The 247,686-nt window shown below is 39.9% G+C and overlaps 8 protein-coding genes and 2 long non-coding RNA genes across 15 annotated transcripts; 6 read left to right on the forward strand and 4 right to left on the reverse strand.

Moving 5' to 3' along the window:
- Positions 1-4,937: 4,937 nt before the first annotated feature.
- Positions 4,938-69,637, reverse strand: INO80 (INO80 complex ATPase subunit). Of its 3 annotated transcripts, none has more exons than XM_082283975.1 (37): positions 69,083-69,637; positions 63,063-63,135; positions 60,869-61,054; positions 59,434-59,600; positions 59,270-59,337; positions 58,163-58,324; positions 56,312-56,432; positions 54,858-55,072; positions 53,793-53,846; positions 52,131-52,334; positions 50,661-50,856; positions 50,404-50,471; positions 49,885-50,094; positions 49,214-49,294; positions 47,982-48,077; positions 45,342-45,401; positions 44,609-44,751; positions 43,439-43,523; positions 42,824-42,941; positions 42,356-42,441; positions 41,224-41,391; positions 40,644-40,777; positions 39,775-39,842; positions 38,568-38,661; positions 37,257-37,434; positions 31,754-31,894; positions 26,678-26,903; positions 21,321-21,448; positions 16,940-17,034; positions 14,570-14,642; positions 12,962-13,120; positions 11,574-11,676; positions 10,919-11,007; positions 9,983-10,138; positions 8,773-8,932; positions 7,761-7,970; positions 4,938-7,165 (listed from the first exon to the last, which is right to left on the reverse strand). In XM_082283975.1, the coding sequence occupies exons 3-37, from the start codon at positions 61,009-61,011 to the stop codon at positions 6,948-6,950; spliced, it is 4,677 nt and encodes a 1,558-aa protein (XP_082140101.1). In that variant the 5' UTR covers positions 61,012-61,054; positions 63,063-63,135; positions 69,083-69,637; the 3' UTR covers positions 4,938-6,947. The 3 variants fall into 3 exon arrangements, with proteins under 3 accessions (XP_082140101.1, XP_082140102.1, XP_082140100.1); XM_082283976.1 differs by lacking the exon at positions 69,083-69,637 and adding an exon at positions 68,256-68,367 and having other exon boundaries at positions 9,983-10,135; XM_082283974.1 differs by lacking the exon at positions 69,083-69,637 and adding an exon at positions 68,256-68,367.
- A 123-nt stretch (positions 69,638-69,760) lies between these two features.
- On the forward strand, positions 69,761-72,748 carry LOC309574215. 2 transcript variants are annotated; one of them, XR_014226500.1, is made up of 4 exons: positions 69,761-69,916; positions 70,357-70,522; positions 71,886-71,982; positions 72,134-72,748. It is a non-coding gene; the product is annotated as an uncharacterized lncRNA (long non-coding RNA). The 2 variants fall into 2 exon arrangements; XR_014226499.1 differs by having other exon boundaries at positions 71,886-72,748.
- Positions 72,749-72,752: 4 nt separating this feature from the next.
- Positions 72,753-84,096, reverse strand: EXD1 (exonuclease 3'-5' domain containing 1; the record flags this gene model as incomplete). Its single annotated transcript, XM_082283453.1, is given in 6 exon segments — positions 72,753-72,905; positions 77,722-77,901; positions 81,464-81,577; positions 81,580-81,600; positions 84,024-84,042; positions 84,044-84,096. Coding segments are annotated over 6 exon segments (540 nt in total), but the record flags the coding sequence as incomplete, so codon positions are not given.
- A 4,267-nt stretch (positions 84,097-88,363) lies between these two features.
- On the forward strand, positions 88,364-107,995 carry CHP1 (calcineurin like EF-hand protein 1). Its single transcript, XM_082284429.1, has 7 exons — positions 88,364-88,605; positions 94,673-94,745; positions 101,811-101,891; positions 103,157-103,284; positions 104,159-104,220; positions 105,151-105,273; positions 106,580-107,995. The coding sequence occupies exons 1-7, from the start codon at positions 88,539-88,541 to the stop codon at positions 106,631-106,633; spliced, it is 588 nt and encodes a 195-aa protein (XP_082140555.1). The 5' UTR covers positions 88,364-88,538; the 3' UTR covers positions 106,634-107,995.
- Positions 107,996-114,986: 6,991 nt separating this feature from the next.
- LOC309574681 lies at positions 114,987-125,565 on the forward strand. Its single transcript, XR_014226548.1, has 3 exons — positions 114,987-115,096; positions 115,654-115,880; positions 116,677-125,565. It is a non-coding gene; the product is annotated as an uncharacterized lncRNA (long non-coding RNA).
- A 975-nt stretch (positions 125,566-126,540) lies between these two features.
- Positions 126,541-131,680, reverse strand: OIP5 (Opa interacting protein 5; the record flags this gene model as incomplete). Of its 2 annotated transcripts, none has more annotated exons than XM_082282906.1 (5): positions 126,541-128,160; positions 129,461-129,542; positions 130,067-130,120; positions 131,189-131,255; positions 131,386-131,680. In XM_082282906.1, the coding sequence occupies 5 exons, from the start codon at positions 131,678-131,680 to the stop codon at positions 128,005-128,007; spliced, it is 654 nt and encodes a 217-aa protein (XP_082139032.1). In that variant the 3' UTR covers positions 126,541-128,004. The 2 variants fall into 2 exon arrangements, with proteins under 2 accessions (XP_082139032.1, XP_082139031.1); XM_082282905.1 differs by having other exon boundaries at positions 130,067-130,189.
- Positions 131,681-132,046: 366 nt separating this feature from the next.
- Positions 132,047-144,172, forward strand: NUSAP1 (nucleolar and spindle associated protein 1; the record flags this gene model as incomplete). The annotated part of the gene is made up of 12 exons (XM_082284532.1): positions 132,047-132,139; positions 133,310-133,375; positions 134,442-134,633; positions 135,677-135,851; positions 137,529-137,618; positions 138,334-138,434; positions 139,169-139,231; positions 139,432-139,619; positions 141,696-141,883; positions 142,854-142,964; positions 143,496-143,607; positions 144,085-144,172. 12 exons carry the CDS (start codon positions 132,047-132,049, stop codon positions 144,170-144,172), a joined length of 1,467 nt encoding a protein of 488 aa, XP_082140658.1.
- On the reverse strand, positions 139,235-153,639 carry NDUFAF1 (NADH:ubiquinone oxidoreductase complex assembly factor 1). Of its 2 annotated transcripts, XR_014226549.1 has the most exons (6): positions 153,419-153,639; positions 151,489-152,107; positions 149,495-149,680; positions 148,225-148,299; positions 146,172-146,559; positions 139,235-139,427 (listed from the first exon to the last, which is right to left on the reverse strand). XR_014226549.1 is itself a non-coding variant. In XM_082284533.1 (5 exons), exons 2-5 carry the CDS (start codon positions 151,990-151,992, stop codon positions 146,419-146,421), a joined length of 906 nt encoding a protein of 301 aa, XP_082140659.1. In that variant the 5' UTR covers positions 151,993-152,107; positions 153,419-153,639; the 3' UTR covers positions 146,101-146,418. The 2 variants fall into 2 exon arrangements, 1 of the variants encoding a protein (XP_082140659.1); XM_082284533.1 differs by lacking the exon at positions 139,235-139,427 and having other exon boundaries at positions 146,101-146,559.
- Positions 153,640-153,682: 43 nt separating this feature from the next.
- RTF1 (RTF1 homolog, Paf1/RNA polymerase II complex component) lies at positions 153,683-183,422 on the forward strand (the record flags this gene model as incomplete). Its single annotated transcript, XM_082284517.1, is given in 19 exon segments — positions 153,683-153,703; positions 153,706-153,876; positions 156,507-156,617; positions 165,573-165,720; positions 167,194-167,398; positions 169,479-169,593; positions 170,912-171,023; positions 171,839-171,974; positions 172,577-172,754; positions 173,654-173,736; positions 174,071-174,158; positions 174,243-174,350; positions 174,925-175,002; positions 176,226-176,347; positions 176,720-176,777; positions 177,364-177,441; positions 178,529-178,624; positions 178,914-179,025; positions 180,654-183,422. Coding segments are annotated over 19 exon segments (2,127 nt in total). The 3' UTR covers positions 180,761-183,422.
- Positions 183,423-234,997: 51,575 nt separating this feature from the next.
- On the forward strand, positions 234,998-236,384 carry LOC309574373 (carbohydrate sulfotransferase 8-like; the record flags this gene model as incomplete). Its single annotated transcript, XM_082283984.1, has 2 exons — positions 234,998-235,091; positions 235,534-236,384. 2 exons carry the CDS (start codon positions 234,998-235,000, stop codon positions 236,382-236,384), a joined length of 945 nt encoding a protein of 314 aa, XP_082140110.1.
- Between the last annotated feature and the right edge of the window lie 11,302 nt (positions 236,385-247,686).

Below are 247,686 nucleotides of genomic sequence, written 5' to 3' on the forward strand. Positions count from 1 at the left end.
CAGCAGTGAAACTGAATTACACTAATTATGCAATATATACCCCTGATTGCATATGCTAACAGCAAGTTATCAAAACCAGGGAAGCTGCCCATAAAAGGAATTGTCAGGACATCCAGTCCCAAGTCAACACTGTTTAAAAACCTCCTTGTGCATTACAGATTCAGCATCACAATGTCAGTAAGTTTTCAATTAGTTAACTGGAATTGATCTGAGTGTCAAAGTACTAAAACACTAAGAAGAATTTTTTTTTTTTTGGTGCTAACTAGATTAAATAAATATCTCAGTAAAATTATGACAGCAAGTTAGTCACAGTAATTTCTTCCAAACTCTGAACATGCAGAAAGTGATGAAAGACTGCAGTCATCTGGACAAACAGACATCATGAAACTGAATTACTCTGTCAGGAGCCCTTGAAACCCAGAGACTGGAATGTCCCATTATGCACCTTTAGATCTATTTAGAGATCCACTTCAAAAAAAAAAATGGTTTGGAACTAGATGATCTTTAAGGTCCCTTCCAATCAAAACCATTCTATAGTTCTACGAAATACCATAGTACTATGACTGTAAATAAGATTAAATCAAAGAAAAACCTAGATTACATGGCAAGAAAAGAGAGGTCTGCAGGAATGCAGACATTGTTCAAAAAAGCGTTCACATGAACTCTATGGAAAGAGCAGGAGCAGCAAGAAAAACAAGACTCAGAAGGGCCCTCCCATTAGCACCCACTAGATGCATGGAGTAACCCCCCAAAACACGTTTTTGGCTGTTAGTTTTCACAATTCTCTGAAGGTTCATATAGCCCGAACATCTCTTCTGTTTCCTCTGCTTGCGAAGGAAAACCTGGGAGCTTTGTCACAGACAATGAAGTGTCACTCAAGGGTGTGTCGGGCCACGTGCCATTGCATTTACTGTGCAGCAGCACGCTCCGCTGATCAGCACGTAGCTAATTGCAGTCACACGCCAAAAGCTTAATGTAGTTTAAAAAAAAAAGCCCAAAGCAACGTTTAGCCAGCTACGTGTGAAATTTGCTGACTCTCCCATTCTTAAAAAAAACCCCATCAGCCTTCCATAGGCTGAGTGAAATATAGACAGGCACTCTGCTGCCGCTTCCGACTGACTGTAGGGAGGGCAAGGGCTGCCAAAGGTGACTGCTTGGGAAGCACTTCTGGGAGGAACTCAGATGGGTTTAGACCAATTCTGATACAAGTTTTGACTTGTCTGTGGAGAAAAGTTACTTGAATTACAGAAGGCTGTGAATTAGAGAACAGTTGTTCCCAGAGAACACGGATGTTCTTTCTCAGCAAAGAGCCTACCTGGGAGGGGAGTTCTTCGAAACATTGTGGAAGAACAAGCATCATAAAACCACTTGTCTACACAGCAGCTGCGAAACTCTAAAATGTACTCACTAAACTGAATAGAAATGAGAATTTCTGCATTTGAACTCTAGTGTAACATCAAGGGAAACTGTAACACCTCACTTGAAAAGAAACCTGAAGGACAGTCACCTGAAAGACAGATCATACCACCTTACCATGGTATAGAGGGAGGGCTCCCACCTGTGATGTATTTCTTCCTAGAGGAGGACCCAGTTGGGAAGTTAAGATGTAGGGATACATCAGAGGAACTACAGGAATAGATGAGAGGTGAGATTAACAGGATTTGCTTCACCTAAAAAAGAGCATTTCTTAAATACATCTTGAGAAGAAAGCTGCTAGTTTCTTGCTATGAATAAGAAAATTTAAATAAATTTTAAAAATAGTCCAAAAATCAGTTTTATGAGACAATCCAAACCAGTAGTAAATTTCCAAATAAGTTATAATCTCTGAGCAACAGTAAGAGTTTTTCTTGTATACTTAGTTTCATCTTAATTCACAGTCCCCACAACAGAGGTGCAAGGCATAAGGGTCCTGCATTTAAAAATTAACACTTCAGACAGAAGCATTTCCCCTGCCAACCAAAAGCACTGAAGACAACACTTGGGTCTTAAGAAGAGTTGGGTAAGGTTGAGGACAGGGAGGAAAAAAACAACTACTTGCAAAAAAAGTCACAGAGATGACAAGGGGTACTGTAGTCCTTAGATGTTCAGAAGCTGACATGGTCTCCTGTGAAGTACAGCAGACCTAACAGAACCAGCAATACTGACAAGGAAGGAAGACAGTCCACGGGAAACTCAAGAAGACAGAAAAGTGGTGTTTCGGTGTTTTCTTCCCCTACCTCATTCTATCAGTGATGCTCATCAGCTGAGGAAGGAAGGAGTCATTGTTTCATACCTGAGCACTGAAACACTTCCTCATGCTTAGTATGCAAAAGAATTCCCTCATATGCCCCTAGAAGAACATTCTATAAATAGAGTACAGTACAAAATGCCTGGAAGGCCCATTAGCTTTGGAGTAACTTCACTTCTCTGAGGGGGTAGGCAGGAGCAAAGAGGAGGCTGAAGCTGGAGGAAACCCAACTCATCTTATCATGCATTCCTCCATTTCAAGAGGCATCTGTTGGATGCTTTTCAGCAGAGCACATGCTAATGTGAGTGCTACAAGAACAACTTGTTTACTCTACAGATCTGCTGGTTGAATCAGAGAGCTAGGCCATCTGTATTGTCCTAATAGATGCTCCTGAGAGAAAGGCAGAATCATCCCTTCCTCTCTCATTCACTGCTATGTGACTGTTGCAGGCTGCAAATAAAAAATAAATCCTTCACAATTCTAGGAGTATAAGATATGATTACCTTTATTTTAGTACGTATGTCTCAGTTATACTTCACATGCAAGCAGCATCCCTTTGGGTAGTGAGCTACAAATTGTTTTCCAGCCACTCCAACAGAAATTTCCGAAGGACAGCAGGGCGTGCGCCACCATCCCACCTTGAGCAGGAAGGGGAGCACAAGACATGCCTGTAAGGCTCCCTGAGAGTTATAATGTGTGTTTCAGACTGAAGAGTCGACAAAAAAAAAAAAAGATGGAGGCAGAAGTGAGAAGCTGAGCAGGCTGTAAGTCTGTCTGGGAGCAGAAGCAGGCCAGCTTGCTCCACTGAGACCAGAACAGGACAGGCAGTGCAGTGGTCACAGGGCAGCACTTCCCAAATTACACTGATCCACATCCTGCCCCGGAGTGATTTTATCAATTGTGCTCTTCCTCCTCTCAGCTGTAACTTGGCTGTTCCTGAGCTACAAAGTAGTGCAGATCCCTACTCCTGCTGCATGGAGCTTTTCCCACTGAGCTTTGTGTGCCTCCCCCACTGGGAAATGCTGCTAAAGGAAATACTTGGGGAATATGGAAATAGAGCAAGATACAGCTCTAGGCAGACAGGCAGCTTTCTACAAACGGAACACAGGACAGCGAAGAGCAGGGACACTGGTGGGGAAAGCATGCAACAGAGAGGGGAGAAGGCACAGAAATAACACTACATTTGGACAGTACAGCAATAATATCCTGAAGTGAAGAATTAAAGCAGTTCCAGGTTCACACCATCCTGCAGTAACCTCTTTATCTCTTTGCAGAATAAAGAAAGGAAATTTAGTGGCTGGCTAAATGGAGAGGACAGCAGACTTGAGCCATAATAGAAAAGAGAAAACGCAGGCTAGCAGCAAAGGGTGTTCTGGGGACCCTTCTGAACTAGACAACCCTTGTAGGCTAAACTATAAAAATGTGTGTGAGGCTGGGACACAACAGCACTTTTAATTTAAGTCCTAACTTCTCAGGATCTAAGAAAATTATCACCTTTAAATGTCTTCAATAGTAGCATTGATCAGTGAACTGTATTTAACAGTTCTGTAGCAATCAGTGAGTAAAATGCTATAATCAACTAGCATGATGAATACACAGCACTGCCAACATCCCCCAAACCATACTGACAGCTATTTCACCTCTCCAGCTTAAAACACAAACTCAGTTCATTCGTTGTTTCTACCTCTAGCAAATACCTTGATCTCTTGGAGTAAAGTGACTTTCTCTGCCATTAACCCATATAAGTGCATTAACATACAGTCAGAGTGAAAAGATGCTCAGAGTGAAATTTAAAAGAACAAAGCTTCAGTGTGCACACCCATTTGCTCACTTCAACTGAAGTGTTCCCCAGGTATGGATACAAAACTACCTCCACCTTCTTAAAAAAAATTCCCAGTGTTTGTCTCTATAGCACTACTTCCTTCCCCAAACCAAGAAATTAGACTAGGACAGCCATCACATGAATTTTTCCCAATACCTTGACTACTATCACAGAATCTGTTCCCCTATGATGCATAATATCAAGAAATTTATGTTGAAATGTTGAAATTTAATGTCTAACAGAAATTGAACTGAATGTGATCTAGCAGTTCATTTATTTTACAACTGTGTTAGATCTTCTGAACTTCTTGGCCTGACACAAACTGTGCAAGCAGATCAGCTACCACTGCTTTTGCCACAGCTTGTGATGTTATTTGGTGTTTCTCTTGAGGATGAAATGATTTAAAATATTTTTTATTTTTATCTTATGTTAAATGTATTTTATAATTTATTTTATAAATATATTCTAAATATATTTATACTCTTAAATACATATTTTTATTTTTATATTTATCAGTGTTTAAAATATCAATAATTTAATCTTCTAAAAATATAGCATGTGACAGTACATACTACACTTTCGCAAGCTTTTCAAATTACAATTTTGTTTTTTTTCTCTCCACTTTAGATTACAAATTAATGCAACTGTCTAGCAGTTTGGAGATCAAGACTGTGCATAAAAAAGTCCTTTTAACTCCCATTGAGAAGAAAAAAAAGGTAAAAAAAAAAAGAAAAGAAATAACTGTAGAGAATGATGTCTCAAAACAATCAACTGTCGAATTGAACCACCGAAGTTCAGGTACTGTGTAATTACGCATATTATAGTTGCTTCTGTTTCCTTGTGACCTGCTGCACACTTACTCTAAAACAGATTATGAGATTATCAGTGAATACAAACATGGGATAAGGGTACAGTTGTAACTGAAGAAGGTTACAAACATGATACTTGGCAGAGCACAAACACTCTAGAGCTTTACATTGAGCAGCATTTGTCTCCAGAAGCACTTCCAGATGCGCACCCCTCCATGTTCTCTTCCCTAATCCTCTCATTCATACAGCTACATGCATAAAAACCACAAAGACACTGATTTACATAAAATTATCTCACTCCATTTTATTTAAGATTTTCTCCTCCAGTTAGTAAAAGAAAGATGTGTCTCTCTTTATACATATGTACAAGTTCAGTTACAAAAATAGACAGCACATTCAAAGAGAAAAAAAGGCTTGGCATTTGTCTGATTCCCTCTAAATATCATATATACATGTGAATAGAAGGGGAAGGGGGAAGTCTTCATGAGTTAATTAAACATCACCTCCCCCTCAATTATCCCCTGCAAATCTGTTCAAAAATCAATCTAACTAAGCTCAGTTCTGCTATTTTCAGGTGTGCAAATTAGAGGCAGAACCGACAGGAAGCACTCGCTCTACACTGTAGGACGCCAGGCAAAGGATTTGGGGTCAGAAAAAAATTATAATAATAAAAAAGGAAATCATCTTCCACTGTCACAGCCCAGACCTGCAACTCAACTTGCTTCTCTCAAGGGATGAAAGTGCCCCGGCAGAACAGCCTCTTAATTCAACGTGTGAGACAGAACAACTGTCCCACACCTAAATCTCAGTGCAATGCAGACAACGCTTACAGCAAAGCAAGGGGCTACGGGCGGGGTTTGTGCATCAAGAACGAGGAAGGAGGAAGGGAACAAGAACATGGATGGGTACTGGCAGCACTGCCTTCTATCAGCCTTATGGGACACAGCTACTGCCCGCACACTGCAGTGAACTCAACCACGCCAGTATGTGTGATGATCACAAAGATGAAGGGAAAACACACTGCAAGAACAGTCAATGGGATGGCTGGGATATTACATAATTTTTTTCCCAGATTTGCCTGGAAGGGGGAATGGCACAGTTCCCTCTCTCTCAGGATTGTTTTTCATTGCGCCTCTCACAGCACTGCAAGCTGCAGATCCACGCTCTGCTATGGCGCAGTGAGAGGAGCAGCACGAACTCCTCCTCAGCACTTCCGTTTTCCTCCTTCTCGAGATTTGTACAAATAGAGTATTATTTTGTTTCTAAGCTTTTAAGAGTTTTGCACACCGCAAAAATGAGAGAAATCATTCTGAACACAGCGAGTGTTCATGCTGATGAGAATTCTGAAATGCAAACCAATCACTGGCCTGTGATTTCTTCCACTGTGTGAAGCAGAGGCTGTGCTGCTGCTCTCACGAGGCTTGACAGTGCTCCCTGTATTCTGCAGCTCTGAGCATCTTCCTGACAAATGGTGCTGAAGAGAGTCTGCTCCCTGGAAACCACCTGAGACACCTTCCTTTGAACTTCAAGTCTTTAAAGAACCTGGAGACCCACAGCAGAGGAACCCAAGATTTTTTCTGATTACACATCATCTTCAGCATAGCCCCCAATTACTCCTGCATGTTCACTGACCAGCTGCCAGTACAGAAATGTCTTGTGACTCTACAGGATACTCCTGGGGTTCATATACTGATTTCATAGGACAAAATTAATGCTGGGCTCCATCTCAGGGTATAACAGAGCAAGTACACTGGTGTGACTTCAAGCACACTCAGCTGCAGGATATTGCATGGAGTAGCTGGATGCTTTCTTGGGAATCTTTGTCAGATGTGTCAATAAAACACAGGCTGACACTCTCCCAATTACCCCAGACTCCCCTCCCTCCTTCTTGCAGTGTCTGCAAAGATAGTTTTTTGGAATACACATAATCAAAGTGCTCACATCAACCACCCGCTCCCATTGTGCTTTGATTTTCTTTCCACACATGTGCTGGACACCAACAAGGCATTTGTTAGCATGCCTTCAACTGGCAGGGTGGTCTACTCTGAAAGCCAATGCAGTTCAGACAAGCTTTGGGGGTTCAAAATTACTACCGACCACCTGAGGTGTGGGCACCTTTGCTTTGCTTCCGAATTGAAGTTTCTGATATGAGACTGCTGGTCAGGTTTAAACTTTTGGGGGTCCCACAAACACTGTTTCCTTTGCTCAAAGGGGAGCTCAAGGGAGAAGAGGCGCTTGAAGGTCCAAAATCTGCAAGTCCAGAAGGTCGAATGATTGCTGTTTGTAGAGGGCTACTTGCAGACATGCCTAGCAATGGAAAAGAAAACCAAATTCCACATGAGCATATTATTCCACTTCAACAGCAAACAATGTATTAACAGCCAGTCCTAAGACCACTCTGTATTCATGACTTATGACAGTTTAATGAAGAGGGATCTCCTTAAGATACAAAACATCTTACAGTTACACTTTGGGCTATCTTCAGCTAATATAAAGCTGCAGGTCAATCACCATCAGTTTAGGAGGTTTTGGAATGTGATACGGTAACCTCAACATGATGCAATGCAGGAAAATCACAGCCACAGCCATGGCATAAACAACACTATCTGATCTGTCTGAACACCACACTAAGAAAATGCCAAAACCAACAAAAAAATTAAGGAAAAATATTTGGTATGAGGTAATTCAAAGGGCAGACAAAAAACTCAAGGTCATCTGAGGTGACACTGGCTATCCTCTCACACCCTTACCATGTCACACTGTGTATTGCCTGGATCTCAGAATATAATGGGCAAGCAGTACCACCAACACAACACTTTTAACCGGTTGTGAGCAGCCGTCAGGCAAGCTCACGTGGCTGGCTGTGCTCTGGGCAGCCTGGCGCCCGCCCTGCCCCACGCACCTTTGGAGACGCTGTAGCCGTAGGCTGCGTACGCCGCCGCAGACGCTGCCGCTGCCCCCGCCTTGGCCCCTGCCATGGCCGCTGCGCTTCCCGCTATCGACTTCCGGCTCCTGCCTTTGCCAGTGCCGCCTTTGGAGCCCCCTTTGGGGCGACCCCGGCTTCGACTTGACTGGCCTCTTGCAGCGAGAGATGTATCTTGCATTGAAACGCCTGAACACGGAAAGAATGTTACAACAGTAGCTCCTACAGTGTTTTCACAGTGAGTGCAGCATCAAAGCTGCCCACCAGTTACATTAATACTGTATCCTATGTGGCATTTACATTAACAGGGACACTGTTAGCAAGCAGCCATCTCACGATAAGAAATTATGTATACAAGACTTCACTCTTCAGCAACAGTATCTTATTAACTGCAACTACTTGTATTACTATGAATCCAATCTACAAAGAGGTGGAGATCTCTGAGTTCTACTTCACGATGATCCTTTTTCTTATTTGAAGATGGAGATGCAGTATCTTCCATCTTTGAAGAAACTCATCAAGAACTATGATTCTACTTATTTCACTGTAGAAAACTACAGTAATTAAAAACACTTGACATTATTTAAAATTACACTGCACTTAAAAAATTGCTCCAACCACCCACTGGAGATAGAGAACTAATTATTAACCCAGCAGTAAATTCAAGGAAAAGCTTAGAGATTGATAGTTCTGTGGTAGTCTGCAATTTGGTAACAAACTTACGGTAAGGAGAGCCTTCTATAACACAGGAACAAAGGACACAACTTTTTGAAATAACTAACACAGCAAAGAGGTAAGTGTGGTGAATGACAGACTATAAACAGATTTCCTATCAAATTAGAAGCAACTTTTCAATGAAAAGGCAATTATTTTCCCCCAAATCTTGCCAACCATTCATACATCCTGGGAAAAATGCAGAAAACATATCACTTAGCCATGCAAAGTCAAGGTTTAATAAATGTTAGCAGTAAATCAAGGCAAGAGTACTGACCATTCACGGTGTCTGAAACTGAGCCAGTAATGGAAGCAGGAGAGTTTGTTGCCCTTGACTGAGGTGCTGAAGAAGCTGGATCATCCACAATCACAAGCATATCATTACTGCTCTCATCAGGAGGGATAGAGCCCATATGTAATTCACTGCTGATGGATATCTAAACATGACAGAGAACAAAGCCATTAGCTTCTCAGGTTTGGAAAAGGTACAAAAATAGTAAGATCTTCAAAAGCTATACAATCACAAGTAATTGGTACTTATTCCTTCCCATTTTCTCTAGAATAGCAGCATGAGCAGGATACATCATCTGCCTGATCACACCACACTTTATTTACATGCTGAGCAGCAGTAAAGACCTCCACCCACTATTTAATTTCAGTTCATGAAAATACATGCTAAGTTATGAAGCAAAAGACTAATGGGCTGAGCAGATTTAAGTAAACTGTTGTTCAACTGTGCATTTTCAACTGCAAGAGAGAAAATAGGATTCTTAATCCACTACTACTGCTAATAAAAATCTTGATCAATAAAGGAATACAGAAATCTTAATCAACATGGCACAGAACAAAAGACATTTCCTGCTAAAACCAATTCTTTACACACAGATGAAGCAAAGTAAGATGTGTGCCACTGAGAATTTTTTATTTAAATTCCAGAGGAGAAAAATCACAGTAATTCAGAACCTGAAGCAAGTGAGGAAGCAGAGATGCAGATAAGACTAGTGAGGGGTACTTAGAAAGAAACTGAATGTCAAGGAGCTATTCGAGGGATACTGCTTGGCTCAGAAGCAGAGTGTTCTTGCTGTAGCAGGTATTGGTATGGGAGAGGGCACATGGCTGTAAGTGTGAGCATAACAAAAGCAAGGAAAAGGGACAAGGAAGTAGGAAGAAAGTAAGTGGGACTCCAGGTAAGAATGGAAAACTTTCAGAGACTGGAAGGGAGGAAAGTCAGGACGTAAACTCACTGTAAGAAAAGGGAAGTAGAGAGTGAAGAAGAGGGGAATAATGGAATGTCAAATAACATGAGGAGCTGTAAGGAGCTGCTGCATTTTCAATAATCTATTTTCATTTCCATGGTTCACCTTTAAGACACATCACTTCCCCACACCCTCAAAGCTCTACAATAGCTAAAATAGCAGACAAGAATCCTACAAGATGTAGGGCCACAACTGAAACAGTATGTAGGTTAAAGCAGAGGTGAGTCTCACCTCACTGAAAGGACTGGGCATGGCAGAGTCTACACTAATGAAAGAATCATCCCCATCAGCAGATAGGTTGGAGTTATCAGCTGAGGGAACAAATGGGATCACAAGGTTCATGCTCTCTTTCTTTCTCTTCCCATCCAATTCATCTTCCTTCTTCTTCTGAAATAAATAAAGTAATAACAGGATGAAAAAGGCAATAAAACAGCAGAATGGGAACAAGCAACCCAAAATCTCAAAACCTAGCTCAGTATTTTAACTCAAGGAATGCCACGTGCAGAATTTCCCAAAACAAGTTTCTGAAGGATATGCTAACAGATCCCTTAAATGCTCCTTCTTTAGATTTGAGAAGAGTTTTCTTTTTCTTCATAAAATAGCTGGAATGATGGAGTATTACTCTTACAAAATTACTTTGATTTCCAGTACCTTTTGGAGTGAGTTTAAAATTCTTTACCATTACCCAAAATTTCAATTAATTAATGCAAAGCCTCTCTGTCTTAAAAACTCAGATTTTTCATTACCTGGTTTTAGTGATGCTTTTTAAACAAACTGATCTTCCCTAGTTCCACAGAAGCCTCATAGCTATATGGGTTTTATCCATGGTTGGTGCTTCCTTTACATTCCCCTTTTTGTCCTTGCAGAACAAAATCTTGATAAAGTCACCAATTTAATGATCAGTTGATTGTCAGGTTTGTTTGGGTAGGCAGTACTTCCCTATTACTGAAGATGCTAATGAGTAAAATACAGGTAACTATGCATTACTTATTTTGTAATATCCCTCTTCTGTGTAAGGAACTGCCACAGACTGACTTTCAATGGCAAAGGCAAGAAGGTTTACTCGTTAAGACTGCCTTGGCATAACATGTTCCACATCCCATAACAGTGATCCTGAAGCTCTTCTGGCTCTATCACTGACACAGCAACCTCTCTGTATCAAAATACCTTCTCAGCATATTTTTCCCTTTTACGTTTACGCTCCTTCACACGATTTGTTTCTTCTTGCTGTCGCTTCTCTTCTTGACGCTGACGCACTGTTGGAAAAGAAATACAAAGCTGTCACCACTGGAAAAGTATTTCATATCCTTTTATGAATCTTACCAAGAAGTTCTAGTTCTAACAGAACTGGGAAGAAAAGTCAGTTGTATTGAAACTAAAACACATTGAAAACACTACTCTATTAAAACTATTTGTTTCCAAGTCACTAAAAAGTCTTACAGGGAAATTCTTCTTTCAAGCAACATGGAAGTGTATGCCTCTAACTTCAAAAGTATGATGAAATACAGCACTTTTATTAATACTTTTCTTGTCATGACCTACATAATTCTTGTCAAAGCTTTGTCATTCAGGAACAATGTAATGATCCTGAATGAGTGCCAATAAAAACTTAATCACATCATCGTGTCTCATTTTGCACAACTTCATTCAGCTCAGCAGTGATATCAAACCAGCTTGTACTAACAAGAGTTGGCAATACAAAAAGAGACAGGAAACAGAAGTTGTTATCAGCAATACATGTGTTCGGAGAGATAAAAACACAGATTTCATAAGGTAATGAAGTGGAAAATGGGGGAATTGCTGAAACACCAATTTCACATACATTTCTTTTCTAGTTCCTCATCATCCAGCAGAAGGCTGACCACCTCTTTTGGCTTCAAGGTGTCAGGTTTGAAATTGCCACCTGAAATTACCATTCGTTGAATCTAGAAGGAAAAAAATGAGTGAAGAAAAGGAAAGTCAAAGCATCCATGAAACATTTCTCACTACCCATCACTGAAAGCCAGCTGCAAAAATCATGCAAGTACATATAAGTCAGACTTGATCCAATTTCTCTATCATACCAAAGTTAGTAGTAAAATTTCAGGGTATAAAATACGAGAACCAACTGAGATAGACAGCAAAAAACTACCATCCCTTATGGAAGGATACATTTTTTCTGAAGCAGCATGTAATAAACTACTAATTATAATAGTATTAATTGATATACTGCTGAAGAAAACGAAACAAAAATACAGCAACAGCCCTCTCAAGTATAATTTACCCATTCAAGTTTTCAAGTAAACTGCACAGAGGATCATGCAGACCACATTCTTAAAGGGTGCAACATTTTTCATCTCCTTGACTGAAAACTGTATCTCCATACTGAGTTGGTGTTGCAGTTAAAGCAATCCACTCAGCCTCTATTACTGCAACTATATCTTTAAAAATGCAACAACTAAAAAGAGTTGTAATTTAGCAGAAGAGAACAAGCTTTAACATATGGCAATTTAAATTATTTGCATCACCAACAGCAGACTACACCTGATTTTCAGGCTGATTTCAGGTAACTCTAGTGCAGTATCAGAAAAAATGGTTTCAACAAGGGAAATATGAATGCATTCAGTTGCTGCAACATCATGAGCAGCATCCAAGTAAGACAAAAGCTAAAAGAAACTCCCAAGTACACAAAACATCTGAATGTTGTATATAGTGTACCTACTGCTACTGAAAAACATGACTCTCCTTAGTTATCTTCTTGCCAATTAAGTGTCATGAGGTTTGAAGTTCCTAGTACACTTACTGCTTGATGCTGCAGGACACTGAGCTTTTCTGGCAATCATCACACCTCAAATAATTTCCACTTGATTACCTTCCAAATGTCTTTAAAAAAAAAATCAGCTGCTGTGTAACATGAGGGGAATCAGTAACTCTGACACAGCAAAGACAGAAGCCCTAGTCTTAAAGAAGGCTGAGTTTTTTCACTGCAGCATAACAAAAAGTTTTCATGAAGTCATATTGTAAATAATTAGCTTCTTTCCAGCTCACATAATGTCACTGAATTGCTGCTGTGTTAGGGACACAGATTTGTACATGTGAACAGAGACACTTCCTTTTCCCTTCTCTTCTGTCTCCCTGCAGACACTTTTTCTGTCTCTTTACTCATGTTGATACGTGCTTTATGATACCATCTCTGTAACTTCTTGTTCCAGATGAGATCCTTATTCCTACCTCACTCTTTTCCTTTGCCCTCTGTAGGATGCGCTCCTCAATGGTGCCTTTACAGATCAAGCGGTACACGGTGACTTGTTTGGTCTGACCCAGCCTGTGGGCCCGGTCCATGGCCTGCTGGTCTACTGTTGGATTCCAGTCACTGTCATAGAAAATTACCTGCAAGGCAACACCAGAAAGGATTAAATAAAAACATACATTCAGAGCCCCTGGTGATTTAACAAACAAAAATCCAATATATGGTAACAATAAAATTCAATCGTGTTTCACAGAATTACAGCCCCACTGTAGGCTGTGTTAAATAGCCTTGCCTAGTCCCATGAAATCTCTTCCACCGCATTTCAGGTGAATTCAAACTGACTGACACTATGAATGCTTCAACTTCTACAGAACATCTTTAATATCTTCTTAAACAGACCTGTCTGGGATGCACAGAATTCCTAAGTTTGTCATCACATTAAATCACTGTCATGCAATTAATTATAGACTTACCACATCATGGACGCATTTTAGTGTTACTTACCATCATATCAGAATTTCATGCAAAAAGTAATATTCCAATTTTTATTCAAAACTTAGATGAAGTCTAACATTTCTAGTACTTTGACTATAAAAAACTGAAATGCCACATTAAATTCATGTTGCACTATTACTCTAATAGTACTTTATGCATAATAAGCATAAAAACCAACAGCATTTAAAAAAATTTTAGACAGCAAAGTAAAGTATTAATGAAGTTACACAGAAAAACACAGACCTAAAAATGCTCATGCAAGGAGCCTGCCTGAGCTTCCATCTGTTTATTTCTTCTTTTAAACCCTGAAAATCCTACAGATACTTGTTTTCCTCTGATTTCTTGTGACTGACAACAAGACATGATAGGATTTCTTTTTTAAAAACACGTAGTATTTTTTTGATTCAAAGATCTTTGGGTATTTGTGGCTACAGACTTGAGGTCAAATCTGCATGCACACTGGGTGTAGGTTAGAAGCACAAGAATAGCTGTTAATGAAAAGATGAATGGTTCATCAGTATTCCTTCCCTAGTGATTAGTAGCAGCTGCTCCAGAGTGCAAATTCTTGCAATTCACCTAAATCAGTCTGTCCTTACACCTCAGGGGAAGAAATTTATCCTTCCTGAGTAGCTGATACTCAAATACAAATGGCTTCCTACCTTTATAGGCATTGTTTCATTCTTCTGGGCACAGAAAAAAGGGTAACTGATAACTATTCCACTCGTTCCTTTGCAACTGAACCTTTGGAGCAAAGGGTCATTCATACAGTGAATGCTGTTTCATCTAAGTGTCATTTGCACCTGTAGACTCCTTCAGTAATCCAACTTCTTTCTGGACTCTGGTACTCAAGTATGTGGGGAATAGGTAGAAATTTCCAACTGTAGCCAAAAACTGTGTGCCAAAATGTCCAATATTCTACAACTTTATCATCAAAGTAATATTACATTGTGAATAATAACTAAATAAACAAGGCTACGCAATTTCACAATGTGAATAGCAGTACTAAAAATATTGATCAGTACAGGCAAGAGAGTGCCAACTTTCACACAGAATGACTGATTTTCCCACATAAATTGTTACCAAATTTCACCTACCGTATCTGCAGCTGTAAGGTTAATGCCCAAGCCTCCAGCTCTTGTACTTAACAGGAACACGAAAATATCATTCCTGTAGAGGAAAGAGATTAAATCCCCTTATTTTGTGCATGAACAAGGAATAACCACAGAAGCAATTTTTTGACCTATACGAAGCAATCAGAGCTGTTTCTATTACTTGAACACTTCAGAACATTTTGTGCTGTTCATTCATGGTCAAGGAAAAAAATGTATGAAAGAGTGAAAGAAGTTGATCCACAAGTGAGGACTGTCTGAACATGTAAACATTCAACTTGCAGTTTATTAATCTGTATCAAAACAAACCAGGGCTTGTTTATCTTGCCCACACTGGAAATTAAGATTTCATATGGACAAAGAACAATTTACTGTTTCACAGAACTGACCCCATGTTAAAGAAATCTTGCCTTAATGATGCTCAATTGATAAAAACAGAAAAATAAATGTCAAAACTCTGTAGTGCAAGTTTTGTTCTAAATTTGGTGCTTTGAACAGAACGAACATGGAGACAAGCCTTTATGTGGCAAGACCAAGTACTGATGAAAACTTAAGTGATAACAGCAAAATCAAAACTTCCACTAAGGTTGTAAACGACACTAATGTCTCTGGAGGGTCAGCATTATTTAGAAGTGTTCAACACCTTATGGATCTGTGAACAGGCTGAGACAAACAAAGCAGACAGTACACTAGTACGGACTCCAAAGACATTGACACATTGTCCTTCTCTGCTTAAGAGAAGACAGTCTGGAACGTCACATCCTTTTGGTACTACACTGTCTGAACAACTTGGCAAATGTAAAATCAGTAAAGTACCAGAAACTCTTGCTGAATGAACTGGAAGGAACTAAAGCCAAGCTGTAAATCTTCAGACATTATCTTGCAGGTAACAAAGCCAAAGGAGTCAACAGGTGCCTGTTTGCACTGAAGATAATCCTTGGCCAGGTAATCTGCTCTCTTGCAACAATAGTGGGATGTATGTATAGACAGTCACCTGAACATCCAGCTGTGAAATGCTTCTTGATGTGCCATATGGGAAGGAAAGTGGACAGAACCACAGACTACATGAACAAATTATCATCTCATAGCTATATATTTTCAGCGCCTTGCAAGGATATCCTGCAGAATAGTTTAATCTCAGTCATGCTTTTTTCTCTGGAAGTATTTCTCATAAGTAAATCACGTATAAGAGGAATTCAACAAACATTTTAGCAGGAATTCTTGTTTAGACTGGCTGACCTACATTTCAAAGGGATTTCCTGCTGAAATTATTATTTTTCTCCAGTTGTTTTATTCACTAATAAAAATGAATTCTGTTCTTTAATAAAACTAGGGATTTTTTACTTTGTTTGGTTAAGGATCTTACAGGAGGAAGCATCAAGATTCCAGGAGGACATCATAACCTGCAAGGAACTTGTTTCTGACATGTGGAAATAGGCAGAAAGAAAGGTACTACATGGTCCTCTCACTTACTTCTGCACATGTTCAAGTTCACTAGAAGACTCATCATTGCAACACAGTCCTTCGGGTCCGTCAGCCTCACGAACCTGCAAGGCCTGGACTCCTATTTTCAGCTACAATACTTTGGGACCACTAACACAAGGACTCTTCTCTAGTTTAGAATAGTTGTTTATTGTAGGGTGAAAGCAACATCTATGAATCTAACTCCACTGAAATCGGAAAGTGGCCTTCTTACAAGCTCATGTCAACATACAGGAAGGATAACCTGTGAACTACTGTACCAAAATGATATTGTATCAAGCCATATCTCAGGATAAAAGGAACTCAATAACCACAAACTCAATAATTATAAATAATGTGCCCTGATGTGCTTAAAAAAATTGTCAGGATCTATTTTGGTTTACCACACAAGAAGTTACCCTACCTCTCTAGCTAATAAAATCCCCATTCCCGTTTTATCTTTTGTTTATTAGTTTCAGGTTTCTTAGTATAATATGGTTAAATGGTTCGTTTTGCAGAAAACTAGGTCACTTTCAATACTCTAGCATATGCAAGATTTTCAATCTCATCTTTACAGTGTCAATTGTCAAAGCATTTAATAACCAATGGACACTTTCTGCCTTTCCGTTGAGCTTCTTTCTAAGCAACAGCCTATTTGGATTGGCAAGAAGTACAATAAGTGGCTACACTAAAATTGCTTCCAGTACTCTTTCACAGATTCATAACAACACCACTGAGTACTGGTCAGCAAACCACCTAGAACCTGTTTCAAATAAATGAGGTCAATTTGATATAAGGAAAGAAAAGTACAGGCTTCATTTATTTCATTACATCTTACACCAACTTCCTAGGTACATGTACTTCATCTCACACACACCTTGCAAAATACATTACCTGTTCTGAAAATCTGCTACCATGTCCCTTCGTTCAGAAATCTTTGAAGAGCCATCCAATCTCATGTAGGTATGTTTCCTATAAACCATGTATTCCTGCAAAGAACATGCACCAAAAAAATACAGTTGTTCTTGAAACTGTTCAATCTTGACTCTTTCAGAAAAAAAAAAAAAACACAATAAAAGCAGGATTGCTAATTACAATAAGGTTCCCTAAACATCATCAACAAATGTTCTGTAAGCAATACTTGGTAATAATACAATCCAGAAATTAAAGCTACTCCATCATATGTTGGCTTTTGCATTCCATGTAAGAGATAAATGACAGTGTCAGTTCAGAGTTGGGGATATATTTGCTGCACTGCAGACCTGGTACATGCCTTTTCCTATAAATAAATAGGGAAACAAAAATCACTAAAATGGGAAGTTTGTTTTCACAGAGTCTAAATTTTTACTAAATCCCAAGCTTTTACTGTGCAAGCAAACCTTTCCAAACAAACCAATTGCACCTGCTCCCTGTCGATTTTATACCATTTGACTGGTGGTTTTTAAAACCTGGTGCTGTATAATGTCTGTCCAGGTTTCATCTCAGCAGCGAAGAACCTCTGAATCTCTTGCACACAAGAACACTTTGAACATTACACTGGTGTGTCAGCCCACAGCTCCTGCCAGGCAGCAGAACTGAAACCATTGCCTGAGACACATATCAAATGGCATCAGCTAGGAATGCTGTAAGCAAAGGCTTTTTCCAGTGAGACACATTTTTCATGCTCTAAGGTTCTCAGCATTTTCTGATACCTGTGCAACTTTGAATAAAATCTAAATTACATACAAAGCTCAAATAACCACAGAGTTTCTCTGGAAAGCTATCCTCTGGGGTGCTTGAACAATGGGATCCTTGCTTGGCTGACAAGATGCAACATCTACTGGTTACACGAGTTAGGTTTAACCCTACTGATGCATGAGTCTTTTTGAGATGCTGTGAGTGCAAATGAAGACAGAAAGGAACAGATAATGTTTTAGCAGCAAGAACTATTGGATTCATCTCACTCCAAACCACAGTGCTCAGCAGACACAGAACTGATATGCTATGAGAAGACATGGCAGTGCTTGCACTCCAATGAACCTTCTGACAGTACCATGCCCAGTTCTCCTTTTCCACCATCCTTCAGGGCTCCTGATCCCTTTGTGTTCTGCTTCACTACTGCAGAAATGGTGAAAGAGCTGCCATATTATAAGACACTGAGAAAAAATTGATGTGGAGGAAGCAAGCTTCAATGTGAGACAGATGAAAGAGAAAATTAGGTAAATAAAACTGTGGAAATGGCCAAATCCACACTTGGACCACCTCTTCGAAACAGAGCTCATGGCTAGTAGGATTTCTGGAGGGAGTACAACAACAGAAGTTCAAAGCAGAGAAGAGCAACTTCACCACACAGACAAACAAGTCCTAATATACTGTTGATTTATTCAATTTCTGTGACAGGTTTCTGTCACCAACTAAAACCAGAGAGAATTGTCAGTTAGGCACTATGATGCCACCTTTTCTCCAGATTTGAACAATCCTTTTACTATCATCACAAGAACCTTTTCCTTTCATTTCTTTGTTACTGTCTTTATCTGCCTTTATGATGATTCAACCTTTTGATCTTGATTTAGTCTTCCCTCATCTATTAACCATCTTTTCATTATCTGTCTTCTAAACAAACCAGCACAAACAGAAAACAACTTCCTTCATTCCATCAGGTGCATTTATCCTTATTCCAGACTTCAGACATTTTCACAAAGGCACAGAGTGCAATAGAACAAGTTATTCTACACCTGCAGTACTGGCATTTATGGGCTGTTCCCCCAGGTCTGTGAATTAGCTTTGTACATTAGCCCTTAGCTAATCATCTAACAGGTTCTGGTCTGCCTCCATCCACCTTCCTCTGATCAAGGTGGATGCTTCACAGTAGTGTAACAGTGCTCATACGAAACATCCTTTTGTTGTGAACTGGTTTTGTGCAGTACTTTCCCAAATATTAACAGTATACCCTTTCAATTCAGAAAAAAAGTAAAAAAAAAAATCCACATTGCAATTCATACTACACTTCTCAGCAGTTCAGTGTTCTGATCACTCATAGAAATGGCATGCTTTCAGCTAAAGAGACAACCCTGATGGCAAAGAAGATATTTAAAGAGTAAATATACCTGGTCTCTACTGTAATTGTGGAAGGCACTTGATGACTGCTCACTTTTCTAGCTCCCCACAAGGAATGACGGAGTGGGGTGGGGAAACCTCAGAGGGAGGCTTCAGTCTCATATAGAGATCCTTATATTAGACCTGCTTGAAAAATCTACCTGCCAGTCTCGTTTAGTGTAAGGGATCACCAAGCCACCAGAAGCATCAGTCTAGGACAAATAATGAAACCCTTGCAACAGAGCACCTACACAGGAAACAAACAACACACGATGACCTGAGTATGGTAAGAATGTAGTGCCTGCTAAAGCCAGTGCTCTTCTGGGCTTCCACACTGATACTTTCTCAGTAAAATGTTTTCCCTTCATATTATTTCACAGTCTAAATTGAGTACTCTTACGTTTTAACACAACTCATTAACTTTTGGTAGAGTACAACCAAAAGCAGAACATTTTACTTCATGCAGAACATAATTCGACTCCTCATCTCATGAATACAATCTGATTCCCAGTGAAACCATGGACAATTGCTCTTCAGGAAGACAGCAATCATATGGAGAAAAACAAACAAAATCTTAAAAAGTATGAAATACACATCTGCATGAAATAACAATACTGAAATTACAGTTTATCCTCTTCTGTTGAAATCAAATAATTTTCCTCTTTGTATTTATAGCTGCCATTTTATAATGGCTGAACTACTCAGCACTTCTTCAGTTGAAGCTACATAAAACAAACAAGGTTTTATAACTTTGTAAACAATGTGCTTTGTGCTCTCTGCCCTGCGTTGATTAGGTTAGTGTAATATAGTCCAAATACTGTTAAAAAAGACATTCTATGTTTTTTCATATTTAAGTAGGCAGGTGGGATATATTTTGATAGATCAGGAAAAATATCTACAGATCCACAACTTTTGCAAGGATTTTCTTATTAATTGAGTCCTTACTTGGTTTTTAGCTTGCTTAACTTCAGCTTCTGTTACTTGGGTGGAGAGAAAGAAAAACAGAGGACTAAGTAGGTGGCTTATTTGGATAATAAAACACAAGTGAAGTTGAACATTCAAGAGGTGGAATAGCAAAACATTGTGCTCACAAGCCTTTAAAATGGAATGCTAAGAGAAAAGACAGAAGCACTAAACACTCAGCTTTATGAGCTTCATGGTGTAATGCAGGGTATCAACAAACCTACACCACGTCCAACGTTTGCCAAAAAAAGAGGCATACAAAGCAATGCTAGGCAAACCGCCAAAATACAGAATTGCGACCATGCAAGTTCTGTTTTTCCTCACAGCAGCAAAAACAAAATTCAGCTTGTGATTTGTTGTTGAACTATTAACTGCTGACCTTAAAATACTCTCCTGTTCATACAAAACTCATGACTTAGGCAGCTATTGATTCAGGCTTCTCACTTTTTCTCTTCAGTTTATTGTGGAGAAAACAGTATCCTAGCTCTTTGATGGCATGGCTGCTCATCAAATAATGATTTTTTTGTTTTTTCTTCAGAGGCAGACTGCCTGTATTTAAATTATGAGTCATGACTTCATTCCTTATCTCTTTCCTATCCCATATGCCAGAGAACCTCTTAATGTTTACCAAACTTCTGCAGAGGAATCAGATATTAGAGGGAAACAGTAAAAGTCTGTGAAATTACAACATAAACACTGTAAAATTTACCACTGTTTTTCCTCTTCCTTCCAATAAAAGGGCATGCAGGCATTGAATGAAAATAGAAGGAAGCAGTTCAAAACCAGAAAAAGAGGATAATTAAGCCATGCAACCCCTTGCCACAGGGCAGTGCAAATGCCAACACCTAACAAGGTGTCAAGATGCAAATGAACAACTTCACAGAAGAAGAATCCATGTTGGACTACTGAGTATGCAGGAGGCACATTTGGTTCAGAAACCCCTTGAACCGCAAACTGCTGGAAATTGAGTGACTAAGGGTGAAGTATCACTATTCTTGTACACTTTCCTCCTACCATCTGCTGCTATACACTGGTATCAGTATAACACTAGGTAGGACCTTAGGTCTAACTTTGTATGGCAGTTCTTATATTCTCATATGAATGCATTAACTGGGTATCTTCTGGTAAGCAATTTTATGTCAGGTTTGCTGCATCCAAATTATAGTACTTTCTCCAAAACAGTGTTGCTAAATCTCCATCTTCATAAATTGTCTCCTGTCAGTTCTAGCTCTCCTACCTCCAGTAAGTCAATCATCCGCGTCATCTGGGAGTAAATTAGAACTCTGTGCCCTTGAGATTTCAGCCGTGTCAACAGAAGATCAAGAGCATGAAGTTTTCCACTGTCAGTGATCAGACTTTCTTTATCTAAAAAGAAATAGAAGAAAAGCATGTAACTAATAAAGCAAACCCAGATACATGCAACAAGTTAGCTTTTAAGTTTTCCTAGCACTTCACTGCATTATAATCCCTGAAGTAAGGAGGTGTGATGGAAGAAACTGCAACATCCCTTCTGGCTGATACTTAAAATCACAATGGTAACAATAACTTTTGTTTGCTGGGACAGGAGCAATATGAATATACCCACCTGGCAAAATCTTGTCACAGACTGATCTCCTCTCAAGTATGGGCTCAATCATTTTTTTGGATAGCCATATCCCTCATGTAAGCTTTTATTCTGACCGTATCAACAAGCACTATATGCCTTGACAATTCAAGAAATGTTTTCCACTTCACACATTTGCTGCTACCTGCTGCTGAGCTTTAGATGCATCCTCCACAGATCACACCCCTCACCAACACAGAAAGTGAAGAACAGCTCTCTAGGTCACTGTAAAACAACAGTCCCCTCACAGAACTGCCTTGTTCTTCCCTGCCCTCTCCTTTTTTTTTTTTTCTCTTTTGTTTTGTTTAAGAAATGTTTCCAGATGGCAATCTTTTCAGTCACTTCAGATTTTATACTTCATGTCCTCTCTATTTCAGCACTGCTCATGAAGTATTTTTCAGGAAGGAGATCTTCCTGTTTGTACATTCTGTACATAAACTTCAGTAAACAATACATTACTGTTTAAAGAGAAATTTTCTTCCAAAAAATTATCTGTTGGAAAGGCCATTGATGATTCTCTATTCTTTTGGATGTCTGAACTTAGGTTTACAGCCAAAACGGAAAGCTGACAACTGCAGATGGTGCGGGCTAGTACAGAACCCAAGTATTTTCAACATGTCTAGCAGGTAATGTTCTCTAATGTCTAGCAGGTAACACTTTTGCACACTTCCTCCTTCACAGAATGAATTAACTCATGGGCTGAAGAAAATCCAGCTTTCTGTATGGCAGTTAACTGTCTTGCCCAATATCCCAATTAAAAAAAAAGTTATATACAAAAATTAATTCTTTCATCTGACCACCATGCATTTTAATATAGCCAAAACCAGGTTCATACCAGTGGAAGAGAGGAGCACAGATCACACAAGAGCACTCCTAAAAAGATCTTATAAGCAGAGCAGGCAACACAGTTCATGAGTACCAAAGTGGTGTGGTAGGTGGACAGCAATGTGGCAGAGTAGCAAGCAATTCCTGCAAGAACAACTATGGACTTGCTGAGAAAAGCAGGAATGTAGTTGCTCTCTTTCAAAAACATCCTTTAGCTTAAATACAAATAGTGGACCTAATGCTGGAATTAGTGGGATCTACATTAGAATATCAGAAGATGCAACCAACAGTCTCCTTTCCGAAATTCAAAAAATTGTGAGTTACCATATTGTTTAAAATAATTAGGTATTCTACTTGCTCTACAAATCAATGCTGTGAATGCTCTCTCCTATGGTCATTCTAGAGCCGTGCACCACCTGCAATTCACTAGCTAAGAACCCAAGACAAGACAGATCTGCTCTTTCTTGCTTGTCTGCCTATCTAGATAGTCACTGTTTTTCTCCCTTTTGCTCTTCATTTTGGCAGTGATGATCATGCTCTGCCAGGAGCAAGCAGCACATCATTGCTTGAAATGTTAGCAACTACCTTAGGGAATCCATTAACTGGAGAGCCAAGCCAAGGAAATACTGTAAGGAAAACTCAAGCCCACACATCAGGCCGGCATTTGTTCTAAGTGCAACATAATGTATAATGATGCACTCATCTCTAGAACAGAATTCAGTCTCAATTACATATAAATCATTAATAGCTTTGTGTGCTCTTCAAAGGAAAAACAAATTTTGAGCATAGGCCATTAAGGAAAATGGAAACGACTTACAGCTATTTTGATTTAAAATACACCTATAGAAGCCAAAACTTCTGCACAATAGCAGTGTTTACTCTTTACAGAAAATATTATTATTTCCTTTAATTATAAATACAGCCATGACATTCTGCTTTTATTCTAATTGGTCAGCTTGCTATTTCAGAATGAATTAAATTGAGTGAAGTTACATGAAAAGTCTAGATATACATGACAAACTAACACAATTATTAACCAAAAGCCACCTGACTGGAATAAAACTCAGAGAACCACCAGGGTCTGTTCAAAAGTCAGTCCTGATAGGATCAGATTAACATATAGCAAGTTTCCAAAAGCAAAATGCTTTCTGTTTTTCCTCACAAAGGCATGAATAGGTAGAATTAAGCTTTGCTAACTGGAAATGATGCGCGTCCTTTGCTGCTGGCTCCTGAGGTCTCCATTGTGTAAGTAACTATTTTTAAATCGCAATGAAATGCAAATTAGAAGTAAAGAATTTATTTGCAGATGGTCTGAAAAGTTAGCAATTTGTTAACAGTTCATAAGTCATCCAATATTTCAGCAGCAAAGCAGACTGCACTGGTGAGAAAGTTTTTGGGGTATTTTTTAGGAGAGCAAAACAAAAAAGAGTACTACCAAAAAAGAGATTTATCATCTCAAAGAGAAAACCATTTGTCCCTAACCTGGCACCTTTAAGTATGCTATCCTGATGCCATTGTGTTTTCCAAGATCAAGTATTTTTCCATGCTGAAAGCCTGCCACCTAGTGCTTCAAAGAACAAATTCTGGAAAATCGTAAAAGAAAATGTATTTTACTCATGCCATCTTCAGAAAATACCACAATTAGTTAAAAGAGAAAAAAAAAGTCTTCCACCTCTAGTTTCTCTCACTTCTATTTCTAATTTTCTCTTAACTAGGAGAAGAAAATGACAACCTATTACTTTTTTAAAGGGGATTTCAAAATTTGCAGTTCTACATTTTTTTACTTTTAATGATCAGTAACAACTTATAATGACAAATTATTTGGAATTTTTTTTTTGTTTAAAAGGCACTTCTAAAACTTTAAGTCAGTCAGGAGCTAGAGGTCCTATATTGCACTGTCAGAGAGCTCTCCCCAGGACACCGTTTTTGGGTTCTTCAGCACTGTATGAAATAAACAAGGAACCAGACCAAATGGCTTTCAGTCTGAAAACAACCCAAACCCAACTGCCTCCAGCCATGCAAGGATATGGACATAAATTATCTACAAGGGGATACAGTGGGCCTGGGAAGAATAGTTAAAAATTATTATGACTCAGAATAACCCTTGTCAGGAGCTCTGGCTGATGACTGTAGCTGGGCTCAGCGCTCTCTGGAGAATGAGGAAAAGTGCCTCTGGACATGCAAAAAGCAGAGGAAAGAGAGATAAAGCCTGGGTTCCAGTTGACACCCCTGGTTCCCCTCCTGACGGCACAATGGGGTCAGTGAGGAGCTAGCTGGCTCTCACAGTAAACAGCCAGTGAGGCCGGTGCTTTTTATCGATACTAAAAGGACTCAGACACTTCCTGCCATTTAATCCAGGACCATTTTTCTTTCAAAGAACAGGAAAAGCCTCAAGAGATTCCCACAGTGATCACAGCTGAGCCTGCTGCCAGGGTACTGGGAACGCTGAGTCTGGGAGAGGATAGATCAGGGTTTAGGAGAGAGAGGTGTCCCCCTTTTCTTGTCACCTATTTGCCACAGACCTTTACAGCAACTGTTCCATCTGACATTTGCTAGACTTTAGCCTTGCAAATGGCTCCTTCAGCACATCACTCACTTTCTGTAAGGCACCAGGCCTGTTTCTGCACCTATGAACACAGCTGTCCTGTTGTGGTGTGTGCCCTCTCCTCTCAGAGTGAGTTTAGGTTTGAATGCTACTTTCTACTTAATTAAAACACAGCTGTACAAAACTACTTTTTTAAGCCACTTCTAGGTCCAACACTTTCTAAATTAAACCAGCTTTACGTAACACACTCATCCCAGCCTCCTTCTCAACCAAATTCTGTTGTGCTTTGACAACAATTTGCCTACCCCTGCACCTATTCTCTCACTCCTGTAAGCTTCTTGTACCTCACCTTTATTCCTCTAAAATTTTTTTGCTGATAACAGTCCCCAGCTTAAAATGGAAGTCTTTCAAGAGAATGCAGCCCTGTCTCTTTCCTGCATTGGCTACTTTTCTGCATTTCTCTATCCATGTCTTCTATCTTATCTCCTCAATACTTCCCGATTTTCTGCTACAGAGATTGATTTTCTTTTTCCAAATAACTGGCAAACAACTAAAAGAATTCCTAGAAAAACTATAAAATCATCAACTATCACTGAATATTAATCCAGTGCAAGCTCATGAAAAATGGTTTCTCCATTACATAGGTACAAACGTGCATGTGCTTCAAATGACTCCAAACAATGAAAAAGGTACCTTCTTAAACCGGACTGTAGCAAGCAAAAGGCCATTTTCCTCTTACTGTATTAACTTCCCCTGCCAAACATCCTTGACCCAAAAGGGTCTGGGAATAACTTTGCATCTGGCAGTGTAAGCTGTTTTTCCTCTTGGCTATCTATCAGATCTCTAGTACTTTCTGCAGAATTCTGCTCGCTGCTCAGGACCATCTTCTGACAGCTAGAGCATGTCCAGCCCATGAAAGTCACTGCAGTGCTGGCAATCAAACCCTATGAGATCTTGGATTGCTTTTGTCTAATTCTAAGAAAAAACTAAGTACATTTATTTTACTGGTACACTGGTACCTCTTTCCCACTTTACAAGGAAATATGAGTAAGTCTTCTTCATTTCAACCAAAATTCAGTAAACCCTTCATGCTTTATTTTCCAGGCCAATTTCCTCTGAACTTGGTCCTCAAACCCATCCTTCTCATGGTAGACTGCTACAAGTAATTTTAACCTTTTCACTAGGTAGACCAATAAAAGATCTTTTAGGACAATATGAAGCTCTTCCAACACCTTAGGAGGCAAGGTATATCTCTAACTTTTCATCCAATCTTCCTATCTCCAACCTCAAAACAGTATTTGGTTGTGAGAGCAGACCGTGCTCTAGTAAGCAAGTCTACCTGTTTACAGTCATTTGGAAGACTGACATGCAAAGAGAGATTTGCAGGCATTAGAAAAACCTGTATTAGACTTTTCAGTATCCATCAAAGATTTACTTCAGACAGAGGATGCAAAATCATGGTGTATTTTAAGATATCAGGGTTAGCTTTCACTCTGAAGGAAAAGCAAACACACAACCACCCCCAACCCTTCAAAAAGCCCATAACCAAGCATAAATTACCACAAAATAACAGATGTTCTTATTTATCTTATCTCTGTTCCACTACAACCTCCAAACTTACCTGGTATCCTGATAAAAGACCAGCCGTTCTGAGGCCTGATCCCTAAGAGCCCTCCTGGATGCTCTGGGAAGAACTGGGAGCACTGCTTCAGCCAGTCAGCTGCTAGCTCAGGGGATCCATGGAGTACACACTGCTTTGCTTCCAGACTTCCTCCTTCCCTTAGTGCCCTGCGCTCGTATTCTGCACTTCGGTCATTGCAGTAGAATTCCAGTGGCACAGCTGTTACCTACAAGTAAAATAATAATAGTCAATATTCTTGCTCACATTTCTCCTCATCCCCAAATCCCCAGTTCAAGTACCTTACCACGGGATCAAATTTTAAAAGTCATATCATTATGAAATGCAGAAACAGAAAACAATCTTTTGTTTGGCTTAAACCAAGCAAAGACGCAACACCTCTCCACACCACAAAAAACACCATGTAAACAACCAGGCACAGAAAACCTTCCTTTTGATAAACTATGCCTTGTGCCAACTGCTACACAACTGACAGCAAAGCTAGAAGAGTAATATCCTTGCTGTACCGCTCCTTTTGCCAAGATTTCTTTTATTTATTTGTTTATTTTTAGTTCCATCCTTCACAATCAAGTAAGATTTATCTCATTAGCAGAAATGACACTTACATATTGTCCTTAACAGAAATTCATTTGATAATTCAAAATTAGGGAGATTCATAAATTAGAAAGGGGAAAAAAAGGAACAGCATATTTCTTGGGCTTTACAGCTGCTTTGAACAGAAGTGGGCCACAGAAATAATGGTCTTTTTCTTGTGGCATTCTATGAATCCCATGCCCTATTACCTGTTTCAGTACATACAATCCAGCTGGACAGACCAGTGTTGCAAACAAGGGAAGTGTGATTTCATGCCATGTAAGCTGTTCTGGAACAACTCCATCAGTTTCACTCCCCCTTTTCTGCCCCATCCGCCCAAATCTGTACAGAGTGGAAGGTGCACATGAGCCAAACAGCTGAATGCCAGTGGCTGCAAGGTGCTTGAGCAAACTGTTCCAGCAGACAAGGCTGCATTTTGTAAAATCTGCAGCTTGCTCTTCTCTCTCCCTTACCACGGTAAAGGACAACAACCAAAAGTGAAACTGAGCCAGGGTACACAGCAGGACACGCTGCTCTGCTGGATTTAACTTCAGATACTTCACCAACAGTTAAATCACATGATCCAAAGTAAACACAATTACAACACTTTAACACAAATATAAATGCAGAATAATTCACTGTCTAGCACAAGAATTAAAAAAAAAAAAAAAAAGCAGATAACCAACTTCTTCTTTCTACCTTTTTTGAATATAAGTCTGGTTTTGGGAGAACATTCTGGAGTGTTTACAGAAACTGTTTATAACCAAGTTTACAAAAGAAAGCGAGTAGAAGCTTTTACATACTATCTAAAAACTTAATAATGTGTTATAAACTCACATAGAAATGAAAATAAATGGTAGTATTAAGACAACTAACCTTACAGTAACAGAGAAATTTGAAATGCCATGACAATTTCTTCACCAATATAAGAAGCAAATATATCACTACTTTAGAAGTCATTGTTGCTTTTATTTTAGAAGTACAATGAAAAAAATCTTCCATGTAAAGTCACAGAAGTTAAAAACATTGTCATGAATCCTAACAGTGTGCAAAATGACACTTCCTCCAGGACTATGAAAAGCAATGTAACAAATGAACAACAGAGAAAATCAAGCTTGTGAAAGTTTTCACACTTAAAAAAGGCAGCAGGGCTGCATAGGAAGAAACAGTACAGAAGCCTATAGGTTTTCATGGAGAACAGTAAACAGTGGACTTCCTGCAGAATTGAGCAGGGGTGGGAATTAGCGTGATAATGGGACATCTGAAACATTAAACACAAGAAAAGAACCATCTTTGTATTGCAGATGAAAAGCTTCTATGTTTGAAGGGGGTTTAAATTTTTCTTCCAGCTTACTCTGGTGTGACGTAACTGCTACATATTGAGAATAATATATGCAACATTGTATCATGCAAATAAAAACATATTAACAGCTTAACTAAATGCTAAGCAATAGACAGTTTAATTACCACCTGTTTCAAACAAGGCGCTTTAGAACTGTAAGGTAAAGAGAGCAACTCCTCCCTCAGAACTGCCTGGTATCTTATATGTCGGCTGTACCTCACTGAACATTTGTCAGCTAACTCAAAGTAACAGGTATTAAGCAAGGTTTCCTAGCTGGAAGTGTGGCTCTGACCAGTTTTACAGGAGCTCTTCTCATAGGAATAAATTAATCTCATAGAGACTTCTCTTTACAAGGGCCAAACAATTGTTTAAACATATTAATGAGCACAGTTACAGTAAATAACAACAACAACAAAAAAAACAACAAAAAAAGCACACAATATCTTTGCAAAATGGTAAATCCAGTGCTTTTCCAGATGCCAAGAGCTGTTTTAAGGTCTTACACACAGCCACACAAAATACTGCAAAGAGAAAGGGGCTGTGTTAAGAATTTGAACACATTTCCACTACCTACAAGGTACTTTTAGAGTTGCTGCTATCCTGTACTGCCACCTGCAGTCGAAGTGTATGTCTGACCTTTGTGAGAGAGGGCAAAACCTCTCTCAAAGCACAAAAAATTCAAAATGCAAGCAAGTTCTGCCACCTGAAAAAAAGTTCTGCCACTGCTGTAAACCACAAATGATGGTACAGACTTAGGTTGTTTAAGAGACAATATTCACCATCACGTTTCAGTTCATATTTCTACACTGAACAGACTGGAACAAATACTCTTTTCAAGCACAACTTGCCATGCTGATTTCCAGGACCTAGATTTTTCACCCCTAGAACAGGCAGCCACTACACACAAAACAGAGCAGACTAACTTCTGACACAAACATAGCTTACCTACTGAAAACAATACACAGATTTGTACACCGGGATTTTTACAAGACAAATGAAGTCATGTCAGAAGATTCTACAAGCCACATTTCAGTAACACTTCACCCCAAGGAAGAACTAGTAGGAGACAATCTTGAGACAAACTCTGTGTGCCTCAGTGCTATTTCTACATTAACAACAGCTAATCTTCCTACATATCCCCTGTAAAACTGACTGACATCTGAGGACCTAAGACTATCTTTACCATCAGTTCCTTTTTTTTTAAAATGCAGGCATGTATTTCGAAGGTCCTGTATCTTTTACATGCCCTTACAAGAGAAGACAATGCTTTTCTGAAACAGACAAAAAAAAAAATCTTTCATTCAAGCTTGTTCACACTCCTTTTTGTCATGGCACATTTTTTCAAATATTTTTCCCCACAGGTTTGTTTTTGTGGTTTTACTTGTAACGAAAGGTAGAGCAGTCCTTAGAACTAAATCCTCCTCTCTCAACACCATTATTGTCAAACTGATTGAAAGAGTCATGGTTCAGAAATACATCAAAAATATAGTGACAGGGATGTATAAAGGCATTTCCACCTTAAATTAAACAACTTAGTTTAGCTAGGACAATTGTAAGATGCTTCCTGCATTTTTCTCCATGCAAAGTTAACCTTTCAGACACTGTGAGATGACCAAAATGACTTCACACAATATTCCAGAGTGTAAGAGAGCTATTGAAACTAAACCAAACTGTATTACTCAAAATTTAATTAATTAGCATCTTAATGACAATGCAAGACCCATCCTCCAAGTTACATTTTTTATAACTGAGACCTATCTGTACTCATGAAAACTGCCTGCAGAGAAAAAAAAATGACCCCCTGCCCCAGCTGCTACATAACACATGCTCCTATTTCTGTCATTTGCTCCATTAACTTCCCAAAATTCATCACAGGTCAAACAACAACAGAAGGCTATAGTTTCTGGGAATGTATGTGCTCTTTCTGCTCTTTCAGGTCTTCTACACTCCTGCCAAAAGTTTCTAACAAGCATAAAATTAAAGCCTTTGTACTCCTAGAAACAAAAAGCCATGTCTACACTTAATCATTTTATACCTGCCAAGCCAAAACAAGTAACTTTTATTCACTAGAATAAACACCAGGAGCCCCTCTCCACCCTTTCTACTGTAGGGGAGCAATTCAGCATATCCTTCATCCATGATGCAAATTTAAGCACAAAGAGTGACAAATCAAGGGAATCTGAAGGTGGTTTTCACAACTTGCTCTCAGAACAACCTCTTATTCTCCAGCCAGGTAGTACATTGTAACTGGGAGGTGACCTGTGACTTTGAGCAGTCCAGCTGGATTCCTGGCCCCTAGAGCTGCTGGCACAGAAAAATTCAGCTTCAGCAGCAGCAGGTACGTAATGAGCTTCCATTTGTGAGGTCCTGCTTGCCATCCAGCCTTCTCCAGATGCAAAAGTATAATTGCACATCATTTGATGAGGTTTACAGCAATAACTTCAACAGTGACTAAAGAACATAACATCTGGATGGTCTGGTAATAAAAATTCATTTTTTCCAGGTTTGTCAAGATCCAACAATATGGAACACAACAGCCATAGACCTAATAATGAAGGTCTCTTGTGCCAGCCCAGGAAACCTCAACTAAAATAATTTCAAAATTCATTTAAAAGATGATGGACAACCCCATGCAGTAGCACTTAACATCCAAAAGCCCTAGAAAATGCCAACTTGAGTAATCCTTATACACTGTAATCTGGTATTCCCTTACTGGAGCATAAGAGAGGAAACAAACATCCTTGTCCAAAAAGCGCTGCTTCGCAGCCCTCTTTTGTCATCAGATCTGACCAACCAACCACCTCATTCTGTTCATATCATATCTAAATTTCTCCCTTGGCTTATCACTGAATAATTTACTTTAAAATCTCTTCTATAATTGCTTTAGGTATTAGGAGAGAAAGTGAAATCTCAGAACAACTCCTGTTGGGTGCATCTTACAACTTTCCTCTTCCCCTCAGTACACATTACAGTCACTTCCCCTATGAAAAACCCTCTATTGAATACCATAGCAAAAGGATATCCTCACAACAGTTTCACCCAACCAAAAGAAAGTAATATATCATTCTGTTCCTAAGACACAGTTCTACCAAGATTTAAAACACAATAGAAAATACATAATTTACAACTTTACTTGGACTTACCCGTGGACTGGCTATGCACAGGAAGGACGGCAGCTCAGTCACCTGGCAGCATCGTACACATGAGGTAGCTGATCTCCTTCTATATATGACATGGTCTGAATAGCCAGTAACTGCTTTACAGTGGCTGCTGAACACAAGGTTCTGAAAACAAAATTAAAATTAAGAAGTTACTATGTTTATAAAGAAATACTCCTCTAAGATCTTCTATCCACCCATGAGGAAGACAGACAAAGCACATTCCGTACATATTTCTCTTTGAATAAGGAAAACTCCACACATCTTCTGCAGTGAGTATGTAAAAATCTTTGTGTAATTATCAGAACATTCAAATCCAGAAATGTTTGCAATCAGAATAGATCATACTAATAACTTGTCTTGACACTTGGTTGGAACCAGAAACAAGTTTTTCCGCCTTTGAACCTTTTGACCTTAGTTTTTCTAAAGAAGGAAGTAAAGGAATATTCTAGTAGATCTGTCCCTCAGGGTGTTTTCTAGCTACTCATTTATCTATTCTGTATTAAAATTAAATTTCACAGAGAGAAAAAAATTAAGAATTGAAATCAGGCTGGATTAGTATCTTTAGACTTGCATCTTTTCCAATCTTTTCCTTCTTTCCTGTGCAAAAGGGCTCTAAATTTTATCCTGAAGATTTTGAAAGTGCTAGGAGGGTTATACGCACAAACAAACGCATGTTTAAAACCTGGAATTTGCCACAATGTCCTTTTGATACACAAAAACATACTGACTCAGAAGTGGAGACATTTGGATGACAGTGCAGTTTAAAGAAAGGAAAGCTCTTTGAAGATGCTCAACTCTACACAGAAAGCTAACAAAAAATTTAATTTTCTTTGCTTGCATCAGTTATAGCTCCTTTTTATTGTAATTATCTCCATCAAACATTTAAATAAACTGCTTATAGACTAACCCATTTCTGCCACTTAGCTTTTATTCTGACTCTTCTATATTCATAGAGCTCAACAGTTCTTTATTATGTTTGTTTTCCATAGTACACAGAGCATTACCCTGCACACAGTAGGAAACTGGCAATAATTTTAGAAGCATTAAGAGGTATACCTCTCACAGCCATAGGACCACAGGATATGCCCTCCTGGCAATTCCAGCAGTTCGCATAAGTAAAGGGTAAACAGGATCTCAAGTTTTGGTATTGTTCTGCCCAAGTTCCTAATGCACCAAAATTAACAGACCCTCCCAATTTTCTGAAATCCCAGTATTTGAAGTGCTAAGCATTCAGGTACATGATAGAAGCAGACACCCTGTATAACATGTCATACACTTGATAGCTGCTTTTCTATGTATGTCAAGAAATGCTAGAAAACATCCACAGTAAGAGTCTATTGCAGATCATGCATTCTGGGCCCTTTTTTTTTCCATTCACTGGGCGAGATGCAGATGGCTAGCACATATCATTTGGAACCTGCTAACAAGGAAGGAAAACAGTCTGACTGTACATACATGCCAGCACTACCCACACTCAACCTTAGCCTGTAAGCGCATCTTTCAGCTGCTGCCAGCGAGACTCATGGGCTGGAGCTGGCTAAAATGAAGTTCATACTCTGACTGAACATCTGCTCCTCTATTATATAAAAGGTGAGCACAGAAAGAGCTGACAGTAGTCTTTCACTAACACCGAGCAGAGCTAAAAAGCACAGGTCAAAGCTTGGGCCACACTGGATAATGTGAAGTGATCCCAAAAACAGCCTCTTACTCAGCTGGCAATTCTTAATCAGTAATGCTGGCTTAAGCAACAACTGCTTCACATGTTTACTCCTGTCCCCACAGAGCCCCTTCTTGTTGGCCTAGCCAACATGAGCCGTCTGTACTCATTAAGATGCTGATCAAGATGAAAACAAACCCCTGCCCCTCCGCTCCAAGTGAGTTTTGTGGCATGCTTCACCACCTGGTAAAACAGACTGCATGCTGAAACAGCAGTGTTGGAATCACAGGGCTGGGAATACGTGCCTGTGGACAATGGATACAACTGCTGGCTTACTCATCTGAGAACCAGAGATAGTGGCAACAGAGCACCAACACTGCTGCTGAAAAGGGTGAGTCCTTTCCCATGATGTATTTGCGCCACTTCCTGTGCTCCTCTCCAGAAGCCTATCTGGCTACACATCTAATCAAACAACAAATTCAACAGCCATGAAAAGACAGTTTTCTGCACCTGGCTCATACAAGGATGTGTCAGGGTATACCCACATCGGCAGAGCCAGTGTTCCACAGCTGAGAGTAGAGAAGCTGAGAGTAGAGAAAGGACAGCAAGAGTTAGAGGGGGAACAGTGAACAACTGCTTTAGCTCAAAGCCCCTCTCTTCCCCACCCCTGGACCCCAAACGGTGAGTACAGCTGATTTTCTGAAGAGGAATCAGCATTGCAGGCAGTCACAAGAGCTTTCCAGTAAGTTTTATGACAGCAAGCACTGGCATACTGATTGTGGCCCTGGTCAATAGAGGGGTTTGGTAATTATTTCCTGGAAAGTGAGAATACAAGAAATGGATAAAGAGGAAGTTAACAAACTGTAATTCCAAACCTATGCAAGTTTGTTACTTAATTCTCCTTTGGAAAAATCTATCAAAGACCTAATAAAGATGACTTTAGGGCAATTGAAGTACCCAGGAAAAAACATAAATAAAGCTTCGAGAAGGTATCCAAAATAAGACAAAAATACTTGTACCTGGGCATTAACCTCGCTTTGAGTGCTAGACTTCTGTGTGCAAATTATGAGCAGGTCACATAAGAAACATCCCTCTGAATTCTGACATATACAGCTGTTAAGAATTCATGAATGGAGCAGTCACCAGATATAACAGGGACAGTGGAAACCAGCTTCCCATCAACCACACACATGGAAAAGACTGGGTAAGGTTACAGAACTGAACACAGCCACAGCTCTGAAATGGATCACATACCTTAGTACAACAAAGCCAAAAGCCAAAGTGGAAGACTGTTAAAAAACAAGCATGTACACATCCACTACAACTATGCAATCCAAAATAAATCTTGAAAGAGGCTCTCCTATACTGCAAACAGAGCTGCACATAAATATGTGTATATTTATGTAAATATATATGCACATCTTAAGCTCATTAACGCTCCTAAATTTTTAAATAGAAATAAAATTAGGAAAGGAAAGGAGAGAAGGGTTCATGTAAACAGAGCAGATTTCATATTAATTTAATTCAATGTATACAAATTAATACATATTGTGTGGAGGTGTTGAGCAAGGGCAATGAAGAGACCTCACACTGAAAGGGATTTCTGTGTTTACATGATGAAACTTAGACTATCTTTAGACAGATGTTCCTTCAATTTCAGAAATATCCATTAAAAACAAATGTGTTTCTTTTTCTACTGACTTATTTTCATACTTTGTCTCTTGCATCGGAAATGCTGATCTGAGCAGTTAAGAAAAGCCTTTCCAGATTTATACCATTTCCTTTTTCCTCTTTTCTCACCCTCCTCACTCCCTACATGTTACTATCTTACAAAGCCCAAGAGGAAGCCTTGGGAATGCTACGTTGAAAGCTTCTCCAGTTTGGGCTAAGGAAAATGTTAGTTCTTTTCACTCACAATAATGTGTGGTGCTAAAAGACAGGCATGTAAAGGGCAGTTTGTTTTCAACTCTCCCTTTGGTTTTGCACTCTCTAACCACCCCTTTTTTTTTAAGGCATTCTAAATGTAAGTTCTGCAAACAATTCTGTAAATACAGCTTATTTTAAAATGACTTCAGGTGGTAATTTGTCTAACAGGCAGGTTAGAAAACAGCTCTAAAGTATCTGTCATAACTGCAGGGCTTTTCTTCCTTTAGATTTACAGGGGTTATCACAAATGCACTGTATTGCACACACTGATGAACTCTGCTCCTCAGCTGGTTGTTTTCTGTATTGAACGTATTAGTTGCAACAGTCATTAGTTACACACAGTCAACAGCCCTGGGAACCCCGAGACACAAGTAATGACATCCTCAAAGAACAGAAATTATTTGGAGAAACCAAATTAATGTTTAAATCTTGCCAGGCTGTGGTATAGGGAGGTCTGTAGCCTATTCAAATGCTTTACATTTAATCACTAATATTAAAACCTACACATGCATATTTCACATCTTATATTTAAAATCTATAATCTTAATCCATCTTCTGTCCTTCAGAAAGTTTAATGATTTTGATATTTATACACACCAAACCAAGGGTTATGTAAGGAGTTAGAATGTCTTTCTACATATGTAAAAATGAATGCTACCTCCTCTAAGTGCACACTTCTGATTCCATCTTCTTTGCTGCCACACAAATTCTCTTCAGCCATACCAAGAGGACAGAGCTACAGTATAGTCTCAGAGATAAGCACTGCAGGCACTACAGAAACAGCTGACTGTAATCTCCAAAAAACTAACTGAAAGCGAATTCATATAGCATAGACATTTTATTAAGCTAGACATAGAAACACAGAATATTGAAATACCAGCACAGCCAGAGTTAACAGGCACACACATTCACTTGGCTGGCTCTTTGTTTGATAACTAGGAGGACTCATTTTGTTGGCTTTGCTGTTAACGCTGCAAAACATGACACCAAGTCCAAGGTTGGTTTCCTACTGCTTATGCGTCTTCAATTTCAACTTCCTCTACACAATATTCAATTGAATTCTGGCTATCTCCTTTCCCCTTCCAGACTCATGAGCAGAAGCAATATTCCCTAGAGAAATTTGGCAGGATCTCACTGTTTCAGAAAAGATGTTTTTTTTTACTGCATATCTGCTAACTGCCCTAGATGCTTTCCTGACTCCACGCTAGCACTTTTGTGAACTTATTTCCCAGTGAACTGAATCAATGGAGCCTTAATCTAACTCAGGAAATCAATTGCAATTTAGTCATAAAAAGGCAGAATCTTCACACATATCCTAGGCAAAAGATTAGCAAAAATGATCTTGCATTACACAGTAATTTTAATACATCTGGAGTCTACCAGAAAGCAGCAGAAGCAAATTTCAGAGTAGAAACACACCACTGAAAATGGTTGTCCACCAACTATAAAATACTGTCAGGCTGGTCTCCGTTTTCCCCAGTTGCTGCAACAATGTATTGAATTTGACAAGAAAAGAGTCGTTTCAGCCAGAAAATGAGCATGTTGCATGCAAAAAACATTAAGAAATTCTGAAGTTTACATATAGAATCCATCCCTGACAAATCATGAGTCTAGTTCTGTTGCTCCTGTATTTACTTTTGGTGCTGCAGTAATATTTTAAAATCAACTGATTTATTCATTATAGCAAATTTTGAAATGTATCGCCACATAGGAAGGAGAAAGAGGTTAAACTATTTTCCTGGTCAGCACTCTAAAGTCTCTTAACTGTATCTAAAAAAGCAGACACCACCATCATCCTGTTTCCAAGTTTGTTTTCCCTGTTTTGTAAGGACAGAATGGTTTTCACCATTTCTCACTCATGAGGATTTGCTACTGTCTCCAGATCACAGAAATTTTGCTTACCTGCAGCAAAGTGCAGCTGTGCAAGTTAGGGAAAGACAGTGGGAAATTTACATCAAGCAAGAAATCCCTGTTCCTCAAAAAACATGATCCCTGCTCTTTGTCCTCCTCAGTCTCCATCCAGGAGCGCATGTGATGGAGCCTGTAGGATGCTTTCAGAGACAGGAAAAGAGCTAACCATCTGCAACAAAACACAGGAGAAACATTTATTCACTGCTTTGTGAAAGAAAGGCTTGAGTATATTTACAGCATAACTCTATTTGACAGAAATGTTTTGGTTTTTTTCAGCATATCAGGCTTACAGTGTCCTGACTTAAAGAAAATAATTTTTGCTAGACATCATCCAATTATATTACCCTGATTTTTATTTTTTCTGAGGTGACTTAACTGAATCTAAGTGACTAAATCAAGATACACTTCGAAGCACTTTATCTAAAAAGGCCAAGCCCCAGTTAGCCACTACTATTTAAAATTGCACTCTGACTTCTCTGTAAATTGCTCTACATATAAATTATGCATAACAACCTGTGTAATGAATGCAGAATTTATCATAAAGACTATTGAGATATACCAAGAGAAATCTGAATTATGTTGCTGTAGTGCAGTCAAGAAGCAGTAATTCAAAATAACCATAACAAGAAAAGAATATTACACTTAAAAAGCCCTAAGCAAAACATCTCTATTTATTAATAAAGACTTGCTTTTAATCTCCAATTTCTTACAGTCACTATCTTACTTGACTCAGAGTCCTTTACAGAGTACACTATAACTTAAAACGATCACCTCTCCTTTCGAGATAATACAGTTCATGATGCTATAAATCCACAGTTCTAAGCCTACGCCTCAGAATTCCATTCCATATTAAAAACAAGACATGTGCAAAGTAGGCAATATGGCTCAGGACTGAAGAACAACTACCACACCACAAGCTTATTCCACGTGTTTAAAACGTATGCCCAATTGCAACTGGTAAGAATTGCACTGAACTGACCTTCCAAAGTCTGGATTTTGAGTTTGTTAATGCCAGCAACCTGCAGCATGACCCTAAGCAAACTCTCCTTTTGCCCTTTGACCATCTTGTGTATTTACAATGTCAATTCTTTGCAATGCAGCATTTCTTGTGACAGTGGCATAAAAATTGCATTGCCTAATGGTGCCCAATACTTGGAGGAACACTCTAGACATTGCTCTGGTATTAGATAATGACAGAGAAATTATAATATTAGGAGGCATAGAAAATGCAGGTATCATCTGATATCATCTGTACTTTTTCTTGTAATTACTAAAAGAGGGGAAAAAAAAAGTTGTCCTCACCTGGCTAAATGTCCCTGATTCATAAGGTTTGCCATTTCTGCTGGAGAGACATCAATAAATCGGAGGAAAGAAAAACAGCTTTCTTCGTTGATGCCTAGGTCACAGAAAAACTGAAGTTAGGCCAACACATTTCACAGACACTCACAGCTGAAAACTAAACTTACTTCATAAATTCAGGATACACACTCTACAGATCATGACAAATTTAGGCAAGTAAACAGAAGACTCTAATTTAACCTAGATCTTTTAGAAATACTGAAAATTCCATCTGAATCTCTGTTGCCTGACCCCACATTCCAGCTCATTTTCCAGTGTGGGCAAGAGAAGAGTGCTTACCAAAAAAACAAAATATATTTTAGGCCCAAGTGCAGACAGTAAGAACATTTGTTCTACTTATTAAGAATCAATAGGCAGCGTGCATATTTGCGAATTCGAACACATATCTTCCAGACAGCCGACACGAGCATGCATGCCTCTGGATGCCTGTCTCACATGCTCCCTCTCATCCAGAAAGTCAAATGGGTTAGAAGGAGATGCAGGAATTGGTAGAGAAAAGCCTTGCTGGCCCACCCATGTGCACTGCATAGCCCCAATAGCAGCTGAACAGGTCCATGCTAACAGATTTCAGCACAGTAATGCAGCCACTACCTCTCTTGCTTTTTACATCGGAAGTTTTTCCCATCCCAGTAGCTGAGTGATCTAATTAGCTCTTGTAGGAAAAATATTCAATCATCTATAATAAATTGTATCTGTCAATATAAGCAGCTTTTCTGGGGTTTTTGCTCATTGATAGATTCTGGGTCACTGGCATCTCATCTAGTTTCCAGTTGAAAGCTGGTAGTTTAAGATACTACACATAATGTACTGAAATGAATCCAAGATTTCTTATAATTGAATCTGTGAAAATTTACATTAGACTAAAAAGGCAGCACTAATGTCTTGAAGCAAGTTAAAACAAGACAGACTGAATTAAGATACTGAACTGGGATTAAGCAGTAACCAAATAACAAGTTATCCACAGATTGTTCTTCTAGCCGCTTTCCATCCTTTCCTCTCTGAGCAAAGGAAATACATGTATAAACACTAACAAAATTCTAACAAGTTTTGATCAGATTATCTCAGAGAACTAATTAATCTGGCCTCTCAGTCCTTCTCCCTGAAGAGGACATATTAAAACCCAGCTTGCTTCCCAGGACTGTAAACCTACCCTTCCTATGGAAGAGAGACTGCTGGATGTGGTCTGGTGCAAATGGCGAAAGTAAAACCCGTAACCACCTGAAAATGAAAGCAACAAAAGCAAACATCGTCACTAAGAAGGTGTTAACACTTAACATGTTCAATCACACAATCAGCAGCAATGGCTACAGAGTAGCCATTGACTCTCCACTGTAAGTATTTTTGCACTCTGAATATGTGGAATTGCATGGCAGTAGAAGGAAAGTGTCATCAGTCTACATGCACTGCTGCGAATTTGACACTGAGACACACCATTGTTGTGGAACTGCATTATATGCTCTAGAAAAGCTGACCTAGTCTTCATACATGTCTTTCTCATCGCTTCCCTGAGCACTTTTCATAACTGAATGCAGACAAAATTAATCAAGAATTGCTACGGCTGGAGAAAACAGCAAACTGCACTTGGGGAGATTGTCCTCATCCAAGGTGAGCATTAAAAGCTGTCAAGGCACTAGCAGACGCTCATGTGCCACCATGTTGCAACAGACAGATACTGATAGCTTCCTTGTATGTGAAAGCTCACTGAAGGGAAATCACGTGAGGTTTTTTTGTTTTAAGAATCTTTTAAAGCTTAATTCTACCACACATCATCAGCAACAACTCTAAATTCCTTTTCCTGGCTTTCTTACTCAATCAAAGGGATATTCTGTGATTAGGATTTCCCCAAGAAAGAGCATCTATATCTGATGTTTAACAGATGAATGACTAAAAGGAAATGGACTGCTCAGCCAATGTCATTTAAATACACCAGATAAGGGATTTAATTAGCACCTACAAAGATAAAATAAGTGTAAGTAATAATACTTAAGCTAAACCGGATAGGAAGTGGAATAGGCTTGCCTGTCCCGTGAGTGGTTAAAGACCCTGATCTGCCCATGACGGTAGATGAACTTGGAAATCTGGTATGGCTTTAGGGAGACGTGAAATGGAGACCAAGTTTCCTGTCGCTCAAACAGCTCTGGATGATTGCACACCTGTAAGGAAGAGAGCATGTCAAAAGCTGGGAGGAATCAACTTGCAGCACCTACATCCCAAATCAACCGTGACCAATGATCACTAAAACTTCAGTATTGCTTAATATTGCATGGCCATTTTAGTGTATCAGTTCAAATTTGAATATGGCATCATACCCTTTCCTATTCACATAACAGCTATTGCCTCTTCTTCTCAAGTGAATGGCTTCCTTCAACCAAACCAACCTTTGTAACCAAACAAGTCAGCAGATGCATGCACCATTTGGCTAAAGCTCTTCTTCACCCAACACCATGCTACACTGCATCCGAAACACAACTGAGCTTCATGCAAGCTTGCTTGCCTATGCCAGAAATTTTTTTATATGGTGTTTTCTAGAAGCCATATTTTAGTTCTGTGCTAACAAATCATTATACTTCTCAAAAATTATTATTTAAAATAGCCTTACCTTCCTGAACTGCATGACTAGATTCATGAGACTACTAGTGGTGGTCTGTGCTTGCTGAGTAGTGCCCATTGATGACTGCAGGAGGTCATCAATAGAGATTTTGTTTTTCAGAGCTTGGTACAAGAGCTTCTGTCGACTTGTCTGCTGGCAGTACATAAGAATTTCAATCTGCAAAATGATAATGAAGATTTAGCCATTTATATCTCTGAAATATTAATGTACATAAAGCTGAGAGAAACACCTTGAGAAAAACACAAGCTTTCTCAAAAAATACATTTATAGGCAGTTGCATTCAGATCTGCATCTCAGGATCTAACTTGGAAAGGACTTAACTGATAGGGGGGTTTTGGACAGCTTAGGTAATGATATAGGAGACAGACCTTTAAAAGTACGTGAACACAATTAAGTAAACAGACAGATTCTTAAGAAGCTGTGAAAACATCACACCTCTGCAGCTGATCAGTTTAAAATCTGACTTCAATTCTACCATCCTACAGTTCCCCACTTAGAGCAGCGATAAGGAGTGTCAGCAGCCAACAACAGCGACGGGTGCATCGCACAACAACAGTAGCTGTGGGAAGTCCACTGAAATTAATAAGCACATCAGAACAAACCAGATGTCTCTCAGCCAATGGTGCCAAAACCTGGGGACTGTTGGCAACAAGATCATCTAGTATTGCTAACATCTGTGTGAAGTTAAGAGACTGATAAGAGAGAAGAACATGATGTTGCCACTGTGTATTTCTCACTCTGTACAGGCAAGCAAAAAAAAATTCCTAAACCCATGCCAAATCCTTCACAAAGACAACTGGAAATGTTTATCACCCAGTCATTGCCGTATCAATCTCCTTCACTGCCATTAGTGATACTTCTGTCAAGTTAATGATTCCATTTTTAACTGGTAACAAAATGCTTTCCCTAGAAAAGAAATTTGTTAATTAGGGGTTCTTCAGTTACATTCAAATCTAATGACATTGCTGGGATGTGGTGTAAGAAAGCAAAGGTCCAAGAAAAGCCTACAGTGAAATTCCAGGTATGCAGACTGACAAACAAGTTAGCAAAAACCAGATAAGAGAACAGAGCCATGACAATACAGCTGTAATACTCATTCCAGAGAAATCCTTTTTCTCACCTTATCTGACAGTTCATTTTCCACATCCTTCTTGATTCTTCTCAACATGAAAGGCTTCAGGATCATGTGCAAGCGGGATAGCTGGTCTGAAATAAAGGGAAGGGGCAAGAAAGAACAATTACTTCATTAAGGAAGAAAATTATATGGTGTTTTACCACAAATGCAGTCCCTTACTGCTCAGCCATTTCCCCCCATGTGACTTCTTACAGCATAGAGTTGATACTTCTCTGTTGATTTTTTTTTAAATGAGTGCTGTGCTACGCTGTTTTTCTATTCATTACACATGCAATACTACAGTGAGAAACACAAAATTTAACATGAACTATCAACAACAACCCAATAATGTTCCAATCCCATTATGCATCTTCTGCTTTAGATGCCATATCTCATAGAAAGTTAGCCATTGTTAGTTTGAAAAGGAAACAGATTCTTAATATAAAAATGACAGCAGTTACACACTGCACTCACTCTCGTCAATGGCAGATTTGTTCTCTGCATGGCTCTCTATGTCCTTAGAAAACCACTCATTGAACTCCTCATGGGAATCAAACAGTGTTGGCATGATAAAATGCAGCAGGGCCCACAGCTAAAAGGAAAGGAGAAAACACTGGATCATCAAGTCATCCTACTGCGGACAAGGTAATTGGGGATTCCAAATCCTTGCAGCTCAAAATCGCTTTACTAGAACATGAGACATGGCAAAATTAAAAAAAAACCCCAGCTGCATTCTCTTCCCACCTCCCCAAAAAATGCCACAAATATCAACTTAACAAAACCCCATTACAAAGCAGTAAGAAACACAGCACAATTACTTCAGCCAACAAAAGGAAAAGTCACTACAATTAGCTTTCATCCTGTAATCTAAGTATTACTTCAAATATCTTTAGTTTTAGTTTTATTTGAATGCGTAGCAAGTTTCCATATTTTTCCCTCCCAGAGCTGATCTTATGTTTGTTTGCCAGTGGTTTGCTACAAGCAGGATCCCACAACCACACAAATACAACAAGTTTCTCAACTGTTCACATATATATAGTATGTATTCTTGTTATAAAAAAAAATCCACTCTTGTGAGCTTCCAAGTACCTCAGCCATCGTGTTCTGGATTGGGGTCCCAGTCAACAACAATCTGTTTCGACACTGGAACTGCAGTAGGATTTTCCAACGAACACTGATGAATAAAAGCAGGAAAAATCATTTCTAGAGAAAACTGTAGAATGATATGAAGCATAAGGTATTTTAAGACCAATTGCTTTCACTGAGTTTCCCAAATGAGCTTTGGAAGTCACTGGACAAAACTATTACAGCTGTTCCCCATTCTTTCAAAAGACAACTACAGGAAAAAGCAGCCTTTTTCCAATTAAAAAAAAAAAAAAGAAGAAAAAAGAAGCATAATTTATTTTATTTTTCTAAGTACCTTTTTACTTATTTTTAAAACAAATGCTTACTAATAAAATCTCATTACCAGAATAATTAACTTTGCAAAAGAAACAGTTATTTTGAATCAGAATGTCATGTATTTTTCAGACTTTACAAGAGGAAATGTATAGGCTACTGTGGCAGGAGTGCTGAGCTATTCATTAAAATCCTCTCAGAGGGGTGGTTTCCCAAGAATGCTGAAGAGACAAACTTCAGTCAGAAGGAGCCTACATCTAAAGCAGTCCTCAACTTACTGTGTACAGTGGCAACTTGGACAAAGGTTATGGGAAAGCAATTGCTAAAGTAAAGACGGACAAATCCATTACTTGAAAACAAACAGAAAATTTTCTGGCATAGAGTCTCATGACACAGATTGGGCTTTATTGCAGCCAACAGTACTCATGGGGTTCTGACCTTCATTCACGTCTGGAAGTGACACTGAACAAGGAATCAAAACACGGCATTTAATGGAGCCAATATAAGCAATATAAGCTAAAGACTACAGACCATTCACCAGGTGGAATTTTGTGAGTAGTCAGGAGGGAAAGTGAACAGCGTTTCAGTGTTTTGTTTAACTCTCCTGTACTCTATACAAAGTTTCTGCTCCACAGCTATTTTTTAATTACATTTTACATATCTGGAAAATCTAAATGCAAAATCCTAATGAATCAATCCAGTGTCAGAGAGTTATATAGATATTTAACTAGGTTAGGTACTTAAGGGATCTTATGTGTGTCAATCTTAACTTCTGTAAGTTTATTTCCTCTTGATGCTTTCTTGATATTCCTCCAAGAGGCTGATGCAGAGAGAAGACTTTTTTTCCAGTTAGTTTATTACCTGGAGCTACTCTTGAGTGCTTGTGCTTCATCCAGCACCATATACTGCCACTTCACTCGCTGGAAATACTTCACATCCTGCACTACCAGCTGGTAACTGGTGATTACCACATGGAAAGGAGCATCCTGAGTATACAATGTCTTCTGTAACCACAAAAGGAGAAACAAATGCCCCACACAATGTGAATACATGGTCAAGAGTTCACTGTCATTTCAGAATTCTGTTTTACAATCTTCTCATTACTACTACACTTTCCTCAGCTGACTTTCTAAATTAATTGTATCACAGTTACTCAACTAGTGGACCTGGACTTCAGCCCTTGAACAATTTCAGACGCTTCTTAACATGCAAGACAAGACCCAGGTACTGAACCCTACAAAATGCTATTGTTAAATCAGGAACAATCTGACAGGCCTGCAGGGATTCTGGATTATGGCACCCTGAGTTAGGTTACTCAAACAGAATAAACAGTCCTTGACACCAAAACTTCCTGCTTCATTTACAGAGCTCTAGTTCCTTCATCTCAGCTCCACACTGCATTGAATTGTCCTGTATGGTATTGCTGTTCGGCACAAGAGAAGTCTTCCATCTCATTATCTTAATGAAAATGCTACTACAGGGATGAAAAAACTCTGCATCCACACATCGTTTAGTTTGGTGACGTGTAACAACAGGTTTTGGTTTACCCAGCACAGAGAAAGATGGCCAAAGCACACGTTCATGCTGGTATTACCTGACTCCAGAACTTCCTGATCACCTTTCTATCATGAGGATTTCCCCAATAAGGTAGCACCTGCAACAGTAAAATAAATAGAAAGACATTATTTTCAAATAAAGACACCAGCTCTAAAATTTCATCATCTGTAGTCTAAAAAGCAACATATCTCTTTCTCCAAAACAACAAAAAGGGAAATCATCTTTTTCACCACACAGAAAAACCAGAAAGCATTTAAAAATACTTTGAAACAGAGCATTCCAGGAAAATGTATCAAGCAACTTGTGGCCTGATCAAGCTATGCTGAGAATCTACAAATGCCCATTAGCATGTTATACCTTCTAGTTAGGCTTTTCTAAAAGTTAAAAATTATACTTCGCTTATGTAAGAAAGAGGTCTGCACTTAACTGCTACAGTTAAACTTAGAGGACTAGAGGGCTTGTTGTCCTGTTTAACAACCCCGTATTTTGTATTTCAGAACTGACCCCAAAAACCTGAGATGAAGTTAAAATGTCTGGCCTGGATATATTTAATATAAGAATTTTAAAAGCAAGCACTACTGCCAGAGAAATCTGTTAAACTATCTACCGTTCAAAATGTCATGGGTCCTGTTACTCAGACCTCTGCAGAGCATCGACTCCTGCCACTGGTTAATAACATTGTACTGCCATCTCCTGCCTGATGGAAGGACTACAGTCAGCTAACACTGGGAGGTCTGGGAGGGAGGAAGAATGCTGCTTTCTGAGGCGGTAAAAAGTCCTACAGCTTCAACTGACAGGTTCCAAAAGCCTTTAATCGAATATTCTTCCTACTGTTCTAAAATAAGGATGCTTGCAAAAAAACCAGATGGATCGAGAAGTGATTTGTCTTTTAGTTTACATATTCTGCCATGGACATAAATTCACTGTGATTTACTACAAGCAAAACTGTCTGCACACTTCTGTTTGATTAGAGGCAGAAAAAAAAAACTGGTTGAAGAAGATTGATTGAAGTTGTAAACATGTGACAGTAAGTTTAGAGAATTTCTTTTTAAAACATGTTTTGTTCCATGAATGAGGTGAACATTGGCATGCAATAAGATCAGCATGCGAAAGAACAGCTATACAATGATATAAACAGTTTGGGGTTTAAGTCAAAAAAGAGAAAACTATCTTTTCACAAGCATCCTGACTGCATTTTTCAAACATTTTCTGTATTTCATTCCTGAGAAGGAGAAAGCATAAACAGTTGCTTGCCTATTCTATATAATGAATTGATCAAAGGAAGTGAGAGAAAGTATACAGAATGTCCAACAGCTCTCAAGTTTTCTAATCAAGAGCCCCTATTATTTTGGGCTATGAAAATACATGAACGGATTATTTTTAGGTTGTTTTGGGTTTTTTTTTCTGAGTACCTCCTCAATAACAGAAGTGTTTGTATTTCTTCGTTAGTTGCTTCAAAGGCTCAATAATGCCATTTTATTCCAAAATATAAGTCACTTGAATAATCCAGTACTGAACTGTGCTCTAGCACAACTTCTCCTCATGCAGATACCTCAAACTATACACACCCTCAACCAACAGAAGTCTCATGAGGGATCTCTCTATTTGGTAAAAGCTAACTCCTTTAACACTGCCCTGCCCCAGATCAAAAAATCAAATATCACCTATAGTAATACTTTCAAGGTTTTTTTCCTGCACTTATTTAAGTAGCCAAGACATTCAAACAATTAGCCTGATGTTACTGGTATACTGGTTGCTCATAACTAGGCGTCTTCTACTGTTTCCTGTAAAAAGGAAAATCTGATGTTTAAAAAGAACCCAACCAAGACTTCTTCATATCAAAGGTTACTATGTTAACAACCCAAATACTTAAACTGTGATCTGTTCCTCTTCGCAGGTGTAACTGCAACTTCTGACACTTTTGTCTATCTTGAATTCTGGAATTCCAGCACTGTTTTAGCAGTACACATTTATTTTCAAATTTTCCTTTGCAACACTTCAACGTTTTCCAGTGGGAGACAGGTAAGCAGCTTGTTTTTCAGTAACTGGTAGTTCCTTGCTTTCTAATTTACTATTTACTATTTCTATTTACTATGTTTTCACATTCACAATATACCTGAAAAACTCAATTTGTTTTCTTCTAATCTTTTTGTTCTTATCTATTTGTGCTTCATTTCTCTCCTTTTTGTTATTAACTTGTATGTCCATGGTTGTTCTGTTTTTCTGTAACAACTACATTTTGCCTCCCTCTTACCTGTTTAGAGTTTGTTCACATACAATCTTTATCTGACTCAAATTCATATGAATGACTGAAAACACAGCTCTAACCCTAAAGACATTATATAAAACTTGGTATGTAATTCCTGGTTCTGCTGCCAGACCCATATGTTAAAATTATACATCCACTAGCTGACCTACTACAATTCCTTACTGAGAAGGTGCCTTTAAGCTGATGCAAAATGAAAACCATGTGATTAAAGTAAGAATATTTTTAAGCCCTAGATAACTGAACACTCCAGAAAAAAACAGGATGATGGAAAAAAATATCAGAAACAGGCTCATTAGAGAGTTTCATATTCCAAGGTCAGTAAGCACCCAGATGTGACACAGAACTCAGGAGAACAAAATGGTTTGCTCTTGAGAAAACAGAAAGAACTTCCTTGGACACGTTTATTACCTTAAATTTAGGTACAAATCTGGCAAACTCCTGGTGCCAGTTGTTCAGTGTAGAGGCAGGTGAAATTATTAAAAAAGGTCCCCAGATATTCTCCCTCTGGAAAAAACACATAAAAAATTAAATTAAAAAAAATAATTGAACGGAACTGATATAGAGATGGTTTGATAGGGCTTTACATCTACTGAATGACAGTGGCTACACAAGAGGGAACTGTATGCAACCTAGCAAAACTCTCCCAGCACAGCAGGGTGATACAAAATCAGAGCAGATCTAATGTTTAACCAAGACTTATTTCATAACAGTGAAGTTGTTCCCAGAACAAATTCCTTTGTTTCTGAGAGTGGCCACCTTCACGTTACAAACAGCCCCTGTCATATTCATAAGGAAAAGAACTTCGGATGGCATTGAAAAGCTTTGCTCTGCCACATCACACATTACAATACCCTCTGGTGAACAACTGAGCTGATCCATTAATATATTAGCAGTTACAAGCTTGCCCTCATAAGGGAGAGGCAGGAAAAATAAAGCTGTGTGTAACCTTCCAAAAACTTCAAGGTGCAGTATCACAGGGAGACAAGCTTATCTTCTTATTCCTTCCACAGAGATGAGCTTAAGAGCCTTCAGCTCTGCATACCTTTACAGTATTTTGGCCAACACTACCAGGAACATAAAGAAATGCACACAATTGTCACTTGGTCACCAGTGCAGCTAATTTTGCTTCTAGTATCCCTTCATTGATATGTCCTACCTAGGGCAACTGACTTGATTGCAACCAACCTTTATTTTTTTGAAATAAATGTACATATTTCTGCATGAAGAAGCAAGTTCCTGTTGCTTACTTTGTTTTGTTTGTCTGCCCTGGCACAGAAGAATCACTATGCTTCCTAAAAAATCCCACTGAAATATGGAAATTAATGCTAATTGTCATGAAGCTCAGAATTTGAGCCCTTTGATATATAAAACTCAGTGAACCATCAAGTGTACAACTTGTTCTCTCCTGAGGCTTTTATATTCAGTGCAAGTGAGAAGATATTACCCTCTGAATAAATGAAAACTCTGAAGTACAGACATACACACATATTTACAACTATTTCAATGGCTCACTTGAAAACAATGTATAAAACACTTTTTAAGACATTTAAGCTTTGTAATCCAAAATTCATTTCCAACATGTGAAAAGTATGCATCTTCTATCGAGCAGACTACCCAGGAACAAGCTATAATCCACCTACCTCAGCCAGATGTGCAAGGAGAGCAATACTTTGTACTGTTTTACCCAGACCCATTTCATCTGCCAGGATTCCATTGATGCCCTGCAAAAGATCCATAAATGAACACCTTCACTTTACTACTTTTTAATCCACAAAGGACTGGCAGAACAGCTGCCACTAGATTTAGGGGGAACAGCCCCACTGTAACAACTCTGACACTCCGAAACTTTATCATCTCTTACATCTGCTACTGAGAGGTAATTGGTCTCAACTGTATTTCTTTCATCCCTCAGTCCAATTCCTCCCCTAAGCCTCTCTGCACTTCATGATCCCATAGTGACCTGGGCACACTCATAAGGACAAGACTGCCTGCAGTTTACCAGCTGACCCAAGCCTGAAACAGTACGCAATTCCAAACAGCAAAAGTCTCCTCCATGTATGATCTAAGTGATGAACAGTTGTACAAACCACACAAAGAATACTGAACTCAATGCCCCATTCAAAGCTGTTATGTCCTAAATAATCAAGAACACTGGCATGTGGCCTACCTAGTATTTTCCTTTCTTCCAAATACATTAAAGATCAACTATAAACAGTCTATTTTTAAAAACAGTACATTCTTTTGGCCAACGTTACTCTACTGACATAAATAATCCCAGAAGTTTTAAAATTTGCAAGATGTACTAACATACCTGCTCATATAGGTTGGCCAGCCAATTCATGCCTTTCAGTTGATAACCTTTCAGTTTTCCATTGAAAATGGTAGGCTGTGGAATGTCTTCTCCTGCTCGAATAGATGGGTTTGCCAAACTGTAACTCTCTCCAAATCCAGTACCAGACTTGTTAGCAGCCCGTAGAGCAGCTGCCCGGCTCTCCTTTGCATCTTCATCAAATGATCTGGTCTAAACAGGAAGAGGAAGGTATGCATAAGATGGTGAATACATTACCTTATCAAGAAACTGTAAAGCAAAAGGCTTTACAACTCACATTAAGACACAATACTCACCAGAAACCATGAGAAAATGAGCCTGTTCCTATAGCCCAATCTTTATACTCTGGTTTTCTACTTGTTTAGCACAAAATGAATTAAATTCAAATCTGGCCCCCAGGATTAATCTATTTGACTTGGCTGCTATGAAAGATCCTGGTACTTTGGCCTCTGCCAATTACTTTGCTTTCTCTTCTACTTCATGGATCCAAAAAATACATACCCGGGCCTGATGAATCTGGTAAGCATCCTCAGCATTCTTCAGAGCTTGGGCCTTGTAATAGTTGCTATCTGAAAATACCACACCCATGTTAGAGCTCTGCAGCAGTAACCACCCAAACACGCAGATAAATCGCAGTATTTGCAGTAGTCCTTCTTGCAGAGAAGGATGTTGTGCTTAAAATTGTTAAGTTTGCACCGTAACACAGTACAGTAAATTTCAAAAGAGTGCAAGGAAAGGACTATAAATGAATCACTTACCATAATCTTCTTGGGTGATGTTGACCACTACTCCTCCACCAATATCGATCTGCCTTTGGGTAGAGCTGTCCTCCAGTTTGCGCAGGATTTCCTCCTGTATCCCATCATGTCCAATATCTCGTTTACGACTCATAAAATGGGCATATAATTCAGTTTGTGTAATCAGGAAGTTAAGTTTTCGCTGCTGTCTCTTAGCCTAAGAGCATTTACCGAAAACAGATGAAAGGGAAAAAAAGACAGGACAACAGTTCAATGTTTAAAATATAATTAAACAAAAGAAATTCATCTAATAATGTATCAACAACTAATCTATCTAGATTATATTAAACACACCACTGTGCTAAGTGCTACATTACTAGTTGCACATAAGAACACTGACCACCTCCATAAATATCTATATTAAAATATAAAATTGTTGTAAATAAAAAATTCTTTTAAATTCAGTAATCATGACAAAAAACCATAATAAAAGAAAATTCAAATGTTTTGTTTACACTGAAGAACTAAAATATCAACAATAAATAGCAGGATTTTAGCGCTTTATAGTACAAGAACTCAGCAGTTAAGAAATGCTCTCATGGCAACCTGACTCCCACATTCTGTTACTTATTAGTAAAGGGAATTATGGTAGTACACATGAAATACATCAATAGGTACTACAGTTGAGATATTATCATCACTCAGCATTCAGCAAGACATTGCAGAAGCTCTGTTCACCCTTAGGCTCTGGCAAAAAATGCAACAGTTAAAATTTGTCTATTAATCTAAGTGAGCAGAAAACTTCACAAAATGCTTATGAATTTGCAAGAATAAGAGGAACACAATAAATACAAGCATAATTTAAGCATAAAACTAAATATAAGGCATTCTAAAGATTCATTCTTTCCTCATATAAGGGATACCCATATAAAGCAACAACCACAGATTTACTAGAGAGCTTTCACAAGGAAACTTTCATAAATTCAATCCCTTTTACTCTGTAATGGAGTTCAGGAAGTTGTCAGTTGGCCAACAAAAAAGCAAGCACAGAAAAATTCTGTGACCCATACATAAATGGCAGTATCAGTTTACAGCAGTGGAAAAAAAGGACCAGAAAAAAATTCAATGCCAATGAAAAAGTGTCTTCCCTTCTGGATCCAGAAAGATGAACAAACCATCACAAAACATTGGCCCTTACCAGCATTGAGCTGTGTATGTCTGTGAGACATGCACTGCTTCTCTAATTCCTTCCTCAATTTCACTCCATTATAAAGAATTTAAGCAGTTTGAAGGTGTTTTTTTAATTACCTCTTGCTAACATTAGAAGAATTATGTAAAGAAAAAGAAGATGGCAGAAGAAATATGTGGAATAGCACTGAAACAGAACAAATAACTGAATTTCATGGCTTGGATTTAGAAACTCAAATTATCTAGTCACTTCTGTGTCTCCTCAGCAGATTAATTATCAGCAATCTGTTATTTTTGCTATACCTCTCTCATCTCCTCATCCAGCTTGCGTTGCTCCAGAGCCTCCTTCTCAGCACGTTTCCGATGCTCTTTTTCCACCTTTTCATACTTTTTCCAATAGAGAAGCATCTCCTTGGTGAGACGACGTGCTCGTGGTAGAGTTTCCTTACAGTTTTTCTGGGCTTGGATAGCAGCTCTACGTACCTCCCTCATGCACTGGTGGGCAAGCTAGACAGGAATAAGATTTGGGAACAGTGGTAAAATGGGCAGGTTGTAAAGAAAGCCAGCAATAAACTTACCAGGATTTAATTACAACCAAGTCTGATCCTTCAAAAGAGAAAAAACTGTGATACTTTACTCAGCAGCAATGCTTCTGAAATGGCGTGAGAGAATATGATCTCCCAAAAAAATTCTGAGATGATGGAGAAGACAAAACCTGAAGGCAGTTTCAGCATGGCATAATACTTAAAAGACTCATCTGAAGGATAGGTCCTTGAAAGGGACTCAGAAGAACAAAATTCAAGTCTTGCCTACAGCTCTGACTCACCTAATTTTTGACACTTTTCCGGAGTTATTTTTCTCACTTTTCAATAAGAACATACTTAATCCTGCAATAGCAGTATTGGTGGGACACAATGCTGTTCACATTAATACAAAGAAAAGTGAGGGAGCATTCTACAGTCTTGCTACCATTTCACAAAAAAAAAAAGACAACGTAATTTTTGTTCTAGTATAAATAAATTGATGTCATTGTCATAACGGTAAAAATTGCTGGGTTTTTTTGTTGTTTGTGACAGATTATTTTCCTCCACTAAAATTTGCACATCAACAATTCTAACACAGATTTCAAATGATAAAATGAAGGGGAAAAAAAAGCGGTATTTTAAAATCTGTAAGTCCTACAACCAAGTTTCTTAAACATACACCAGCAAGTCCCATTTTCTGCATCCCTTACAAAGAAAATGCTCCCTCTCTCAATAATATATACACAGAACAGGAAATTTCCCACATCACCTTGTCTCTAACAATTCACAGTCATATACTTGATTACCTTTTCATAATTAGCCATAGGAACGAATCAGACACTTGAGCATAACACTTGAAGAATGCTCAGAAAACTATTACCAAGTATTTGTAAGCAATGTTTTCTAGGTACAAACAATGCCACTTCTCAGAGAAGAAGATGAGAAGATGGACCGCTTTTGCAACTATTTAAGCCAAAAACTGCTTTATTTTTAATCTCAGGTCCTCTATATATTTATCTAAATTAAAGCACTTAATATTCCAAGAGCCCCTTTGATTTCAACCAGAATGCTTAAAGCCAGCAAGCTTTAGATAGTGAATAGATGGGCAGCTCAAAAGTCAAAGTGCACCAAAGCCAGTAATGTACAGTATGAAAGATCAGTAAATTTAAAACTTACAAACTAAATCTTTCAAAAGCCAGAAAGCTCTCATGAAGAGAACTCATGTTGCTTGTTTCATCTGTTGCTTATGAAACAAGACAAAACGACACATCTAAAAAATTAAAAGCCCTATAATAAATGACAATTACTTGTATACAATGCTTTCTTCTACACTGCCCTGCTAGTATAGTCAGTATTGTAAGAAACAGAAGAAACATAAAGAGGTTACAGTTTGCTTATTATATGCAGTACAAGTAACAATATGAAACTAAACACCACCTACCTTTTTGCTGTTGGTAAGGAAGAGGTTGCGGGCTGAAGCTTTCTGTTTGTATGCCTGTAAAAGAACACCATTTGTAAATGAGTTAAAGGGTAATGGTTTCACAGTATTTTAAAAGATCACTATCTAGTCCTCAATAGGTACATGTGTCAACTTCAGCCATGCACAGTTTTATAACTGAGAATAGGTATTGTAAGTATTCTTCATTTTGACTGAAACAGCTTTTCATCCTTAAATTACTGAAGGCATACATAAATGTATTCCCTCAAATCCTGGAGGAAGCATGCAAAACACCTCCTTTTTCACAATTGTTTCTTTAATTACTACTATTGCAAAGCAGGGTTCTCCCATTTTTATCACTGAAGCAAACAATATTTTCCACTCTTCTCCAAAGACATTAAGAATTAATGTAGATCATGTTCTTCACATGATCAAAATCAGTCTTTCGAAAAAATACGGTCTATCTCACTGTACATATCCTTTGTTTGGCTTTTAAGTTCATACAGGATGATACAGTCATGACTTGTTTTAACTTCCTAGAATTCAAAGTCTGTTAACTGTGAACTCCAAAGAGCAGGTTCTAAGGTCCACTCTGACCATCTCAGAAAATTATCAACAGTGAACCCAGCTTTCTATTTCAAATGTGCCTGAAGCTTGTCCTGTAAACAATACAATACAATAGCTTGTTTCTGAGGTAAGGTTTGAAAAATACAGGTGATATGACTGAAACACTCCTTTCCTGAACTTTATGGTAAACGTAGATACTGGTTTGCTCTAGACTGCCATCCTGCAGATCAGTGTGAGCACCTGCTAGAGCTTACTGCACTTTTCATTGCCAAGGGTTGAATAGCCACGGCAAAACACTGCATGATCCATTTAGATACCACTGGTGATATTTCAACTACACGTTGCTTATGGATTACAGAATTCCAGTTGGGTCATTAATGACCAACAGAAAAAACAGGTCTCACTTTACTCGGTTTTTCTAAGTTCCAACTCCCCACTAAGTTAATTTTCTATTTCACTTTCTTGTATCATCACTGATCTACTGCCATTATCCAAGCTCACCTTTGGCAACTCCTTTTTAACAATGCTAAGCCACACTTTCCGCCGACGTGCATTAAGTTGCTCAATAGAAAAATGCTTTTTCTTGGACCCAGGTGGTGGTGTATCGTGGGAAAACTTGGCAAAAACTTTGGTCTGGTGATGGTGGCGTCGTGGTGACTCCTCTGACGAGAGTTCTTCATCCCGTCTCCTCTTTTTCTTTACTTTTTTCAACTTGCCTGCATGGCAACAACAATCATAAAAATACATTTCTATTTTTTGGGCACATTTAGTCAGGCATCTTTCCTGAGTAAACTCTTCTAGTCAATTTATATGTGGAACCAACAAAAAAGCTGAACTTATCCATGTTTGCCAATTCTGGTACAATTCATTTATACTATTAGATATTTCCTCGCTACTTTATAATGGAAATATTTTCCTGGTTAATAGATGGGTGAAATGAAATTACTTCCACCCAGGGAAACATGCTTTGAGAGTTAAAATATCTAGAACTTGGTGCAATGTTTCTTGCTTTGTGGCAAAATTCTACTTAAAGCTATGTAAAGGTAAGACATTTAAAAGTGACAACATTACCATTTGGTACCATAAGTCTCAAAGCAAACTTCCTAGCGAAGAGAAGAAAGCATTGAAAGAGATTGGCATGTTGTCATGTCATACCAACCTTCAGACGAAACTGATACTGGTATCAGATATTAAAAATATTCACTGTGAGTATGCAAAATTATGGATGCTGCAAGATCATTGGAGAAAAAAACCACCACAGTTAAAGGAATTTGCAAAAAGAAAGGAAGACAGCCTGAAATAACCCCTTTAAAACACAGCTCAAAGTAAAGTCCTTGAAGTAAGAGAGTTCACCTTACACTGACAGTTCGTAGCCTTCTCTACTTCCTTGCAGATTTACAACTACTGCCAGCCCAAACAAGAGAGGAAACTGTACTTGCTGGCCAAGTGCATCTCAGAAACTCCAGCTGTTACATCAGAGATATAATTCTATTTTAACTCATATCAAACATCAATTCCAAGTTCCCTCTATTTTCCAGAAAACACTCTCATTCCCTGTAACTTCCTGTTCACTAGAACTACATATTCAGGAAAAACTGCAGCAGGTACTGGGTAAGCTCTCACATTTTTCAAGGACCTACTGCGCTTTCAAAAAACTCTCGAGTAAATGGACCGTGATATGAAACAGTATTTATGGATTCCAAACCACTGAATAAGGTTCACGAAGAAAATCTTAAGCCCTGAACTCTCGAGTCACACACCTTTTTTCCACCCTAGCTTTCTAGAAGCCAGACAATAAAGCACAATATTTTCTGAAGACATTTTTCTTTGTCAGAACTTGGTATTCCCCTGCAAAACCCACAAGTTTTGAACATCTATGTTTAATCAAAGGAAATTATGCAGGAAAGAAGTTAAATCACAGCAGCAATTTCAAAACATGAGGTTAGTGACTTTACCTTTTATTTTTTTCTCTTCTTTAAACTTCTTTTTCTTAGGCCCTAGCAGGTGGCGCTGCTGCTCATAGTAGGGGTCGTAGGTAGAGAGTAGCCCCGCGCTGTAGTACTGGTACTGCTGCAACTGAAGGGGGAAAGTGAGCAGGTAACAATGACAGTCCCTAAACAAGCTCAGATCCTGAACATAAATAAGAGAGCAGGAAATATGCAGTTCTCCATATTTTGCATTTGTTATCAGCATCAGAGTGTCTGAAGTGAAACCACTGCTCCCAGGGGTGGCCTCCAAGTTCTGCACAGGGAACCAAGCCCACCCAGTTAAGCAGGAGGGAAGAGCAGGCAGTGAAGGTTGCACTTCCAAAACATACTGCTCTGTCTTTTCCACACAGGTGCTGCCCAGCAAGACAACACATTACATGGACAGGTCCAATTATGGACCTAGTATTTGCTTTGCTTGCATTCCCAAATTAAATACATGTTCTACTTTATCATTCCAAAGGATGTAAAAGGACAGGTTTAAAGAAAAGGCATTTAAAAGATTTCCCCAACGACAAAAAACTTGAACACTCAGACCATCAAGTAAAAATATAGCTGCCTCAGCACTTTTTCCCATAAATGATCGAAAAAGCCAGTATATTACCAGCATTATTCAAATGAAGTACTGAAGAATTCCATACAGGTTACATATAAAAAGGCAAATTAAAGACAGTACAGCTCAGAAATTAACTGTTTAAAACCTAAGCATACTTTTAAGTTAATAGAAGATTTTTGAAAAGTGAGACCATGAGCGTAAACAAACTTTCTGAGATATGTTTCCCCCCACAACTCTGTACTGCTGATCTGACAATACACTGGTTACTTTCACAGGATACTATTTCTTGCTAGTCTGGAAATAAATATTTGTGTAAAATATAACAAAATTATAACCTGTGTAAAAATTTGGTGTATGAATATTTGTGTAGCTATCAAGTATTTCAAGAAACTAACACAATATTGGTTCAGAGCTTCACAAGTAAACAAAGGAAAGAAGCAGAGAGAAGCAAAGAGCTGTGCAGGAATATATTTCTTCACTCTTCTGGAGAAATTTGAAAAGAAGATAAAACAGGAAGACAAATTTTAACTTCAGGCACATACTCTGATAACAGAATAGGATAACCCCCTTCATCTAAGACTTTCTGTTGCAATTCAAATCAGCAGCGAAAATTTCTGCAAGAACCCTTATAGTTTGAAGAAATATATTATTAGAATCAAAGCAGCTACAGAATTTGGCTTAATATTAAGAAAAATGCAAAAGTGCAGCAGGCTATTTTCTTCTAAGGGAAAGAAAGAGAATATAAGAAGAAAATCCAAAACAAAAAAAAAAGGTAAAAAAGAAAGAGTAAAGTAAAACCTCAAATCATGACAGAAAACAACAAGGTAGAAAACACCCTTTCAAGATTGTAAACACCACCTTACTATTCATCATTTCAGTGATGATATAAATACACTTGAATAGCAGTTACTACCTGTATTAGAATTTAACTTGCAGCATCTCAGTTTTCATATATATTTTGTATATACTATCCAAATCTTGCATTCTAACACCCAGTATTTGCCCTAGTAACTGGGACTGAGCACTGTTGAAGTTATATATAACATGTGCCAGTACTGACAGACTTGCAGCATCTTTCATTCTATGTATGTAATTGATTAAATAACCCTTGTCTAAAAATGATGTTAGACAGTTACTGTCTACCAAATAAAAGTGTATTCTCCAGTCCCTGAAATGAGTTTTGATAAAAATGTAAGAGCAATTAAAATAATGCATTTAGAGGAAAGAATAAAAATCAATGAAATGCAAAAATTCTGGATTTTTACCTCTTTGTCTTTGCTATATTTACTTTGATGCAATTTCTTATACTTGTGTAATCGCAGCATATTGTGAAGTTCCTCCCTCGAAAGGGAAAATTCTTCTTCCTCCTCTCCATCCTCATCACTCGGTGAATCTGTGTCACTGGAATCATCACTCAGAAGGATACTCTAACAAGAATAAATGGGAATTAATTTAACAATCCCAAGTCTCTGTACTGAATTGTTTATTAATGCAAAACACTCTTGAGCCTTTACCTAATAAAGGAGTGTGGCCCAACAATGATACGTAGCACTTAGCAAGTGTCTTCCATCTAAAATGACTCAGAAAAGAGTTTTCTGAGGAGCAGACCTGTGTAGCAGTGAATTCAATACACATTTTCTGATTTGCAGGAAAGTAGTTTTCTGTTAGTTTGTGACAGTTACATCATTTTAGTCCACTTTGTTTGTTTGTGGTCTCAGAAAAGCAGCAGTGAGAAAAGCCAGGATAACAGTACGGGAATTTTGTGATGTGTGGTTTGCAGGTGCTTCCCTACCCCATTTGTAGTTTGTCCCTCTATTCTACCACTTCTACCTGCATCAGTTTCTGCAAGTTTGGCTCGTTTGACCTCTTGGCAACATGTTTTTGCTAACCTGAGATGGCTACAATACAGTGAAAATGCAAAGATGGCATAAAGCCACCATTTCACTCTCTTTTGCCATCCTCACTTTGAGACTTTGTACTTACCGAGTGCAACTTAAAAACAATTTTCAGACGAGTCCCAAATCACCATTTAATAAATTTTATAACAGATTAGTTTAATTTAGACAGTGTACTAAAATTAATTCAGGTTCTGAATGTATACTCACTCCCAAGTCTGCCACTAAACTGCATTCCCAGGTGACACTCAAGATGATCTGCTCCATAACCTTTCATGGCACCAAGGACAGGCTGACAGCTCTGTATTCCCCGAGATCCTCCTGCCAGCTTTTCTTGCAAATAGGTGTCATGTTTGCAAACTTTCAGTCAACTGGGACCTCCCTGGTTAGCCAGGACTGCTGATAAATGACTAAGAATGGCTAGATGTGTAACTACTCACAGATTCCAATAGCTGCATTTCTTTCCAATATTCTTACCTTCAGCCACTTTCTGCTTTTCTTCAGTTTGGAAAAATTATACAAGCTCCCTTTTTCAGACTTTGGTTCTGTTTAGAGAAAAAATAAAAAATAAAGTTCTTAAGAAATAATGCTTTTCCATCCTAACCTAAAGAAAGCAGAGATTCAACCTACTACATGCCTACCTGGCTGGAGTACTCCATTCAGGGAATGTGTGTTCAGCGTCCCAGAATTCCCTGCTCCAGAAGGCTCTCCAAGCAAGGTGTTTGGAGGCTCTTCCTTAACTTGCATCAGGGGATCCCCAGACTGAGGCAGCAAAGGATTGTCATCCAATCCATCTTCACTCTCATCACTGCAAGAAGATCCATAATACAGTGACAATGACAGAAAAATACTCAAAAGATGCCCATCCAACTTTCTTACATGTGGGCACTTGTCTAAAGGTTTGAGAATTGAGACAGCTTCAGATGTAATTTCACACATCAGAAATATTGCTGTCAATAATTTCCCATTAACCCCTTAGCAACAGTTAATCATCAGATCAGCCTGGCTATACTATCAAACCGTACCTCCAGTCTTTAACTAGGTATCCAGTTTTAGAAGCATGAACTAAGCAAGTCAAACCAAAGCACAATATTGTCATACTCATTGGGACATGTGAGAAATGTAGCTATACCTTTTCTAATCCTTGTGAGGGTCTTATTACATGCTTGTAAATATACCTGTTATCTGTTGCCCATTCAGTTACCAGTTCTGTAACTCTACAATTCCAATGAAATTAAATATATAATTGTTTTGGGACAGAAACATACCTTGATGATGCCTCATTGCAACAATTTACACATAAATTCTGCATCTGACAATAGTCTTTCTATTTTCTTTATGACCAAAGGCTGTAAGTGTCACTGAAAGTGTACTTAGGGTTTCCCCATCCTACTTTTTGAAGACAAAGAGAGTTTTGACCACTCAGCTACAAAAAAGAGCTTTAAAACATTGTGCTAATTCATACACAAGCTGGTAACACACTGTATTATCACTATGAACCGAGAGAAGCACAGTTCAAAATCTTTCATACAATCACAAAATATCCCAAGTTGGAAGGGACCCACAAAAATCATGAAGTCGAGCTCCTGGCCCTGCACAGGAATCACACCAAGAATCACACCATGCGCCTGAGAATGTTGTCCAAATGCTACTTGAACTCTGTCAGGCTGGTGCTGTGACCACTTCCCTGGAGAGCCAGCTCCAGCGCCCAATCACCCTCTGGATAGAGAACCAGAGTGGTGGTGCATTTCCTAATAAAACACCTAAATCTCTCCTGATAAAACTCCATATTATTCCCTCAGGTCCTGTCAGTGGTCACCACAGAGAAGAAACAGAAAGGCTTTGTTTCAGAACTCAAAGCTAATGCTAGATTTATTATTAAATTTAATAGCATTTTTTAGATTTCCTCTTCTCTAGGCTGAACAATCCAAGTGACCTCTCCTCCTTTAAAGTAGAAGAGTTTCTAATGAACAAATCACTAATAAATTCTTAATATGGTGTTGGCTGGGAACAATATAATAAAAATGCCTGTCTTTCCTTGGCATTCCCAAGGGAAAGTGGAAAAGCTTTTGGTACCTGGATATACTCCTGTTAAAGATGGCAGACGTCTGTCGTAAGAACTGATCCAGTTGCAGAGCTTTTTCCAGGTATTGCAGATAGAGGGGTTTTGCCAGCTCTGAGCAGCTGCCATCCTCCCTAGCACCCAGCTCTGAGGCCATAGAACAAACTTCTCCTCATGCACAGGTGCCTCTGAACACACAGCTGTAAAAAGAAACAACGGCCATCAGCAACACAACTCCTCTGAAAGGAGCAAACTTGGGGAGCAGACAGACCTACCAAGGCAATTCTGGGCAAAAGCTTAAGTTGCAGTTAATAGGTATAGTAAACAGAAATTTTCATTCAACTTTCCACCACAGTACTACCACAGCCAAAAACTAGATTCTTAGTTTTCTGGTTTATGACTCTGTAATTGCTGTTTGATAGGAACAAGCACTGTTTTAACCTAGTATGATAATCCAAGTGGTGACATAGAAATGCAAAGTATTGCGAAGACAGTTCTCAAGCATGTAAAATAAGCTTTCATCATTATTAAAGATAACATGTTTTACCCTGAACAGAGGGCATATATATATATAATAACTTATTCCAAAAAGGAAGAATTACTAAAAATATTATTCCTCTGTTGTTTTTACCATTCCATTCACAGCTGTAGTCTACTGAATACTTGTAATATTCCTCCTTTATCTTAAAGCAATGCTACTCTTTCAGCACTGAAAATACAGCTGTTACCTGTTGGCAAACAAGCTACAAATACTTGATCAAAAACCCTTTAATTCTAAAGTGCAACTGTTATTTTATTAAAGAAAAAGTAACACATAAAAAGCAATTTTCAACACACTTTTTAATATTTAAAAATTTAGAACATATTCTAGCATTATGTTTTTCAACTAGTAAAAATTGTCCACCTGATTTTATTTTTTTTAATTTCTTCTCTGGATTTAAGATTCTTAATAAAGCCAAATGCACCCCCTGCAATATTTGCATACTACATATTCTAAAAACAAAGCTATCAAAACATTTTATTGCTCTGTCAACTGTGGTTTTCTCTTCCTTCAACTACAAAGGATGTCATAACAACTGTTACAGTAATAGCTCCATCAACTGAAATTTTACTTTTCTTTGACTATAAAAGATGCCATCACTGTTATAGTAATAGTGAGAAAGATATACGATTCCCAAAGCCAGAGTTGTCATTGTATAAATGGAAGTGCTGTCAAGATCTTAAATATTTACTAATAAATAAATATTCTGGTGGAGGACAAAAATCATAGAATGGTTAGGTTGGAAAGGCCCTTAGAGAACATCTAGTTCCAACCCCCCTGCCATTGCCAGGGACACCTCTCACTAGAACAGGTTGCTCAAATTAAAACCAGTCAGATTAATTGCTCTTCTGAAAAATTCTTCTGGTTTCTATCACTTCTTTAAAATACCACAAAACCTGAAGCAAACTTCACATTAATTTATTGCAAGACATTTTATATTTGTTCAGTTATTAAATCAGTGACTAAATGGTTTTATGCTTATGTAAGTGAACATGCAGATTGGGTATCCAATCTTGAAGTTGTTCTCTCTTCACATAGACAGGTCCAAAACCCAGCGTTTAACCTTCTCTAAGTCTTTTATTCTCCAAAATTGCAGAACAGATTCAGAACTTCTGAAGTTAAAATAAACTATGATAAGTGATTCTCACCTTAACACTAATGGCTGTGGTAGAACAAGAGCAAATTTTATTATTTCTTAATAAATACTGAGTCTTGAGTTAACATCTTCACCCAGAGAGAATAACCAATAACACACAGCATTTGTTAGACAAGGTAACAGCTCTGATTTAAAAATTATTTTTAGACTGAAGCTTTCTACATATTAATTCTTACATACCTGATGGCAATTGAATGACTGACCTCTGTCAACAAACACTTATTTCCAGCAGAACTTAGCAGAACAGCACCTGAAAGCTTTTCCTATGATAAGGGTAGTAAGATGTACATTGTTCAAGCAACTTTCACCTGTGTATGTCATAGTACTTAACAGGCATTTGAAACCAAACCAATCAACCAAAAAACTGAAATCAAGAACTGTCTTCCAAGAAAGAGAGCTACGAACCATAAAATCATTTAGGCTGGAATTCTAGGATCATCAAGTCCAGCTGCTAATCCAACACTGCCAAGTCCACCACTAAACCATGTCCCCAAGTACCACATCCACACACCTTTTAAATACCTCCAGGGACAGTGACTCAACCTCTTGCCTGGGCAGCCTGTTCCAATGCTTGGCAACTCCTTCTGTGAAGAAATTAAGTAAAAGGGTTAAAAAATGAGAGTAAACGTGAAACTTGTGTCTGTAATGGAAGAGATAATTCATGAGGTGGTAGAAAAGGACACCTTGAAGGTGAAAGGGGTTTTCCTTCTGAGCACCAGTAAAAATTACATATATTACAAGAGCAAAAATCTATCCCTAGTAGCATAGCAAAAAAAGTAAGATGATTCCTTTTATCATTCCATTTCAAAATGTATCTATCAACAAAAGCATGTATTATATTAACATGGTTAACTCAGAACAACATGGCATCTTTCATCTGTCTGTTCTTTGCAGAAAACCACATTCCCGAAACTCAACATTTAGTGGCATTACCTGTCCTCTGGGCACTCTGGGGGGAAAAACATGCCCCAAAGGGCACAAAGCACACAGGACTTGATTTGGATTCACTGCCTCTGAGGAACCTAACAAACCAAATGTACTCTACTGCCCCACAATGAGCCTTGCCCTCACAAAACTACACAAGTTTAAGAGCAAAATAAAGGTGAAGAATTAAGATAGATTTGAGGTCAAGTTCTTAATTGCAGGATAGCAAACAGGCCAGAGGAAAAATCAAACACAATCATCTTCCTGATCCAAAATGACTAACTGGATGTTATTCTTTCTGCCCAGACACACTTGCCTAAGCACTGGTCTACGTGGATCCACCAGACTGGATCAGTGCCCCTGCACCAGTGGTGCTTATTCAGCTCCCTGCTCATATAGTTTAGCAGATAACCCATCAGAAGGCTATTTCTTTACTTGTAGGATATAAATGACCCTAGGAAAAGAAGATGCTCACAGACGTGTTTAGTAAGTAGAAAACTAATATATTTTCTCAGTAGTGGCTCATTGCTACTGCACAGGGTTCCCACGCAAATATCAGAGCAAGTGGTAGTATCTGTCTGCACTGACTGCAGGAACTGTGAAGGGGAGGTTGCATTCCACACTTCAACACATTAAAACCCCTTGTTGTGTACAGTGCTGAGCAGGTACACACTTATGTGCTGAGGACCTGTCTTATCCTTACATTTTTTCCAATTATCTATGTTTTTAAATATTACTTTCCAGATCAAGAAACCTTGTATGTCCGTATTTAATAAAGTCCTCCTTGACCTGATGTAGTATATGTACTCTACATTTCGCCCATATAAAAAGACAGGTTTTTGCTTGTCTTCCTATTTTAATTGCTCCACAAGGCTCCTGTACATACAACATTAATTACTCCTGTCCTCAAAACAGTTACTGGATTGTATCCTGCCTACCAAATAAACAAATAAGCACAGGAGAGCTTAACAATATCCTTAAAATGTATTTACAATGCCCAAAGAAATTTAGTAAGTGTTACACAAGCATACTGAATAGTGAATTTAATTCAGCCTTTCATTTATTTATATGCTAACAGTCACAGAGTGCTTCTCTGCTGATCAAAGTAATAATACAGAAGGCTAAGTGACAGATAATTCTTCATTCTGCATTCTTTCAATTCCACTCTAGGTTTTAAGAAACAAAGATTTACAATAGCAAAAACTCCTTGAACACTTAAGTGAGAGAAGATAGGAACAAACAAATGAGAGGCACACAGCCTGATCCACTACTGTATGTAACTGTTTACAACATCACCATCTGCTTCAGCAGATTTACATGGAGACGACATTCATTCCAGTTTTCTTTCACATTTTTGAAAAAAAAATCTATCCTTTTGCTTACTCAGTTTAAGGACAAAACACAGATTTTTGAAAATATTTCATTACTGATGATAACATTTAAGTAAATACTTGTATGTTACAGGGGCAAAATGAGCAGAAGCTGCAGAGTAATCCTTGTGCCATTATGACTTTCTTATCGATATATACCAATTTTATGTTAAGTTTCAGTATCAAATTCAATAGCTATTTGCTTCCTCCCTTCCTTTCCCCTAGAGTTCTAATAGTTTAAAAAAACAGCATTTAGAAATAAATAGCTTTTGCACTGCCTGGCTGGCACTTTGAATCTTCCAGCATTCTTAATCAGGAGTTCACACTGAAGCCATTTAATTGTATCATGTGGACAACTGAATTATTAAAAGCACTGGTAAAATATCAGCAGGAATGTAGTAACTTCATGCAAATAATTTTCATAATAATTGTATTTTTTTAATATCCAAGTTCAGTTCTGAAAGAGCCTTCTTTATCCTGTTTTAAATCACATTGCTTAGTTCAATGTTAACGTAGGCATGGGGTTTCTTCCCTCACTCGTTTTGTTTAAGTCTACCCATTATAGCATCCAGTCAGTAAGTAAATATCCAGGACTGGAGAAGAATCCTCCAATGACATCTTCTGAGAGCATTTAGGTTTTATAACAAGGTTTCTAAATTTTATGCCCACTGGCCTGCACCAACCAAACAGCAAAACCGTGGTCTCCTGAAGCAGCTGAGCTTTAACAGTAGTCTCCCATTTTAAACAAATATCCACTGCATATTTCTGAATGGAAGTCCAGCAAGCTTTTCCTGGGTATCACCCAGGAACCCTGTAAGTGGTAACTGCAAAATTTGGCTGTTGTGCCTAGCTGCAAGCGGGATGCGGTTTGCTTTGCAGAGCTGTTTGAAACAGTACTTTTTCATTCAGGAGTTTCTTGTGTTATTTCCCTTCAGCAGCTGCCACCTCTACACCTCAGATAAGGCCCAGAGGATTACTTTTTCTGCTCTTTATGACTCACATCAACCATCATAGAAAATAATGATAGCAACTCCACTCCTAGCTGAGGGCACATACACAAACACAAGCTGCCATTGAAGTAAAAAGTACTGGATTGCAGCTAATCCACAGCATCTCATCTTAGCCTATGACAAATGCAAGGCAAATCAGGGACGTAAAACTAATTCAGTCTCACCAGCCACACATTAAGTGCATGGATATGAAGTGTGATCAGCTGGCAGGTGAGCACCAATACTTTTCCAGTATGTCAGCCCACAGAAGTAGTTTCATTTTTCTACTCCATCCCATCACTGTAAGCACACTGACAAAACATCCATGTGGACAAAAACCTGAAATCACAGAAAGTATGTATTCCTCATTTATTTATAGCATTGAAGGTTTTATCCATAGTCCAGGATTAAATGCTGCACAAGAATACAATCTTCTATGACACCTTAGTTGCCTTGCAATTTTAGCAGTTTTCTGGCTTTTTCCCACACATGGGTTTTTTGTGCTTTGCAATTTGACACCAACTTATTAAGACAGATTTTCTAAACTTACACAAACACCTAAAATACTTTTCCTTCTTGAAGAAATTGAGAAGTGAGACATACAGCTCTCATTGGAGCAGCAGAATTGTTCATGCTGTGAGATTTTCCAGTGGTAGTATCTCCAGAATAACTCCTGACACAAATATCCAAACAGAGGATTCACTCAGTCAAGGTCTGTGTGGAAAACGTACACTAGCATAGTAATAGCAGCTAGGCATATTTTTGTCAGACTTCTTTAGATGCATATAATCTCCAATAGAGAAAATTGTGGTGGTATCAAAAACTTGAAGAACTATTTTGCTTGAAGGAGAATTACATGCTCTCCTTTCTCCACTCACATTTTAGCTGGCTTTGGTAAATGTACAGTTACACTAACAACCATTTCCCAGAGCTATATACCATGTTCTAAAGCAAAACATAATTCCCATATGGGTTTGGTTTTTTTTATGGGAGTGTCTTATATATAACCTGGATATGTAAGACACTATGGCTTTTAAAAAAGCAAATATGATATTTCATATGAACCTAAAGCCCTCCACTAACCTCAAATTGAACAAATAAAATTCATGTTTATACAACTGAAGTCTGAGTTCATATCATTTGAGTTCGAAATTTAAAAAAGCCATTTTAATTGCTTTTCTGATTAATGAAATCTAAGTAAACTAGATGCCTTACTTTGCTGTTTTGCTTTTGTGGTAAGGTTTCATATTGTTTTCCAAGGAATGAGACAGCATTTCACTGATCTGTGTTCCACCTTTTAATCACTTTTAAATACAGAGAAAAGCCAGTGGGTCACTGGCTCTGGATTTTCCAATTCCCAAAAAACCCCACTTACAGATAGGGCCTAATGTATTATTTAAAAGAAAAACTATACAGCAGTGTATCAGAAGCATATACATAGTAAACAGCAGAATACTTTTAAACATACTGAACACAGAAGTTGGCATGTGAGAGCTCCACTTCCAAGTTTAAACTAGCAGAAAAACAAACCTAACTATTTAATTGTTCAATTAGAGTAGTTCTTGTCCCAAAAGAGCAGTCAATAGCATTTATGTAGGCCTCTGAAAATGCATTTTTATTCTCTGCTCTGTGTAGCAGCACCAATAGTTACCCTCACACTTTGCCACTCTGTAACACACAAAATAACAACTGCATGGATATTTTCAGTTCTGTTTGGTTTTTACTCCCTCCACCCCAGAAAACGAAAGGGGAACTATGTCGAAAAAAAGCTCTAAGAGGACTTTCCAGATAAACCAATCTCTAGCATGTAGTCTAGCCTGTCGAAGAGCATGCTTATTACAGAATTTACAGCTTATTGCATTATACCCCAATAGAACAAAACTTGCTCATTTGAACCGTCAAGAAACAGGAGGCAGTACTTCCAGCAATTTCAACAAAGATACATGTGAGAAATAAACAAGATAAGAATTACAGGCAATATCCTTTAGTACTGGAAAAAGGTTCAAGCTCCAATTGTATTTCTTGTACTTTTCCCTCACCATCTTATCAACCTCTCAGTGTCACAACACTCTTACACATACGCACTAAAGGAGTGACAACACAAATGATTCGTGTAAGTTAAAAAATATGTTGGTCCCATACATACAGGCATATCAGATGTGCTGTACAAATCCCTGCAGATTTGTTTCTAAGAGAGGAAACTAAAACTCGAATTATACGCATTTCACTATAAAAATTTAACTTCACCTGCACCATTTTCTTCATGCAAAGGCGAAAATAAACTAAGTAGTTTTTTTATTATCTGCAACACCGCAGAGTGGGAAATTTTCCACAGAATACCGGTAACAGCATCAGAATGTACAACGCTAAATCATTAACAGAAATTGCATTGAGTCACACACAGAAATTGCACTAGGCTACCTGTTTGCAGTCAAACAGGAGCAGACTTTACAGCGCAGCTTTAAAGAAGTGCGCATTCACCAGCGCAAACACAGCACTGAACTACGTTTCATGTACACCCGGGAGACGCTTTCCATCAACAACGCCACGAGTCTGGCAGGCGGCCCCTTCCTGCAGGTGCCGGTGGCTATTCCGGGGGCGCTGGGGCAACCGCGGCCCCGGCCCCCGCCCCGTCGGGCTCTACGGGCAGCGCCGCGACACGCGGCCTCACGCGCAGGGGAGGGGGGCAGCCCGGCCCGGCCCTGCCGTGGCTCCCGGGGCGGCCGCGGGGCGGAGGCCGCGCTCTGACGGCACCGGGCTTGGGGGGAGGGGGTGGGCGCGTTCCCGCAGGCGCGCCCCCGCAGGCGGCGGCGGGCGCGCGCTGCCGCCGGTGACGCGGCGCTCCCGGCCCGGCCGCGCCGCCGCCCTCGCCGCGCGTCCCCCCCCCGCACCCCCCGCCCGCGCCTCGCGCACGCGCCACCGCCCGCACGTGCGCCCGCAGGTGCGCGGCGGCGCCCCCGCCCCCCCCGCCGACCCCCCCCGCCCCGGCCCCCCCTGCGCGCGGCGGGGCCCGGCGGCCGCTCCAGACGGGGGGTGGGGGGAACGGCAGCTCCACGGCCGCCGGTACCGCGGGGCGCATCCGGCGGGCAGGGCGGGGAAGGGGCCTGTCTCTTTAAGAAAAGGCCCGGCTGCTGCGGCCGCCGGTCGGCGCGGGGGGTGAAGCCGCGGCCTGCCCGGCCGGCGCCCCCACTGCCGCCTCCAGTAGCCCCGGCCCGGCGTGACCTTGCGCAGTGGCGGCGGTGGCTAACCTGGGTAGCGGGCCCGGCGGCGACGCGGCGGCGGCGGCGGCGAGGGGCTGGGGGTGTCTCCCGGGCTCGCTCCCCCGCTTGCTCCACCCGGCCTCTCGCCCCGCGTTGCCGGGGCTGGCGTTGCCTGTCTCCTGCCGCGGGGCGCTCCCGGCTCCTGCCTCGCCAAGATGGCGCCCGCGCTGGTGCTGAGGAGGAGGCGGCGGCTGCGGGCGCTGGGACGGCGGCGGCGGCCACTTTCGCTCACTGAGAGGAGAGGAGCAGGGACACGGGGAGCCATGGCGGGGGGGAGGAGAGGCGCCATGCCCAGGCCTGATCAATCGAACCCCGCATGCCTCCCCGCCGCCCCGGCCCCGTGCCTGGGCCCCACCGCCCCGCCCGCGCCGCCGTAGCCGCAGCACGGACCCCACGCCCGCACCGCGAGGCTCGGCCCCGCAGGGACCCCGCGGGGGGCCCTTGCTCATCGATGCGCTCCCGCAGACGATTGGTAGGGTCTGGCGGTGACGGAAATTGCCGAAGGGACTCGGCCAGGCGGCCGGGTGAGCCAGCGAGTCTCGCGCGAGGCGGGGCGGGGTCTCGCGATGCAGGCGCGGGGAGGCGGGTGCGTCCCGGAAGTGACGCGCGCTCGCCCTTGAGGCGCCGTGGGGGGCGCGGGGCGGGCCGGGACCCGCTCGGGGCCCCGGGCCCGGGGGCGTGGGTGTGTGGGTGTCGCGGAGGCTGCCCACGGCAGCCAGGCAGCCTGTGCCGGCCTGGCAGCCCCCGCAGCCGATGAGAGCGGAGAGGGGCTGGCGGAGCTGGAACCGGGGTGCTGTCAGGGTTAACACATGGGGGAATTTGGTGAGGCTGCGTGAGTTCTACTGCTTTCGCTTTGTCATGCACTAAGAGTTGCATCAGAGGAGCTCTGGACGAAATAGGCCTGAGTGTGAATTGCGAAGATGCTTTGGAGTGTAAATACGGTGTGGCCATCAGCTGTTCAGCACCGCTGCCTTCCAAAACCCATTAACTAGTACACTAACAGCAAATCCTTAAATGGATGATTAATCCAAATCACCTACTGCATAGCGATAAAAATCTGTATTTCATGACTAAGCTGTGTCAGTCCAGCGCTCAGTAGGTACCAGTGTCCTTGTTTTGGCTGGGATGGTGTTAATTTCTGAATAGCTGGGACAGTGCTGAGTTTTGCATTTAGAATAAAAACCTGATGTTCTGAGTTTTGCTAAGTCGTGTTTATCCTAAGTCAAGGACTTTTTTATTGTGTCTCATTCTCTGCCACTAAGGAGGAAAAACAATCGTGGGAGGGTTCACAGCCAGGACAGCTGACCCGAACTGACCAAAGGGCTATTCCATACCACAGAACATTATGCCCAGCATAACTGAGGGGAGCTACCTGGAAGTGAGGCCGATCTGGATTCAGGAAGGGGATCTGGCATTGGTCAGCATGGGGTGAGCAATTGTATTGTGCATCACTTGTTTGTTTTTCTTTCCCTTTTTATCATTCTTACTATTTACTACTATATTTTACTTTGTTTTCGATTGTTAAACTGTTCTTAACCTACGAGTTTTACTTTTGATTCTCTGCCCCATTCCACTGGGGCAGAACAGGAGGGAACAGCTTCATGGTGCTTAGTTGCCAGCTGAGCTTAAACCACCACACACAGTTACTAGGAAATAAAAATAAGACCATTGCTACTGCCCCAGTAAAACTTCACTAGAGTTGTCCTTAACTAGTGATGGTAACTGTATCTCTGACTACAAACAGGAGTTGCGTTTTGGAGTTGCATGTTGGGGAACATGCAACAGGAGTTGCATGTTGGGGAAGCGTGCGTGATTTGGTTACATCTTAGTACCACACTTTGAGCTGGCCCTGAGCAGCATCATTATGGCTGATGGACCATTAAAAAAAAAAAAAAACTACTCTTTTTTCTTCTTTAAGAAAATAGTAACTTTCAGTCTCATGCATCAGTGAGCGATGACTCCATTCCAACATATTTCTTTTCTTTATGTCATTCCCAAAAGAGAACCAAAGGGAAAGCTGCACCCATATTTGCCCAAGAAAGTTTTGCTACTTGAATCATTATAGTGGCATAGATGCAATTAGACTGTGAAGTCCCTCTTGGAAATCCTTATTCCATGATAATGCCATTCCAGTCAGAGATTTAGTCCTGGGAAGAGGCTGAGAAAGCAGCTCAGTCTCTTACCAAGAAGGGTGGCCTCAGCAATTACTTTGTATCCTGTAGAGACATTCCGTACCACTCTTCTATATCCGGACTTGGTGCCTTCATATCGCAGCTCCTCTTCCCTCCCTCCTTCCATTATCTGAGGTATCATCATTTTCTGTCTGGTAATAGGACTGGATGGACCTAGATGATTCTGGTTGTGGAAATATAAGCTAAGTGCTCTTGATCTGTCTCTGACAGAAGAGCCTGTGTGTTCCACATTGTACCCCACTGATCTGTGATAGCCCATCACTGCTTGGAAAAATCCTGCTTCAGTTAAATGACAAAGAGAAAACCTTGACTGTTTTTCTGTCACTCTGAGAAGTGATCAAGTCCGACCTATAGTTTCAAAGAAAGACTTAATTAAATACTGCTGGTATAGTACTTTATGGGGAGAGGTAAAAAAACCCAACACACCAGAAAACCAACATGTTTCCCCTAAAACCAGTTTTTAAAATGTGCAGATACATCATAAACACAGTCACACCAATTTACATCCAAAGAAAACCAACTCAAACAGGTATTGGCATGTACACATGTGCAGATGTCACATCCCTTCCAACCTGGTGTCATTATTCCCACCTTTGCAGCCTGATGCCCAGATTCTTCTTGGACTGCAGTCTGGTTGGCACAGTGACCTTTGACCTTTTCCATTCTTCCCTGTTCTACGTTCATCAGTGTTCATCGGTATGTTAGAAAACTTGTTCCAAGACTCAGGCATGGCCTACCTTAATTTTGTCCTGTGGTAGAATAGTAGTTTGCCTTAATACCTTATTTTGCTTGGGGAAGGACTGCTCTACACCTCCTAAACTGCTATTTCCACACACTTTGTCTATAGACACACAGCAGAGTGGTGTTACAGCCTTATCCACACAAGTTGGATGCGGCAGCGCTGGCAAACAGTGGTGGTGGTGGTCTGCAACTTTCAGCAGCAAACGGTTCTAATGAGAATTTTACATAACTGCAACAGGTAACAAAAGAACCAATGCAGTTTAACAGTGGTCTGATAACAATGCAAGAAAGTCACTCTTTTAAAATCAAAAATAGCTCTTGGAAAAAATGGATCTCAAAAATAGACCTAGAGAAGAACAGTCAGACATAGCAGGAGCTTGCTCCAAAAGACAGACCACCATTATTTCCATTCAAAAATGGAATGTTGAAGTACCTGTCATTGTAAAGCCAGGAGCTTTTGTTTGACACCTCTGCAAGGGGAATAGTCCCTTTTTTCACTTAGATGTCTCCAAACACCCAGCCTAAGCTCATCAAGTCACCTGTGTCAGAAATTAAATTTATACAGTCTGCCTAAGGTCAGTTTAAGGTCCTTCCACAGATTTTACCGTGTAAATTTGATTTTCAAGCTCTGCTTTGACAAAGTACATCCTTGACTGTTGGAGGATGTGATTTGGGACTCTGCTATTTTTTGTGGGAAAGCAATACCCATCATCTCTGTAGTTTCCATCCTTCTGTGGATTGTTCCTTTCTATTAAATTCCATGGTTTGATCAAAAGCCCATCCTCATTCATTTTGTAGTCTTCTATTGCTTTCTTCCTTCTCAGCTTCTGGATGTCTGCCAGCTGACACTGCTCCTCTGGCAGCTCCATGCAAATGGGCTAATAAGGAAAAAGAACCAGAAAAGAAATCAAATCAATACTTACGAAAACACATACTATACTTTTGTTAGAACCAGGGATGAGCTCCCGCTGTAATTAGCCAATGGAACGCACCAATCCTTCTGCTATCGTATACAGCACAGCACTTTATCTAGTGCGGCTTTACCAGGAGTGCACAGGGGATATCAACTGTGCTGCACATGGGTGTGCAGCTCCCCTGTGGTACCAGAGCTCTGCATGTGAACTGTCACCTCTTAAACAAGAGGACTCTGCACTTCTAGGAAAGTATTTGCTTCCCTACACCGATGGGTTCCTAGGCTGCATTTGCTTCTTTGAATTTAAGTCCTAAACAAGAGAACACGTCTGCATTTCCAAGTACGTAACAACTGTCAATATGAATCCACAAGGAGGGTTAAAAAGGTAGCACACATAGCTCCTTTACTAGTTCTTTTCTAGTGACAGAGCTGCAGAGAAACAGAAACACATTTTCCTAAGTGTGTGCATCCACAAGAACAATTAGTGCTGGCAGACAGTTACACTGAAAATGCAGGAAACTGCCAAGACTTTCAGGGTGGGAAGTTTGTGTTCGCTCCTCCCCCTCAGCACTATGGAAGATTATCAGTTTCTGAAAGACACGGAAGAGGGAAGCTGAGGGTTTTGATAATGAAGCACTGAGGATCAGAGGTCACTGCTTTGCATCTGGTTTGTGGGTAAAAAGTCAGGGAACATCCTCCCTTTACTTTAGGAGGGAGCATCCACCATTGAGAAGACTCAACTACCACTTGCAGGTGATAACACAGGAAACCACAGAAAGTGTCAACATACCTTTCCAAAAATACCAGGACCAATGAGATGCCTTTCTTTTTATTTCCTTCCTTTTTATTATTTTTTTCTCTATTTTCTTCTTAATTCTCTTCTGCAAGTACTACATCAACACGAATGTTGTGAACCACTGGCAATACTTTACTGTTGCTAGTAAATCAGACTACAGGCACATGCAATTATGCATAAGTCTGAAATCAAGCACTCCTGAATATGTTGAAGACCACAAGGATGATCTGACCCTAGCAGGAGCTGTGCATTTAGTCAGAAAGTGATTCTGGTATTTTGCCACCAATGGAGGCCTGATAGAGGGTATAGAAACTTACCACTAAGAAAGAAAAGGTGCATGTGGCAAATTGACTGCAGAGATTGGGCATACAGAGCCAAAGAAAGGGTGGTGACAATTGACAATTATATTCATCAGCCTTCTCTTCTTCACACTTGTCTTTCCTCAGCTCTCAGTGGATAAAGTGATCCATAAGGTCAAGTGAACAGTATTGGCTTTTACTCCATGATAATGCATATTCACTTTTCCTTGCTGCTATTTCTAAGAGGAGAAAAAAGAGAGTATGCTCCTAATCTGCTTCCAGCGGTTGCATACCCTGACTAGACAAGAGAATGAGAGTAGGTAACTGCCCCAGTGGTCATTAGTCAACATTACTGGTTGTTACTTAGCATTATTCAATTCACAGGCATCCTCCAACTGGAAAGCTAAATCATCTTTTCCACCAAGTATACCCCAATACCTTATTATACACAAAAGCCATTGGTATTATGAAGTAGATTTAGCAGTGAGCCAAGACAGATTAGGTAAATGCTTCCATGCGAGTCCAAGCTGAAGTTCAATGTTGTAAATGCTGATCCAGGAGCTAAGGTTCAACATGTGACAGCTAGAGATGGGAAGGGGTGTGGCTCAGTATTCCATCCAGCTTCAGTACTCCATGTTTAATGAAGTCTCATGATTGAAGCTGTATCTGTGTACTTGTTTTGCAAGTATCGTTTACAAGGGAGTGTCATAAGTTTGGCAGATTGGGAGAAGGAAAAAAAAAGCATTCTTCTGTGTGACATCACTCAGTAAGACCAGAGGAAACGAGCAGGCCAGGGAAGCACTGCTCTGTTCGTTGCTCTAGTAAGGTAGCATGTACTCAAACACCTCTGTAGCCCAGAGGCACAATAGAAGGCGTGTCTGCATAAGAAAAGTTCCCTTTGTCAGAAGCCTGAAGACCTGGTGGTTCTGCTCATTCAGCACAATCCAAGACCTAAAAAAAGAATAGACAAGGACCCAGAAGATGCTTCCTTACCTGGAGTGATGGAAGTTAGTTGGTTTCCAGATCTGGTCATATCCTCCAAGTGCCTGTAAATCAAAGAGCCCACGGTAACTTGGAGACTCTCTTTCCTAGTGACTTTCACTCCCACAACTTTCAAGTAAAGGCTTGATGTACCACAGATGGTTCCTGTTCAGTCCCCCTTCCCATTTAGCAGCTAAAGTAGTGCAAGGTACCTTTATGGCCCTAGAGCATTTATTTGGCTTTGCTGCAGTCCTGCTTCAGCAACAGAGGCCTCTCTTCCAGTTCTCCAGCACAGAGACAGGATAGTAGATAACATATTTGAGGTTTCCAAAATGTTTCCCTGGCATGGGTATGTACTTTGGAATCCAAGGAGATCCCTTACTTCTGCTGAAGTAGTGTTGGAGCTGCACCAGATCACATCTGGAGAACACAGTCATCAAGTGCAGGAATTCCAGTGTTGCTGTTGTTTGAGACTGGCTCCAACAAACGAAGTCAAGCTCATCACACCAGACTGCTGTTCACCAAGGGCCCAAGGTGGGGCACAAGTGTAAATTGTAACTGGTCAATGTAAAAAGTAAAATAGTCCAGTAAAAGCATTTTCCAGGTGACTTTCAACTGTTGCTCCATGAAGTGCATGAAGGCATAACAGATTTTAGTGGTAAATAAACTTCTACATAAACATGAAAAAGCACTACAATAAATGGGAGTGGGTATGTGGATAAGTACTTTGACCATTCTGAGAATCAGATCTGAATTAAGGCTTTTTGATTCAAGGAATTAATACAGACAGCTAGAAAACCTGTAATTGCACAAACAAAGGGTTTGGTTTTCCTTTTTGTCTTAGAATGGATTTAGCTGAACTCATCACCTTGAAAAGGATTCCCTCAAAGATAACTTTGTTTACTTACTGAGTGAAGAAAACTGAAGTAACAGACAAGATTTAACTAAATCACACTCCACATTTGGAGTTTAAACATGTATTGCAAGCAGATTTCAAATAAAGTAGAAGAAACTTTTATTCATGTGATCTACTCACAAGATATAGAAACAACAGAAAATTATTATCAGTGAAATGACAGTGAAAATGGCTACTTTTACTACCCATACTAGATTTCTAAAGTGGTTACTTCAGAAGGCAACTGCTTTAGAATGCAGGAAGTATGACAACCAGATGAGATATCAAATAGATCTTCAAAATACCATTTGAAATACTCAGGATCAAATTAACTCCTTGGCTAATCTTATGGAATAAATGGATTTACAAAAGGGTTGTCTTCAGCAAGCTGAGAACCACTTTAAAAATTCTACAAATAGCCCAATACAAACCAGAATTTGTATTCTCTTCCCTTTAACAAACTGTTCTTTTCCCTTGTGCCATACCTACTTTTGCATGCATTTCACATTGGAAATTCATATGTCAAGCTAATTTTTTTCCATGACCTAGGAATAACCTTCTTTTTTTGGCAGCTTTCCTCTAAAGAGAAAAGGTTTCCACATATAACCTCCCCTCTTATATCTGTGAAGCAACTATGACCTCTTGGGATTATCTAATCTACTCCTAAATCCTCAATAATGGGATTTACTGCTCTGAGCCCTTAAGTAATTCCCAAAAAATTTAAGTCTGTGCTTCAAGGCTTTGTAAACCAGGGCAAAGAAAAATAAAAATTTTTTTCATGAAGATAGAACTGCATTCTCTTCTCCTAATAAATACTTCAAGACATTCACAACTGCAAACATGAGGCACTAAAACAATTTAATCATGTTAGTTCGGTCTCTTTCTGATGAATGAGGATGTTTGACCATACACTTTTCACCCAAATTTAATACCAACAATATCTTACATGGTTAGTGCAAGCCCTCACAAGGTTATTTCATTGATCAGACAAAGACCACACCAATACCACTGGTTGTTTGGTTTGCATGGACCTGTTCTTTCCAGTAGTGCAATAAGTCAAGCTCTTTCACCAATAATCTCATTTCCTCCACTTTCTGCTGTAAAAATTAACAAGCAATTACAGAAGTGTCCACCATCCAGCCACTCCAAGGTACCTGAGCATGCACTACTACTAGTTCTATGTAACCAAAGATGAAAAATGTTACTTTACTCGATTCTTCACTGTTTTTTTTAAGATAACAAATGTGAGAATAAATGAGTAGGACCCGTATAACTCAGTGACACTTTTAGAGAAATAAATATCTTTGGTCAACAAACATTATTCAGAAACAGACAGCATATGCAAACCAGCTCAGCAGTGAAGTTGATAGGAGAAAAATAGAACAAGATATGGGGACCAAACACTTACCAAAACAAAGCAACTCTGTCAGCTGCACATACCAGCACTTTACATCTGCCTGTTGCTCCTCATATCCTCACATGTACACAGCCCCTATTGAGCCCAGTGGTTCTCATCTCTGAGGAGAGTGAACAGAAGGCACAGGTGACTGTGCTCATGCCTTAAGAGCTGCAACTCACTATCCACAAGGCAAACGTGGCGTGGGTTCTGCCGCTGAACTAACAGGAAATGGAGCTAAGGAGATACAGACACCATCACTTCTGCTGCTGCACATGGGAAACAAGGTATGTAGCATAAAGCAGGGTGTACAGCTGCAGAAAAGGAAGCTGCTGTGACTTGGTCCTCCAGAGTTTATCCATTAGAGCCTTAGATCCAATCACTAACCAGAGAAATAAGCAAAGATATACCTACCTTTGCACTCACATGGTGATCTCCAGACCCAGTCCAATAAGCATTTAAATAAGCTGTTAGGTCAGGCATCAAGTTATCCATTAGAGATGAGTGGAGCAGCAGAAGGTACATAGCCTTCAGGACAAATGCTTTAAGCAGGGAAGCTAGGAAGGGTCTCAAGAACCATATGTCAGGATTCTCCTGTGTATCCCAGTGCAAATGAAAATAGTTATTGTTGTGGTTTAATCCCAGCCACAAATTAAATACCATGCAGAGGTCACTCCCCTCAACCCCTATCATGGTAGGGAGGAGAATTGGAAAGAAAAGACAAACCTTGTGGGTTGAGATAGAATAGTTTAATATTTTTTTTAAAAAAGAGCTAATAATATAGTAGTGATAAGGGAGAAAGAGAAATAAAATCCAAGAGAAAAAGTGATGCACAATATTCCATCATTGAGCAGCAATCAGCTCTCTACCAGGTAACTCCTCTGGTTTAAATACTGGGCATGGCATTCTGTGGTATGGAACATCCCTTTGGCCAGTTTGGATCACCTGTCCTGGCCATGCTCTCTCCCACTTTTTTCTGCAGCTCCTCATGGCAGAGCATGGGAAACCGAAAAGCCCTTGGCTTAGGGTAAGCACTAGTGAGTAGCAGCCAAACCATCAGTGTGTTGTCAGCACTATTCTCATACAGAATCCAGGAATCACAGCACTGTACCAGTTACTAAGAAGAAAATGTGCTCTGTCCCAGGACAGTTATTCAAGTTGATAAAAATTTAAGAAAGCTTTTCATCATAGACTTCTGCAGTTCACAACGTATTTCCTGATGTTGATCTTTATTTTCTGTGCAACTGAATGTTTTCAGTTTCTAAGGCCATCTGTGTACAAGCCTGTGGTGGTTAGAGAAGCAGAAGTTTGGAAGGAGGGATTGCTTCCTAAAGGAAAAAAACAGCAAAAAACCCAGCCAACAAAAACACAAACCAAAAACCACCACACACCTATTCCAGCATTTAATGCTAGGTTCTCTCTCATCTATCTCTGAAACTAGGTTGGATTCCTAAGAGCTGAAATAAAAGATCTAAAGGCAAAAATAACTTCTGTGAAGGGAGTTGGGGAAGCAGCTAGAGATAGAAACATCATCAGCAATCATAAATGAAACCAGGAGAACATGAAAATAAGCCCCAGTTAAACAGCATGACCATGATACCCTGGGCAAAACTGTCACTACAGAGTGGTTTACACTCGTATACTTACTGCATGCACATTACACAGTCATTTTCCACTTTTAGTCTTCAGGGCAATGGGATGATTTGGTCTGGTAAACTAAGGAAGGCATGTTGTCATTTGGCTTAGATTTGCCATCAGAATTCTCAAAACAGAAATTTTGAGAGACACTATTGGAATTCTAAAACTTAGATAAAAATAAAGCTGTGTTCAAATTAGAGGTTTCACTGAGTAGCTTTTATAGCAATATCAAATAACATTTAATCCCGGCTTTTGAGAAAGATTTGAAGTCTATGAACAGGCAGTGCAAGCCCACATGTATTTACTGAAGAAGTTACAATACCAGAATGAAGGAAGAAAAAATGCTCTTGTAGGAAAGAGATTGTTCCTATTCAGTAAAAAGTCTTGCCTGTGTAGTGAGGTCTCATTAAGTATCTAGTACCCTTATTTAATAGGTTCTTGGGAAGTCTTCTCACCCCACCTCAACCCCTCCCCAGCACAAAAAAGCAAGGTGACATGATTAAAAAATCCCAGCAAAAGGATAGAACCATAGTATAATTTATCTTAGAAAAATCTCAGTTATCATCGAGTCCAACTGTTAAGCCAGCACTGCCAAGTCCACCACTAAACCACATCCCTAAGTGCCACATCCACACATCTTCTAAATACCTTTAGGGATGGTGACTACACCACTTTCCTGGGCAACCTGTTCCAGTGCTTCCCTTTCAGTGAAGTAACTTTTCCTCATATCCAATCTAAACCTCCTCTGGCACAACTTGAGGCCTTTTCCTCTTGTCCTGTTGCTTGTTACCAGAGAAAAGAAACCATTCCCCACCTCACTACAACCTCATTTCAGATACTTGTAGAGAGCAATAAAGTCCCTTCTGAGCCTCCTTTTCTTCATACTAAACAACCCCAGCTTCCTCAGCTGCTCCTCATAGGACTTGTGCTCCAGAGCCTTCACCAGCTCTGTTGACTTTCTCTGGACATGCTCCAGCACCTCAATGTCCTTGTCATAGTGAGGGGCCCAAAACTGGGCACAGGGTTCAAGGCATGGCCTCACCAATGCTGAGTACAGGGGGACAATCACTGCCCTGGTCCTGCTGGTCACGTTCTTTCTGGATTTTAGTAAGGCTTTTGATACTGTCCCTCAGAGTATCGTTCTGGACAAGTTGCCCAACTGTGGGATAAGTCCATGGTGCTCTGGGTAAAGAACTGGCCAAAGGACAGAGCTCAAAGGGTTCTAATGAATGGAGCTACATCTATCTGGCTGGCAACTGGGAACAGTTGAGGAATACCATTGGTATTCCTCGTGGTTCAGTTCCAGAGCCTGTTCTGTTCAGTATATTTATCAACAATCTGCATGCAGGAGTTGAAGGCACCATTGGCAAGCTTGCTGATGGTACCAAACTGGGAGGTGTTGCTGATTCTTTAGGAACAAGAGGCCTTGGAGAGGGATCTACATAGATTGGAGCATTGGGCTACCATTAATGGGATGAAATTTTCCACGTTGAAATGCCAGATTCTGCATCTAGGATGGAATAACACTGGACACAAGTATATATTGGGAAAGTGGCTAGAAAGCAGCCCTGCAGTCAGGGACCTGGTTGGCAGCAGGCTCAATGGGAGTCAGCAGTGTGCCCTGGCATCTTGGGGGGCATCAAACACAGCATCACCAGCTGATCAGTGGAGAAGAAGGTGCTGAGCTCTTCTCCCTGGTATCCAGTGACAGGACACATGGGAATGGTTCAAAGCTGCGTCAGAGAAGGTTTAGTCTGGATATTAGGGAGCATTTCTTGGCTGAGAGGGTGGCCAAACACTGGAACAAGCTTCCTAGAGAGGTGGTCAATGCCCCAAGCTGTCAGTTTTTAAGAGGCATTTGGACAATGCCCTTAATACCAGGCTTTAACTTGGCCAGCCCTGAACTGGTCAGGCAGTTGGATTAGATGCTCATTGTAGGTCCCTTCCATATGAAATAGTCTATTTAATCAAGCTTATGTTCCCTGGATCTTAGAAGTTCTTGGCCCATCAAGTTTTCCCATGCTTGTCCCCATCTGAAAGATTAACAAAACCAAGAAAAATAGAGAATGATGGTTTGGTTGCTGAACTGCACAAGAACTTTTTCATTCTAATAGTGCTGTCAGTAAAAGTTCCCCTTTTCCCCATTTGACTCAGGATTCATTTTAAGCAATTTGCTCTGTCAAAACTAGGTTTTAGAATTAGTCAAAAATATTAAGATATCCAGAACATTTTCCCACCCGCGTTATATATATATCCTGTATTGTACAATCTTTAAGGTTCTTCAAAACCTGAATTTCAAATGAGCTATTAGGAAATACCAGCATAAGCACTGATGCCAACTAATGCTTGCACCTGTCTCCCAAGGCAGTGTTACAAAATGGCCTTAACTACAGCAATTTAATCACTGCTTACTGCCCTGCTCTTAAAAAAAAAAAAAAACCCTCACATTAACATCTCAAGATAGCCAAAGGACAGCTCACAGCTGAGTCTTCAGAAGGTGCCTCACTGAATCATTCACTGAAGTTACCAGCTGTCTGCACTTCATGATGGCATCCCACTTGGAAGGTATCTTCACCTGTAATGTGCAGACATGATGCAGAAGGAAGCCACCAGTTGTCACTGAAAACTGCAGAACAGTTGCAGAGCATCAGCAACCTGTGATGGAAGGGATCAATATGCCATGACCAATGTCCATTAATCCAAGGCAAAGAATGTGGAGGTTTGACAATGGTGTTGCATATTAGGAGTAAAGTGTGCTACAAGCAAATTAATCATCATTCTGACTGCATGCAGTTGCAGAGCTAGCAATCTGACTCCTTAAAGCTGTTATGTAAAGGGGTAGATTAAGTTTTAAGAATTACTTATATGAGTTTTATGTTGTAGTTGTCTATGGCTCTTTCTAGCCCAGTACTCTTGGTATCAGAATAGAGTAAACATGCGGTGATACTTTCCCAGGATACTTATGGTTTTGCCTTTTATCCAAAACCTAAAATAATGATGGAATATAAGGAGAACATAGTGAAAAAATAGGTAAGTTGTCATAAACCTTTTGCCTATAACCTGATTTTGCCAGTAAGACTCATCTTTGACAGCACACAGAGCCAGAAGGAAAGCAGGAAACAGCCTCCAGCAGCAACTGCATGGCATGGTGTTTGCTTGTTTCTGTTTCTGGTTTCATCCTTTTTACCTGTTTGCATTGATCTGTGGAATCAGATAGCAGCAGTGAGTTCTTCACTTGTGCATTTTATGGTTAAATCTTAACTCATAGACTCATGGACTTCTGTCTCATGGAAAGTCTCAAGCTGTCAAATTTTCTGTATTTTTTTCAGCACACACCTTTAGGAATAATTGCAGTATTTATTTTGGTAGTACACAGATATGCAACCAACATTTTACAACAGGCAGGGGTTTCAGAGTGTGAGGATGCCCAAAAGGTTAGGGATGTAAGCACTGACAACAGCCAGTTGCCTGCTCACTATGCAGCTTTTTAGACTGTTGCAGCCCAACATGGACACAACCCCTGCCCCCAAGGAAGTAAAATGTGAAATAGCAGTATCAAACTTCCACAAACTTTATCAAAAGCTACTTCAACTGGTGATTCTTAAGTTATTATAAGAACATCAGTAGGGAAGACAGTGAACATCAGAACACTGCTACACTCTAAATGGTGTCTTAATTATATCAGTTTACTTATTGTAAGGAACGAACTGTTGCAGCAACTGGCCAAAACCAGGGATAACATTTTTCAAATTATGCAGGCAGGATTCCATGTAAACCAGAGTTCTTAATTCCATTGCTTCATTTTTTTTGCAGAGTGTCACTTGTACATTCAGCCTGTTCCCGTTTTAACAACACTGAGAAGCTGTCTCTAGGAAGTGCTTCACAAAAAGCAGCTGTGAGAATTTGCTCAGAAGTACCTCCCAGTTATTTTTCCAGCAGTACAGAATAGAAGACAAGACAGCTTAATTCCCCAGTGTCAGGTACACTACGGGCTACCTGAGATCAGACTACGTCGGTCACTTACGTCCATTAGAAGTAGGATTCAGGCCAAGGAATCAGAATAATTGAATCTCCGCCTAGAGAACTACCAGTGCGAGGAAAGCAGGCATGGCAGCTCACACGGAGACAACAGAACAACGAGTGCAGTTCTGTGTACCTTGGATCCTAGGGTGCGTAGTTCTGGTTAATTATTTCCACTGTTTCAGTTACATGTTCTAGCCAGTACCTTTGGGACTGCTGGTGGGAATTTTCAGCTCTATCTTTTTCATACAGTCAGGACTTAACACTGACTGATATTTGATCTGTAATGAAATAACATAATTTTTAAGGGCAAAAGGCCAAACTAGGATTAGAAAGTAACTGAGAGAAACCTGTGTCATAAAAAGCTTACTACATAGCCCAGGTTAGGGCTTTGAGGAGTTACTACAGGCAGTCATATCTATGACATGAAAAGTTAGTATATATGCAAGGACAAGTCATACATAACTATGTATGACATATCCATGCCCATTATGAAGGATCATAGCCATTATGTTACTTTCTTCTCTCTCTAAAGGCTCTTAATTCTCCTGTTAGTTACACATTAACCACCACACCACCAGGGCCAGCACCAGCAAAATCAGATTTTTTGATAACTTGGTCCGTTCCCTCATTTTACCAGCTTTTACCAGCAGATGCTTCCCAGTGCAGGATGCCTGTATCTGAATCTGTTTCTATGCTTGTGCAAGGGGCAGAAAGAACAAAGAACATAAAGCACAAACTGACCTGGCTCCTGCTTAAGTCACAGTAGCCTCAGGTTGTTCTGAGTTTGATCAAGATCAGTTAATACATCTTAAAAACCCCACACATTAAACCTGCTGCTATTATTAGACAGTAGCTACCTTTTAAAATGGGTCTACACAAGGTTCTGACTAACACTATCAGCCTTGCCTGTGGTTTCTTTCTAGCTAGAACAAAGCCACAACATTTACTTTGTTGAACAACTGTCGCATTCTAGCAATGTTGACCTTCTCTGAGAGAATGCCCTGAAGTTTGTCTTGGTTAAATTTTTGTTCCCAGCCAGAATATTTGAAGGGTACCTGTGTATCCAAGACACTGAAGGACACTGTACTGGTGAAAGAGACAGTCTGAGACACATTGGCAGCCATGCATGACTTGAAGCATGAACTGTCTGATTTAAATGCCTACAGTCTAGAGCGTGACCCCAACTCTGTTATCTGACAAAAAACCTGGCTGTTTAAAAGTGAGCTGCAGCATTACTTTTTGTCATTATGATGCACAATGAAAGAAAAAAGATTTCCATTTAAAATATTACGTGCACTAAAAAAAGAGTGCACCCTAATTTCTAGGCTTGCCTAGGGAAGGGAAAAGATTGTTGCAAAGACAAAACTAAGAGACAGATCACATCAGCCCATGCTCATTCTTTTTTTACTCACGTCCTTTGGTATTTGAATTTTTAAATATAAAAGTGAATGGACAGTGAAATAGCTGTGACAGTTAGCATCTCAGCTGTGGAGAATATACAAACAGCAGACTATTCTAAAATGACCAAAGTATATATTTTATATAAAAGAAGATGTGGATGTCCTATCCCTGGAAGTGTTCAAAGCCAGGCTGGATCGGGCTCTGAGCAACCTGATCTAGTGCAAGGTATCTCTGGAACTAGATGGTCTTTAAGGTCCCTTCCAACCCAAACCATTCTATGATTATATTTTCTCTCCCACTACCCAGGTAAATGCAGCTAACCTTTCTTTAGCCTATACAGGTTTTGCACTCTTGTCACCATTCTCTGAGAACAGAACGAGCTGATTTTGGATCTGTGCCTGAATACGTAAACACCTATTCAGGTGTTGTGTATGTGTTAGAGCAGGAGCCACACAATCAGATCAGTGCCTGACAGCCAGCACAAATCCAAAGGGCAAAGCTCTTACTGAGCTTTGAATTATCTATCATGCCACGTACATTTCAGGAACAAGTGTAAGATTAAAATAGTCTCCAAAAGGAATGCTCACTGGCTGAAGCCCTTTTGATTTCTCCAAAAGATCAGTTGTGCTGCTCAGCCACTTTTACAGTTGAAAACAGCTACAGGATAAACATTTTGGAAAGCAGGTCAGTTTCCTTCTGATGTCTGCAGATAACAAGCTCTGTACCTACCTTTGTGTTACCATTGTTCTCTCAAAATACATCCTGTTCAGACAAACCAAGAGATAACAGTCTCGGGGAAAAACATTGTCTGACAAAGACTAGGTACATTGCTTGACTAATATCCACACTATCTCCGAGGGAATATTTTGAGCGATCTGAGGCCCTGAGATGGCTCTCTAAGGAAACACAGGGAGAACTCCATAGACCACAATCTGCTTGGTCCTGTGTCTGTTTGTTTGTTCACTTCAACACCTTAAGTGCACCTGAACAAGCAAGACAATCAAACAAAACACAGAAGTCAAAACATCATTAAAATGTCCATGCTGGTGAAATGTGAAAGAGAAATATTTCATGCAATACCCTCTACCTCTGTTCAGAAAATTAACTGCTGTATATGAAGCAACTCCTTAATTCAGCATGCATGGTTCTTACAGAAGATCCTGAAGCTACCCAACAATAAGCTTATTTTCCACAAAAAAAGCCCCTATCTCAGATAAAATTTCACATTTATTCTGAAAATAAAACAGGAAAGCAGAATTTGAGCAGGTGTTCACTACAAAGATCAGCAACAGTCTTAAGGTAAGCTGGAGTTCAAGGGACAAAGAATGAAGTACCTGACCGGAGCCCAAGAACCACACAATTTAAATATCTGTAAGTCTTTACCCTGAATCATTAATATTTGATCCATTAGTTAGTCAATTGGAGGGCAATTATACAAGTTCACCACTATGAAAAACCAAGTTGCATCACTGAAACTTTACTGTAATCAAATGGAAGTTACTAAAGTCATAAAAAATGGTAGCATCACAGGACCATAAGGAAGAATAAACTATTCAAATGTGGTCTTGTGAAAAGACTCAAAGCAAAGCCATCTAGGAGCATGGGTCTGCAGGAGTTTGAAACATATTTTTACTAGCTTTCTGAAGGCACAGTTATAAATGTTTTGAGAGCATCTATATAACTCTAACTTTCCTGTGCAATTGTTCTGGAACTGTTCCACCACAGTTGAAATGCTCATAGGAAATTCTCCCTGAAACCACAAGCTGACAAGGAGACAAACCAAGCAAATTCTACCTAGGAATACTACTGGGAAACCAAAACCAAACCAACCAACCGAAAAAAAAAAAAAAAAAAACCCAAAGAAAAATGTGAGAGATAAGAATTGTAAACAATAGTTTGGAAGAACCTTTTACCATATACCCACCACCTTGTTCACCTCTTTAGAGCTGAGAAAAACAAACTTGGCACAACTGAGTTTGAAAATCAGAATTATACTCAAGGTTGTGGCTCCCCCAGCAAGTACATCCCATCCCTTCTCCTCGTGTGAAAGGCAGGAAGCATTTCAATATACTCAAAAAGCATTGCTGTTCCCCTCCCTGAATCTGGTTAATTCAATGACAGAAACAATTTATATTCTAGTGCTGAAAAGCAACATTTGAATGCTTGTTAAAGACTACTTAAGACTAATGACTTAAACATCCCATCAGGAACAAAGTCAGTATTGAACTACAGCTAATTAATTTACAGACTATTACATATAGCCTAAAGCAAGTATGTAGAAAAAGGCAGAATGGAGTAAGTTAATCACTTGGTAAGTCCAGTAGATGCCTTCTAGCTAGTTCCCCCTCAGCACTTTTCTCCTGTCCCCAAAGCAAAGCAGATGCCAATAGAAATGCACAGGACCTTTGTACATTAGAAATGTTTTTCTTAAATAATCCCATATTTATGCCATTAGTGAAGGAGATAAACAGATCATTTAATAGAGATGCTTTTGCCTGAGCAAATAAAAGTAAGACCAAGTTAACATGAACTTTAGGCATTTTAACTTCCCAGCACAATCCATAGGGGAAAGTTTTGCACATATAAAACAACATATACAATAAACTTGCCTTCAGGATATAAATAGGGGGCACTCATCTCAACTGATTACCTTTGGAATAGTTACTTTCATTAGCAGTCTCATTGGACATTAACTATTATTATTTAACCAGTAAGCTTTAATGCAATACAGTCCCAAGACCTTCCCAAAGTGAGTTATTATTATTATTTCACTTACAGATAATTGGGGAACAAAAGCTGTGTGATTTATACACCGTTTTAATTCCTACTGATTTTTGGAGAAAAAATGAAACTGAATAATTCAGATGTGACCCAAAAAAGGAATTAAAATGATGACCTATAGGTGGGCACGACCCCCCTGCCCCAAATGCAGTAAGCAAAGCCTCACCATTGAGTATTCCACGACCAAAAATGATCCTTAATCTTAAAGTGCTTCTGCCAGTTTCCAAGTTCTTCACTGAAATGAAGAAGGGAAAAAAAATACAGACATACATCAGGTTCCATTCTTTGGGGTAAAAATTTATCATTACCTCTGACCTGCTGGAGAGCAGCTCTGCCAGGAGAGACCTGCAGGTCCTGATGGACAACAAGCTGTCCCTGAGCCAGCAGTGTCCATGTGGCCAAGAAGGCCAATGGTGTCCTGGGATGCATTAGGAAGAGCATTGCCAGCAGGTGCAGGGAGGTGATTCTGCTCTACTCAGCCCTGGTGAGGAGGCCACATCTGGAGTGCTGTGTCCCATTCTGGGCTCCTCAGTACAAGAGAGACATGGAGCTCCTGGAGTGGGTCCAGTGGAGTGCAGTGAGGATGAATGGCCAACTGGAGCATCTCTTTTGTGAGGAAAGGCTGAGGGAGCTGGGCCTGTTCAGCCTCGAGAAGAGACAACTGAGAGGGGACTCATCAATGTCAATCAGTATCTGAAGGGAGGGTGTCAGAGGATGGAGCCAGGCTCTGCTCGGTTGTGCCAAGCAACAGGACAAGAGGCAATGGGCAGAAATGGATGCACAGGAAGCTGCAACTGAACATGAGGAAAAACTTCTTTACTGTGCAGGTGGCAATGCACTGGAACAGGTTGCCCAGAGACGTTGTGGAGTCTCCCTCACTGGAGATATTCAAGAATCATCTGGATGGAATCCTGTGCCATCTGCTGTAGGATGACCCTGCTTGAGCGGGGAGGTTGGACCAGGTGACCTACTGCGGTCTCTTCCAACCTTACCCGTTCTGTGATTCTGCGATTTGCAAAACAAAGCAAGACCGTAGCACCAGGCACTGCTATTAACTTGGGAAAGAAACAACAAAGCAATTACTTTAAGCGGCCGCTCTCCCGCTGTGCACAGGAGCTTTCCACACGCCTGCGCGCGGGGCTCGTGGGCGGCCGCGGGGCGTGTGAGGGGCGGGCGGAGGCGGGCGGGGCCGGGCAGGGCCGGCCCGGGCGGAGGCGGCGGGCGGGGCCGCGACAGTCGGTGCGCGTTCGCCTTCCGCCTCAGAGCAGCGGGGCGGCCGCGGTCGGGCCTGTGCCGGGAGCGGCTGTGGCACCGCCGTCGCTGCTGTTCGTCTGCGTAACTCTTCCCCCGGCCCCTCCCTTCCCTTCCCCTCGGGCCCAGCGGCTGCGATGGGTTCCCGCGCGTCCACTCTGCTGCGGGACGAGGAGATTGAGGAGATCAAGAAGGAGACGGGCTGTGAGTGCGGGGGCCTGAGTGCGGCGGGGCGGGGCGGGAAGTGCCGCGGGATCGGCGGCCGGAGCGGGGCCGCTCGCAGTCCCTCGGGCCGGGGGGCCCTGCCTTGCGCGGCTGCGGCGTTCGCGTCGGGGCAGTGCCCGGGGCCAGGCACCCACAGCCCCCGGGGCCGGACGTGTCTGGCAGGCCCGCGGAAACCTGGGAAGCGCCGCTGCCGGTAGCAGCAGCGAGATCCCAGTGGAAGGGAAGGGAAGCAGTGCTCTTGGTGTGTGCAGTATTTTATTCGGTCAGAGGTAACTCCTTGGGTTTTGAACAGTTGTCTGTCTCGATGTCTGGTGCTGGAGTTTCTCTCAGGTTTTAGCCCAGAGAAACTGTTGTTGGATAGTAATTTTTTCCCCCAGGTGTTATTTGTTTCATGGGCTAGTGCTAAAGTTGCTGTAAGGGTATTCAGAATGAATGTTGTGTGGCATTTAAATCATAAAGGAAGTGAAGTAACTTGTGAGAGACAGGTGTGGTTAACTAAAAAGAAGTGAAAATTCCTGTACTAGTCAGCAATTGGGAGAGCATTATTCAACCTGGACTCTAGTATTTAGATAATTTAGCCTACAGTATTTGATCGAGTTGTTCTCCATAAACATAAAATACCTTAGAGAGGGTGAAACTCCAGTGTTGTTAATTTGTGTGATAGAATGGTTGCCTGAGAGTTCTAGCAAATAGTAAATGATAGTAAATGGAGGATGCCCTCCTAACTAGTTTGGGAGCAGAGGTCATGATGACACCATAGGTAGCACTTTGCTGTTTGTTTCCCCAGGAAACTTCTCAGGTAAACATGCTGTGCCCAGCTAACATTTTTCTTCTGCATATGCCTTCTTATCTGTTCTTGCTACTTGAAGATGCTTTCCTCAGTTTTCTTTCCAATATAAATGGTGTTATATATTCTTCTTAGATGTTAGTTTATTTGTGTCAGGAAAATGAGTGGCTACAGAAAAGAACAATATTAAGGCATCACTGGTGCTAGTGTAGTGGCAGTCTGAGTGAGCTAACATGGTTTCCATGATCCTTTTTCTGTCTGTCATGAAAACCTTCTACAGGAAGGCTGTGATAAACAAGCCTAGGAATGTCAAAGTCTGCTTATCCAGCAATAACCTACTGTGGCTTATTTCTTTTAATCTTTAAAGATCATGGACTAAAGGTAGCCTCCTCTCACTTAGATGCTTCAAAAGCCAAACCCCAAATCTGGAATATTTTTCCAAAAGGTTTTACATTTTGCCTCATGCTGCTACTTGATTTATTGTCTGTGGTGTTTTATTCCTAAAATTTTACTTACATGATTGTTAAATAAATACCATTAAGATGCCTATATAGGCATCCTAAGCAATAAAACTCCCTGACTCTAGTTAGCCTCTAAATTCTTTTCTTGTATGATCAGAGTTTGATCAAAGTTATGATCAGTGGGTTTTAGCTTTGTGATCTCAGTTTTGTTCATTTTCCCCATGTTTTTATCTAGTCAATTTTATAAGTAATACCATTTTGTTAATCAGCCATTGCTAATCTCTGACTCATGCTTGCTTGTAAGTCATCGCAGTGTGTCTCATTGATTTATAAATTATTTTCTTCTTGTCCCCAGTGTGTAACTGCTGTTTAGGAACATGATTTTTCTCTGCTTTTTATACTTCTCTAGCCAGATGCAAAATTCCACCAAGCTGTTAGCAGTGTTATACACTTCATATAGGTGAAAACACTTATACAAGGTGGGAAAAAACCCCAACACTGGTTATCTGGATCAAAGTTCACAGGCCGAATGCTAAGGTAGTGTTACTGAATAGACTGCTGTGTTCTGTTGGAAACTTGAGGCTGATGGTACTTCAGCTACTGAAGAGTTTGAGAAAGAGACTTCGTAGACGTGAAAAAATCTGGCAGCAGCATTACAAGTCCGTCTTGAACTGGTGGTCTGATAAAGTGCTCCCAAGGATTCTTTTTTGGCCTCTTTACTGTGAAACATGTTTTCTACAGTTCATCTGGGGTAGGTGTGAAGTGCTGAGTAGAATACTTAACCAATTCTATTGAGTTCAACTGTGGAATTATATAACTTCTGCTCAATTTCATGTAGCACAAAACTGAATAGCTAATGATACTGACATGAGCGAGAAACTGTATGTTAATGTTCTTTAGCAGAGCCGGTGAAGAACATGTGTTTTAGGGGACTTGAAGCATAGTCTTTCAAAAGCTATGCAATGACTATCTCTTGAATGAGATTTGCTTGGATTAAAATTCTAGATTTTTTTTTGCTGTAGTGAAAAGCACTTTGTAGCATAAGTTCAGAGACATCTGCAAAGGTAAGGCGTCAGGTTCTCAGTAGCAGGTGCGAAGCCTGAAGTTAACAGACCTAAATCTCACATGATGTTGTATGGAAATTGTTTGCTTTGCATATAAATATTTTGAAATTTGAGCATGAAAACACCTTGAAGTCATCCTAATTGCTTTGATATTTCAGTAACAACTGTAAAAAAAAAAATGGGAGGCCCAAGATGTTGCTTGTCCGCATTCTGTTGCAAGCTTTTGGAAAGCTGTTGGAATGTAACAGTATTCAAACTATTTGGTTCACACCCTTTGTTTCCATGCTTTGAAGCACTGTACCTAAGGATTAATAATAAACTAATGCTCATACCTAAATTTAGGAGAAAAAAATGCTTGCATGGTAGCAGATAATAGATTTTTCTGATGGATATTTATATATTTTACTAAGTATATAAATATATGAGTTTATGCTACTGTTGTAGACAAGAGTGTCTAATTGCTAAAAACTTTACAATGATTTAACATAAGTAAAATAGAGGGAGCAACTCCTAATTTAGAGGTCTTGACCCTAAATTTTTAGAAGGGTCTTAGTGGGCTAGCAGTATAGATAAAATGGTGTTTCAGCTAGCTTTAAGCCTTAACCTTGGATTTTCAAGAAGCATAAATTCATAAAGTCATAAATTGTAGGTCTTAATTCTTCTATAGTATGCAGGAGAATCTTTATGTTTGCATGCAAATGCACTGAAAAATGTCCAGTGACACAGCTTTTGTGAGGGATGAGAACCAGAAAGAAATTATGACACAACACCATGGTAGACCTGAATCATCCTCCTTTCTCACAGAGCTATGATATGCTTTTTGCTTAGTATGACGTTAATGAAAATACCACTTCTCCTGTGAACAGCTACGTACTATTTCTCACATACTAGCTGTTCCAAAAATGGAGATGCTGACATTAGTTTGGGAATGGTAGCTAAGCAGAATTCTCATCACCTTCTTTGTTTACAGGGAGGAGTGGGAGTATGGGGCTTCTAATAGGAGATCTAACTCCCACCTTCTTTTTTTCACCATCAGTTGTTGTTATGGTATCTAAACCACTAAATCAGAAATGCAGAAGTTTGAAGTCTTTAGAGTACCGGTACATGTTTTCTATGTGTGTGTTGCTTAACTTGAAAGGGAGCAAGCTGCCCAGTCTGATTGTAGAGAAGTTGCCTTAGGTGAATTGAGCAAATTGCCCAATCCTATGCAAAGAATGAAAGTTGCCGAGGAGACAAGAAGGTGGTGGTGGGGGGGGGAAACCCAGTTGCTGGCAGGTCATGCTGAAGGAGGGAACCTAAACAAATAGCCTCGAGAAAGAAAGAACAGACCTTAAAAAAGAAATTTGCCTCGTTTGTCACAGGTCAAAACAATTTCTGTGCAACCTCTTCCCAAGTAAGTTTTAGTAAGTAAGAAAAGCATTGTGCATGTCCTGGTGATGGCTTTTTAAAAAACCTAAATCTGAAAAGGACATTAAGTCCTAGTTTAGCATTGTAGACAATCGTACCTTTACTGAGTAATCATTAACATTCAGTTCAGTCTTATTTCATGTGTTTATTAACTTCATCAGAAGAGACTGAGAAGCCAAGATCTCCTGTAGGGCCTTGTTGTGGTTTAACGTCAGCTGACAACTAAGTACCACACAGATGCTTGCTCACTCCCTGTCAAGGTGGAAGAAGAGAAGCTGGGGGAGAGGGGAGGTAAAATGCATGGTTTGAGATAAGAACAGTTTAAGAGTTGAAATAAAGTAAAATATAATAATTATAAAAATGTTAATGATAACAATGATAATGCTAATTGTAATGAAAAGGGGATAGAAAGAGAAATGAAAGCCAAGAAAGACAAGTGAAGCACAGTACAACTGCTCACCCTCTGTTGACCAATGCCCAGCCTGTCCCCGAGCAGCAATTGGCTCCTCCCGGCCAATTCCCTCAGTGTGCACCGGACATGATGTGCTGTGGTACAGAAGATCTCTTTGGCCAGTTCGGGTCAGCTGTTCTGGCTGTACTCCCCCTCAGCTTTTTGTGCACCTCCTCATTGGCAGAGCCTGGGAAGCTGAGAAGCCCTTGGCTTAGGGTAAGCACTACTTAGCAACAGCCAAAACAACAGTGTGTTGTCATTGTTATTCTCTTATGAAATCCAAAAACCACAGCACTGTACCCGTTACTAAGAAGAAAACTAACTCTGTCCCAGCTGAAACCAGGACAAGTGCTCTTTCAGTGTTAAAGGAATTGCTGTTCTGTATAGGTACATCCCACTCACATCACAGACTAAAGATCTAGTTGTCTAATATCTTGGGTTGTCTAGTATCTTGGTAATGTTGACACAGTTATGCTGAACTTAATACTGCCTTTGTAATTTGTGTTTCAAATTGCAGATTTTAAAAGTCTGCAATAACTTGCTTGCTTTGTATCCCAACTCCTTCTCAAATTTCTTTAGAAATAAGCTTTTAAATTTTTAATTCAATGTTCTAGAAACCTGGTAATTTATTTCATGAGCAATTGGCTCCTGGGTTGGGCGCAAAGGCTTACAGTGAATGGGGTAACATCAGGCTAGTGACCAGACACTAATGGGGTTGTGCAGGGCTCCATTTCAGGGGCCAGTACTCCTTAGCATCTTTCTAAACAACTTGGACATAGGACTCTAAGGCATAGTAAGTAAGTTTGCCAGTGGCACTAAATTGGGAGGAGCTGTTGACTCCCTCGAAGGCAGAGAGAGATCTTAACACAACAGAGGGCTGGGCACCAACGTATTGCTGGTCTAATGCAGGATCTAAACAATACTATTAAATTTAATAATAAATCTGTCTTTGGCTCCAGGTTCTGAAACAAAGCCTTCCTCATCTCTGCTCTCTGGTGATCAGTGATAGGACCTGAGGGAAGAGCATAAAGCTGTGATGGGAGGTTTCGGTTGGATATTAGGACAAGGCTCTTCACCCAGAGGGTGGTTGGGCACTGGAACAGGCTCCCCAGGGAAGTGGTCACAGCACCAGCCTGACACAGTTCATGAAGTGTTTGGACAATGCTTTCAGACACATGGTGTGGTTCTTGGGAATGGTGCTGTGCAGGGCCAGGAGCTGGACTCAGATGATCATTCTGGGTCCCTTCCAACCCAGGTTATTCTCTTATTATATGACCCCCATAATGTTTAGATTTCAGCAGTCCTGTAAAGGAAGAATAGTAAAGTAAAAATTAAAGCCTCTCTGACCACTTTCCAGATGCAGAGAAACTGAGTTCACTTTCCATTTTTAGGTGGAAAAAAGACAATGGGAATAGAGATAAGCACAAGAGAAGCAAAGATACTATAGCAGGGGTCTTCAGTGTCATGAGTGATATAGAGGTCATCAGTGTAGGCTGTGTCCAGATTATTTCTAGCCATAAAGGAATTAAAGGAAATAAAGTGGAACTGTGAATCAAATATTTTTTTTCTTTTTAATTGACATATACTGAGTCAGATAACAAAAAATTATTAAAGATCAAAAATAGAAATGGGTAGAAGATGAAGTTAGACATATTTTTGCAGAATGAGCTAATTTGTAGATTCTTGAATATTAAGCTGTGATTTACAGCTCACAAAGTCCCTAAATGCTTATTGTCATGTGCTTTCAATGTAACTGATTCTGTGTGATCTCTTTTTTGAACAGCTTCTGGCAGCAGTGTAGTGCAGTGTAATGAGGTCTGCTCCTATGAGGAATCATTGACATGCTAATTTGTCATCTTCTTTCCTTTTTTTTCAGTCTCCCACAGTCAAATCACCCGCTTGTACAGTCGATTCACCAGTCTGGACAAAGGAGAAAATGGCACTCTTAGGTGGGTAATTCAGCTGTACTTGCATTGGCACATCTGTATTGGTGGCTTGCTGTTGCAGGATGTCTGCATGTTTTTCTCATTGGTAAATCATTGAGGCTGTTGTAACAAGTTTTTTCATACCTACTGTCTACATGAAAAGTTTAATTGTTGAACTGAGGTGCTCTTAGTACCAACTGTCTTTACTGTAGTGTTGAAGTTTTGTAGCAGTTAATATGAGAAAGTACAAGTTTGGTATTCAAAGTCTTATAAAAATGTTCAGAATTGTGAAACAACACTTTCAGATTGTTCTTTCTCACCTTTCTTTATATGTTGCCTCTAATATTTATTCCGAGAATGGTTCTGCTGTGTCGTGTTTCTCCTGGCTTTCATAAGAAAAAAGATCTGTACTTGTTTCTGATATCCAGTGTCTTTTAACCGTTCTTGGATCTGCAATCCATTTACTATATTTAACTTTGCACCTCTTGTTGACCACCCATATCTGTTAGTATGCTCAAAAATAAAAAAAGAGCTGGAACCAAGTCAGTGTGACTAAACAAACATTCTATTCTTTAAAGTGGTAGTGTAGGATATTCTAAGATCTTTAGTGTTTGTTTCCTGTCTACAATTTGAAAACTACCGAAGTGATCTTGTTTCTTACAGCTTAGTCAATTAAATAAAGATGAGTCTTTAACTTTATCTGCAAAATATTTTTCATTTTGACGGACCAAGTCTGCTGGAAAGAGTATTCTCAATCAAAAGGTAAACTGTGGTGACATCATGGCCTGTTAAAATATATCTCTGCCTGCTGTTGTTTTTCTGTAGCCTTTTGTTTCCCATTCACCATATAGCCACAGTGCACAGGAAAGCTGGAGAAGAATGCAGGAGAGAGTAGGAAGGGGAAAGGGATCTTGTTGTAGCACAATGTGAGATCTGGCTCTTACGGAGTTAATTTCTTTCATAGCAGCTCTCTCCCAGTCAAATTCAGTGATTCAGGCATCACCTGAGGTTTTGTATGTGATCTTTTAAAATATGACTGTAGGATGCACTATAAACCCAGAAAAGCTATAGGCCTAACTGTAATGCTGGAATCACCTCTTAAAAGATCAAAGTGGCAAGTTGTAAGATACATGGTCTTTGGCAGTACTTTTGGCTTACTGCAATTTCCTTTCCTGAAGGAAATGCGCAGTTCCTTCTGGTGCCACAAATTGCTGACTTCTCAGCATTTAAGTAATTGGATGTGGAATTGTATGGTAAACAACTACAGAGTGATTATTTTGGGTTAAAAATGCTCTCCCTCCTCTTTTGGCTTGCATAGGTTTTGAAGCTGATTGACTCCAGTGATTTGAACTGTGGCTGTACTGGTTTCTAGACTTGCATAGCTGAAGGGATGACTAAATGGATTGAGCATGTAAAAAATTGGCTTGGGATGGGATATGCAGGAACTTCCAAAAGCCCACTCTGACACTAAAGCCAATGTATTATATGAATTGTAGCACTGGCAATTCTGATGTAGAGATCAACTGATGACATTGTGGATAAAGTTAATACTCCTTATGTTTAAAATTATTTGGAAAAGAACATTAACAGCCTTTTCAAACTTTACGTGTGAGTTTAATATTCATTGATGGATAAAGGTGATGGCTATCAGATTAGTCTAGCACAATTTCAACACAGGACGTGTTCTTCCTCAACTCCTCCGTGTTCTCCTCCAACACTGAATTCACTTACTGATTCCATAAGGCTTGTATAAACTGCAAAGTGATGGTACTCAGTTTATGTAAGAGGAGTAATTGATTAAATACGTTATAAATGTCTGTTGCACAATGTTCAGTTTCGCAGTATTATGCATCAGGAGGAGTTAGACTTCCATTGTTGATAATCATATGGTACTTAGGAAAGGAAGTGGAGGTTGTTTGGAAAATCCCAGCAACTGTGCTTATTGTGATCCTTTAACTTGCAGTCTTGGCCCCTGAGCATTGCCCACTCTCAAACATGTCTGACTTAAGAGTGGCATTCAGTTTTTTAAACTTGTTCTGGTACCCACAAAATGTAGGAACTATTAAGTTTAAGTAATAGAAAACTGCTTCCTGAGACATAAAAGAACGAGGAGAGAGCAAGAACTACAGCTTGGAAGGTCATAGATGTTGGTTTCTGAGCTACAGCTCAAAGAGAACTTGCTGCTTTAAGACAAGTAAGAGGAAGTTTTGACTTGCTTACTACCACCGAAGAGTTTAGAGGGTATGTCTTCTGTCTGTTTCCTGTGAGCAAGAATTACTGTTTCCGTAAGGATGACTTATACCTTGACTTATAAATCAAACATGACAAAATCACTCATGTGACCATGATTAGGAAAAGATGTGTTAGGCAGTTCTTTATGGCATGAAATAAATCTTTAAATGTGTACCACCCTTCTGAAGAAGGGCAAAGTAAAGAGCGCTTCGTACAGAAGATCTGGTAGATGATGATTAATCCTGGTGGTTATGGAACTATAGAAGTTCCATTAAAAAAACCTATAAAATTAATCAAAAGCAGAAATCTTTCATAGCCACATGTTTCTATCCAGTGTACCTATGTGTAATTTCAAGGCACTTTGTTTTTAAAGAGTTACATAAATGAAATATTAGAGATGATTATTGATAAAAACAAAACTTGGTCTTCAAAACGTTTTTGGTTTTTGCTTCCTTTTTTCCCTCTCACATATTTATTCTCTAAGAGACTACAGCCATTTTTACCTGTAAAGGTAAAAATGTCAGGTTTGCCTTCACCTTTCTTTAAAATTGTAGAAAAATTTTATATTTTTCCTTAGCTTCACTTTTGCTAAACAAAATTACTAAGTTCCCTCAGACTTCCACCATCTGAACAAAACCATGTTGGAAAAGACAGGACAAAACTGTTCTTGGAAACTCTTTTGTCACCTTTGATTTCAATATTGCAACATGCTGAGTTGCCAAAACAAAAGATTGACACCCTTGGATGTCCGTAGCTACATCTAAATGATGAAATCTGGAACATACTTGTTCTGTCTATATCCTAACTATAGCTCAGGAGGAAAGCAGTGTGCATGTTTCCTTACTTACATGCTGATTTCCAATAGGAGGAAATAATACAGCGTGAACAGGATAAGTATGTGATTGCTTAGTGAGTCTCCTTGTTGCGCTGGTACTGTACTGTACACCACACAAGAATACCTTTGTTCCAAAGTTTATCTGCTAGTAAGTAGCTCTAGACAGACATGTATAGAGCTATAAAGGGAGATACTTATCTAAACTGGTATCTTTGTATGTAAGTTTTTTATGGAACCTCCCACTTTACAGTAGTTTCTTGTGCACTGGGGAAAAGACAGGTTAAGCACTTGAGAAGTAGTTTTTACTATACAGTAATGGGTATAGCCTGGTAAGTGTGGAAGAAGGAAGGAAGGGCAAATGTTCTGAAAGCTGGTACATACAGAGAATAGACACACTGAACTGTTTATGCAGGTCTCATGCTTATGAAAGCTGTTCACACGTGTCTGCTGGAGAACTTCAGAAAGCTTCTGATCCTGAGAGAAGGGTAACATGAGCCAGCCAGGCCATCTGTCAGTCTTTGTCAGCTGACTGAACCATCTGGGTCTGGAAAGGTGTCAGGCTTGTTCTTATTAGTTCAAACTGATACTGCAAGATTGTAAAACATAAAAGCTAGCTCTCTGAATGTGGAATTCTTTACTTTTTCTCAAGAAAATGCAAAGCATTTTTAGCTTTATCTAAAATAGAAAAGACAGGAAGGATATGGGTTTGGATTGGAAAAGACGGGATACAAGAATAGTCTATACTTCCATCTTCAACCACACTTTATGCATGCTGCCTTTTCTCTTTCCTTCCTTATTGCTCATCTAATTATCACCTTTTTGCGTACTTCTTGGCCTTATGTTTATGAACCAATGAGTGCTCTGTTAGTTAAGCTATTTCAGTTATAATTTGTGTAGAGCATACGTAATGATGGGGTTAGATGAGATGGCTGATGCAACCCCAAAAGAGGGGGATATTAGTATTCTTTCCCTGTAACTTCTCCAGGCTTCCAGCACTTCATTGTCAGCTGTGGTGCTCTTAGATTTTTTGAAGTTTTGGGACTGCCTCAAGTTGCAAATTCAACAGAAGGATAATTGGAGAGGAGGAAAGTAGGGAGATTTTTATGGGGGATACATTAGACCACCAAAAGGTTAGATGAATGACAAAGCTGATGTTAGCAGTGGAAGGGAGCAATGAAACCTCTTCAGTAGTCACCTCTTAAATATTTTTGACCAATTTGTATGATACACCTTACTACTTTTAATTATTTCCCTTCTTCAAGTAGTTTCTTGTTACCTATATCCTCTGGGCATCTTTCCTTTCCTCTACCACTTCTGATGTGCATGTATGTGGGGTTTTTTTCCTTTCCATAATTTTACTTTCCCTCAGCTCTAGATACCCATCCTCATCCCTGCTGAGGGAACAGTGCTTTGCTACCATATAGAGGTAACAGAAGAATGAACAACCAGAAATGGAAGGGAAGAAAGGGTCTTGCAGGCTTCTTGCAGCCTTTGGGATAAGGCAGAACCACCTTTACAGTAGGGGTCTGCTCTGTGCCTTGGAGGGAGTACTTATGCTTAGGAATACTTGCCTTGCTTAGAATCTACAAATTCTTTGCTGTAAAGTACATATAATTATGAATCCACTGGCATATGTATTAAATGGTTGGCCTGCATAATGTTCGCGTGCAGTTAAAGATTGCTTTGTATGTTGCATTTAAGCAAAGATTTCATAAGAGCCAGGTTCATGGAAAGATACCTTAGAAGAGCCTTGTTGTCCATGAACACATAAGAAGTAGAGGGTATTAAGTTTTGTGTAAGCTCCAGCATCAGCCAGGTGAAGTTGGTCCCTAATGAATGCAGGAAAGCTTAGCTTTATAAAGTGGAGAATAATTTACCTCACACATTCATTTGCTTTTATGGCTATTGCAGCTATTTCAGTTATAACACTCAGTAATGTGCTCTTAATAAGCAAAAGAGCTCTACTGCAATCCTGATAATGACAGGACAAATAGATTTGAAACCTGGGGAGTTTTTTGTGGTTAATTGTTAATCTCCTGTTAGAAAACGGAATCACTGGAGGCTGAAATGCCAAGTGTATACTGAGGCTGAATAGTAAAAAGTCACGATATGCAAGTAAAAAATTTTGAATCATTAGGATTTTGCTCTACATGGAAGAGAGGGTAGCTGCTGCTTTAGGGTTATAAAGTTAGCATTGACACTGAAGTTCTATTGTTAAAATATTGTTATTAGGACATAGGCTTTCCACATCATTGCATCTCCTGCTTAAATCACTAATGCATTCTTTGACCTTCAGCTGGAGCTTAAAATGCAGCAGACCTGAAGGGTCTGGTAACAAGTTGATTGTGCTAAACAGATGTTAACTTTGCCTATTAAAAATAACAGACCTGGTCAGAGCAGAATTTTGCTGGGATAACTTAAAAATATGGTCAGGTCTCTCTGTTAGAAGGTCAAACAGTTTAACCACGTTGTAACAGATGCACTGTAATTGGGAGTCTTAACAGTGCTGTGGTGGTGATTGGGTGCAAGAAGTGCTTTAGAATACATTTAAAACTAGAACATCTTGCTTCTCTGCCTTTCCTGAGCGAGACTGGTGATAAGGTCAGCCATTTTCTTTTTTATCCTGTCTTTAATATCACAGCATTATAAAAGGCTTGTATATTTAAATAATCTCAAAATTGGTTTGTGTTTACTTTATTAAGCCACTTTTTTGCTTTAGTGATGTCATGAATCAGACCTTGTTGCCAGTTTAGTTAGTGAGCATAGTTTTGAACAGTAGCAAACATTTAGTAACCAAGTTTGAGACTTTGACCCCAACTTCAAAACCAGCAGGACTGCATTTGACTTGAAGGGAACTGCCAGTATTTCTGGAGATTGGGCAGGCAATGTCAAGTTATGCATCCAGACAGGATAGGGTGGGGGGTTTTTACAGCTTAACCGCTTCACTGTTTGCAATTTAAAATCTAAATTATTATGAAGTACATCTTGTACTAACTGATAAGTTGCTGTGTTCTGTTGTAGGGAAAAGCAAACCAGCCAAACCTGCTCACTAAGACAGATTTGGTGTGTCTGCCTTGGTCACACCAAGATTATCCACTTTCCTGTCACTGACAGTCTGTTAGGTTGAAAGAAAAGAGAAAATATTAGTGCAATTCTAATAGGAGAATGAAGCCTGTGTTCATGTCCTTCTGTTCTAAAATGTGTATACAGTACAATTCATGATGTCTTTCAGATCAGAAGAAGTGTAAGCATAGCTGTGTTTATATTGTGCTGTGTACATATAATCATGAGCAGAAAAGAGAATGGCTGGCAAGAGAACTGACTATTTGCCTGTACTGGTGAAGTTATATCTGGTGTATAGGTGCCTGTAAAAGTGTAGATTTACCACTTCAAAATAGGAGTACTGCTTGGTTGAAACTAAAATAATCTGAAATTTGGCATTTATTATAAAACATATTTATCTATATTTATTATAAAATATAGATTTGTTGCATAAACAAACAACAACAAAAAAATCTATTGGAACATTCTAATGACCTATAGTAGGCTTGGAGAAGTATGGTATTCTTCCAGAATCTGAAATGAGGCAGTCTGGAAAAGTCATGACAACTCGTATGATTAAGTACCAAAATAATGATTAAAAAAACCCAATCAATATTTTCATCTTGGAGCCATAATTTCTTTCAAAGCAACTTCAGAAGCTTTCCTTTTCTTACATTGCAAACTAGTTGGCATCATTACAGTAAGGTTTCTAGCACAAATTATGTTAGTGTCTGAGAAGTGTTGTTAACATGATAAATGAGCACTTCTAGTTTGTAATGGAATATAGGTTTGGCATTGTCTTTTGCTTTATTTTGTGCCATTCGTCATAAAGAAAAAATTATTTTAAAAGTTACGTTTTCAAAATCACCAAGTGTCTTGCTGCAGAAATAGAATTCCATGGATGTTTTACTGTGAATTCTTTTTAAGCAGCTTCTCTGACTTCAGCTTTATGCTGAGCCTTGTGTTCTTGCTTTACTTAGCCGTGAAGATTTCCAGCGGATTCCAGAGCTTGCCATCAATCCACTCGGAGACAGAATTATCAATGCCTTCTTTCCAGAAGGGTGAGTTGCAACAAACTGAATTTGTGAGCAGGCACAAAATTTGTAGTTTGTCAGAAGTTTTCATGGGAGTGAAACGCTGATAATTAAGGGACAGAATTTGAATTTGCTAATAACCTAACACCTCAAACTTGCCATGCAGTGTGTGTGGGTACATTGTTTCCTCAGCATATCTTAATTCTCTAAAGAGAAATTCTTTACAGCACTTTTTTATGCTTTATTTATTGACAAACTCAGGCTTCTGTCACAGTTTTCCACTCTTCCTAAACTACTGACCACTTTTGAGGAAATTCCAGGCCATGTATGGACTTTAGTTCTTAAAGCAAACTTGTATCAATGCTATTCTGTGTAAAGCAGCATTACAATTAACTAATTTGGTCTTCTTGTGTCTGATATGGTAAGTGTACCATTGTTATTAGATTGGCTTTTTTGGTTGGTTGATTTTAGGTTTTTATTACATTTAAGACATAGACTAAGACACTTCTAACACAAATCCAAAGAGATGATCGAATTTGCATTATTGTCTCTCTTCATTGTACCTCTCTGGATTGTTCTATGGAATCTGCTTCTCCTCTTGAACACAGTTGTTGTTACTGATTGATGGAGATCAGATTGTCTAATCAAGTCATAATATCAGCTAAAACCAGGCAGGGTTTACTCAATAGAAAGCAGGCATCCTGGGAAGTATTTACATGGCTGGTTCCCACTGAAACTAGAAAAGAGAACTCTGTTGTCAGAGAGTGGTGAGCAGTGACAGCCTCATAGGCAGGAGCCAAGGGTGACAGCAAAGGTGGACGGGGGTGATGTACTTGGTGAAGAAGGGCACGCACCTGAACACAAAGAGCAGAGGAGGTCCAGTGACTGTTGTCAAGTCAACCAACAGTCCAGTGCTTGACAGTGGTGAAACTAGTATCAAGTCAATCCAGGGAATTAGGGTCCAGATCAGCAAGGTACATTGCTACATTCCGGCATAGCAGCAGCATAGCTTAGGCAGTGGCTAAGAGTAAGGACTTCAGCTTAAACAGATTTTGCAGGTAAGGGAAGGGGAGTCCTCAGTAAGACTTCTCTGAGCTTCTTTTTTTTTATACATCATACTTCGTAACAGCACAATCCCAGCTTGCAACAGCATAGGCAGCCAAACCGTGGGGAGGTGGGAATGGAAGAGTTCACATGGTCTTGATGCTTCAGATATTTAATAGTCTTCTTTACTGAAATGAAGAGCCTGTATAAGGTATGCTAAAAACTGACCCGCTGAAATGCTTACACAGAGAGGACCAGGTGAATTTCCGTGGATTCATGAGGACGCTAGCCCACTTCCGACCCATAGAAGATAATGAAAAGAGCAAAGACCAGAATGGACCAGAACCACTGAACAGCAGAAGTAACAAGCTCCACTGTAAGGAATGGGAACCTTCCTATAGAATCAATTATTTTTCCTTGGTTTTGGTTGGGTTGGGTTTTTTTTTTTCCCCTTACGAAGGGAGGAAAGGGGCTTGGGATCTCTTGCATTTCCTGTGGAATGATACCTTCTAATGCCTGACTTTTTTTAAAATTTACTTGGAAGCTTATCTGTTCAGAATGTCAACAATTGAGCCATTGGTATATTAGAATTTGGTGGAATTGGTTGACTCTTGAGTAATGTATATATGCTTTGCAAAATGTCTCAGAAGTGTTTCAAAATGGTTTGTATTCAAAATTATTTCACATTTTGAAGCCACATCCCATACATGAATGAGCTTTTCTTCTTATTTCTCCAGTTCTTCCATATCATATAGTGGCTTTTTCCCCACCTTCGGCTGAGTACTTTCTTAAGTATTTGGATGTCTGCCTACAGTATATGAGCAGAATGCTTTCTTGCTAATCAAAGCTGGCAACAGTCCTCAGAGCACTTAAAATTTCTGTCATATCTCATCCAGAATATAGTCAAATAGAATGATTGGTAATATAAAAATGGTTGGCTCTGAAATTAAAGGACTGAATGTATCTTAGTGATAATTATTCTTCCATGACTTGGGGTTTTGAGGAAATATCAAGCAGAGTGCTTGTGAACATAAAATTTTTCCATTATTGGCAATAATGCTATTTCTGTGTCTGGTAATAACACTTTATGGAACTGGGCATGAGTTTTATGGTGACCTAAATTCTAAGCTAATTCTCATAAAATAATTTACAAGTACTTAATTGTGTTGGTTTTCTTTTAGATAAATCTATTGTTATGAAGAAAAATAATGGCACTTGAATTCAACTGCTCTTTCTTTCTTCCCTTGTAGTTGCTTTTCGATTATATGATCTAGATAAAGATGACAAGATTTCCAGGGATGAGCTTCTCCAGGTAAGTAGCACGGGGTTGCTTTGAATGACTCAATCATGATGTTCTCTGTGACTTCATACCCACTTAGATGAGGGGAGTTGCAAGAGTTTCCTCAAAAGAACTGCTGGAGTAATGTGGTGGCTTTGCTTACCTCTGCCTTAAAGCTTTAGATATCGTATGGGACTTTATTCTTAGCTAGGCAGATCCTGTTGGAAGTGACACCTAAATATTCAACAAATACACTAAGCACCTTAAGAACTACCTTCTATAACTTTCAAAGCTGCTTCTAAAAGGATTTCAAAAGGACAGTCACTGAGGTGGATTAGGTTGTTTGCCTGATCCTCTGTGCATCTTCTCAATAGAATAAAACTTTTTGAAATTGCAGCAAAGGTAATCAAAGTTCGTCAGTGCTGCATATGTATGAAACTGGGCTTGTGCTAGGAGTAATTACATGCTACTAATCCTGGGAAGTACACATGGCAATTTGTGGTTCCTGATGTAAGAAAAAGGTTTGCTTTTGACTGGAACTGCCCTCTTCTATCTGCTCAGAAAATGCTTTACTGACTGTGGAGGGTAACAGCAGTTGTCACTGGACTGTGATTCCTGTAGGTAAACATCTCAGGCAGCAGATATTCAGTCAAATGCTGGTATGTTTTCTGGGGAAAAAAAGTAGAAGCATTGGACAGAAAGACTCGTTCCTAGTTCCAAAAGATTTCTCTTGCTTCTGCCTCTTCCTGCTGCCTAGTGAAAAAGCAGGATTCTTTGTCAATGGTGGCTGCAAAAGATACCTGTATTTCCTGAAAGACCTAATGTACAAAGAACAACAGAAGTCTGTCTAGAAATTACTTCAATGAAAATCTTTTGTGGGGTTATTTTGACAGTACACACAAGAAGAAAGCACTAAGAATACTTCTGTTCCTGTGTCAGTGATGGTTATGTTGTATGCTACAGGTATTACGGATGATGGTTGGTGTAAATATTTCTGATGAACAGCTGGGCAGCATTGCTGACAGGACAATCCAGGAAGCTGATCAAGATGGAGATAGTGCCATCTCCTTTGCAGAATTTGTAAAGGTTTGTAAACTGTAAACTATGACTAAATGAAACTGCTCAGTAATGAGCAAGTCATTCAAACAAATGCAAATGAGAACAGAGAGGAAGTCATTGAAATACTTGTGCCTGCATTTGGGCAAAGCCTTCTGCTAGCTTTTTCTTCCCTTTATTAGTCACATTTTGTATTTTTTTTTTTTATACTGTTGGTGCTAATAATTAGTCCACATGTTTCTTTATACTCTTACATAAAGCTACAGCCCTGAATATACTGAAGAATTTCCACTTTTTGTTTTGCAGCTGCTTCTTTCTACACAAGTAGCCTGACTAGCACAGTTAGAACAGATTAATTCTTCTGCTGTAATAGCACTGATCAGTCTTCATTTGCAGATTTCATCTGTTAGCAACACAGCTAATACTGGTATTGAAGTTCCCAGCTCTGTTACTTTGAATTACATGTTTTCATAGTCAGAAATAGGTAACAGTAGGGAGCCCTTAGATAGTCAGTGGAGAAAGTTGTCCTGTAGCAGAACAATTTCAACTACCTAACGGGATGCTATTGACAAGAGGAACTAGACTTATCTTGGAGATAATAAAAAGAACAGAAACAAGTTGCAGCATGGGGAACTGTGGTTTGCTTTAATGAAAACTTTTTACTAAGAGGATGGTCATAGCTTCTGAAAGATGTAGAAATTCCTCCCTTGGAGATATTTAAAGTTTAACCAGGACAAGGCCCTGAGCAACCTGATTTAGCAGGTCCTGCTTTAAGTAGGAATTGAGGGGTTGGACTAGAAGACTTCCAGAGGTCTCTTCAAATGTAAATTACTCTTACCTTGGAGCAGTGAAGTCTACTGCCTGAAACAGCCTGGAGCAGAGTAATGTCTTCATGCCTCAGTGTTAATAGCAATTTAGTGAATGAACTTGCCACCCCAGTCTTACAGTGATCTGCATTAGTGGTGCTCTGGTCTTGATTTTTGCTCTTCAGTGATTGCTCATGTCCTGTTCTCTACTCTGTTCTCCCTTGTGTTTCCTGGCCGGCCATTACCACACAATCTAGTTCTGGAAGTCCAGGCCTTTCTGCGCTGTTGGGAGACTGAAACTGCATTAGTTACATTTTGACTGACAGCCTTGTGGCTTTGATGGCTGAAGTTCCTTCCCTTGGAAGGACCTTAGCTGACATTGAGAAACAGCAGTCTCTATCTGGATGAAGGACTGGCATGCTGAATTGAAGACATCCCATGTTCCTGCCCATTTCCTCAATATTAGAATAAGAAACCTTGTAGGAGAGATGTCCAGTAACTTAAGTAACTGTTTCTCAATTTTATTGCAGGTTTTGGAGAAGGTGGATGTAGAGCAGAAAATGAGCATTCGATTTCTTCACTGATGGATGGAGAACCTATTCCTTTCTACTCCAACTATGTAATGAATAGAACTTCATTTTCTCCTTAGCACCATACCCCAGAGCATTGCCACTGGTGCATATACATCTCCAACCCCTCCCTGATTTGTTCTACCAATGTGAACATTCCCTGTGCAACAGGAAGAAAGGGAAATGGCTGCCATGCAACTTGGAAAAGGAGCTTTTTTTAATGTTGTTCATCCTGGGTTTTTTGCCCTTTCTCTTGTCTCCTTCTGCACTACTGTTTCAGTAAAATGTCTCTCCTTATACACTACTGTTTAATCTACAAACTGATTCTTCTGAGCTCTGAATCTGAGAATGGAAAAACAGGAACATGCCACAGAAGTGCCCTCTGAGACATTTCGGAGACAAGTATCTACTCAAATACTAGGTGCATTGATAATGATTCACTTTTGCCACATTACAGCTGCCTTTTTAAATTTTTTTTTTTTTTTTGCCCCTTTCCTATTTGGCTCTTTATATGCAGATTTGTTTCTTTGCTGCTTCTAAATCTGCCTTTTACTGGAGAACTTCTCAATTACTATGGCTTCATTGTACAACTAGCACAAATGCATGATGATAGCTTTGAGTACTTTAAATTAATGTGAATAGATTTTGTTCTTTGTGGAACGAATTTGCAGGGACAATAGTAGAATCTATGGTGGGGACAGGCTGTAGTGTTCTTAAAAGGAATAGGAATTCTGCACTAAGTCACTTGAACTGTTCAAGTAGCAGAGGCAGAAACTTGTTTCTTCCTTTGTGTAGCTTGCAGGCTTGACAGCCAGTGGACCATGAAGTGTCCTCTCCAGATTGTTTTCATCTAGGATCCCTCCCCTCATCAGGGTGGTTTTGCTTCTGAAAGTGTAAATTTGTTTACCAGTATACAAAATGCAAGAAAACCAGTCATGCCAAAATCTTAGTTCTGTAACTGCCCCCTGGTAATAGTGTTAATGAAACATGAAATCATGAAACTGATTTAATGGGGTTTTTTCCCCAATTACAGTGGGCTGCATAATGAGTAATTATTTATATTTTCCATAATGAAAGTCCCAGTCTGTTATATTTGTGTTGAGGGTGGTAGCTGTATTTAAGAAAGCTCTGGCATAAGAATACAATTTGGGAAAGTTCATATTATCCCAGATATTTCACAGTGTATTTCTATACAAATCTCTTTGCAAGTGTAAGATGATTAATACTATTACTATAATGCTGATAAATTCAAGAGATCAGAGTCCTTGAAGGTTCAATAGTAACAATTTACTGTGGCTAGATTGACAAATGATCTCGTGTAGTTCAGCTGGGGCATTCCACAATATGGGAGATCCTTCCAATAAAACCAAAAAACCCTGGGAGCTTCTTTATTGAAGAATCGGTGTTATAACTGCTTCTCTGTTATGTGTTAACGTTTCTATAAATACTTACCAGTCTCAAAACTACTCTCAAATGCGCATTTCCTTTTTTTAGTTCCTTTAATCATCACTTTTGTTGAAGGATGAAAGTCTCTGAAGGATTTTTGATTTGTTTTAAATTAAGGAATTCAAAAGTAAAATGTTGCACTTCATAGTTTTGCGGAGTGCAGCACAGTTCCAGAAAGAAATGTAAATTGAAAGCCTCTACTCTGTATGAGAAAGAAACATTATACATTTATAACCACCTCGTGTGAAATAAGAATGTAACAGTGCTAATGGACTGAAAAGTAAAAAGTGCTTGTAAGCTTTGTGATTTGCTTAGAAGTAGGTGTTGCTCTCTTCTGGCTCTATAGTTGTATCCTACAGTTGTGCCTTATTGTCCCAGTGAGACTGGATATTGTATTTATCAATCCATAAATAAACCTTCCACTGTATAAACAAAAACCAAAACCAAACCAATCCCCAGCTCCTCCTGTATGGCAGCCAACTATCCTTTAATAACTGGAAAAACTAAATACCAGTTAGAATGGTGCTAGTAGGCCTTACAGATCAGTTTCTTATAACTGAACTTGTTTTCAGTCTTGATAATCCTTTATTCTGCTGGCAGAAACCAGTGCACACATGAGCCTCCAGAAGAGGACGTGCAGGGCTGGTTTGTGACAGCTGTTCTTACAAGCTCCCACCTCCGATGTCAGATATTTTTGCTAACGTGCTTGAAGGTGAATACAAATGATCTAAGAGATGCCCTGCAAAAAAACCACCCCAAAACACAATCAATCAAAGAACAACCAACCTTCCTGAAATAAACTAAAAGACCCCTAACTATCAGAATCTAACTTTGCCATGAGCAGAATAAATCACATGTAAGCAACTATCTTACTCAATATTCTATATATGTAACATCTAGTTTAAAAGGTGGTAGACAGTAAGAGAAGTTTTAGAGACCTGAGATCTTAAATTTGTTAAATTTAAACTTGTTCAAAACTGAAGGTGAAAGTGTGGAAGAGGGATAGGGTTGGCAGCTCAGAGGCAGAGCTACTTAATATTTCATCTTTGTCTTATGAAAAAGTAGTATAAGGGATAGGATTTTAAATACAGAGGAACCATTCTCCAGTTTACTGAGAGAAAGTCTGTTTTCAAATCTGCAGCCAGGAGTTTATGTTGAGACTGACTGGATGGTTGACTGAAGAAATATGTTATTGAAACCAGTTACCAGAATGTTGTGAAGACTGTAGAAAGCAGAAATAGGTTTGATACTGAATCAGCACTGAAACTTGTAGGCCCCTTAGCTTGGCAACAACTCTGGGCAAAAGAAAAGAATCCAAATACAGGATTTTACTCATGAGGAACAGGATTAAAAATTATGTTAGTTTCTGTAACTTTACAATGGAACATAAAAGTCTGCTTTTGGTTCTTTGAAACTACAGCTTTGGTTGTAAATAGGATGTGGGTATAATATTTAAGTTGGCAGAAGTGTTTCATTTCTGTCTGCTCTAAAATGTGACGCGGTAGAAAAGCGTGTGTTAAATGTTTAACACACGTGTTAAGATTTCGAGCGAAATGGCTTGTAGTAATCTGTGATGAATCACGGTGAGACGGGGGTGTTTCTCTAGAGTTTTCTGAATGGGTACGTACTCCTCTTCACACTCTTCAGTACATCCACCCGTCAGCTTTAAGTGCAAAATTACTGCTGCTAAAAAAAATTTTAAATTATTTTTGCGGATGACACAAACCCGGCAGAATGACTGAAGGCCGCCTTCCGGGGCAACCACGCTGCTCGGTGAGCTCAGCAGGGCCGCTGGACCGGGACCCCATGTCCCCCTACCCCTTCCCTTCCAGACCGCCCTTCTGGAGCGGCCCCTTTAAATCCGCGGGGCGGTCACCGGAGGGCTCGCCCCGCGCCGGTCCCGCTCCCGCCGCTCGAGCCAATCCCTTTCCTGTGCCCTCCCCGGGCGAATCAGAGAGGGCCGCCTTGGAGGCGGGAGGGCAGCCTCCGTGATGGGCGGCGCCGCTGGCCAATCGGCGCCAGAGCCGGACGGCTGATGCAGCAGCACGGCACCCAATAGGCTCGCGACCGGGTGGGCGGGCCCGGGCGCAGCGAGCCCCCGCCGGGAGGCCGGGGGAAGGAGGGGAAGATGGCGGAGTGAGGGGTGGAGGAGGCGGAGGGGCCGGGCCGGCCGCGGCCCCGCGGCCTCGGCCGCGCTCAGGTGAGTGCGGCGGTAGCAGCGGCTGCGTCCAGCCCGGAGCCTGGTGCCGGATCCCTGATTGGGCTGGGATGGGGCGCCCGCGCACCCGCCTTCCCGTCCCGTCCCGTGGCTGGGCTGGGCCCGAGCTCGTTCCCGCGGCGCCGGGCCGGAGCGGCGGGAGCGGCTGGCCGCCCTCGCCGCGGCGGCCCTGAACGAGGAGCGGGACGGTGTCCGTGTGGGGACGGACCGGAGCCGGAGCCGGAACCGGGCCGGTCCGACCCACCCGGCGCCCTGAAAAGTCCCAGCAACTTCGGAGCTGGGGACGAGGGCGTCCTGCCGCTCCAGCGCCGGGCTGCAGCAGATGGCCGAGCGGGAGAGCCTGTTCCCTGCACAGCGATACCCCGCAGCCGACTGGGAACAGCTGCGGCTGGCAGCGACGTGGGCAAGGGAAACCGAAATGTATAATCTGAAATGAGGTTTTGCATCTCTGGCTACAAGCATAACGCTGAATATAGCTACGCTGCTGTTATCGTTATTATTCATGCAATCTGTGGGCTGGATGAATTCTGTTAAATCTGAATGGTTATATCCTTTTATGATGTCTGTAGTGCTGACACAGGAGTGCACAAAGGGAATGGCTTCCGAGTTGTTTGACAAAGCCAGAACATACAAATAATCTACCCTGCAAAACAAGTCCTATGGAAAGTGGAGAGACTATAGTGGAATTTGGTTTAGCCTTATAAATTCATGTGATCGTTGATAATAAGGTAAAAAGAATTTAACACACCATGAAACAGCTGAAACTACTGCTAAACCCACTATCTCTTCTTTTCGGGTTAGTACCATGCAGGCCAGGTATGCCCTGAATTCTTCAAAATTGTCCGTGGTATTTTGTACTAGGGAATAGTACTTAGTTTAAATTCGGAAAAAAAAAACGGGGGTCGGAATCGACACTTAGTGAAAACAAAAGAATTAGTGCCACTAGCATGAGATTCCTTGTGTTCTATATTTGTTCTTAAAATCTCGAGTTCATGATAGAATTGTGACTGCATTTTCAATCTGTATGTCAGGTAAAAGAAAAAAGTTGAAGTGGTTAAATGAAAAGTACAGCTTTAGATTTTGTGAAAATATGGTGTGTTAGCACACATGACCTAATAATGAAGTAGCTGTTTGTAACTGGTGAAATAACTGAAAATAAATGCAAGCATTATATTATATATTTATATATATTATATTATATACGAGTACTGTCAGGATTAGTTCTGCAAGCAGGAGCTACTTAGGAGAAAAATTTCCTAAGGAACATTTTACTGATTTTCATGTGCTACATTACTCATGTAGTAACAGTAATAGCAGCTTAGGAGCAACGTAATGTTAAGGCACAGTATGCTGCTACTGATGAATATTCCTACTTACACATGTCTTTGTGTGAATTTTTAAAATATGCCAGGGGATTTGTCTTCGGCATACTACATACGAAGGTAATTCTGCTTTATATTATCATTAAAAGAATAATGAGCAATCAGCTTGCTTTTGTGTGAAGTTGTACACTACTTTAGCAGTAAGAAATTGATTTGGATTAATATTTATTCTTAATTGCTTTCAATGCACAAGAGCTGTGAGAAGTAGTATCTTAAAAAAATAAAATCAGAATTTCCTGTTGCTCTGGTATATGTCAAATCAATATGCATTGCTTTACAATCTTGCCCACAGTGCTGTGAGTCTGCAGTGTGGAAATTTGCATGAACAGGCTATGCATCTCATGATGGTCACCTCTATTCAGGGGTGTCAAAAGTTGTGGGCCAGCCAAAGCTAAAAAATCCCAACAGAGTATGTGAAGAGTCTGGAGTATCACTTGAACACCTCCCACGTTCATTCTTAAAAATTAGAGAAGGAGCAGTGTTTGAAACCAGTCCTGACATGCTAGAGGTTATGTGAGTGCAAGAAGCAAGGCTTGCACAGTCTTCGGAGGATTGGGGGAAAAAAAGGCTTTTTCTAAAATAGAATGTGGAAGAAGGGTCGTTTCTTTGCCTGAACAGTATTCCTACAGCACATTCCTACAGTGTGTGTATGGCAGAATTAAAAGCTCATTTTTAAGCAGTTTCCCCTGTTTTCTGTGCTGCAGTAGGAAGTACTGTTACAATATTGTACCAGCAATGTAGTAGATGTGCATTGAAAACCTGGTAGAAGAGGAAAGAGGTTTTATTTAAAAATACAGAGTGAAATAAAAAATTCAGGCAGAATGTGTGCGGTGCCTGAGATGCCTCTACAGCAGCCAAGCACCATAGCAGGGTGCTATGGATCCAGCAAACTGGCAGGCTGTGTTGACAAGGGACATCAGCTGACAGGTCCTTACTGTCTCCTGGCCTCTTCCTAGGCTGGCAGCCATTGTAGGCTTCAGATGTGCCTTTGTTTACCCTTTTGGAGGTGCCATTGGCCTGTGGCCCTACACTGTCCTGACTCTGTGGATTATCAGTGTTCTTTGTCTCCAGATCTGGGTGTCTTCTGAAGTGGCAGGGGGATGTGACCTACTAACCTGGGTGCTGCTAACTAAGCCTCTTAGAGCCCAGTTCCTGCTCAGTGTTCTATTTGGTGCCTCCAACTCAGGCACTCCCATTCTTTCTCCAGTCACACCAGTCTTAGACTTTGCCTTACAAGTTCTCACCCTCACCTTGTAGCTTGGATTTAGATGCAGTTTCAAAGTTGCCTAGAAAGCAAAAAGAGCATGAAGGCAGCTAAGACTGTAACCTACTTTCTATTGTATTTTCTGTTTATAATTTAAGTATTTGTCATTGTCCACTTTCCAGGTTAAATTTGGCAGTTTTTAAGCCATAGGAAAAACCTTAGTGGACTTGTGATGTGTAGGGCTAATTTTGCTTTCCCTATCTCCATAGGTCTCCACTATACTTTCAACTTTTTGTGTTTTGGTCTTTGTGTATAAATCTGTTTCTAGATCTTTAGTTCCTCACTTCCTCATACTTCTCAGGCTCTAGGCAAGAGAAGAGGAGTCATCTTCTTGAGTCCTCTTAATTCTGCTTATCCCTGGAGCATTTGTGTCTGTGTGAGAGGCAAATATAGTATTTTGGAAAGCCAAATCTGATGGATATGAGTTTTTCTTGTACCTTAAAACAGAGCGTGGGGGGTGGAGTGAAAGTTGGTTGTATAGCTGTACACTGTTATTTTAGTATACTCTCCAATTCCAGTGTGCAGATTATGTCAGAACACTGACTTTTTGGGGTTTTTTTTGCCCCACTGGTGGATTGGTAATAGAATATGTTAATATATATGAGAAGAATTGCAATATTTATATATAATATATATGAGAATATTATTGCAAAATATTGCAAATTTGCTAGTAAATTTATTTGTGAGATATTTCTTCATCTCTTTGGCTTTGGAATTCCTGAAGTTAGCAAACTTCCTTGGATACAGGCACCTATCTGAATGTGAGATTTAAAGTTCATGAAAACTAATCTTTAGTTATGGTGGAGCAAAAAAAATAAATGGGCAATAGGTCAAGACTTAATAGAAATAATATTTTCTGAATTCTTAACGAAGAAGGAGTCTGTGGATGTAGGCAGTTTTGAGCTTTCACAGTTATTTCTTGCTCCACATCAATTGATTGTATGTTCAGTAAGGTATGAAACAAGAGCAGTAGTATTTTTTTTCTTTGTAATGTCCACTAGCTGTTATCTGAAGAGTTGATAGTGTCACCATCAGTGTCAGTGCCTGCTAATTTTCAATAACGTTGATGTGTATCCAGTTGCGTTTGCAAGTTTTGTTGGGCTCCTGTGAACTCTGTGCTCATGTAATCTAGCTGATTAAAGTCAGCTAGAAAGTGTATCAAGCAGAGTAGTTAAAAACTGGGACATTCAAAGTCAGTGAACTTGTTAAAATTAAAAAAAGTAGGGTAAAGCTAACTGTATTTCAGTGTTGGATGAACCATTCCTTTGCTTGAGTTGCTTTAAATGTCACCAGCTGCTTTCTTCTTTTAATAAGACTTAGTTTAGTGTTTAGTTAATTCATAGTTTTAGAATAAATGAAAGAAGACCCAGCTTTTCAAAGATTGGATTGGTTTCTGTTATGTGGTTTCTATTCTGACAAGGCAGTTTAGGAGAGCTCCTGGTAACCGTTCCTTTTCAAGTTAATTCTTTTGTGAAGCATTTGCTGTTGGTTCCTGAATCTCTCAAACTCACATAGTGCTTGGCTGGTTCTTGAGGGAAAATTTGAGTAGGAAGGGTCAGAACTGACAACATGGGAATGGAGTAACTACCCTGAAATAGGGATTGTCTGATGACTGGGGATTTTCTGAAGGTCCAGGTGCGGTGTTGTGCAGGAGTGTGGAAGCTAATAATACTTTGCTGAGGATACTGGGAATTTTGAATAATTTAAGTTTTGTGTGATGAGATAGTTCTGCTTATAGCAATCCCTTATTCTTCCAGTTAGGTTGTCAGCTCGGCATCCTCGCTACAGTAGTTTGTTACTAATGTGAAAGAGTTTCTTGCCTTACTGGAGACTGAATATGTGTCCATCCCAGTTCCCATGAAACTGAAATGTGTGCCTGCTCTTAGTGAAAATTTATGTGTCCTGCGTCTTCCACACTTGGGTCTAATTTGCTTGATTTAAACTAAAGGAGGGGGTGCATCTGATAATTTGAAAAATAGCATCAGCATGTTTTATATAGGGAGTCTAAAAATCTTAACTAGTTCATGGAAGGTACAGGTGATCTTCTGTGTCTTGTGCAGATAATTATGTATGATCTGAGTAGCTTTCTAGATGCAAATTTAATTTTGTTTATTCATCTCTTTCTCTCTAAGCTCACTGAAGAAGATGTGGAATAATCAGAAATAATGGTGAGTACAGTTGTAAGGTTATTGATGTACTAAATATAAGGTACTAAAATTATCAAGTTTGTCAGCTAATTTAGTTCACTTTTCCATGACCAAAGAAATCTGTCATTGAGATTTAAATTTTTTGTAGCATGCTTTCGGAGAACTGGAATGTTTCTACCAGTGTCAGCTTTCAGCTTAGGCTTCACCTTAAAGAAACATTGCTTTGACTGTTATATATTCTAACAAGAATAAATGCTTTGAAAGTTGTGAAATCCCTATTCTATGATGTCATTTGCTTTGCTAAGACAAATTGTGTCATTGTATTAACTTGGAATTGTTGTCTTAAAAGTGTTACTTGTTAAATGATAGGATTGGAAGAATGATAAAATAACCAAATGTAAATTATCAAATAGAAAAAAGTACATTCAAAATTTCTAAGGACTACAATAAACTTCTGTAGTTTTGATTTATTTTTTCCCAGTGAATGAAATAAAGATATTGTGGTAGTTAAGGTGTGCAGCAAAGGGCTATATTCTGTTCTCAGCTCTGTCACAAACCTTTGGCATGTTTTATTGCAGCTCTTCAGGTCTGTTTTTCCACACCTTCATGAGAATAAGACATTCCCAACAGTCTGAGCATGGATGGTCAACCCAATGGTCAACTGAAATACTTGAGTGACTCAAGAGATATCAGTAGTGACATGTACTATATTTCCATTTTCGTGGTCTACTCACTGCTTCTAACAAAGGAGCTGAAAATTGTCACTGAAAGACTATTTCTGAACTTGATCAACTGAATGGTTAAGGTAATTAAAATAAGATAAATATAGACAGGGAAAAGAGAGGAAGAGGTTAGTTATTCTCATGTTCTTGTATATGAGAAAGAATTTTTTTTTAAATTCTTGTTTTTCCCTTTTTTGGTCTATGTTGCATCTCTTATTTTAGCGCAGGAGAATGGTAATAAACACTTCTGGCACTAGCTGTGCAGGAGTGCACCCATGCTAGCTTCCAACTTAATGCAAAAATACCATGTCTTAACAGCTGCTCTGACTAGGTAATACCAGGCGAGTGTCACTGGTGGAAGGCCAGGCTGTGGATAAGTGGGGAGAAATGAGTAAAAGTAGGAAGCAAATGTATGTGATCTTAAAACTGTCATAAGTGCTCTTTTCCTCTACAGCACTGGCAGTTTGATAATTAGTTAGGTGATAGTTTATGACGTCTCTTTGAACTGTGACCTGCTAGAGCAGGGTCCGCCCTCTCTGCCATGTGCACTCCGCTGCTACCGCGTCGTGGTCATGCTCTGTGTTGGAGACACAGCTGAAACCCCACAGCTAATTAACAGTGGTGTATTTTTAGATGCATTGCTTCTGAGTAAGTGTACAGTTCAGCATTTCTGAAGTATTTCCTTAGCCAGCTTATGGACATCTAAAGTTAGATATAGAATCTTACAGGCCAAGGGATTACTGCAATTTGTGAAACCAGATGATTTTATCCATTAGAGTCAGGCTTTTAAAGTAGTGAGCTGGTGGGCATTTTAATGTTCAATGTATTTAATTCTAATTCCTAAACTACCTTTCCTGTTTTTTTAATTTGGGATTCCAGATCCTCTCCTGACATTCAAGAAGGTGGTCCTCTTACTTGCTCAAAGGCTATAAAGTGTTTCCCTTCTAGCAAGCAAAATCCGTCCTTCACTTCCATGGAGCTGAACGAACAAAGATCTGTCCGCTTCCTGTTTGAATCGTCTCACCAAACATTTGATTCACCAGATGACTTCCCCCACAGAAGGAGCCCACTGTTTTATCAAAACTCAAAAGCAGAGTAACAGAAATCAGCATTTGTTTTCTGAAAAATGTCTTCTGTGCCAGCTCTTCATTCAGCTTTCTGCATTCTGTTTTAAAATGAAAAATATTTTGTAATCAGATGCAAGTGGAAGCTGGTGTTTTTCACTGATATTTCCTTCTTAATTTTAGGAGGGTTAAGTACTTGCTGTGTCAAATTGGAATTCCTAGCAGATAAAGTGTCTGCATGCATTGCTGTGTCAGACTGACCTGATATATATGAAAAGTTGCAACAGGAAAATCCGAACATTTTCTTCTCTGACATGAGGAAGAAACTTACCAAACAACTAGGGTCATCTCATACAGATATTTTCTAGTCCAGGTCCCAGGCTTGACTTTGTAGATAGGTGTCAACTCACGTAAAGCAGCTAATGCACAAGAACAAATGCAGAATCACCTTGTCTATACTGTGTATCCCAGTCTGTGATCAAAATGTGTATTTGCATGTGTGAACCTATGTAAGTGCAGGATATGAAGAGCTTTCACCTGAAGAAGAAATTACTCTGCACCATTTCATTTTTAGCAAAGAAAAAGTAAGCTTTGAAGGCCTTTGGGATAGCAGGATAATGACTAGGTTTGCATTGAATCATTCCCTTCCTTTGGCTTTTTATGAATCCTTAGCATCAAAAGGAACAAGACCATTCTACAGTCGAAGAGATGATGGGCAGAACTTCTTTATTGTAGAAATTAACTTCTGATGGGATGGAAGAGACCAGAGCTGTAAAGTTGCAGTTTATCCACCTGGCTTCCTCGACACAAATTCAGCTTTTCCTACTGCTGATGGAGTCAGCTTTTTGATTCTTTCATGACTGAGAACTGAGAGGACCTGTATGTTTCCATCATCTAGGTAGAAATAGGCCCAAGAGAATGGAACGTTAGCTATGTAAGAGGGGTGAGTTGAGAGCAGAAATACTTAGTACAGTCTTTTTTCTGGCTCTTCTTATTCCTTCCCAAACTAAGGCACAATCTGGTTGTTCTTATGTTTACACAAGGTTCTTTGTCTACATAATTCGTGATTATATAGGATGTTTTCTGTCATTCTGAGATAGAAGTATATATTGTTTGTGTGCTCCCTGCTATGGGATTATCTATAACAAATAAGATTTTTTGGCAAAAAACTACCAGAACTGGGATATGTATTATATTCCACCTCAAATCTGAAACTCTTCTTACTGCACCTTATTCCAAGCTTGTGATTTAGAAAATGTGATTTGCTAGCTTAAAATATGGGAGATACTAAAATGGTTGGGGAGGAGTTCTAGATTTCTTGTTTTGTTCTGTTTTTCCTTTTAGAAAACTGCTGGAGAGAGTCAGACAGCCTGAAAATGGCTGAAAAAGCAAACAACTGAAATCCTTCTTAAATCTTAGTGATAGATTGCCAGGGCAGCATTCTAATATCTAAAATGTGGTGACATTTTATGAGACCAAGTTCCGTAGCGGAATGAGGCCAAGTATTGATGTTGATCCTAATCCTCAAAGTAATGTCTGTGTTTAGACTTGTTTTGTAACACTAAGATTCAATGACAGCTTTACCCTTTTTTTGTTTCCATGAAGCAAAGAGCAGTCACATAAGCTTAAGAGTGGTGGGCAGGACACTGTGTATAAAAGTAATGCCAACTGTAATGAGCAGAGAGGTGCTCTAAAATTGTGTGTAACATTGTGATGAGCTGTGTGATAAGAGCTTGTGTGACAACATTGATCTTGATGAGGCACCACCAGCTTGGCCTGACTTCTTCTAAGAACTTAGGATTTCTTTGCTGAATATGGTCTGAACTTTCTGGCATTGGAGGCAACTAGAAAAGCACACTTCCTTTTAGGGCCTCTGTATGTTGAAGCCAATAGGATTTAATGGAGATGTCTGTAGAAGCAGGATCCATCTCTAAGTGATGGAAAATACTGTCAATGTCATAGGATTACACGAGGTTGGGAAGTATGTGGTATAAGAAATGTCTGATTTTAGATCTGGGAATTTTCTTTTCTTCCTTCTGCCCATACTTAGACTTCTGATGTTAAAGATAGCAGTTGTTTCTTGCATAGCTTGATGACAAAATACATAAGAGACAGGAAGGTATTTTTGTTTTCTGTGGACATGTACAAAAATTATGAATTTGTCTGACAAGAGAGCTGATTATCTAAGATCTTTATTTTTTTTCTCTGTAGGAATAATCCTCAATATTCTGTAACCCCGCATTGTAAGAAAAAAAGTAGAATTACTGATTTTTTTTCTTGACTCCTATTCATGACAGCATAGCAGCATTAGTTTTCAAGTTTAGTTTTAGAACACCAGGATTTCATTAGGTTAAGGATCTGTGGCTTTCCTGGAAGTAATACTCCAACAGTGCATGCCCAGAAGACCCCCATTGCTGTACCTTCCTGGCCAGCACCTTCAAAGAACTGCTGTGTTAGGAGATGCTCTTCATCTCATTTACTATTTCTTGCGCCGCTTTTTCTTTATGTTGGTTGGAAATCTTCCCATGTGAAAGATTACAAAAAAAAAGGGGCATGTGCAATAGATCATATATATATATACATATATATATTTTAATACTTGTGGACAAAATGATGTTACAAGTTGTTTGAAAACAACAAAATCACCAATGTCTTCCATTTTGAGATGTGTATAGTTCCATAAGCATTAGTGCTTTGTAGCAAACTGTAGTGCCATGTTAGGATCAGTGCATGAGCCTAGTAGTATTTTTACAATTTCAGAGTGACAAATTTATTAGTAAACAGTGATGATAATGTAATTAACACTAGAAAGGATACAATAGAAATGTCACAAACATGGTCTAAACATGCAGTATCCTCCCTTTGACAATGGCAATGCTATCCTTAGAAATGGAACTCATTCACTTAATGAGCTTCATAGAATCATAGTTGACTTTTTGATATTTGTCTGTCTGTCCAACTGCAGTAGTATGCTAGAGTATGCAAGCATCCATAATTCTCATCTCTATCAGTGGGATTCTTTTCTTTTTAATCTTTGTTGGTGTTTTCTTCATTTTCAATTTTATTGAACCATTTATTACCTGTCCTGTGATAATACTCAAAAAAGTATGAACATGCTAAGGAGTTTGTGTGCATTCTGTACACATCTCTGTTACCTTAGGTCATTTACACAGTCTGTCAAGTAATCTTTTCTTTTTTCAGATCGAACTATATGATTATTATAGCTAGTAAAACATTGCCCTCATTGTGTGATAAGTTAATAGTTGCAAAATGTGATGTGCTAATTATGCATAGAAGACTTTTATCCATTATTGCAGGAATGGGGAACCTTTTTTGGCTGAAGTCCTATCGAATCTTAGAAAAACTTTGGTGGATCCTGCATTTACATACATCTTAATAAGAGAGAATATGATAAGGTCAAAGGCTGTTGAAAAATGATGTTACAGACTGTATCCGTGCAGCAGGCTGTCTCTAGCCAATGGATCAGAGATTCCCCACCCCTGTATTATTGAGAATTAAATATCTTATATTTTAGGTAACTTCCAGTTTTGCTTTCCAGCCCTAAGCTCAATTTTAATGATTTCTGTCTCTCCCTCTGCTTTTTTCAGAAGGAAGGTTTAGACCGGGGAAGTGAAAATGATTTAGCACTCAATGGGCAGCTTGGACTGGTCAAATAGGAGACTGGTATGATTCTTGAGATGTGCATTGCTCTGTGGATGGCATCCTCTGATTTCCTAGGAATAAGTCTTTTATTTGGCGCCAGTGCTGCTCTTCACCCATTTCTCTCTTTCAGCTTAGAGAGGATACTGCATCTTTTTTTCCTGAGACCTGCCTGTAAATGGCCATTAGGGGGGGCGGGAGGGAATGGGTAGCTTGGTTTTGTAATTTTGGTACAATATATCTTTTAAAGTAATTAATCAAGAAGCATGTACTTCGTGCAATGACAGTAATCCAGGCAGAGTTAATGTATGTAACAGGGAAAAAAAACCCCAACAAAACCAACCAAACAACCCTCTGCATCTACTAAATTTCTGAGAAAATTGGACAGGTGGGCCATTTACAGCAGAGCTCTGGGGGACCTGTGCTAACAGTCAGGTTCGATTCTAAATGGACGTAGCTGTACCATTGAATAAAGTAGTTTAGTGCTTGGGAGAATCAATTGAAAAATACCTCTGAAACTGGAATGCAAAATAGCACAGTATGTAGGGGGAAGAATCCCTGATGCAAACAAAGCCATAAGATGATTTAATAAGAAAATAGAACTTTAGTAGCAATAACTGTTTTGCATGTGATAGTAAATAACTTGCATTAGCAAGACTGTACAGTAGGGTAAGTGGGTAATAACCAAATAAGTTTGTGGCGCTCTGTGCTGCAGGGAGTTGTGTGAAGAGTCTTCCCGAGAAGAAGGGTGAATTCTTCTTATGTTCCTCTCATTGGAGGGAATTTGGCACTTGAATACTAAGTTAATGAACTTGATATATATATTAAAAAAAGAAAAATTAGCTTTGCCACGTGTTTGAAGCACTGTCAGTGAGTGCTGGGGGAAGGGCAGACAGTTCTTTTTGAAAGGATAGCTGAAGTTTCCCTGTAATTTTTTTCTTTTTCTGTAGCCTAGCACTTGCTCTGTTTCTCTGAGAAACTAAACCTTTCCAAATAACGTGCTGTGAAGAGAACCTGATTCTAAAGTTAGAAGCTTTTGTTGTGGGAAGTACTTTCTTTTTTCTTTGTTTATAAAGACCAATCTGAGATAGTCTTTAAATAAATAAAAATAAATAAAAAAATTTGAGAGCACTTGACACTCAAAACATCTGTAGATGCCAAGCACAACTGTAGAATTCTAACGATGTTACAGCAGAAAATAATCTCAACTTTGCTAAACACTGTTTCAGACCATAATTGATTTCAGTTGATGCCTGAAATTTTGCAGAAGTACTGTAGATCTGCACCCAACAAATTATTTGCTTTCAAAGGGTTGCATAAAAGAGCCACAGGAGTTCTAAACTGTTCCTAGTTGACACTTTCCAGTGTAGATACCTAGTCTATATAGACACAGTATGCCCCCCAACAGATAGTAATGTATTCTAAGCAGAATTATGTGATCACAGGTTTAAATCAATCTGGCTGGATTTCTTCCGGAAAGCTGAAGCAATTTAGACTGTGACTTTGAGCTTACTGGAAGCTTCTTGTGTTTTTAAAGCATGGGGGTGAAGCACTTTGGATCTTCATAAATTGATAATGGAGCTGTGAGGGCTGTGAGCATTTCTACAGTATAAGTAACAGGATAAGTGTGAGAATGTCTAAATTAAGTGTTGGCTAATATGTAATATGCATATGAAAAGCTAATTGATCTGAAAGGCTGTAATCAGCTTAAATTCCAACTATTGAATTTCTGATAAAATTGGAAGCTGGCCATAGGGGACCTTAATTTGATTGCTCTCTGATTACATTAGAGAAATTATGAATTTACCTTGGTCTGTGGTCAGCAAGTACATTTACATAATAATGAAATTATAATGAAAACAAAGTCATGTTCATGCTTCAGAAGTATGAACTTTGTGGCTGAATGGAATTCTTCAAGGATATATCCATTCAGAAAAGAGGGGAGGAAATAAAGCCTGATGTAGCCAGGCAAGCTATCTGCATATACTTCCCAGTTCAGGCTTTTGGTAATGGGCTGCTAGACTAGAAATTACTATTCACAGCAACAAAAGGAATCCCTTTGCCTTTCAGCTCTTGTACTATGGCATGACTTCTGCTTCAACCTTCTTGATTTAACAGCTTCTAAACCTAAGTGGAAGTGTTAGGCGCTACCACACTTGCTGTGGGATGTCAAAGGTGTAATGACCAGTATGGACATTCCTTCTTTAGCAGTACTAAACCCAGATGATACAAATACATGCTGTTTGTATATCCAGTAGTGCTGCTGCTGAAGGTCTAGCCAGTACTTGTGTTGGGAATTGTGCCTTCTGAAACTGAGGGTAATTGTCAAATTTAGGAGAAAACAGAAAATCTTGCAAAGACTTCTTGATAGTGAGTGAGAAAAAATTATACTGAGCTTGAGGACACTGACACTTTACACGAGGATTACATTGTCAAGAGGTGGCAGTCTGGTTTTTTTGGGCAGAAAAGGAAAAATTACTGAAGATAGAACAATTTTTGATGTATAACGAATCATAGAAATTACTGCTTCTTGCATCCTTAGGAAACTGGCTGGTCTTCCTCCAAAACTAATAATACTGCTTGCAGGTCAGGTACAGAGCTGCAGAATGGCAGTTCAAGTTAGATTCCACTGGATTTCTTTCATGGAACAATCCAGCGTTTTCCCCCTGTAGCACTTGACTGGTACACAAAAGCCAACGGTTGAACCGGGGTGTCTTGTTCAACAGTGCAGAACACTAACCATGGATTCTGATGTCTGTTCCCTTTCAGTCTCTGCACTTCCTCCTGCGTTTTAGAGAGTGTCAGTGTTCATGTCAGCAGAGCGTGTTTCTGTCTCTGAGCCTATGTACTGGGTTATAATATAGACAGATTGCCAAGACTTTACCCCATCTAAAGTTAAAGGTAGAAGGTTACTTTCTGTTCAGTGTGTCCTATGTAAATCCTGTCTGCTTCTCTCCACTTCCCCTCCAAATGAGCGTGTTTGCAGGTCAAATAAAAGGCAGGTAGTTTGTAATGCTTTAGGCATGAAGAACTGCATGGAGAAACTGAAGGAACGCGGCACAGGCCCACAAACCAAATATTAGCGCTAGTATTCTAATTATGCATGATTCAAAATGTCTAGTGTAATGTAGTTATTACCAGTAAATTGAGATATGCATTTATACATAATGAAGCAATAGGAATTAATATACCAATAGCTTGAACTTCCTGCTTTGATTCTCAAATTTCGGGTTTTTTTAGAGAATGTGCTGCCTCTTAGAGAAGGGGGCAGAATGTATAGATAGGGACAGAAGCATGGCACCAAAACTGTAAATCAGGAACCAGGATCAGCAGAACTCGCCTTTATAACTTCTTGTCTGGTTCATATCACTGTCCTGAGCATGTAAAAAGCAGGGCATGAACTGAGCATATTTAGAGGCGAGATGAGGTTTCTCACCTGCTGCAGCTGTAGCAAGGAAAAAGGGTGCAGAGTTTCTTACACGGTGCACGGGGAGCGACTGGTGGGAAAGGAAAAAAACAAACCCACAGAACAACACAAAAAGATCACCCCAAAACCCAAGCCAACAAATTGAGTGTAGTATTTGCCAGACAGTAGGTAATAAATAAGCTTGAGTGTGGTGAGAGAAATTATTTGGAGAAGACTGAAATTAATAAGCACAGTACATATTTTTCAGGTGTTGAATAGCTTTTTAATAGACAGTATTTTCAGGTAACTCTAGCCACATAGGCAGCTGTACTGAAGCATACTGGTACCAGCCAGCAATAATGGTATCCGCAGGAATGAACCTGAAAATACTGGTAATCTTGTATATTTTTTAAGTTCTTTTAAGAGATTTTTAAAAACAGAAAATGAGACTTGATCACTGAAGGTCTTTATCTTCTGCAACAGAGGTTGCAATTGTCTTTTTGCTTTATTTCACTTACTAAATAAAAGGGAATTTGGGTGCCATCTTTCTGTAAATTAGTGTGTTCTCTGTAATTCAAGTCTCTTAGTGGATAATGCAGTCAATTTCTGCTGGCAGTTTCAAAATAAGAGAATGTGTGGCATAGCCTACATCACTAATACTTTTCCAAGTTCAAACTTGTAATTAAACATGTAGAATACTAGCTTGTTATTGCAGAATTTCATACTTGTAGCTTAGCTTAATTTTGTAAGTGGGCTTAACTTGTGCAGAACACTTCTCCATGTACAGAGGCTGAGTCCTCTCTTAAATAGAAAGAAGTGTCTTGGAGGAAGAGAAGGTGTGTCAAGTTAACTCCTGTTCATACTTCATAGCCAACCATTCATAAAGCACCGTGTTTTGGGTTTAGAACGGGAGTTGTGTTTTTTCCCATGAATGCATTTTTTAGATATGTAAGAATTGCCAAATGAAGATAGGAGTATTATAAGAAAAGAACCACTCTGTGGTATCACAAGTTAGACTGAATGAAAGTCTTTGAGCCAACTTCTTCAAGCAGCAAGAAAATTTGTAAGACAAATTCAGCCCAGCGGTTAACCATGGTCATTCTTAATTCTTTAGAGCACTATGCATGGTTTTAAAGTTCATTGAATATTTTTTTTTGTAATGAGTAAGCCATTGTATCCTTTGTATTTCCCTTCACTATAACTGGGGGAATAAACTACTTCAGGATGTCAATGAAGTTATCTTCCTTTTGAAAAATGTAACAGCAAAGGAGAAGTATTAGGTATAAATTCCTAAAAATTACCTTAGTACTTAATAATAGGCTAAATAATACTTATACTGAACTTCTGATAGCATTCTTGCATGGATTAGTGGAGGAAATTATTGGTGTGACTATGAACTGTGTACTCCCATTGCACATGTTTTACATGGTAACAGTGAAAGAATGTCTCCCTGCAAATTCTGATGTTTTTCCAAAAGGCAGCTTGCTTTTATATCTATGCATCTTTGAGGATTTCAAGATAAGATTTTATTCTTTTGACACTGTAAAGAGGAACTGTTTAAAAATGAACCTGGAAACTCTGCACCTGTATACAAATTTTTTTAGCAATAAAGCAGCACAGGCTGAGAATGCACTAAAACTGGATGTGTCATCTGTTCAGAAGAGAAATTAACCAACTTACTATACACTCCACTCCACTTCTGCAGTGTACTTGCTGTAGCTTTGTCAAAACTCAACAACTTGAACTGAATTCATATATGCTGGATATCTGCTTTGGGGCCAGCTGTCCCAGCAGACTTCAGGCAGAATAGTTCCTGACTTAGCCAGCAATTAAATAAAAACTGTTATTCCACTCATTCTAAGATGTGCAACTTAGCAGTTAAGAGCTTCAAGGGTTGTTTTAGAGGGTAGCGGAAACCCTGTGTTGCTTGCATGGACTGCCTACAAGTAACAGGCCCCTCAGAAAACTGGTTTTTATATCTTTATATTGTTTAGGTGACTACATTTCTGAAAAATTTCTTCTGTGGTTGGCAAAGGTCCTCCCAGTTTCAAAGATTACAGAAATGTAGTTTAAAAATTTACCAGCTATTCTTCAGCACATACTCATTATTTATTTAAATTCATGCTAAGCAATATAATTTGAGCAACCATTACTTTAATGCTTCATAACAAACCAGGACCCAAGCAAGATAAAGTGATGTTTTTCCTTCTGCAAAATTAATCAAAGGAAAAGTAGGCCTAGGACTCACATGATATTGGCAATGATTTGCAAAATACGAATTTCTGAATTTCAGCTTTTATTTAAGAAGTTCCTTCTTCATAATTTTAAATATAAAACAAAAATGTAACTGACAGCTTTCTTTTTCTTTTAGGGATCAACATTAATGAAGCAAAACAATTTAGCACTATTATTCATAGTATAGACATAAAGTCTATAGCAAGAAACAGTCTCAATGCAGGAACTGGAATGAAAGGGCAAAAGCCAGTAGTCCCATATCAGTCACGTATTCTTAGACTCATGCAACAACACAAGCACTGTCACTCAGGAAGTACTACAGAGGTGGTATTAGAATTTGTGAGAGTCCCTCCTCTCCATGCACAATGACTGCTGATACTCCATGGTTTTGCTTACCACGATGAACTGAGCCCATATGGAACTCCCAAACAAAAAGCAGCACAGCGAGTAACAGTAGTAGCCTGAGTACCAGCTGCCAAACTCAAACCTCTAAGGTGCCTTACAGTGAGTTTTGTCCCCTCTCCTCCAAGCCCATTATGAGTTATTTTATAAATAAGACAAACAGGGAAAACTGGCAGCAGCAGCAATGAGGTATGCAACCTGCTGGTCATATATATGGAAGTAGAAGGCAATTTGCATTACTGGAATTAATCTGATCAAGTAAATAAAATCCTCTCTAGACTGCAAGAGACAACTACTAAACTTTCCATAAAGTTCATTATCCCTCTAGGGAAAAAACATTAGCCCTTTAGGCAGCAAAAGGGAGAGGAAAGTGGCCCTTTACCTTCCAACAAACAAGAATTGTTTGTTGGAATTTGTTACTGACCCAGTAACAAAGGGTAAGTGGTGCTTTCTTTACTGTAAAATTATTTTCTAAATGTTTGGAAATAAGCAGAACCAATTTGCAACAGTGAGAAATGCCAATGAACCATGAGTACCGTTAGGTGTTTTTTATGAAACAGTTGGCCAATTGAAGGCAACAGACAAATCCTAACTTCAAGAAAGCAGTGCTTCCACAATTGTGCAGAAGACTGTTCCTTGGTTTCACAGTTCAAGTCCCAGAAAGAAATGCTCAAATCTGTTCAAGGCAGTTTCTCACAGCCTTAGCTGGCAGAAGTTGACTCAGTCCTGTCCATGGGGCTGCACTTCAGCAGACTTGGCAGCCACATGGGTTGCCCTTTAACTGAAATCCAAAACCTTGTGTTCCTGCTTGCACAGGAACCACATGGTGCCATCCAGACTCATGCACTAAGAACGCTGCACCATCTGTGACATGCTTGTCTGCTGCTTTTGCAGGCAACACACAGAGGCAAATCTAAAAACTACTCAGGAGTCCCTTTAGCAGTGGCTCACATATGAGATGTAGCTAATGAGCCACTTAAGCAAAAACTAGCTGCCATTAAAACCAAGGCTGCCATTAACGCTGTATCTGTGTTAAAAGGTAGGACACGAACTTAAGTGTCTCTAAGAATGTTCAATTTGTAATAGTGGTTCTTGAATATCATCACCTTGTTAAGTTTGTTTTCTGTAGCTCCAGAAATCTGACTGTAGTATTTCAAAGGCTGTTTTTCCCCCTGAAGTCATTAGAAAAACCAATGTCACAGTTACACAGCCTCAGAGAGCGACGTGCTGCATGGGTGAGCTATTGAGTCTTCAAGCGTAACTTCAGTACGTCAGATTTTCACATGTTCCCCTGAAGGGATGCACTTCATCATCAGTTCTTTGCACACACAGCTAAAGTGACAGATCAACACTCAAACCCATTCTGGTGCATTATTTCATCATAATGAGCAAACTCAGCAGAGATGCAGAAACAACTCCAGCAGTTCTTGAAAATGGGTATTAGTTGGCATTAACTCTTGCATATCCTGCCTGTAGGTCATCTGGATCTGGTGAAGAGTTTTGCCATTCTGTTACATAATTATTTTGTTCCAGTTTCTCCAGCTTCTTCATCACTAATTCTATGCGACCATTGAACTCCACAAGCTTACTTTTCACCTAGAAAAAAAGAGAAATTAGAGTATTAAAATTAGCAAAAAAAGTCCTAACACTGGATCTTTGAATGACCCACACCCCACTTTAAGTGGCTAAAGAGCAGCTCACTTTCAAGATGGGAAAATACAGAGGGCTTGATCTCTATACTGCATGTTTAGTATAGACAAAACGAGCACCCAGATCAGAGGGCTGCACTACGAACTGGAGATGGATGAATGTGTGCCAGTATCAGCCCTTCCAGGGACATAATGGAGATAACATTTAAGGAGATGGAGTTGCAGCTGTTTTACTGTGATGAATCTGATCTTTCCCAGTTAACTCATTACAAGTTTTCACACAGCCAGAGATCTTTGATAATATGTGGACAAACTGTTTCATCATTAGCTTAGGAATACGTGTGGGCATTATGTCTCAAAAAGCAAAGGCCAGATGCTTGAGCTTGTTCTAGTCAAGAAGGAAACTCTCTACAATCACATAATCTGTGTTTGCAATGAAGTGCTATCATATTTTTACTTCAATCTTGTATTTTTACTAAATCATGTCTCGACTTCAGAAGTTTTACCTGGATAAGATTTTTGCATCTTAGCCTCACCTGACCTGTAAAAACACTGATCTTACAGAAACTGGAAGATGACTTGGGAGAGGACAAAACTTAAGAAATGTCAAAGGCCCATTAAAAGAGAAACTAAAATCTAAAGTCAAACCCCCAAAAAGTAAGGAACAATTAAATACATAAATACTGGGTACGCTGGCTGTCTCCTACACACAATAACTTTATTTGAGCTAAGGGACAGGCAGTTAACTAACGTTAACAACTACTCAGGTTCAGATAAGAACATCCAATTTGAGCACCAAAACAGGAGGGAGGTCCTAGAGTTGTCTCTGAAACTACAAATACTGCCATGCTGTTTTGAGCTTACACAGACATAAAAATATAACTCCCTAAAAATCCCTTTCAAAAAAAAAATTTCTATTTTTTAAATTCTTCAACAGTGACAACACAAGTTGTAATACTTAGGCCAAGTCTGTACAAATGATTCTTGGGGTTTTTTTTCTTTGTAAGGTATAGAGATAAAAGGATAACAAACGGGCCAAAATTCAGCTAGAACTGGGTATGTACTGCAGTTTAGGAGGCTTAGAAAGTGTTCCATGTCTCATGCATTGAGTCAGTTATTGTCATATAAGGGCAGCATTTTCTCAATCTTATGCACTTAAAACCCCCACATTTGTATCAATGTTTTTGAATTAATGTCCAAAATTATCAGCATTTTAAAAGTATTTTCCATTAATGTGGATATCTTACTTTCTCCATTTGTTCTTTTAAGGTCACAGCTGGAAAATTCACTTTAGAAGCTTCTATAATCATTTGGCTTTTTAAGAGGTAACTGGAAAACAAAAGGGGACAGGGAAAAAAAAAAGAGAAGAAAAACAGTTAAAAACCCAGTTACATTATTTAGACAGATGATTTAAGATGATTTTAAAGCAGATTCAAGGTTGTTGCCAAAAGTAATAATTATGAAAATATTCAAAACGTAACAATCGTTTTACTTTGGAATCAAGATCCTCTCATCACCAACTATAAGTAATTTACAGCTTCTATAGTCAAGTCCTCAACCTATCATGGAACCACTTTGATACCTTACATTAGCTACATGAATCTGGAACTGAAGGAGATTTCAGTATTACACACAACTAAAATTAAACTCTTACATTGCACAAGGACACTTAAGAGGTGCAAGGCAATCAAAGGGATTCACATCAACACAATTAGACATCAAGGATATTAAAATCCCACACCAATGTGCTCAGACAAAAGTCAAACCACTTTTGTTAGCTGTAGGCTAGTTGTACAGTAACTTAAAACTACCTGTGAAGTCACTGCCCATAAGAATACAGTGTAGTCACTCACCAGATGATGCTGTCCTTGAAGAAACAGAACAAGCCTCGGAGATATGCCAGGTCACTGCCAGAAGAATAAAGAATGAAGCCCAAGGTCAAGCCACATGACCGACAGGTTAATAAATAATAAGCACTAAAAGGAGAAAGGGAAAAATGTTCTTAAACAGAAGTCTTTGAAATCATAGATGCTGCATGTTTGTCAGAGGGCGTAAAATCTTCAGTTCTATCAGGGCAAAGTCCAAGGCATAATAATGCCTCCACCTCAAAAAAATAATACCTACAAAAACAACATGACCATAAGAAATTTGCCATGTTGTGAAAGAAGTAATCTCTTGAATAAGTGACATTGCTATTAAGGAAGAAAATGCACATCTTATTATCACAGAGTGGTTTAGACCATACTACTCAAAGATGATTTAACTGATAATGCACGTGCCAGCTGAAAATTCTGTCTATTAAAACACATTATTGCCCCATGCAGAGAGAGGGGCAGGGAAAAAAAGTCAAAAAAAGAGCAAGTTTTGTATTGAAGAAGTTCCCACATAGTCCTTATAGTCTGTAAAACAACCTTTAAACAAGCTACTGATTCCGTAAGCCCCCAGATGACATTTCACGTTCTTCCCATTAGACTGAGTTACCAAACCTTGCTAACTGTAGGTTCATGAATGGGCAGTTCAAGTTCTTCATTTTCAGTATTAAGAAAAACCAGCTAACCAAAAGCCACCCCTACCCCCTCCCCGAAACCAAACCAAACCAAAAAAACCCCACCAAGCCAAAAAAACCTCAGAGATATTTTACGTAAGAGACCTTTTAGGGGGGAAGAAAGGGACCTTATATAAGTTAAGCTGCCTTCTACTGCATTGCTCGAATGTTCTCTCCACCTATAGAGGTTAGAGCAGCACAACTTTTGGTTTAAAATGAAAACTACATCCCTACAAAATATTTCACATATTCAAGTGTGAAACAGGGACAGAAGTCACTGGGGAGTTTGCCAAGCCCCTCAGAACCCCCCGCGCACAAGCCGGAGGAGCTCCCGGTCTTGCCGCAGCCCGGCTTTGCCCGCACGATTTACCGCGGCGGCCACTCTCACGGCAGGCCGATGCCAAGAGCAGGAACTACGGGAGCTACGCACCATCCCAGGAGGGCTCCCTCGAGGCCGACCAACAGAGAATCCTCCCAGGTCACATCGCTGGTGACTTCTGAGGAGAAAGAGAGAGAGACGCGCTGCAGCCAAGAGCCCCCGGACCAACCCCAGCCCGGCCGCCGCCGCCCGCCCCGAACGGGGCAGCGGAGCGACCTCGGCACCCGCCGACCCGACGAGGCACTGACTGAAGCAGATGAGGACGCTGAGCCCCGGCGGCTCTTGCCCGCACAGCTGCAGCGAGTCCCCCAGCACCGTCCAGCAGCCGCGGCAGTGGAACACGGCGCACTCCTCCGGCAGTGGACCCTGCCGCCGCGGCGGCGACGCCGGTGCCGGCGGCAAGGAAGACGACGGCGGCGGCGGCGACAGAGGCGGCGGCGGGATCCAGGCGGTAGAGGCGGGGGCGGGCGCCCGCTCCACCACAATGGACCCGGCGACCTGCGGCTCCTGGAACAGCTGTCGCAGCTGCCGCCGCACCGCCATTTCCTCCCGCCGGGCGTTCGAGCGCGGGGCCCGCCCTCCGAGCCCCGCGATTGGAGGGCGGCCCGCGTACCTGCGTTGCCTTTGGTCAGCGGCCGCGTCAATCCTCGCCGCCCGAGGCTATTGGGCAGCGGCCCGCACCGCGCGCGCCTTCCCCTGCCGGGAACGCCTTTCGCGGTTGAAAATAAGCACGCGCGGCGGGCTGCGCCGCCATTGGCGGCTCCCGAGCCCCGCCCCCGGGCCCCGCCCCTTTCCCCGGCCCAGCCAATGGGCTGGCGCGGCGGGCCCGTTCGAACGGCGGGGGCGGCGCGGGCGGTGTCGGTTGGCGCGCGGCGGGCAGGGCCGGTCGGTGCTGCCGCCGCTGCTGTCATGGCGCTCGCTTCGCTGCAGCCCCTGGAGGCGCTGAAATACGTCGAGCTCCAGCGCATCGCCAAGGCCGCCGGGCTGAGGGCAAACCTTCGGGTGAGGCGGGGGCGGCTGGGAAGGAGCGGTGCCCGGGAAGCTCCGGGTTCTGGGGTGCCTCCGTGCCCGGCCGTGAGCCGAGGGAACGCGTCCCCGCGGGCGGTGCCCCCTCCCGGGTCTGGAGCGGCGCTGGCAGCGGCACCGGCCGCGCGGTGCGACGGTGGCTCCGCGCTGGGGTGCCCCGGGAGGCTGTGCTGACGTCTGGGAGGCGGGCAAGCACTCGAGGAGGAGGAGTGCAGGGCTCCGGTGCTCCCGGGGAGGCTGCCCGCTCGCCTCCCGGCCCGGCTGTTCCCCCCCGCTGGTGTTCCAGCGCTGTTTGCCTCCATCGTGGGTAGTTGTGGTTGTTTTGTTTGATTTGTTTTGGGTTTTTTTACGACTCGGAGTGGGAGGAACAGTGACAGCAGGGTACCTTAAGGGAGGAGAGGGCGCGTTTGGCAGTCGAGGTTAAGGGCGAGAGGTTTAAGGGCGCCCCAATGTCCTGCCTGGAGCCGCAGGTGCACGCGTGACACGGCCCGGCCTCTCCTGGCAGGCGCTGCCAGCAACGGGAGAAGTCATAAAGCCTTAAAAAAAGATCCACACCTTGGGTGGACAAGGCAACTCCCTGTCCTCACAGGACTAAGAATTGTTATGGGAATGTTAGTTGCGGGGTATTTGATTGATTTTATGCTGCCCTTTTCAATTAAGTGTTTAAGAGTCTTTCATAGCTTGAATTTTCAATGGCGTGTTTTCATTGTTATTTTATTACTATTACTGCTGATGTATGCGAGGGATGAAAAGAATGCTTTGCATGTAGCATGTGCAAGACAGAAGGAATTGCAGAAATCTGATGCAATTTTAATTCAAGTTCAGCTGCACTGTGGGGCTTAGAACAGTTTGTCTCATTCATTGAACGATTAACCTTCTGAAAAATAGACAGATCAGACGAAACCCAGTCAGGGAAATTTGCCTTTGTGCCTCTGTGGAGAATATGCTACATATTAATCTGTGGCCTTCAGCACTTTATTTAATTGACTGACTTGAATGACGTCCTAGGCATGTCTTATTCTGTTGGATTCAGGAAATGTTCTGCTTGTTTGTTGGATCAGTTTATAGGAGGCTGATTGGGCTTACAGAGTTCTTCAATGACTTAATGGACTGTTTGGTTCATGTGGTGTTTTGATTTCTCTTCAGGCAGACAAATTGTTGGAATCATTGAAGCAACACTTTGAAGGGACAAAAGAAGAAAGTGAAAATATGGTAATAGATAATAAATCAGTCATTGCTTTTAGGAAGTATAATCCTTAATTTGTAACCAATTGGGCAGGGCACGTGCCGAAGGGTGTTTTTGACCATGATGGGAACTGTAATAGAAATACCTTTTTCTTCTTAGTGCCCTTAGTTTAAAGCACTCATGTACTGATAGACATAGATATGCTAATGTTAGCTTTGCATTGGCCTCCTCTACGACTGAAAGCTGATTTCCTTTCAGCTGCCAAAATTAACAATGTATTTTTCAGCATCAGTACAAAACTCTTCTCTGTGAACACTAACATTAAATTTCCACTGAACAAATATTAATTCTTGCCTGTGTGGCTCCAGACACTATTCAGTATCAAATATAAAAATATTTTATTATTTTGCATGCTTAGATGAAGGGGACTAGATGCTAATTGGAAAGCATTTTGCATCTACTACAATTTACTTACACTAGCACTATAATGAAAGCAATACAGTTGTGCTACTTCCTTTATTTGTCTCTTGTGTATTGTTTTCTTAACTTTAAAAAAGTGTTTTCTGTAAGCTGAATTATTTTGCTGAGTGTGGTAAAGTTTTTGAAGTTTTTGATAAAAAGTAATTTGTTATCTGCTTTTTCTAAAATACATCTTCCTTGAAGTACATCTCCTAAAAATCTTCTTTAAAGGTTTGAGGAACTGGTGTAAACCTTGTCAGCTTTTAAAAAATTTTTACAAGCATGAAAGGAGCCCTGTTTTTATTGGTGAAGAGTATTCCACAAATGTGGGAGGGTCATGGCATCATGCAAGTTAGATTTCAAATATAAAGTATTAAGCCTTTATAATCTTATTAAAATGAAATATGATAAAACAATAATAGGAATTGTATTTAAAGTCTCCAAACAATGAGCTTTGATGCTTAGGGGAATCTAGATAGTGCCTGTTTCTTGATTACTACACTGCTAAATGGCATGCTACTGTTTTTCCTCTGTATGAAATACTTCTTTAATAATGAAATTGAAACTGTCCCTGGAGTACTTAACTTATGTTTGTGTCAGGTATCTTCTGATTATAGTATTTTTCTGCTACAGGATCCTGTAAAGAGTGCATCTGCTTCCATTAAATCGGATGAACTGAGCAATCAGGAGGAAATGATGTCTGATTCAGGGTCTTTTATTACAAAAAGACGTGGTAAAGAAAAGAAAATAACCAGAAAAAAGAGGAACTCCCATGAGGAAATGAATACCAGTGAAGAAAAGCCAGTGCTTTCTGATGAGAAAGAGGTAATTTGCATTGCATGCTTTTGTGTGCTGACTGTCCTCCCTTCCTCTGAGCATAATTTAAGCACAACTTGATTTCTTTTCTATCACCACTTATAGATGGTATATGTTTATATGTGTGTCTTTGGGTGTGTATACACATGTATAGAAATTCATATGCAAACATTCTGGTACTTGTCTTTGTACTTTGTAGCACTGACTTTTGTCTATCTTAACTATGTGCTATCCCATAATAAACAGACATTACATGCTAGTCATTGCTTCAAGAAAATAAATTCCTCTAAGAAATATACAATTCCAAACACTATCTGAATGTAAGACTGCTTTCTCTAGTTCACTGTAGTATTCTGAATCTTAGGCTAGTTTCAGAATTTATCTAAAATAAGGCTGTTCTCGCTTTTTTGATACAGAAAAAATCATTAGAAGTCACACGATTGCCTAAACATCATATTTTTTCTATTGTGAGGGTTGTATCACTGAGGGAGAGAAAGTTTCAAGGTGAGGTGGAGGCAGAACTTTTCTTTCTAGAGTTACAAGATGTAGGTAAGCTAAGAACTGTTTGAAAGACTTACTCAGGTAGAGGAGGGAAATGAGAAAATGAAGAATGTTAGTCTGTTAGTGTTAGAGATGTACAGTATACAAAGATGCAACAGTAAAAAGTAACATCCTCAGTGAATTTATTTTTACTTGCAAATAATTAACTTTTATGAATATAGGCAATTTTATACTAAAATGTTAGAGCTGTGCAGTTAAAAGCTTTATAATATATCAAAGTTTGTGAAGTAACAGGGTAAGTATTTCAGAAGTTAATTCAGTTTGGACTTCAGAAAATCTCTTGCTCAATCTCCCAATGAAAGCAGACTCAGCTATGAGGTTAGACCACAGTGCTTTAGGCTTTATCCGACCTGATACTGAAAACCCTTGAGGATGAAGGCTATGCACCTCTCTGGGCAATCTGTTGCACTGACTCACTGTTCTCAGAACAACAGCCTTTCTTTATAGCCACTTGGAACAAACTGGTTAAACAAAGTATGTTTAAATTGCAGGTGCATTCTGAAATGGAAGAAAATGAAGTGCCTCAGGGTGAGCACAAAAAGGGACAGAATGTATTACAAAACAAGAAGCAAATAGCTGAAGAGAGGGCTATTGAGAATCCAGGGATGGGTACTGGACAGAAAAAACAAGTAGAGAAGTCTTCTACTAAAAGCAGGGCAGAACAACGTAAGTAGAAAATTGGGAAAAAGTAACTTCAATTTGTGCTACTTCAAATAACCAAAAGGGACATTTTATTGCGTCTTCAAGGATTTTTGTGGCACGTCTGTTGATCACTACCTTGTTTTGGGGATACCAGAAGAAAATCAGTCTGCTTTGAGTTTGTGTTACTTGTTTAACATATTGTAACACAAATCCACAAATTCTGCAGTGTAGGAATTTTGCCAACTTCAGAACTTTGACTTCAGAACTCTTGTTTTCAGTGAAGGAGTTCTCAGAGATCTGGGTATATTTGAGTTTTACACTTCCAAAAGGATCAGTGCCTTTTGGAATACTCTTGAGGTGTTAGTTGGATTTTTAAGAAGTGGCAAGAAAGGGATGACTTGCTTCCTCATGCTTCATTTATCTTTTTCTACAGGTTAACAGTTTTATCTTTTTCTTTCCAGGAGTAAAATTAGCAGAAAATAACAGAGACAGAATCCTTTATAATTTGTTTGAACTACCTAAGAGTGTCTGAATATATTCCAGTGGATCACTTTTTCATCTGGTGGTGTTTTTAGTCCTTCAAACATGATGCCACTGAAAATATGAATTAATTTATCCCCCACTACTTTGTGTATGCAGCTGACATGAAGAGATGACTTTGCCTACCCAATCTGATTAATTCTTGGTATTGTGGGTCTGTCAAGTAAAATGCACACCTGCATTTGCTCTGTTAGGCTCAGTGTTTGTAGTCTGTAAGTTTTATTATGGATATTCTTGTTGTTCCATAGAATTTACAAGGACAATCTTATGGGAGACCACCAATAATTTTGAACTAACTCAAAAATCTGTGATTTTCTATGAAGGTTGTTTTTTTAAAAAGAAAAGCAAGAGAGTATGTGGGGGATGCTTGGGTTGAGGCAGCACTCATCCTGACAGTTTGAACAGTGCTCATCTCTTCCTATAGCTGTAGTAACAAGTGTCTGCATTAAATATTGACAAGTTGATTTTTCAACCATTAGTTTTAACTGCACGCCCTTACTTGTTTCCAATAAGTATTCCAATAAGGATTTCTTTCAATATATTAAGGTCATCTAAGTTTACTTCTGAGGGGATGTGAATGAACAGAAAAGCAAATGTTTGGTTTTGATATGTGAATGAACTTGATATCAAGTCTTTACCTGATTTTTTTCTTAAGAATATTAATCATTAAAATGTAAACATGAGCTTGTTACTGTACCTGAGAGCAGAGGTGACAAAAACAACTTGGACTCTCTGTGTAAATAAGGCAGTGGCAGAAAAGTTGGTCAAAAGGTATTTCTTCTTTGTTATCAACATTTAAAAAACACAGATCAAGGCCTGTGAATTTAAAGTCTGCTTTGCTTACCACAAGCACAGTTCTCTTGTTAACTTTTCCTGAAAAATATTTTACTATCTATCATAAGATACTAGCCTAATATGACTTTAGGGTTCATGCTGGGCTTGAGGTTTTACAAGATATGTTATTATTGACAAACCAATTACAACACTTTTGAGAGACTTAGAACATATCTATTCCAGCTGGTTTTATTTCTCAAAACCTAAACCCTTGAGGAGATAAAATGTGTTTTGAAACAAATATTGGAACACTATTTAAAACCACTGTGATTACTTTAAATCATCTTCCAGGAGTTCTAATGCTTTTGTCTAATCTTACTGTACCAGGTGATGCTCATCCTGCAGGAGGGAAGATTCCTCTACGTGTAGGCCGTGCATCTAGGTCTGCAAGAACAGGAACAACAGCTACTACACCAAGTAAGATAACCTACCATCTTTAGAAATAGATGTGTTTTCTCTGTGTAAAGGGAGACTTGACTTAGTTCTTCACAACTCAAATTTCTACTCCTGTTCAAAGAAGAGAATATTCTCTCTTTAAAAAGCAAGCAAGCAAAAATATTTCCCAAAGGTTACATTTCAAGGTACATATTCCAGCTTGTAAATTCATAGTAGTAAATGACTGGCATGTATGTTAAAAAACTGGTTTATTGAACATTTTGGTGACTTTTGGATACAATACTTGCAATTAGTGATTTTTCAAAGAACAGGAACACATTACTGTTACTCCTGCTTGTTTAGTTTTCACTTTATAAATACTATGGTTGTGCTGTACTACTATACATTAGCTCATGTTCATCACTTCTTAAAATGCATTAAATAATCTCAAATGCAGAAGTATTTATTGTTTTCTTTAACTGCAGAATTTGGGGGTTGGGTTAGATGATCTTTAAAGATCCCTTCTAACCCAAACCATGGTTCTATAATCCTCCAGATTACCAGGTAGCTGGCCATGTAGCTGGTGAAATAGATTCTTTTGGTCCTGTTTGGTCAGCTGTGTCTACAGCCTTTAATTAGAGGGATGCAGTGTTTTCTTTGAGGACATAACAATAGGTGTCACAACATTCTCCTATGAAGTATTAAACTTCCTTAGGACCATATCAGATCTGTGAATCTTATTTTTGGAACTTCTTAGACTTTAAAAAGTTGCACGAGGCTCAGTTCAAGAAAATGGAATCTATTGCTGACTACATCGAGAGGAAAAAAAAACTGAATGAAAATTGCAGCACAGTTAAGGTAAGAGATAACACAGGAGGATACCCATTGTTGGCATATTCATTTATTTCCAGGGCCTGTCTGTAAAAGTCTTATCAGGTCTCTTTAGATCAGTGAGTAGCTGGTCATGTGAACATGCAGTGGAATGTTATAACCAATGTAATTTAACTGTAGTCCTACACAACTAGTTATATAGTTATTTGTATATAACTTATGTAACTATACAAGTTTTTACATGTTAACAGTGTACAGCTGTAGAAACCAACAACTAACTTGTTGGTTTTGAGTAAAAATAATTGTCACAATTACTTTTGTGAAAGATCTCCTGGAATTTTTGTTTACAGCGGTTGAATTGCTGTAGAACTTAAGCAAGGGATAGGTTATTTTTCAGAGAGCAGGAATGAAATATTAAGTTTCTCTTCTGTGCCTGAACTATCATCCAATGGCTGCATATGACTCTCCTTTAAAATACATGCAGTATATGTTCTCAGTTCTTGTATTTCACCCTCACGTGGGTGCAAGCTGCTAACAGGGCCTCTCACAAAGTGCAGTAGAGCCTAGAACAGTGACAGTAAAGTATCAATGAATGTATGAATGAATGCGTCAATGGCCTTAGAATCATTCAGGTTGGTTACTCTAGCACTGCCAGGTCCATATCAAACAGTCACAATGACTCAAACTCCTGAAGACTACATTTATTTTTTTAATGACATATATTGCATCATTGTATACTTCAGACAAATTACTATTGGCAGGTGCCAATGGTCGGGAAATCAATTCTCTTAAGAGTATCAGAAAAAGACACTCTACATTCTAAGGTATGTGTTGTCAAGTCAGTTTAATAATAATAAAAAAAGCAATTTACATTTAAAATAAGCTTTTAAAGAGGAGAAATAGAAGGGAGAAAACTTGAAGAGGCCATATGCTTCTGATGCACTGTGTGTTTTCCTTTCCTCTTGCCTGCTTTGTAGATAATTTTTCAGCAGAGTCTGGTAACTCAGAATTTGCTTTTCCCTAGAAACAAGCCAGTGGCAAAAGATTTTTATTCAGCCCAAATCCAGAAAGAGGCAGATTCTCCAACACCTGCACTCCTAGTAACCTCCGGCGCTCACCACGCAGTTCTCTGAATGCTGCTAATCGGAGTATTTTATCCCAGAGATCTTCATTTAATCCTTCTGTACTTTCAACATCCAAAATGAATGTCAGGTAAAAAGAACAAACCAAAGCTACCAGCAAGCCATTTGATATGATACACGTGAAATAATCAACACTGACAGAGATTTTACTACATTATTTCTCTTCCAAACATGAACTATGCAAGACTAATTCTGATTACTAACTTCCAGCCTGGCTTTGTAGCTGGTTTAAGCCTTACTGTTCTATCTTCTTTCTTCATTTTTATGTCTGTTAGAGGAATCTCAAATCCTGGCTTTCATTTTGCTAAACTGCTCAAGCCAATTATTTTTCTTCCCTTACTGTGTTAGGTTTTCCATTTTGCCAGGCAACCTAATAGTTTCTGTTTATCTGAATTAATTTATCTTTAAAATTTTTTAACCAGAACTCTATTCAGTATTCCAGGTAAGTCTTGCAATGGACTCATCATTTGGGGTTTTTAGGTACTTTCTTCCTTTTGTCCTATACTTCCCCTCCCCTTCAGGTCACAGCAGGGGTCCTCTTGTGATTGACTACTATAAGCAGATTGTTCCTAGCAGATGGGAACCAAGCTGACACCAGAAAGTCATGAGGAATTGCTAAATGAATGAACTCGTACTCAATGCTATTATACCTCATCTTATTTCCTTTTAGAATACCATGTGTATGTCATCATTCCTCCACAGTAATCTAATTCTCTATTAGTGTTAATACTTCCTGAACTTCTGTTATCAGTACATTTTATTAGCTTATTAATAATTTCCCTAAAGTCTTGATCAAGAAACCTTTTAAAAGAAGGAATTGAAAGGGCAGTCCTTATGGTATCCTATTGATAAATGTCCTTTTGCTTGGACTTCTTTGTAGTGAAAGCCCTTATTTCTACTATTTCTTTGTTGACTTCTAACTATCATACCAATTTTGACTTTAATCAGTTTACTAAAGTTTCCACGGGGACTGAAGTTCTGATTAGACATTCTCCCTTTGTTAACAATTTACGGTTGTTTGCAGGTCTTGGTTGTGTTACTTTCTCTGATGACCTTCACTTTTCAACTTTTGCATGCCAAGACCATGGCTGCTGGGGCTTTTTTTTGTTCCTGAATAAAGTGTGTGTGGGATTGTTGTTCTTAAGTCAGATAATGCAACTTCTCATATTGGTATCTGATAATATATAATGATGTCACTTTGGAATGCAGGTCTTTTGCTGTTCAAAGGTCAAAATCAAGTTTACAAACTTAGTGGCTTTGTTTTTACTTTAAAAGTCCTCTTTTTGATTTCAATAGATAACAAATGAAAAAAATACACTGCCTCTAGTGTCCTCTTGGATGAGCTTGGATGTCTCCACTGCACCCCTTATTGATTCCTAGCAATATGTAAACCAAAACATTACTTTTAGAATTTGCTTCCATCCCACTGGTCCAAATTTGCACCGTGATGGATCTTGCAAGTTGTACTTCATCATAAACTTGCTTGCCCATAAAAACATAGTTTTCCTCAACATTTACTCCCTGTCTTTCTGAATCTTGCAAGCTTATAGCTTATTCTTAGTACCTTTTTGATGTGGATGTTACTTCATTCAAGATTTTGAATTTTATGCATGTACTCACAGGTATTCCTAAAAAATGTGCATATACACACATACATACAGAATGTGCGTGTGTCTTGGAATGCAGGTAACTTGGGTATTTAAAAATTTCCAGCTTCTTCCTCTTGTAGCTCTTCGAGGTCTAGCATTCTGATAGTTAATTGGCTTTCAGTTTTTCTTAATCTGAATTTTAAAACTAACGAAATATGCAGACTCCAGAATCCAGATCTAAAGTAAATCATATCTGTTGGTGAATAAATCTACTTGCTTATTGCATCCAAATATATTTGCTTTCCAAAATAAAAAAGAAGTCTGCTCTTTGTAGTTTGTCATATTACTTACTGCTGTTGATGCTGGCTCAGAACTTAATGTTATACCAGCAACGTATTTTAGTGCAGTTTTTGCATAAGCTGTGAACATCTTTCACACAGTAGATCTTTCTACCTGTAATTAATAAAAGTAGAATGCAGAACCTTCTGTATTTTGGCAGATGGCTTACGTTCCTTGTAGGTGACTAAATTTGTCTTCATGTTTCTAATAACTTTCAGGTTCTCAGAAGCCACAAAAGATAATGAGCACAAACGCTCTCTTACCAAGACTCCATCTAGAATGTCTCCATACATGGAGGAGATCTGCACACCTGACACTCAAAAGAGCTGCAAATGTATAAGTCAGAAGAACAGTAAGGGAAATGCAAGAAATAATGATCTGACTGCATCAAAGGGTAAAGTGGATGGTGAATATTTGGCTCTTTCAGATCAAGACTTTTGTCTTACTAAATTATAAGTTTTTAACAACAAATGTCATGTAGACCCAGGTTTTAATTTAAATCTCTAATTTATGACTGGTTCTTCAGAACTGCAGTAGTTTCTTTGTTTTCCAGTGGTTTGAATAAAGTATTTAGGTGCCATGTCTTAAACATATGGTACCTAGCTACCTACAGAAAAGAGGGCAGAAAATCTTCTAGCCCTTTAGGGACTACAAGGCAAAAGATTCATATAGCAGATACAGGGACACCCTGTCTGCAGTGAGAGGAATTCCTGATATTTTCTCAGAGGTCTCACTCTCCTTGTGGGGTTAAGCACGCATCAGGCTTCTAGCTGTGCTTTAGTACAACCTGTTATCAGCCTCAGCACCCTGATCAACTCAGGAACTAAAATTAAGAAAAATCAGAAGTCTTCTGATTACTAATGATCTCTGCAGCAGCACAGCTCTGCTATCCAGCCATTGACACCCTTAGCATCACAGGGATATTTGCACAGGTCAAGAACCCAGAGCTGCCTGGTTTGCTGTATAATAGTGATGTTTTTAAGGGGCAAGCAAAGTTCCATGCTAATCTGAAGCTGGCCTGTTCCAAAAGAATGCTGCTTTGTTTAATGTGAAAAACCACTTGGTTCCAAAAATCATAGAGAAACACAACTTGGCTTGAAGGACTAGAAAAACACATGAAGCTGTATGTGCTCTTCCATAGTATAATCATAGCTAAAGGGCCAGTACTCTACAACTTTTGCCCTCTCCAGACCTGGAAGCTCCCCATTTCAAGTGAGCTTTGTTTGTGCAATTCTATCTTTAGAGGTGTCAGCAGGGGCATTTAATGGCTCTTTGGTCTTGATAATTGTAGTGTGGTCTTCACAGGCACTTTCCAACTTTCTGTGTACATTGATGCTCTTGCAACTCTAATTATGGTATCCTGATGCCTTTTGTAGTTCTTACCCCCTTCAAGTTTGGTGCTCAACCTGCAGAACCCACAAGTGGAAAGAAGACATTTGACCTCAAAGCAAGTCTCTCTCGGCCACTTCGGTATCAGCCACATAAAGGTACGGTGAGCCTGTGCAGTCTGCGCTGCTCACACCCCTTACACCCCCCTGTTCCTACAGGGGCACATTGATACAAACAGCAATAGTGAAGTTTGCAGTCTCCTTTCCTGCCCCTTTTCCTTTCTCTCTGGGTTCCCACATAGTATGCTTTAAATTTCTTCACAGTATATACTTTAAGAACCTCCCACTGAAGATTAAGATTTTATGACCAACAGCCCATAAATACAAGAATAAATATCCTTGTATTCCATTAAATAGATGTATGTACAGGAAATATGAAGTATTTCTTACACGGTGCAGTGGATTTTTTTAATCTCATGTGAGAAGCTGAACTTGGCATGCTGAGTGTTACTTCTAAGTACCTGTTACTACTTACAGAAGAACTACTTGTAGGGAATGGGCTGGTGAATCTGATAATACAGCTTGAAGAAGCATTTCATCTTAAAGACCATCAGCAAGTAACAGACTAGCTAGGATAAATTCATGGTAAGAATTACTGAACTAGTCTCTCTTTTTGCCCCTAAATTGTAGGACGACTAAAGCCATGGGGAGAATTTAAAGAAAATGCTGTTCTCAGTAAGTCTGGTGGTAGCAATATCTCTTCACGTAAGAAAGATTACAAACAACCACATCTCCAGACAAGGTTAGTATACCACTAGTCTTTTTATGAATAGTGTTAAAATAATATGATGATTTATTCTTCTTTTTAGGATTTAAATGTAATTTGGGAAAGAATACTTTTTTTGTATTGAAGCTATTTCTCCTTCCAATGACTGCTGAATTTCAGGAAAGCCAACAGGAAAGGCTGCTCTGAATTTGTTAAACTTTTTTTCCATGAAAGGTATCAGTTTCACAATTTGGAGATTTACCTTCATCTTGGAAGAAGCTGTCAATATTGACATGCTGTTACCTTGCGTGTTAGACCTGTATGCCTGAGCAGAAGTATTTGCCTGAATGTTTGAATTCAGTCCATAATGGTACTGCTATCTCTGCCTATGGCAAGGGCAGTACACTGATTAAATGGGTGTTAAGTTGTGGTCAGCTTCAGATTCCTTTGGTTGCTTGTGTCTCTACCTTTAATATAACTTGATATGGTCTCTTTTTTCCCCCCCCCCTCCAGGGAAGAAAGGCGTGAGACACTTGAGCAAGACAGAAAAAAGAAAAAGGCTCATGCTCTTGGAAAACGTAGAGGCCTATCTGTGTGTTAGGACAAATAAGAAGTCCTAACTAAGACATCACTGTAAATACTGTTCCTGTCATGTAAAGGCTTGTGCTGTCTGTGTATGGTTCAGGGTGCTATTAGCTAGTGGAATCCAGAGAGCAATTAAGGAGACCTTGTAATGTGCCCTGAGCATAATGTTTCTTTGATCAACTTCTCCACTGAGATGAGAGTTCCAAACTTTCAGGGGCTTAGAATTCTCTTGTTGCTTCATAATGTTTTCATTTAACTAATTTACTTGACTAAAATATGTTCAAGAAGAAAATATAAGCGGAAAAAAAGATGCTCAAGAAGCCTCCTTGCAACTTAGGATAGACTTGCGCATCAGAATGCACTTGTTGTGTACTAGAATGCAGGCTTTGGACACCAAGCTTCAAAATGTTCCACAATATTCAAAATGACAAGAGTTAGAAGTACCTGCTTGCCCTGTTCTCCAGATCAATCCTTAAATTCTCTAAATTGCAGTAATTATTCAGCATTTCTAATTGCATGCTTATGACATAGTAGGGAATTTCAAAGAGCGGAGAAAGCATGCAAGCTCTCTGGAAAACGAAAAGCTTACAGCATAACGTAATTGTAAACTACCTTTAAAAAAAAAAGTCACAACTGAATTTACAAATTACCAACTTTGATGCATTGAGCAGTTAAGATTTTGTTCCTTTCTATGGTAAATAGCAGATGTTAACAAAATTCTCTTGCTTTTCATCTCCAAGATGCTTAAAAGAGGTTAGAGTACTGTTGAGGCACATTCAATACTTTGGTTTTAAAAGCAGTTGTTATTTTTACATTAAAAAATACATAGAAAAGTCTGGATTTGTTAGGGATAGAACTAGAAAGGTAATTTAGCAGTCGTAATCTCAGCTGTTGAGCAAATACATGTTTCACCGAATTTAGTGTCCTATCAAATATATGTTGCAATGTCAAGAACAAGCTCTTTCTTTTATAAACTGAATGGGGAAAATAAATATTTTGTATCTCTCCTGTTTATCAGTGGCTTTATCATTTAGTATACTATGTATAACTGCTTCCTTACTGTAGCACTCTTTTTGTTCACACTTGTATTTACTACTGTGTTTTCCTGTGCCAAGTTTTCCTCACGAACTCACCTGCCTCCCACTCCATGAAAGATGTTTGCTCTGGTATCTTTAGAAATAATAACCCTCATCCTTCTGCACTTAAGCTGTTGAATTGATAGTACAAGATCCTGTTTCAGCTTGCTTCATTGTGGTCTCTTCCATATAAAATACAGGTACATTTAATATTTCTAAAGTATACTTAAACAAGGTCACTGTGGAGCAGGTCAGTGCTTTGATTACTTAAATTTGACAGCTGAAACATACACTTTACAAAGCAAGTGCTGACTGGTTATCTTGAATTACTGAAAACGAGTTCTCTGAAAAAGGGAGGTGTTGAGCTTCTGTGCCACCAGTTGAGGCTGTGATTTCTTACAACACAGCTGAGTTAGGCTAACTGCACACAGCAAAAGTGGGATCTGCTCTGCCCTGTAATGGTGCTAAGTAAGCCAAGCTGTGCCTCCTTAGGGAGCAGATAGAGCTGGGCTTTTCCTTCCACCCCTTCTTTGGAGCATTACTTCTTTACAACAACCTTAGCTCTGCAACATTGTAGGACTATGCTCAACAGCTTTAAAGGAAAAGTCAAGCCTGCTGCATAGCTGTTATTTCCACCTTGGCAGTGGCAGCTTTTTCTTTTTTTAGCTATCCAGAGGAGCCGAAATGAAAGGTTGAAATACTTCTGCCTTTTCCACTTTAGGTGCTGCTCTTTGTAAATTTCAGTAGCTGAGTCACACTTAAGCACCAGTCCTCAGGGTATTAAATCTCATACTCTTTTCAGTATAAAACTGTTAAAAGTGTTTTACAACTGTCACCAAACCACATAATGCAGAAAATGAAAGTGATGTACAAAAAAGAACAAAAAACTCATGAAATACTTTTATTTCAGTAAAGGTCAGGACAGAAGCCAAAACTTACCTAGGGAAGAGTTACTACTTTGTAGGAACATCACAGCTCCTCTAAGGCTATGTTGCAGTCCATGTATGTACAGTCTCTCCAGGATTCTGTCTCTGAGAGTTCAAAGATGCCAGTGCTGTCACGCTTCATGTACATATCTCTTTAATGTTTACACAGGCTCTTCAAGTTGTTAAAAGCCACATGTTAAGAAGTATTTTATAAAAATAAACCAAGTATCTAAAGAATTTATAAAGGACACCAGCCCAACTTAGACTGGAGTGTTCTTGTCATATGTTTCATAGGCGAACTCTTCTCTATGAGCTCTGTCTTTTAGCAGACCAATAAAATCAATCTCCAGCTGGAATGGACCATCTACTTTATCTCCAATGGTGAATCCAAGGGTTCTAATCTAATTAAAAGACACATAGAGGTAGAACAGCATTTATAACATTACAATCAAACTCAGTTATATCTCCCACTTCTACATTTTACGTACCATTCACAGCCATCTACTTTAAGCTGGTGTTTGTTCAAAATGCAGCAGCATTTCTCAAGGCTTGAACACTTCACTATCCCATTTTCAATACACACCCCAGAGGGAAATTACTCCACATTTGCGTTTCTACCGCTGTGTTAATAAACCCTTGATTTAAAATGGCCTGAGCCTAAAGCAACACTGCTACTTTTATCCTTCATGTTTTGTGTACAGCCACTGTCACCACAATTGGGTTTCTAAACACATTTTCATAAAGTCAAAATTCTTTCATGAATAGGAAAAACAAAGATGTAATTAAGGATGGAAGGGATCAGTCTAGATTATGATACACCATGTACTCTGTGAAAACACCAAATCAGACATTTTAAAACTTAATTTTAAGTTGGCATGAGACTTAATTACTGAGTTTAATAGTAAGACAAGGTTCTTAACCATTGTTTTCCATTTAGAATAATGTTCTTATATATAAGAACAAATCTGTGTGGCTCAGGCATGCTTTCTATTAGCCTGTGGCTTGCCCAAATACTCTCTCAGCTCTCATGTGTTACAAAACACTTCCAACTGTTAACAGCTTAGTTGAGTCACCAGTGCAGGCCACCGCATGAACTCAAGCTGCCCCAAAGCCCTGCTGAAAGTGCAGGTCTGAGTGGTGCCCATGATTTTAAGGACTGCTGTAAGTTCAGGAAAATAATGCCTAGGATGTGTCAGATGAGTAAATGTCTAAATAAATACTGCAAATGTATACTAAATAAATAACAGAACAACGCTAGATAAATGCACTGACACTCTTCTGGATCATTCTAATGCTTTCAATGCTATATCCCCTTCCCCAGCAGCAAGCTCTATAAGCAGCCCCTTGGCTTTTGGAGCCCGGACAGTTTTTAAAGCTCCTTTCTTCCAAATCACATTGTTACGGATACCTACGGGAGTCACCCAAACTCTCTGCTCTAAAGAATCTATTCCTTTGTAAGCCCTAGACACATTGACTGTTTCCTGCCTTTTTTATTCCTATTTAATAATTACTTCCTGCCTTTCCAGGTTCCTCGGAAAACATACATTAGTACCATGAGGGCCATTCATTTAAGAGCTGGACTTGATGGTCCCTGTGGGTCCCTTCCAACTCTGAATATTGTGTGTGTGACCAAGACATTTTATTAAGATTTCTTAAACTGCCTTCACACTGCTTCCCCGATTTTTGGGTTTCTTTAAAATATGTTTGTAAAATTACACTGCAAGTACATAACTTTTACTGTCAAATGCTACACATAAGATAACCATCAACAAAACTTCAGTGGAGGATGCTTAGATCAAGTACTATTTGTCCCTTTAACTCCTAGTAGATATTTTTAAATACCCCAAATATGACTTTATGTTTTCATTTACCACATATGAGAACAAGTACCTTGTAACAAGATGAGGCCCTTCAATTCCAAATAACAAACATTAGAGAATTTGTAAATTATCTATATCAGGCCAATATGATCTTGAAGGAAACTCTGAATTTCTTACAGAGCAATTGTGTGTTCTTTATACTGCTTTTTCAATTGAAATTTCAAAAAAAGCCTATAGAAAACTTGCCTTGTCTAACCAGACAGGATGCTGGTTATCCTGGACTCTTCCCCGACTGGAGAGAAAGAATTTGGAGAATGGAATCTGACATAAACAAAACAAAATCAGACTTTAGTGTAACCAGTATATAAAATAGAAACTTAGGGAAAAGAAAATAAGCATGTGTTAGCAAAGTAACACTGTGCTATATCTGGTACTAGCATTAGTTGGGTTTATAAAACTGGCACAAAGAAACAACCCACGTTAACCCTTTCAACTAGCTACTCACAGCCAGCTTCAGGCCCACCCTGTGGTGTGGTGGCTGCAGCCATCACACAGGGGTGTTACCCTGTTGGGACACAATGAAACACTGCAGCACAGAAAGTGGCTGTCTACACTCAGAATATCTCCTTCCAATAACATGAAAACATCAACCAGAAATTACTGCAAAGCCTAGCATGTGTACATACTGACAGCTTGTCTGTACCTAGGATGTGGATTTCACAGTGCAAACTTCGTACTCAGACATCAGTACCTCTAGGAAAGCACTTCAGAATAATGTAACAATTTCTTTGAAAGCAGTGGGAGCAAGAAAGTAGGGCTGGCTGGTGGCTGGTGAGAGGAAAACATCCAAGCCAGCAATGACACACTGACTTTCATCCTCCTGGCTCCTCATCTGTGAAACACAGGCTGTTCCCACATGACTGGACAATGGTATCATGAAACACTCAACACCAGTTTGGTAAGGATGTGCAAACCTCCTTATCATTGTCATCAGACAATTACAAAAGGTCCCCAAGTTGCATCAGAGAAGAGCCACAACTCACACTTCTTAAAAGCATTATTTTGTGTCACAGAATCAAGGGTCACAAATGACAAACCCCAACTCCTGAGTCTGACTGACTCCAGAGAGGCTGGGAGTTAAGCAAATCCTGTTGCATGGAACAAATCCTACATCGGCCTACACCCATTTGTATTAGAGATAAAACGGTTATCACAGAGAATATTCATGGGAACACCTGCTAAGTTTCAGTTGCTGTATCTATCCCATTACTCCAGTAAGAGCCAACAGTAGGCATTAAGGGGAACAGATGGTGGATCAATTCTTTAACACAATTGACACAGTGTGCCCTCCCCCAGTCCAGTTTTGGGAACTCCCAAGCCAAAAGCACGTCTTGTATAAAGAAAATGTCGAGTGGACAGCAATTGAAACAAACTGTGAATGCTGAAAGAATTCCCCTTCCCATGTTTTGGCCAGGACCCCAAGAGTGTCATTAGTTTGAAAGATTCATTAGTTAACCTTTATTTCCTCCCAGTATGGGCCTCCTCGGGTGAACATGAAGTAGCTGTAGAGGTCATCCTTTTGGTGAGAGAAGTAAGGATCTGTATAAATGTTTACCATCCAAGGTCTGCCATCACCACGGACACGTAAATACAGACTGTTGAAGTTTGACCAGTCATAATACTTCTTCCTGTTGAAAGATCCCTATAAATTATTAATAAACAGAATTATTCCTCCGTAATAAAGGGACACTTTCATTATGAGGAACAAAGCATTGTTGCTTTGATCACTGCCCTTGTTATTATGTCAGATAGTATTTACTGTAACATAGTGAACACAGCTACACTGTCATCATCCTGGCTGCTGAGCTCACTGAATTTCCTTCATCAGTACATTAGAGACCAAAAACTGCAATATTGCCACTCTGAGGACTCACACTCATTATAAGGCACAATCTTCTAAGTATCAGAAATCAGACCTCCCCTTCCTAAAGACTGAATTCCCTACCAGGCAAGTACACAAATGCCATGGTGATGGACCAGTACTTATGTAATTCATTAAGTTTAATATTCTGTGCTCAGTTCTACATAATTGAGAAGTGATGACAAGGAATTGAAGCAGTGAAATAATTATCCCCTTTGAGAACTTCCCAGTTGAAGACTAACAAACACTGGGAGCATTTAATGTTTTCCAACATTTTTTTTCCATTAACTGTGTAAAATAATAAGATTGCAATCATGTCTAAATCTTTACTGCATTTTTTCCAAAGATCTGAAAAATCCTGATGTTGTCATTTGCATGATGGCATATCCAAGAGTCTTCAGAGAACTACACTGAGGTCACTCAGAGCAATGAGGGGCAGGGGTCAGGGTTATTGGTCAGAACTGCCAAGAAGTCAAAATTAGCACCAAAAATGCAGATATTTCCCCTTTATTTTACAGCACTACTACAATTACCTATCAACTATCCTTCTACCAACTCATCTTGTAGGTAACAGAACGAGTAGATCATCAATATATTAATATAAGGTGTGTAGCTACTTGATTTTATGGTTTTAACAGTTTTGAGCCTTTCTACTTAACTAAAGATGGACTGATACATTCCACTTCTTCAGAATTAGGAGGTGAAAGTTTGAGTCACATTTGCACAAGTCAGTAGCAGTCCTGACAGTTTAACTCAGGCAACACTCCACTTGCTGTTCCACTCATCTGATCCAATGCCACCATTTTAATCAGTGTTCATGTGCCTCTCGTTAACCCATTGATTTTGGTTACTCTCATTCTCTGCTCCCCAAGATTCTGGCCCAGAAATTATTTACCTGAGTACTTGTGACAAGACACAAACAACAGAACACATTAAATAGTTAAAGATTTTATCCACTGAGTGAAATTGTTCCTTTGCTTTTAAAGGTGCTTAGAAATAAGGGATGAAACAAGGCATATCCATAATAAGCACATCCATTTCTGGTCTATTTTGCTCAATTCTGAGCTATCAAAGGTTTGTGTTTTGCTTTTTCTGGCTTACAGTAGGAGGCAGACCTTTAAAAAGTCCATTTCAAAGCATTGTTTTCTGTTCCTGTGAGAAGATGAGTTCATTCACCCTAACCAAGTTTGATGAATAGACCAAGTCAAAGCCCAGAAAATTCTTACTTATGACACATTCAATTAACTTCAAACTTAGAAAGATGTCTATTTTAATCATACCAATTTTGGATATAAAGATTCATTCCAGATCCTTCATTTGTAAGGATGCTGCAAACAGGGTGGTCTATTGTACATAAGTAAAAGATCAAACATGAATTATTCCTTTTCTAAGAAAGGAAAACAAAATCCAAGAAAAAATGTCAGTTCCTCGCAGGTCAAAGGATACAGCAGCAATTACATCTCTGAGAGAAAGTCTAATACTCCTGAAAGTGATCAGCAGTAAAGAGCAGGCCACTTGCTGTCACTGGCATTCCACAAACACCCTCAGATTCAGTAACAGAAGCTGTGCAAACACGGAGCTGTACTTACCACTGCCGGTCTGGATCTCATACTGCAATATCCACTGTATTTTGTCTCCCCATCACGAGGTACTTCTGTATTGAGGGTTCCATACAGCAGAGCAGCCTGGTTATTCCTACCCAATTTGAGGTAAACTTTACTTTTCCCTCCAATCTCTACATCAGAGGAAATAACCCATTCATTTAAATCTTCTTGGCTCCGAAACTGCCACAACACCTTTGTTTGTTCCAACAAATGCTGACTTAATGGATGGCCTCCAGGTCCTAGTAAATAATCTTGGGTTTCCTTCTTCAGCAAGCTTAGCTGAGTCTTTAGGTGATCAATGCCCTTCTTAAAGCTGAAATCAGCATTCTGCCAAGACAGATTTTTCTCAGGCTCTGCCCCTGGCCTCCTGTAGCTGCTGTACAATTTTGAATTGCTGAGGAAAGGTCCAAGTAAGGAGAGCAAAACTTTGTGCCTGCAGCATCCACCACGGAAGGAAGCACCATTCAGCAGCATTACAGTCAGAGCCATACTGATAAACTTGAAGAATTCACATATAGTAAGGCAATTAATGGGCTGAAAGTTAATTAACAAGAAAACTAGTATTCAGAGCTATCTTACTGTAGTTACTGTAGTTGATCTTCACCTTCAATGAAAAAGAGAAAAGGTTATAAAAGATTACATATGGGATGCTTGTGAAACTATTTAACTTCTATAACTGAAATTAGCTAGAAATCCAAGTAATTGGAAAAAAGAATGAAAAAAACCATCAGGAATTACACTTCCTCGGAGCTCTAATTTACTTATTGACTTCCACCCTATGCTTTCCTCTCTTCCCATGGTGTGAAATCCCCACACAAATAAGAAAACCCAAGTAAAAGACTTCAAATAAAACTGAAAATAGAAAAGAAAATCAGTTTCTCTTTATCCCTCCCACTGTAAATAAGTTTAGGTGTTATGAATAATACCAGCAAGAACAACCTATGAAGGTTTCTAAAAGATGGCACCTATACAACTAAAAAGTATTATCCTCTGCATGAAAATCACAAATTCACAACAGGCAGACCCTGCTGCCACACAGATAAAAATTACAATCTCAGCTGACACAGATGACAAGACTTTTCAGGTATGACGTCCTGCAGCAACCATATCACATGCTTCTTCCATGTCATCCTCAATATACCTGTTTTAGGATTACAAAGACATTTGCAAAGACCAAAAAGTTTAACATGGAAGACTGCAATTCAATAGGGTTTTCTTAAATAAGTCTTCAGGAAAACTCTGCTCAATGCCCTGGACAGAGGCTATTTTCCTTACTTGTAAAATTAAAGATATTTTATTATTGGTGTTGGGTTTTTTTTATGCCACAGAACAATTCCAAAAATGATGTCACATGCATTCAACTCCTCTGAGCTTTTAAGAATGAAGTCAGGCACCCCACATATATCCTCTGTATGTCACTTACCTTCCTTTACCCACGGTAAAATCCACTACTGTTATTCTCACACCTAATTAAGTTATGTCTAAAGCTAAACTGAAGAAATTCACATTTTGCTCTGTCCTGCACTTCACAAGATCGGAGGCAAGTTCCCAATCAAGAAACCCTGTCTCCTCATTGCTTCACCCGAGTACAAGAAGAAAACGCGGAATCTGAACATATTCTACTTTAGCCCGGTCTTTGTCCCTCGGCAAGGCTTTAGCAGCCCGCCGGTGCAGCGCCAGCACGAAGCACGGCCCGGCAGCTGCGACGCCTCGGCTTCCGCCCCGGCCCGGCTTGCGCCGCACCGCGCCGCGGCCTGGGCACCGGGCCCGGATCCCGCCCGCCCTCCCGAGCCCGCGGGCAGAGACGAGGCCAGCACCGGCCGGGCGGCGGCCGCGGCCTCTCCCCGCAGAGCGGCCGCCCCGCCGCTCCCGCCCCGTGACCGACCGACAGACCTCGGCGCCAACACCGGCTCACCTTCCCGCCGCCGCCGGCGGGGCCGCCGCGCCCGGGCCGGCCAAGCAACGCGCACCGCGCCGCTCGGGTTCTGCCGCCAGCGACGGCGGCCACCGATGTCCTGCCCGCGGCGGCGGCCAAGGCGCGATCCTTGACCTCCGCGGGTCTCCGGGCACCGGAGGAGCACTCACGGAACGGAGCGCGGGGACAGCGCGCGGCTCCGTGAGGGGACAGCAGCGGCCGCCCCGCCCTCGCCCCGCCCTCGCCCCGCCCCACGCGCCGCGCATGCGCGGTGCCCTTTGTGTCGGGCGGGCGGGCGGGCGGCGCGGGTCAGGCCGGGCCGGGCCGTGCGAGCGCCGCCGCCGCCGCCGGGGCGGGGAGGGGGCACCGCCGGCTCCGCCATGGTGAAGAAGCGGAAAGGCCGTGTCCTTATCGACTCCGACACCGAGGACAGCGGCAGCGAGGAGAACCTGGACCAGGTGCGCGGGCAGGCCCGGCCCGAACGCGGGGCCTGGGATCGCCGGCCCGCGCGAGGCTCGGCGCCGCCATCCCTCCCTCGCTCCCGCCCGGTGGTCCCGCGCTGCTCTCGCCCTCCTCAGCCCGATGGGGCCCCGCGGCTGCCGTGGGGAGAGCCCGCGCCCCTCCGGCGGGTCCCCGGCCCGCCCCTGGCAGGAGGCCCGCGTTGGCGAGGGCTCTCTGCAGCGGGCCCGGTGCTCGGCGCCGGCGGGACGGAGGGGCGGTGGATGCTCCGGGACGATGCTCCGGGGCGGTCTCGCCCTGAGGAAGGGTTAGCGAGGCCCGGCTGCCAGCGGTCTTCCCACCTCGAGTAGTGGGGAAACAGGCCCAAAGGGCTGGGCAACTTTTCCATGCTACTTTGGCACGCCGGGAGAGCAGCGTGTCAGGTCCCTGCCTCCCCTCGGGGCAGGCGGGCTCCCAGAGTGCTAATGCGTGTTTAATGCAACCCCCTCAATCTTGGTGACTGCACTGGGGGAGCTCTGTTCATGGGAAACCGCATGGAGCCTGTAGATGTAAGAAGGGGTAGTATTTCTTTATTTGTCATCAGGGCATCTCCCGGGGTTGTAAGTGTGATGTCTGGTGTGAGCTCAACCGTGTCAGGCTTGGAAAAGGGGTGTCTCCCTCTTTGGAGGGGGCTGCTTTCAAAGACTCACCTTTTGGTGTAGCATGTATTGATGGTGTGATTCAAATGGTAAATAAAGACATCATAGGTGAAGTGTGTTACAGCTTGTATGGCAGTGCTTGTTCCGGGGAGAAGTTTGGTGGAATGAATATGCTGAAGCCTACATGTCTGATGTAATTTATGTGTTGGACCTTCAGGGTTTTTAATATAGAAGCTGTTGCTATGTTGCAATAAAAAGCCTTCCCAAACACTCAGAAATACTTCTGCAGGCTGGGGCTTCAGAAAAATCAGATCAGATAGTCTGTTAAAACAAATACACAGGAACTGATTAGGTTGATCTTGTATACTTCTAGAGTCCGTAGGGCAGCCAACATCTCGCTGCTAGTGTATCAGTTTGGTAGTTTTAAAACTTGAAAATAGGAGTTGGACTAGCTCTAGCATCAGTCAGACAGTCAGAGCCATGGTGGTAGGAATAACCACGTGGTTCTGTATCCGTTCCATCCCTCACTGGCAGCAGGCATCTGCAGCTGTACCTGAGTAGTAGGTGCTTCCCCCTCCACTGAGCTGTTTGTAGCAACTGTAACAAACAGGGAGATGTATGTGCAAAGATGAAGATTAGGTAGCAGGGAAGCAATGTTTCTGAGATGAGAGAATACTGATTTAAATGTAAAATACCGAGTTAACCCCTGCAGATTAAATGTTTGACAGCTTCCCGTGGCAATCTAGGCTTGTTGGCTTAAACAGCTAGCAGCCTTTTCAATATAGTATCTTGGAAAACAGAAAACAAGTGTAGAAAGAAAGAAAGAAAGGAAAAAGGAATATTTCTGAGCTTAAGTGGTGCTCCTCTTCAGGAGCTTCCCAAAGAGAAGCACTACTGAAACTTCTTCAGGAGCTTCCAGAGGAGATCTGTTAATTGTACAAATGTGCTGTGTTGATGTTGCAGGGCTTTTGGAGAGAAAGGTTGGTAAAAGCCATTACTAATGAAAAGTTTCTTTGTTGGTAAGTAGGCAGACTATCAGTTTCTGCAGTGTTTATGTTCTCATTTGAGGTGCTGAATTGTAATCAGTTTGTTTAGATAATCTTCCAGTTGTGAAACTAATGGAAACCGATCTAGCATCGACTTCCAAAGATGGCAGAAGTTGGAGTGGCTGTATTTCTACACACAGCTAAGATTCATCAGCCCCAGAGCAATGTTTTTGAGAATAGATTCTGTGTCCCGGACTGCAGAGACAGTAACACAGCTTCAGAAGTGTTTTGTACTACTGCTTGTGTCACCTGAACAAGCAATGAACAGCAGATGATGAGAGTATTTGAGAGCCATGTAGTTCTTTGTGTGGGTGCGTGTTGCCTGTGAAAGGGCTTCCTTTTGAGTAGAACAGCTCTACTAAGTTTCACAGACTCTGAGCTTGATACCTGCTCGGTGTCTGTCCAAAGCTTCAAGTTTATTCTGGGGTGTGTACCAACAGTGAAAAGGAATTGAACAGGCTGACTAAATATTACCAAGCATGACATAATGGTGATGCCTAACGCATTTCCCCTTTAAAGTGTGTAATTGCAAACATCTCTGTTAGGAGAAGAAGCTGCTATCTACTGGTATTTGGCTTTTTAGGGCTAATTCCACATGGTGTAGTTAGGGTGGTTTTGAATTATTACCCAATCCATATAAGACAAATCTGAACACGACTCTGAAAGTAATTTGTCTTACATGGTTTATACCAAGAAAGTAATGGTACTAGTATTTACTTTTAATAGCTTGTTACCATCAAAATCCTTTTGTAGCATCCAGTTTTATTAAAACTGTGTGTGTGAATGTGTATTTATGAAACATAAGTAGACTTGCTCCTTAGTAGGTGACAATAGTCATGCTACTGGGATGTGCTCAAATATTTCAGGGAACCTGCCTGTGCACTGACCTGGATTGTTAAAACTAATTACGACACTTTGCAATAAATGTGTGTGTTTTCACACCAGGAGCTCCTGTCATTGGCCAAACGGAAACGCAGTGACTCTGAAGAAAAGGAACCACCTGTGAGCAAACCTACAGCTTCTTCAGACTCTGAGACATCAGACAGTGATGATGAGGTGAGTTTATCATGTTACCAGTGAGATTGTTATGGGTTATTTGTATGATCATACCTCAGCAGTGAAATTGTATTTATCATACAGTATCTTTACTCTGCTGTCTTCATAAAGTGAGACTGTCCATCAACGATGGAGATTGATGGAGACATGTTAAGGCCTGAGGATGTATTTTTTTTCTTTTTTTCTTTTTTTCTTTTTTTTTTTTTTTCAATGATTGTGTTTTGAATTCTAATTATATACAAAATAATCTGTATATAGAAAAGATGAGTGCTGGTTAAATCTACGTTGATATGGTCTGGTGAGCTGCCTGCTTAATACTAGTGTTTTTCCTGTATCATGTGTGCAGTTGAGGTAGCAGTGAAGCTGCTAAAGCTGGACTCTGAATTCAGGGAAAGAGGTTTTCGGCTTTGGAGTGGAGCTTCCTTCCTAAGAGAAGGGTCAAGGCAGGTGGTACTATTTTACAGGTAGTAAAACTGTTCTGTTTAGCTACTTTGATTCTCCAAGAACTGTGCTGTGAACTGTCTGGCCATTTGGACATGCAGCAGCGTGTGTTTTGATTGACATTTTTGAAGAAAGAGTCAAGAAGGAGTTGAGCATTACTTTGTTCTAAGGTTTGTCAATTTCTTGTATAGTAGTGCTTATCTGCTGCTTCTGTTTTTTGTATTTGTTCTTGGTACTATTTTCTAGAGCTGGTTAAAAGTCTGTGCAGCTAGAAAAGGAAATTGAAAAAGACCTATTTAAACAGGCACTGAAAAATGTTATACAGGTATTTGAGTAAAAACAATTTCTTGAAAGCTCACAAATATCTTTTGCAAACTTTCTGCAAGTTACAGTGAGGTCATTTATTCCACCTGTTCCCTGTAAATTTGACGTGGAGATGTTTGGTGTGGGTTTTTGTATTTTTTTTTCTTCTGAAATGACAGTAAATATTATCTATTGTGGCAACTTGCAGACTAACAGGGTAGGTCAGTGATAAACTCTTAAGCATTTATTAGTGTAGTAGAGTTCTTCCAATAAGTGTGCAGAATGTGCAGTTTAATTTTCTTTCTGAGGAATTTTTGAAACAAATATGCTTGGAACTCTGTTCCAAATCAATCATTTTCTTTAAAAAAAATTGCTTCTTGTGTATCTAATATACGTTTAAGGCATAGAGACAGAATTATGAACAGGCTAGATATATTAGGTTTCTTATTGGGTAACTACTCAGTCTGTCACTGTGTGTGCTCAGATCTGCTGGCTCGCAGTTTATTTATTCTAAGTTATGTGGAGAGCAGCTTGTCTGGAAAAAGTAGAAATGGGTGTGGAGAGCCTGTGGATGATAAAGCCTTCCATTCTGTGTTTAGCTCTGAAAGCTGTCAGAATTTTAACTTGTGTAATAAGGAAGGTCTACCTTTCCATTATGTGTGAATATGTCAATACCTCTTCGCAAACTTTCTCGGACGTTGCAGATCAGTAGTGCCACTGTTGCACCCTGTTCATTTGATACTCTTTCTGATCTCTGTATCATTTCAAGTTGATACTATGTTCTTTCTGACCTCTATGCAGCAAGAGGAAAAAGATTTAGCGAAGAGGTAATTAGGACACTTGCTTCTATTCCTGTGCCTGAAATATGCATTCTGAACTGCTGCTTGTCACAGCAGGATGAGCGGCTGGCTTATAACAGTTCTGCTTCTGCCAGTCATTCAGTTCTGTATGTCCCTGGGCTTGACTACACTAGTCCTGCTGAACAGCTCTTGTTTTAATAAGTATTCTTGTGGTTGGTTTGAAGTTTGTTCAACCTTGGGGGCTGGGACAGGGGGTCTAAAAGTTGAAATTGTATTGTTGGACCTCCTGCAAGGTGAAGACCTTGAGGCAAAAGCATGGAAATTGTTGCCCTGGGCAAATGTTCTTAATCATACCCATGTGTTTCCACAGAGGTTTTTCAGTGTGCATGTCCTTTGTGATTCTTGGAAAGCACTAAACGTTCCAAGATTGGCACTATGTTGCATGTACAGAAAAGAAGCCTAAATCTCTATTTCAGAGTGTAATGCACCGTGCCGCTTTTTTTTAAAGGGAGGAAAGTTTGTGGGGCATAGGGGAGAGAAAAACATTTAGGAATTACTGAATAACAGCAGTTACAAATCATGCTACATCTATACAGTGCCCAAGGGATGTCACTAGATCTTTAATGTTATATTTATGTGTATCAGTGAGAATTTCTCATCCAGATGCTGAGTTCTGTAACACTTAAAGGACCTCTGTGGGCTGAATCAAATTTCCTAGCCAAGGGACTGAAGGTGAGTTGCAGGCAGTGAGATAGGAGGAATGGTCTAAACTGTCTTCTGGTGGGGTTCTTGAACATTCTTGACTGAATTGACTATAGACTGTTGTTCAGAGAGCTGATAAATGTCAATGACTGCAGGGCTTTGCAATAAGAAAAGCTACCTTTGCAAAGAGGTGTACTAATCTGGACATAAAAGGCTCCTTTATGTGGTGTGTGACCATGTCTGCTCAAGAGCTCACCATCTCTAACCGGTAGCTTTCTGCATTTAACCAGTTTGATGCTAGCTAGGTTACTACTGGAGCTATAGTGCTAGAGGTTTGTGTGTCCACAAAGTATTCTTGTTACTGATTGAGGGCATTAGGTGGATGATGTTCCTCAATTGCAGTAGGTTAATTCTGGGTTCTTGCTCTTCCTTTTATTCTGGCTTCTTTGCTCACAGATAATTTTTTCTGTGGAAGAATGGATGCCTTCTGCAACAACTTCCCTGATATTAGTGTTGGTTAGACAGAAAACCACAATGCTGTTTGTTTCTCTTGAAAGATTTGTTGTTACCAATGGTGTTAAGACTGTACAGCTGTGGTGTAAGATCTACACTCATTCTAATGTCAGGAAGGATTCAGTTCTTCCTTTTAACACCTACAGGGTAATGACAGAAGATACTTCCAGGACAAGAAAACTTATACAATGAGTGCTTGGTACTAGTGTGGAGTTTACTGAGGATTATCTGTTTATGCCTTTTTTTACAAATATGCTAATTTGTTAGGGAGCTGTATAGCTGAAGATCTTGTCAAAAGCTATGGGACAGAGGAAGAGGTGAGCAGTAGTCATGCAGCTAGTGAGGAGATTGGTCTCAAATAACAGTCAGCCTAGAGGGTTTTGTGCCTCTTTGTATCTGCTTACTGCACTTCAAGTTAGACCACTCCAGCAAAGCACAGATCAGCAGAATACTGCATGTGTTCTTTCTGTTATGGGGGTGTCTTTTTGTGGGTTTGTAGAAATTACAGTACTAAACGTTGTCTTTTCCTGTGTGCTTTTATTTTATAATACTGCTTAATTAGACCTTCAAGAATGAGTGGGCTCTCCAGTCCTGTGAGGCCTTTGCCATAGATTTTTTCCAAGCTTAGGAAATTTGAAACAGGCTGTGCTTTAATCTTCTTATAGACAGCTTATAGACTATGTGCTTTGTAACTTTGACTTTGCTCGGAGACAGTTTCCTTCAGCTATTAATGTGTGCAATAATAAAGCTTTCCTCAAGGAAGTGAAGTGCTGTTACCTCCTCTGCTCCAAATAAAGTGCAAATGCAAATCTGAATAGCACAAGCTAATTGTATGAAGGCTGGTGTGTCCGAAGAAGAAATGTGAATAAGCTGTGGACAAAATTGATATAACATTTAGTCTGCAACTAACTTCTTTAAATTGCAAACTAGCATGAGGATAACTTCTTGTGATTTGATTTATGTGGTAGGAGGAGTCTGCAAGAGCTCTGAAGGACAGCAGGTTGCTCCAGAAGTAGACTCATGGAGGTATTGGAATTAAATATGTGAATTTTTTTTTTTTTCACGGAGTGAACTTTTCCTTTGTACTCATGGAGCAGTTTTTCATGACAGCATCACAGTCAGAAGGTTCTGTCTAATATGTAGAGAAGCCATTAAGCCTTTTGTCCAGGTGATGCTGTCTGGCTGGTGGTGCTAGAGCTGTGCAAGGCACTTGTGGACCAAGTGTTTTATGGATGTTGCCATCTCCAAGTGTTTGGCCCAGGCTTCCTAAATAAAATGTTGCAGATTTTCACAACCAGTAGCATTCCCAAGTGTGTTTTAATTGTGGAGTACTTCCTGACTGGCATTTGGTGTCTACCATCTTGATGTTGTCACTCAAGCAGTTCTTGCCATTTTTCCATACATGAACCCCCTCAAAATACTTCTAGAGTAAATGTTAATTTGAAGCTTAAACTGCATTTGAACCTTCTAGTTCATCATTATGTATTATCACCTTTCTGTGAGCTTCTTTGAGCAATACTTGGATAAAAAGAGTAGATCAGGTGTCTGGTGGTATTTTGGCCCATGAAGCCTTCTTTCAGCCATTTCCTGGCAAAGCCTCTTCTGTGACTTCCGAAGGTGTGTTCTTTATTTGCTTATTTCCTTTCCATTTTGGTGTTGACACCTAGAGTCTTCTTTCTGTGTCTAAAATAATTCTTTAAGTTTTCTGATTGCTGGGCTGTTGTTATCATGTAGGTGTTTGAGGTGTTCAAATGACGGGTGTGGATCCTAAAAGGAAAGGATAAGTAACAAAGACTTTGTATTTACTATTTAGTTTTTTAAGTAGTGGTAGAAAGCATTTTGCTCCTTGAAGCTCTTGGAGTGCTGTCTGTGGAGTTTTCCAATCTTTGAGAAAGCCTGAAGACAGTAAATACTGCCTTATTTTCATATCTGTGCTTCCTGCTGTTGAGTTCAGACAGGCTGAAGCTGTAGTTTCATGACTTGCCTGGTGGACTGCCTTATTTTTTTCCTGTATGAATGCATGAAAGTTTGTAAGCTGAGCTGATGTTACCTACCGTGGTGCACTTAAGTGCTACGACAACAGGACAGATGAAGTTTATCTGGCCTAGGAAAGGAACACATTGGTAAGGGACGTATTTTGCTTTAATGTTGTGGCTTGTAGTTTGCATTTTGCTTATCAAGCCATTGGATATGGCAGGAAGGAAGGATATGGCAAAGACAGGCTGGCAACCTTACTTGTGCATCTCTGACTTGATGGGGGTAAAAAAAAAGCTGGGAGAACATCTATTTGCAAATTAAAATCTCAGTGTGTAATGCATTTAGGTACTGTGTGAATAGAAGAAAACAGCAACTACCTGAGCAGTAAAACAGTTCTGCACTCTGAGCTCACTTCAGGTATGGGGTTTTTTTCTTTTTTCTTTTTCTCTTTTTTTTTTCTCCATGATCTCATTTCATCTCCCTAGTGGAAATATGTTCCAGGTTTGCTGAGCTATAAATTATTTTCTTGAATCACTTTGTGTAGTTGCTTTTTTAGAAGCTGACTTACAAATCTAGGTAATTTCTAATGTGGTGCGTTGGGTGTTTTTTTTTTTTTTCCCTAAGTCCATTCTGGTTACTGTGGCTTAATTTGGACTTCTTAGAATCAAAGAATAGCTTAGGTTGACAAGGACCTTTAGGATCGTCATGCCCAACTGTTTCTTGGAAGAAATATTCAAGCTATTAACACTGTGAACCTTGGCAGCAAGTGGAAAATTCAGAAGGCTCTTCTGGCTGCTTCTTGTGAGAGACCCATAAAGCTCTGTTGTTTGGCAGTACTAAACAATAAGCAGAACGCCACGTAGCAGTACGCTTCTGCATGGGTTTATTAACTTGCTGTGTCCAGAACCATGGAGGGTCCAGATGGTGGCCAAGGAGGCAGCAGTGAATAGAGGGGCTGTTCCAAGGAGGTGTTACAGTCATGGGAAGCATGTGAGAGGCACTGACTGACTGGTGCTGCCTGACTGCAGCATGGAAGAGGGAACCTGGAGAAACTGCAGTAGAGGACAGATTTTGGAAAGGGGCTGTTGTTTGGAATTAAAGGAAACAGAGTAAAGAAATGCTTCTGACTATAACTGTGTGCATTTTTACTTGATGTTGCATGTGAACATGTTGCATTTTTGATTTCTGCTGGTGTGCTGGAGCATGAGGAAGGGACTCAAGACTTTGGTTTGGATTGCAGGTTTCCATGCAGCCCGTGGCTTTCCAGCATTGCCTTCCCTCTTCCTCCTAGACCAGCTAATCTGTTGTGACTTCCTCTGCCGCAAGAAGAAATTCATGTTGGCCACTCTCTCTGAGCAATGCAGAGTGGTCATTCAGTGTCCAAATGACAACTGCAACAGTGTCCAAAGGCAGAACAATTTGTGAGCCTAAGAGTCTTGCACTGTGTCCTGGTTTTGATGAATTATTTGTCCAAGATTTGCCCTAACTCTTGTCTTATCCTGTAGTTGTTCCAGGAATGACCAGGCATTCCTGAGAGATTGGGTTAACTAAATAAGCCCAGAAGCACCTGAGTTGGATAAGAATTTGGCTTTGTGACAGCCCTGAAATTGGGAGATGGACAGAGGTCACTTGCATAAACAAAAGTGAGATGAAGTCTTATCTCCAGGGTGAAATAGAAACCAAAGCACAGTTTCGTAGATTAGAGAGCAGATTTTTTAATTATCTTGTTCTGTTTTGGTTTGCTTGGGTGGTTTTTGGTTTTGGTGGTGTGGTTTTTTGTTTGTGGGGTTTTTTTGGTTTGAGGTTTTTTTAGTCTTTTTTGTTGTTTGTTTGTGTGGGTTTGGGTTTTTGTTGTTTGAGTGGAATTTTTGGTTTGGTTTTTTTTTGTTCCAAGTGTTTGTCACACAGGTTTCTTTTCAGTCCTATCTTCCTGGTTTTCTCCACAATTTTCACACAGGTTTTCTCCACAATTCTACTAGTGAGTTAAAAGCTGAGAACAGTGATATGTAACACATGTATGTAGAGCTATTAAACATTTTATTCGCTGAAATCCTGCTGGTTTTTATCTGATCTTAACTTCTTTCATCTCAGCATGACCTCTCAAGGTCTTGATATAACTGTGTTGTGTACTGTGGCTTTCTGTGTGCTTCCTTGCTGTGCAGCATGCTGACATGAGGTATAATTCAGCATTAAAACACTGAAAATTGGCAGAGCTCTGAGAGGAAGGCACCTCTGCATCACTGCTAAACGCTTAGTTTCACTTTTCTTGCTGTTGTGTCTTCACTGGTATGCTGGCAACAGGTGAACACTTGAGCAAATAGCAAAAATGCACTTTTCTGTACACCTGGGAGATGATTCCTTAATGCTGGGGTTTGAACAGATTTAGGCAGAGTACAAGCTTGTTCTAAACTGATTTACGTGGGCATAGGTATCCAGAAATATTATTAGACAGTGATATTGTAACACTGAACGAGTAAAACTTTAATGCTGAAGCCAGAAAAAACATCAGTACAAGCTCAGGCTGGTATAAAGTCAAAGCTTTCTGTGCAGTTTCTCACCTGTCCTATGGACCATAACAGACTGGAGTACCTGCATAGGGTATGAATTGCAATGCTCACCACTGTACTTTTTACCTCAGAAGAAAACAAAACGAACTTCTGCATTGACAGACTTCTGAATACTCTGATGGTGCTTAAAGAAAATGATGAAGCATTTGGTAATATGGAAAGTACAAAGCTGGGTGTGAGACTAATCAAAACCTGGGAAATTCCAAAGGTATTAGTTCAGGTATTATTAGATCAGGTAGTAGCTTATAACTACTTGCTTGAGTTTCATCTAGAGTAATTGAAAATTAGGGTTCTCTGAGGATGGTGTCTTATCAGGTAGAATAATTTATCAAATTTGATGGAATGACTACTGCCTGCAAAGACAGGCTTGATTTATCCCCCAGGATAGGGTGATTAGGTAGGAAGCCTGAAGTTTGTGTGCATCTGAGGTCAAATCTAAAGTGGTTTTTTTTTCCACTTAGAGTAGTTTTAAGTGCAAGATCTCAGTTATGCGCAAGTGTATTTGCTCACTTGCATTATGACTGTTTTTTAAGACTGCATGCTCAGCCAGATGGTGATGTGCATGAAAGATGAGAATAATATACAGGTATGAAGAGGATTTTGGTCTAAATAAATTTATTTATTTGTTTGTTTGTTTTAAAAGCCTGTTATATTCCTGAGGGTCTCATGCCTGGAGAATTTCTAGGAGAGGCAGTGAAGTGCAAAATATTGTAAAGCTTTTAAGTTATATATGGGCAATCCTTACTGCTTCTATTCCTTTCTGGCTTTACCCAGGTAGTTGGAACAACATAAAAATTCTATTAAAAATCACACTGTAAGGTAAATACTAGTTCTTCTGAGACTTTGGGATTTAAAATGGCTATCTGTGTATGTTTAAGTCCTGTATGTTTAAATGCTGGTTTAAGTCCTGTACTTGGAAACTGCAGTCTAAGTTAACTGAAAATATGACATTAAAAAAAAAATAAAATTAGGACTTGATATTTTTTTTCCCTTTTTTTTCCCTGACTTCTGTGATTCTGATTTGATTCTACTTTGCATACATAGAGGGTAGTGTCACCATCTGCATCTATGAGTGCACTGTTGGCTTGTTGCATAGAAATACAGACACATGTACTTTTGGTAAAATGGAGATCTGAAAAGGCTGTCATGTATCATTGGTGTCCTTCATGAAATGTAAAATCTGCTCTTGATTAAACTAGTTATGGAAACACATCAGTTGCTTCTGTTTAATAGTAAACTGAAGCTAATCTTTACAAATGCATTGGACACATTGTTTAGAATTATTTTCTTAGGAAAATATTTTCAATACCTCCTCTTTTGGCAGATTTTGCAAACTCTGAAGTCTTCATTATTTTTTAAAAGGAATGACCTACCAACTGTTGGCTTGCATTGATAATTAATTTATTTTTTAAAAAAACCAAAAAACTTAAACCAACCACACAACACCCTACCCCCAAAAACCTTGTCAAAGGCTCCCATTTAGCTGATAAGTTTCCTATTGGCTTCTCTTTTTTTAATCTCTTCTTTCTGCTTTGATTTTTTTGTTGTCAGGTATTGGGCTATTTCTCAGCTGGTTTTACTCCAGTGTTTTGGAGAAGGGAGAAAAGTGATGTTTGTGTCTCACAATCCCTTTCTTGGTTCTTTCCTTGCAGTGGACTGTTGGAGGTTCTAAAAACAAAAAAAAGGGAAAAGCCGGTAAGGCAGAGAAGAAAGGAGCCATGAAGAAACAGATGAACAAAGCTGCCTCTTCTGGCAGCTCGGATAAAGACAGCTCAGCTGAGAGCTCAGCACCTGAAGAGGGTAAGATAACACATGTGCATCTATTTAGTGTGATTCCAAGTGAACTTAGCTGTTGTGCACCCTCAAGAGTAGTGTTGCATGGTGATGTTGAAGACCATCTTCAAAGACTTTTCATTGTGTAACTTAAAGTCAGGATAACTTTTAAATTTACCATGGCTTGAAGTGCATGTAATTCAGTGTAGCATTGCTGTGAGCACTCCATTACAACTGCAAACTAAATGCTATATTGACTGAAGAATGAATGACATTTCATTGCTTGACTTTCTCCTGGAAAATTCCTTGCTTCCTTCTGGCATGTCCTATCTACCCATGTGGGTAGCATTTTTTATTCTCATTGACATATTTCTCCTTCCCAAACTTCTTGTGATAACAAAGGGAGAGGTGTATAGTGTTTGTGATGCAAATAGGAGCTTATCTTCCATACATTTGCTCTGAAATGGAATTCTTGCACGTTTATACTGACATGGAAGAAGAAAAATAATTCTATAACTTCACCAGAATTTTTAATGTGAATATTGAATACATTTCAATGCTGGTCAAATTTCCAGTCTTCTGTTTTCATCATGCCCATGAAGGTTTGCAGGTGCTTACTTGTGATTTCCATTGATACTAAAAAAGGAAGTTAAGATAGTATATGAAGGAGCTTACAGTTTTAAGTATATCAAGCACAGGAGATACAGATAAAGGCATGAAGTGACTGCACCTGTGTATATCAGTGCTTACAACTCAAGGGTTTTCACAGTGTGAACTTGCAAAGCTGGAAGTTTCCAGAAATACTAATACCAGAATGAAAGTGAAAGAAGGAATGCCTGCTTTCATAATTTAGTGTAATTTAGTCAATTAATTGAGATAATCAAAGTGCTTGGTCTTGGATCAAATTTAAAGGTGGTGTTACCCAATTATTGGGGAGTCAGCTGTTCCGTAAACCCCTGTGTAGATGGGAGGGCTTGTTACAGTAACAGAGCTAGTGTCAGGGCCTTGCCAGCCCTGAGGGTATTGGTTTCAACTTTATCTCCTGATGTAGCAATTCATAGTGTTGCAGTCTTCACCGGACGAATTTTGGTCCTTCAGGTTGCTCTAATGAGGTGGTTAATGTGCTATACTGTGGTGGTTGATCATGGTGTTTGAGGTGTGCGCACACAAATTCATGGCTGTCTAAGCATATAGGCATAGAAATCTAACTTTGAGACTGTAACACATTACTAAAAGGCCTTCTAAAATGTGCTTGTTCTGCTAAGAATTTTTACTTATAACCCAATTTGTGTTCAAATGTTGTAGCACTCATTTTATTTTTTTTTAGCATATGTGTGTTATGGTAATTTCAACCTGGCCTTAATTTTCATTTTATGTATGCTTTTAGTATAGTGGAAGATGAGTGTAAAAATAATTAGTGCTATCCTTTGCTAATATGCTATAATGAAGTGGTTGGGCTTTGCCCCAGCTGAATCTCACTACTTTGTATTTTTGATTTAGGAGAAGTCTCTGACTCAGAAAGCAACAGCTCCTCATCTAGCTCAGATTCAGATTCTTCATCTGAAGATGAGGAATTCCATGATGGCTATGGAGAAGACTTGATGGGAGATGAAGAAGACCGAGCTCGACTGGAACAAATGACGGAAAAGGAGAGAGAGCAAGAACTGTTTAACAGGATAGAGAAGAGAGAAGTGCTAAAGAGAAGGTGAATTTTATGTCTGTTGATATTCAGTAGCAAATTCTTAAAGGCTGCATAGAGGGTCTGCCAACTGTGCTCTCTTCTTTAAGGTCCAAGCATTCAGCACTGTAAAATGAGTTAAGCTTGAGTGTATATTTTTTGGGTGTAAACAGTAGTGAAGGAGCACACAACAGGAGTTCTGCACATTCTTGCAGAAGACAGTATCTAAAAGTTTCTCAGCTGTTGAATACACTCAGTTCTGGCTACCCTTGTAGTTATGTTACTGCACCACAGGTTAGATGCCAGACAGTCAGAAGGCCTGCTTTCTGTTCATCTTTTTTTGTATTAACTGTCATGTGCTGATGCTTTGGAAAAAGGCAAACAAAGCATAAGGTGTACATGAGTTTCTGGAATTTTTCAGAAAACAATGGTGAAGCACAGAGCAGTGTCAGGGTTGACTGTATATGGGTGTGAAACTGGTTTGGGCCCTAATAGAAGATAGAGATATTGAAATAATGAGGAGTGGTATTGGATATGTCATTTTCATGGAATCTTTTGTGGATTTCTACCTTATGTACTGTGGTTTTGTTGTTTGTTTGTTACTGTTACACTGTCCAGTCAGGCAGCTTCTTTGTAGTAAAGGTATTTTTCTTCCTGTGTGTCTTAATCAAAAGGATTTGGCATGTATGGGGCAAGGTTTCTCCAGTTTCTTTCTTCTTTAGTGCCTTCTCTTTTCTCACTTGCTGAGAAATTTCCCTAGAGGACTGACATCTGTTGAGTAAATCATGTCAATACAAATGACTGCCAGACTGTGTTTGTCCAAGCCATAGCCAGAGCACTGCCTGCCTGCCTTGATTTTAACACTGTTCAGAATCTTATGTGGTCTGCTGCTCTCCTCAAAGGGATCAGAATCATTGTAAGTTTGGATTTCGATCACTTAAAAGGACATAATATTTTTTAAATTTTACTCTCTATTCCATGGTAACTGAATGTCTCTTTTAGAATGAATGCCAGAGAATACTTGATACAAACAAATTAAACAATTGATGCTTGAGTTACTGATTTAATCTTAAATTAATTTGTGCTGTTCTGTGTGAAGTCTTGGCAGGTAGAACTAAGGGGGTGGTGGGGTAGTCATTTAACTTTATGATAAGTTGAGTCTTTCAAAAGCTCTTTGTATGCACGTTATGCTGTGAGTTCATTGGGATTACACAGGCATTGCATCTGATATAATGCCTGTGCCTTGTGTGTTATGCTTCATGTTAAAGGCATAAAGGGCAGTGAGCTCACCTGACACTTCAGTTGGTTGTCTACAAAATCCAGGTGTAAAGGGCTGAAGAAGAATGGACTGTGTAATGTGCATGTGGAAAACACATTTTGAATTTCAATTACTGGAAGTTATTTTTTTCTCGTGTTTGTCCATATGCACACTTCACTGAAGCAGTGACCAGTCCCCAGTGCAGTGGAATCTCAGTCACAGGACTGTTCCATTGAAATCACTACTCTTCTGAGTACAGTGGCTGAAAATAAGACATCAGGGTGATATATTTCATGAAGGTAGAAGTGGAAGTGCCTAAATTGTTCTGCAGAAACTGAGTCTGATGAGAATTTAGCTGCTGAAGGAGGACTCCCTGAGACATTGCAGTTATTCTTATACAGGCCAGTGCCAGTAGAAAGGTGAAGCTTAAGCATGAAAAAGTTAGCATGATAGTGGCTTTAAAGAAAAAAAAATCAGCTGTTTATGTTCAAAGTATGTGAAATAGCCATATGATTTTAGAGTTGTAGGCGGCATGTAATGATCACTGCACTGGCAAAGAGGAAGATGGAGTAAGGGCAGATTTCTGTAGAATAGTAATTTCTACATGGTCTCGTCAGCCCTTTAGGTTAGCTCTCTGTAGGACTGCACTTTGTGTGCTCAGCTTTTCTTCACTTTATTTTCTTGGGGAAAGGAGGGATGGGAATAGGGGACAGGATAATATTAAAGGGACAAGAAGTTGAAGTGTTCCTTGCAACCTAATAGCAATTGTAATATCATCTGAGCAATCCTTTGCTCTCTCAGGAAAAGCATTCTTTCATACATTCTTTTTGTTCCAATAACTGCTACTAGATTTGAAATCAAGAAAAAACTAAAAACAGCAAAAAAGAAAGAAAAGAAAGAGAAAAAGAAAAAGCAAGAGGAAGAGCAGGAGAAGAAAAAACTCACACAGATCCAGGAATCCCAGGTAGGAAATGAAACCATTCTTGGTAACAAACCCTCTTCCCTTGGCAAAAAGAGATAGGATATGGCCTCTCTGTTCCTAATGTTTTCCCTTAATGTCAAACAGTGTAGAAAGCAGATCAGAATTTAGTTAATTTATATGCTCAAGCTATCTTTAGTTTTTCCAGTTCATTTAAGGAAGTTAACATCTTTGGCCTATTGAGGGGTGCACTGATACTCCTTTAATGAAAAATGCAAAGTTGCAGCTATGTCTAGAGTTGCTGTGTTAGCCATCCCACATGAGAAAAAGAAAGCAACCTGGGCAGGTAGGCTCCCAGAGTGGGATGGGATTCATCTTGTCTAACTTCAGCCATCTAAGAACCAGCTGATTGTTTACACTTTTTGTTGCCTCTTGTTTTATGCAATGGAAGAGGACATCTTCAGCTGACAATTCACTCCATGTTATTTTCTAGTGAAACAGATGTTTAACACCTACAATCAAATTAGGTGAGATGAGTTTTCCCTTAGGCACATGTTGAGTGGAATGAATCTCATTTCCCTACTCCCTCAACTCCATATATGTACGTGTGTGTACACTTTAATAGTCCATTTATAATACACATTTATACATATATTTATAATACACATTTATAATACACAAAGTGTACTTGCAAATACATATATGCATGTGTAAGAGAATCTTAATTAGAGTTCTTTCACAGTGCCTTGCAGAAATTACTTCAACTTAGCTCAAATGACTGTCTTATATGCTTATTATAGAGGCTGCTTTCTCTACAGAGGTAGACCTGTTAGAAATGGAAAACACAAGACTTAAAACATTTAAGATTTGGATCCATCGTGCAGACTTTACAAGCAATGTTATTTCTGCTTTAAGTATTTTTAATCTAGCTTTTTTCTTTGCTACTAAATGAAAACTAGTGCTTTGATTTGGCCTTGCAGATGCAGCAAATGAGAAGAATATTCATTCAGTTTTTCCTTATTGCATGTTATTTGCAGAATTACTTCTGTTTTATTTCTCTAGTCCTTTTTTAACTTTAAGGAGGAATTTTGAGACTAAGGCTTGGTGGCAGAAATGTTGAACTATAAATATGTTAATTATTTTTGATATGAAGCAGAATAAAGAAATATGCTCCAGACTGATTTCCCTCTCTAGCCTCTGTAAAAAAATGAACTGAAAAAAATTATTTCAGAAAGGAGTATGTTTTTTTATTTTTTATTAATTTTTATTTGAAAAAATTTCAAAGTATGCAAATAATCTTTGTTTTAATGCTTTTTGGTTTACGGATTTATGGTGTTGAGGGACTTTCTGTACATGTTTTTAGGTCATGTCACATAACAAAGAGCGGAGATCAAAGCGGGATGAAAAGCTGGACAAGAAATCTCAGGCAATGGAGGAGCTAAAAGCAGAAAGAGAGAAAAGGAAGAACAGAACAGGTATGAAAGCATGTTGCTGTTGCTACAGTTTGAGGCATTATTGCAGATGTCTGAAAGTGCTACATCCTGTTTCAAATTAATGCAACAATCCTACACTGTGGAGTGAATGAATTCCATGTCTGTGTTTTCCTTGGTCTTTGCCTGACATGACCACCTAGGGTGCTATTTGACACCACTGATGCTGTATTCCTTACCCCTACCCCTCCCTGGAATGGTGTAAAACCAGAACTTTCATCACAGTCCACTGAATGGCTCTTGGTAATGTTTAGTTAATGTGTCTGAATTGGTCACTTAGATCTCTGAATCATTCAAACTGTTACTTATTGGACTTGTGATACCTTGTTTACATTTGCTTGTTTCTTCGCTAGCACATCATCTTGTCCATCTTGCCACTAACTTTTGATGCAGCCATTTTTGTTACTGTACTGGGTTTTATTGTGATCCTCTCCAAACATGAGTTTTTTTTCTTTTTCCTTGTAAAATAACAATGCGATGTCTGATCATAGCAGTTTTTTCTTGTATATCCAGTTGTTACACCCATCTTGAATTACTATGTGCAGTCAAGTTGGGAGACTGAAAATAAGTGCAGCTGAGGTTTAGGATGATTTTAAGTAGTTTGTGTATATGCAAAGAGAGAAATCAATGAAGCACACAGCTTACTAGTGGATTTGAACATGTGCCACTTGTGTCTAGTGTAAAATTAATACCTGTCTGCCTCTTGGATTTTTTTAAAGCAATTAAGGTTCAGCTCTCATAGGAAAGCTTTCATAAAAGATTTTTAGCTTGCTTTTCCTTGCTCTCTGTCCTTCCCCCAGCTGAATTGCTTGCAAAAAAACAGCCATTAAAAACTAGTGAAGTATACTCTGATGATGAAGAGGAGGAGGAAGATGATAAGTCTAGTGAGAAAAGTGATCGCTCATCCAGATCATCATCCTCTGATGAAGAGGAAGAGTAAGTAGTAAACACTGGGCTGTGATTACTTGTAAGTATGTTCAAAAAGAGAGACCCACTTTAGGTAGACACATGCTGTTTTAGAGGATTGTTTGGGGCAGTTCAGTGTCTCTAAAGTGTTTTTGCCTCTGGGCACAGTTGCATTGCTCAGATTTGAGTCCTTGGCACTATATCATGGTTCATGGGACTCATTTACCTTGGGTGGGTTTGCAACTTCAGTTCCTGCTGTTAGCTTTAGCCCAAATTACACTGTTGTTTACTGATTTGTTTGGTTCTACAGTTCAGCAGCTGCAGAACTCTGACACACATCTGGGCAGATACATGTGCTGGCTTATCTTAAAGCATTAGTCTGTAAACTGCCTTGGTGTTTGTCTTTCTGCTTTCTGGTAACAGGGATAGTGGGTAATAAATCTGGGACTTCCCGTTAAGCCTTTCTCAGGAATGCTAAATTCACACATCTGCATCAACTAGTGCATGATGAATCATTCCTTCTACTGGTAATTTAAATAGTGCTCACACTGCACCTTACTCAGGACCCTCTTTTTGGGTTTTGATTATGTCTCTACTTTTTTCTTTATTCCCTCTCACCTTTCCCGAATCAGGAAAGAAGAAATTCCTCCCAAGTCCCAGCCAGTGTCCTTGCCTGAAGAACTGAACCGAGTACGGTTGTCACGGCACAAGCTGGAACGCTGGTGTCACATGCCCTTCTTTGCCAAGACAGTCACTGGCTGCTTTGTCCGTATTGGCATTGGCAATCACAACAGTAAACCTGTTTATCGGGTGAGTTTAGCTCTGAGGGATACAGTTCTTTTATTTGTGCTGTAATTAAATATTTGCAGCTTATCCATTCTTGGGTACCGGTGACTGATTGATACAAAAAGATTGCTTATAACCAGAAAATGTAGTTACTGCCGAAGAGGTGGAGGAGACTGGTTTAAGAATAAATCTGTGTGACCACCTAGGGGAGGAGATACATTTAGGGAGAGAGGGAGAGCACTAACAAAGCTTATTCTTCCAGCTTTGGTTCACATTGTCTTGTCTCATCACTTGTATTGCAAACTAGAGTTCCAGACTCTGCTTAAACCAAGTAAGGATGAGTAACATTCACTCGTTGTTTCTAGGACTATTCCCAAATTATTGTGTCTTGATTCTTCTTTTTACAAAGTTTTTAGTACACCAGTGTGCCTTCAGAAGAGAATGTGATGGAGAACACAGTTTTGTTTTTCTGTTTCATTGCTGTAATCATAGAATACAATAATATTCTTTAAAATTGCATTAAAGGCACCTAGAAGGGCTGTGTTTAGTATGTGAGCAGCATTAGTGTATTTCATTTGGAACCTATGTTAACCCAAGCCAACATTATTTGAGAAGAAAATAGAAAAGGTAGGAGAGTGTACACTATTTGGTCAGGAAGGCAGAGCTGAGAAGATACAAAAACTGCATCAAGCATTCAGATGGTATAATTTATTAACTCAAAAAATATGTACAAAGCAACTAATTCAGTACCTGATAATGTATACTGAGGAGTCTTGCTTTCCTTGATCTGGTTAGAATCGTTAGCTAGATTAAGGTTTTTTATCTCTAGTGAAAAGGCTTGAATATGCCAAATAAATTCCAGGAACATGAAAAAAAAAACGCTCTTGCATCCTTCTTCTTGTGTATTTTATTCTGTGATACAGGTTGCTGAAATAACTGGTGTGGTAGAGACGGCAAAGGTTTACCAGCTTGGTGGCACACGGACAAACAAAGGCCTGCAGTTGAGGTAAGATACTAAGCTAATCCTCTTTAGTTCATAAATCAGTGTCCTTTTCATCGCAAATCGTGTTCTCTGTGGGGTTTGGAGGTGAGAACTGAAAAGCAGACTGAGCCTTGTCATGCTACTTACTGCTGCAATGTTTGGGTTGGGTTTATTTGGTTTTTTTTTCTCCTTGTGCGTAACGGAAATTATAAAATACCCCAAAAATGTCATGCAGGGAGTTACAATTTTGTTGACATGTTGTTGTGTGGTTTTGGGCTTCTTTAATCAGTTTACATATATAGATCCAATGTCATCATTTTGCACCATCAGAAGGGGATGTTACTCTTTCTTGTTGCAGGCATGGCAGTGATTCACGTGTGTTTCGCTTGGAGTTTGTCTCAAATCAGGAATTTACTGAAAGTGAATTTATGAAGTGGAAGGAAGCAGTAAGTTTGCCAGACTTCAGTTTCTTCTTAGCAACCTTCTGCCAAGCATACTTTAAGTAGAAAGTAACTCTCTCTCATGTTTAGATGTTCTCTGCTGGGATGCAGCTACCCACACTAGATGAGATTAACAAGAAGGAAGTGTCCATCAAAGAAGCCCTCAACTACAAATTTAATGATCAGGACATTGAAGAGGTAAATGGTGCACTGTATTGAAGCTGTGTCAGTGCTTAAAAGTGACAGGAACTCATGCAGTAGAGCAGTGGCTGTTACAAAGCAAAATGATCATGGTATTTGCTTTCCAAGAAGGAAATAAAAAGCTCAAAATGAAGTTTCATAACTGGATAGAGTACCTTGGTGATGCTGCTGTTGTTTGGTGTTCACGCCTGCTTTTCTTCATTTGTGCCCTGTTATCTCCTCTTGAACTTGTGTTGCATAGCTCTGAACTCCTGAGTATGGCAACTTAGTTCTCAAGTTCTGAAAAACTGACAGCATCATGGTAGTTGCATTTATCACAGTTTTTGTAGTTTAGTACTTGCTTGATGCTGACCAAAGGTGTTTAGCATCAGGTTTTTGTAGGTAGTGAGAATGGAGCTGTAACTCATTACCAAAGGCACAAACTAAAAAACAAAACCATCAGAACATACATAAAATTCAGTAGCAATAAATAAATTTCTTAGATGATACTCGTCTGTTGCTTCTAATACCCAAATATCGAAATAGAGATTTCATATTTGTATATTCATGTTGTTTCCTCTGCATCTTACAGATTGTGAAAGAGAAGGAAAGGTTCAGAAAAGCACCTCCAAATTATGCCATGAAGAAAACTCAGCTATTAAAGGAGAAGGTGAGAGATGAGGTGATGCCTGCAAGTGTAATGCAGTCTTTGATGTCAAAGAACTGGAGTTCATCTGGATTTTGGCAGTAGTCAGCAGTAAGCTCATCTTTAACTGTGCAGCTGGAAGGTGGCTCTCAAAGTTCATTGCTGGGGTCAGAACACTCAGAGCTATTGCGCTCTTTTTTTTAGGGGCAATTGCCAGCAATTATAGCTGTCTCTTTTTGTGTCCATTAACAAGGTCTTAAGCTGGTCTGCCTCAGAAACTTTTCCTTTTTTCTTAGTTTTTTCCTTTTCTTTTTTTTTTTTTTTTTTGTCGGTGTTGTTTTTTGTTTTGGTTTTGTTTGTTTTTGTTTTTAGAGTACCTCATAATAATGTTTGAAAGTTGATTTCCTCTTCTTAATTTAAGATAGGAAAAAGAGAAGTTGTGTTACATTATTTTTTACTCAGGGGTAACTGGATTGTCACTTCATGGCTGGCAATTTATATTGAAAAAAAAAAGTGACCGAGAGATTTACTTGCCATGATCTGTTTTACCTGCAGTCCTGTTGGGACAAGTAGACCTAAGAGTGTATAAAAGCCAAAGCCAAGATGTGGAGAAAACAAGCAGCCTTAAGTATCTCTGAAGATAGGACTGCATGAATCAAACCAAAACTTGTTTATGTCTTTCTCAAGGCATTAATGCTTCATATACAGTAAAAACCAAGAGTTTCTATTAATAGGCATTCCTTGGCTTAACTGTATTTTTGTGGTCCCTCTTTTGCTATGCACGGACATGTAAATTACTGGGTTCCCATCGCGGGGGGTGCAGTTGTTTTTTGTTGTCAGCAGGTGGCACAATAAGCTGCTGTCGTGCCTTAGGGGACTCGGCTCCCTGAAGGAAACGGCAACTGGCAGTTGTGGAAATTAATTCTTTTCCTGATCTGCTAAATGGGGATGTTAAATTTTGATAAAACTTGTAACTTAAGTCATCTAGCTGACCTGTCCTCCTAATGCTGGGACTGGTGTTCCTACATCTTCCTTAGTGCAAGGGATGTCAGAGTTTTTTTTCAGAGTAAGAAATCCATTTTTGCCTTGAGCTGTAAGGAGAGTGTAGGTCTTTGTTGTACTCTTACCATGCAGGGAAGAACATTCACTGGAGTAGGGTTAGCTGACTGATTCATGGATATATCCCTTGTCTCTCTGACTAATTCTGGGTAGAGAGTAGTGCTTAATGAGTTACTGTTTGGTTGAAGGCTATGGCTGAGGACTTGGGGGACCAAGATAAGGCCAAGCAGATTCAAGATCAGCTTAATGAACTTGAAGAGAGAGCAGAGGCCCTGGATCGTCAACGAACAAAAAATATTTCTGCAATCAGGTAAGAAGCAGATACTGGGAACTTACTTTCTTAAATGGTATCAAACAATACTTAGAAAAGAGAAACTAATGCATTAACAAATTAACTGCAGATTTTGTTTCTTTTTCTTTCTTTTTCAGTGTGTTAATATGTGTTGCAATATTTCTGTTAGTGCTTGTCTATCTTCACTTTCTTGTATCTGTCATTCAGTTAAAACTGCCAAAAATGTAAACTCTCTTCTATATACCCCAGGTAGCAGTTGTGTTGCAAAAGAGTAACTTGTGGTCAGGATGAAGCTGCAAGAATGCTGTCAGGTGTTTTGTTGTGTAGGGATTGATAAATGACAGTCACTTTCTTTTTCTTTCCCCCACCCTCCTTTTTTCCATTCTGCAGTTACATCAACCAGAGAAATAGAGAGTGGAATATCGTTGAGTCTGAGAAGGCTCTTGTGGTAAATAGTGCTGAATTATTACTTTTGTACAAGTAGAGATTAAATGATGCAAAGAGCAATAATTGCATGGCAAAGTTACTAATATTTTTTAATGATCTGTAAAGTCTTTCAGATTGGCAAATGGCATGATTTTAAAGCACAGTGCTTTATCCTTTTGCTCAACTCAATTATCAGCAGATTAGTGACTGCAATAATGACTTAATGCATTTTATATGGTATAGGAAAAATATGTCTCCTCATAAAGGAGACTTCAAATAATAAAAGAGTGAAGGAGATATTCAGTTCTCTGTAGTTACATTTTTATTAAGGAAAGGTTAAGCTTGTTAACAAATGCTTAAGCATTAACTATCCTGAGAGTTGTGTGCCTGTTTTCTGTAGTTGTATGCAATAAGGACAGTTTTGTCCTGTGAAGCATAGGATGATGGGTGCATTAAAATCTTTCTAATCTGTAATGTTGTTGCCGGTTTTCCTCTGATCTCGGTATTGTATATAGCTGATGAGCGCTTGCATGGATGGCGGGCTGTGGGGGGATATACAAGGGTGCAAGCAGCAAACTCTGCAAAACCATGTGCTATTTCTTCTCCAGGCTGAAAGTCACAGCATGAAGAACCAACAAATGGACCCCTTTACTAGGCGGCAGTGCAAGCCAACAATAGTGTCTAATGTGAGTGTAATACTTAAGTTCAGTTGAGGCAATTTGCTGAAAAACAGAAACCGATGTAATGCAGAGTGTAGGAACAAAAATTCCCAACTGTGCCATATGCTATTAACACCCTGAGTGCCAGTGTGAGATACAGCTGAGTGAGATCCTGGTCTCTCTTTTTTTTTTAATGTAAAGTGTGAAGGACAGAAGTGATGTGGGTATGTACTGCAAAAGCAACCATGACTGAAAATTCTGTAGTGAGTTCATCATGTAGAATTATTCAGATTTAGTTAGCTCTGGGAAGACAGTTTGCTTTAGATGTGAGTTTCATTTCTAATTAGCTGAAAGATTCCTGTAAGATCAGTGAAAGGTGAGAGGAGAACATTTTGGACCTGTGATGGATGAAGTAGCTCAACACAAACTTCCCATGTGATACTGTGCCAAACCTGCTACTGCAGTCCCTATATATATAACTGATGAACAGCAAGCTGATCACCTCCTTCTTCTAAGTAATCTGGCCTTGTTGAGGTCTGTTCTGGAATAGTATGTGATTCTGGTGTAGGTACTTAAAAAAAATACTCCTCAGGTTGGCTCTCATCAGTCACCACAAACCAGCAAGGAAATAAAAGAGAAATTCTATTTTAGGGCTTGAATTAAATATTTCTGAAATACTTCCTTATTAGAAAAGAATTGTAACTGAGTAGCTTTATTGTGCTAGAGAACTATTAGGTAAAGAAAATAGTCTTCTAAAGATTTCTCCTCTGTAGTAGAGTGTTTCAGACAGAACTGTAAGCTGAAAGCAAATACATGTTACAGTAGCATTAAGAGTAGTCACAGAAACAAGCCATATCATCAGGAAATGTATTTCTGATTTTTTGAAATAAAAACTTTCTGAAGAATGATTTTTAGTTTGTTACTGTCAGATACAGTCAGGATGATTTCAGTTGCCTCTTGGGATTCTGAAAGTTGGGTGAACCAATACACAGTCTCTTACGGCTTTAGATTCATGAATATGAATACTGTTTTAACAAAATGTAGTTCTAGCTTTTGCCAATTTAAATGCAGGAATTTTAATTTTTTATTCTTCTCTAATATTTTGCCTTTGCAGTCCAGGGATCCTGCTGTCCAAGCTGCCATCCTTGCCCAGCTAAATGCAAAATATGGATCTGGTGTATTACCAGATGCTCCAAAGGACATGAGTAAGGCAAGTTTCCATTTTGGTCTCTCTTACGTTCCTCACACTGTCACCCTTTTGCTCTGTGAAGCTTGTGACTAAGCAGGTGTGCATGCTTCAATTCTAGGAAGGGGTATCCTGTAGAGCATTATCATAGAAAAGCAATAGCTTCTTGTTTCTTGGGAAAGGAAATTTAAGTTACTCTAGCAGTATGAAAGCTACACTAAGTATGTTTATGACAGAAGAGGGGAAGAACATTTTTATCTCCGTTTGTATGGCCAGATAAGGTTTGGAGACTTACTTGTAGTTTTTATTTCAGGGTCAAGGAAAAGATAAAGATGTGAACTCTAAATCAGCTAGTGACCTCTCAGAAGATCTTTTCAAAGTGCATGACTTTGATGTAAAGATTGATCTTCAGGTTCCCAGTTCAGGTAGGTGTTCCATCTGAATTTGGGGATGGGATTGTACAGCCCATTTTGGTAGAACTTACTTCTTCCAGAATAATTCTTTCGAGGTTATTGGTGGGCTTTTGAAAATGAGAGCAAGGACTCTGTTTACCATCTTGGCAAGTATCTTGAACTGAGGAGGAGGGGATGTGTGATAGTGACATCCACTGAGAAAACAAGAAAAACTGTATTGTGTTAGACTAAAAGCTTGCATATCCCCTTATCTTTGATTTAAAAGCCATGGGAGAGAAGGAGATAATGAGTGGTTTTTTGTACACTCTTCCAGTCTATATTATCTATGACTTGTATAATCTTTGGGAAAAAGATGGGTGTTCTATTTAATAAGTCTTGGCAGCTACCTTGATACTTACTTTGTTAATTTGTCTAATAACTTTTGATGACAGATAAGCTGGGTGTCTGTGCTGTTCTGTTCTGTCCTCTGTGCGTATACTGTGGGGATAAAGTACTTTTACTTGATTTTGAACCTGCTGCTTTACCAAGTTGCTGTTCCCTAACTTAGATATTGCAGATGGTATTGAAACTAAATTTTAGGGAAACGAAAATACTGGCCAGTGAGTGAAGATAATAGGCACAAATTTGCTGGCTCTTCCTCTTTGTAATCCTGACTTTGGCAGCATGAGATGTGTGACAAGAGCAGTTTAGTATCACGGAATCATTTTGATAGAAAAAGACCCTTAAGATTATTGAGTCCAACCATTAACTCAACACTGACAAGTCTACCACTGAACCAGGTCCCCATGTGCCACAGCTACACGTCTTTTAAATACCTCCAAGGATGGTGACTCAGCTACTTCCCTGAGCAGCCTGTTCCAATGTTTGACTGCCCTCTTGGTGAAGAAATTTCTCCGAATATCCAATCTAAACCTCCCTAGTGCAACTTGAGGCTATTTTCTTGTGTCCTATAAAGTTGTTTTCCAGTGGAAGGAAAGGAGTATATGGGAGGAGTATATCAGTGCAATTTGACACACAAGGTTTAGTATTTCTTGCATTACTTGAAGAATTAGATCTGCAGTTTCTTGGAGGAGAGTAATTTAGGAAGTACCGTCAGAATGCACAAAGACAAGAATCAAGAGCAGGAGATCCAAACTAGGTCAAGATTGAAACTCTGGATGTAAGACTACAGAATGAGGTAGGAGGTCAAGAACAAGAGACTTCCTGAAACAGCTAGTGTGAGAGTTACAAACTTGAGAGTTAGCAAGCAGATGAGGGTTAGGCACTGAAGTACACTGAAGAGAGAAGGATGGGAGACAGAGTTTTCCTTAGACAGAACATCATTTTGGCATCTTACTTTGTGCGGTCTCCTTGCTTAACAGAAGAATCTGGAGACTGATAAAAATGCGTGTTGTAGACATAGAACGTTTGACTTTTTCTGCTTACTGTCTGTCTCTGGATTAACACACAGAGTCAAAATTGCATGTGCTGCATCTATGAAGAGAAGCCTGCCGATACTGTCTGTACTATTAACTGAAGTTCTAACCTGATGTATACTAGAGAAGCCAAACATGATTTTGTGGTGAAGTCGTCAGCAAAAACAAGTAAAAATTTGTAGTTTTCCTGTAGTTTGGTCCTTACTCTTTTCTTATCCCCAACAGAATCTAAGGCACTGGCCATCACCTCCAAGGCTCCTCCAGCAAAAGATGGTGCCCCTCGGCGATCACTGAACTTGGAGGACTACAAAAAGAGACGGGGGCTTATTTGAGCATGCCCACTCTGCTGCTTCTGATCCTGCATGCTCCATGATGATGTCCTACTTTTTCTTCCTCCCTTTTCAGTTCTCCCTTCTGGGTTGGAGCAGCAATGGAGCTGGGAAGAGACTCTTTAAAACTGCCAGTCATCTGTAACATAAACCATTCAACTATTTACTGTATAGACCTCCCTTCTTGCCCTTTCCTCTGCTCCCCTCACAAATGTGGATCTGTGCTATTTGGGGTTTTCCCATTTCTTTTAGTTTGAGTTTTGTTTTTATTTTGTTGATGCAGCTCGTTGGTCCACTCTGTGTTCAGTATTAGCCTGAGGTCTGGATTTCCGTAGGAATCTCTTGGCAGTTGCAAAATCAGCACTTGGTGATGTCCCTTTACATACCACCACAGGCACAGTGAATAAACATTGGCGCAAGACCTTTGTGGCTGGAAGGTCATCTGCACTTTCTCCCTCTTCTTCCTCCTTCATCCTAGCTTCGGAGAAGGGAATCTTCAAAAACTGGCCTAGGTTCAAAGTGTAAATTTTTTTGGGAGGGTTGTGTGACTTTTTTTCAGGTGTTTTTTATCATTTTTAAGCTGCAGTACTATTTGTATCCGTCTGTCACAGTTCTTTACGGCTGTTTTGAATTTCTACCAGCTGTACTTGAGCATCTGAAATTGCAAGAAAGAAACTCATTAAATGTGATTCTTCTTACTAAAACGGCTTGGCTGATATAGCTGTTTAACTTCATGTTCCCTTTTTTACACTTAACTGATGAGAAGGAGGTACACAGCTCTTAATGTGGGACTTGTCATCTATAGCACATCCAGACTACAGCTGTAACTGGGTGAAGTAGCTTTTTGTGGGGTGACCCTGGGGAGCTCATTTGGTTGGGCTTTAATTTCTTCTCCAGGCTTTCAATATTACGTATTTATTAAGTCATCATGTCTTCACTGAGCTCCAGCTCACTTTGTTTCTTGCTTTCTGAACCATTTAAATGGGGCTTCTATCAATAAACAAAATTTTTTAAAAAAATATCACATTCTATGGAAGGGGAAGGACATAATAGAAAGGTCAGTGGGTAATAAGGACATTTTTCATATATAAACTGGTAAAAGTGGAGTGCAACATGAGCACAAGAACTGTATGGCTTTACGGAATATTTGACTGGACACAAATTGACAGCTAAATAATCACTCAGGTGTAAAAAAGAAAAAAAAATCAAGTGTAAATATAAGTGACATTTAACGAAGAACTTCTACAAACATACAACTGAATATATGAAACTAAGAACTAAATTAAAAGAGAATTAGAAGTCTAAAAGGTTAGAGGCCCTCGTTCAGGTAAGCGTGCAAGCACGAGTGTGTTCCTACTCAGGCCAGTACATATATGACAACTTAAGAACTGAACTGGATAGGAATGTTTTTGGGGGACCCTAAAGAGGGAAAATGCTGATGCTCTTCTTGTGTCAGAGCATTACTGTTTTTCTGAAATCATACACTGGTTACATTTTAACCTGTGTTTGATACTTTCTTGTTGGATTCTTAATGAAACTTTAATCTAGTTCTTATTTAACTTTCTCTTCCTTTTTTTAACAGTAGCTTTAAAGAAACATCATGTAATTGTGTGCAGATTGATTCTACGAACTGTGTATAAAAAGAAAATCAACGTATGAAGCCTACCATGTAAACAAATAAATAGAAATATATCAATACTTATTTACTGAATAGTCCATAGTTCTAGGGCATGTGGATTATTCTGTAAATATGTAATCATAGACGACTTTATTTGATGGCCTATTTTAGCAGCTTCTCTGGAGTTACAGTAGGCTCTCACATATACATACTTGTAGCTTTTTAAGATTGGATTTATGGGATCTACCATCATAACGTCATAGGAAACATTGTGATTCACTGTGTAGATATGCATTTGATATGATTTGGTTTTTTCAACAGCTAAAGTGATGTTAAGGATTTGTGATAAAAAAAAATCTAAACGTACTTTGCAATAGACAGTTTCAAAATAATCACTCTCTAATGGTTTGCAGAAATAATTGCCAAATCAAACAGTTCAGAACTGATTTTTTCTGCTGAAATACCTCAGAGCTCTGAGATGCAGTGACAAGTGATCTCTAAAGGTAAACTTAACCCAAATACAGTATTTTTAATATGCTTGGCCTTGATGTATTGGTTTTAGTTAACTTCTACTTTTGGTAACACAAGACTATCTATAATACAACCAGAATGTGGATGAGACCCATACAGTGTTGTAAGTAACTTTTAGTAGAGAAAACCAAACCAGAGGAGATGCAGTGAGTTTAGGATGCCAATCTTAATGATGGACTATGTCCTAATTATCTGCAATTATGAAACTGCCACTTACCCTCTCAAAGTCTCTGGGTTTTGCTAAAATACTGTTTTTCAGAGAAGGCAACCATCAGTAAATTGTCATGCAAACCTCTTATATTGAGAATGATACATGAAGAAAGTACTCTTGAATAGTTACATAATTGTATGAAAGCTGTAATCTTTTTTCCTTTAAGTGCATGTAAAGGTGAGTGACTACACCTCCCACTTGTTAGAGAGGGAGAGATTTGTTTACTTTGTTTCATTGGTGTCCTAGCATAGTTCATCACAATTGTACAGACTTCTATAAATAAACTTGGTTTGTTGGTTTAATAAGGTTGACTGTTTATCCCTTGATCTGAGGTGCTAAGGGTTTCCTGTCTGGATTTTGTTTTTTTAGAAACTGACTCTTCATTTATCAGTCTGGACTATTGTATTTAATACTAATATTGTGAAATAATTAGTGAAAAGTAAGCTCCCTTTCTTTGCAAGAGCAGCTGTTGACTCCTGGATCACTCTCTAACATCTGGAGTTGGTCCTTATCACTACAATCAAATGGAGCCTCTTGGAAGGTCAGTTCTCTTGCACCTCTGCTGCACCTCACTTAAAACACAGACTTTGCTTGTCTTGTAGAAATCCAGACTACTTTTGTAATCAAAAAAGCATATAGCTGAACTTAAAGAAGCTACTGAGTAAGGTGAAGCAAGACTTCTCAGGGGTGGTCAGTGTGAGGATGAGACACAGGCAAAATTTGAAACAGGGTAAGTTCTGCCAAGATGTAAGATTAAAAAAAAAAAAATTACCCTTAGGACAGCTAAACAGTGCACTAGGTTGCCCTGAGAGATTTTTCTGTTTTGGAGGTTTTCAGGAGAAGGCTAGATTGAGCCCCAAGTAACATCATCCCATCTTGTAGCTTACCCAGCTTTGAGAAGGAGGGTGGCTTGGTGATCACCCTGAGCTCTTTTCTCACCTGAATTGACATATGATTCTATGAGTAATTTCATACTGCATTCTCCAGTTTTGTCTGTGTTCCCTGCAAGTACTGTCTCCTCCCCATCCCTCTTTTGACATGCAGACTAATGCAGCATGCAGAATTTGTCTTACAGACATGGTGGTTTACAATGGGCAGTGTAGCATTTCCCAACACACATGTCCTTTCTGAGACTCCCTGGTTGTGGGCACCTGTAGGGTTCCTGCTAGGGCTGTCTGTGAAACACAATTGTTCCTAGAGATTAACCACTGAGCAGGCTGGAAGACTTGGCCTGGAAGTTTGAGTGAAGAGCTGTAACAGATTTGCTTAGCAAAGTGTTCCTTTGCTGTACTTGTGAGTTGTAAATTTGATACTTAAGCTACTGATACATATGCAGTCTTACTTTCAGCACAGTAGCTTGATCTCCTAGAGGGAGATGCTTAAGTAGCCAAATAAATACGTGATTTTTTAAATTTAATCTGGAGCTCACTGGTTTTACCTTACCACCATCATCAATTGCTTCAGATTTTAGGTCGCCTCTCACACTCAGTAGCTGAAGGAATTTCATATGAGCAATTTCTTAAGTCTCATTGTGTGTGGAGTTAGCTGGGTAAAAAAACCCAAACAAAACCCAACCGCCAGCTTAAGTTTCTGCTTGGTCAGTTGGACTGTGGGGCTAGTAAACATGGAGAGTTGTAGTGGTAATAAACTTCTACAGCTCTTTGGAAAGCCAGCCATTCGATACTCCTTTGGGGTTCTTTATGCCTTGACATCTATTGAGATGTTAAAGGCTACTGTGGCCCAACTGTGTCAGGCCATAACAGGTAGGTGTTACCCATGTAACTCCAGCCTTTGGAGAGTTGACTGGTTTTATTTAGCATACTTCTTTCTACTGAGAAGGAGCAGTATCCTGCTAAGTTATGAAGGTAAATTCAAGTAGGAACTTCTCAGAAATAGCTAATATATTGCAATTACCTATCAGTAACAGAAGGCAGGGTGAGTATTGATAGTACTTAGAATGGTGTATCAAGCATTTTGTATTAAACTGCATGTAGAATACTGTGTCTAATCTTCGGGTTTCCCAGTTCAAGGAAGATTTCAGCCACCTGGAATAAATTTAGTGAAAGGCTAAAACCAAGATGGTCATGGACTAGGGCTTGTTCAGCTTCTTCCAAGAAGGTCATGGTGTAGCACTGTAATAGTATATTGTGGTTGTTAGTAACAGGCCGTAAGCTTAGTACTAAGTCTGCAAGGCCTTGGGACTGAGGATTATCGTACTTCCCTTTCTGGGCTTTCTTTGGCCTGCCTCTATCTTTGTATTACTTAGTTTTGCTATAAAAATTTCTATAAGTGGTCAGATGTCTGTGGCTAATTTCTTTTGCTTCAGTTTACCTTTGTGTGGCACAACCATAGTTTTATATATGTAAGAGTAATAAGCAGGTATTTTATGTGCAATAAGATATTTATGACCAGAATAAGGATGTGGAGAGAAATCCGAGCATGTTATATGGTAGCAGGCCTTTAGAATTGGAAACAAAGGATGTAGAATAAAGGAGTACAGATTAATGATGGGGTACATACGTGGAACTGGAGACCCCATAGTCTTGTATTGGTGAGTGATTAGTCACCAGCAGTCAAATATGGGGTGTTTTTTCTGTGGTTTGATTTTTTGTAGGTTTTTCTGATTTTGTGGTTGGTTGGTTGGTTTTTTGTTTGGCTTGGTTTGGTTGTTGAAGGCAGAACAAGAACTGGATAAAATTGTGTTTAGGAAGTAACAGAACAAAGAAATCCCATCTAACATATGTGAAAGGCATCATATATTTGGATTTGAAGGCCAATAAGGAAAGAAAAAGATGTAAAAGCATGTTAACAAACAAAAAGAACCCCAAGTGGATCCTAGAGGGAGAAAGAAGAAAGCAACAGCATATTCCTTCCAACAAAGGACTTCAGATGCTGATAGCTTCATGTTATCCTTTTCAGCAGTCTGGAGATGTTGATTTTGAGATACAAAGTAAGAGCAGAAGGGTGAAACTAACCCTAAAAAAGGAGAGAAACTGAGAAATGTGTGTTACAGTTTTAACTCTATTACTGCAACTTCTGTATAGAAGTATACAATCTGCGTTATTATTCTTTTCCTATAGTAATTACATCTAGACTAGTAGACTAATTGGTTTAAGATTTCTGTATGCTAACAATTAATTCTTAGCTTTACTTGTATATATGTTAGGCTTCCTCTTTGCCCATAAACAAGATCTTCAGTGTAACAGAAGATGCAACTTCAGGAGGATCTAATAGCAGCTTCCAATGAATGTGGAGAGGTTGTCAGGAAAGTGGTCTGCTTTTTACAGTTGTGGATGCTGGGAGGATTAGAGACAATGGCATAATTTAAAACTAGAGGTTTTGATTAAATGTGGTGGAACTCCTCTATGAGAACAGTGAACAGGCTGCCCAAAGAGCTTATCTTTGGAGGTTTCCAACTTGATAAAGCCGGAGCAATGTGGCCTTGGATCTGATCCTTTGGGATGTAGGAGGCTAATCTTGGGGACCTCCTGAGGTCCCTTTCAATCTAAATTATACTATGACTGTATTTACAGTATGCTATGACTGTATTTACAGTAATTTCTAAGTGAAGCCTGAGTTTACTTTGCTATAGCTTCTGTTCCATAGCGAAATTGCTTTAAGGAAACTGATAGGAGTTACCCAGGTTGCCAAACAGGGCTTGGCTATTGGCTAATGATTGATTTCTTTAAGGTCTGGCTTCTCTAAATATACAGTCTGCACATAAGTGTCTTAATTTTTGTCCTTTAATTGAATGCAAAATGTACAGAGCAGTTCTGTTACTGTAGCCCACTGCTGGTGCAGGCAGCAGCTCTTGTTGGGAAAATCCTGGAATTTAACAACTGTCACTTCCTGAATTCCGCATGTTGCATTCCAATAGTTTAAGTGTATTTTCTGTAGAGCAAATAATATACCTGAGTGTTATTAGGTTGGGTAGAACATAGTTGGGGTAGAATGTACTCTGTATCATTAACTTTGCACTCTGTCATCAGTACTGGAACATGAGAATAATTATTTGAAATGAAAAAGGATTGTTTTCTTAAGTGCTGGCACCCGGTGTCAAAGCATGAGCTGGATACTTTCAGAGACTCAATACCCTTAAGCAGTATGAAGCAAGGGAGTGTATTAAGAGTGATAGTTATGGAGGGGTATTCTTTGAGGGATTTTTTTCTTTTCTTCATATCAAGCTTTAGAAAAAGAGTTGATTGAATTTCCTTGTGTGTTTGATCATGACAACAGCTAATGTCTGATTCCTGAGCTGAGAGCTGCAGACTCTCTGCTCTACTAAAACTCTTTATATGCCATTTTGAGCTTCTGTCTTTCAACACATTTGTAATCCGCTGGCAACAGAAGAAACACTGAGCCATAAGGAGGGTGGGAAAAGAGTGGTCAGAGCCTGGAAAACACCAGGAACTCCTGGTCCATGAGGAGGAATACTGTGCGAGACACAATATGTTGCTTTCTGATGGCTAACCTTCCACTTCTGCCAAATGTGGCACCAGGTTTGAGTGTTTTCACCCATGTTGCAGAAAACCATCATGCAGTAAGTAATTTTCTGAAATTATTTTTAAGGAATGTAAAGTTTCAAGATAGGTCAATTGGGCAATTAGTTGTTACTCATACAAATGCTTACAAGCAAATTCCCTGACTTAATTGAATGTGCATAAATTATTGTGGATTCTGCACAAGTTTGTTTGGTTTTAGTAAATGTATACAATTTTGCTATATCAGAGCTATGGTTTTTGAGTACTATTCTGGAGAAATTACAGTAGGTCAGTGCAGAAACCCATGATCACAAAAAAGGAGAAAGGAAAGAAAGTCATTGGTGAAAAAACTTGCTGGAAGTCTCAGGTTTGTGTCCTAAATCTCACATTAATATTCAAGTAAAAACTTTTTGTTTCCTCAGTCTTCCTGAGGCAGATTTTTTTGTTACTAAACCTCTGTCAGTTTGTTCTGCAAAAACTACAAGGCTGGATAGGGTAATAAATTACACTGCAGATGAGTAACTTTGTCAACTTGTTAAAGACTCTCTTCAACAAGATTCATAAATACAGCTTAATGCTAAGTGAGCATTGGAATGGAAGCAAAGAATACAGGTTATTTTCTGGCATGAGTATATATGTACAATGCCCAAAAGACATCACGTCTTTGGGGAGGTTGGATTTATGATTCAGTGGGTTGAAGGAAGGGGCAGTAGAGTAGAACATTAGAAGCTGGGAGTGATCTGCCTTTATAAATGGCATAAACAAGATCATGATGCCTTGTTTCACTGTGCCTGCTTCAGGAAAGAAATTCAAACTTTAGGGCGGGGAGGGGAGTATTTCAGCTGTAAAATGTGCCACTAAATCAGACAGAAAATTTTATCTGAGACTCAAATGATTTGGACTTTGGGCTTTATTAAAAGATGGTTTTTTGAATAATTTGTTGGCTCTCCTTCAAGACTACAGATAAACATGCAATTTTCAGATACCCCACCTGGCATGCAAGAATATTTGCCTTGAGTGCAACAGTGTAAGTGGTGTCTACTTCATCCCTTTGTAATTCTTCCTGGTGGTATATCTGCCAATGGGTAACTTGCTTCCAGTATTTTTCAAAGTGAAATTGCTGTGTAAAAGCTCAACTCCTGAAAGTAGCAACGTGCCACCAGTTTTTAGGCCGTTTGCTGAAAGCAGTGGTGGAGGAGTCCGAGCTGATGTGCAGAAGTAATTTGAGCACTGGTGGCCTGGCAGCTCTTGTGTGGCTGTTTTCAGATAGGGCAGTTCTAGTGAAGCCGCTGCTGCCTGCCTGGCCAGGTGCTTCTCATTCAAGAAACAACAGACTTTTTGTACCGATAATGGTATGGCAGAGCAAAATTATTGCTCATATCCCACATGTGCTTTAGAAGGTTACTATGACAAATTACAGCTTCACCCAAGAATGGTGCTAATGCAATGTTTTTTCTGGCTGCAGTTAGCACAAAGACAGTAACAGTTGATTTCATGTAGTCTTCCTTGATCGGGGGAAAAGACTGATCTGTGACTAGAAAAAGCAGATCATATAATCTACATACAGCATATATACATATACAGCATATATACTTAAAAGGAAAAAACCAGACTTTTATTTCATGCTTTGCTCTTGAAGACTTCCCAGTCATCAAAAACTGAGAGTAGCTATTTTTCCTGTAATAAAGCTCTCCCCCTGGAAATATTATAATGGACTATGGAGGCAAACTGGTTTTCCACTACTGAAGTAAACTTAAATGTTTGAATAAATGCTGTCTTCATCTGAGAAAGACTAGATGAATTTCAAACACAAAGCAGTTATTTTCAATTTTGAATCAGGGTTACTTAATTATTAAATTGATTATTGATTTTTATTTCCATTGCAAACTTCTGCAATATTTTCTCAAATATTCCTGATCGAAGACAGGAAGTTGAAGATAGCAAAGTATGATGGCCAAGCTTGAGATGAAGTGTAAGCTGAGTACCATTTTAGCATTTTGTAAAATTCTCTTCTAGCTCTGCTCCTGGTAAAGGATTTGCTATGAAGAGTTCCGCAGTTTAGCTTAGCAGCCAAAGTCTGGAAGTGGGAATGAACTATTGTAACAGCATGGGGTATATGATCTTTAACAAAAACCTTCACTTTAGGCTAACATCCCCTTACTGCTTAACAATGAAGAGTTTTTAGAGTATTAATATTACAGTGTTCTCTTGGGTTTCCTGTCACTGTGTTGCCTGTTTCAGCTAGCACAATCTGTTCACAGCAGCTAGTGCTCTTCCAGAGGCAGATTAGGAGTACAGAGGGGAAAAAATTGTTTATAAATTGTATCTTGAAACACTTTAGGGTTGAATGCCCAGAAGCCTGAAGACATCCAATCCCAAATATTATATTATGGTCTATTTAGCCAGTGTTACAGTGAAAGGGAAGACTCTGTGGGAGGCATGGGAACTGGATAGAGTCCTCATAAAGAATATATTCACTCACAGGTGACCTGAATTGCAAAGTCACAGGGCAGGACTGTTCCTGAGGAGACTATTTTGTGTTATTTACTGAAAGTGAAGGCAGAGCTCTTTGTGGACTGCCACATACTAAGATTTTGATTACTGGGCAGAGACAGCCTGGGTAGTTCCTCAGGTCCTGCTCTCTTCAAAAAGTAATGCATAAAGAGATCCACTATAATCTACCATAAAGTGACTCATCACTCATAACAAGTTTGTTGATGCCTGGTTAATAGTAATAACCATTAGTTATTACTATAAAAACAGAAAGCATTTGAATTCTGAAGGATTATTGCCCCTTTGTTTTTCTATGTTCCTGCTCATGAACTTCCACCTTGAATAAATTCTTCATTTTGTCACATCTTGCATATTTATATGGTATATTAGTTCCATTTTCTGCAGTCCCTTTTCAAAGGGAATCATGATGATAACTTACCCTTGGAGGTAGAAACTAAGCTGCGTTCATTCCTGTAAGTTTTTAAGATAACCCATTTGCTGGGCTGTCTTAACATAAGTATGTTTCAGCTAACACTGTTCTTCAAAGTCCCTGGATATTTTTGGCCTGGCTTCTTGGGGATGGTAGCAGATGGCCACAGCAGAACAACAGATATTTTTTCAGATGTTAAAATAGGGCCGAATTGAAGTGGGAGTTTGACAAAAATACAACAAATGTTATCTGAACCCCAGCCTTGAGAGGAGGGGCTGGCAGAGTGGGCTGTCACAAAGCAAGTGGTCTGGCCTGCATGGAAGTGTTTCTAACTTTTGGTGTCTCAGCATGGCCTTTCTCAAACACCAAAGATGTGATGCTGGAGCTGCAGTGCCTGGGGAGCAAAGAGAATGAAAGGCAGTGACTCAAAGCCTGGCCCATTCAAACCTGGGAACTCTGCTTCTGAAGCAGGGCCTGGCTCCACTTGTAGTCTCTTGGGTTGTCTTTCCAGTCCCCTGAGCTCAGAGGAGCAGGAAGGTAAGGTTGCTCCCAAGCATGCTGAACAATTTCCACAGCTCAGGAGCATCTCATAAGAACCCTTCTCCAAATGCATTCACTGGCTTTTTGCCACAAGCTTGTAATGAAACAGCTGTACTTGATTAGGTTCTGGAAAAAATGTGTCTGTAGTTTACTGTTGCCTTTGGTTTCTTTATAAAACAATATACATATTTATGCATACTCCTATTCTTAACTTATTACAAAGACTGAAAATTAATCCTGTGGAAAAACCAACATGGTATTGTAGAAAGTCATTCAGTATTAAAAAGAACTGATTTGTCAAGTTCAGGGAGGCAAAGCACTGTTCAGCCGTGGCAGGGAGCTATGGTAACCATCCACTTGGGCAAGCACATTCAAAAATTATACTTTTTGCAAGTGGATTGAGCCATGAGATTTGACCAATTTCCTTTTAATGGATTAGCAGCCAGGCTGTTGTTACAATTCTAGGTGCTTTTTTAGCTCTAGCATTGAACAAGCACAGCAAAAGCTGAGTTTCCTAAGGAGTTTCTCTTGATGTGGGAGGACTAAGACTGCAATCTTTGGATGCGAATGAAATTGTTTGGTTTGCTTGCCTGGAAGGAGCTAGTGTCTCACTGGCCAAACAGGCTGAGATGGTGCTCCAGCTTACACCTGTCAAAATGGTTACATGCTCTTTTTTGTCTCATTTACCCCACACTTTATCTTCAGACATGAACAAAGCTAAGAGAAAAGGCAACTTGCTCAAAAAGGTGGTACTTGCGTTATAAAGAAGAAAGAGAAGGAACACTTACTTGTCATGAAAGAACACTTAAGGTGAAATTTCTTGTTCTAGGCAATAGCAGTCCATGAGGCTACAGAGCTAACTTGCATCAGACATGAACACTGCATGCAGTTTCCAAGAATTAAAAACACTCCTGAAGCTGGTAATCAGGCTGGAGAGACAAGCATTTTGCAGAATCTTTGGTCTCTTTTTGGTCTTGAAATTGATTTGGCATTTGTTTAAAACAGAAACAGAATCACAGAATTTGCTGAGTTGGAAGGGACCCAAGAGGATCATCAAGTTTGACTCCTGGCCCTACACTGGACCATCCCTTGCAAGGATCTCCGAAAAGTAAAGACATCCTGCATGGGACAGATGTACAACTGTAATAAGCTTTACTTTCTTACTTATCTGACCAGGCTGTAGAAGATTGATTTCTCTCTTTTCTGTCAGGGGACTGAAAGTTTCACAATAAAATTGTGTGGTGAGGGAGAAATATAGTAGATTTTCTGACAGGTTCCCAACAGGACAGTCTTATAAATACTGCAAACCTGTTCCGTGGAGAAACAAAGATGTGCTGGGTGGGGAAGGGCTCCCACAAGAAGGCAGTTAGACTGTCAGAAGTTTTGCCAGGGAATACCCCATTGCTTCTTTAGAGGGAGAAGCAACACTCCTCTTCTAGGCGGGGAAGGGCTTCCATCAGCGCTGCCAGGCTGAGTCTGATCAAATATCCCTTTGAGCCATTATCCTGTCTCAGACAACAGCCAGTGTGGGATGATTAGGACACAAACATAAGAAACAGGCCATAAAGAAACTGTTCTTTGAGAACTTCTTAGCATCCACAGTTCAGGAACATCCTGAGCCAGAGGTGGTTTTGAAACTGTTACACTTGCTCAGTAGCCATCAGCAGATGTAGCCTCTTTCTGTTTGTTCACAATCTCTTTTGGAAGCAAGAGAAGACTAAAGTGGCAGAAAGCACGGCATTTTTTTACAGGCAATAGAAGTTAAGATACGTGAAGAGGAGTCTCTGAGATTCACTGGTCAAGAGACCACTGGAGGAGGAACAAGGGCCAAGGAGAAACTGTGATGGTCTTTGGATCCAAAATTTACAGAGAAATTGTATAGTGTGATTGTAGACTTTTAAAGTAGCTGACTTGTTGCTAAAGATCGTGGGGGTTTTGTTATTTCAAGCAATGAAGAGGTGAAGAGGAGCTAAGAGAAGGAGTGGTACTGGAGGAAACAGTATGTGGTGAGCAGGTGTCACTGACACTTTTCAAAGCCTCCACTTTTTGTTTGGATCAAGACAACAAACTACAACATGAGCAGTGTTAGCAGCAGAGTTCCTGCCCAACCATCACACTTCTTAACTGGCTGGCTTTCTGGCATGTACTCCTTGCTGAGGCGTAAGCAGAACCAATACAGCAGTTTTGCTGGGGTGGGGCAACAAGCAGCATTCCTCTGGCAGGTACGTGTGTTCGCAATCTCCTCTGCTCCTAGGATTCGGCTGTCTGAGCTGTGCTGCCCTGAGAAATGACTGGGAGAAATTGCTGTAGTGTCTGTCAGATGCTGTCCACATGACTTTGCCATCTTAATTTGATGACAAGATCACTCTGTTTGGGACTTGTCCTAAGGTCTTATTTGGTTGACAGTATATAATCCACTCTCCGTTTCTCTTCTGATCCCATTTCTGGGATATACTTTTCTAATTACATCAGACATTGGCTATATGCCTTCATTTTTAAGGCTCTCTGCTATTTATCCCCACCTTACTAATTATCTTTCATTGTTAATGAGGTACTGACTCCTGCCTCTGATCTCTATGGCTGACTTAAATATCTTTCAGACAAGTTCCTCCATGCTTTCTCACCATACTGCTTCTCCAGTTTTGAGGTACTTTATGTAAACACTCTCAAGGGTACCAATTCATCCTTCTGTTTCCTCAACAGAGCTCCAGCTCCCCACCCTGGCACCTCCAGCCACATTACCTTCCTTTCATGTTCATTTCCCAGCCTGTCAGGCTCAGTCTTCTCCCCCAGCTCTTCCTTGGGCAGTGCACCAGAGCCATCCAGCAGGAGAGAGCAGCAGAGATTTTTTTTTCTCCCATTGTATTGTTAAGCTCATATTTAGTGGCAGGTGCCAGTGCAGCACCAGCTCCTGCAGTCTTATTTTGAGCTGCAAGTCACTGACAGAATTTTCCAACAGGCTGTTGAAAGGGAAATCATGTTCCAGACTGGGACCAGGCTACAGACTCACTGCCATTTGGATTTTCATCTTGCCAGGTGGCAAAGCAATGCTGCTGAGCTGCCACTTCAGTTTGTTAATACCTGGTGCAGCTTTCCTTTCCTTTGCTTTAGTTTTCTGTTTTAAGATAAGGTCAGAAGAAGAGATTTTGCTAGGTGAACGTTCCTCAAGTGCAGAAGAGAAGGTAACACAGAGTGAATAAAGCACAGACCTGTTTTAAGGAGCAGATATGGGAGGAAAAGCAGAAAATTTAATCCTCTGTGACAAACCATGGTGAGTAAAGCAGAGAGGAAATTTTTTCAAACCTCTTAATAATTTCCTGATCCTTTAGAACCTATGGAGCCATCATCACTATATGTAAAGGGCTGAAAGATGAAAGAAAGCAGGTTTTCCTACTCAGGTGTTTGGCTGTTTGCTAGAAGCTCATGTTCCCTTTCTGTGATCACTGTAACATTCACTGCAACATCAGAGGGCCTTGGGACAAGATGCCAAACAGGCTTTAGGCATGCTCTGTGGAGTTTAAAGGGTATGTCTCAAAGGAGAGAATATGAAATTACTGTTACCCATCACTGACAACTTAAAGCAGCTCAGTTCTGTGCAAATGCAGCAGGGTAAGAAAATCACAGAATCCCTTAGTTTGGAAAAGACCTCTAAGATGGAGTCCAACTGTTAACCCAGCACTGACATGTTCACCACTAAACCATGTCCCTAAATGCCACATCCACATGTTTTTTGAATGCTGCCAGGGATGGTGATTTCACCACTTCCCTAGGTATGCTGTTCCAATGCTGACAACCCTTCAATGAAGAAACTTCTACTACAAGCCTGACCTCCCTTGGCACAACTTGAAGTCATTTCCACTGTTCTATCACTTGTGACCTCCTTTCAGGAAGTTGTAGAGAGTGATAAGATCACTCCTGATCCTCCTTTACTCCAGGCTAAACACTCCCAGCTTCCTCAGCTACTCCTCATAGGACTTACTCTCTAGACCCTTCCCCAGCTCTGTTGCCCATCTCTGGACATGCAGCACCTCAATGTCCTTCTTGTAGTGAGAGGCCCAAAACTGGACAGAGCACTTGAGGTGTGGTCCCACCAGTGCCAAGTACAGGGGGTCAGTCACTGCCCTGGTCCTGCTGGCCACACTAGTGCTGATCCAGGCCAGGATGCCATTGGCCTCCTTGGCTAGCTGGACACACACACTGGATCACGTTCAGCCACTGCTGACCAGCACTCCCAGGTCCTTTTCTGCTGGGCAGTTTTCCAGCCTCTTCCCCCAGCCTGTAGTGCTGCCTGGAGTTGTTGTGACCCAAGTGCAGGACCTGGGACTTCACCTTGTTGAACCTCACACAATTGGCCTCAGCCTACCAATCCAGCCTGTCCAGATCCCTCTGCAGAGCCTTCCTGCCTTCCAGCAGATCAACACTCCCACCTGACTTGGTATTGCCTGCAAAGTGACTGAGGGGGCACACAGTCCCCTCATTAATGTCATTGATAAAGATATTAAACAGGACTGGCCTCTCCAAATGTTCACGAGTGCTATTTTTTAGTTTTACTATTCTTTTAACGTGTTTGAAAAGGAAACTAAACTATAAGTCTTAATGTGTGTTCCAGATGAAAAGTTTACATCCATACACTGGGTTTTCAGAATATTTATTTTCTCATCTACCATAAAGAGAGTAATTGTATTACATTCCACGTATATTCTCCTTCCTTTCTTCAAACCTGAGATTTTTGTAAGGATGTTTGAAAACTTAATTTTTTGATGAAATATGGGATAAATAAATATTTTCTTCTTTTTTTTTTTTGTTCTTAGATAGCTTTTAAATAATCTTGTCCTCTCTCCATATTACACATTTTTCCACTTTAAAATTATGTGCAGCGCACATTCTCTTTTCTTCTTAGGAGTAAATAAGTACAGAGATGAACTGATTAGAATGTTCTCTTTTCCCCTAAATCTCAGGATGTTTTTAAAGGGAATACAAGAAAGTAAAATCTCTATATCTTATGATGAAGAAGAACTGGTAGTGTAAACCAGGTGAGTTATTTTTCAAATACCTCTCCAATAGGTAATGAACATACAGGTTAATTTCAAAGATACTGATCTCTTGTCTGCTAGTGACAATCCAGTTTGAAGCAAACAAATATTTCCATTTTATAAGCACAACCAAGCCCACAGAGGAAGTCCTGTAAAAAGTGTCAGATCAGTATCACAGATGGGGCACGATGACTTGATCCCTTTACTGTGTTCAACATTCAAGAATTTTTACTGAGGTATTTGTCATCTGAATCAACAAAGCAAATGTCTTGTGTGAATGTATTTTATGTGACTCCAATGTATGAGTTGTTTGATTGCTCTTATTAAAAGTATTCATTCCAGTACTTCCTTGCATTTATCACAGGACTTGAATCAAAACTTCTGTCTCAAAACATTGCTTCTTTTGTGTTTGTGCCCACTTCCAGCATGCTAAATAGGCATCTTTGTGTGGGCAGAGGGCATTGTCTAATACAGTAACTGTTGCATTCTGTGGTCTTGGAAGACAGTGCTGTCCATTCAAACTCCAAGTGCTATTTTTCATTATGAAACAGTTAAAGTCATCATGAAGTTGTTATGATTAGAGCTCAGAGATTTCTCCTATAATGAAGAAAAGAAGTTCCTTGTCCATTGTATCTCCAGACTTCATAGAGTGGTGGTTTGGAAGCACTCATACCAACAGAATTTGTAATTTACCTGGTTTTGACTGTTTTATTACACTAAAGCAAAGACTCCCTTTGGATTAGCCAGTCAACACTTGTCTTCAGTTTTCATATGATCACAAAATCATAAAGTGGTTGAGGCTAGAAGAAATGTCCAATCCCCATGCTCGAGCAGTGTCACTTGTTGCCCAAGACCATGTTCAGGAGGCTTTATTTTTATATATTATTTTTTGATATGGAGATTCCACAATCTTTCTTTGACAACCTCTTCCAGTGCTCAGTAAAACATTTCATGGTGCTTTTTTCCTCATTCCTTACCCAGGACTATGGAGTATATCCTAGGCTCTCAGTTGGCTCATCGTCCATTCCCAGGCAAAGCTCCATGTACACAAGCTATTCTGTCACAAAGGGCAACTCCTTCTCTTCACCTTCTGAGCCTGTCCTTCCTAAGAGCTTGCATCCTTATCTTGGAGCACTCCAGCCATGACAGCCATTCCCCCATGTCTCTGTGATCTCAAAATGATCAGGGCCTGTGATGGCAGGCAGATCTCTAGCTCCTCATGGTTATTCCCCATGCTGCATGCATGAGTGTGCAGGCACTCCTGAGGGGCACACTGGTGTCCTGCTGTGTTTTCCTGTGCCCTGTAGGCACTCCTTGCTTCCGTGCAATTTCTTGTAAGCAATTAAGATGACCTTGCTTAACTCTATTTTGCTGATTTTGTGTTCCTCTTCATACACATTATCCTGGGTCCTTTGCTTATAATTGTGTCCATCATGTCCTCACAGGACTGCTGGTAACTCTCTTCTTTCCCCATCATAATGCACATAACTTTCTGTTCCATCTAGATTACTTCTGCAGAATTGCTTGTGCCTCCTGGAAAAACATGAACAAAAACAAGTCAGGCTTATTTTAAGAATGTATGATAGGGACAGAAAATTCTTATCTGTCCTCAAATATTTATGTTCACTGGAGTTGCTGTTTCTTTTCATGCTGTACAGAAAAAACTTCACTATGTGCACTGGAGCTGAGTAAAGGTAGCTAGGAGGAATTGTCCTTTGACAAAAACAAATGTTACAAAAGTCTCTTCCAAAAACCTGAACACACAATAAGCTTTCAGAGAAGAGAAATGGCTCACTATGTTCACATGTTTATTCATATTTCTCAGTAAACTCAAAGGTCATACAGTTCTCAAGTGGTCAAACAATGGGTATACCACAATGGCTGTTTCATCATATCTTTCCCTCTCTCTCTACAAGCCTGAACATGCTTTCAGCTTTACTTCATGGCCTAAATGAAGACATTAAGTGCATTAGGGTTAAAACTGAATAGTTCTGACACACAGAATGTGACTTTCACAGAAAACTGAGGAATGAAGAAAACTATGACTGTCCTCCACAGAAATCGATCCTTTTGGATTAAAAAAAAGTCAATTTTCCAGGCTCACGATAATAGAATTAAGATGGTGCATTTGGTGCAGAATGAAGGAAAATTATACTACAGAAAGATTTTAATTTCACTCAAGACAAGCTGAAATCTCGGCATTTTAATGCTGTGACAACCTGATTTGTTAATGTTTTGATCTGCAATACCGTAGCCTTTTTTTACTCTGAACAAACATGGTGCTGGTGAGTGGTGCTCATCTTGCAACCCTGCAGAGGAACGTGCTTTGTCTATTCAGGGAGAACATACTGTGCTCACACAGTTACTTCATCACCCTACCACCATTGCACTGCTGCCAGGCCCTCCTGCCTGCCCTGCCAAGAGGAAACCTTGGGAAAAGAGGCACAGAGACACAGGAGTGTCCAGCTGGGGAAGCTGATGGTGTTTTATTAAGGTCTCCTCTGGATTCCAAGTCACCAGCTGACTTCATTCTAGCTACTGTGGAAGAGTGCTCCTTGGTACCAGAGCATCATCTTTACTAGCAGCCAAACACAGGCAGTTATGCCAGGAGCAGGGTAGGAAAAAAGAGTGTGTCAAGAAGCTGCATAAGAGCTTGTGTATATGAGACAAAGAAACCAAACCCTCCAGGTACCTGAAACGCTGCAGAAGTGTGGCAGGCAAATTGGAGGTGCATGTGCACGAGTCATGTTTAACCCTGAGCACCATGAGGAAGGGAATTAAAGCAGCTGTTAGAAAAGGTTGCTGATTCAGAGGCTAGATATCTGTCAAAAATACAACGTAAGTTAAGAAAAGTCAATTGGGTACCAAAGAATACAGAATTTCCAGAAAGGAATAAATACAGTCCTTACAATAAACATGAGTAAAAAGATGTTGGAGAAAGGCCATCTGGTCTAAGGCCATTTTGCAATAACATGTCAATATCCACAACTGAGGAAAATATTGTTCGAATTGCCCATTTATACTTACTAAACAACAATCAAATGCACCAGGAAGCAAAATAAAACCAATAAGGTTCCAAGTGTTGGAAGGCAAAAAGCTTATGCTATCCTGGATGGTATTAAATAAACACCTGAAACTGCAACACTGCAAACAAGCACAGAAGAATGAAGGTTAAAAGATCCAAGGAGTCTGCAAAAGGCAGTCAGCATGCACTGACAGGGAGCAGCATGCAGGACTGCACAAGGAAGCAACAGAGGCTGAAGTGACTCCCAGCCTTTCTGAAGTGACAGTACAACTGTCATAAACAAAACTATTTCACAGAGCCCAAACATAAGGACTGAAAATGCTTACGAAGAAACTTAGTAAATGGATTTTGTGCAACACAAAATAATTATTTTGAAAACATTAAAGGAAGAGCTATGTCAAGAGCTTGGAACATCTACTTATAGGCTGAAATCTTAATACATATTTATCAGGCAGTGAGGTATTAATGTACATTAAGAAAAAAATGACAAATGTATTCTTGTTAAACACGACTGAGAGTATATTGCACAGAAAAAATTTGCCAGGCATAAATAATTTAGGTGTAAAGGTAAAATAAAATCTTGGAAATAAATAGCTTACAGTTGTTTTAGAAAAGAAAATATTTATTCCATGCTTGTAAATGTGCCAGGGCTTGTTAGGAGAATGTGTGCATTAGGTAGACATATATTCACAATCAAGATGATCAATGTAGAAATGTTTTAAAACGTTTGGAAAGGAAATTGCTGTAAGACAAGATGTAGGTGTACTGTGAAAAACCTCAAACACACCTACAAATGTTTCTTTAGTGCTCCAGCAGAAATGTAGGGAGGAATTTGATAAATAGAACAGCAAAGAAAAGTCTATTAAATGGCTTCATTCTGTAGTAATTATGGGAAATGAGAGTGTAAAAGTTTGCTTAGGTTTAGCTCCAGGGAGTAATGCAACCTAAAAATGGCTAAAATTGTATACTGTTAGCCTCAAAGGAATGTAGATTTAGAAATATAACAAAGAATGGGAAATGTGAAAAAAAGCCCCAGAAATACCCAAGAAAGGTTTGCAAAGATAACTGCAGAAACTTCAGATCAGCAGTTGAAAAATGGTCTGGATTTCCTTGCACGTGCTTGAAATTCTCTTCCAGTTTGGATACTTTCTCAATTCACAGAAACAGTTCAATTCAAGTATAAATATCTAATGTAATTTTTAAAAAAGCTGTAAGTGATATCTGGTATGTTTGTGATACCGTGCTAAATGTGATAATTGCCTATAAACAGTATCCAATGTGATTACTGTAAGTTCAAATTTTTTACAGAAGGATAAAACTGTACCCATTTTTTACTGAGTGTAGAGTATCCACAATCCAATATTCCCATAAAAGAAAAAGTACAAACATTTTAAAACTAGAGAGTTAGGCCCAAACTCATAATTGGCACAGCTAAAAATATTTTAAATCAGGTAGTTTTCAATAAAAATTTGAGAACTAAACTTCTTTACAATACAATGGGCAATATTCAAAATGTGAATATTGTGATCTGTTACTCTCACAAGCAAAAAATAAAACTGAAAATGTTCTAGAAAAATCAGACTTGAGACAGTGGCAAACAAGCTGGAAAGACTAGAGGCCTTTCTAAGTTTTCATCAGGTAGGTGCAAAGTTACTATTGAACAGTAACAGGTATATAAAAGTTACTTTGAACATTTGAATTATTGAATAAAAAAGGGAAGAGGGAAAAAGAGAAGTAGGAGTTTAGTTTTTAAGTTAAAATACAGAACAGGCTGTTAAAATTTAACATCTTTGAGGAACAGGAGTGAGCCAATCACTGTAGAGAGCAAATGCTAGGAGCTGTTCTGGAAATCATGAAATGACATTTGAAAATGCCTTGTGTAATCTTTTTTTCTTATGGAAAAGAGAGTTGTAAACATAATTGTTCCTTTCTGAAAGTGGCATGATCAACCCAGATCAGCTGTTGATGTGTGGAAGTGCAAGATGTACCAGATTTCTGTTAATTCTTCATTCTGTCCTAAGCTCCGTGTTTATCCCCTACAGTCTTTTAACTCTGGTAAAAATACACCCTTCTTATAAGTTTTTGATTCAGAGCAGAAGTTTTGGTGTGATAGATTAAAAAGTGCAATGTTTTATACAGAAAATAAATCAGGAAAACTAGAATTTAAAATTGGGCTATATTAGTCTAACTGGTGGATTAATTGTAGCAGCTTGGTGCATGTGCTATTTCTGGCTTAGTTACTCACACTCACCCATTTTTCAGCAGAACAGTGGGAGCAAGGCACTGAACAAACAAGATGAGGAACAAAAAATAAAGATTTTAAACTTGAATTGCGAACTGAACATTTCAGAGGGCTGAGGGTCTTTTAGAAGCTGAATGTAAAGAAAATATGCAGTTATGACACAGCAGTTTGATTATTTCCATTCACTATTTATCTTTCTTTCTCCAGCAAATGAGATTAAAGCTCCAACAGCAGATATGAAATTTTATGGCAAGGTTGCTTTTCAAAAATGATTAACTACATGCACGAAAGAGAACAAGGACTCATGAGCATTCCATGGGAAACCAAAGCCCTATAAGCCTCATCCATGCAATCATGGCTGCAGCACCGCAAGGACAGGGGGAACTTGCATGAAGTGCTTTATGGAGCCTGCTGCAGCCCCAGGGAGCTGGTGTTCACCAGGGCTTAGAGGGGAGGAGTGGTTTGTCTCCAACACAAGTGTGGGGACCTAGTGAGAAAATAGCCCAAGGATTATTTTCAGCTGTAGATTTAGGGAAGCCGTGGCTCCCACAGGTGAGTGAAATCCTCCTGATGACCAACCAGCTCAAAGGACTGAGTTTAAGGAACTCTACTAAAAATTTTTTTTCACAAAATGCAGCAAACAAATGAAAATAATGCAAAGAAGGATTGCAAAAAAGAAATATAGGAGTATAAAAAGAAGAACCTTAGCACTGGTATTTTGTAAGGCTGTCACAGGGCCCAGGCCCACAGCTCGCTGGAAGCACCAGTGTCACCTTTAGGGCCCCTCCAGACCAGAAGTGCCAGCTCTGGGGGTACCACCTGGCCCAGACCTGCCTCAGCTGGAGCCTCCCCACAGCCAGAGGCCCGGGGGCTCACTGTAAGCCCAGCCCAGGGCCCTCAGGCTCTGCCTGCCCTGGCAGGCACTGGCCTCCACCTCAGCTGTGCCTGTGGAACAGCTTGGCTCTGGGCCTCCACCTGTGTTTGGGCCAATGCCCTGGCATGGCCTTTCCCCATGGCCTTGATGGAGCCGAGCCCAGCCCTATGGGTTGGCTTTTTGTCCAGCCCTGGCCCAGGACCATGAGCCTGGTCCTGTCAGTAGGACCCAGCTGTTGTCTCTGTCAGCGGGACAGGCCCTGACAGCCTGGAGACCCCCTTGGGCCCAGCCCTGCAGGAGCAGCTGCCATCCTGCTCTCTGTCCTGGATGCAGGACCTTCTCCATGCACTCAGTCTTCATTCCAGGAATGCTGCCCTGACGAAGGTTTGTGGCTTTAGTCTCCAGTCACTACTGCAAAGCTGTGCTATGACCAACATGCAAGTAGGTGAGTAGTGCATTTAATGGAATTCTGTGCCAGGCGAGTCACACCTTTGCCTCACGGTTGTGTTTTGTGGTACTTGAACCCCCCAGCTCCCTCATGATCTCAGTTCTGCCTGTGGAAGGTAAAATCACAGGATCACAGAAGATGCCGAGTTGGAAGAGACCCACAAGGATCATCAAGTCCAGCTCCTGGTCCTGCCCAGGGTCATCCCCAGAAGTCACACCATGTGCCCAAGTGTATTGTCCAAACACCTCTTGAACTCATTCAGGCTTGGTGCTGTGACCAGTTCTCTGGGGACCCTGTTCCAGCGCCCAACCACCCTCTGGGTGAAAAACCTTTTCCAAATATGGAACCTAAACTTCCCCTAACACAGCTTCAGGCCATTCCCTTTGGTCCTGTCACTGGTCACCAGAGAGAAGAGATCAATGTCTGCCCCTCCTTTTTCCCCTCACAAGAAAGCTGCAGACTGCAATGATGTCTCCCCTCAGTCTCCTCTTCTCCAGGCTGAACAGACCAAGTGACCTCAGCTGCTCCTCATATGGCTGCCTCTCAAGGTCCTTCATCATCCTTGTGGCCCTCCATTGGATGCTCTCTAATAGCTTAATGTCTTTTGTATATTGTGGCACCCAAAGTTGCACCCAGGACTGCAGGTGAGGTTGCCCCAGTGCAGAGCAGAGCTCAAGCCTGTGCTGGTAGTGTGTCTGTCTCTTAACTCTCTCCCTTCCCTTAGCTCTCTTTTGGCCCAGCTTAGGTTAAAAGCCTTGATCAGTAAAATTAGTACATATACTGTGTTTTAAAGATGTAGATTTTTTTCCTACTTCTTTTTTAACTGATGGGTTACTGGTGGCTCCCAAGACACTACAGATAGACTGCTTCACCTGAAATTCTTCTATTCCTTCTGTTAACAAGAATTTTCTTGTTTTCTTCCTCAAAAAGTAGCCAATATCCTCTAGATTAATCAGGGAAGCTTTAAATTTAACACTTTAGTGTCTGAAAAAAAATCTCTATCATTAGTCAGTCTTATACCAGAAGACCCAGCTCAGGTTATTTCTAGAAAACCATGGTGAAATGATGGTCTGAGAACAGTGATCCGCAAAACTAAAGCCTATTTGGAGTGTAACTGCTTTTCTGATTCACTCTCCTGAAAATACAGTGCTGAGCTCTGCGTGATCAGAAAAACACACAATAGTCACCATCCATTAGTCAGTTCTTACCTATCTTTGTCCACCAGTTCAAATATTTTATTTACAGTGCAAAACATTTTTAAATGATGTATCTGTTTTCCTTATTACACATAATATGGAATTTTATGGAACAGCTAGACCAGGAGAAACCAAAAACCTGTAGTTTCTGAACATGTATCACATTCAGAAGAGCAAGATGCCTGAAATTCTCACTTTTTATCTCCAGGCAGATACCAGAGTTAAGAGTCATGTAGGAGGAAGAAAAACTGGCAGAAGATCTAGATATGAAGATTGCCTGGTTCTGTGAGTAAAGACACTAGTCTTGCATTCCTAAGTACAGAAAGACTCTCAGGTAACTTTCCACAGCTAATACTTTTTCAGGAGGCACTTACAGTGTTTTACTACTTTAGGATTTTCCCTGGAATGTGGGGGGCCTGTGTTTAGCGCAGTTCCTCCTCTCATTGTTTCCATATTTTTCATCTGCCTTCCCAAATCAATATTCAGCCAAATCCCTGCAAAGAGAGTCTGAAATCTTAATCAGACTTCCTGTAATTTTTTTTTTCTGGTTGGAAACTGTTTAGGTGCCTTAAGGAGGTAATCTTAAAGAGAGGGCAGGGACTAAAATCAGCAACTTCTAGCCTGATTTACCTTTATTGTTCCAGAGCTTCCCAAGAATTTAGGCATTTAAATATCTGATGATTGCTCAGATTCTCCACGTTCATTTGTTTCTATTAGCTATATTGCCTCAAATTAGGATAAAGACTGTGCTTAATATCAGATAGAGTGATTAGCATGCTATCATTCTCTGTGGAGTCCAAACATTCACCTTCTACTCTTGAAGCCAAAAGTAACATTTTTCCTCCTTTAGGAGTACCTCTGGCAATAGCTCTTCAGTTTTGCTGAGATTTCTGGCAGGGAAACTTAGAGTACTTTCTGTGAAAACAGCATGCTAAGGCATCTTTACCATGCTAAGGCATCTTTACCAAGAGTACATACAGTAGTTGGAACATCTGGGTATCCATGCATGCTTGCAGTAGTGATGTCAAGGAGAGAAATGAGGCAAAAAGGGATCTCTTCTTGCAGAGGCCCCTAAGTCCCCTATGGCAGTCCCTGAAGTTGGCAGCTACAAGGACTGGCGGAGCTCATACTGGGCCGTATACACCACACCACACCACAGCATGTACCCTGAGTTCAGAATCCTTCTCAGCAGCATAAGTGCAGAGAAGCACTTATTTTCCAGTCCTACAGATTTTGTTGTGAGCTTCAGAGTAGAAACGATGGACTTCTAAAGAATGCTCAAGTGTTGCTTTAGGTGGGGAAATATTAGAGTTTTGGAAGGCCATCCTTGGATGTCTCCAACTAGGAGATGTGTCTAGAGGGCTAATTCTTTGCGTACTTATAGTATGTTGTTACTTTTACAAAAATGTAAGCAAAAATAGGATACAGGAAGAAAGAACCAGCAGTTCTTGAACACAAGTCTCTCGAATGCTTTCTTGCAAGTTGTGGGCAAAAGCCCAGGCTATACTGTTTTATTATAAGACACTCAATTATTGGTGTTGGAAGATAACCTTTAAAAAAATCATAAACTTTCTCCTTCCCCAATTACTTGGTTTTTTGTGTATTAGATTACACAGTGCTTTGGACTCCTTTTCCAGTCTTCTGCAAAGGCTGGAGTCTTTAGTGTGACAGAATAAAAACCACTACTGTTGTGAAACTTTGGTTGACAGGAAGAAGCAGCATTCTCTGCGCTTCTTTGAAGGGATTATTGCAATTCTTTATCCCTAAAATATTATGGCTTCTCTGGCAGTTTTGAGATGATAGACCAAAATATATTAGTCTGCCTTTTCCTTAAGACTGGCCTTCCCAGAGCCTTCTCCATTTCTCCTCAGAAAGCTCCCTCTTTGTGCCATTGCCAGATTCCATCAGGAGCACTGCCTGTGGACAGCTGGTCTAGTCCTTCAAGAAATACCTGCTTTCTTGCTGCACAGAAGTCCCTCTCCATGTCTCAAGTGGGGATGTGGCAGTGCAGATAGCAAAACTCCCTGTAAGACATCTTAATTAGCTTCCTGGTAATCCAATCCTTTGAGGTGCAGCATATTGTCCAGAGTAGTTTTCCTGTTAGACTGCAGCTGACTTAGGCGGCCCTGCTGTGTCACAGTGGCTCACTCTTGCCAGAATCAGACAAAGGACTGATGAGGAAAGGCCACCTTAACCACAAACATCAGCTGCAGACTAGGCAGCCATAGGCAGGGGTAGGCTCCCTGTGGAAGCAAACTGTCACAAAGAATGACCTGGGCTGCTTAGCACAAGCCAGCAGGAAGGGTTTACATGTATGGTAAGTGCTGACAGGCCTGAGCTCTTAGTGTACATTTTCAGTGCTGTTTAAGCACTGCTTAACGTTATAAAATCGTATCACTCTTGGCAGGGTGTAGTTAAGACAAATAACTTCATACAAATCTCTTTCCGAGTTATCAAAAATCTGAGTAAATGTAAAAATCTGTAAATGTATAGTGGAATCTGAGAATAGGTTGCACAATGGCTATGTTGTATGTCACTGTACTGAGTTATCATCAGAAAGCTGGTGGTAAATTTACTCTTAATACAAAGCAGAAGAAAGGAGTCAAGACACACTGCATGAAAACCAGTCAGCATAGTTGGCTGTAAGCACTAGCATTGCACAATATAAATATAATTTCATTTAACCCATTACTTAGTTCTCAGCTGTACAGCAAGAGGTTGTGGAAAAGGTCCCAGGAGAGTCAGATATGCAGATACCCTCCTGCCTCTGAAATAGACATAATGACCATGCTGATGCTAAGAAAATTGCAGGGACCTTCTTAGGAGGTGTCTCTAGAAAAAAAACCTGTCTGCTCATATGGAGGCAGGTGGAGGTGGTAAGGAGCCAAGGCCTGTACAACTGTTATCAGAGGTGGTATGGGTGCACTACTTTCCTTGTGTATTAGGGTTATCAGATAGACTTCATTTGATCAGGTTCTGGCCAATCTGGTCTAGTTGAACATGTCCTTGCTCATGGCATGAGGGCTGGACCTGATGACTTTTAAAGATATCTTCCAACCCTGCCTATTTTACGATTCATCAGGCACAATTCCTTCCTGAACTTGCCTGAATTTAGTGAGTATGCACTGATCCCCTCTCAGCTGGTGAACTTATTCTGAGTGTCAGGGATAACTTCCAGATAGCAGTTTCCAGACCCTTTAGGTGACAGCCATATCTTTGATTTCACTCCCAATCCCTCTATCCTATTTTCACAGCTAACACTTCTGCTAGCAGTGAAACATCAGCTGTGACTCTTCATGAGGCCTTAGCTCTTAATTTGGAGCAATTGTTTGGGTGAAAACTTAACTGTGGAACAGAGAAGAAGACAGCTGGTTTTTAATATTGCTTAACTTTATACACCTTGCTCATGACAGATTTGTGTTAAATGATCCGTGTTCCTCTGGGATTTTGTCAAAGCAATCATAAACATACAGGTAATGGGAACTGTCATTCATTCTGTATTGCAAAAGACAAAAAAAGAGATTATTTACCTCAGATGTCTTCAAACATCCTTATATCGTATTACAAGGACTAAAGCATAGAAATGTGTGTGTTCAGAACAGTGTGCAAAGGCTTTTGTCTCCTTACCATTGTTACATCTCAGTGAAACATTCCCTGTGAATGAACACAGACACTGTACAAGCCGTAGTAGTACCCTCCTACAGGACTTTCCACTTTCTTATGCTTCAGTTTTTCAAGTCTTGACAAGTCTGTGGGTGATGTGATTGGGTATCAGTGATTGTCCCACTTTGAGTGGGCGGTTGGACTAGGTGACTTTCAGAGGACCCTTCTGACTTTTTAAAATTACGTAGTCTTTGAGTTATTATCAGCACAATGGCAGCATTTGAGTAGAGAATGTGATATTCCAAATAAAGCATACAGACTATCAGGAAACTTGGGTCTCTGTTTAGGTGAAAAAAAAAAAAAATGTGGATGGAGTTGAGGCAATGAGGAGACATGTTTTTAAAAGAATGAACCGATTTGTGGGTAGATAAAGAATTATGGTCTGAAGGCTAGGATCCAAGGACTGCTCACCTACACTGTATCAGTACTAAATAAGTAAAATGAAGGAACAAAAAATTGCACTAACTTCTGACAGCCCCATTCTTGATTGCTATGTTTTTGTCACAGCTAGAGGAGCACTGTCAGAAGCTTTCTAAAATTATTACACTGACCGGTGCCAGCAGTATTTTAATTATTGCAGTTGAGTCACAGATGACTGACTTTTAAGAATTGAGCTGCATCCATACCTTTCTATAACAACTCTCCCTTTTCTCTGGTGGCCAGGAAATTTCAGAGTGGTCTGATCTCTTAGAACAAAAGAAACCACATTATTCAGTGTTATAACGTCACTACAATGGGCTCACTAAGACTTCTGTGGAGTCTGAAAGCAATTACAGAATATCTGTCCTTTATTTCCTTGGCATTCATAACCTGCACATCCCAATTTTTTTGCCTAGTTGACAGATGCATTTTCTTCACCTGTTGCATAATACACACTTGGTGGTATATCCACATCTGTAGAGGTATGTGACAAGATAATCATCTTAGTGTGCAAACAGGTGATCTTTGACAAAATCATGACCCTGACTTGACTGAGAAATGCTCATAAAGCCGGGAAAAACTAAAGCTTTATTTTTCTGGGAGCTTAATGTGTACGCTTTGGGCTTTTGGAAGTATTTTTCTAGCAGTTGTTTCCATGAAGGAAGAAAGTCATTGTTCTTGTCTGTCCCTGGGCACTGATGTGCTCGTTGTGTGGTACTCACTGTCAAGCATGAAAAGGCAGCAATCCTGGCATGTGTGTGGGTGTGTGCATAGACTTTCCACAACAGAACAGAATTTTGGTCCCTATTTTAGGTTACCAGGGCAGAACAAATCTTCTTTGTGAAAGAAAGTAGTGATGGTGCTCCAGAGGCAACTCTGCGGCTGCTATACTGTGTGGCTGCATAGACTGGGGCTAAGAGCAGCAAAAATACCCCTCTTTCTCCCTCATGAAAGTGAAAACCAGAGCTGATTCTCTCATGCAGAGGGCTGGGTCTCATAAACTCTGGTCTTACAGGAGGGGAAGCATTGAGAACTAAGAAAACCCCATCGAGAGAATGACAGAGAAGTAGGGAAGGGAGACATGCAGATCAGCCACCAAAGCCCCAGCTGACAGAGAAACTGCAGCCTACTTAGTCTCTTGCTGGAGTTTAACAACATTGTCACTAAACATTTATTTCTAATATCTAACTGAAGTTTCTCAGTGTAGTACACACATTATTTCTCATTCCTTCCAAAGACAAGAGATTATGTACTTTTTTTTGCAAAAATATCTTTTACTTGAAGACTGAAACTTTGTATTAGTCTTCTCTTTTTTGAGCCTAACAACTTCAGCTTTTACATTTCTTTATCAAAGGATATTATCTTTGGATATCTAATTATTTACATCTCTCTCCTGGGGCCTCTTTTGTTTGGCAGTGTCTTTCCTGAACTGCTGTGTTCAGAATTGAACTAAACATATGAGAATTTCAGCAAATCCCATCTTTATTTTTGTTTGGAAAATGGCTTAAGATAATATTTTCAGAGCTTTTATAAATTCTAGCCCCAACAAGAATAAGCAACTTATTCCCCAAACATTTCAGTCCAGGAATATGATATCAGGTACTCATTATTATAATGGGAACCCTTCAGTGCATATCCTAGTAAAGTAACACTAGAATCTCCTCTCCATCCTGGTTGGTTTGTGTTGTAGTTGCCAAACATAAAACTATTCTGCAGCTGAACACGGCTCCCTTGGCTCATCTAGACTGAGGAAATTGAGTCTAGAAAAAAAATCCTGGAAGAATAACATACAACGTTCCCCAATAGCAAAGGTACCATTGCAGAACAATGGTACTTACAATTCCACAGGAAGTATCATAAAATTTCTAGGTATGAGACCCAGTGTACAACATATTTCCAGAATGATGGCTCTCAGAGTGAACTCATCCAGAAAAATATCACTGAGGAAAAATCTGCTTCTTAGATTGATCAACTCTGAAATTTAATCAAACTTTCTTATTTGTCATCCTTTTTAGTAGAAATGTCCAACAATTACTGGGTAATATGAACAGTTCAGCAAAACAGTAACTTCTCCTGGGCGTGTGATCTGGCACTTGCGATCAAGGGAAACCAAAAAGAGCTCCATGTGGATGTCAGTGTCTTTCAGGTACACCAGAATGATTTGTGGAAGCAGCAGGAAAATATTTGTGCCAACAATGACCAACCCCATATAGGAATCATAGACCATTGTGCATTCTTTCACCACTTCTATGAATAGTCTTGAGAAACATGATAAAGGAATCCACAAAGTGAAATACATTAATGTGAAACATGTCTCACTTTTCAACTAAACTGTTGAAAATTCTACATTTTGAACAAAGGTAAAGTATTAATTTATTGCAAGACTATTCTGACAAACTTTAACGTGTCTCTGCATACATCAGTAGATGCTGGCAGAATTTAGTAAGTAATCTGTGTGCTCTGACCTGAATCAGGAACCTGCTGTCAGAAGACTTCTGGCTATGAAAATAATACAGCTGCTCATTAATTGCCCAGAGTGCTCTTTGAACTGAGAGCCTGTAGGGAGACACTCCCATATTATGTTGCTCGTACCCTGAGATAATTGTATCTTGAATTTCTTATGATTTATTTAGCTTATTTTTCAACTTGAAATTGACTGACTACTAAATCTCAGAATTTAGACAGTAGAATAAAAACAGTAAAGATACCTTTGCAGAAATTTTTTCTGTAATTAATAGGATGTTCCTTGTGCCATGTCCACAGAGAAAGAGTAAAGAAATAAAAAATAGGTGCAATTTTTCATTTAGAAATGTAAAAGTATAACTGAACTGTATGAAAAAGAATTGGACCCCACATATGTACACATAAATATGTACACGTAGTTAAAAAATAACAGAAAAGGTACAGGAATAAATTTATTTCTCCATAATTGCAAGTAGACGTGAAAGTTCATAATTCTTTAAAAAGTGTTATAATGTAAATTTGGGGTTTTACTGAATTGACCCCATTTGGACACTTACAATTCTCTTGATAGAAAAGTGAATAAAACATGGATTTGATAAAGTTGGCCAAGACTGTAGTGATTTAATCAAGAACTTCTTGAAAATTGTAATTCTTGGTGTTTTCTCTGAAACTAACTGTAATGTCAGATTGAGCTTACCTGATACTGCCTGTGCTGTATGTTTGGTGCTGTTTCTTGCTCTGCCTGTTTGTTTGCTACCTTAAAATGTATGATTTCTTTCAGGAATGAGGTTTTGGATACATAACTTAAACCCAGAAACATTCCTCCAATACAATGGCATTAAGAATATCCTAGAGGAGCCTTAAATATAATTGAACTGTTATTTACCCAGGAAGAGTTTATCAGATGGATGTTGGAAAATATGTATGGAGAAGCACAGGTAAAGCAGAGTCATAGCTGTGTATTTGATCATGATATAAACATGCATAAAGACAGAAGTAGAAATCAGATGTGATTTTCTGATACTGGGGGGAAGTTCTTGTTCACAATATAATTTCACTAAGCTTGCTATATCCAGGCTTGAACAAGATGCTTATACATCTACATGCAAGTAAATACATATATATTATGTGTAAGTAAGGAAGCAAAACATTTTACCAAAGTTCTTTTCAAAATCTATGACCTTCATTGTATCCATTGGTTGCTGATACTGTTTTATTCTCTGCCAGCACACAGAAAAGGAGAAAATAGGCCACAGAAGTTTCAATCACCAAGGGGTGTTTGAATCCAGAGGGTTAATTCTTCCAGAAAAAGAAAACTCTAAGTAGGAACTTTTTACCTATACCTACCAAGGCAGGTGTATTTGGTGCTGTGCATATGTTAGTACCTGAAGATATGCAATGCCTTAAGAGCCTCAGATCTACCCTGTTCTGCCTTTCTCTTGGGACTCTAAGGAAAAATGCCTTTTGTTCCAGTTGGTAACATATTAAAATATTTTAGCCTATGTCAAAGAAAACTAAATTCAAATTCCATGTAAGGAGGAATATCCCTAACTGGTCAGGTGCATATGCTAGTTCCTTTAGTATGTGTACCCTGGGAATGGAAGAACTTTGAGTATAGGGATATTATACCTAAGAATTCATCACTGAGTTAATCAACACATCAAATTGTTTTGAAGAGTAATAAAGTAGATAATCAGAAATTAAAGCATCATGATTTTACTAAATAGTTCAAATGAGAAGAAAGAACATACTATTTTTTTCTTTTCAAGCCAGCCAAAACACTCCAAGTGCTTGAGTGTCTGGAAATGCAGGCATTTTGCCCACATTGAAAATAAAGTTAGAGTGAATTTCCTTTGAACAGATGTAGTACTGTAAAGGCTTCGGTCAGTGATTTGACTTTTTTTCATGAAGGAAAATAGTTAACTTTGATCAAATAAGCCTTTGAAAAATTGTAGTTTGCTTGTAGTATCCTGGCATACAAATTCTTTCAGTGCTTATGGGGAATGGGCTGTGCTCAATTCACTGCAGCTCTGGATTGCTTCAGATCATGCATTTTATAGGACTATCAGTTACTCATCTAGTAGATTTTGTACCTGTGTTAAAGAAGGACCAGGAATGGCAGTAAAACTGATCCAAGCAATAATAGGGTCATTAGTATGACTCAACAGTGTGCAAAGCTTTAGAACAGATTTTAAAGGAAGGAAGTAATTAAAGCAGGAAAATAAAATGGAACATACATTTTTCGGAATGTAGATGATGTTGTACTGATCTGATACGTTTGATAAAATAAATTATCTAGTTAAGAGGAATGCTATTGATTTAATTTTCTTCAACTCCAGAATAACCATACAGTAATACAGTACCAGTTTGGAAATCTTGCAGCTGAGAAAGCTGCGCTTCTGATGAACACAGCAAAGGATCTTCAGAACACAGACAAACAATTGATGTGTGTTTGAAATGTAGGATTGAAAAGAGATGTAGACAGTGGATATAATATGTCCGATTTCTGAATACAGTGATTACAGCAAGGTAAGACTGCAGTTATTAAGGTCTAAGAAGAGCACTGTGATTAATTGATGTGTGAAGGGCAACAGTCTAGTTATGAGTTTTATATTTCTGAGCCATATTAACTGAGGGACCATGGAAGTTTCTATGCATATTCTCTTTTCCGTTTTATACTCCTCATTGAATATTGCTTTTTTATGTGTAGCAAGTGTATGTTACTTTCCTTGCTTTCTCCCATCAAGATAGAAAATGTTTCTCTTCCAAATTCAGATCACAGCATCAACAGTTTTGTTTTGGGGTTTTGTGTGTGCATGTGTTTGGTTTCTTTTGTTGGTTTGGTTTCTTTTCAAGGCCTTTGAAGGAGTTTGATTACAAAATAATGAGAACAAACCTTATTTTGCAATGGTTATTTAAATAATCAAATTTAAATAGTTTTGAATTATGGAAGAGCCAGCTGGCATGTCAACCATCCAGTGATTAAGAGAGCTTATGCAGAGAGTGTAGCCCAATTGCTATTCTTGCTATCTGCTTCCAGAGGTCTTGCTGGTCTTTTATTAGGTAACCCTGTCACTTCCCCTGTTTGCCTCGACACTCAAACATATCAGTAACATATATGGGTATTATTGTAATTTTATTTCTTACATGGAAAATCTTATCCCTACATCAGGTGCTGAAGATCACCCTGTTTGACTGTGACCAAGATTTTTCCCTGCCAAATGTTTGTTTGAGACACACCTGCACTTATAAATCTATCTCCAGGAGATTTAACTATGTATCACCCATTTTCATCAGTTTGCTTGTGACAAATAATAGAGTGGTTTGCGTGTGACTGATATTATTATGCTTCTGAACAACCATGTGAGTGTGTTAATGTTTATCCATGTATGGAGGTAAAGGGTATACAGATACTTCTACTTTAAACTTGTACAACTTTTTAGTATTTTAAGAATCTTTTTCTTATAATCTTCCCCAAATTTTGTTGTTCACATTGAAAATGTTCAAGTTTGATTTTCACTTGTTAATTTTTGCAATTAAAACTAAGTTTATTTGATATTTTCAAAGCAAGACCAAGTGCACTGTGTTGCAGGTCACTGTTCTAGAAGATAAAGAATAAAAGAGTGGAATGACTAATGCCTACTACAAGCCATCATATGGCGAGATAGCATGAATCCAGCCCTACAGGCTCCAGTGTGTTATATTCTAGGAAAAAACTGCATTTCAAATACTGACTTAATGAAACTGAAACTGAAACTTTTCTCTGTGATAGTGATATATGCTTGTCCCAGTTTGAGACAAATTCAGAGGAACATTCGAAATGAGCGTCCTCTGATTGAAGGCAGGTTACAGCCACCCGTCCCCCACCAGGTTCGGAAAGAATTTTCCTCAGAGGAAAGTGAAAAAACCCCTATTTATTTAACAAGCAAAGTGCATGCAGGCACGGGAATAAAAAGAATAACATTAGATAATAAAACCTCTCTCTGTGGAGAGAACCAGGGTATATTTCAGAGTCCTTTGTGGGTGTGGCTTTCTCCTCTCTGGAGCTGGGTTCAGCGTGGGCCCCTCTAGGCCATGGTGTAGGGTCTCCCAATGATGTTCTCGTGTTGTTGAACAGTCAAGAAGAGAAGAAGAAGAAGCCAAAGTTCCAAGGAAAACCTCTCTTCCTCAGCCAGCAGACTAGCATAAAAGAAAAGGAGTTTATGCAGGGGAGTGTGTGTCCTTGGAGCACAAAACTGCTCGGCTCGACGATAGGGAATACGGTATCATACAGTCACCCCAGGACAATGCTCCTTCCTGGCACCAGCTCCAGTACTTCTGTTTGTACTTTATGGATGATCTTGAAGATTGGGGAGGGTTATAAGAATAACCAAAATACCTGAAATATGTTTATGTAGAGTACCTTTCAAAGTTACCAGCTGCTCTTGGTTCTCTTTTATTCCTGTCTTTGTTCCACGTTGCAGAGCAAAGCTTGATGGCAGAAGTTGGTTCAAGCTGGCTGGAGAAATGTTTAACAAGATTCTGGGGCTAGTGACCGAGTTTTCAGAAATTCTGAAAGCTGGGAAAAAGGTGACAATTTTTATTAGGAAAGACTCAAGTGATGGCGAGTTAAGATAGAAAAACGAAGGATGGATTCCTTATCATTAAAAAACCTTTTAATCAGGGTTGGGTGCTTTTTGGAGAAGTGTGTTTTAGCCCAAACATATGTATTTAGTTTCAAGCGGTAACTAAATCAGACATTGAGTTCTGCAAGAGACTAGCCTAGAAAACCAGAGTCCCTTGCCCCATTAGATCTAGGGATGTTTTCCCCAAACTAAAGCTTTCAGTAATTCTGCTAAGAAGCTTTCATACATCTGTGATATGAAACAGGAGGGTACAAATATTGTTCTGGGCATGGGTCTTCATGATACTACACCTGTATTGGAGTGCTCTCTATCTCTCTAAAAAGTCTCTTAAGTCAGTGACAAGCTGGATTTTCCAAATTTGCGGAAGCTTTGGGACATTGTAACACAAAGCAACACAATTGAAAACAGTGTTATAACTGTTATAACTTCACTATAACTTCTTTTTCCACCGCAGGTAGAAACAGAAGTAAATTTTAAAAAAAGCTCCACCAGAGAGTTGTTTTAAAAAACTGAGATAGAAAGATTCTCTTCAGTTTGCACCATGTTATTCTGTAAAAATATCAGCATTTGCTTATCTCCCTCACACCTGCAAACATTATCTGCTTATTCTTTTCCTGTACCATAACCATCTTGCCCCACGCTTTTAATAAAAATAAGAGAGTAAGATAACGGAAGAACCCACCCCCCCGCCTTATTTGTCTATTACCAAAGTCACTCTTGCTGAAATGTTGGAAGCTTCTGCTTAGCCTCCCTAGTAACGAGCACACTCCATCAAGGTTAGTTTGTTCTATCAGCAGTAGTCCTTTGTAATTTGTAAGGCCTCCTGGGGAGGGATTGTGTTTCTGTTATACAAGCAGACAAGAACAATTATATTCTGATTCTTCTCTAGGTACTGCTCTCCTAAAGACTGTCATAACTGAAAATTATTGCCTGTATTCATACTTTTGTCACAACTGCTTTTGTTGGTGGTTTAACTTTTAAAGATGATGGATAACTGATGCACTTGTGATTTTATTTGTTAAGTTGCTGTTCTGCAGTAAAAAGTACAAAGATCAAAGTACCAAATCTTATAATATTTTTAATTGTGATTTGATAATATAGTCAATAAAGTCCATAATTCACCAGTACATTTATAGGTCACTGACAACAAAGAAACATACTGGGGGGCAACTTCCAGTGAACTTCTGGTGATTTTCTTCCATTTTGTTTAAATGTACAGTAGGTAACATAGTGTTATACCTGCAGAAAGCACAAAATCAGCTAATTTATCTAGAAAGTCACTTGAACTTCTGCATTTTTTAATAGCAACAATACCACTTTTAGGCTTTAAAGAAATTGAAGAGATCAGGCTCATGGTGTGGACTTGGTTAGAGTGTTGCTCTTCTCTTTGGATAGGGGAGTATTAGTGATATATGTCCTTAGGCAGTCACTGTGGTCTAGTGCTGTGGTCTGATTTTCATCTTCCAAAATAAACACCAAACGCTATTGCAGACTGCGAAGTCTCACTTTTGAGGTACCAGGGTGTGAAATGAACTAAAAGACAAGCCTAGGCAAAGCTGATGATGCAGAACTACAGGGCACTACTGTGTCTCAAATTAGACTTAAAATGTTCATGAGCTCAAAGTTGCTGTTAGTTGCAGTAGGTAATAAGTTATACTCAAAGTCTAGCTCACTTCTTCCAATCCCCTTCCTGCCCATGACAAAGGCACAGTCACAATACACAGGTTGCTGTGCATAGGATAGGCCCATTTTCTAGTTACATATTTGTTACAGTTGAACAACTGTTTTCATAGAATCATAGAATTGTTTGGGTTGGAAAGGACCTTAAAGATCATCTAGTTCCCACTGCCCTGCCATGGGCAGGGACACCTTCCACTAGATCAGGTTGCTCAAAGCCCCATCTAACCTGGTCTTGAACACATTCAGGGACAGGGCATCCACAGCTTTTCTGGGCATCCTGTTCTAGTGTCTCACCACACTCATAATAAAAAGTACTTTCAATATATCTAGTCTGAATATATCCTCTTTCAGTTAAAAGACATTGCTCCTTGTCCTATCACTACAGGCCTTATTAAAAAGTTTGTCCTCATCTTTCTTAAAAGCCTCCTTCAGGCACTGGAAGGTTGCAATTAGAGCCTTCTCCTCTCCACACTGAGTAACACCAACCCTCTCAGCCTATCTTCACAGGAGAGATGCTCCAGCCCTCTGGTCATCTTCGTGGCCCTCCTCTAGACTCAGTCCAATAGGTTCATGTCCTTTCTGTGTTGGGGTCTTCAGCATTGAATACAGCACTGCAGGTGCACTGCAGAATCCCCTCCCTTGCCCCTCTGGCCATGCTGCTTTAGATGCATCCCAGGATACAGTTAGCTTTCTGGGCTGCAAGCTCACATTGCCTACTCATGCCCAGATTCTCATCCACCAACACCCCCAAGTCCTCCTCAGGGCTGCTCTCAATCATTCTATGCCCAGCCTGTCTTTGTGGTTGGGATTGCCCCAAGCCAGGTGCAGGACCTTGCATTTGGCCTTGTGAACTCCATGACATTTTCACAGGCCCACTTTTCAAGTCTGTCAAGTCCCTTTGGATGGCAGGGGCTCTAGGCATCCCCTTGAAAAGGGATATTTCATAGTATCGTCAGTCAGCTGTGAGAGAGTTAAGGACAGATATTTTAAAAAGATTTCCAAATGCATTCTATTCAAGTATTTAATTCCTTTTTCCATCTTCTTCAATCCTTCTGTAAATTTTAGGCTCAGGGTGAATCCAACACATGCACTTTCATCCCTTTGAATACTTCACATACGCTCTTTTGTCCATCCTTAGGTTTCCAAACAGCTCTTGGCACCCAGATATGCTCGAAGTGAAATGATTGCATACCACTCCAGAACACGTAGAAATCAATGTATTTGACATCAGTGACCGAAACATCTCGGACAGACTTCTGTGAGCTTTGAGTCAGATCTTTTTTGAAGTAGAAATTGAAAGGTTTCATAGTGCAGGGACAGGGCATGGATGAAGGAAATTCTATGTCAAGGAAATTTTAAAAATAAAGTTAAAGGTCAGTCAGCCTAAATATTTTCTTCCCTTTTTTCAGAAGAAAAATTCAAACTTGCTTGCCAAAGAAAGACCACAATGTGTCGTGCTGTGTGTATGGTATTCAAGGATACACCTTCTTTTTATTTGAGCTAAGGCATTAAGTAAACAGAAAGCAGTAAACTCAGCCACAGTTTCACAAGGCTGTATCCAGCAGGAAGCTCCAGAGACAAAAATGTTGTAGAGGTACTTCTTTTTTTAAATTTACTCCTTTTAGAAAATAAGAGGATTCTTTTTTTTTAAATCTTCTAGGTGTTTTGTTAGTAAATTAAAACTTTTGTGTTTTCTGTTTGTGTTTTAAAAGATACTGAGTTTTGATTTTAGGTTTAGTGATGTCAAGGGTAATTGGCTTTTCAACTGGTCTCTTCAGATGCAGAAATAATTTTGCAGTTGTTAATGCTTTCATGTGGTTTGTTAGTTTTTTTGTTATGTTGCCTTAATTGCAGGGGAAAAAACCAACCAAAAGCACAGAATTTAAGCCAGATATCCAGGATTAATTCCTATTACCTAGGAAATATTACATGTAACTATCCATGTAAAGGAGATACACAAATCACCTAAAAAGCGAAATATTTTTTAGATAATAGGTTTAAAGCAGTAGTAGTAGTAAGAAGAAATGTTGATATTGTTTATAGACAAATTTGAACTTCATAGGTTAATACAGTCTACGTTTTCTGTATTTTTGTTCTGTCTGCTTCAATTGAAATGGTCTTATTTAACTTCTTCAGTTTCTCCTTTGATATCTAAAACTCTTGGCCTCAAAACCCTAGAAAAGCCTCTTAAGGCAAGATACTTTTTGCCCTTTCAAATTTCTGAATTTTTTTATCTATCAATATGAAGTATGGACCTATTTTTTTACTAGTGCAAGGACTCGTATTTCTGAAAACATACAGAAAATACAAAAGTGCACGCAAGTTTCTTTTACCGTCATTTTATTTGTGAGATTATTTCGGGAATACTCTTTCCTCTGGGATTCTTACATGCCAAAATCTGAAGCTGCTTGGGAAATCTTTCCACAATAAAAATCCTAAACTTCTGAGCACTTTTACCTGTAGGAGGAGTTCTACTACACTATTTTGGAAGCAGTAAACTGCCTCTATTGTTCAGCTCTTGTAGCATTTGAATGGGGGTTGCCATTTAACAATACAAATTAATTAGTAGCTTCTTCTATTTCTTCTATTTCACACTCTGCTTAAATATTTTTTAAAATTTCAACCTTTTGAAAGATCCAAATAGTTCTAAATTTGAAGCAAAGAAAACTGAAATGAAGGATCACCTTGGGGTTTCTTTCCTCTTTGGGCTTCACGTATACTAAGAGTGCTTCACTAGTTAGAAATTCTTGTGAACAGTATTGGCAGATTTTCTGAGTAAGCGTGTAAATGTGTAACAGAGACATGCTTTATACATTTAGTCATGCCTGTGTGGACCAAGCAAGAGAGAGCTCTGAAAGTATTACCGCAGGCCTGGTTCCTACGGTATATCACTGTGTCCCGCAGCCATAGGGAGGAGGAGGAGGAGAAGATCCAGGAGGCAGGAATTGTGCAGCAAGATTGATTTATTTAATTATTTTACAAACTCTTTTTTTTCACAAACTCTTTTCTAGACTTTTTTCTTCATAGTCTAATTGGACAAAGGACCAGCCACCCCTTGGGGGTGATTGGCTACAATCCTAAAACATCCATTGTCAAAATATTTTTCCACTATACCATAAACAAGACTTTCCAAGGTTGCAGGTGGCTTGGTTGTTTACATACTCTGCTACCTCTTCTGTGAGAGAGAAAAATCTCTCACAGACTTAGAAAATAACAAGAAAATCCTCGCTAACAGCATTTTTGTACCTACACTGAAAGTGCTACTTAATTGTGACTGTACAAAGTGCTTCTGCCATTTTCTCTCCTCATTCATGTAGACATTCCTCATTCTGCTCTCCCGTGGTGAGCCCTGGCTCGCACTTGGGCATAGGCATGGTTAGCCACATTTGTACAACCCATACTATGGTTACACAACATGATACCGTGTCCTGTTTCTTAAATAAATGTTAAAAGGACCATTAAAAGCCATGTTTTATTTTTATTACTATATTCAGGCTGAAATAGGATCTGAGGGGAAAGAAAACGCCATGAAGGATCAAAAATTTAAAAAGTGATGATCTTTCTGGGTAGTTTCATTGCAAGTCTTCATGCAGAACTGCTTTTCCAAGGCTACATTAGTTATCCGAAATCCAGATGCTGCTATTGCTTCTTTTCTTTCTGGAAGAGTAGAAGTTGTGAGAAAACAAGTTTATCTTACTTGCTACTTAGATAGTGTTGCTACTAATTAACAAGTTTTAAATTAACATCTCCCATCTTTGAACCCTTATAAGAACAATGATATTATAAAACAATTCCACGCTGTCAAAAAAGGCTATCTCACATCCAAAAATGTCATTGACATCTTTTATCTTTGAGGGAACACAACTTTTCCCTCATGGCAGCTATTTGCTTCATGTACTGAGGCCTTGGCCCTTGGGACTCTGTTTATTAAGTTTATTGAACTTTTTATTCCATCTTAATTTCAATGGAAGATGGGCTCAGAAGCACAGCTATTGGCAGTTCCTTTGGGATTCAGTCACTAGTGTTGCTTCATGGGTTTAGATGGATGTGGTTATAGTTGCTCAAACAGGGAGACAGACATTGCTTATAGATGTAAACTTTTCCCCTGCTTTTATAAAGTTTTAAAACTCTGACGGTATAAATGAATGATTTAGTTTATTTGTTCTTTTATTCTCAGCCTTATTTGAGGTGAAATACCTAACCCTCAACAAAAGCTTACTACAGCAAAATCTGAAAAGTTTACCCAGAGAAAAGTCATAGGCTAGTGAATTTATGGAAAAAAATATTTCTTGTATGACTCCTCCAGTATGCTATATAGGGCAAGCATGAATTTCATGGTATGCTGGATATTATTCTGAGTTTCAAAAGTATGTGTCACAGAAACAGATTATCTTGTGTATTTTAGACAAATCCAGTGTTCAATAGAAATTCAGAAGGCCAGAAAGGAGTATCAAATGGATTGTTCCTGGTTCAAATAGTTTATAAAATGTGAAAACTGTAACATTTCTGCAAGATTAAAACTGCTTCAAGGAGATTTTTTTCTGTACAAAATCACCTGAACACGTGTCTCTAAGTGAATTGCAGAGGCAATACAGGTAATGACCAACACTGGTATTTGCTGGCAATGGTGTCACATGTCCTTGGATCTTCTGTAATGCAGTAGCACAACAAACATCCCTCTGTGAGATTTTCCTTGAGCTGGTCATCCACAGGATACAGTTCTTTGGCCAAGAATGTCTGTACTTTGACAGAATTGGACCTTTGGTGGAAGGCAGGCAAAAGGAATTTAATCTTTTCTGCCAAGTGAGGATACTTTATTATAAACTCGTGGGATCTTGAAGTTTGATTAATACAAAGAAGGAGCACATTAAAAAATTGTTAGATGAAGCAACCTGATTCTGCAGCCCTCTAACAAAGTATGTCTCCATATTTTCTGCCCACATCTCATTTCACTCAATTCTGTGTCTTTCATCTCTCATCATAATAAGTGCCCCCTGAGGCAAATGAGCTCTGTGTCTTGTTAGCAGTTTGTGTAGTAGCTCACCAGGAGAGCAGGCTTCAGCAGATAAGAAGACTTCTGTAGCAGACTCCATTGTAATCCTGAGGAAAGAACGTATTTCTGGCAGTTGAGATAGCAGTGTACAACCATCAAATATCAGACACACTACTCTCTAAAAGGATAGCAATCATTTCACCAAAACTCTTCACATTTCTTACGAGAGTTAATGGGATTTACAGTAGAAAAAAAAAGTGACATCATGCCAATCTGGGCTGTGTTAAGCCCCGTGGTGGCTTCATTGGTTTGGAGTCACTATATTGAAATAACAGTCTGAGTTTGTATAATTTAGCATGAAAACTTTGTTACATGTACTTTTTGTAGAGAGGTAAGATGGGGTGTCTAAATTATACAACAGGATGAACCACAGACTTAAAGAAAAGGAGACTGGAAAAGACCTCAAAACTTCATTTTGTGCATTGTGAAGCTCCAAAAAGAAATCAACTGTGCCTCAGAAATGAGAAAGGATCTAACTGTCTTTATTGGTAATAAGATTTTCTTAATATATAGCATAACCTTCATGTGTCATATTTGGAACCCACCGCTTTATACACTACAGATAAAAAAAATACAATCCCTCCTTACCTCCTTAGAGGTAACTTATATAGATGATAGTTTTCACGTGTTCAGTTGTCCTTCTGTTCTGTAAACAGAGTAAGCCCAATTCTTTCAATCTTTCTTTCTTGTGGCTTTTCTTTTTTCCCAAGACAACTGACCATTTTCTCTGCTTTTCTCTGGACTCTTTCCAGTTGGTCTGCCTTCTTTTGGAACAGTTTTACTTGAACAGGACACAGTGCTACTGGTTGCTGTGCTAGACAGAAATATAATAGGAGGTATTCCTTAATGTATCAAGCAAATGTACAATCAGAGCAGTTTCTCTTCCTAATATGTAGTTTGCATTCTTGATACGATGAAACGCTACTTATTCGTGAATAACTTGTGAGTGACTGGTACCCCTCTTATCCCTTTTATGGCAGAATGGCTGCTGCATTTTTATGAACTATTATTCCCCCTTATTATTCCCCCTAAACACAAGTGCATTGCAATGTGTTTTCTCCTACAGATAATTTATCTTATTTGTCAAAAGCATTCTGAGTTTAATGTACCGTGCAATGAGTTTACTGTTCACGTGGGCTTATTGTTATCTACGAGGCAGAAGAATTGTTCCTTTATCCAAATCATTAATGATCTGGGCCATTACTTGGCCCAGAATGGACCCAGCTAGAATCTTACTGATTATGTTTTTTGAGTTTGATAGTGAACGATTAAAAACTAATCTTTGCCTGTGGTTTTGGTGTTGGTTTTGTTTGCTTGGTTCTGTTTTCCTTGTTTGTTCCCCAGCCCAGGTAGTTTTTCACTCTTCCAGAAATTGTTTCGCTTTAATATACTTTTGAAAATGCTATGAGTCAATGCTATAATGTCAATAACATTATTAAAATATAAACATATTATGTAACCTACTGTTTCTGTGTTTGAAAGACTTGTTGCCATGTTACAGAAATTAATAGCCAACATGCCAAAAAATACAAAGCAATATAACTCAACTCTCTCCAATCTTTTATGAATAATCTATATTTTCATTTATTCTAGTGTTTTTCCAGAATTGATCTCTTCTTCATTTCTCGACTTTATAAAAGTGAGCATTGTGTTCACCACTTCACACATTTCTCACACAACTTCTGAGAGTTTTCAGACAAAGCTAACAGATCTGATCTTGCTCCTCTCCATTGCCAAGGTATCTTAACATGTACTTCCTCAGGCTCAGGTGTCACTATGTATAGCATTCTTTTCACCTCTTTAGCAGCCTGTGAAGTAGCCGTCTGTATCTGTGCAGGGGTGTCAGTTCCTATTTCAGTCCAGGGACACTTAGTGCATCAACAGCAACTAGAGAGCTCTCCTGGAGACATGCTGTAGTGGTATACTTGAGGATGAGGTGAAGTGCAGTATTTTCAAATTATTTTTGGTCCTGTTCCTTTCCTATTCTAGACAGATTCTTTCTTACTGAGTTTAGTTATTAGTTATGTAATAACAGTTGACCCTTTTATGAAGAATGATGGAAAACGTACATCAGCCTTCTGCAAGTGAACTATCACTAGGGTTTTCTTTTCCTTCCATATTTGTTTTCTTGCTATCTCTTGTCTCCATTTCTTTTTGCAGTTAAATTTGTGCTTTATCCTTTATGACTTTGTTTCAGCATCTAGTGCTATTCTTTGATACTTGTGCTTAGGAGCTTGACCTGGTTTCCACTTTCTGTACATTTTCTTCTTGTGTTTCAGGTCATTGAAGACCGTGCTGCTTAGCCAAGTAGCCAAGTTGATCTCTGACTATACTTCCTATCCTCCTACTGTGTAGGATTGTTTGTGCTTGTACCCTAAACATAATTTCTTTAAGGAAGTGCCAACTCTACTGAATTCCTTCTGCTTTAGCCATGTTTCCCATGAGAACTTACCTTCCAGTTCCCAGAGTTTATTGGAGTCTTCTTGTATAGAGTTCATTGGGTTAGAATTGATCTTGCCTCTTGTTCTTAATCTAAAAATAATGCATATTATCACAACACAGTTACTCTCAACCAAATTACCTTTGACCTCCTATTCCTGACCATCCCCTTTCTTGGTTGCTTAGCAGGCAGCCTCTTGGCATGCTTCTCTTGAAGTACTTGGCAGACTCTAACAGCTGCTGTAGACCCTGCAGGGAGTGGTTAAATGCTGCTCGTTATACCTAGAGACAGACACAGCACAGTGCTTTGTAATGTGCAACTGGAGATGCTCACCTAAACATTCTCAGGGAAACACTGGCAACTTTTAGCTGGGCATTTAATCAAAACAGACAAGTACTACGTGTACAGTGTTTCAGATGCTCTCCTGTGAAAGCATCTGTGTGGATACAGAAACATTTTGCCCAGCCTTGAAGTCCAGGTAAGGAGAAGACAAAATCTTTACCCTATTTCCTTTGCATACCTAGGCATAAAATTTAAATGACATGTCTCTCTGGACTGATCTTTCTTTGTCTGAATCTTTGTTGTTTATTTACCATCACTCAGAGGCATGGGAAGTCTCCACTGAGGCTGTCTGATTGGTGAGTAAAATTGGATTGTTAGTGGCTTTTTATGTTACCATGATTTTGTAAGTGTGGGCAAATCTCTGCAAAGGGAGATTCTTTTTCAGAGTTGGTTGGGGTTTTATTTGTTTATGTATCTAAAAATTGACATAAAATATTTTAAGGCATAAACCGAGACATTGTTTAGCTTTTGAAATCACACTATGGTGAAATGAATCTACAGAAGATTTTTTTGTCAGCCTATTATTCATTGCTATGGCTTTCCTCAGTTAAGAAGTTGATGTTACAGGGATTCTGGTGCCTGAAATGAAATGACAAAGGCTTTCACTCACTTTCTGGCTTTATTAAGGGTAGTATGTGTCTTGACTCTTCTAATTTCAATACAGTTTGTAGCTATGTAAGATTTTATCAGATTTCAAGCATTTCAGCAGAAATTTTTCAGGTTAGATATTTGCCTCAGGATATTTTTGAAATCCTTTGAGCAACAATAGTTTATAGATTTTTATACAGGAAATCTGTGCTCTTTTTTGTTATCTTAAATGATTCCAGCGACCTTTCCTCTAAGAAGTTCAGGTACATTGCAGACTTTGAAATAAGCATTTGAAAAATGAGGTTAAGAGGTTCCTCTTGTACATTCTCAGTGGAACCTCTTCTGCACTGTAGAGTAAAACATCCGTTTTAAAGAACAAGGCAAACATGAGCAAGACCTCTAGGGAGAAATCGTTGGGGATTGCTAGCAAAATAGATTCAAGAAAAAAATCAGCAGGAAAATATGCCTTGGTGACTAGTGCGAAAATTGATGTGGGAGGGAAAGAAAAGGGAAATGCGTCAGTTTAGTTTGGGCGATACTAAAATAACTACAGAAGCTGAAGTGCAGAGCCTGGGACTAGCTGAGTACAGAACTGCGAGTGAGAAGCAGTGGGGCTGCGTGGGAATCTTGGAAGTAGAAGGACAGACAGTTCTGATGAGCTGGGCTCAGAAGTGGGGTTGTTGGAGGGGGGGCTGTGAGGCTGACTGAGGAGATGAAGGGAGGAGTCTGGCAGGGGGAGCCAGCAAAGAGCTGGCTTGTGCGTGAGGAAGGCTGAACAGCAGAATCAGGGTGAGATCTGATGGGTGTTTGGGAAGCTGGGGAACAGGATTTGCTGGGCAAGCTGCCTGGGGACAATATGAGGAAGGCTTTTGGAGGTGAGAATTTGCTGGAGATTGAGTTAAAATTTTGCCTGAGGAATAGAAGCAGGGACTGGGAAAGATGGGGTCACACCTGGGATGGGGGCTAAGGGAAAAGCTCTGGTGCCCATGCAAATATGTGTTAAGCAGGAGTGTTGTAGTGCTACTGGAGAGTGGAGTGCAAAGAGAGGGGGGTACCGGGAGAGGAAGACTCTGGGCAGGCCATGCTAATGGTGGGAGCAGGGGAAGCAGGGACAAGATGTCCTATGGATCATTTTCCTTCAGTGCCAGGAATGGCATCCCACATGGCCAAGTCTCACCATTTTGTTGCTGCCAGCAGGTAAGACTGATGAGTTTGGGACTTGTCACTGTTGATGCTGGGTTTCTGCAGAAGATAGCAGCCTACTGCCACCATAGGTTATTCTATTAGAGTGAGTATCATGAGACTGGTCAGGGGAGCTGATTCACCACTGACAGTGATTTTTGTGCATGTTGTTATGATACTTCATGAATACATTTTTCAGCAGCTTTTCAACACTCGGTTTTTAAAGAAACAAGATACTCCGCTCAACTTGACATGTTTGGTTCACAGGAAAAACATGTTCTTGAGACACTCAAGAGCCGTGCAGTAGGATCCCCACTACCTATGGCAGATGAAGGAAGGTGTACGGTGAACCAGGCAAGAGTTTTTAGGATGAGAGTTTGTGTTCTTTGTCTGCTGTGATAATCCCATGTGGTGTGGGGATTATGTGGGCCCACCTTTTCAGAGACTCATTGACTCTCCATTCTTCATTTTCTGGATACTTGAGCAGACTGTGGAAACCAGATTTGCAGATTTTTCAAGCATTTCTATCTGCAACTGAATCCACAAGACTATTTTGAACTTAGAGTGTACTGTAACGTCAAATGCTCTGAAATGTCAAGTCTTTAGTTTCAAGACTGTTCTGCCAAAAGCCAGCAGACACTTCATTTCATGCTCTCTATGATTTAGCTTATCATTTTAATCCTACTGTCTCCAAACTTCTTAATTTTTGATGCTGCATGGGTCATAGTATGCTATAAAAACATGTTTCATAGAAACAGACTTAAAACATAACATTTCTGCTGAACAGCTTGCCCTGAAACAGAGAGGAGAGCAGAAAGGAAAGGAAAAATAGGCCTAGATTCATGTAGGAAGAGAGAAAAAGGTATACACAGTTTGTCAGTAAGTGTCAGGATGTCTCAGGCAAAGAGGTTATTTCTGTCAAACAGCAGACACCAAATCACTGGTGTTAGGACTTGTACATGATTCCTGTAAAGGAGTCTTTGAAGGAGTATAAAGAAGAAAGAGTGGGGGGGGATGAGAGTAGAGGTATGGTTTCAGACAAAATTAGTTTTGGATCCTGAAAATGAGGTTCAAAATCTAGACTAGAATGACAGGAGAAGCTGAACGAGATAGGAGCAAAAAGGAAAACAATTTAAGCAGAAATGCTTTGTATTCACTGGAGTGTAAAAAGAGAGAGGTCATAGCTGTCATCAATTATGGGGTGGGGACAGAAGTGTATAAACCCGTGAACAGCAAACAGGAGTTTGCCTGGGGGCGGTGTGCAAAGAACTGGGACTTTTACAAACAGTTTTGATGGGGCTGATTGGTGTGCAGTGGCAGGAATGCATGAATCAAGATTGCACTGGGAGGTGAAAAGCTTGAGGGGACAAAGAGGATCTAGGTCTGAGACAAGGTGGATAGATCTGAATGGCAAGAAAAACATTGCTATTACTGACATTAGCTGAGAAGAGAAACATGGGAGGGGACAGTAAGACATATGCAAAGGCAGAGAGTTAGTTACATACATGACAAAGCAGAGGGACTTTGCGAGACCCATCTGCTATGAAACAAGCCTGGGAGGAGAAGACCGTTCATTGCCATCGTGGCTGGTGTGCATTGTTCTAAACTTTTCTTCTGTACTTCTTTTTTTCCCCTTTTTCCTTCGTTCCAAGTTTTTCAGACTCATCTAGATTCCCTAAAAGAAAGTGGTGAAGTTTGCTCTCCTGTGATTGGTTTTGCAGTGATTTAAATTGCAGTTGATAAATGCATGGAATTTTGAATTAAATGTTTAGATAAAAAGGCCCCACAGCCCATTACCAGATGTCAGGCACCAAAAGCAGTAACAGGGCACCATCCAGTCCCCTGGGGCTGCCTGCCACTGCCCACAGCCTGGGACCCCGCGTCAGCCTCCTGAGGCCACCAGTCCCTGACCCAGTGATGCTGCAGCAGATTCCCAGGTCCCAGCCAAGCTGGGCCCGCCCATGAGCCAGGTCTCCTCACTGAATCTATCTCTGCTTAGAAAATCAAAAATTTCTTTCTGGCTGCAGTTCCAGGAAGGAAAAGAGAGACAAGTTTGATCACTTAGTAAGGGCCGGGTTCCAGTGCATGAGTGACTGCACTACATACAGTCTCATTCCTCTTTAAATGTCTGTGGTATTTTACTGGATAATTAGCATATTGCCTTCTATGAATTTCTTTGAGTTTGTTCTTCTTCGTCTTCGCTGAATTATACCTTGTGTCTTTCTCAGTCCAGTTCTCAACCTCCCTTTTCCACAACATTGTTAGAGCAGGCTGCAGAATCTTTCTATTTCCCTTGGCCCCCAGCTCTGCCACTTTTCCTTGGGTTTCTGTTTCCTGCCTCTCTCTGGGAGCTTTTGTCAGACTCACTGCTGCCTTTTTCCCATGTATTCTTTTTTTCCTCTTCACTTTTGTCCTTTTCAAGCCAAAATTGGCTCTTCCTTTCGCTTGCTCTTTTGTGGGCTGGTTGGTAACAATTTTAGCACACTGGCATCATAACTGGGGTCGGCATCCCTGAAAGGGAAGACTTTTAGGAGTGATTTTAGGTGAAAAATGTAATGGCTCTCTAGGTGCTTCATAAACTTGGTTCAAAAGCAGGGGCAGCAGAGGAGAAAGCATGAACTGTTTTTTTATTATCATGGGCTAATGGTAACAGCAGCTACCAATATGACTGATCAGAAAGTAAAGCTGAGCTTTTAATACTGCATGAGAAATGACAGATGAAGAAAAACTTTGGAAGGTAAGACAAGGAGATGACATGGAACTAAGTAGAGAAGGAAAAGCTAAAAGGCAGGCAGAAGAAGTGGTGTAGTGAGAATAATAAGCAGATTCATTATGGCAGTGAGGAAGCTATCACAACAGTTGCTGAGACCAGAAAGAAGTCTGATGCAGTAATGGAGGGCTGAGATGACCACTGCACAGAACAAGAGTTTTAGATTGTGCCTGCAATGGAAATTGTTACTTTGTACCCACCTCAGTGCTGTGAAGTGTGCTGTTCTGTAGGACGCCCTTGTCGGCCTTTTCCTCTGTAGCTCCCAGCCTAGCCCATATGCTGTCTCCCCACTGAGCTTGTACCCATTCCCACCTAACGCCATTCAACCCGTGCTGCAAATGAGATGATGTTCAATACTGTCTCTTGTTGGCAAAATGACCCAGGTCAGATACTTTTTCTAGCCCTTGGCTGTCTGTAACTTGTCTGAATTTCCTAATCCATTACTGATTTTCCATTTCATGGACAGGCCAGCCCGGCTGCTAAGGCTCCACTTTCCGGGGTCTTTCTCCCTCCTGTCCACCCATCACAAACTGTACAAGCAAGGGTGCTGCAGGCTTGGTTGAACAAGGCTCTTGCTCTTGCAATTCACTCTGATAGAACGGCACACGCAGGACTGAATCCAGAGCTTGGTTTTCCTGCCCAGGCTGTTCTTGGGGGCTTCTACACGTCATCCCCTCCTCACCTTCTATGTACCCATGCACATATCAGTATGTATGTATTTGCAGTTGTCTTTTTGAAGGGATTAACAGGGCTTATGTACGGAATGGGGTTCAGCAACTGAGAATGTTATCTGTTTTCAGAGATTTTCCCTACCTTCCACTGAGCTGCCCTACAGGTACTTTTTTTTACTTCTGGCTTCAAATATATCAGGAACACAAATAAGTATTGTTGTAATTTCATTCTTTTAATCTGGAAAGTTCCACTTATCAAGTGAGTGCAGAGGATCACCCCACATGCTCAGCTCTGACCAGGGTCTGTATGTGAAAAAATTAGCTTGAGGCGCACCTTTGTAAGTTTACTACCAGAAGACTTTAAATCATTATCAGCTTAGTTAGTTTACTTGAAGCAAATAATATGCCAATGTAACTGATATTAATGTGTTTTGGAACTATACATATATGTGTGTATACATATGTACACACTTGTGTGTACATGTGTTTCTGTACTTGAGTAAGAGGTGCCACACAAAAAGACTTAACAGTAGTCAATATTACCAGCTATAATACTTCTTATTTTTTATGAAAGTATCAAAACATTATTTTTAAGTCTTTTTAAAAAAATATTTCTTTAAATACTAATGATTTTTCAATTGCAATGGTTCAGAAGTTCCAGGAGAAGGATTAGGGTTAAATTATATTATGAATCCTTCTTTCAGCAGTTCAAGGACAGAACAGTGTACAAAGTGATACCTGTGCAAGGCAATGCAACCTATTCCTTTGATGCCTATTCTAGAAATAAATCTGCTCAGCAGGAGGAAGGACTTCAGTCTGAGTGTGATGTGTTAGGTCATGTACTCGTGTAACATTAAAACATCTTTGACTGTCTGAGTATTTCCTAATTGAAAGAGTACTAGGGGTTTTCTATTAGACCTTGTTTTGGTCAGGAGGAAAGGAACTCATTATAAACCTGAAGCTGGTGGTTGGGTAAGTGTGAGAGGTTGTGGTGTAGCTACACATGCTCAGTTAAAGTCCAGACCGCTAACAGACACAGGGGAAGGTGCAGAAGGTCTAGTATCACAAAATGGAAAGCAAGCATGAGACAAATGAACCAAGAAAAAGCAACTTAACAGAAAAAAGTATCCAATAACTCCAGCATATGACAATTTTGTGACACCCCTGGAAAAGTACAATACAGACATAGAGAGCTCTTCTGGGTCAAACAGTCTAGCCTGCCATGTAGGGGATGTGCATGTAGGTTGTCAGCCACCTCCATACCTCGTGTACCGTGTAGAAAAGGGAGATGTTGAAAGTAATTAAAAGCAGAAAATTGTCAGAAATGTCTTAAAGTAAACAGAAGGATGGGAAGAACGTTTTATGGTCAGCAAGCGTGACAACAAAGATATGAATAACACGATACAATGTTTTCTGTTTTGTTACATGCAGTGTGTATATTGGGAAGAAAAGAATCTTTGAAATGGAATTGTAGAGGGACATGGTAAAATTATCAGCAGTGCAAAGCTGGCTTTAATTTAGTAAATATTTTTAATTTTATGAGGGCTTTGGGCCTTTTTGCCATTTTGCATGCACATGAGATGATTGGCATTGCTTTCTCCAGTAATCTATGCCCCATTTTTTCCCACTCTTGGCTTGAACAATTGCTCTGGTTGTTCTCGTATAGAAACTTTGGATTGTTATAGGAAATGGATGTCACCAGACTGACTTACTAGTTTTGTTTGGCTTTGGTTGATTAAGGCAATAGCACTGATAAAGTGGATTTAGAATTGTATAAAGGATTTGACTTGATTTGACAGCAGGTTTTGGCTAAGAAGCTAGAAAGACATCAAATCAGCTGGACACACACTGAAGAAATTAAACACTAATTAACTGACAGGCCTCAAAAAGTCTTATCACCTGATAGCAATCCTTCTGAAAGACTCCTGCAAGAAAGGATTCTATGAGGATAATTCTTACTGCCTGGTTTATTCTTTAGTAATGAGCAAAAAAGAGTCAGACAATGTTTTTTGATGTAATTTGCAGAATCCAGTAACACATGCAGATATTGAAAATATCAAGCCATATCTATGTATAATTCATTTATAATGATGTGATCTGAAGAACAAGGAAAAATCAACAGTGCAGTGTAAGGCTGTTATCTAGAAGATTTTATGCTTCATTAAAAATTTAAACAAGATTTTAAAAATCCACCTCCTCTCTACCCCTCCACCGCCCTTCCCTATGTACGACAAGAACAAAGAAGGTTAACGCCTTATATTTAATTTTTAGGATCTTCTTTTCTGGGAGTATGTAAGATCCAAAGAGACATTAAGATCCCTGTCTTCCTGTTTTGTTACTTTTCAGTAGAAGGGGTTTCTGGATTTTTTTATGAGTCTTATGATGCTGTCTTTCCATCGTGCCTGGGAGAGCCCATACTGCTGCCCATACTACTTCGGTTACAGCAGAACTAGTCTATTTAGTATGGACTTTTTATGTTAGCAGACTCACCACTCCTTGACTGAGGAATCACACTTAATTCAAGGTAGGATGAGGGAAAATGCAAAGAGAAGTATTAACTCCTTGCATCTTACATAGCAGACACAATTACAAGTACGTGGAAAAGCCGTAATAAATATAAGGAAAAGTTCATCTGATTTACTGACACTGACACCTCTGACACCTACTGACAAAGGTGCTTTTCATTTTGGATTTTTTCCCTCCCTTTTAATTTCCAGGTGATTTGTCCCTCTTTGACAAAATGGCTCTGAGAATCTTCTTTCCTCCTCTTCCTCAGGTTTCGCTTAGGTGATTTTGATCACTGGAGACTTTGCATTACACAGAACTCCGTACTGGGGCCTCCCATCTGAAAACATCTTCCGAAGAAGCCTTTGGACTTCACCTTAAGGTAGCTTCATGTCACGTTGACCTCCCTTGTTGGGGGCAGTGTTACCTCTTACTGCCAGTCTGTTCTGTGAAGTTTTCTAAGGAGTCCAGAAAGATTTCACCTGTCATCTTGGAGCTTGTTCTATCCCTCCTTATGGTCTGATTGTTCTCCTGAATTTAATTAAAGATTCTTTTGCTTCCACAAATATGCATAAGTCTTAGAAGAGGAATTGTCTCCTGTGTTTAACTAGGTCATAAACAGCTTCTTCCCCCCAAGGAAGCAAGTCTCTTCTATTTCCCTGTGGTGACTCATTGACATATTTCCACATGAGATATGTCTTATAGCAGATCTTATATTCTCTAGCAGTAGTGTAATTAGTAAATATGCATGATACAAGTATCTAAATAGGGTGAAAATAATCTAGTTCATTTTCTGATTCCTGAGAGAGGTATGATAACATTACTTCTCTGAAGTAACAGCATTTAAAGTGAATGAAGCCCAGCATCCTTCTCCTAAGCACACTCTAACAAGGAGTCCTTGTACAGAATAATTTAGTCATACTGATTTCAATTGCTACACAGTGTGAAATTGTGTCTTCAAACTGTTTCTGAAAAAGAATAAAAAGGGAACACTCAATCTTGGCCCTCATGAGATCAATGAACAACCTGACTGACTTTAGCTGGCCTTGAAAACAGCCTCTGGTGCATTAGGACTCGAGGATCACACAGTAAAATGAGAATTGATGTACAGTGAAGAAAAGGTTAAAGGCACATCTTCCTGAAACTTTTCTTGTAGCCTTACAACGATCTTATGCAGCCAAGAAAATGAGAAAGTGTAGGCTAAATGCCGTTGTGTCTAAGAATACTGCATTAATTTGAATGAGAAATGTAACATTTTATTGTAAATACAAGTAAATTTTTAATACAGAGACAGTGAACAGTGTCCCTCTCCATTCCCCAGGTCATACCTACACTGAGAGAGATTTAGTTATCAGTAATGCTGTTAACTGTATGAGTCTGCAGATATTCTGGTAAAAGTGTGTAATATCAAATACCATGTCAGCCCTGAAAGGAAGAAGCCTTGTGCTCAAGTACAGCTTCAGCAATGTAACTGGTGCTGCCTCTACTGCTGTCTCAGAACACACCAGAAACCGTTTCCATTATGGCAGCTGGGGCTTATGTATATCCACACAATGGGTGGCACACAAACAACTTCCAAAGTGGTCCTATCGTATCTTATAAGAACAAAACAAAATACGAAAAATTGAAAAAAAAAGAATTTACATCTTCAAGGAATCCAGGCAATGATGTGTTTATTGCCAACTGGTTCAGGGTGAAAACTTAAGAAGTGGAAAAGGAAGACAGTGCTGTTTGACTTCTTTGATTGTGCAGACTTTATGGAACAGAAAGAGAATGTCATGCTTGCCAGTAGTTATTGTTTTGCACTTAATTTTGCAACTTCCAATAAAAGCATGCTGATGAAAACTCTCTACTGGGGGAAACAGAGTAAGATTGCACAGGGGATTTAGATAGGCCTCTCTCCATGAAGTGCAAGGAGACAGAATGAGTGAGCACAGGAGAGAAAATATGTTGTGTTGGACTGCATTTGCCTTCTCTCCTTTTATCCAGTAATGTGGAACAACTCCTTTTCTGTTGTTTTCTCTACCTCTTCTATACATTTCCTGTCATACTGAGCCAGTCTGGGGCTCTTCTGCTGCAGCAGCAATGGCAGCAAACATATATACCATGCGGTGTCTTTGGAGAGTGAGAATGGGAGAATTCAAGTTAGTGGCTAGGATTCTCTGCAGGAATAAAGAAGAGTTTCTCCTGCAGCAATTTATTTGTACAAAGTGGAAAGCTTCAGGGCAATAAATGGAAAGGAACTTATCCTGAATGTGTTATGGTCTTTGTGGATACACCTGTTACAGGTTATAGAGAAGTTTGTGTTCCCAGATTCTAACGGTTATAAAAAAAATACAACTTTGTAATCCTAAATGAAGTTATTGTTCCCCAACAGCTTTAAAAGAGAAGGGAGAAGTATTTGCTCATAAGCAGTTCATTGTTTTGAGAATAGAGGGAATTTGGGAATACTTCTAAATGGTCATATTAATTGTCTGCTTGTTTTAACAATATAATTGTGGTGAGTCTTTTCCATAAGAGAATTTTTACTTTTTAGCAAAGCCTATTTTTATAGAGCTTCAAAGGTCTTTCTGCTGTCCCAAATTCTGTAAGAGATTTACATGTTATCTTTGTCATATCAGTCATACAAAATCTAACCTGAATTATCTTTCCTTGTTGACAGAAAGACAGATTTCCACTTTAGAGATCACGTCATTTTCCTTCCTGTGAGAATAACATGAACCAGAAGGTGGTAGTTTTCCTTCTCCCAAATTTTTTATTCGGGATATTTCTTTATGGATTTTTCTCTAAGAGACAAAAAAACCTAACAGGTGAGTAAAGAAATTACCAGCAAGATTTAATGTTTTATAGAAAGAGAGACATCTTTTCCAAATATGTTAGAAAGTGACTATGAAGCCCAAGATACAAACAATACTGTGAAAATATCCAAGGTCCTGTCACTGTGGTAGCTATCTTAGCAATATTTGAGAGGAGAGCACTAAAAAAACCATGATGTTGGAACACCAAACTTGCTTAGACTAATACTGCTAACATATTGAAAGTTTTCATTTTAATAAATGTTTCACTAGGGAGGGCAGTTTATTGCATGTTTGCCATAGTCTAGTCTGGCTACAGTAAAAAAAAAATTGATTTTATCATCTTCATTAAATTTTGTATGCAGGGTGATAGATTGAGTGCTATGATTGTCATAGATAAAGAGATTTATATAAGACTATTTCACTGAAATGGTTTAAATTTCTTCCTTGGTTACAGATGCTTTTCCTGATCCTACTGAATATTGGCTGGCAACTCAAAACAGTCGCAAAAACACACTGGCTTCTGTCTGCCTGAAGAATAACCTTAATAAACCAAGAAGCAAATTGGATTCTCAGGTTGCAAACCAGCTCTTTGTGGAGCACAAGCATAAATTTATCTACTGTGAGGTGCCCAAGGTAGGCTGCTCCAACTGGAAGAGAACTATTTTTCTTCTTCAATCAGGTTTGAATGCAAAACCTTCTGAAATTGAGCATGATGACATCCACCAAACCTCACTGATCAAAAGGCTGGCGACTTACCCTCCTGCCTTGCAAAAGGAATTTCTAAGCAATTACACCAAAGTGATGTTCACCAGACATCCCTTGGAACGGCTGGTTTCAGCTTACAGAGACAAACTCCTGCACTCTGAGCCATTCTACAGTATCACTGTTGCTAATAGGATTAGGGCAATGTTCAGGAAAAATAAAAATTCTACTGAAAAAGTGAGTTTCCAGGAGTTTGTCAACTTCATTCTAGCAAAACCACCACATACTCTTGACATTCACTGGAAACCAATGTTTCTGCTCTGTGATCCTTGCAACATTCACTATGATATTTTGGGTAAGTATGAAACTCTTGGGTTGGACTCTGAGCGTGTTCTGGAGGTCATTGGTGCACCAGAGAGTCTGCAATACCCCAGCTTGAAGAGATATGGGTCAGAGAAACGAACTTATGGTGATATCACCTTGGAGTACCTCAGACAACTGACCTCGGAACAAATTGAGAAGATAAAAAAACTGTATGAAATGGATTTTTTTTTGTTCAACTATACTATGAAATATGAGGATTATTTTTCCCTGAATGACTAATGTAGGTTAAACAAAGAAGTTTCCTTTGTACAAAATGGGCAGAATTTGTCCTCACAGGTGCTTGATTGGTGGGCTGGTGATTGCTGCTGAGATTATCCTGGAGTTTGTAGATATGGTTTATCACCCTAAGCACGCTTATAAAAAATCCCTGCCATAATCTCTTGTACCATGCAGAGCTTTACCTATTAAAAAGATTGTCTTCATGTTGATCTTTAACAATGTGTGTTTGTTTCATGAAAACTGTTCATAAATGATAGATCTTTGATAAATGATCCATTGGTAAGAGACATGGGAAGGAAGAAGAATGTCACAATGAATATTTTAGAACACCATTTTTATGGTTTGGGTTTTTTTAAATTATAAAAAGACATAAGAAGCAATAAATAATCTAGTTGAGAGTTAAACTGCTCTGTCTGCAAGAGCCTTGATCATGATTACTGTAGGAAAGGAGCAAATAGCTTCAGGTGCTTGAAGCTGCATTACACAGAGCCTAAATGCCAGAATATCTTCCCATCTAGCAGGGCTCTCATCAGAGCCCATCAGCCTCATCCCTCAAGTAGCACAGTTTTCAGCAATCCTGTCAAAGTTTCCATTATAGCTCTTAAAAATTTTCTGATGAGCAGATCTGGTATTCATGGTGACTTTCCAAATTATTTTCATCACTTTTGTAAGCATTATGGTCTGATTTTAGCAGAAGGTCTGAAAAATGCATTGGGTTTTTTTAGAGAAGTAGTTAGAGATACCTTCTAAACTGTACAACTGTGGTGCATGATATAAAATCTCACTGGAAAGGTGACTGATTTATTCTCCAAAAGCACTTAACACCCAAAGGACAGGCCTGTCAGTGCAGTGGGGACAATGTTTGAGCTCTCCCATTTGTGCCGTTGGAATCCACAAGCCTCTAGGACTTACCTGAACATGGCACTTGGGAGGAGCTGGGTAACCTTACATAATACATTTGTTCTACCTGTGGCTTTCTCACCTTAAAGGAGAATGAGTGCAAATAAATTGTGGACTTATGGTGAGGGGAACAATGAAACATGTGGGAGAGGTAACTCAAACCATTAGCCACTCCTTATATTCCTAGGTGACTTTGGTTTTAGATCACTGAGGGGTCTATAACTGCTATGATATTAAGCATGAGATTTGTCCCTTAAAAAAAAGAAATCTCTTGTCTAGTTATGTTCAAATATTAATTTGTGACCATATTAACAGTAATGAATTTTAGCAACTAATTTTGACTATTAGCACCACCTCAAGGGGCAGTTGGTCTCTCAGCAGCTAACTTGAAAATCTCTCAAATGCACTTAGTTCTTCTCAGCCAAATCTGCAGATGTATAAAGGTTGGCAGGCTAGTCTTGGACCCAAAGCTGGCTCTCAGCTTCTCATCACACAGAAAAGGACAGATACAAAATAGGTTAATCACACAGTAGCCACCAATCTGTACAGCCTTTGGTGCCAGCAGCATGGCCGAGAGAGAGGGAAAAGGAGACTATGAGAAATGGACACAATGGAACTTAAGTTATGGGGGTTTTAAGGAGCCCTCCCAGCGCAGGGAGTAGAATGCAGGGATTATCTGCTCCAGTGGGAAGGTGCAGTGATATGACATCAGCTGGAGACAGTGATCAGGCCATGGTGACAGGAGAAGGCCTATTTCATAAATTGTGCAGCTTCGGCACAAGGAGAGATCCAAAGTGAGAAGACCAAGCAAGAACAGCAAAACAATTAAAAAAAAAAAGTTTATGATTTTATGCAGAATGATTCATGTTTCTGGATCTTACCCTCACCACCACTATATTTGGTGTCCCCATAACCCTACTATTCTCCGATACTGGATTGCTCATGCCACCCTGGCAACCCTGTAGTTCATGTAGGTTTTTCATTTTTTTTACTTGTTAGTTTTCCTTAGGCAGAGGAAGCTGGAAATGACTCCCATCAAAGTTAAGGCTATGCAGAAGGATGCAGTCTCTCTCTTTTTCCTGAACCAGAGCTACATGCTTCTACTTTCTTTGATAGATCATGCAGAGGTAGAGGGGAATAAGATTTGCTTCATAACTCACTTCTACACAATAGATCCCTCCAGAGCTATATCTGAAGCTGTAAGTATATCTAAAAATACATGAGTACTCTGGCACCTTCAGGCAGCCTAGGAAAGCTCGGAAGAAGTGACACTGACAGAGTTTGATGAGTGTCTTTGCTATCAGCACTCAGTGTTAACGCCCCCCTCCAGTTTCTTGCTGTTAGATGTGAGTGGCTTTCTATTCTTATTTCCTCCTTCACAGAGGTTCACATACTGTTCCTACAGTGGTGACAGAAAACTGATGGTTAATTCATTCTTCACAAGCACTAGTCAGTAGCAGAAGGGTATCTATTAAAGCAGAAAAATCTCTGTAACTATTCACAGCAGACTTTGAGTTTTGACATTTGCCTATAGGGAACTGTAAGTAGCACGTTCCTCAGGTCACTGGCTGCTGTAATGCTGTTTAGATGGTGTGGGTCTGAACAAAGAAAAGCTGCAGAGGACATGTATGTGCCTGTGTGCCCATGTAACAACATCTTTAGGACACGGGATCATAAAAGAAAGGTGTAAGTTGTGGATTACCAACAGTAATAAAATGAGAATAATGGGTTGGAAAAGAGAATAATCTGTTGGAAAAGAGACAAAAAAAATCATTCTTGATACTGTATTATAATAAAAGTTGATGAAGGCTCTGGACCTTGTCCTAGACAGCCCACAAGATCTGCAAGACACCTGTAAACTTTATGATGAAAATTATAACACAACCCTTCATGGAATGGAAGAGAGGTTTCCTGTACTGTCTTCTCTAAAAGTGCACTGTCCAGAACAAGGCTCTAAGCTGAGCTGGGCTCCCTCCTGGCTTTTGCCCAGAGAGTAGCCCCCAGTGGTACGTCCTTCCTTTGGATGCTGACTCTTGGTGATGTGTTCCTGGGAGGAAAATGGATTCTTGCAGTTGGGAGCAATGGTGGAGGCAGTGTGGTGAGGCTTAGGCCCCAGGGAGGAATTGAAGGGGAAAGGAGTGCCATAATTCATCTTCTGATTTATTGTTGTATGCCTGTGATATGGTCATTGCTATGTTCATTTTTGATTACCTTAATAAACTGTAGCGAGTTAACATGTTAATCTCTTTGTTCATCCTTCTCAATAACATTGGTTTAAAAAAACAAACCCAACCCAAAGTTGTTCTAGCAAATGAAAAAAAGGCCACACGCTATTAGACAGTAAGCCATACAAAGCTGCTTGCCTCTGATCTGCTACATTAATATAAGACTGCCTCACAGAAATTTTAAGGAATTGAAAGGATTAGCAAATACTAATGTGTGTTCCAGTTTGAAGAAAAAATGCAAATAAGTTGAAAAAGGAAGAGAAAGAAAAAATCTTGCAAAGTCAAGCTTGCATCTTTCCCACAAATCTATCTATCAGCAGAGAGAAAATAAGAGACTTTTCCCATTCCCGTGGAAATTCACACACACACTTTCAGGATAGGTATCCACAAACCTGACATCATACTTTCTTCATGGAAGCATAACAGATCTAACAGATGATCAGTGTATGTCAGCAATGGAGAACATGTCACCAGTTGTTCCTTGAACGTTTCCTCCACTTTAAAAACAATGATTCTGCCTGCAAGCAGTCCTAATTTTTCACACAGTTTTGAATGTGAGTCTAAACAGGTAAACTGTGATTAGTGGTTTCTTGCTCAGAGAATTTCAAAGAGCAGGACAGCTGTGAACAGAATAAAAGGTGTGAGCAATGAAACTTCAAGTGTTCGCTGTTCCACAGAAGTGTCTCTGACCAATGGGAAGAAGAGGAAACACCACCCGTGCAAGTCATTGCACATCAGACAAACTGCAGTGCTCACTGCTCACAGCTAGGAGGTGATTCCATTTCTGTGTTCAGAGTGATAATAAGTCAAAAGCTTTTAGCTTGATGATCACCAGATTTTTTGGCTTGTTTGTCATAGAAGTAGAAAAAGAAAAGGAAACAGGAAAAGAAAAAGGCACCAACTCTTCGTGATTGTGCTGTAGGCCTGACATGATTTCTCTCTGTCACAGCAGTTCTTACCTCCCTTCCTTCCAGAATTATCAATTAGGACATGATTTAGTATAAAACAAAAAGTTATTGAATTGAGTGACATACTTAAATCAATGTAAACCAAATAAAATCAAAATAGGCAGAGAATTTATCTGACAGAAATGTCTGAAATTTCAGGAACTTCCACTTGCAAGTCTGGACAGGTATCAAATGTACACAGGGGGCAGTTACAATGCTGCTTCTAGTAAGAAGTATTTTTATAGAAAAAGCTCAAGTCATCATAAATGTCAGTCAGTATACTGAGACTGAAATTCCAAATAAATCAGCAGAACAAAAATGAGTGATACATCACTGGATCAGGTCTGTGAAAAGGAAATGGCTCCACATTGTTTCAGCACTACCCGTCTCCACCTCACCTTTGCTCACCACTACAAGAGCAATTCCTTTACATCTTCAGGACCCTGATAATGGCTTCTTTGGTAGATGTACCAAAGCTTAGCAGGATGAAAGGGCTTTCTCAAAAAGTGCCATCATCCCAGCCTGTAAAGCCATTGTTAACAAGATTATGCAGCATTTGTGGAGTCCCACCAAAGGTACAACAGTCCAACCACAGTGGAGCTCAGAGCAGAACTTAGCATGAGTACCCAAAGCCAGGTAGGCATACTCCAGTTTATATTTCTGTGGTGTAGCAGAACTAGGGGGAGAACCTCTTACCTACAAATCTATGACTAATATCCTGACTCCTACCTCACTTGATTGCATTGTCCTCCATTTTTTCCCAGATCCCTTCTTCAGTATTCACCTGAACTCCATGTATGGACTCCTGCTGAGCTTCCACAGTTGGGGGCCTCCAAACAGGTTCTTCAGATGTTGGCTTATTCAGGCACAGGTTGTTGCCAGGTGAATGTTGCTGGAGGTATTGCAACTATTGTAAGAAGGCTTTTTGTGTGAGAAAGTTCTACAAGCACCTGCTCCTCCAGTGAGATATTACCTACTACAAGCTGAGATAAATATAAATATAAATATAAATATAAATATAAATATAAATATAAATATAAATATAAATATATTTTGAAGGTATTTCTCCCCCTTAAAAATAAACTCATCTTCCATTCAGATAGGTTTAGTGGATAAGGAAGAAAGCTCTTTTTGGGATCATTTACATCAGGTCTCAGAGGCCTCTGTTAATCATACACCAAAAGCAACAGGAAACCCTCTCTCATGGGGGGCCATCATTCACTGCAGGGTTAAGTTTTGTTTACCCTCAGAGATCTGTTAAGATTTGTCCTCAGGGGTGTCTGCATGGTCAAAGAGACCCTTAAGATTTTTAGCTTGTAATAAGCATGGAAAAGCAGAGTGATGAATTTTGGAGAGAATCCACTTGACACCTGAATATTAAACCATTAATTTTGGGTCCATCCTGTTTCAGAAAGACAGCACAGGTAAGAAACAAACACAGGGAAAAAGCACTCAGATTAATATAAGCAGATCATTATCCTGAAGATAGCTTCTGGCTAGGAACTTTAACTCAGGACCCTGCTCATAATGCCAGCTGCTGCCTGCAACTGGCCAACAAAGTTCTTTTTCAAGCAGCTAAGCAAGACATTTTTTCAGGCTTTTCACACTGATAATGTTTCATTTCTGTTCATCTGTGCTGCTCTTCTTTGAATTCTCTACAGTTCCAGGTGGTTTCCAGCTCTTCTGCAGCAGCCAAAGCTGGTGCAACCCCGTGACTTTACAAATGCTGCGTAGATTGAAAGTATGAACTCAGGTATGTCACATATTATTAAGTTCCCATTTGTATTGTCAATTCAATGTTATTTCAAGGCCAACCCTTGTAGGAATATGTGACTTATCATGATTTAAAGACTGAACCATAATAGTCCATGAAAAACATCCCAGGACTTGGGATGTGGATTCTAATCCAAGCTTTTGGACCTGGACTGTTCAAACTCTCCAGCCTCATGAAACCAGACTTTTGGACGTTTGGGTTTGGTTCTGTTTTGTTTTGTTTCCCTGTTGACAGCTAGGATCCTTGGAAATTAGACGTTGAAACTCCCTGGGTCTTTGGAGCAAGTAACCAATTATCCGCGTCCATATGGGGCCATCTGGTGGCGAAAGGGGCTCCGCAAGGGAGGCTCGCCCGGAGAGAAATTCTTGGAGGCTGCTATGTTTCAATTCTTTTTTTCCTGAAGTCTTGTCGAGAATCTCAAGACTCTCACGCCTGTTCTTTCTGTCCCTCTGCTTCTCTCCCCTTCTCTCTCTGATTATCTTCCCCTTTCCCTGGAAGAAGAATTCAGTTTCAACTTGGCCACTAGTGGCTTTCTTGTCCGAGTAGTTTTTTCACAGGTTTGCCACAAGCTTCCCTCCCTAACTCGCTTGGTTGTGAGGACTGACCAGCTGCTGACACTGGAAGTTACACTGTGATGTTCCAGCAAGAGCTTCTTGTTTCTGTACTGCACTTAGCTTCTTCCATGATGAGAGCCTATCCTTTAAAATCTTTTTCTGGCCTGCAGCTGGGCAGAAAAATATGTCATTATGGATTTAATTTATAACTAAGCTCTAACTGAACTTCATGGTTCAATTTTATATAAAAATTACTTACAAAGACAGTTATTATTCACTTTAATATATGTAGAAAAGCATTTTGATTTGTGTGCTGTGATTAATTGCTGTCATTGTTTCAGGGAGATGTTTATCCATTCAATCTCTCTGAATATCTCTTTATGAGTTTTATCTTCATTTGACAACATGAAAAACAGGTATGATACATAGTTATATATGAACATTTAACCTGTCACCAGGCATTATCTGTGTAATGGGCAACTCAATACCTCCATTATTAATTTCAGCCAAAGTTCTGATGAACAGGATGAAAGCTGCAATAACATTGTTTTCCAGGAATCCATATGCGTGTGTATCAAAGTGAAAATGTTTTCATGACAATTACAAAAAACTGCCTATGGCGGAAATGCAATTCCTAGAATGAAAATGAAATCCAACAAACAAACTGCAGTTGCGCTCTCTGTATCATTTCAGCCCAGTCTTTCCATTTCTGAAGGTGCTTACGCTCTCAGAAGCAATTTCTCAAGCTCTTTGGAAAGAACTTTAATAACATTATAAGAGAAATAGGGTTCATTATTACTCCAAATGATATACAGAGAAAAAACTCTACAAAAATATTAGGTTCCAGTTAGTAAATATTGTAACTAAGTAATAGTTACACTTGTCAGCTTTGTAGAGCAAAACCCAAACAATATTTCCTCAGGTTGATAACAACCCCATTAGGGAAGCAGAAGTCTTCTCCTTGCATTTTCAAAGAGGACATGTGTTTTTCTTTGCTTCCTGTGTAGTCATCAGGCAGCCTTGCAAAATTTTACTTACCTGAGGCAACGATGCATTGGATGCATGAATAAAATACCTTTGACAACTTTTCTTCATTTTGCTGTATTTTTTTCCTTGATGTTAAATGCCATGTTAATAGCTATTTATACCAGTAAAAGCATGGAGTATTTTCCCCCGGTACTTTTGTAGGGCTGCTTTGTTCATCACTGTTGACAAATTGTGCAACTAGTCCCATGGAAAAGACAAAACGGTGGAAAACACCTAGAGTTCAGGAGGCTGGAGGAATGCTTTGTTGCTGTGCTTATTCTGTCAGAGGAATCAGAAGAATTTGCTGAAAGATTGGCTGCCCCTGACTCACAGTAATGTAGTTCCTTACAAGGAAGAATGGTTGGTTTATTCATCTTGTTTTCAGTGTCTTTTTTCTAGCAATCTGCTCTCTTGGAAAGAGAAACAGATAGAAACCCAATCTAATGATCTACAATCCCAGTTTAGTTACTGAAGAGAACTCTGTGTGCTCTTAGCAAGGGTGGAAGCAACAAAGACAAAGACACCTCCTGACCAACTCCCTCCAGTTTATATACTGGGTATGGTGTTCTGTGGTATGCAGTATCCCTTTGGCCAGTTCGGGTCAGCTGTCCTGGCTGTGTTACCCCCCCTGCCCAGCTGCTTGTGCACCTCCTCACTGGCAGAGCCTGGGAAACTGAGAAGTCCTTGGCTTAGGGTAAGCACTACCCAGCAACAACCAAAACATCAGTGTGTTGTCAACATTATTCTCATACTAAACCCAAAACTCAGCACTGTACCAGTTACTAGGAAGAAAACTAACTCTAGCCCAGACAAAACCAAGACACTGTTTAAGAGCCTTATCAGACACCTTGTAAAGGCATTACTGGTGGCAGTGGTGTTAGGGGTTTCAAGATGATGGCGAAATACGGGTTTCCTATTTTGAAGACAGAACTACTACCGTAACTGAGTACAACCATTAGGTTTGGGGCTGGTTTTAAACTCTGCTGTGGTACCGATGGCGCTCCCGTGCCTGGCGCTACCGAAGCGAGCTCTCCGCAGCCCGCACGGAGGGCCGGGGCTCAGGCTCGGCCGAAGCGGCCGCGGCGCGGTCCCGGGGAGCGGGGCCCTGAGCTGTCCGCGGTGCTGAACGGGCCCGGCCCGTGCTGCCTGCGGGGCTGGGGAGCTGCCTCTCGGCCTGTACTTTATTTCTTCTGCTTCTGGTGAATTTCATAGGACACCCTTTTCCCCGACACGTTCATGATTGACTGGAGGAAGTCATTATGGAATGTGCTCCTTTGCAACACTCTCTGCCTAAAAAATTTCCAGATACCTGTAGTGAAAAACATCTTCAAGACTGGGACAGCATGGACATACTTATATTAGTACAAAATCTGTTCTTATGACTTCAAGTGAAGAAGGCACTTCTCACAGGCAAATAAATATAAAGCATGCAAATATTTGATTTTAGGAAACAGAAATGTCAAAAAACAGCAGAGAAAAGGTTTCCTGAGTATTTTTAAAAATTATTTTACTTTTTACTCTCTTGTATTACTATTTTTATTCTATATTTGATTTGATTCCAGAGGCAAACAGTCAAATCTTGTGAACAAAAATCTCTGTCAAGTTCTTCTTCATACTGTAGTCTAGTCCACAAAGCTGGGCAAATACGTGTGCCAACAGTTGCTGGGAATATAGAGGAAAAAGTAATCTTTGTAAAAGACACATTGGCACTAACTTGGAGTTAGGTCATGCCAAAGAGCACTTTGGATCCTAAAAACCCCTCTACAAACCACTTTGAGTAATTTTACACAAGCACAAACCAGACCCTTACATTAAAACAAAGCCGCTTGCTCATTGCTTAGTAGTTATTCCTGCTTACCTTTTTTCTTAAAAATACACTCATGTGGCATCATTAATCTCACTAGAGTGTGTCTATGACTTTTCAGGATGCACCTGATTCTTAGTGCAGCACTGTCAAACGAACTGGGGAAAGGAAACTTTGTGGGAAAAGAAATATTTAGTGTACTAAGCTCCCCTACTTCCACCCTCCAGGTAGTCAATTGTTCAGTAAGAACAATTTTTTAAGTTTTAAGAGTTTTCTAGAAATTTCCCTCTTGCAAAGGGAAATAGAAGCCTGTGACTGCTGAGATATAAGTTTTGACCACATTTATGTAGTAACACCCTTCATTAAAAGGTTATTTCAATTCAGCTGCCATGCCATATAGTTGTAATAAATACTAGTAGTGATGGTTTCTAAGGAAAATACTATATTTAGCTTTAATCTTCATTAAAATCTAGTTATTTCAGACTCTCAGGGTTTTTTTTCCCATAATCTACTGAGGTTTTTATAATTGTGTTGGGTTTGCAATACATGGGGGCTACAGGTGTGGCTTCTTTGTGAAGATGCCAGAAGCTTTCTCTGTGTCTGATGGAGCCAACGCCAGCCAGCTGTTGCCAACGACAGACCTGCTGTTGGCTGAGCCTGGGCTGGGCAGTGATGGCAGAAGTGCTTCTGGGATAACACATTCAGGAAGGGAAAGAAGCGTTATTGCACAAAAGTACTTGTGGCCAAAGAAGAGAGAACTGAGAAAGTGTGAGAGAAACAACTGCACAGACACCAAGGTCAGTGCAGAAGGAGGGGCAGGAGGTGCTCCAGGAACTGAAGCTGAGATTCCCCTGCAGCCCGTGGTGCAGACCATGGTGAGGCAGCTGTGTCCCTGCAGCCCATGGACATCAAGGGAGGTACACAGATCCTCCTGCAGCCCTGGAGGACCCCATGCTGGAGCAGGTGGATGCCCAAAGGAGGCTGTGACCTGGTGGGAAGCCCAGGCTGAAGGAGCCTCCTGGAAAGACTCGTGGACCTATGGAGAAGGGAGCCCATGCTGGAGCAGGTTTGCTGGTTGGACCTGTGACCCTATGGTGGACTCGTGCTGGAGCAGCTTGATCCTGAAAATGGCACCCCATGGAAAGAGACCCATGCTGGAGCAGTCTGTGAAGAACTGTGGTCCATGGGAAGGTCTCATGTTGAAGAATTTGGTGGAGGAGTCCTGTGGGAGAGACCCCACACTAGAATATGGGAAGGAGTCTTCCCCCTGAGGAGGAAGCAGTGGCAGAAACCATGTGATGAAGTGACCATAACCCCCATTCCCATCTCTCTGCATCTCTGGTGGGAAGAAGGTAAAGAATTGAGAAAAAAATAAAGCCCAGGAAGAAGGAAGGTGTGGGGAAAGGTAATTTTTAGGTTTTGTTTTACTTCTTGTTGTCCTAGTCCAATTTGGAGAAATTAATTGGACTTGCAGGATTAATTCAATTAATTCTCCAAGTTCAATTAATTTCTCCAAGTTTAGTCCATTTTGCTCATGATGGTAATTGGTGAGTGATCTCTCCCCGGCTTTATCTCAACCCATGGCCTTCCATTATATTTTCTCTTCCCTGTATAGTTGAGGAGGGGGAATGACAGAGCAGCTTTGGTGGGCACCCGGCATCCAGCCAGGGCCGAACCACCACAACAGTTTATTCATTTAAATGTCTTGGAAGTGGAATAGCCTTTTGCTGAGATGTCTTTTAATGACAGGGAAGAACTATGATTTGTTCTTTAAGCACGCCCACAGATTGCAGGATGAACAGGTGAAATTAAACTTCTTGAAACAGTCTGTCTGTATTCACAACGAAACATACCCCCCTCTTCTTTACACTGTTATAAACCAGGAGTAAATCCACAAAATTTGATGTAAGCGTCACTACAAATACAGGCAAATACATCCTAGTGTTCTGAGGGGTTACAAAAGGCTGGTCAAAAATAACAACTGTGCTTACTTGAAGTGTAAATCTAAGAAGTGGCTTCACTGGAGTAATTGCCTTTAAATCAAACCTTCATTCTGAAGTTCTCACAATCAG

The sequence above is a fragment of the Coloeus monedula genome (assembly GCF_965178545.1).
Source record: "Coloeus monedula genome assembly, chromosome: 6".
Lineage (NCBI taxonomy): Eukaryota > Metazoa > Chordata > Aves > Passeriformes > Corvidae > Coloeus > Coloeus monedula.

Coding starts and splice junctions, on each gene's coding strand:
- CHP1 (XM_082284429.1), top strand. CDS start 88,539: ATGGGTTCCCGCGCGTCCACTCTGCTGCGGGACGAGGAGATTGAGGAG. Junction 88,606..94,672: donor GATCAAGAAGGAGACGGGCT/GTGAGTGCGGGG, acceptor CTTTTTTTTCAG/TCTCCCACAGTCAAATCACC. Junction 94,746..101,810: donor GGAGAAAATGGCACTCTTAG/GTGGGTAATTCA, acceptor TGCTTTACTTAG/CCGTGAAGATTTCCAGCGGA.
- INO80 (XM_082283975.1), bottom strand. CDS start 61,011: ATGGCCTCAGAGCTGGGTGCTAGGGAGGATGGCAGCTGCTCAGAGCTG. Junction 59,338..59,433: donor GAATGGAGTACTCCAGCCAG/GTAGGCATGTAG, acceptor TTCTCTAAACAG/AACCAAAGTCTGAAAAAGGG. Junction 7,166..7,760: donor CGGCTACAGCGTCTCCAAAG/GTGCGTGGGGCA, acceptor TTCCATTGCTAG/GCATGTCTGCAAGTAGCCCT.
- NDUFAF1 (XM_082284533.1), bottom strand. CDS start 151,992: ATGGCTCTGACTGTAATGCTGCTGAATGGTGCTTCCTTCCGTGGTGGA. Junction 149,681..151,488: donor TGAGATCCAGACCGGCAGTG/GTAAGTACAGCT, acceptor AATAATTTATAG/GGATCTTTCAACAGGAAGAA. Junction 148,300..149,494: donor CATACTGGGAGGAAATAAAG/GTTAACTAATGA, acceptor TGTTTATGTCAG/ATTCCATTCTCCAAATTCTT.